The 288,358-nt window shown below is 46.2% G+C and overlaps 2 protein-coding genes, 1 long non-coding RNA gene and 1 pseudogene across 3 annotated transcripts; all 4 read right to left on the reverse strand.

The window, feature by feature from the left end:
• Positions 1–37,546: 37,546 nt before the first annotated feature.
• LOC146763658 (uncharacterized) lies at positions 37,547–179,725 on the reverse strand (annotated as a pseudogene).
• On the reverse strand, positions 179,725–183,345 carry LOC146763659 (3'-5' RNA helicase YTHDC2-like). The gene is made up of 2 exons (XM_085567857.1): positions 182,539–183,345; positions 179,725–182,143 (listed from the first exon to the last, which is right to left on the reverse strand). The coding sequence occupies exons 1-2, from the start codon at positions 182,817–182,819 to the stop codon at positions 181,873–181,875; spliced, it is 552 nt and encodes a 183-aa protein (XP_085423983.1). The 5' UTR covers positions 182,820–183,345; the 3' UTR covers positions 179,725–181,872.
• An 878-nt stretch (positions 183,346–184,223) lies between these two features.
• Positions 184,224–191,413, reverse strand: LOC144248195 (3'-5' RNA helicase YTHDC2-like). Its single transcript, XM_085567971.1, has 10 exons — positions 191,251–191,413; positions 191,004–191,100; positions 190,840–190,927; positions 190,660–190,740; positions 188,833–188,977; positions 188,232–188,398; positions 187,612–187,738; positions 186,963–187,168; positions 185,507–185,669; positions 184,224–184,366 (listed from the first exon to the last, which is right to left on the reverse strand). The coding sequence occupies exons 1-10, from the start codon at positions 191,411–191,413 to the stop codon at positions 184,224–184,226; spliced, it is 1,380 nt and encodes a 459-aa protein (XP_085424097.1).
• Positions 191,414–191,726: 313 nt separating this feature from the next.
• LOC146763660 (uncharacterized) lies at positions 191,727–205,423 on the reverse strand. The gene is made up of 2 exons (XR_014951660.1): positions 204,805–205,423; positions 191,727–204,432 (listed from the first exon to the last, which is right to left on the reverse strand). It is a non-coding gene; the product is annotated as an uncharacterized LOC146763660 (long non-coding RNA).
• Between the last annotated feature and the right edge of the window lie 82,935 nt (positions 205,424–288,358).

Raw genomic sequence — 288,358 nt, forward strand, 5'->3', positions numbered from 1 at the left:
GTGCCCTGGAGTGCCAGAGCCATGGTGAGGAAGTGTCTTTGCTGCCATCCTGTGCAGGATCATGCCTGGCCCATTATGGCCTCATGTCCCCGTCTCTCATTGTCCTCTGACATTCCCTGTGTCCCTGCACCCCTCTCAAGAGCAGGACTTTGGTGCCAAGCCCAGTGCTCCAAATCCACGCGTTGCCTCTGTCCTTGTGGTATCCCCGCACGTACTTTATGGACAAGAATAGCCCTTAGTTAATCTAAGAATTGATACCTGGGTAACAAGATAATGACCCATCACTCTCACTGGTTTGCCCCCTCCTCCCTACCTTCTTTTAGGTGCCGAGGCAATGAGATAATGCTTGAGCTATGCTAAAAGCTGTGCAGAAAGAAGTAGTTACTGTGTACCCAGGGATGGGAATGAAGCACTTTCTAGAAATCAGCAAATTTAGCAGAACAAGCTAACTGCAAAAGACTCACCAGTGCCTATTTGAGCAGACAATCTTGTAGAGCATGTGCAGAAACAGAGGTAAAACAGCTGAAGCCCGAGGAAGCCTTCTGAGCCTTCATCCAAAACGACCACCAGAGGCTGATGACAACCTCCGGTAGAAATTGCACATGGTCTACCAGGGCTTACAGAATCATGTAATTAGAAAATATGTTGCAATATGAAGGTTAGGAATGTATCATGGTCACATTAAGTTAAAAAGGTTTAGAAGATTGTTCTGTACAAAGAATGGACAAGTGGTGATTACGCGGGCGCAGGGAAGACAAGCACAGTCAGTATGATTGATAAGCAAGCTTCTTTTATTCAAAAATCCTGTCAGTTTATAGAGGGTTTGCTACAAGCAAAGTCAGCAACAGCTCTCATGGGTCAAGTTTACAAAGGTCTTTGTTTTACTTCTCCTACGGGTGGTTACAGCTGTAGCTAAGTTCTCCAAGCCAAGTTCTCATTGCTAAGTCATGCCTTCCAAGGACAGAGCATATCTTTGAGGCTATGCCTGTCCTTATTATCTCATTCCGAACTTGCTCTATTTCCCAGGCCTAGAGAGACCTTGTACAGTTTCCCAGGCCTAGACACAGAGCCTGTTTCCCAAGCTTTGTTCCCAGGCCAGACACAGGCTGATTCTGATTCTGGGGTCTTAAACAGTGGTATCAATGAATAACTGTTCCATTGATCCATGACCCCTCTCCTGCAACCATTCTCCAGCAAAAATTGCTAAGTTTCTCTATCAGTCTATTTGCAAAGTAACTGGTTATCCTAATAAATTTAGATACATTTCCCCTTTGATTACAAATTAAGCATTGCACCTTCAAGGCATATCCAGGGATGCACAGGTGACACTGCGCTCATTGTCTCAAACAAGGTGAGCGCAAACATAGAAATCCCCCCCGACACTTCAACATGTAAGCTGTTATCCAACTGCACAAACACCTTCTCTCCTAAACCAAATCCGTGCTTCTGTGTTTGCTTTCATGAACTTAGAACGCACTTTTCAGGACTTTGAAAACAAGCAGTGTCTTTGGATTTGAAAATGTCACCAATACAAAGAAAGTCTGTGTTGCAGCGAAGTTGCCTTCTGGCTGATGTAGGAAGCTAGCAGGAGCTGTCACAGAGGGTTTGGCAACCCTATGTATAGAAGCCTCTGCCCTGGGTTTTACTCTGCATGGTACAGTTTTTCCTTGAATGATTGATAATTTGACATTGAATCAGAGTTTGTCAGTGAAAATAAAAGCGAAAGATCTAATTTACATGGGCTAATCAACAGGTCCAATTAATTTAAACATGGTTTTGGGATGATGATGGGTCTTCAGTGAATAGGTTTTCATTTGGGAAGGGTAGAAGGATATGACCTCAAGGCTGCAGGACAATCCATTTGTTATTAGATAGAAATTCCTGTTATTACCTTCCCATGTATAGTTTTTAACCTTTCTGTAATCTCAAATGACCTGAGTTCTGTGATTATTGCATCTGAACTCTTAGCTGCAAAAAACCCAACATTAAAAGCCATGGTCGTATTTTGATTCCGAAATAAGAAAACATGCAAATTGGTATTTCAGTCATAGCAGTAGCAGACTTTTAGGTTTAATCCAATTCCTGCTATATTCAGAAACCTGCTATTGGCTTCAAGAGGAGCCTTCTGCTAAGAAGAAGGTTCTCTTTTGCTTTAATGACTTTGTCTCCATTTAATTGTACCTAAGAGTTTATCTCTAACACCTCTCTCCCAGCAGCTCCGAGCTGCGGTGTGGCACAGCGCTTGCTGTGTGCCAGAGAGCACAAAGCAGGCTGGCCTGCCGGCCCTGAATATTTCTGCAGAGCACTCTGCAGCTCCCAGCTTTGCTGTGGCTCAGTGCAGAGCTGCAGGATTGCAGGCGCTGCCTCCCAGAGCTGTGTGAGGCACTGGCTCCTGCAGCCGTGAGCTGACAAGCTGTCCCTGCCTCCCGCTGGCCTCGGCTCCCCTGGCACAAGTGCCGTGCCCGAAGGACGCTGCCCTGTGCTCCAGCCTGCCGAGCAGCCCGGCTCCCTGCCCCGGTGCCCAGGGTGCTGCACACACTGCTGACCTTTGCCAGGAGTCGCAGGGCAGCGGCACAAGAGTGGGAATGCTGAGCCAGGCCAGCGGGCCTCGGCTGCCCTTGGCCTTTCTCTCCTCGGGCAGACTCCAGAGGGCCAATGCCTCCAGGCTGGGCTGTGCCCAGCAGGGCTCCGCTTGCCCTCGGGAGCAGCCGGCTGCGCTTGGGCTCTGAGAGCGGAGGATGCGCCCGCTGCCAGCAAGAGGCACGCAGGGCCGGGCTGTGCCTCCTGCAGCTACCAGGGCCTCCTTGCAGCCTGGCCCTGCCGAGGCTCAGGCTGCTCCGGGCTCTGCCAGGGCTCTGCTGCGGCTCCACGCCGGGCAGGGCCGGGCCCGCTCTCAGCTCACACTCGCTGACAGCTCTGCACCGCAGGAGACCTTTCAGAGCACCTCTCTGATCTTTCTGCTTTCTCCGCTGAGCGAGGCTCTCCTCCAGCCAAAGACATTGCCCTTCACGATACAAATCCAAGTGGCAGGCACCCAAATGCTCTGGAGTCACAGCTGAAGGCCTGCATCTGCACAGGATGTTTTGGCTGCACCACTTGCCCTTTGCTTTTTCCTGCAAATGCCATTGCCCTTTCTGCCTCAACTAGAAATACTACAGCTGGCCAAAAGCTGCCTAGTTGGCCACATTCCCAAGACAGTGTGGTCTGGAAAGGATGAATGAAGAAGAGCCTTCCCCTACTTAAAAAACATACAAAAAAAGCCAGAAGTGCCATTTAACACCCATAAAAAACAACTGGTAATTCAGAAGGAAACGTTGAGTTTTCTGAAGGGGTCAGAAAGAGGGCAGTCTTCCAAGTGAGTTTATTTTTCAGAAACTTTATTTAATGAAAATCCTTGTTTACAATCTTATTCTACAAAACTCTTCAACAATCCTACTCTACAATCCTATGCCACAATCATATTCTACAATCCTATTCTACAAAACTCTTCAACAATCCTACTCCACAATGCTCCTCTACAATCCTATTCCACAAAACTCTTAAACAATCCTATCTACAGTCCTATTCCACAAAACTCTCCAACAATCCTGCTCTACAATCCTCCTCTAAAATCCTATTCTATAAAACCTTATCAACAATCCTCCTCCTATAATCATCCAATCCTCAAAATTGCTTGTGGAGATTACATCTTGAATTGGTTGTTACATTCTTCTCTGCTGCATCCTCTTCAGGACGGTGATGAGTGGTGCCAGGATGGACACTGGCTTGGCTGATGTTACAAATGGATGCTGTCCAAAGGGAAAAAAAAAACAACAAAGAACAGTGATCCATGACCTTCCAAGCTCAGTGCCTCACATACTCCATCAGGATTCCTCTAGTCCCTAGAAAGACCCAGAAAGGAAAACAATGCAACCATCTGCTCCTCAATTGTCAGGTGCAGGACCTTGCCATCACAGGCAAACCCGGCCCAGAATCCCACTCATCCATTTATTCTGGTTTCTTCACCTTGCTGGGATTTTTGCCCTGCCAGTGCTCTAGAAATGGTGCTTTCTGTCCCTGGGGTTTCTTCCTTTCAAGAAGCTCCAATGACTCCCATAGGTCCCTGTCTTGTGCTAATTTCCACAGGCACACAGAGCAGTGTCTGCCTTTCCATGCCCTGCCCCTCCTGTGCTGCATGGCACCTTCCTTCCCAGCAGGGCCAGCCGAGTGGCGCTGGGTCCTGCCGTTCCCTCTCTGCCACACAACCTGGCAGTCAGCCTGGGCCAGTTCCCCTCTGCCTGAGCGTGCCAGGCAGCAGATGGGGCTGGGACAAGTCCCTCTCAGCTCTCCCTGTTTGTGTGCCAGAAACCTCTAAGGGTGGGGTGGGGGGCACAAACCAGGGCCCCTCAGAGGCTCACAGTGAGTCCCTCACAGCCCCTCCTGCCCACAGCCAAATCTCTCCAGAGTGCTCTGCCAGGACTGGCAGCCGTGGCTTCCTCCACCACCGTTTCATGTCTCTCTACAATGCTCTACGTCAATTCTTTTGCTGTTAGGTAAAACAGAATACACCACCAAATTAAAAAACAGGGCAACAAAAAGAATAAGAAAATAGAACACCTGTCCTATCTTCTGCAGAGAGAGGTGGAAGTATTCAGTTTTGTGAAGAACGGGACTCAGGGAGACTTTATTGCCACTTTGCAAGACTTCAGAGTGGCTTTGAAGAAAGTGGGGTGTCGCGGCGCGGCATGCGCCCCCCCTCGCCGCAATACCCCGAGCGGTGGCGTGCTGGGCGGCGAGAGGGAAGAGAACGGGCAGCCGCTCCCCCCGGGGTGCTCTGCTGTCCCAGTCGGTGGCGCGGGAACAGAGGGAGGTGACACGGGACTTGGGGGTGAACAAGATGGATTTATTCAGTGAGCCCCAAGACCTTATGGAGAGGGTGAACAAAGGTTTTATACAGAACTCAAGAGGAGGGGAGTAGAAACAACAACCACTGAGGGTAGGGCTGGGGAGGAGTTTAAGGCAGGACTAACATATGACAAACCTATCAGGGGAAACAGGGGAGTGGAGTAACACAAAGTAACCAATAGGGTGTTGAGCCTCACTAAATAGACAGGGAATGGTCTGGAAGCAGGGGAGGAGGCTGAGAGGAATGACAGGGAATGTTCTGGGGAAAGGGGCAGGGAAAGGGAGGATTGACAACTTGGAGAGGAGTGGGTTAGGGAAGAGCTTGGGGAGATTGACAGCTGGGGAGAGGAGGAGATTGAGGGGTTGGGGGGTGAACAGACACTGAACAAATATTAAATGAAATAAAAACACACCACCGCAGTGGGGGACACCGTTTTTAACAGGGCCAGTTACAATAGAATGTGGGCAAATAGTTTCAAACACAAAGGGGATCTAATCAGAGTAGGTCTAAGGAAGACCTTGTTTACTCAGAGCAGGGTGCCACCCTGGCACAGGCTGTCCCAAGAGCTTGTAGGTGCCCCATCCCTGGAACCATTCCAGGTCAGGTGGGAAAGGGCTCTGAGCAACCTGATCCCTCTAAAGATGTCCCTGCTCATTGCAGGACACTTGGACCAAAGGACATTACAGAGCCCTGCCAGCCCAGCCCAGTCTAGCACTCATCAGCATTTTCATTTGAAGAGCACCATGAGTGGAGGTGAGGAGGAAGGGGGCTCATCTGAGGCCTCGGACCTTGGTGGAGGAGGAGCCCATCCCTCGCACACTGTTTCACCTCAGCCCCTTGGCATTTTACCTGCAGCAGCTCGTTGGCAGACCAGCGCCGCTCCTCGTCTCTCTGCAGGCAGCAGCTCAGGAAGTCACGCAGCCAAGCCGAGAGGAGCTTGGGCTGCTGCAGCTGTGGCGTCCCTGCTGTGGCTATCAGGAATTTAGTCTGGAGAAACAGGAAACACAAGGCTCCACCTGCTTCTTTCCCATCTCTAAATGCCCTCCCAGAAGCCATTGTTTAACCTCTCTTCTTCAGTGGCAGTTTCTGCCCTGGCAGAGACCCAGAGATGACTTTCCTTTACCAACAAAAAACCAAACTCTGATGCAGCCACAGCTTTGCCAACATCCCGCAGATCTTGCCTTGGCAGCCAATTTCATTGATTGACCTAGTTAGTTGGGAACTACATCAGCAAAAGCACATTTGCTTCTCTGAGGATTCACACCAGCTTGGCAGCCTTTCTGGAAGGGGACTTTGCTATACTAAATAATTCCAAGGATTAGGACATGAAAGGCATCTCTGCAGTGCTTGTGGGTCACTTCAGCCCGGTTGCCATAGAACAAAACTTTCAAAGTTTTTTGTCCTGTTCTTGAAAACAATGGTAATTGAACGAAAAGAAATGAAATCCATCAGTTAATCCCCAGGTAAGGAAACAAACATTTATAATCTCATATTCAACACAGACATATTAAGGTGCATGCACAAATGTATGGGGATGAAAATGCCTGCTTGGGCACACAGGAGCCACTGCAGCTCTGTCTCTCAGCAGTCTGAAAATTTCAGCTTCCCTTATGCAGCAACAGAAAAACTTTTCCTGCTCCAAAGATGAAGATGTGCCATCCCTGTGGACACCCTCTGCTCATTTAGCTACACAAGTCAATGCATGAATGGTAGGCCCATCCCAGAAAATGCCAGGAAACAAACAGGAGGTTTTGGCAGGCTCTCCCTCTCACCAGGCTCCGGCTTGGTGATGTGGAGAAGATGGCTTGGGCTATGAGAGAAACACAGTCACTAAGTGTTTCAGCAACACTGCACAAGAAGCAGAAGAGACTCTGTGGCCCTTGCAGCCTCATGTTCAGGTTCCAGGCATGTTTCTCAGTGTGCAGAAACTGCACAGGGGATGCAGTTCCTCACTAAAACCACTCTTTTAGAAACTCTGTTAGGTTTGGCTTTCTTTCCTTCATTTCTGGAAGTACAGCACCAATTCTGAGATTCTTGTTTCCTGTTATTGTGGCCATCTACACAGACCAAAGAACTGGAACCACTTACAACCCAAAGGAAAGTGTTACCTGAGCACGGGGTTTGTTTGCATGTGGTATAGCTTGAGTTCCACACTGATGCAACCAAAACTACAGCAGGTGCTGATGTGTTGCAGGGACATTTTAAGGAGTGGACCTTGGTGGCAGTAGTTCCAGCAGATGGCAATGGGATTTTGTCCAATGGCATGCAGAACACAGGGCAGGTGAGAAAGACAAGCGGGATCAGTGAGTATTTGCTCCTTACCGTGGCAGGACTTCGGCTCCTGTAGGGAACTTTCCGTTCTATCATTTCGATTCCCACAATTCCAAAAGACCATATGTCCACTTTGGGGCCATATGGTTGACGCATCACCACTTCAGGCGCCATCCACCAAGGAGTCCTGGCTACCGAGGACGGTCTATTCTTCCCAGGGCTGAGCTCAACAGAGATGCCAAAATCAGCTGAGGGGAAAGCAAAATACTGCTTTTATTTGAATTCTGTGCAATTAGGAGACCAAGCAAAAGAATTGCCCAGTAGAACTTTGAGAATGTGCTGTTGAATCTCCTGGACAACTGTCCCTGCTCTGTTTCCTCAGGATTTTAGCCAAATCCCCACATTTTGTACACTGCCTTCAGCAGTGGCTTTTGTTCTGTGGAAGCTTTAGACCTGTAGCTCCCTCCCTCTGCAATGGACACACACAGAGCAACACCACTCTTGAGTGCTTGTGCATTGTCATACCTCTGTGCACCTTGCAACCATGTCATCAGCTCAGAGCGGGGGGTCCCTGCACTGCCACCAGCACCATTTATTAGGAGCTGGCAGCCACTCAAAGCAGTCCCTCACCCCACATCCCTGAACGCTGCACCTGACCAGGAATATACTGACCCAGCTTGACAGAGCCGTCAGTTCTGAGAAGGATGTTGTCGCTCTTCACATCTCTGTGGATCACTTGGTTTGAGTGAAGAAAAGCCAATCCTTGCAGGCACTGAGAGAGTAAACAGAACCAGGAGGGACAAATCCAGTGATTTCATCACACCAGAAAGGAAACAGAGACTCTAAAAGGTTCCCATTCCCCAGGGGAATGGCGAGTAATGGCAGAACACAGTGCCACTGAGAGGAAGAGTTGCTGCTCCAACACTTGCAGAGCAGGACCTTTCTAAGGAAAGGCATGTCACCTTTTGAAAGAGCAACAGCACCTGCTGTTGTAGACTGTCCCCTGCAAACCAGCCAGGATGACTGCTGCTGCAGTGAATGTGCTCAGAAGCAAAGAGCATTTTGGCTGCACTAGTATCCTTTTTTTGCTGAAGACTGAGAGAAATGAGTCTCTTTTTTTTCCTTTGCTGTTCATTTCAAATCCTGCTACCAGCACCTTGCTTCTACAAGAGAGGAATGCAGTGAAGACAGGCAAAAGTTTAGGGAGGCAAGATGGAGAACAGCAGATACAAGAGGCAGAGTGAGAATACAACAGCAGGAGATAAGAGTACAAGAACTGAGTAGAGTGAGTGCAGGGGCACTCCAGGCATTTCACTGGAGATGCTTTTACATGCCCATAGCATACCAGCAACGCAGAAGCAAAGTTTGGCACATGAAACCTCTCCTGTTCTGAGCCCCTGTTTCCCAGATAATCCTACCCAAACCCTTGGAAGCGCAGGTGGGCTTGCTGACCTCCCGACTGATGACTGCTATCTCAATTTCAGTCAGGAAGGTCTTCCTGATGACATCGCTCAGAGCGCCTCCATCCATGTACTCCATGACCAGCCAGAGTTCCTCACCCAGAAGGTGGCTGAAGGAAAGAAACAAGGGCGTGAAGATAAACATGCATGGCTAGGTTGATTTTTTGCTTCCAGGCTTCTTGTTTCCAAGGCCCTTTGTGACAAGGACAGAATAAAAGGAATAGACATTCCCTCCTGGCTGTGCTTTGTTTGCAATCTGTGCAGTCTCAGGGAGAAAGGCACAGCTGTGAAAAAGGAGATGTCTTAGATGGCCAGCAAGTGAAAAGTGTGGTTTAGTAAGAGCCCAGATCAAAAGCCTGTCACGCGTGGTGTTTCTGGAAATAAGCACCTAGTCTTCCTGGCATGCATAGCAAAGAAAAAGAGGGGCAACAATCCAAGGGAAATCCACTTTAGGATGGTTCATCATTCAGCATTGAAGAAACTTTAAAAAATCAATCCCAAAAAATGTGGAGGCAGTGAACTTAGAAAGTATTAACTTCGTACTCTACAGATGATCCAGGTTTTGAATAATTTTGGAATAATTTTCAAACTATGTGTGCCAGGGAAGACTCATGCAGACAAGATGCACTCTCTTCTCATCCATTGGAGATGAGTAGAGAAATATTAATACATTATAATTAACAGCTCTACTTTCTAGAAGTGACCAAATTGGATTTTTAACCTCTCATGTTTGCAGTATGTACATGCATATTCACAGGATAAGACCATGACCACTCACCTGTCTAAATAATTCACAACACTGGGACTCCTATGCTTCTTCATGATTGTGATTTCATTAACGGTTAGTTGCTTCCTCTGCCGTCCCTTAAGGCTTATTTTCTTTATGGCCACCTAAAATGACACTGAAAATCAGTAACTTGAGAAGCTGGTGGCACAAGGCCACAAGGCACATGGAGCAAGTGATTTTGCAATGACACAGTTGAGCTGTGCCAAACTGCCTTGTGATTAGGCATTGCAGTAATTAGGAAGTGACATTGCAATAGCCCATTTCTCCACTCCCTTGGGGGCTAGTTACAGGACATGTGGCCACTGAGGTTTTCCCCTGAACACTTGGTGACACTGGTGTCTCAACTATCACCCACAAACCTCTGAGCCCACTCCCTGCTGCTTTGTATGGGATTCAGAAGAAGTAATCCATGCCTTAACACTCTGTGGCTACATCTTGGGCTATGGGCAGGGCTTCGAGTTTCTAGAGATACCTTGCAGATCTCTCCCTATGTGCAGTTCCCAAGTGCAGCACTGCAGGTGGCTAAAGAACTACCAGTAACTTTCAGATGTATTTGCTGGCAACCAGAAGTGAGAATTCAGGACTCTGAAGCTGTAGCCCCAAAGAGCAGTGAGATGCTCTAAGGCACCACCTTTGTTTTAGCAATTGAGAGCGAGTGAGCACATCCTTCTCTGAAATGAACTGCTGCCCTGCGTGACTTCCTTCTGGCAGCTGAAAAGGACAAAGACTGTCCCCAATGTATTTTGCAGGCTGGTACCAGTCTGTGTTTCTTGTGCCTCTTCAGCACAGCTCGACCCAAAGCTCCAGCCACAGCTGCTCGCACCAGAGGGGAAAGGCCTTGAGTGCAGCAGAGTCTGTGGGGGATGTTGACATTTACCTCTCCTCCTGTGGCTTGGTTGAGTGCTCTAACCACAGATCCAAAATGCCTAGAAACAAAACAGAAGCAGAGAAAGGAGAAGCTGTTTATTTCTTAGAGTGAAAGCTGGCCCACACAGGAGATCTCTGCTGTAAATGCCTAAAACCTGCAGGATGCAGGAGGGCTCTGCCAGAAGGCAGATGATGCATTTTCCTCTCAAGTGCATGGGCAATGCCTGGGCTGGTTGCAGAAGCGCTGGGGTTTACTGCCTCAGCTCCTAAAGGGAATTTATTCTTTCATCTTAGGTTTGAGTTTCTAAACTCTGTGGTTCCTATTCTGAGCATGGAGCATTTCCTTCCAAGAACCGTGGATTGAATGAAATTCTCCTGGGAACTATTATCTCACAGCTTTGAGAGGGGCTAGGTTGCCCTCTCAGGCAAGCAAGATTCTTCTTTATTCATTAGTGTGGCAGTGTGGTTTTGAGACATACAAAAATACTGAAGAAATTAACACAGAGCTGTCCCACACTTGAGAGACAAGGAGATCTTCCAGGTCCTGCTCCTTGATGTAGGCAGACTTTGGCAGCATGGAGATGTCTCTGACAATGCCTTCTGAGCACCCTCACAAGTTCTGAGCAGCACTGAAGAGATAGGACAATCTATCTCCTGTGTCTGAACATGTTTGCAGCTGACCTGACTTCACACTGGATAGATATTCCAGTGGAACTCCTGATATACCAGTGATATAGCAGAAGAACCCCTGGCCCATGGTTGTGTAGAAGTAAGTGTGGCTGGACTCACCCCTTGCCAATATATTCCATTTCAGTGTATTTCATCTTGGGATTTTCCACGTTCACCATTTTCCCTGAGGGAAACAAAATGCAAGATGCTCACTTTAAAGCAGAGATCCCAGCTTCCAGGAGATACAAAAGGCAGCCCCAGTGTCTGGAGGCAGTCAGCTACTTGCAACAACAGCTACAACATCAACAGGACAGGCAGCCCTGCAGTGCAGATGGCTGGCACAGAGACTGATTGTGTAGAGCCCTTGGAAGAGTTCTCTTGACAGGAAACAAAGCACAGGGAGATGCATTCCCAGGAGAGGAGCACATCTTCTCCAGCTTTCAGCCAAAACATTGCCCAAACAATGCCTTTCCAACTGTAATCCAGAGCAGCTCATGCTATAACCAATGTCGACAGTGCTTTCAGCATCGGGACCCTCACCCTTCATGAGCAGGCTGAGCTCACAGACACCCATCTTGGAGCTAAGGAAGGTTCCAGCCCTGTCCCACCAGCCCTCAGGGACAGGGCAGCGACCACAACAAATGAGTGCCTTTACCTCCTGGCTTTCTGGATCCACACTGGAATAAAGTTGAAAATTTCTTTTTAACCAGGCTAAACACGCCCTTAGAGCTTCATCCTTTTCCTGATGGCTATCAAATGCTAGCTTTACATTGTTTGCTCTCAGAACTGCGTTCCTGATTCCTTTTATGTTCAAAGATCTATACTCTCTCATACTTTTCCTCCCTGCTTCATTATTTGGGTCCCAATCCGCTGGTGTTAGGGGCATTTTAACCTCCCCTGGGGGAACATCTGCAGGGTTGTCCGTTCTATTTTCTTTCTCCCACACTTTTATTCCTGCAATTTGTATTAGCTGCATCTCCTCAGGAGAAAATAAAATCCCAATTATTGCATTTAATTCTTCACAGGTATAGATATTAGGGCCTAGAATTGATCTAGCTGGTCTGCAATTCCAAGGGGATCCTCTACCAAGGTCTTTATTTCTTTCTTAAAATTTCTGACCTCAGAAGCTGTCAATGGGGCATTCACAAATCCTATTCCCTCATTGGCTCCTCCCATGGGAACTTCCCTTAGGGGAACACAGACTTTCTGCCCTTTTGGCTCCTGAGCAACACTCTTTCATTTTAAACCGAGTTCTAATGGTGGGCTATTGGACTTACTGTTTCAGCTTTACCACAATTACAACCTTGAACTCTATTTCCTTGCACACTATTCTGCCAATCACTATTCACTACTGATCCCTCTCTCCCTTCAATCTTTGTTTCATTTATGTGTCTTGGAGGTGTTAAGACAACACTGTGTAAAGGAGGTTGATTAGCACTGGATCTGAGGAGGTTTGGAGGGTGTGACGAAACATTAATCCTGGAGTCAGGGGTTATAGCCACCTGACTTGGGGTTGTTAATGTACTTCCTATTGATGGTGTGGAGAGAATATGGGGAGGAGTCTGAGAGGCTGAAGGGGTAGGTTGGACAGGAGGAGGTATTGAAAGAGCAGGTTGGACGGGAGGAGGTATTGAAGGAGCAGGTTGGACGGGAGGAGGTATTGAAAGAGCAGGTTGGACGGGAGGAGGTATTGGAGGAACAGGAGGTGAAGAGGGTGGAAGATAATCCAAAGGATCCCACTTTCTTGTGGGTTCTTCCCTTGCGTCTTTAACGCCCTTAATGTCCTTTGACACTTTGTACACTTTAGCTTTTTCTTCCAGGCTATTACTTTCTAACCAGCAACTTGCATACTTATTTTCTTCCTCACTCACACTCTCCCTCCAATTCACACATTTGTTTGAAGCTAAACACAGCCACCTGTCCTTTGAACCATACCAAGGCCAGTAAACTGATCCTTCTTGGAGAGCTTCTTTTGGCCATATTTCCATGCAATATTGTATCATCTTTATTTTATCTAATCCTTTAAACTATATATTTGAAATAAAACAATTAGAATATATATTTTTTTTTATTTATAAACAATCAAATTATAATTAATGAATTGAAACAAAACAATTGAAATAAATAGTCAGAAAAAAACAAAATAAAATTTTTGGAATACTTTTTACTTTTATTTTTTTAAATATATGAACAATTGAATAAAATAATTAATCAATTTAAATAAAAAGTTGAAATAAACCATTCAGAATAAAACAAATAAAATAAAACAACTGGAATTGAAATAGCAACTTTAACCTAGTTTATATTTAAATGAGAATAGTTAAAAATCAGATAATTGAAATAGAATAAAATAATTAGTAGAATGGAAACTGAATAATTGAATTAGAATAACTGAAGTCACAACTGTCAAATTTAAATAAAATAATTAAATGGAATTATTGGAATTAAATAATTAAGATGGACAAATTTTGTCTAGTAAAACAATTGAATAAAAGAACTCATAAACGGAAAGAAAACAATTAAAATGTAAAATCAAAATAAAACTATACTATTAAAGTACAAAATTAATCTAACAGAAACAACGAAATAAAACAATGTGAATAGATTACAATAAAAAGATCAATCTAAATATTACTAGTAATGATCCAAAATACCAAATTAGAATTCTCGTAATTGAAATAAACACAATGAACAAAAGTAATGGAATAATCCAATAAAACAATCTATAGAAACAAAAAGAATAAAAGAACTCACTATAACTGACCACAAGATTCCAATCACAAGTAAGTCACACATAGAAATAGATTATGTTTCTTATAGCTTGGTGATCAGGATCACAAACTTGAGCACAACTAACAAGAAGGCCCCCAAGCCCTCTGTCCACCTTAGGCCCCCTCGGCCGCCTCCTTCTGCATCAATCAATGCCTGCCTGTCACCACTGCCCCTTCCAGGAGGGCCCAGCCCCGCCACAAAGTGGCTCCTCTGAGCCACCACTGCCTCGCCCCCAAATGGCACCTCGGAGCCCGCAGCACCACTCACTCCAAAATGAAGACTGAACTTTCTACTTATGCCAAAAATTGGAAATTTGTACCAATTAAATGCGTTCAAGTAGTCTTGAACTCAAACATAAAAATTTAGCAACTTATAATTTTTAATGCTTCTACCTTCAAACTAACAGTACACTAAACAGAAATACTCTCTCTCTAACTAAATGCTTTTAAGTTCATTCTCCCTGTCCGGTAAGTGGTCTGGGGACTCTTGGCTACCACCTCTCCCCAGAACCTCACTATACCGGTGCTCCGACCTTCTACACACACACAATGAACTCAGTGGGAAACAGTTAAACAATAACCATTTGTATCCCCAAATAATCAGAACCTAGAAAGCAATTATACCAACAATTAGGTGTACTAGGTAGTCCTGGACTCAAAAGTAAAAACTGAAGTACCATGCCAAAGGAAACAATAAATTCCCTATGGGAGGCAGGTTCTACTCTCCCTGACCCTGGCTCGCCGCGCTGGGACGAGATCCCAGCTCCGTCTCCAGCTCCCGATGAGCTGAACGGCCGCCCCGAGCCGGCCACTCTCACCTCGAGTCACCAGGCCAGGAGGATCCCCCTAACTCCCCTCGCCAGCCGAAACCAGGTGCGTCCACCTGCCCAGCCCACCCCGCGCAGGACCAGGTGCGTTCCCCGCCCCGAGCGCCCGGCCCTGCCGAGAATTGGGGTCCTACCCCCCTCAGCCGGGACTCCGATCCCCCCCACCAAAAAGGAGGACACTCCTCTCAACGGTGGCTCCCTGTCGTCGGTCTCCAGGTAGGAGTATTTACTACCACCGACGCTGAGGTCCTCCTTCCACGTAGGAAGGACCTTTCCAGGCACTGGGTTTCTGGGAACCCACGGGAGTCACCTTTAATGCCTTTGGACGGTCTTCCCAGACCCACCCCTGGGAAGCTCTGGGCACTCAGCCCTCCGTGGCCCTGTTAGGGGTATCCCCTCACTCCGAGGCGTTCCCTGGGTGCTCTTGGGACCGAATCCCTCAATCCAGCCCAGCCCGGTGGTCTTGGGGATGGCTGAGCCCCGAGGGTACCACACTCAGTCCTCTGCCCTCTCGCTTCCTTCCACTATCGCTCCGGGGGTCTGGCCTGCCGGCCCCGTCTCACTCACACACACTCCCTCCATTCGGGCCGTACCCTTCCGTACCCTCCGTCCCCCTCGCACACTCACCCAAGTGCCGCTCACCCAAGTGCTGCGAGGACCTCTCCTGCTGCCTGGAAGGCGATTCTAAGTTGTTGAGGCTTCCAGCCGTTCCTCGGGATCAAGCCAGCAGCCCCTCTGTGGATCCGACCTAGTCCTCAGTAATCCGGGCAGCTGAAATCAGCTGGGTGCACCTCCCAAATCCAAGTCCTACGCCGGACCCGCCTCTGGGTGTGGCTTTCCCGGGCGAGGCCCCAGTTGTTATGGACAGGCTTAAAACTTTGACAAAAAAAGAAGGCCATTTAATTTAAAAAAAGTAAGCCTGTTTGTTGCAGACAGAACAACTGGAAGCCAAAGCCTGCAGCTAGTCCAGAGACTGTTTCAACTACTTAGTAACTGTATTCCTAGGAACATTTCTAAGCACACCTGCTCCCATGAAAGACCCGGGCGTCACACCCCCCAGGCCTTTTAAAGTCTCTCTCCTCTCCTGATTGGCTGCTCAGGATCCGTGCTGTGATAGGTCTCTTTTCCTGTTGCTGATTGGCCCATAAGTTGGTGCAGTCTTGGCCAATCATTTTGAGATTCTCGCCTCCTATTGGTTGGCCTCTCCTCCAGTCCTGATCCGAGCTGTGGCCGTGTTCCACGGTGCAATACTTCTGGAAGCTTCTCTGCCCCCCTCCACAAAGATTGGCATCTCCTCCCTGGGTCCAGTCCCCTTTTAGCTATACACAGCAGTATTGAGTTTTAATACAACTAATCACCTTGCTTTGCGCCCACAACACCCAACCCTGCACCTCACCCTGTTAACTACAGATCCAATTATAACTTGTTACTTGTATCAACAACATCCCTTTTATACATACCTTGTTAACAACATTCCCCAAAAGTTTAAACTTTATTTTTTTTGTTCATAACACCAGGGACAGCACCTTTCTCCTTAGGCCCTGCTCTGCTCCGGAAGGTGAACAGAGCAGAAGGAGCAGAATCAGTATTCACTTTTCCTTCTAGCCACTCTGCCACGGGACCTGTGTTCAGAAGGAAGGGCTGTGGCTCCTGAGAGCAGCAGGGAACCCATCTCAGCCCTGCCAGGTTCAGGGCTGCTCCTCCGCCCCTGGTCCCGTTGGGTGCTCTGGGCTGTGGGGAGAATGGTGGGAATTGATCCAGGGCTCTGGAGAGCACAAGGATATGTTCAGCTCCTGCTCTGCATGAGGAAGCTCATTTCTTACAAAAGTTTCTCTGTTATTACAATTCATCCTTTTGGGTATTTGACAACATGCTGGGTGTTGAAGAATGGGTAGGGATGACTTTTCCATTTTTTGAAAAATCCAAAAGGAGATTTAATACTTTATATAAAAATGCAAAGACACTAAAGCAATTCCAAATATACATTTAATAGACGAATATTTAAGCACCTTGTATTTATCTGAAAGCACCGATTATGAGAAATGAACAATGCAAATATGCTGTCTTTCTGGTCTGGCCTTCAAAGCTCAAAAAGCCCCACTTCTCCTATGCCTACAGACCAATGATGAAATGAGCTGAAAATGTGCTTTTCCTTATGCTGACAGCTATGCACCACAACTGAAACCAATGCTTTAACTCTTCAGTTACTTTTTGCTAATCAGTGCTTCCCTAGATCAATACTTTCTAAAAAATTATATATATATATATATACACACAGAGAATGCTTTAATTCCTAACCCTATACCAACATTTTTAAAGAAAATTGCCTCAGCCGATAGTGTTGAACCATACTAACATCTGTTTAAACCTATTATAATATCAGCTGAGTGCCATTTCATTACTTAAATTTACTTGACCATAAATCATTTCCTTAAGTGCTCCTTTTAATGAGAATACGTGGCATTGCATGTCACCTAGGAATATAGCTTTTAGAAAGACATTTAGATAATTTAGTAAGACATTTCTACGTACTGTCATTGCATCCACCAAGTAGCTAAAAGTCTACCAAAAAATGAGAAACAAAAAACATCGGTCTAAAATTTATGGCCATCTTGTAATTAAATAATTTTATTTGTGTCTGTTGAAAAATTACCTTTGAGTTTAATTTTGACAACTCAAGTAGTCTTCTTGACAACTCAAGTAGTCTTCATTAAAAACAAAAATCAAAAAGTCACTTTATCAGGCTAATACTAATGTTTTCATTTTTTTTATTAAGACCAAGCCACATAAAAATTAGAGGGTACATTGAACCTTGTCTATTACTACCTCTACCTAAATATGGCAATATTAGGACATCTTGAAATATGACTGAGGAAGCAGATAAATAATACGATAAAGACAAAAATGAAAAACCAAAACTAAGGATTCATGTCCACACAGACAACCAACTTTTAACACACAGAGGACCTCAGTTCAGTTTGGTCATCTGAGTTTTCTGTTTCATGGCACAATGAATTTACTCTCCCACTGTTTACCTGAGATCTGCCTGTGCCTCTTTATTACTTGTGTATAACAGAAGTAATTGTCTTTCCTCTCTTATGTCCACTTTTTAAATCTCTGGACAGTTGCATTTCTCTTCAGTGTAACATAGGATTATACTGCTGTGATTGAAGGAAGCTACAACACAGTTGTACTGCCAACAGCTCAAAGGTGGTAACCAACTGCAGACATTCAAAAACACATTCCTTCAGAAGCCTCCAGATTCTAATTCTAATGAAACCTTACAGCACTAAATGCAGCAGTTTGTTAATATACCAGTCATTGTCAAAGAACATTGCTTTCTTTGGCTGCGTGCACAACCTGCTACTCTTTCCATCTTCTGAGCAATGAAGTCATAACATTTTCACCACAGCATCCACCAGAGTCTGGCCTGAGAAATTGAATCCCTCTCACCCCAAGCAGGCTGTGCTTCTTTTTCCCTGTACAACACACACCGGCCACAAGAACTACAATCAGTACAGTCCAGCACAGAAGAGCAGACAGGCTATATTTAAATCAATCAAAACTTTATTTATAATTGAATTCAGCAGAAATGAAAGTTTATACAGGAAGAACTATATACATAAAGAAACAAGTCTCTACACTGTCTATTGGCCAAGATCCATCTCAGTCTGTCCTCAGAAGCACTCATAAATAAATGGGAAAATATACTGCTGCATTGAGTTTCACCTCGCAGGTTGGGCATATGTGAGCAACCCCAAGGGCAATAGGGAGGCATCTGCTGCAGAAGACATGGCCACATAGGGTTGCCACAAGCTGTCGTCCGTGCTGCACAATCTGGAGGAAAGAAAACCACAACATGTATTGGGAGGAAAGAATTTGATTTTGCTGCTGAACTGGCACCAGGCTCTATTTAGAGCACCTAGAATTAGGATTATGAGGGACCCACACATCTGCCAGTGCCATCTTGGCAAGGGCTTCTGCCTCTACATTCACCAAGAAGTGACTTGTGGAGCTTCACAGCAAGGGCTGTGCTTCCAGCCAGCTGCCCACAGCATCCCACATCATCCAAGTGACTTGTGCAGCTCCCCCATTCTGGCTTTCACCTCCCACAAAGCAGAAAGGACAACAACAGGTGGATCCTTACCTCTGAGTAAAATTCCATGCAAAGCGGACACCTGATAACAACTCCTTGCTCAGCACTAGAGGAAACAGAACTAGAAAGAACACGCAGCTGTTAATATAACCACGCTTCAGTGGTTATTGATATATAAAATCTCACATATTCATACAACTGCGCTGACTAGCCATGACACATTTCCTTTGAAGAACCCTGCTGTCTTTAAGACTCTGTTTGCTGTGCATTTAATGAGGATTTGGGGTTTCCCCTGCCCTGAGGGAAAGGGTGTCCTGGCTTTCCCTAGGAGAAAGGTGCAGTCAGTCACCCTGCTCTGGGCTTTGAAGTAGCAGCAGTCTCTAGCACAGGCCAGTTTGTGTATGGCAACTTTGACTTCCAGCAGGTCATCAGTAACAGCTTTGTAACTACAGCATCAGCTGTCCTCTGGGAATTATTCACCCCAGAATATTCATTCCAGGACCCAATTTTAAACTGCAGAGTAACACAGTTCTGGCAAGATCTAGCCCTGGGAAGGGGCCTTTGGTCAATTTTAAATGCTGCAGCACTGAGCTATTTCAGCCTTAACTAAACAGAGCAGCTACATTCAGTAACTGAGAAGCTTGAGACTGGAGGGAAAAAGTATTCCTGTTTTATATTAACCAGGGGTTGGGATTTCGTCACCTACAGACTTAACAACCAAAACTTAAGCATCTACAAATTCATTGGTAAAATGCATTATGGTTTAGAATCGTAGAAGCCCTTTAGGTGGCATAGTTAAGGCCTGACACCTAAAAGTTCCATACTCAGGTAGTCTCCTACATTGCCTTTCCAAAAGGCTCAAAGCACACCAGCTTTATTAAAACCTGTGTCTTTCCCCCACCCCAAAAAGACACTTTGAAAACCTTAGATCATAATTGTAATGTTCTTTGTTGTCCCTAGTGACAAAGACACTTGGTTAAAATTAATCAGTCTGATGAACTGTGTCTTTCTTATCCTGATGGAGTGCTCCTACAGCAGGACTTTCCTGTTCCTCTGCAGAATGGGAATTTTACTGCACAGGCACCCAACTTGAACTGCAAGATTTCCATCACAGAAGCAAGCAAATCAGGGCTTGTGACATCCAGCACTGGCCATAAAAGCAGGACCTCCACAACTGCCTGTGTGCAAGTCTACCTTGGGAAGAAGGGATCCAGCTCCAGGAGAAAGGCAACCACCTAGCACCTTTCCAGCAGGGAATTTTTGTTGGAATTCGCCCAGCTGCTGCCTGCTGGCCCCGTGATGCCGAGCCCCAGTAATTACAATGGAAGCATTTCCATACCGAACATCACTACTACAGCTTGTCAGAAAAAGCAAATGCAATACTGAGCTATGGCCTGTGACAAATCCCCATTCCTTGCCATACTCCCACACTCTTCTCTAAGGCTCTACGCAAAGATGTACATCTGCTTTGGGCTGCTTTTTTCTCCCAAAATTCAAATGGTATCATGTGATCATCCTGCAACATGGGAGAAGGAGGGAAATAAGTAGAGTAGGGAAGGCATCAAAGATAAATCAGGCATAGCAGTATTACTAAGTCCTGCACAGAAAAGACAGAAAGGCACAGAATTCTGTGTGTGGTGGGGCATGAGGCATACATACTCTGAACTTTGAGAGTCCTCCTCCTCTGCTCCCTGTTCTGCAGGGCCTGAGTCAGCCACAGGTGCATCATCAGCTCCTGTTCCATTACCAGAGCCATCCACCTGTTCCTGGCTGCTCAGTGTAACATTTCTCCTTTCCTCTCCATGCACTGTAATTTAATTTTCAGAAGTTAGATCTATTATTCTCTCTCTCCCCAGAGCTACCTTTGAAACAAATGATATAAGTAGTCAGCAATGGTTCCTATTTTAAATGGACACTATTCAGCTGGGTTAAAAACAATTTCAAACAACTTTCCCAAATACTAGGACTGGACCCTTCCATACATTGTGACTACTCTGCTACAAAACAACATAAAATATTTGCTCTGTTCAGCCTCCACACAGCTAAAAAAGATGACCCAAGAGATTCTCAAGGAAAGTCCCTGGATACTATAAAATTACTCGGAGCAGTATCCCCTTTAAAAATTGCCATCATCATCCTCCTGAATTAAGATAATTTGAAAATGGAGTTATATGTTATGCAACATGTAGACTATGTGAAAGATTTCTTAAGGAAGGATGCACTTTGTATTGCTATATTTGATCATTCTATACTTTCAAACCAAATCACCTGGAAGGGAGATTTATTCCATTAAATAGACAGCAACTAACAAACATGCTTCTAAGTGGGGAAGAAAAACAAATTCCTTCTTGGTAGAATTGCCTTGTAAAGGTTCCGGGATTGACATGCTTGAAGGATCTCAGATTTGGGGAAGGGTTAACAAAGCTTGGGGAGAAGGATGCCCACTGAGAGTGGACACAAAAAATGCAGAATTGAGGAGCCAAAAGAACATCTGGCATAACTCCCAAGACCAGGAAGAGACTAAGAAACCCAGCACTCCTGAAAGCAGCTCTGACTGGTAGACAATAATTCCTGCAGGGGGAGATTGCAACCCACAACTCATGGAGCAGCAACTCAAGAAACTCCCCAGCCCAAAAGAAGAGGGAAACTGAGCAATGGACCAAGTGGACTAATTAAAGTGAGAAATAAGCAATCATTACCCAAAAGAAGACAGAATACGAGCTAAGGAGATAACCATGTCACTTGTAATGCTAATTTCTTTGTTTGATAAAATCTATAAATAACAGAAATTATTTTGAGAGTGCGTGTGTCCGATTTGTGAAATACCACTGAGCACCCAGACTGGTGAAACACTGAAATAAATAACCAATGTCTCTCTCAAGTGTAGGATTATTTACCTGTCACACCCCAGTAACAAATCAAATTTTTGTGGACAACATATTGACCAAGTCACAGGGAGAGCCATTTTTAAAGGGCCTGCTCTGTAACAGCAAAAGGGTCAAGAAATGTTTTTTAACTCTCAGAAACCGCAGGCAGAGATGACCTCTGCAACTCCAGGGTCCATGTAACACTAATCAATCACTAATCAATCAAAACTGCAGAAAGTGTTACCAAATTAAAGTTCCTTCTGCGTAAGTATTCTGCTACTTTTATTGCAGGCATTTCCCACTGTGACTGACAGAGGCCACCACACACACATTGCATCCGTTCTCTAAGACACTGGCCAGAGGCTTTAGCCCTGCCCCTTGCTTTTTGCTAAAAGCAGTTTCAATCCCTGCTGCTTGACTTTTTTGGGAAAGTACAACAAAACTAATGATCACATTTTAGATAAAAGTCCATTACCTACTGGAAAACATCAACTCACCTTCAAGAAGCTTGCATTGGTGCACATGGGAAGGGAGAGAAAAGAAGATACAATTAGATTTGGTGAGCCCCCTGGTGCTGCACGCAAACCCCAGCTCAGAAAGCAGTTACAGCAGAAGAGGGGAGCAAGGGTAGGGTATCACCCTCTCAGTTTGCCTAAGAGCATTCAAAGCAGTAGCACAAAGAGCTGCTGCCCTGAAAAGCAAAGAAGTGGGTGCTGCTGATTGTGCTCTCATTGCTGCAACAGGGTACAGGGGCAGCTTAGGAACCCCCTAAACACCCTTCTCCCCTGTTCCTGTTCCCTATTTGGATTTGACCTGGCGCTGTTTATTTTCCTCATTCTCCCAAAACTGGCAAATTCTGCTATGATAACCTTAACACTTCACGTTAGATGAACAGCTACTGAAGAAAAGAAGCCACAACAGAAATCTGGAAGTAAAGAATTCCAGTTTGCTGTTCTATTGGCACCAGGCAAAGTGGACTTGGACTATGTGCAGTCTTTCAGGCAATGCTATAAAACTATAAGGAGCACACAGAGCTGCCAGTGCCATCCTGGCAAGGGCTTCTCCCTCTATGGACACCACCAAGAAAGGACTTGGAGGGATGGGCAAGTTGGAGCTTCCCAGCAAGGGCTGTGCTTCCAGCCAGCTGCATGTGGCATCCCACCGAGGACAACTGAGGAGACAGAGTGGCAGCTGAGACAGAGACAGAGCTCCCACTCTGTCTCCTCCCCTCCCACAAAGCAGAAAGGACAAGAATATGTGATAAGATCATCATGCTTACATCTGTAATGTCATCCTGCCATGTCAGAGGACTCTCAAAACGATCTGGCCATTCATCAGAGTTAATAGAACTAGAAGAATATGCAGCTGTCCATTTCACAGTGCAAAGAGAGCTACCAAGACATAAAATTGCAAAAACAGAAATAACCACTCATTCTCATTTAGCAACATCCCAGCCCAGACACACACCAGTGCAAGAGCTTTTATGTACTGCAAGCATTACAGTGTATTGCAATCCATCATTTAAGAAACATTCAATAATGCCTTCCTGAATGGAGAAGAAAGGTTTCTCTGGGATTTTGCTCTGTTGTTGCGGGTTTTTTCCCATTAGTTCCCTTCCACACAGGCCACTATGTTTCAAATCAGATTCCAACACACAGAATCAAGCAGTTTGGCAAAAAAATCTGTCTACTGAATATCAGAAATTACACTTTGGAGAGACACTTCATCAGTCACATACTCATCGTTATCTCTTGGCTCCTCTTCTTGGTTACTCGCCCATAGCTCCGCTGAATTCTCTGTGTCACTGGAGCCATGTGGCTGCTGCTGGCTCTGCTCCTTGTCCTGCACCTGTGAGTTGACACCCTCCCGCTTTGCAGGACTAGCAAGACCTGCTGGCCATGCACTAGAGGGAACCAGAGAGAACATGCAGCCATTTGAACGTGAAGCCAATAATCTCACTGCAGACAGAGTTACCAGCATGTAATACCTACTCTGATTAAACAAAATCCCAGCCCAGCACCACAACTGTTCCCCAAGCCGCTATGTGCTGCAAGCATTTCAACATCTATCAAGCCACACTGTAACAAATATTCAGCCATGACATCACGAAAAGAAAAGAAAGGTTTCAGCTGGATCTTGCTATGTGGTTTTTTGGATTCTTTTGCTTACTTCTCTGCCAGACAGGTCACTACATTCCAGGCCTGAAGTTTCTGCACAGACTTCAGCAGAACCCAGAAGCCTGGAAAAACCTGTTCCCACTATATATCAGAAATTAGATTTTAGAGAGATATTTTACTCTCACATACCCACTATCTCCTGGTTCCTCTTCATCACTACTTGCCAGTGGCTCGGATGAATTCTCTGATGCTCTGGAAAGATGTGGCTGCTGCTGGCTCTGCTGCATGTCCTGAAATGGGGTAGAAATGGAACCACCACTTAGGAACCACCTGAACACTGTACTTCCTGTGTCCCTATTTCAGTTCCCTAATTGGATTTGGGATGGAGCTGTGTCTCTCTTTTTCTCCCAGACTGGCAATTTCAGCTGTGATAGCCTGAACACTACTTATTATATGAACAGCTACTGAAGAGGAAAAAACCCAGTACCCAACCCTGCTCTTGCATTTGGTGCATGTGGAGCTGGGTCATGCAAATTCTGCTGTAAAATTTGAGGCCTTTTCTTTGCAAAGGTTCAGGAACAACCCTGTCAGGATATAACTCCTGTGCTATGTTTGCTGCATGTTTCTGTTTTGCACAGCAGCAGTGGCAACCCAAATTTGAGCAGATACACTGCACTGTGGGCTGGATCCAAGCATATTCTTACCAAATATTAAGTGAAAATGAAAAAATACCAAATGTGACCCTTTTAAAGACTTCTTGGAATAAGAAACCAGATCATTGTGTACCCCAGTCAGCCCCACTTGCATTTTACACCTCAATGACAGAGGTACCTGAAACTGATGTTGCAGGTAAAACACTTCTTCCTTGGGAAGTCAAAGACCTCCTGTGCTTTCCTTTAAATCACAGAAGCAACAACCTTTTAGTTTGCTCACCTGCTCTCTGCAAGCAGTTCTCAGGCATGCTGATATGTTCATGAGTGTGTTTGTGGTTGACTGGGAACTGCTGACTAAACTGTGGCAAATCAGAGCCATCATTCAACCTTTGAGGCCAGGGTACTCAGTAAGATTTCAGAAGACAGACAAGAAAACTAATTTGAATGCAAGATGGAGAGGAGTGTGCCAGTCATCACTTACCACAGGAGACTCATCATCACTGATAGTGATGACTTCAGGCTCAGAAGAGGCACCTGTGAGATCTATGACTTCAGGCTCAGAAGAGTCACCTGTGAGATCTATGACTTCAGGCTCAGAAGAGGCACCTGTGAGATCTATGACTTCTACACCAGCTGAAAAGAGAGAACATTAGAACCATGGTCAGAGATTGCAGAGGAATGCAATGGGTTACCACTGTAGAACAGGCTGTGGCTGGATTCACCGTGCCCTCAAGTTCAGGAATGTGTCCAACATTTCACTCAAGCTTTGCCCTCAACAGTGCACAGGGAGCAGGGCAGACCCTGTGCAAAACAAGCTGAAGGGCAGCTGAGCTCCTCACAGGTTCTGTTGGATGACAACAGATTACAGGAGGTTCACATCAACAGATGATTCATTTCACACAGGGGAGTGTTTAGCACACAGGAAAAAAACCAAACAAACAAACCACAGCAATTACTAATTTTATGGCACCATGCTGTAGATTGGTTCCTTGAAGGATGGGGCAGAGCTAATGACAGGTTTTCCTCATCTCCGTCAAGCTTGGGAGATCTCAAACTCAGCTTGCCACCCTCCACTGTGGCAGCTGCAGTGACTGCCAGCTCATCAGAACACACGTTCAGGTGTTTGAGCAGCACTTGAGGACCTTTCCTACACAGCTCATCTCCCACTTGCAGCCACTAAGAGCAGCAATAACAAGCAGCAGCAATAATGATCTCAGTCACAAACCAAAACCGTTGTCAGAAGGCTTGCTGTTTAGGGAAGCCATACCAGGAGCTTCCTCAATCCCAAGGTTTCCCTTCCTCCCCAGTAAAGGGCCTAGAAACTGGCAAAAGCACATGGCCAGATGGTCTTCAACCCTCCAGAAGCCGCTTCTGTTCTTACCAGGCTCAAAAGCACTTTCCTCAAGGTCTGTTGGCTCCGTCTGCAAAGTTCCACCTGCGCTGGAGGGCAGCAGCCTGCTCCGTTTCCAAGCTGGTCCGGAATCAACTGCTCCTCCAGGGCGCTTTCGCTGATGCTGACAGGGAACAAAGCCTCAGCATTTTCTCTGCCACTAATAGTAACATGGCCCTTGGGTTTTGCAACACCAATGACAGCACACAAGGATACAGAAAGCACTCCTGCAAAGGCTGGAATACACACCAAATGCTGCTGTGGGCCATTCCCACCCGAGCACATCACATCTGGGAAAAGACAGCACCCCTGATCTCTGACAAGCCGCCTCCCCGAGAAAGAGCCTGTCCCAATGGCTGAAAATGAGGAGACCAGCTCCCAATTCCAGCAGGTTGCTGCTCACACCGTAAGCATTTCTGCACTACTGCTAACAAGCACAGACATTCAAAACCTTCCCAATTCCAGAACATCAAGTTTCATGAAGTTTTCAAAGGTTTCTGTTCCTCTGCATTTGCTACAAACTCTTGAAATGCTTTCTAGACGTACCCTGGAAAACGTTTCAAGAATCAGATTTGCATTTAGTTGCAAAGTACTTACTGAGCTCATGGTGTTTCGTGATCAAAAACAACCACCAAAATAAGTGGGACAAACTGCAAAAAAGGAATGTCAGGGATGTGATCAATCCCTTTGGTTCCTTTAGGCAGCCCACTGCAGGTTTTTTGGCGTGACAGAAAACTGCTCTTCCAAACCTATCAGAAAAGTAGAGGTGAGATTATCCATTTGGATTGCCAGTTTTCTTGAACACTCCCATGCCTTAAGACTCCCATTCCCAAGTCTCCAGTTCCTGTCCAAAGCAAGAGGCGAAGTCCATGACTCTGGTACTTGAGCCCACCCGCAGCCCATCCTGCAGCCCAGCCCAGCCCCTCAGCATCAGAAGCCTTTCCAGGAATCTTCTGCACTCACCTGTACGATCAGTCCAGAGTTTGGCTGGCAAATGTCAGCAAATTGCTCTCTATTCCCTTGCGGGATGGAGAAGACGGATGCTCTGCGTCTGCTGCGCAGCAGAGAATCCCTCAACTGGCTCAACAGACTCCGTGCCAACAGAACCTTGGAACCAGGAGTGCCCCTGGCAACCGGTGGCAACATTCCATGCCCAGGTAACTGATGGCCGCAGTGCTCACCCATGGAGCTCCAGAAGGCCATGGAGGCAGCTCAGCCATCGCCTGCTGCTGCTGCCGCCCCCCAGGTCGGGGCGCTCAGGGCCCTGCCCAGCCCGGCCTGGAGCGGTCCATGGACAGGGCAGCCACAGCTTCTCTGGGCAGCCCGTTCCAATGTCTCACTGCCCCTCAGCTCTCCCGAACACCCAATCCCAATCTCCCCTTCTCGTCTAAAACCCTTCCCCTTCCCCATGGCTCTCTGCCCCCTCTGGGCACCGCAAGGCCGCGGTGAGGCCTCCCCGCTCCCTGCTCCTCCCCAGGCTGGACAGCCCCGGCTCTCCCAGCCTGGCCAGGGGACAGGTGCTCCAGGCCCCCACACATCCCCACGGCTCCTCCGGCCCTGCTCCACAGGCACATCCTGCTGGGCTGGGCACAGCTGGGCACAGCTGGGCACAGCTCCACACGTGGGGCAGGGCAGGGGCAGAGCAGGGGCAGAGCTGCACTTCCCGCACCCTCAGCCTGAGCAACCCGAGCATCACTGGAGCCTTTCTGTGGCTAAAGAAACCCCACCACACCACACCTCCCCAAGTCAGAAAGAAGTTTAAACCCTTCCTTAACCCTCCTCCTCCTGGTTTATTAGTCTGCTGCTGTTTTAACTCTTATCCGAATGTTTGAACTTTAACCCTAGTAAACAGCCATTAAAACAAAATCGAAGTTTGTTGTTTTTTTTTTTCCAGACTGTTGAAAGTCTAACAATTCAGTACATTATTTCAAGTCTCTGAAGTCTTGACATTTTCAGGGGTCCTATGCTACTCTACCAGAGTTTCCCAAAAGGGCTGAGGAGTTTTCTTTGCTCCCGGTGTTATGGACAGGCTTACAACGAAAACTTCAAAGTAGCAAAAAAAAAGGAGGCCAGTTACTTAAAAACAAGCAAGCCTGTTTATTACAGATAGAACAACTGGAAGCCAAAGCCTGCAGCTAGTCCAGAGACTGTTTCAACTACTTAGTAACTGTATACCTAGGAGCATTTCCAAGCACACCTGCTCCCATGAAAGACCCGGGCGTCACACCCCCCAGGCCTTTTAAAGTCTCTCTCCTCTCCTGATTGGCCGCTCAGGATCCGTGCTGTGATAGGTCTCTTTTCCTGTTGCTGATTGGCCCATAAGTTGGTGCAGTCTTGGCCAATCATTTTGAGATTCTCGCCTCCTATTGGTTGGCCTCTCCTCCAGTCCTGATCCGAGCTGTGGCCGTGTTCCACGGTGCAATACTTCTGGAAGCTTCTCTGCCCCCCTCCACAAAGATTGGCATCTCCTCCCTGGGTCCAGTCCCCTTTTAGCTATACACAGCAGTATTGAGTTTTAATACAACTAATCACCTTGCTTTGCGCCCACAACACCCAACCCTGCACCTCGCCCTGTTAACTACAGATCTTGTTACTTGTATCAGCAACATCCCTTTCATAAATACATTGTTAACAACATTCCCCAAAAGTTTAAATTTTATTATTTTGTTCATAACAATCCCCCCTCTAATTCTTTGATCGGGCTTTAGCCTGCATCAACCTTAACTCATCAAAGTGAACTTTCATAGTTTTGGTAAAACTCTTAACTTCTGGTATTTCTCATACATCTCTTTTGCACTTTCTATTCCTTTTCCTTCTTGGTTTTCTTTCATCATCTGTGAGAACCCCGGCCTTATTCTGGGGTCCCATGTGGTGGTGAAATTCCTCCTCCAACCCGTGCTTCCAAAGAAAACCTGCACAGGCTCTTGCTCTTTGGACTCAAGGCAGTTTATTGTTAGTTATCTAAAAGATTGTCTTCTCGGGCTGCGGCTGCTTGATCAGCAGCCCAGGCAGAGGCACACACACACACTGACATCCTCTCTATCTACTGTCTTCTTCTTCTCTCTCCCCACCCAGGGCTGCTGCTATCTTTTATATTATATATTACGTATTACGTGTTTATAGTTTTCCCCCAATACCTAATACCTATATTGCAAAGTGCTTTTTTACTCTAAACCAATCTGTGAGTACCAACATCACCAAGAACATGGAGGTAAGGAAGAAGAAGGAGGAAGGACAGGATCAGCCCACTTTCCTCCATCTTAGAACTTCTGACCCCCATGTACAAAGTAAAAACCCCCCTGTACAGGTGCTAAAACCCCCCTTGTACAATAGTAAAAAAATTTCCCCTCTACTTTGTAACTACTTTTACTATACGATCTAGCCCTTTGTGACTGCTTGTTCCACCTCCAAAGTTGGTAACTCATTCCATGGCTCAAACTCGAAATCACAGCTGTTTCCAGCTGCCTTCTGGGGTCTAGAATACTTCTGACCAAAGCCTGGAACCTCTAAAAATGTCTGAGAGACATTTTGAGTTCCAACAATCATCATAATTTTTCCATCATTTTTTAGATTCCTCTGCTTGTGTAGCCTCTGACTGTTGCCGTGTGTCATGTTTGCAGAGGATGTGAGGGGCCTTCGTGGTGAGCTGCTGGCTGTAAGATCCTTCAGCAATCAGCAGTGTGAGGCCACGGCTCAACAGCTGCGCTGGGCAGAAGAGCAGTGCAGCAAGGCTCTGGGACCCTGGCAAGCTGCAGAGGGAGTGGAGAAAAGGAAGATGGTGCAAAAACTGGTAAGAAACAATACATGGCTGAAGTTTTCAGATGAGTTTGGGGGGCTGGCTTAGCAGAAGAGCAGCCTGAGTATGGGACATGGTCACAGGTATCTGCTGTAGGCTACACGTTGCTGAGCCAGGCAGCAGAGAGGGTCAAGAGCTCACACTTGAAGGCCTGTGAAGAGCCAGAGGACAGTGCTGGGACAGTATATGCAGCCACAGGTTCAGCATGGGCAGAAGCCAAGTTCCCCAGGAGGCTGGGTGTTCACCACCCAAAGCATGGCAGTGAAGGGGCAGCATCGTCCCCACAGCCTCGTGCCATGCAGCAGACTGCTGCTAACATTGCTGCCAACTGCAGTCCCAGCAACTGGGTTCCTTGCTTTCTGTCCTCCCACGGTGGACACAGGTCTTCCCTTGGAGCCTGAAGCAGTTGCAACAGGCCCCGTGGTGCTGGCACTTCAGCTGGTGGCCTGTCTTGTGACTGGGTCATTGAGGTGCTGGCCCCGTCCTCGTCCTGCAGTCCATCTGCAGCTTTTCCTTGATCAAAGGGCAGGGGAATTTGAGAACAGAGCCTCTGAGAACAGACAGAAATCCTGAAGAGAGGGGGGCCAGAAAACAGGCAGCCATCAGAGCAGGGAAGGAAGGTGACCTCTCCTTTCCTTACACATGCTGGCCCTTCTCCTACGTGCTGGAGGGCACAAAGCCACTACTGTGCACTCTTCAGGTGTGGGGCTTGTTGGAGGGGTGAAGCTTCTATTTTTTTTCTTTGGGGAGCATTGATGGGACTTGATCTGGATGTGTCTCTTCCCCTAATCAGGAGAGACAGCTGGAACAACAGAGTTGGGAGGCACAGGAGCAGCTGGAGCAATGGGCAAACTTCATGGCAGAGGTACAGAGGGGACAGGAGAAAAGGCTGCTGGAGATGAAGCAGTAAATAGCCATCATGCAACCTGGATGAGAAAAGATAAGAGCCAGAGCGAGTCAAGAGGCACAGAGTGTGAAAAGAGTTTGTGAGTTGTTTTGGACTCCTCTGGCTCCTTATGGGCACTGCTTCTCTGGATATTGTCTGTCTGCATTGTCTCTTATCTGGCCCTTGGTAAATACAGGAAGGAGAACAAACTGCTTTTTGAAAGCATGAGCACATCAATCTTGGTTGCCACACAAGTGCTGTGTGGGACATTTAAAGCTGTCTTCTCTTTGTTTCTGTGCAGCAACAGTGCACGAAGACTGCTCTACTTGATGAGATGTGCCAGCTGCTGGGAGATCTAAGCAAAGGCCAGCAGCAGCTACAGCAGCTGAGGCAGGAGCTGAATAAGGAGCGGGAGAATGGAAAGGTGAGCCTGACTAGCCAGGGAGCAGAGCTTGGAGGGGCAGTGATGGGATTGTGAACTGGAGATGTGAGGAAAGGGGAGGCAAGGACCATTGTAGGCCCTGGAAGCACAGAGCCTGGCAGGCTCCAGCACTGAGCAACAGGAAGAATAGCTAGGATGGAAGGGTTAGAGCTGGGTAGAGAAGCAGAAGGAAGTGGCTGAACACAAATGCTTTTGAGACTGCAACAGCAGAAACCTGAGCGAGATTGCAGATGCCAGTAAGATTCCTCTTGATAGAATACCAAGGACAAGCTGCAGGCAGTGTTGCGGGAAGCTCGGAGCAAGATGAAGGCAATGGAGAAGAGGCACAATGAAGAAATGGAAAGGATGCACAAGGTCCTGCTGCAGTACAGGCTGTCTGAAGGAAAGCAGGTGAGTGGAAGAGGAGGAAGCACTGCAGTCATGCAACAAGTGGTCTCTGCCCTTGCTGCCTTTCCCCTGCAGAGCTGCAGGTGCATGGGGCCAATGTCTCTGACCACCATGCTCTGTGGTCTCCATGGCAGCTGCTCAGAAGGACACTTGCTGGCTTGCTGAATCTCAGCTGCTGCCCTGGGCAGCAGGGCTAGTGCTTGGGCCCAGCAATCCTGGAATGTATTTCTACTGGCCTCTTAGTGCTCCCTTTGTTTTCTGAGGGGTTTGTTCAGGCGAGCATGGTGACCCATGCAGATTCTGAACAAGTTGTCCCTGTCCATGGTGAATGCAATCCTCAGAACAGGGTGAAGGGTAAAGTTGCCCTTTCCCTTTCACAGTCTCTACTACGGCTGACTGTGACAAGCTGCAGTCACTGACTGCTTGTTTGGGTTTGACTGGAGGGGGAAGAGTTGACAGCTCCGCTTGCAGCCAAACACCAGCGCTGCTCCTAAGGGCTTGCCTTTGAAATGCTCTGTCTGGTGCATCTCTGCCAGGCACCTTTCTGACACAAACAAATTTCTTGTCTCAGATGGGTGCAGGATATGCCATCAAAGCTGTTGCTGCAGCAGCATCCTCTGAAGAATCCTCCTCTCTGCAGCCTGAAAACCCGAGCATGAGCAATTTTCCCCGCTCAAGCCAGGAGAGAGAAGCAGTTCCTGAAGCTGCTGAGTATGTCCTGTGCATTCTTTGTCCAATCCAGCAGTGTATTCTAGTGTGTGTGCCTCAGCAAGGGCTCTAGCACATGTTCCTCCTTGCTTTGGTGCTGGGAGAGGAATTTTGGACTCCCTACAGAAGCCACTGTGGTGCTTGGATGCAGGCAGAGATTGCTTGGGGAGTTCCTTTTGCCTTTGAGGGCAGCTGGGCATGGGTGGGCTTTGCCTGAGCTTCCCTCTACAGTGAAGACAAAAGCAGGGATTGTTTTGGGAGAAGCAGAAGGCTGCCACCTAGCAAATGACTCGGAGAAGGTGTGTGCACTAGTCTGGCCAAACTGAGCAGAACAGTTGGTTTGTTAGATTCCCTTTAGACTCCTGACTTGTCACCAGTCATTGGAGACAAAATACTGAGTGAATTGATCCTGGTTTTCCTGATCTTAGTCTTTTCTTTTTGGGCTGTATAGCTCAGTGAACCACAAACTCCACCTCTGCTTCTGACAGTTGCAAGCAGCAAATAGGCAAAGATCCAAAGTGCAGGTTCTGTGGAATTCTTTTCATTCTAAACCTCCTCAGAATGTGCCACAGGAAGAAGCAAACAGGTCCCAGTCTCACAGGTACTAGGAGAAGGCCGCAGGTCAACAACAGGAGTTCAGCCAATGGCTACAGGAAGAGGAGGAATTGGCAAGGCAGGTGAGTGCTGGAGATGATGGAGGCCTGCCAAGCTGCCTGCTGTTGTCTTGTCCTGCTGAAATCCTGAATTTCATTGTGGTAAACAGGCAAAATGAAATTAAAAGGAGGCTGATGACTTCTGAAAAACATGTGCCTATTTATTAAAAACTAGAACAACAGAGGATGAGGCCTCAGGGTAAGCCTAGGGTCTGTGGGAAAAGCCAGAGGTAACTGTAGCAGTGCCGTGTAACAAGGTGTTTCTCCAGACACGAGGTACCCTCGAAAGACCCCGGGTGCGTCCCACCCAGGGATTTTTAAAGTCTCTAGGGGTTTTCTGCTTGGTGCACTTTGGATCCTCTTGCAGATGGGTCCTTTTCTTGGTCACTGACAGGTCTGCATGTGTGGGGTAGAGAGTTATATCTTACTGACCGCCTTAAGATGAGAGATACTGCAACACTACAAAATCAGATCAACCAAAGCACTCCTAATCTATCAGTAATAATTAACAAAGTCTGAACTTGTATTTTCTATCCCAAGGCTTTGTACATCCATCCATCCATCCACACAATGCCACTGTGATTAACTACACTGACACACAGGTTTGCATAACCATTATTTTCCCAAATACACTGGAGTATGGTAGAGCAAAAGCAAACATAGTTTGCAGTGTCTAAAGACACTGCATGTGCTTAAATGTTCCCTTTGTGTTCACAGCTTTCAATTATAATTTACCTTTATAAAGAAAGGTACTAAGCATACTATAAATAAAGGTGCTAGAGGTTCCCATGAGCTCCACAGATCTGAGAGAGGTCTTTGAAGGCTAGGTCTGTAAAAGGAGAGGTGTTTCATTTGGAGGTTTTGGTTGCAGAATTTCCTGACTCTGAGTATTTGCTACCTGTCACTTCCCTTTACAATGTCTATAAAAACATTTTCATGCTGAAAATCACTGACAACTACCTTCCAGATTTATTCCTGGTTAAGCACCCATGCCGGCTCCTGTTGAAGCCAATAGCAGGTTTCTGAATATAGCAGGAATTGGATTAAAGCTAAAAGATCTGCCACTGCTATCACTGAAATACTAATTTGCATGTTTTCTTAGTTTAAAACCAAATTATGACCATGGCTTTTAATATAATCACAGAACTGAGGTCATTTGAGGCTACAGAAAGGTAAAAGCTATGCATGGGAAGGTAATAACAGGAATTTCTATGTTTGTGCTCACCTTGTTTGAGACAATGAGCGCAGTGTCACCTGTGCATCCCTGGATATGCCTTGAAGGTGCAATGCTTAATTTGTAATCAAAGTGGAAATGTATCTAAATTTATTAGGATAACCAGTTATTTTGCAAATAGACTGATAGAGAAACTTAGCAACTTTTAAGGAGTAAAATCCCAAGGCTATCAGGAAAGTGTACATATGCTTTTTGTTAAGAACGGGCAAGGAGACCAGCTCCTTTTTAATGCCTTTATTGAAGTGACCAGCTCTGGGTGGGGGCCCGAGGGGTCGCGCACACCGCCGCTGCTCCCTTTGGCGACACAGAGGAGGAGGTAGTCAGTTTTGGTGTGCAGCAGAACTGGGGCTTCCGTCCTCACGGGCGTGCCTGGGAAGACGCTTTTGGACTCGTCGACTAAGGTTTTTGCTCTCGGCTGGCTCTACTTAGGTATGGCGACGCTTTGGAGATGATTTGTAGTGCTGGTAAGGTGGAGGGACTCCTTCCCGATGGCCAAAGTCAGTTTGTTGTTCAGGTTTTAAGTTGGCTTGTTGTCTTCAGGGGTTTTTCGGAGTTTCTGGTTACTGTCCTTAATTTGGATATCCCCAGAAGTGCTCTGGTCGCCATTTTCGGGAGCAGCAGAGGCAATACCCGGCGGTCGCAACATGGATGACAGGTACAGCAAAGGGGCACAACATGGAGAGAGGTAAGGTGTTAGAGGGATGCCGCGGGAGACAAGACTCATGCTATCATGATCATCAAGTCTCAGTTTATTGTGACAGATTACACAGTTTATATATGTTCGTTAATTAGCTCATACATATTGCAAAAGCCGAGCTCATGATTGGTTGCTATGTGACTTGTACTATTATCTTAAAAATATCTTTGTGATCGATACATGCCTGTCCAGCTGGCCTTGCAGTTAGAACAGCTTAGTACTCCTTTGTTCTTCTCTACTTCTACATACCAAGCAGTTTCAATATCCTGCTTTCTGCACACCATCTACTCTTCAGGGCCATGCGAACTTTGCAGCAGCCACGTAGCCCTCCCTATTTGGGTTAATTTTACAGTATCATGTCCCTTGTCGTTCAACCATTCCTCTGTCAGGCTCTCTTCATCTCCCCCGTTTTCCTTTTGTACAAGAAGGTGTGCATTCAGCATTTTCTGCAAAAGCTGCTGCATCAAGCCTTGCAAGCAAGTAAACACACAGGGCAAAACAAGCAAAAGTATCACAATTATGCTTAGAACTATTATGCCGTATTTGATAATGTCTCTTAACTATGGTCTGATCTCTAATCCTTTTAGCTATCTTTTTAAACCTAATCTATCCTCTACCTTTAACTGTTAAGTTAGCTCGGTCAATTTTCGTATTTGGTTATGGATAGATGTAGAGTGATCAGATAAGTTCATACAGCACATTCCTTCAAATTCTTCACAACTATGACCTTGGGCTAGAAGAAGTAAATTAGTGGTAGCTGCTCTGTTTTGCAGAACTGCATGACAGATACTACTTATATTTGTGGCAAGCTCACTCAACATTTTAGATGGAATACTAATTTACTTTTTTGTCCAGTAGGCTAGGATTTTCAATTGTGTGAGAGCTTGCACTGAAGCAACTTGTGGGGTGAAAAATGAGGTTATATTACAGAAGTGCACCCCACTTCATATTTCTCATGTTTTTGATTGTTCTGTTTAACATGAAAGGAACAAACTTAATTCTAAATACAAACTATATTTATGATAAACTTAATGTTATGCTTTTGATTATCTAATTGATTGTCCCTCTTTTTCTTTTGCCATTGAAAAGCAATGGCAAAATGAACAGAAAAATCACAGGCATTACTAAAACTCATTAAAACTTAGCAAAAAAGTCTATAACATAATTAAAAACACACTTATGAAAAAACTTAAAAGCCTACAATCTTCTGCGGGTGGAACACAAATCTTTGCACAATCCACTTTTGCTGTGCATCCTCTGATTTACTTGTGGAGAGATTAGTGTTCTCTTGAAATTGATAAGTTTAACATTCTTCACTGAAATCTATCCAGATTCTGCACCTGCTAAAACACAAACAAATTCAACACTCCCCACAGGGACTGGAGGGTCCTCTCTCAATTCTGTTTCTTAAAATTTGCATGAAGAAATGGAAATATCAACATCTTTGTTATAAACATGAAAAAACATCAAGAACAAACCAATGCATACACAATTAATATTACATATAAAATCACAGTTACCAAGTGCTACACTATCAAATTGTCATCCCAGAGTCTGGAGCAGCTGATAAACCTTAAAACAACAGAGATTTGGATAAAACATGTCCGGATCATGTCTCTCCAAACTCCCTTTGAGGCTCAGCTGCCCTACATGGTCAAATTGTCAAGCCAAAAGGACTTGAATACTTTTTGATGCAGAAAACACCTGGGTCAATCACACCATCCACGTAGAGCCAGAGCTTGGCCAGAGCTCAAACTCTAATTGGAGGATATGTTTTAACACATTATAAAACAAAAGTCCTAGAAATAACAGTTATAAGTAAAAAACCTTATTATTAAAACTTTATCAAACTATCAAATAATTGAACCTGTCTAAAATCTCTTTCAAGACAAAAATTCTCTAAATACAACAAACCCTTTCTTCAGAAATCTGAAAATTTGAAGTCTGAAATCTTGAACTAAAATTTGGACAATGAATTTTTAAAGGAAGATGAATTGCAGCTGCATAAAAGATTGGATAAAGAAAACACATGAGTAGTTAAAAAATCAAAAACACAGGATCCTGAAAAAATATCTTGTAATCAATCACCTAAAGAGACAATAAAACATATGAAAACTGACTGTAAATACTATAACAACACCTTAATACCTTAATACCTTAATAATAATTCTTATCACAAAAATCAGACAACTCACATTTTATGATCAACCTATTAACAAGAAATGTTTAAAATAGTTTAAGACAATCCTTTTAAAGCACTCATATAACATTAGTAACAATCACTACTTATCATTACTTACAAAAACTTAACAATCACTATTTATCGTATTATCTATAAAACTTAAAAATCACTATTACTTATATTATTATCTATAAAAACCCAAAGACAGAGATTACAAACTCAATATTAAAATTCCATCAGATGAAATTTTCTCAACTCTTTGTTTGCAGAGACATTTTTGGTAATTAAATCATTACTAACATTTCTATCTTTATACAGTGATTTTTATCTATATCATATTTGAAATAACATTGATTCACATAATGTTCATCCTTCTTGGTATTTTGGAAAACACTCGGTACTGCTGTACTTTTTCATTACGTCTCTGACTCTTGTAAGAAATTGGGAAGATGCTGTTGAAATTTTTGCTGTAGTGTCGCGATCCCACCATCGGCGGCGCTGCTGCTCTCGGCGTTGTCGCTGCCATGGCAACCAGGACTGTGCCGCCATCTCCGCCGCCATTGCTGGGCGCTGCGGGGCGATGAGGGGCGGCGCCGCCTCGCTCCCGTCCTTGTTGTGTCACCTTGTGGATGGGAGAAGAGACACCCCCGCCACGGCCGCGCCCCGCCTGCTCCGGCTCCAGCGCGGCTGAGCCCCAGGAACGCCCCTCTCCCCCCTTGCGCTGCTGCTCGGCAGCAAGGAGCCTTCCGTCTCTCGGCTGATGTCCGCTCCGCCCCGGGCTCGCCTCCGGCTCGGTGCCGGCCGGCCCCGCTCTGTCTGGCCCCGCGCCCGCCGCTCCGCGCTGCCGCTCCTGCGCTCCGCCCGGGCGGCTGGCCGGTGCTCACCGCCGCAGCCCGCTGCCTTAGTTCTGCCAACCTCCGACCTCCGCGGGTTGCTGCGCTCGCTTTTCTTCGGCAAGGCAGCGCTCCCGCTCCAGCTCCCGGCCCCGGCCACGTCCACACCCGCCGTTCGGGTTCCTCGTGAACGCTGAGGTCTTCACTGCTCCAGCGGACTCTCGCAAACAAACAACGATGCGAAAAGTCTTTTTCCTCCCGTCGGGAACGGCCCAATTTGGAGTCTGGAGACTTTTGCTCCGTTCCACCTGATTCTCGTTCACAAAAAGGGAATTTGGGATCCCAGTCCCGTTGCCATAAAGCAATTTGGATCTCAATTTCCAGCACCTCAATGCTACTAGTGTCTATGGGAGGTACAGGCATTTCAGAAGCAGAGATGGGAATGGGAAAATTTGTGAGAACCGGAGGGTTTGGCTCACTGGAGAGAAGCGAGGGTTTACATTCCTTATTTTTCTCCCGAGCTGTCCGTATCTCTTCCACCGCCCTCTTTTCTGCCTGACACATTAACAATTCGTTATGAACCACTCTCCAAAGTTTACTCATTTTCTTGCCTGGTTTATCCTCATCTAACACTAATTCCCACCATTTATCCCTATATCTTCTCCATTCTGAAAGTTCATGAACACTATGGGGGTTAAGGAAAAAGCCGTAAGACTCAGCATGATGCAATAGCGAGGCGAGATCCTTATCTAAGTCAATCTTCCTAATCTGCCTTTTTCTAAGAGAAGCACTAAATAAATCATATGCTGCTTGCCTTTCCATGATTACGTCGGTACCGTTGCTGGCTCCTTCAGGCTTCGGCAGCACGTATCGGCTGAGCCCGCTTCTACGGTCACTCAGGGCGCGGAGCAGAGCGTTTCGCCTCTTCTCTTTACTTTTGCCGTCCTTCCAGCTGCAGGACCCGAACTCCAACGCAGCACCCCTCTCGCCTTAGGCTTGGATCAGGTCCCTGTTTTCGGGCGCCAGTTGTTGGACAGAGCCACAGGAAACAAGACTCATGCTATCATGATCATCAAGTCTCAGTTTATTGTGACAGATTACACAGTTTATATATGTTCATTAATTAGCTCATACATATTGCAAAAGCCGAGCTCATGATTGGTTGCTATGTGACTTGTACTATTATCTTAAAAGTATCTTTATGATCGATACATGCCTGTCCAGCTGGCCTTGCAGTTAGAACAGCTTAGTAGTTCTTTGTTCTTCTCTATCTATTTCTACATACCAAGCAGTTTCAATATCCTGCTTTCTGCACACCATCTACTCTTCAGGGTCATGCGAACTTTGCAGCAGTCACGTAGCCCTCCCTACTTGGATTAATTTTACAGTATCATGTCCCCTGTTGTACAACCATTCTTCTGCCAAGCTCACTTCACCAGAGCTGTGTGAGGCACTGGCTCCTGCAGCCGTGAGCTGACAAGCTGTCCCTGCCTCCCGCTGGCCTCGGCTCCCCTGGCACAAGTGCCGTGCCCGAAGGACGCTGCCCTGTGCTCCAGCCTGCCGAGCAGCCCGGCTCCCTGCCCCGGTGCCCAGGGTGCTGCACACACTGCTGACCTTTGCCAGGAGTCGCAGGGCAGCGGCACAAGAGTGGGAATGCTGAGCCAGGCCAGCGGGCCTCGGCTGCCCTTGGCCTTTCTCTCCTCGGGCAGACTCCAGAGGGCCAATGCCTCCAGGCTGGGCTGTGCCCAGCAGGGCTCCGCTTGCCCTCGGGAGCAGCCGCCTGCGCTTGGGCTCTGAGAGCGGAGGATGCGCCCGCTGCCAGCAAGAGGCACGCAGGGCCGGGCTGTGCCTCCTGCAGCTACCAGGGCCTCCTTGCAGCCTGGCCCTGCCGAGGCTCAGGCTGCTCCGGGCTCTGCCAGGGCTCTGCTGCGGCTCCACGCCGGGCAGGGCCGGGCCCGCTCTCAGCTCACACTCGCTGACAGCTCTGCACCGCAGGAGACCTTTCAGAGCACCTCTCTGATCTTTCTGCTTTCTCCGCTGAGCGAGGCTCTCCTCCAGCCAAAGACATTGCCCTTCACGATACAAATCCAAGTGGCAGGCACCCAAATGCTCTGGAGTCACAGCTGAAGGCCTGCATCTGCACAGGATGTTTTGATTGCACCACTTGCCCTTTGCTTTTTTCCTGCAAATGCCATTGCCCTTTCTGCCTCAACTAGAAATACTACAGCTGGCCAAAAGCTGCCTAGTTGGCCATATTCCCAAGACAGTGTGGTCTGGAGAGGATGAATGAAGAAGAGCCTTCCCCTACTTAAAAACAATACAAAAGAAGCCATAAGTGTGACTTAACACCCATAAAAACTACTGGTAATTCAGAAGGAAATGTTGAATTTTCTGGAGGGGTCAGAAAGAGGGCAGTCTTCCAAGTGAGTTTATTTTTCAGAAATTTTATTTAATGAAAATCCTTGTTTACAATCTTATTCTATAAAATTCTTCAACAATCCTACTCTACAATCCTACCCCACAATCCTACTCTACAGTCCTATTCCACAAAACTCTTCAACAATCCTACTCCACAATGCTCCTCTACAATCCTATTCCACAAAACTCTTCAACAATCCTACTCTACAGTCCTATTCCACAAAACTCTTCAACAATCCTACTCCACAATGCTCCTCTACAATGCTATTCTATAAAACCTTATCAACAATCCTCCTCCTATAATCATCCAATCCTCAAAATTGCTTGTGGTGATGACATCTCTACTTGGTTGTTACATTCTTCTCTGCTGCATCCTCTTCAGGACGGTGATGAGTGGTGCCAGGATGGACACTGGCTTGGCTGATGTTACAAATGGATGCTGTCCAAAGGGAAAAAAAAACAACAAAGAACAGTGATCCATGACCTTCCAAGCTCAGTGCCTCACATACTCCATCAGGATTCCTCTAGTTCCTAGAAAGACCCAGAAAGGAAAACAATGCAACCATCTGCTCCTCAGATGTCATGTGCAGGACCTTGCCATCACAGGCAAACCCGGCCCAGAATCCCACTCATCCATTTATTCTGGTTTCTTCACCTTGCTGGGGTTTTTGCCCTGCCAGTGCTCTAGAAATGGTGCTTTCTGTCCCTGGGGTTTCTTCCTTTCAAGAAGCTCCAATGACTCCCATAGGTCCCTGTCTTGTACTAATTTCCACAGGCACACAGAGCAGTGTCTGCCTTTCCATGCCCTGCCCCTCCTGTGCTGCATGGCACCTTCCTTCCCAGCAGGGCCAGCCGAGTGGTGCTGGGTCCTGCAGTTCCCTCTCTGCCACACAACCTGGCAGTCAGCCTGGGCCAGTTCCCCTCTGCCTGAGCGTGCCAGGCAGCAGATGGGGCTGGGACAAGTCCCTCTCAGCTCTCCCTGTTTGTGTGCCAGAAACCTCTAAGGGTGGGGTGGGGGGCACAAACCAGGGCCCCTCAGAGGCTCACAGTGAGTCCCTCACAGCCCCTCCTGCCCACAGCCAAATCTCTCCAGAGTGCTCTGCCAGGACTGGCAGCCGTGGCTTCCTCCACCACCATTTCATGTCTCTCTACAATGCTCTACGTCAATTCTTTTGCTGTTAGGTAAAACAGAATACACCACCAAATTAAAAAACAGGGCAACAGAAAGAATCAGAAAATAGAACACCTGTCCTGTCTTCTGCAGAGAGAGGTGGAAGTATTCAGTTTTGTGAAGAATGGGCCTCAGGGAGACTTTATCGCCACTTTGCAAGACTTCAGAGTGGCTTTGAAGAAAGTGGGGGACACCGTTTTTAACAGGGCCAGTTACAATAGAATGTGGGCAAATAGTTTCAAACACAAAGGGGATCTAATCAGAGTAGGTCTAAGGAAGACCTTGTTTACTCAGAGCAGGGTGCCACCCTGGCACAGGCTGTCCCAAGAGCTTGTAGGTGCCCCATCCCTGGAACCATTCCAGGTCAGGTGGGACAGGGCTCTGAGCAACCTGATCTCTCTAAAGATGTCCCTGCTCATTGCAGGACACTTGGACCAAAGGACATTACAGAGCCCTGCCAGCCCAGCCCAGTCTAGCACTCGTCAGCATTTTCATTTGAAGAGCACCAAGAGTGGAGGTGAGGAGGAAGGGGGCTCATCTGAGGCCTCGGACCTTGGTGGAGGAGGAGCCCATCCCTCGCACACTGTTTCACCTCAGCCCCTTGGCATTTTACCTGCAGCAGCTCGTTGGCAGACCAGCGCCGCTCCTCGTCTCTCTGCAGGCAGCAGCTCAGGAAGTCACGCAGCCAAGCCGAGAGGAGCTTGGGCTGCCGCAGCTGTGGCGTCCCTGCTGTGGCTATCAGGAATTTAGTCTGGAGAAACAGGAAACACAAGGCTCCACCTGCTTCTTTCCCATCTGTAACTGCCCTCCCAGAAGCCATTGTTTAACCTCTCTTCTTCAGTGGCAGTTTCTGCCCTGGCAGAGACCCAGAGATGACTTTCCTTTACCAACAAAAAAACAAATTCTGATGCAGCCACAGCTTTTCCATCATCCCGCAGATCTTGCCTTGGCAGCCAATTTCATTGACTGACCTAGTTAGTTGGGAACTACATCAGAAAAAGCACATTTGCTTCTCTGAGGATTCACACCAGCTTGGCAGCCTTTTTGGAAGGGGGACTTTGCTATGTTAACTCTTTCCAAGGATTAGGACATGAAAGGCATCTCTGCAGTGCTTGTGGGTCCCTTCAGCCCAGTTGCCATAGAACAAAACTTTAAAAGTTTTTTGTCCTGTTCTTGAAAACAATGGTAATTGGAAGAAGAGAAAGGAAATCCATCAGTTAATCCCCCGGTAAGGAAACAAACATTTATAATCTCATATTCAACACAGACACATTAAGGTGCATGCACTAATGTATGGGGATGAAAATGCCTGCTTGGGCACACAGGAGCCACTGCAGCTCTGTCTCTCAGCAGCCTGAAAATTTCAGCTTCCCTTACGCAGCAAGAGAAAAGCTTTTCCTGCTCCAAAGATGGAGAGGTGCCATCCCTGTGGACACCCTCTGCTCATTTAGCTACACAAGTCAATGCATGAATGGAAGGCCCATCCCAGAAAATGCCAGGAAACAAACAGGAGGTTTTGGCAGGCTCTCCCTCTCACCAGGCCCTGGCTTGGTGATGTGGAGAAGATGGCTTGGGTTATGAGAGAAACAGTCACTAAGTGTTTCAGCAACACTGCACAAGAAGCAGAAGAGACTCTGTGGCCCTTGCAGCCTCATGTTCAGGTTCCAGGCATGTTTCTCAGTGTGCAGAAACTGCACAGGGGATGCAGTTCCTCACTAAAACCACTCTTTTAGAAACTCTGTTAGGTTTGGCTTTCTTTCCTTCATTTCTGAAAGTATAGCACCAATTCTAAGATGCTTGTTTCCTGTTATTGTGGCCATCTGCACAGACCAAAGAACTGGAACAACTTACAGCCCAAAGGAAAGTATTGCCTGAGCACGCGGTTTGTTTGCATGTGGTATAGCTTGAGTTCCACACTGATGCAACCAAAACTACAGCAGATGCTGATGTGTTGCAGGGACATTTTAAGGACGGGACCTTGGTGGCAGTAGTTCCAGCAGATGGCAATGGGATTTTGTCCAATGGCATGCAGAACACAGGGCAGGTGAGAAAGACAAGCGGGATCAGTGAGTATTTGCTCCTTACCGTGGCAGGACTTCGGCTCCAGTAGGGAACTTTCCGTTCTATCATTTCGATCCCCACAATTCCAAAAGACCATATGTCCACTTTGGGGCCATATGGTTGACGCATCACCACTTCAGGCGCCATCCACCAAGGAGTCCCGGCCACCGAGGACGGTCTATTCTTCCCAGGGCTGAGCTCAACAGAGATGCCAAAATCAGCTGAGGGGAAAGCAAAATACTGCTTTTATTTGAATTCTGTGCAATTAGGAAACCAAGCAAAAGAATTGCCCAGTAGAACTTTGAGAATGTGCTGTTGAATCTCCTGGACAACTGTCCCTGCTCTGTTTCCTCAGGATTTTAGCCAAATCCCCACATTTTGTATACTGCCTTCAGCAGTGGCTTTTGTTCTATGGAAGCTTTAGACTTGTTGCTCCCTCCCTCTGCAATGGACACACACAGAGCAACACCACTCTTGACTGCTTGTTCCTTGTCATACCTCTGTGCACCTTGCAACCATGTCATCAGCTCAGAGCGGGGGGTCCCCGCACTGCCACCAGCACCATTCCTGGGGAGCTGGCAGCCACTCAAAGCAGCCCCTCACCCCACATCCCTGAACGCTGCACCTGACCAGGAATATACTGACCCAGCTTGACAGAGCCGTCAGTTCTGAGAAGGATGTTGTTGCTCTTCACGTCTCTGTGGATCACTTGGTTTGAGTGAAGAAAAGCCAATCCTTGCAAGCACTGAGAGAGTCAACAGAACCAGGAGGGACAAAACCAGTGATTTCATCACACCAGAAAAGAAACAGAGACTCTAAAAGGTTCCCATTCCCTAGGAGAATGGCGAGTAATGGCAGAACACAGTGCCATTGAGAGGAAGAGCTGCTGCTCCAACACTTGCAGAGCAGGACCTTTCTAAGGAAAGGCATGTCACCTTTTGAAAGAGCAACAGCACCTGCTGTTGTAGACTGTCCCCCTGCAAACCAGCCAGGATGACTGCTGCTGCAGTGGATGTGCTCAGAAGCAAAGAGCATTTTGGCTGCACTAGTATCCTTTTTAGCTGAGGACTGAAAGTAATTAGTCTCTCTTTTTTCCTTTTCTGTACATTTCAAATCCCGCTACCAGCACCTTGCTTCTACAAGTGAGGAATGCAGTGAAGACAGGCAAAAGTTTAGGGAGGCAAGATGGAGAACAGCAGATACAAGAGGCAGAGTGAGAATACAACAGCAGGAGATAAGAGTACAAGAACTGAGTAGAGTGAGTGCAGGGGCACTCCAGGCATTTCACTGGAGATGCTTTTACGTGCCCATAGCATACCAGCAACGCAGAAGCAAAGTTTGGCACATGAAACCTCTCCTGTTCTGAGCCCCTATTTCTCAGATAATCCTGCCCAAACCCTTGGAAGCGCAGGTGGGCTTGCTGACCTCCCGACTGATGACTGCTATCTCGATTTCAGTCAGGAAGGTCTTCCTGATGACATCGCTCAGAGCGCCTCCATCCATGTACTCCATGACCAGCCAGAGTTCCTCACCCAGAAGGTGGCTGAAGGAAAGAAACAAGGGCGTGAAGATAAACATGCATGGCTAGGTTGATTTTTTGCTTCCAGGCTTCTTGTTTCCAAGGCCCTTTGTGACAAGGACAGAATAAAAGGAATAGACATTCCCTCCTGGCTGTGCTTTGTTTGCAATCTGTGCAGTCTCAGGGAGAAAGGCACAGCTGTGAAAAAGGAGATGTCTTAGATGGCCAGCAAGTGAAAAGTATGGTTTAGTAAGAGCCCAGATCAAAAGCCTGTCACGCGTGGTGTTTCTGGAAATAAGCACCTAGTCTTCCTGGCATGCATAGCAAAGAAAAGGAGGGGCAACAATCCAAGGGAAATCCACTTTAGGATGGTTCATCATTCAGCATTGAAGAAACTTTAAAAAATCAATCCCAAAAGAATGTGGAGATAGTGAACATAGAATGTATTAACTTCGTACGATACAGCTGATCCAGGTTTTGAATAATTTTGGAATAATTTTCAAACTACGTGTGCCAGGGAAGACTCATGCAGACAAGATGCACTCTCTTCTCATCCATTGCAGAGGAGTAGAGAAATATTAATACAAATTAATTAACAGCTCTACTTTCTAGATGTGACCAAAGTGGATTTTTAACCTCTCATGTTTGCAGTATGTACATGCATATTCACAGGATAAGACCATGGCCACTCACCTGTCTAAATAATTCACAACACTGGGACTCCTATGCTTCTTCATGATTGTGATTTCATTAACGGTTAGTTGCTTCCTCTGCCGTCCCTTAAGGCTTATTTTCTTTATGGCCACCTAAAATGACACTGAAAATCAGTAACTTGAGAAGCTGGTGGCACAAGGCCACAAGGCACATGGAGCAAGTGATTTTGCAATGACACAGTTGAGCTGTGCCAAACTGCCTTGTGATTAGGCATTGCAGTAATTAGGAAATGACATTGCAATAGCCCATTTCTCCACTCCCTTGGGGGCCAGTTACAGGACACGTGGCCACTGAGGTTTTGCCGTGAACACTTGGTGACACTGGTGTCTCAACTATCACCCACAAACCTCTGAGCCCACTCCCTGCTGCTTTGTATGGGATTCAGAAGAAGTAATCCATGCCTTAATACTCTGTGGCTACATCTTGGGCTATGGGCAGGGCTTCGAGTTTCTAGGGACGCCTTGCAGATCTCTCCCTATGTGCAGTTCCCAAGTGCAGCACTGCAGGTGGCTAAAGAACTACCAGTAACTTTCAGATGTATTTGCTGGCAACCAGAAGTGAGAATTCAGGACTCTGAAGCTGTAGCCCCAAAGAGCAGTGAGATGCCCTGAGGCACCACCTTTGTTTTAGCAATTGAGAGCGAGTGAGCACATCCTTCTCTGAAATGAACTGCTGCCCTGCGTGACTTCCTTCTGGCAGCTGAAAAGGACAAAGACTGTCCCCAATGTATTTTGCAGGCTGGTACCAGTCTGTGTTTCTTGTGCCTCTTCAGCACAGCTCGACCCAAAGCTCCGGCCACAGCTGCTCGCACCAGAGGGGAAAGGCCTTGAGTGCAGCAGAGTCTGTGGGGGATGTTGACATTTACCTCTCCTCCTGTGGCTTGGTTGAGTGCTCTAACCACAGATCCAAAATGCCTAGAAACAAAACAGAAGCAGAGAAAGGAGAAGCTGTTTATTTCTTAGAGTGAAAGCTGGCCCACACAGGAGATCTCTGCTGTAAATGCCTAAAACCTGCAGGATGCAGGAGGGCTCTGCCAGAAGGCAGATGATGCATTTTCCTCTCAAGTGCATGGGCAGTGCCCGGGCTGGTTGCAGAAGCGCTGGGGTTTACTGACTCAGCTCCTAAAGGGAATTTATTCTTTCATCTTGCGTTTCAGTTTCTAAACTCTGTGGTTCCTATTATGAGCATGGAGCATTTCCTTCCAAGAACAATGGATTGAATTAAAAGCTCCTGGTACCTGTTATCTCACAGCTTTGAGAGGGGCTAGGTTGCCCTTTCAGGCAAGCAAGATTCTTCTTTATTCATTAGTGTGGCAGTGTGGTTTTGAGACATACAAAAATACTGAAGAAATTAACACAGAGCTGTCCCACACTTGAGAGACAAGGAGATCTTCCAGGTCCTGCTCCTTGATGTAGGCAGGCTTTGGCAGCATGGAGATGTCTCTGACAATGCCTTCTGAGCACACTCACAAGTTCTGAGCAGCACTGAAGAGATAGGACAATCTATCTCCAGTGTCTGAACATGTTTGCAGCTGACCTGCCTTCACACTGGATAGATATTCCAGTGGAACTCCTGATATACCAGTGATATACCAGAAGAACCCCTGGCCCATGGTTGTGTAGAAGTAAGTGTGGCTGGACTCACCCCTTGCCAATATATTCCATTTCAGTGTATTTCATCTTGGGATTTTCCACGTTCACCATTTTCCCTGAGGGAAACAAAATGCAAGATGCTCACTTTAAAGCAGAGATCCCAGCTTCCAGGAGATACAAAAGGCAGCCCCAGTGTCTGGAGGCAGTCAGCTAGTTGCAACAACAGCAACAACATCAACAGGACAGGCAGCCCTGCAGTGCAGATGGCTGGCACAGAGACTGATTGTGTAGAGCCCTTGGAAGAGTTCTCTTGACAGGAAACAAAGCACAGGGAGATGCATTCCCAGGAGAGGAGCACATCTTCTCCAGCTTTCAGCCAAAACATTGCCCAAACAATGCCTTTCCAGTTGTAATCCAGAGCAGCTCATGCTATAACCAATGTCGACAGTGCTTTCAGCATCGGGACCCTCACCCTTCATGAGCAGGCTGAGCTCACAGACACCCATCTTGGGGCTAAGGAAGGCTCCAGCCCTGTCCCAGCCCTCAGGGACAGGGCAGCGACCACAACAAGGCTGGCAAAGCCCAAGCATGTGTACTGACAAGCAATGGGAAGAAGCCACAGGCAGCCTGGGCCCCGTACAAACTGTTGCCCCCATTCATGCCACAACAGGATGGGCTTTGAGATCAGACACACCGAGGTGCAGATCAATGCCATTTTTGTCCCAACAGGTGATGGTAGACACAGAATCCACTGGGCTCTCCACTGGGCTTTCCTCTCAGCCCCACCAGGTCTTATCTGAGAGTTCAGCACTGGCAGCTGTTATGGGCAAGAAGCAGATTCATTGGACTGTGCTGCAGAATCCCAGAGGACTTGATGTGTTTTCCTAGAGACGGATCTGAGCAGGGCTCGGGCCAATGGGTAGGATTCTAAGAGTCATGGGAAAGAGTGGGGAAGGTACGAAAAAGTGCCATGGATCTGAGGAATATACCATGGATGGGCTGGAGGCTGTCTCCTGAGAAATGCCTGCAGTACAGATTTATCTGATCAAACCACTTCGATGTGTCTCTCTTGGACACATCTTTAGAAGCATAAAACTAGGATATGAAATACAGATTGTTATAAAAGTATCTGTTTTTTTCTTTGGGGGCACACGGGAAACACCTCCTGCTCTCTATTTCTCCTGTAACCTGATTATTCTTTCACAGTAGTTTTTATTGACAAAAATATAGCATTCTCATGAAAAGAAACTGTATATGTAGTAGTGGCAACATAAAATTGTCATAAAAATGACATCAATAAGACATGTGGGGCAGAAGGGCTCCTTCAGGATGGAGATAAACCAACTCCACCAAAAAAAACCCTACAAAGAAACAAACAAAACCAAAAAACCCAGCAAAAAGAAAACCAAAAAAACAACCCCATAAAAAAAATAAACAGGGAAAAAGCAAAAAGCTCCAAACCACCAGCCCCCTAAAAAAAAATCCCCAACCAAAAAGACAAAACTCCAAAACCAGTAAATTTCTGTGAAGATTTTTAGCTCTGATGACTGGTTGGAAGTCAGGAGTCTAAGGGGAAATTAGGAAGCTAAAAATTCTCTTTGGTTTGGCCACTAGCATGCAGAACTTGCCTAGCCTTCTGCTGATGCAAGAAAAATCCCTGCTTCAGCCTTTAGCCGAGAGGGAAGCTCAGGCAAACCCAGGCCAGTCCCAGCTGTCTTCAGAGGCAGCAGGAGCACCCAGAGCTCTCTCTCGCTGCCTCAGAGCACAGCACTTCCTCTGGGGAAACCTAAATGGCCCTGTGACACCAAACTCAGGAGGAACATTTGGTACAGCTCTGCTGACACCTGCACACAATCCACTGACCCTCAGACAAGAAATACAGCAGACGTACAGAGCATACGCAGGTACTGCTCCTCAGTCTCCTGGTTCTCAGAAGCCACGTGGAGGGAGATGAAGGAGCTGAGAAGGAGGAGATCACCAAAGGCTGAGATTGAGTTCACAGGTTCCACATCATAGGTTCCTTTAAGTAATGCTGCTGCAGAGCGAGGATTGGGACCAGAGCCCATGCAGATGTGCTGAAACTGCAGCACTTTTCGAGGAGGGGGAAGTTCCAGTTGTCTGGGACAAATTTGGTGATCTTCACGGCCAGTGTGTTCTTGGAGGTCTTTGGAGGCTGCCTGGTGAGATATCAACACATGCACCTCAAGTCAAACAGAATATAGCAGTCAGAGACAACAGCTTATCCCTCTCAGACAAGAGTGACTGACTGTGAGGAAAGGGAAAGAACAGATTAAGAAGGAATACAGACAGCTTGGAAAAGAATGGGGCCTCACAGATTCCTGGAAAACACAATCACCTTCTTCCAGCTTAGCAAAAGCCAAAAGAGACTGTACAAGTGAAGAAGTGCTCCGGAAAACTGCAGAACACTTCCACAAGCCAAAGACACTTGTCCACAATAGGAAAACATACATAAAAAGCCCTGCCACCTGCAGCACTGCCATGTGTGCCCTTGGCCATGACGCTGCAGAAGCCCAGAGATCGACCTTCCCTGAGCCGAGCAGCCAGATGCTCAGCCAGAGTCCCCATATCTTCAGTGCCTCAAAGTGACAGGTCAAAGGCCAATTTCTAGCTGGAGGCCACTGCCTGCAGGAAATGGCTACGTCCCACAGGATTGCAGCACTCGGCATCCTCAGCAAGCAACATGCAAGTGCTGCCTGGTCAGAAACTTGCAGCTCTACCTTGCACTAAAGACAGCACCACCCACAACTGGCACTTACTGGCTCCGAAGATTCAGGCTCTGCTCTGACCACTGATGGAGACTCGCGGTCATTCTGCTGAATTTGCTCCCCTTCATCTTCTCCAGGAGCAGAGGGAGCTGGGGCAGACACCGATGCTGGTTTTGTGCTCTGGGACAAGACAGAAGCGTGTGGGACAAGCTATTACGTATCACGTATAACCTCCTTCCTTCTCACATCTAGGACCGTATCTTCCAAGCAGAAATCATAAAATTCCAGAGTAAAAGGATAGTAAAAGGATTCTAAGCCACACAGATCAAATTAAACCAGGCCAATTCAACAGAACTGCATATGGATATGAAGCTGATATTCCTCCCTGGCTGCCATCAGCAAGCAACATTGTCTCTGCAATGCAGAGTTTTAGCTTTTGAAAGCTCTGAAATGGAAAAGAAAGAAAGAGACAGCTACACCTTTGCTATTACTGCTGCAGACATGGAAGCCTACAACTGGATCTGAATCCCATCCAGTGCTGGAAAAGGGCAGGAAACGTTGTGCAGAAGCATATTTGCTTGTTGGAAAATGAGAAAATCAACAGGACTTTTCATCTACTAAACCAGCAAAACAAAAATGCAACTAAACAACAAGCAGGGAGTGTCTCTGACACCAGCGTCTAAAGCACTTGGAGGCAGTAAGGGCATGTTTGGCAGGGGAACAGCCCTGGTGGTGAGCACTGTCACGTATGGAACCATGGAAGTTTGCCTGAATGTCCCTCAGGAGGCTCCCGTTGTCCAGGCTGAAACTGCCTCCGCACCTCCTCCTTGGCCTTGCCCTCCACAGCCCTTCCCCAGCTCTTGTGTCCTTCTCTGCACACGCTCCAGCCCCTCAAGGACTTTCAGCTTCAGATGGGCCAACAAGTGTTTATGTATATAGAAAGGTAAAAATCTTTCTAAATTGTAAGATGTCTTTAGAATGTAGACATAATTTTGACTCCATAATAACTCCATCTCCTTCTCCTGCTCAGTGGATTTTTGGGAATCCAAGTATGTATTACTTGCTACTGCAACTAATGGAATAGATTTGCCTGGCAAGCCCAGTTGTGTCTTTGATTGTTTTGTTCATGAGTCTCCTCCTGAACCTGTTGCAATGACCACCAGGGACCTTCAGGATACTCCTACCCCTATGCCAATAAATTCTGAGAAATTATTTAAATATGTCAAATAATTTGGAGTAGTGTTTAGCCTGTGAATTTCAGCAAAGTATCGAATATGTCTTCATTCCATAGATACAAAGTAGTAAGTGAGATTGGTGGGTGTACAGGTGTCAGAGGAGTGATTCCCTAGGCACCGAATACTGAAATCAATGAATGCCTCCTTTGCAAGCCTGAGCTGGCTGCAGGGATCAGGCCCTGCTCTGTAACTTTCATTTTGGCCACTTCTGTGAACAGGTAAGAAAGGTCAAAATGAAACCTTTCCCAGCTATTTCCGTCTGCTTTATCTTTTTAGGCACCAGAACTCTGGGTCACAGATGGCCTGGGTGTGTGCTGAGCAATGCAGCCCCCACAAAGTCCTTGGTTTCCCCACAAGTTGCCATGCCTTGTTCCCAGGTGTGCTCAGCTCTGACAGGAGCAAGAGTCTGCAGCGCCGTGCCCTGCTCAGCCAGGGCTGTCTGGCACAGAGCAGCAGCAGCGCCAGCACCTTTCAATCCACTCCTTCCTTATCTTCTCCTGGGACACAGAATCCTCTGGGAATCAGCACCACCAGTCGTCTTCCAAGCTTGGAGCAGCTCCTCCTGGCAGGCAGATGCTGCCAGTTTGACTGCTTCCAAAGGGGAATAAAGGCAGAGATGTACATGCTCAGGAGCCCTGGGCATATCCAATAAATGTGCAAATATGTGGGAGATTAGGAATTGTTTCAGCTGTTATGCCAACAGTGCCTTCTCTCCTGGTTCTGTGTGTTATAGATGAGTCATGTAACAGTTGGCTCTCAGTGTTAAGAGGTAGATATTATGGGGATGTAAAAATGTATAGTGATGTTATTGTAATACATCCTCCCAGAGTCCTATTTCCCCTGCCCCTTGCAATGGCTTTGGTAGTCAGGGGTTTTGGGGAGGGCTGGCTTGTGACCAGGAGGTGTGGGTGGTGTAGCAACACCTGACCTCCAATAAGAATGTAAGAAGGGAATCTCCACCAGTGGATGGCAAAACTTTGACAAAACTTTGGAGGGGTTAAGGGTATAAAAGGCAGAGCATCCATTCTATAGATGTGCTGCTTGTAATGGTCAGAGACTCCCAGTGCTGCAAATTTTCCTTATTCAGTCCTTTGTTAAGATTTAATAAACATTTAAATTTTTTAAAAGTAAGCATTGTTTCTCAGAAGTGCAATGCTTTGGGCCATTTTCTTGGTCTGGTTTCCTTTGCTTGGGTCCCGAGTGCTCAGTTGGGGTACAGGTTGTAGTTGTTTGGTGCACTCCTGGAGTTACTCTTGGATTCCTTGAACAACAGGGTTTGGCCACAAAGTGAATTTGTGCTGCTTTGTGACAGAGAAGAACTTCCCCGGTTATTTTGCGTTTGCTGTACGGAAGGGTGGTTATTGCTCTGCATAAATTCACAGGCCAATATAGAGTGCTTGCACTGTGATGTCAGGGCATGGTTGCCATGTGGTCATGGTGACAGCAGAAGGTTGTCTTGGTGCACGGAAGGCCTCAGTGTCAGAGCAACCCTAGGGCTTGCTCAGTGCAGGAGCATCCTCCTGGTTGAGGTGCTTGTCAGTGAGAGCTGCCCACTGACAAGAGCCTTGTTTTTTCTAGTGTTGGACAAATCTGCACAGCAGTGCTGCAATGATTGAGCAACTTGCTGCTGCAGCTTTCACAGCTTATGGCGTTGTTTATTCTGGCTATTACCTCACTAACCTGGCACGTAAGTACAGGTTTTCCCTGGGTGTACCCGAACCTGGCTTCTGTATGTCTTCCTGCTCTTTGTTAGTGCCTGAGTTATTTTAAAACAGAAAGAACACTAGGGTGCCACTGGTTTGGTAAAGCTCCTGTCAAGGCATTCAGGTACAAGGGGATTTCTGCAGCCACAGGGGAAGCATTTGCAAGGGAACCTGCAGGGGTTCTTTTCCCTCCACGGGAGAGTCTGAGGCAGCAGAGTCTGTCTTTTCCTCAGTTTGCTGGGACATGCAAGACAGCTTTGAAAATGTAAACTGGAGACCTTCTTGGAAGGCCTTCTAACAACTGTGCAGTATTTCCCAGAATTCAGGGAAAGCTTCTTTCTTTCTACATTTTGTCATGAAAGGATTTGACTGTCTAACTTGAGCCTTGACTGAGTGTTAAATAGTGATTCCCTTTGCAAGGAAGAGCAAACTCCAAAGCAGTGAGTGTCTGCTCCTGGAACTTGGAGCTGCTGCTGTGTTGTGTCACAATAGAGCCTGCCCCATCAGAGTGGAATTTTGGAAAAGCTTTTCTGGGCAACTGTTTCCAGCAAGTTAATGAGAAGTTGTGCATGCATCTGATTAAAAAAAACCCTAGGTACCAGAAGGAGAGGATTTTTAAAAGAGGTGTTATGTGTTTGGTAGAACAGGAGCATTGAGTGTTAGAGAACAATTTGCATTTTCTTCATCATGTTTGTGTTCATTTAATGGCTAAACAGGCCAAAGGGTAGGCATGCCCAAGAATATTATCTGGATCTCTTGCTGGTTGTATGAATGAAATGTGTCTGCTGAAGGGATGTTGTGAAAGGGAAAACTCTCTGTTCGTGGTGCTTGTTCTGTGGGTTTCACCAGCCCAGACAATTTTCTCACAGCATCTGGTTCATTTTCCCTTGCCTACTACAGGTCACCTGAAGCGTGTATTCAGCGGTGCTGGTCCTAAGGTGAGTAAGAAAGGAACATTTCATGTTTGTGCTGTTTGGCAATTGCAGAGTAAGCTGTGTGCTTAGCCAGAACCAGTAGGCTGTAGAGGGCCAGGCATGCAGGCTGAAAGAAAATCCATTTTCAGGCATTCCACAACAAATACAAAGGCATAGCTGGATATTTCCTAATTTCCAACTCAGAGCCTTGAAGACCTACAAACTCAGTTTTGCAGAGAGTTGAATAAGCCCATTTTAATGAAGTCACAGCAACTTAGATTCCTATCCCTATAAAACTTCATGATACTTCCTTAGAAGATGTGGTTGTAGAATTAGAAGGACAATTTAATGCGGTATTTGCAGTCAAACGGGCAATTTTGTGGCTGGGCAGCTGCGTGGGCCAAAGGAGCCCAGGGTGCTGGTCAAGAGCAGCTAAAGGTGGCCAGCGCCTGGCCAGGTAGCCAAGAAGGCCAAGGCCATCCTGGCCTGTGTCAGCAGCAGTGGGGCAGCAGGAGCAGGGCAGTGACCGTCCCCCTGGGCTGGGCAGCGCTGCGGCCAGAGCTGGGAGTGTGTGTCCACTTTCTGCCCGGTCGGTCTGCATCTCACAAAACAGGATGGGACCCGGACTGGTTGCAGACTTAGCATTTATTATGTCTGTATCATCCAAGCAAAAAGCCAGAGACACAGAGAAATGAACATCCATGCAAATCTAGATCAAAGGCAAGATGGCAGTTGATGCAAAGCCTTTTTCTACATATTCTTTGAACCTATAACATAAAAGAAAAGGTGCAGAGTCATTATAACCTAACCAATAAGAAAAGGACCCATGTGGGTTTAACATTACCAGAAGGACTTCTATGAACCTCAAACGATATAGAGTAATTCATTATATAAGACTGAAACTTTTTCTATTTTTGCAAAGCATATATCTAGGACTTTTGACATCTCAAACTATCACTAAGTTCTTGTTCTTTCTTGCTCCTTATGATAAATAGAAATGAATTCACTTGGTTCTTATTTTCCTAGCTTCCCATGAGAAGGTTTTGAAATTTCCCAGCCTTTTTCAGCTTTATGTCTACTTTCTGGGGCCTTTTTGCACTTTCTAAAGTTTTTTACCTTTTATATATTCCTACAATTCCCCCTCTCTTTTTAAATAAACTATTTTTGACTTGTCACTTATTTATTACTTTGTGTTCCATAGCTTTACTACTGCATATATTTATTCATGTAGGAAAAAAGTTATAAACTTTTTACATGAAGGTACTTTTGTTTTTGTTTGTTTTAAGCTCTATAATTCTAAGTTAAACCATTCTTAATGTTGGGTAAAGTTAGGTTTAGTATCTGTATTAGGTTCTGATAAATTTTGACTTTTTAAGGCCTCAATGTAAAGGTTAAATTTGTGAGTGACTTTAATTGTTTTTGCTGAGGTTTTGTGAATTGTCTATAATTTTTTAAAATTTTTTTCTTTTGGAAAATAAAAACTTTTTTGATGAGTTTGTAATTTGTTGTGAATAATGAAGTGTATGTGGTATTAATATTAATATTCTAATAACAAGATTTTACTGAACTTGTAAAGTTCTTTTGATTAAGGAGTTAAGCTCTACTTCCTGAATAAATTGTTTAACTATGTTTCTTTATTTTTAATTGTAGATTGTAAAGTTTTTAAGTTTTTGTATATTTTTGTGAATGGATTTAGAATGATTAGACAAATTTATGTAGCACATTCTTTTGAATTCTTTTCAACTCTGTTTATGTGTTAGAAAAGAAAATTAACTGTTGTTTGATTTTGGAATTTGTTGGACACTGCTGATGTCAGTCTGCGTGTTACTGAGCGCACTGGATGTGGTATTTGTTTGTTTAGTTAATATTTAATCTTGTCTATTTGTCTTAATGTTTTTTCTGAAGCAATTGTAGGTAAGAAGAAGCTTGTTGAAATATTTTGTGGTTTTTTTTGAAAGACTGAAATTACTGCTGTAATTTTTTGGGTATATATGAATAGATCTTTTGTCTTTTCTTGTCTTTTTTGAAACTGTTTTAGTACTAGGTGTTATTACAGTGAGTGTGCTAATGTTACATGGTTTGTCTTTAGGGTATGATAGAATGTTTTGCTATGTTTTATTTCTACAAATGAACTAATAACATTTTGGTAATTTCCGTGGATATTTGTTAACTTTAGATTTTTATCTACAGTGTATGAGTAATTGCACTAAAGCCTTAAATTTTTGTATTCATAGTAAGAGTGAATAGCACTGTATTTTGGAGAATTATTTTTTTTCTAATTGTTTCTTGAAAATGTGACACGGAAATTTATTGCTAAGGAACTACGGATCTTTAATTCTTGGGGTTCTGAACTTGTTTTGAGGAGTTGTTTGGTCTAGAGGCCTTAATCCCTTGTGCGATTGTTTCTACTAGTAATTTCACTTAGCTTGTTGTTAAATCACTTTTTTGTTAAAAGATCATGTTATATAGGTATTGGCTAATTTTTAGTGGTACACTAACTAAACAGGTTGAAAAAGGCTTTTTTGGATTTGAGTGAGACATACATATGGTATCTGATCTTGTAGCTTTGGTTAATGTGACTTAGACATTTGGTTTTGGTGTTGTATAGGAAAATTTGCATGATAAAAAGTAAGCAAAGTTAGAAAATACAAAGTGAACTGATTTTCTTTCATATCTTTTTTGTTGAGTTACTCTTTGTTAAAAGAATTTTCAATAATATTTTAACTTTTAAACTGCATTTTTTGGAGAGTTTAGAATATTAATTTTTTAGAATCTAATGATAAGAAATCTTTCTTTTCATGTTTTTGTTAAAAGAGCTCTACGAAACAAGCTCTTCTTGGGGTTCTGAACTTGTTTTGAGGAGTTGTTTGGTCTAGAGGCTTTAATCCCTTGTGCGATTGTTTCTATTAGTAATTTCACTTAGCTTGTTGTTAAATCACTTTTTTGTTAAAAGATCATGTTATATAGGTATTGGCTAATTTTTAGTGGTACACTAACTAAACAGGTTGAAAAAGGCTTTTTTGGATTTGAGTGAGACATACATATGGTATCTGATCTTGTAGCTTTGGTTAATGTGACTTAGACATTTGGTTTTGGTGTTGTATAGGAAAATTTGCATGATAAAAAGTAAGCAAAGTTAGAAAATACAAAGTGAACTGATTTTCTTTCATATCTTTTTTGTTGAGTTACTCTTTGTTAAAAGAATTTTCAATAATATTTTAACTTTTAAACTGCATTTTTTGGAGAGTTTAGAATATTAATTTTTTAGAATCTAATGATAAGAAATCTTTCTTTTCATGTTTTTGTTAAAAGAGCTCTACGAAACAAGCTCTTCTTGGGGTTCTGAACTTGTTTTGAGGAGTTGTTTGGTCTAGAGGCTTTAATCCCTTGTGCGATTGTTTCTATTAGTAATTTCACTTAGCTTGTTGTTAAATCACTTTTTTGTTAAAAGATCATGTTATATAGGTATTGGCTAATTTTTAGTGGTACACTAACTAAACAGGTTGAAAAAGGCTTTTTTGGATTTGAGTGAGACATACATATGGTATCTGATCTTGTAGCTTTGGTTAATGTGACTTAGACATTTGGTTTTGGTGTTGTATAGGAAAATTTGCATGATAAAAAGTAAGCAAAGTTAGAAAATACAAAGTGAACTGATTTTCTTTCATATCTTTTTTGTTGAGTTACTCTTTGTTAAAAGAATTTTCGATAATATTTTAACTTTTAAACTGCATTTTTTGGAGAGTTTAGAATATTAATTTTTTAGAATCTAATGATAAGAAATCTTTCTTTTCATGTTTTTGTTAAAAGAGCTCTACGAAACAAGCTCTACACATGTATCATTATCATTAGATTGAAGTTTGCAGATTCTACAGGTGACATAGGAACACTGGGCGTGACTTGTAGTCTCTGTTTAGCTTACGTTTGTGTGATTGCTTTTTTACTTTTGGGTTTGTTAGTGTGTTTTGGTGTGTTGTATGGTTTGATGCTCTTTATTGGAATTCACTTTGCTTTTCTAGTACTTGGAGAAATACAAGTATACTCTTTGCTTTAAGTTATTAATTGGCGAGGACTTTTAATTTGTCTTCTTTCAGGTCTTTTAATTAAAACAAGAGAATTTTTTTTAGTTTTGTTTGTGTGTTATTTGTAAAATGCTTAAGAATTGGTGGATCTGGTTCTGCAAAAGAACTGTTTAAAAAATTATAAACATATAAAGCTTGACTCAATTTTATCTGTAGTATTACTTCTGCTCCCCTCTTCTGTTGATCTAAATGTGTTTTAATATGTGATATGTCTTTTTAACAGTTGTTTGATTTGTGGGGGAGTGGGGAATACTACAGGTGTGATGAACATTTTAATTTATTAGGAATGTTGTTACTTTTTGAGATAGATATGTGGGGCTATTGTTTGTTTTCATTTCCTGGAGTACACTTAATGAAGTAAATGTTTGTAAAAAATGTTGATAGGTACGATTACTTGTTCTCTTGTGTGGATAGAGGTAAAAACTGTACTTGATAGTGAATCTACTGAAACATGAATATTTTTAAATCTCCCCAAAGAAGGGTATTTAGTGATGTTTGTTATAATTGTAGACTTTATAAACTTTGTGGATTAACAGTTCCTGTAGAAACAGGGGTTTGCACAAGGTGACAATCAGGGTAACTGTTAATAATAGCTTTAGCTTGGGATTTAGAGATACAAAACGTCTGTACAAGTACTTGTGTATATTGAGGAAAAAGGTATGACTCAATTTTGCATGCTGAAAAATGTTTGCTAATGTGTTTGAGATAACTATGGCCAGTTTTTTTGTTCTTGTATTTCTTTTTGCTAAACATCTTGGTAAAGATGAATGAGTTGTAATATGAGAAATAAAATATAGGTTAGTTCTGTGTTGTAAATTTTTATGAAGACATGAGAGCTAGCAATATAAATTATTATTACTAATATTTTTTAAAACGATATTTTTACCTACATTAGTAACAGAGGTAGAATCTGTAATTAAACTGAAAGGCTTTGAAAATAGCTGAAGAGCTTTAACAACAGCAGCTAGTTTAACTACTTGAGGAGAACTTTCAACTATTTGGATATTTGATTTCTAATTTTTTGTAGTTTGATTTAACTATACAATTACTGATTTATGTGTTTTTCTTGACTTATTAGCGAAGAGCGTTGTATTACTTAAAGGCCCTTCACTTAGCAAGGGCTATTTTTTGAAACTCAATTTTGTTTGTAATAATTTGTGACTTGGATAATGAATAGCACAAACACTTGCAAAATTTAAGAATGCATTTTGTAAATCATCTGAATTTTGTAATGCCTAATCTAAATAATCTTTATTTAAAGGTAATTAGAGAACTGTAAAATCTTTACCTATTAAGGTTAATATTCTTGATTTGGCCTTAATTACAATTTGTGCTACTATCTCTAGGGTTGTAGAAATTGTTTTTGGAGACTTGTAGGGAAGAAAAACTTATTATTCTACTATTAATAATGGATCTTTCTCAGATGGATCTCATGGAAAAATAAGGCTATAAAGTTGTAGCTTCTGTCTCAAAGCAGTCAGGAAGAAAGGTTTCTTGGGAGCATAATGATGGGCTTGTCTTCTTTGGAAAGTTTTTGTGACTTTTTATGGTGAGTTGAGCTTCAGGTGTTAAAATCTTGGGAGATTTAATGTCACAGTTTTCTCTCAGTAGATCAAAAAGTGGAGCAAGTTCATCGTTGGCAATTTTCAAAATAGGTTTCATCTAGTTCATTTCTCTTAAAAGTTGCTGTAAATCTTGCAAAGTGTTGATGTTGACTTGAAGGTGTATCTTTTGTAGTGAAATTGTTTGTTTTGCTATCTTCTATCTTAGATATTTTTAGAGTGGGATTTCTTGTATCTTAGATGTAGAAATTCTAATTCAGTCTTTTGGATTTCAGTGACAGCACTGTCACGAGTTTGTTTCATCTTTGTCTGTGTCAGTGCTGCAATGAGGAGATCATCTATGTAGTGTAGAATTGTGGATTGTGGATGCTTCTGTCAAGTTGGGCACAGTACTTGTGTGACAAAATATTGTTAAATTGTTAGAGAAGTCTTCATCCCTTGTGGTAAAGATTTCTAGTGCTATCTTTGCATTGGCTTTCTTTGATTGATGACTGGAACTGAGAAGGCAAATCTTGGGGCATCTTCAGGATGAAGTGGTGGTATGTTGAAGAAACAGTCTTTTATAGCGATAATGACAAGAGGCCAGTTTCTAGAAATTATTGATAGAGAGGGACGTGCAGCAGCTGTCTTCCTTTCAGGACTTGTACTAGTAATTATGGATTCACTTTGTAAGCAAACAGTAGTTCTTCTGATCCTTGTGAGTGTTCTCATAGGTGATACTAAGTGTTAGCTACTGGGCTAAAACAGGAGAGAAATTACAGAGACATCTGCACCGTATCTGGTATGCCTGTAACATCAATTGTTCTACCACGATGAGTTAGGGCACAAGTCAGTTCTGGTTGGTTTAGAACATACTTCTAAGTATGTTCTACTTAGAAGACACCTAGCATTGGAGTAGAAATCACATCTGGAACACCTTGGTACACCGTTTGATTGGTTAACAAAGCATCTTGTTGAGATACATTTTGTTTGAGTATGTCTATAGGTAAAGCAATTGTAAAAGCAAGAGGCGTCTTAGGTTGAATTATTGTTGGGGCTTTGAGGAGAAGAGCTAAAACTATTAGCTCTTCATTGTAGTTTACTGAAATGATAACTGGAAAAATTAATAGTCCAAGACTTGTATTGTTGTCTTAACCTATAAGAATTTAAAATTCTTGTCTTTGTTGTGATTTCTTAATCACACCTGTAGGTATACATTCGTAACAGAAATTTTTTAAAAACCGTATTAATTTTGAGTTGGCCAAGTCCAGTTTTGTCCTTGGAGGTAATAAGAAGGAACATCTTGTGGTACTGGTGGTAAAGGTGTTTGGCTTTGAGGTCTCCTAGTTAAGGCTAAGGGGGCAAAATTCCCTGGATTCTGGGTTACTAATGCTTGTTTCACTGCGTGGTGCGTCGCGCTTTGCTTGGAGTTTAACGGTAGGGGATTACTATCTATATCAAATTTAGAATGACAATTTTTTGCATAATGTTTCCCTTTTTGATATTGAGGACTAAGAGAAGGTATTCTTCAGATTTTATTATTGGATCAAGGTAAGTCTTTATCACATGACTAGTCTTCTCACATCTGAAGCACGACTTTTTAGTAGAATTTCATTGAACAGCAGCAAGAGTTTTTTCAAAAAGTTTTATTTGTTCTTCCATTGCTTTTTAAACTTTGTTTTTTAGTGAATCATGAGATTTAGTAATTTGCTCTCTAAAGGCACTAGCTTGTGCTGTAGCAAGATACCTTGGAGTGCTAATTTTACTGTAAGTTGAAAGCATTTGAGTAACAGTTGGAGGCTGTTTGGGTAATGTAGAAATAATTTTTTTGCAATCATCATTTGCATTTACAAATGCTAGGTTTTGGAGAATATAAGAATGAGCTGCTTTATCAGGGCGTTGTTATTCAACAGCTTGTGTTAACTTAATTAAAAATGTACGATATGATTCATTTGTTCTTTGTGTCATGGTCGAATATGCTTTAAGAGGAGTACCTGTTGATTTGACAGAAATGAAAGTTTTTCTTGCAGCTTGTTTAATATCTCTCAGCACTGACCTAGGAAAAAAGTTTCTGTGTCTGGTTTATCATATGGCAGTTTGCTAGACAATTTAGCTTCTGAAAATGTTTCATATGTACTACTAACATATTTTTCCCTTAAAACCTTAGTAAGTATTTTCTGCTGGAGTTTTCATAAATAACATAATTTGTGAATTAGTTAAAATCAGTCTTGCCACAATGCGATAATCAGTTGGCATGAGTTCATAAGAGTAAAAAAAATACTTTTTAACACATAATTAAAAATAAAGAGAGTTAATTCTGCTTTCTTTCAAAGTTTGATTTCACTCTTTGATGTTCTTGTCATGGTTTGACACTGGCACAATGCCAGTGCCCCCATGAAAATTCAATCTCTCAATTGAATGCTGTAATGCAATCGAGGACAGAGCAAAGCAAGCCAAAGCTTTTTAACAAGGAAAAAACTTTATTAAGCTACTACTATAAAAGGGAAAAAAAAGAGAGAAAAAAACCACACAAAGATCAAAATGAAAACCTTGCAAAGTATTCTTCCTCCCACCACCAACTCCAACAAACCACAGTGAGACACAATCTGGACCCCAATCAGGTTTCCACCCTGCAGACAATCGATACTCAGTCCATCAAGGGAGAACAGGAGTCTCCTCTGTGCCACAGACCCCCCCAAGAAACACACTGCCACATCCTGTGTTTCCATGTAACACATGGCACCGCCCGGAGAAAAAGTTTGCCATGGTGACCCTGGTCCTTTCCATGCACAGTGCTCTCACCACCAATGCCTGGATGGACCGACTGCTTTTAGGATTTTTTCTTTCAAGGATGCTTTCCAAGAGGGGGAAAACAACAGCTCAGTTTTTTCATTTTTTGGGATGACAGTTCCCCCCATTTTCCCCTGGGGCCGAGGGTCCAAGAACAGAGATCTTCTTCTCTTCTTCTTCTTTGAGGTCAGGGGACACCACCACAAACCCCCTAACTCTTCTCTGTTTGCTCCACTTCTGTCTTTTCCCAGCTGAAGCAGGTCTCTTGGCTCACTGGCATCCTCCTAAAATACAGTCTCTCTTGAAAGAGAAAAATCGGTTCAGTCTATGGCCAACAAGGAAAAGTCCAGCCAAAAAAAACACTCCTCATCTCCTCCCACCTAGAATTCCTCCTTCTAACATCCCAGGGTCCAAGCTGTCTCTCTTCCTCTCTTTCAAACCGAGGAGGAGTGAAATTTCACCAAGCTTTCATTTCTCAAGGAAGGGTTAAAAGTCCTGACTCCCAGGGCTGGCTCGATGCTCAGGCTCTGGCTCCCACAGGCAGCTGGGCACCTTGCGGCCCCCTCGCTCTTCTCCTTTCCTGCGGCGTACTGCTGATGCTGATAAAACCACCGCTGTCTCTTCACTCTCTCTCTCTCTCTCTCGACTCTGGGGGGAAATGGAGACATCCCAGATTTCTCCACCCTTCTACCTGCAGTGGCCAGCCCAGTTCCAGTCCCTCCACCCCTGGGCCCACCTCAGTCAGGCCATGGGCTCCCCCTCCCCACCCAGCCACGGCCGGGCAGGGGAGAGTCCTGCACTGCACGCTGACCGGAACCAAAGAGAGCCAGTTCTCCTGGGAATTCTGATTTTAACCCCTCTGTGTTCTCAGAGGCGTGTCCACCTTCAATTGGTCAATATCCAAATTGACCTCTGCCTTCCGAGAAAATTCTTTTTCCATGTCAAAAAACAAGAGTTATAATGTGAGAGTGATTAATACATAGGCCTACTATTATCCCTCCCATAAGAGACTGGCATGGATAAAATTTGTTCGTTTAAAAACTTAAAACCTCTTTTTTTTCCAAAAGATATAACCCTATTTTTTTCTAATCAGATGTTGCTACATCATGTTCTGAACTAGGCAGATTATTGTTGTAGCAACTGAGCTCTGAGAGAAATCTGTCTTGGTTTCTAGACACAGTTCTGGGCTTTCTGCTGAAAGAAGTCTCAGCTTGGTTCCTTACTAAATTCTTACTATAGCAACTCGCAGTCTCAGCTTTATAAATTTTAATTTTCCTTAATGATTTAGATCCCGATTTTATGGTCCTGATTGTGCTTATTAATTTCAAATTTCCCAACATTTCCCAAAATTATGTCTACATTCTAAAGTCATCTTACACTTTAGAAAGATTTTTATCTTTTTATTAACGTAAACACTTGTGAGCCCATCTGAAGCAGAAAGCCCTGGAGGGGCTGGAGCGTGTGCAGAGAAGGACACAAGAGCTGGGGAATGCTGTGGAGCACAAGGCCAAGGAGGAGGTGCTGAGGAAGCTTTAGGGTGGAAAACGGGAGCCTCTAGAGGGACAATCAGGCAAACTTCCATGGTTCCATACGTGACAGTGCTCACCACCAGGGCTGTTCCCCTGCCAAACATGCCCTCACTGCATCCCAGTGCTTTAGACACTGGTGTCAGAGACACTCCCTGCTTGTTGCTGGTTGCATTTTTGTTTTGCTGGTTTAGTAGAGGAAAAGTCCTGTTGATTTTCTCATTTTCCAACAAGCAAATATGCTTCTGCACAACGTTTCCTGCCCTTTTCCAGCACTGGATGAGATTCAGATCCAGTTGTAGGCTTCCATGTCTGCAGCAGCAATAGCAAAGGTGTAGCTGTCTCTTTCTTTCTTTTCCATTTCAGAGCTTTCAAAAGCTAAAACTCTGCATTGCAGAGACAATGTTGCTTGCTGATGGCAGCCAGGGAGGAATATCAGCTTCATATCCATATGCAGTTCTGTTGAATTGGCCTGGTTTAATTTGATCGGTGTGGCTTAGAATCCTTTTACTATCCTTTTACTCTGGAATTTTATGATTTCTCCTTGGAAGATACGGTCGTAGATGTGAGAAGGAAGGAGGTTATACGTGATAGGTAATAGCTTGTCGCACACGCTTCTCTCTTGTCCCAGAGCACAAAACCAGCATCGGTGTCTGCCCCAGCTCCCTCTGCTCCTGGAGAAGATGAAGAGGAGCAAATTGAGCAGAATGACCGCGAGTCTCCATCAGTGGTCAGAGCAGAGCCTGAATCTTCTGAGCCAGTAAGTGCCAGTTGTGGGTGGTGCTGTCTTTAGTGCAAGGCAGAGCTGCAAGTTTCGCTTTTGCATTTCAGAGCTTTCAAGATTCAAAACATCAGAAAAACAAGTAGATCATTGCTACCTCATAGTAGACAGGGTGGAATATTTACATCAGAGCAATTTGCATTACAGATGGATCTGCCAATTTTAATACCATGAGACCACCATAGAATCCCATTGCAATAAAAGTTTCTTAATATTCCTCGGAAGATTTAGTGTTATATGGGAGAAGAAAGATTCTTATAAATGAGAGGTAATGGCTCATCCCTCATGGTTCTCTCTTGCTACAGCTGAGAGAGGCAACAGCAGTGTCTGCCCCGGCTCCCTCTGCTCCTGGAGAAGAAGCCAAAGAGGAGCAAATTGAGCAGCATGACCGCGAGGCTCTATCAGTGGTCACAGCAGAGCCTGACACTTCTGTAAGTGCCAGTTGTGGGTGGTGCTGTCTATCGTGCAACACAGAGCAGCAAGATTTCCTTTTGCATTTCAGAGCTTTCAAGAATTAAAAAGTCAGTTACAAAGAGATCATTGCTCCATGATAGTAGGGAGGGTGGAATATTTATTTCAGAGGAATTTGCATTACAGGTGGATTAGCCAATTTTAATGCCATAAGAGCGCATTGGAATCCCATTGCAATTAAAGTTTCCCAATTTTCCTTGGAAGAAATGGTGGTAGATGTGAGAATATAGAAGGTTATAAATTATAGGTAACGGCCCGTCCCTAATAATTCTTTCTTGTCACAGATGACAGAGGAAAGAGCAGTGTCTGCCCCAGCTCCCTCTCCTCCTGGAGAAGAAGCCAAAGAGGAGCAAATTGAGGAGTATGACTGCAAGGCTCCATCAGTGGTCACAGCAGAGCCTGAATTTTCTGAGCCAGTAAGTGCCAGTTGTGGGTGGTGCTGTCTTTAGTGCAAGGCAGAGCTGCAAGTTTCTGACCAGCCAGCTCTTGCTGCTGCTTGGCTGAGGATGCTGAGTGCTGGAGTCCTGCCAGGACACGGCGATTTCCTGCAGGCAGTGACCACCAGCCAGAAATTGGCCTTGGACCTGTCATGTTGAGGCACCAAAGCCTGTTTGCCTCAGGGTGACCATCTGTCTGCTTGGCTCAGTGAAGCTCTGTCTCTTGGTTTTTGAAGTGCTGTTGCCAAGTGCACATGAGGTGGTGCTGGAGCTTCATTTGTTTGCTTTGTTTGCTTTCTCTTTGTGGAAACATGTGTTTGGCTGGTGAAATTGCTCTTCAGCTTTCTTGAGAATTTATTCAGTTCTACAAAGTGTGTGGCCCAGCTGTCTTGTGACTTTTAATCAGATGGAAGGAGACGAGTGTGTTGTCCATGAATCTGTGGGGAACAAGACCTGTGGCCACAGAAACAAAGTGTGTAGATGTGAAGCCCTGTTGTGAGGCAAAAAGCTCAAGGAGCAAGGTTCTGTAGATGCATTTTTAGGGTAACAGTGCAGCTTTGGAAATGGCATTGGAGCCTGGAGGCGGGGGTGAAGCTGCAAGTCCTTGACTGGTGTCTTGTTGCTGAGAAGAGGCAGGACATCTTGGAACAGGGGATGCTGTATTTGAAGTCAAAGGGGCAACTTTGTTTTGGGGGAGCTGCGTGGGCCCAAAGGATGAAGGCGTGCCGGTCAAGAGCAGTGGAACAAGAGCCAGGGTGTGGCCACATAGCCAAGAAGGCCAAGGGCATCCTGGCCTGTGTCAGCAGTAGTGGGGCAGCAGGAGCAGGGCAGTGGCCGTCCCCCTGGGCTGGGCAGCGCTGCGGCCAGAGCTGGGAGTGTGTGTCCACTTGTTGGCCCCTCTGAAGCTGAAAGTCCTTGAGGGGCTGGAGCGTGTGCAGAGAAGGACACGAGAGCTAGGGAGGGGTTTCAGCCTGGACAACGGGAGCCTCCTGAGGGACCTTCAGGCACACTTCCATAGATCCATATGTGACAGTGCTCACCACCAGGGCTGTTTCCCTGCCAAACATGCCCTCACTGCCTCCAAGTGCTTTAGCCACCTGAGGAGGGAACACTTTTGTCTTGTGGCTTGTTGGCTTGCTAGGAGGTGAAGCCCTGCCCATTTTCTCTCTTTTACAACAAGCACAGATGCTTCTGCACAAACGTTCCTGCCCTTTTCACGCACTGGATGGCATTCTGATCCAGTTTGACTTTTCCATATCTGCCGCAGCAATAGCAATGGCCTTGCTGGCTATTTCCTCCTTTTCCATTTCAGGGCAATAAATAAAAGAGCTCAAAGCTCCATTGTTGTGCAGGGGCACCATTGCTTGCTGATGGCAGCCGGGGAGGACTATCAAATTCATAGAGTGCATCAAATAGAGTTCTGTTGAGTTGGCCCATTTTCATCTGGTTGGAGTGACTTAGAATCCCATTGCTAACAAAGTTGAGGATTTCTCCTTTGAAAAGGTGGTTGTGGATCTGAGGAGAAACGAGGTCATAAATGAGAGGTAACGGCCTGTCCCTCATGCTTCTCTCTTGCCGCAGATGGCAGAAGGAACAGCGGTCTCTGCCCCGGCTCCCTCTGCTCCTGGAGAAGGAGCCAAAAAGGAGCAAAAGGAGCAAGATGACCACAAGCCTGCAGCTGTGGCCGATCGATCCAAGACAGTAAGTGCCAGTTGTGGGTGGTGCTGTCTTTAGTGCAAGGCAGAGCTGCAAGTTTCTGACCAGCCAGCACTTGCATGTTGCTTGCTGAGGATGCCGAGTGCTGCAATCCTGTGGGACGTAGCCATTTCCTGCAGGCAGTGGCCTCCAGCTAGAAATTGGCCTTTGACCTGTCACTTTGAAGCACTGAAGGTCTGGGGACTCTGGCTGAGCTTCTGGCTGCTCGGCTCAGGGAAGGTCGATCTCTGGGCTTCTGCAGCGTCGTGGCCAAGGGCACACGTGGCAGTGCTGCAGGTGGCAGGGCTTTTTTGTCTGTTTTCCCTTTGTGGAAAGGTGTGTTTGGTTTGTGGAAGTGTTCTGCAGTTTTCTGGAGCACTTCTTCACTTGTACAGTCTCTTTTGGCTTTTGCTAAGCTGCAAGGAGATGATTGAGTTGTCTAGGAATCTGTGGGTGCCATTCTTGTTGAGTGTGGCCAAAGAAACCAAGTGCCTCGTTGGGAAGACTTCTTGTGTGGCAGAAAGAAGAAGCGGCAAGTTTCTGTGGACGCCTTTTGCGATGAAGCTTGCAGCTTTGGAAATGGCATTAGGGCCCAGGGTGGGGGTGAAGCTGCAAGTCCTTGACTGCTGTCTTGTTTGGCTGAGAAGAGGCAGGACATCTTGGAACCGGGGATGCTGTATTTGAAGTCAAAGGGGCAATTTTGTGGTGAGGGACCTGAGTAGGCTAAAAGGACCCAGTGGTGCCAGTCAAGAGCAGCTGAATGTGGGCTAGCGCTTGGCCACATAGCCAAGAAGGCCAAGGCCATCCTGGCCTGTGTCAGCAGCAGTGGGGCAGCAGGAGCAGGGCAGTGGCCATCCCCCTGGGCTGGGCAGCGCTGCGGCCAGAGCTGGGAGTGTGTGTCCACTTGTTGGCCCCTCTGAAGCTGAAAGTCCTTGAGGGGCTGGAGCGTGTGCAGAGAAGGACACGAGAGCTAGGGAGGGGTTTCAGCCTGGACAACGGGAGCCTCCTGAGGGACCTTCAGGCACACTTCCATAGATCCATATGTGACAGTGCTCACCACCAGGGCTGTTTCCCTGCCAAACATGCCCTCACTGCCTCCAAGTGCTTTAGCCACCTGAGGAAGGAACACTTTTGTCTTGTGGCTTGTTGGCTTGCTAGGAGGTGAAGCCCTGCCCATTTTCTCTCTTTTACAACAAGCACAGATGCTTCTGCACAAACGTTCCTGCCCTTTTCACGCACTGGATGGCATTCTGATCCAGTTTGACTTTTCCATATCTGCCGCAGCAATAGCAATGGCCTTGCTGGCTATTTCCTCTTTTTCCATTTCAGGGCAATAAATAAAAGAGCTCAAAGCTCCATTGTTGTGCAGGGGCACCATTGCTTGCTGATGGCAGCCGGGGAGGACTATCAAATTCATAGAGTGCATCAAATAGAGTTCTGTTGAGCTGGCCCATTTTCATCTGGTTGGAGTGACTTAGAATCCCATTGCTAACAAAGTTGAGGATTTCTCCTTTGAAAAGGTGGTTGTGGATCTGAGGAGAAACGAGGTCATAAATGAGAGGTAACGGCCTGTCCCTCATGCTTCTCTCTTGCCGCAGATGGCAGAAGGAACAGCGGTCTCTGCCCCGGCTCCCTCTGCTCCTGGAGAAGGAGCCAAAAAGGAGCAAAAGGAGCAAGATGACCACAAGCCTGCAGCTGTGGCCGATCGATCCAAGACAGTAAGTGCCAGTTGTGGGTGGTGCTGTCTTTAGTGCAAGGCAGAGCTGCAAGTTTCTGACCAGCCAGCACTTGCATGTTGCTTGCTGAGGATGCCGAGTGCTGCAATCCTGTGGGACGTAGCCATTTCCTGCAGGCAGTGGCCTCCAGCTAGAAATTGGCCTTTGACCTGTCACTTTGAGGCCCTGAAGGTCTGGGGACTCTGGCTGAGCTTCTGGCTGCTCGGCTCAGGGAAGGTCGATCTCTGGGCTTCTGCAGCGTCGTGGCCAAGGGCACACGTGGCAGTGCTGCAGGTGGCAGGGCTTTTTTTGTCTGTTTTCCCTTTGTGGAAAGGTGTGTTTGGTTTGTGGAAGTGTTCTGCAGTTTTCTGGAGCACTTCTTCACTTGTACAGTCTCTTTTGGCTTTTGCTAAGCTGCAAGGAGATGATTGAGTTGTCTAGGAATCTGTGAGTGCCATTCTTGTTGAGTGTGGCCAAAGAAACCAAGTGCCTCGTTGGGAAGACTTCTTGTGTGGCAGAAAGAAGAAGCGGCAAGTTTCTGTGGACGCCTTTTGCGATGAAGCCTGCAGCTTTGGAAATGGCATTAGGGCCTAGGGTGGGGGTGAGGCTGCAAGTCCTTGACTGCTGTCTTGTTTGGCTGAGAAGAGGCAGGACATCTTGGAACCGGGGATGCTGTATTTGAAGTCAAAGGGGCAATTTTGTGGTGAGGGACCTGAGTAGGTTAAAAGGACCCAGTGGTGCCAGTCAAGAGCAGCTGAATGTGGGCTAGCGCTTGGCCACATAGCCAAGAAGGCCAAGGGCATCCTGGTCTGTGTCAGCAGCAGTGGGGCAGCAGGAGCAGGGCAGTGGCCGTCCCCCTGGGCTGGGCAGCGCTGCGGCCAGAGCTGGGAGTGTGTGTCCACTTGTTGGCCCCTCTGAAGCTGAAAGTCCTTGAGGGGCTGGAGCGTGTGCAGAGAAGGACACGAGAGCTAGGGAGGGGTTTCAGCCTGGACAACGGGAGCCTCCTGAGGGACCTTCAGGCACACTTCCATAGATCCATATGTGACAGTGCTCACCACCAGGGCTGTTTCCCTGCCAAACATGCCCTCACTGCCTCCAAGTGCTTTAGCCACCTGAGGAGGGAACACTTTTGTCTTGTGGCTTGTTGGCTTGCTAGGAGGTGAAGCCCTGCCCATTTTCTCTCTTTTACAACAAGCACAGATGCTTCTGCACAAACGTTCCTGCCCTTTTCACGCACTGGATGGCATTCTGATCCAGTTTGACTTTTCCATATCTGCCGCAGCAATAGCAATGGCCTTGCTGGCTATTTCCTCTTTTTCCATTTCAGGGCAATAAATAAAAGAGCTCAAAGCTCCATTGTTGTGCAGGGGCACCATTGCTTGCTGATGGCAGCCGGGGAGGACTATCAAATTCATAGAGTGCATCAAATAGAGTTCTGTTGAGTTGGCCCATTTTCATCTGGTTGGAGTGACTTAGAATCCCATTGCTAACAAAGTTGAGGATTTCTCCTTTGAAAAGGTGGTTGTGGATCTGAGGAGAAACCAGGTCATAAATGAGAGGTAACGGCCTGTCCCTCATGCTTCTCTCTTGCCGCAGATGGCAGAAGGAACAGCGGTCTCTGCCCCGGCTCCCTCTGCTCCTGGAGAAGGAGCCAAAAAGGAGCAAGAGGAGCAAGATGACCACAAGCCTGCAGCTGTGGCCGATCGATCCAAGACAGTAAGTGCCAGTTGTGGGTGGTGCTGTCTTTAGTGCAAGGCAGAGCTGCAAGTTTCTGACCAGCCAGCACTTGCATGTTGCTTGCTGAGGATGCCGAGTGCTGCAATCCTGTGGGACGTAGCCATTTCCTGCAGGCAGTGGCCTCCAGCTAGAAATTGGCCTTTGACCTGTCACTTTGAGGCCCTGAAGGTCTGGGGACTCGGGCTGAGCTTCTGGCTGCTCGGCTCAGGGAAGGTCGATCTCTGGGCTTCTGCAGCGTCGTGGCCAAGGGCACACGTGGCAGTGCTGCAGGTGGCAGGGCTTTTTTTGTCTGTTTTCCCTTTGTGGAAAGGTGTGTTTGGTTTGTGGAAGTGTTCTGCAGTTTTCTGGAGCACTTCTTCACTTGTACAGTCTCTTTTGGCTTTTGCTAAGCTGCAAGGAGATGATTGAGTTGTCTAGGAATCTGTGGGTGTCATTCTTGTTGAGTGTGGCCAAAGAAACCAAGTGCCTCGTTGGGAAGACTTCTTGTGTGGCAGAAAGAAGAAGCGGCAAGTTTCTGTGGACGCCTTTTGCGATGAAGCCTGCAGCTTTGGAAATGGCATTAGGGCCTAGGGTGGGGGTGAGGCTGCAAGTCCTTGACTGCTGTCTTGTTTGGCTGAGAAGAGGCAGGACATCTTTGAACCGGGGATGCTGTATTTGAAGTCAAAGGGGCAATTTTGTGGTGAGGGACCTGAGTAGGTTAAAAGGACCCAGTGGTGCCAGTCAAGAGCAGCTGAATGTGGGCTAGCGCTTGGCCACATAGCCAAGAAGGCCAAGGCCATCCTGGCCTGTGTCAGCAGCAGTGGGGCAGCAGGAGCAGGGCAGTGGCCATCCCCCTGGGCTGGGCAGCGCTGCGGCCAGAGCTGGGAGTGTGTGTCCACTTGTTGGCCCCTCTGAAGCTGAAAGTCCTTGAGGGGCTGGAGCGTGTGCAGAGAAGGACACGAGAGCTAGGGAGGGGTTTCAGCCTGGACAACGGGAGCCTCCTGAGGGACCTTCAGGCACACTTCCATAGATCCATATGTGACAGTGCTCACCACCAGGGCTGTTTCCCTGCCAAACATGCCCTCACTGCCTCCAAGTGCTTTAGCCACCTGAGGAAGGAACACTTTTGTCTTGTGGCTTGTTGGCTTGCTAGGAGGTGAAGCCCTGCCCATTTTCTCTCTTTTACAACAAGCACAGATGCTTCTGCACAAACGTTCCTGCCCTTTTCACGCACTGGATGGCATTCTGATCCAGTTTGACTTTTCCATATCTGCCGCAGCAATAGCAATGGCCTTGCTGGCTATTTCCTCTTTTTCCATTTCAGGGCAATAAATAAAAGAGCTCAAAGCTCCATTGTTGTGCAGGGGCACCATTGCTTGCTGATGGCAGCCGGGGAGGACTATCAAATTCATAGAGTGCATCAAATAGAGTTCTGTTGAGTTGGCCCATTTTCATCTGGTTGGAGTGACTTAGAATCCCATTGCTAACAAAGTTGAGGATTTCTCCTTTGAAAAGGTGGTTGTGGATCTGAGGAGAAACCAGGTCATAAATGAGAGGTAACGGCCTGTCCCTCATGCTTCTCTCTTGCCGCAGATGGCAGAAGGAACAGCGGTCTCTGCCCCGGCTCCCTCTGCTCCTGGAGAAGGAGCCAAAAAGGAGCAAAAGGAGCAAGATGACCACAAGCCTGCAGCTGTGGCCGATCGATCCAAGACAGTAAGTGCCAGTTGTGGGTGGTGCTGTCTTTAGTGCAAGGCAGAGCTGCAAGTTTCTGACCAGCCAGCACTTGCATGTTGCTTGCTGAGGATGCCGAGTGCTGCAATCCTGTGGGACGTAGCCATTTCCTGCAGGCAGTGGCCTCCAGCTAGAAATTGGCCTTTGACCTGTCACTTTGAGGCCCTGAAGGTCTGGGGACTCTGGCTGAGCTTCTGGCTGCTCGGCTCAGGGAAGGTCGATCTCTGGGCTTCTGCAGCGTTGTGGCCAAGGGCACACGTGGCAGTGCTGCAGGTGGCAGGGCTTTTTTTGTCTGTTTTCCCTTTGTGGAAAGGTGTGTTTGGTTTGTGGAAGTGTTCTGCAGTTTTCTGGAGCACTTCTTCACTTGTACAGTCTCTTTTGGCTTTTGCTAAGCTGCAAGGAGATGATTGAGTTGTCTAGGAATCTGTGAGTGCCATTCTTGTTGAGTGTGGCCAAAGAAACCAAGTGCCTCGTTGGGAAGACTTCTTGTGTGGCAGAAAGAAGAAGCGGCAAGTTTCTGTGGACGCCTTTTGCGATGAAGCCTGCAGCTTTGGAAATGGCATTAGGGCCTAGGGTGGGGGTGAGGCTGCAAGTCCTTGACTGCTGTCTTGTTTGGCTGAGAAGAGGCAGGACATCTTGGAACCGGGGATGCTGTATTTGAAGTCAAAGGGGCAATTTTGTGGTGAGGGACCTGAGTAGGTTAAAAGGACCCAGTGGTGCCAGTCAAGAGCAGCTGAATGTGGGCTAGCGCTTGGCCACATAGCCAAGAAGGCCAAGGCCATCCTGGCCTGTGTCAGCAGCAGTGGGGCAGCAGGAGCAGGGCAGTGGCCGTCCCCCTGGGCTGGGCAGCGCTGCGGCCAGAGCTGGGAGTGTGTGTCCACTTGTTGGCCCCTCTGAAGCTGAAAGTCCTTGAGGGGCTGGAGCGTGTGCAGAGAAGGACACGAGAGCTAGGGAGGGGTTTCAGCCTGGACAACGGGAGCCTCCTGAGGGACCTTCAGGCACACTTCCATAGATCCATATGTGACAGTGCTCACCACCAGGGCTGTTTCCCTGCCAAACATGCCCTCACTGCCTCCAAGTGCTTTAGCCACCTGAGGAAGGAACACTTTTGTCTTGTGGCTTGTTGGCTTGCTAGGAGGTGAAGCCCTGCCCATTTTCTCTCTTTTACAACAAGCACAGATGCTTCTGCACAAACGTTCCTGCCCTTTTCACGCACTGGATGGCATTCTGATCCAGTTTGACTTTTCCATATCTGCCGCAGCAATAGCAATGGCCTTGCTGGCTATTTCCTCCTTTTCCATTTCAGGGCAATAAATAAAAGAGCTCAAAGCTCCATTGTTGTGCAGGGGCACCATTGCTTGCTGATGGCAGCCGGGGAGGACTATCAAATTCATAGAGTGCATCAAATAGAGTTCTGTTGAGTTGGCCCATTTTCATCTGGTTGGAGTGACTTAGAATCCCATTGCTAACAAAGTTGAGGATTTCTCCTTTGAAAAGGTGGTTGTGGATCTGAGGAGAAACCAGGTCATAAATGAGAGGTAACGGCCTGTCCCTCATGCTTCTCTCTTGCCGCAGATGGCAGAAGGAACAGCGGTCTCTGCCCCGGCTCCCTCTGCTCCTGGAGAAGGAGCCAAAAAGGAGCAAAAGGAGCAAGATGACCACAAGCCTGCAGCTGTGGCCGATCGATCCAAGACAGTAAGTGCCAGTTGTGGGTGGTGCTGTCTTTAGTGCAAGGCAGAGCTGCAAGTTTCTGACCAGCCAGCACTTGCATGTTGCTTGCTGAGGATGCCGAGTGCTGCAATCCTGTGGGACGTAGCCATTTCCTGCAGGCAGTGGCCTCCAGCTAGAAATTGGCCTTTGACCTGTCACTTTGAGGCCCTGAAGGTCTGGGGACTCTGGCTGAGCTTCTGGCTGCTCGGCTCAGGGAAGGTCGATCTCTGGGCTTCTGCAGCGTCGTGGCCAAGGGCACACGTGGCAGTGCTGCAGGTGGCAGGGCTTTTTTTGTCTGTTTTCCCTTTGTGGAAAGGTGTGTTTGGTTTGTGGAAGTGTTCTGCAGTTTTCTGGAGCACTTCTTCACTTGTACAGTCTCTTTTGGCTTTTGCTAAGCTGCAAGGAGATGATTGAGTTGTCTAGGAATCTGTGGGTGCCATTCTTGTTGAGTGTGGCCAAAGAAACCAAGTGCCTCGTTGGGAAGACTTCTTGTGTGGCAGAAAGAAGAAGCGGCAAGTTTCTGTGGACGCCTTTTGCGATGAAGCCTGCAGCTTTGGAAATGGCATTAGGGCCTAGGGTGGGGGTGAGGCTGCAAGTCCTTGACTGCTGTCTTGTTTGACTGAGAAGAGGCAGGACATCTTTGAACCGGGGATGCTGTATTTGAAGTCAAAGGGGCAATTTTGTGGTGAGGGACCTGAGTAGGTTAAAAGGACCCAGTGGTGCCAGTCAAGAGCAGCTGAATGTGGGCTAGCGCTTGGCCACATAGCCAAGAAGGCCAAGGCCATCCTGGCCTGTGTCAGCAGCAGTGGGGCAGCAGGAGCAGGGCAGTGGCCGTCCCCCTGGGCTGGGCAGCGCTGCGGCCAGAGCTGGGAGTGTGTGTCCACTTGTTGGCCCCTCTGAAGCTGAAAGTCCTTGAGGGGCTGGAGCGTGTGCAGAGAAGGACACGAGAGCTAGGGAGGGGTTTCAGCCTGGACAACGGGAGCCTCCTGAGGGACCTTCAGGCACACTTCCATAGATCCATATGTGACAGTGCTCACCACCAGGGCTGTTTCCCTGCCAAACATGCCCTCACTGCCTCCAAGTGCTTTAGCCACCTGAGGAAGGAACACTTTTGTCTTGTGGCTTGTTGGCTTGCTAGGAGGTGAAGCCCTGCCCATTTTCTCTCTTTTACAACAAGCACAGATGCTTCTGCACAAACGTTCCTGCCCTTTTCACGCACTGGATGGCATTCTGATCCAGTTTGACTTTTCCATATCTGCCGCAGCAATAGCAATGGCCTTGCTGGCTATTTCCTCTTTTTCCATTTCAGGGCAATAAATAAAAGAGCTCAAAGCTCCATTGTTGTGCAGGGGCACCATTGCTTGCTGATGGCAGCCGGGGAGGACTATCAAATTCATAGAGTGCATCAAATAGAGTTCTGTTGAGCTGGCCCATTTTCATCTGGTTGGAGTGACTTAGAATCCCATTGCTAACAAAGTTGAGGATTTCTCCTTTGAAAAGGTGGTTGTGGATCTGGAGGGAAACGAGGTCATAAATGAGAGGTAACGGCCTGTCCCTCATGCTTCTCTCTTGCCGCAGATGGCAGAAGGAACAGCGGTCTCTGCCCCGGCTCCCTCTGCTCCTGGAGAAGGAGCCAAAAAGGAGCAAAAGGAGCAAGATGACCACAAGCCTGCAGCTGTGGCCGATCGATCCAAGACAGTAAGTGCCAGTTGTGGGTGGTGCTGTCTTTAGTGCAAGGCAGAGCTGCAAGTTTCTGACCAGCCAGCACTTGCATGTTGCTTGCTGAGGATGCCGAGTGCTGCAATCCTGTGGGACGTAGCCATTTCCTGCAGGCAGTGGCCTCCAGCTAGAAATTGGCCTTTGACCTGTCACTTTGAGGCCCTGAAGGTCTGGGGACTCTGGCTGAGCTTCTGGCTGCTCGGCTCAGGGAAGGTCGATCTCTGGGCTTCTGCAGCGTCGTGGCCAAGGGCACACGTGGCAGTGCTGCAGGTGGCAGGGCTTTTTTTGTCTGTTTTCCCTTTGTGGAAAGGTGTGTTTGGTTTGTGGAAGTGTTCTGCAGTTTTCTGGAGCACTTCTTCACTTGTACAGTCTCTTTTGGCTTTTGCTAAGCTGCAAGGAGATGATTGAGTTGTCTAGGAATCTGTGAGTGCCATTCTTGTTGAGTGTGGCCAAAGAAACCAAGTGCCTCGTTGGGAAGACTTCTTGTGTGGCAGAAAGAAGAAGCGGCAAGTTTCTGTGGACGCCTTTTGCGATGAAGCCTGCAGCTTTGGAAATGGCATTAGGGCCTAGGGTGGGGGTGAGGCTGCAAGTCCTTGACTGCTGTCTTGTTTGGCTGAGAAGAGGCAGGACATCTTGGAACCGGGGATGCTGTATTTGAAGTCAAAGGGGCAATTTTGTGGTGAGGGACCTGAGTAGGTTAAAAGGACCCAGTGGTGCCAGTCAAGAGCAGCTGAATGTGGGCTAGCGCTTGGCCACATAGCCAAGAAGGCCAAGGCCATCCTGGCCTGTGTCAGCAGCAGTGGGGCAGCAGGAGCAGGGCAGTGGCCGTCCCCCTGGGCTGGGCAGCGCTGCGGCCAGAGCTGGGAGTGTGTGTCCACTTGTTGGCCCCTCTGAAGCTGAAAGTCCTTGAGGGGCTGGAGCGTGTGCAGAGAAGGACACGAGAGCTAGGGAGGGGTTTCAGCCTGGACAACGGGAGCCTCCTGAGGGACCTTCAGGCACACTTCCATAGATCCATATGTGACAGTGCTCACCACCAGGGCTGTTTCCCTGCCAAACATGCCCTCACTGCCTCCAAGTGCTTTAGCCACCTGAGGAAGGAACACTTTTGTCTTGTGGCTTGTTGGCTTGCTAGGAGGTGAAGCCCTGCCCATTTTCTCTCTTTTACAACAAGCACAGATACTTCTGCACAAACGTTCCTGCCCTTTTCACGCACTGGATGGCATTCTGATCCAGTTTGACTTTTCCATATCTGCCGCAGCAATAGCAATGGCCTTGCTGGCTATTTCCTCCTTTTCCATTTCAGGGCAATAAATAAAAGAGCTCAAAGCTCCATTGTTGTGCAGGGGCACCATTGCTTGCTGATGGCAGCCGGGGAGGACTATCAAATTCATAGAGTGCATCAAATAGAGTTCTGTTGAGTTGGCCCATTTTCATCTGGTTGGAGTGACTTAGAATCCCATTGCTAACAAAGTTGAGGATTTCTCCTTTGAAAAGGTGGTTGTGGATCTGAGGAGAAACGAGGTCATAAATGAGAGGTAACGGCCTGTCCCTCATGCTTCTCTCTTGCCGCAGATGGCAGAAGGAACAGCGGTCTCTGCCCCGGCTCCCTCTGCTCCTGGAGAAGGAGCCAAAAAGGAGCAAAAGGAGCAAGATGACCACAAGCCTGCAGCTGTGGCCGATCGATCCAAGACAGTAAGTGCCAGTTGTGGGTGGTGCTGTCTTTAGTGCAAGGCAGAGCTGCAAGTTTCTGACCAGCCAGCACTTGCATGTTGCTTGCTGAGGATGCCGAGTGCTGCAATCCTGTGGGACGTAGCCATTTCCTGCAGGCAGTGGCCTCCAGCTAGAAATTGGCCTTTGACCTGTCACTTTGAGGCCCTGAAGGTCTGGGGACTCTGGCTGAGCTTCTGGCTGCTCGGCTCAGGGAAGGTCGATCTCTGGGCTTCTGCAGCGTCGTGGCCAAGGGCACACGTGGCAGTGCTGCAGGTGGCAGGGCTTTTTTTGTCTGTTTTCCCTTTGTGGAAAGGTGTGTTTGGTTTGTGGAAGTGTTCTGCAGTTTTCTGGAGCACTTCTTCACTTGTACAGTCTCTTTTGGCTTTTGCTAAGCTGCAAGGAGATGATTGAGTTGTCTAGGAATCTGTGGGTGCCATTCTTGTTGAGTGTGGCCAAAGAAACCAAGTGCCTCGTTGGGAAGACTTCTTGTGTGGCAGAAAGAAGAAGCGGCAAGTTTCTGTGGACGCCTTTTGCGATGAAGCCTGCAGCTTTGGAAATGGCATTAGGGCCTAGGGTGGGGGTGAAGCTGCAAGTCCTTGACTGCTGTCTTGTTTGGCTGAGAAGAGGCAGGACATCTTGGAACCGGGGATGCTGTATTTGAAGTCAAAGGGGCAATTTTGTGGTGAGGGACCTGAGTAGGCTAAAAGGACCCAGTGGTGCCAGTCAAGAGCAGCTGAATGTGGGCTAGCGCTTGGCCACATAGCCAAGAAGGCCAAGGCCATCCTGGCCTGTGTCAGCAGCAGTGGGGCAGCAGGAGCAGGGCAGTGGCCGTCCCCCTGGGCTGGGCAGCGCTGCGGCCAGAGCTGGGAGTGTGTGTCCACTTGTTGGCCCCTCTGAAGCTGAAAGTCCTTGAGGGGCTGGAGCGTGTGCAGAGAAGGACACGAGAGCTAGGGAGGGGTTTCAGCCTGGACAACGGGAGCCTCCTGAGGGACCTTCAGGCACACTTCCATAGATCCATATGTGACAGTGCTCACCACCAGGGCTGTTTCCCTGCCAAACATGCCCTCACTGCCTCCAAGTGCTTTAGCCACCTGAGGAGGGAACACTTTTGTCTTGTGGCTTGTTGGCTTGCTAGGAGGTGAAGCCCTGCCCATTTTCTCTCTTTTACAACAAGCACAGATGCTTCTGCACAAACGTTCCTGCCCTTTTCACGCACTGGATGGCATTCTGATCCAGTTTGACTTTTCCATATCTGCCGCAGCAATAGCAATGGCCTTGCTGGCTATTTCCTCCTTTTCCATTTCAGGGCAATAAATAAAAGAGCTCAAAGCTCCATTGTTGTGCAGGGGCACCATTGCTTGCTGATGGCAGCCGGGGAGGACTATCAAATTCATAGAGTGCATCAAATAGAGTTCTGTTGAGTTGGCCCATTTTCATCTGGTTGGAGTGACTTAGAATCCCATTGCTAACAAAGTTGAGGATTTCTCCTTTGAAAAGGTGGTTGTGGATCTGAGGAGAAACGAGGTCATAAATGAGAGGTAACGGCCTGTCCCTCATGCTTCTCTCTTGCCGCAGATGGCAGAAGGAACAGCGGTCTCTGCCCCGGCTCCCTCTGCTCCTGGAGAAGGAGCCAAAAAGGAGCAAAAGGAGCAAGATGACCACAAGCCTGCAGCTGTGGCCGATCGATCCAAGACAGTAAGTGCCAGTTGTGGGTGGTGCTGTCTTTAGTGCAAGGCAGAGCTGCAAGTTTCTGAGCAGCCAGCACTTGCATGTTGCTTGCTGAGGATGCCGAGTGCTGCAATCCTGTGGGACGTAGCCATTTCCTGCAGGCAGTGGCCTCCAGCTAGAAATTGGCCTTTGACCTGTCACTTTGAGGCCCTGAAGGTCTGGGGACTCTGGCTGAGCTTCTGGCTGCTCGGCTCAGGGAAGGTCGATCTCTGGGCTTCTGCAGCGTCGTGGCCAAGGGCACACGTGGCAGTGCTGCAGGTGGCAGGGCTTTTTTTGTCTGTTTTACCTTTGTGGAAAGGTGTGTTTGGTTTGTGGAAGTGTTCTGCAGTTTTCTGGAGCACTTCTTCACTTGTACAGTCTCTTTTGGCTTTTGCTAAGCTGCAAGGAGATGATTGAGTTGTCTAGGAATCTGTGGGTGTCATTCTTGTTGAGTGTGGCCAAAGAAACCAAGTGCCTCGTTGGGAAGACTTCTTGTGTGGCAGAAAGAAGAAGCGGCAAGTTTCTGTGGACGCCTTTTGCGATGAAGCCTGCAGCTTTGGAAATGGCATTAGGGCCTAGGGTGGGGGTGAGGCTGCAAGTCCTTGACTGCTGTCTTGTTTGACTGAGAAGAGGCAGGACATCTTTGAACCGGGGATGCTGTATTTGAAGTCAAAGGGGCAATTTTGTGGTGAGGGACCTGAGTAGGTTAAAAGGACCCAGTGGTGCCAGTCAAGAGCAGCTGAATGTGGGCTAGCGCTTGGCCACATAGCCAAGAAGGCCAAGGCCATCCTGGCCTGTGTCAGCAGCAGTGGGGCAGCAGGAGCAGGGCAGTGGCCGTCCCCCTGGGCTGGGCAGCGCTGCGGCCAGAGCTGGGAGTGTGTGTCCACTTGTTGGCCCCTCTGAAGCTGAAAGTCCTTGAGGGGCTGGAGCGTGTGCAGAGAAGGACACGAGAGCTAGGGAGGGGTTTCAGCCTGGACAACGGGAGCCTCCTGAGGGACCTTCAGGCACACTTCCATAGATCCATATGTGACAGTGCTCACCACCAGGGCTGTTTCCCTGCCAAACATGCCCTCACTGCCTCCAAGTGCTTTAGCCACCTGAGGAAGGAACACTTTTGTCTTGTGGCTTGTTGGCTTGCTAGGAGGTGAAGCCCTGCCCATTTTCTCTCTTTTACAACAAGCACAGATGCTTCTGCACAAACGTTCCTGCCCTTTTCACGCACTGGATGGCATTCTGATCCAGTTTGACTTTTCCATATCTGCCGCAGCAATAGCAATGGCCTTGCTGGCTATTTCCTCTTTTTCCATTTCAGGGCAATAAATAAAAGAGCTCAAAGCTCCATTGTTGTGCAGGGGCACCATTGCTTGCTGATGGCAGCCGGGGAGGACTATCAAATTCATAGAGTGCATCAAATAGAGTTCTGTTGAGCTGGCCCATTTTCATCTGGTTGGAGTGACTTAGAATCCCATTGCTAACAAAGTTGAGGATTTCTCCTTTGAAAAGGTGGTTGTGGATCTGGAGGGAAACGAGGTCATAAATGAGAGGTAACGGCCTGTCCCTCATGCTTCTCTCTTGCCGCAGATGGCAGAAGGAACAGCGGTCTCTGCCCCGGCTCCCTCTGCTCCTGGAGAAGGAGCCAAAAAGGAGCAAAAGGAGCAAGATGACCACAAGCCTGCAGCTGTGGCCGATCGATCCAAGACAGTAAGTGCCAGTTGTGGGTGGTGCTGTCTTTAGTGCAAGGCAGAGCTGCAAGTTTCTGACCAGCCAGCACTTGCATGTTGCTTGCTGAGGATGCCGAGTGCTGCAATCCTGTGGGACGTAGCCATTTCCTGCAGGCAGTGGCCTCCAGCTAGAAATTGGCCTTTGACCTGTCACTTTGAGGCACTGAAGGTCTGGGGACTCTGGCTGAGCTTCTGGCTGCTCGGCTCAGGGAAGGTTGATCTCTGGGCTTCTGCAGCGTCGTGGCCAAGGGCACACGTGGCAGTGCTGCAGGTGGCAGGGCTTTTTTGTCTGTTTTCCCTTTGTGGAAAGGTGTGTTTGGTTTGTGGAAGTGTTCTGCAGTTTTCTGGAGCACTTCTTCACTTGTACAGTCTCTTTTGGCTTTTGCTAAGCTGCAAGGAGATGATTGAGTTGTCTAGGAATCTGTGAGTGCCATTCTTGTTGAGTGTGGCCAAAGAAACCAAGTGCCTCGTTGGGAAGACTTCTTGTGTGGCAGAAAGAAGAAGCGGCAAGTTTCTGTGGACGCCTTTTGCGATGAAGCCTGCAGCTTTGGAAATGGCATTAGGGCCTAGGGTGGGGGTGAAGCTGCAAGTCCTTGACTGCTGTCTTGTTTGGCTGAGAAGAGGCAGGACATCTTGGAACCGGGGATGCTGTATTTGAAGTCAAAGGGGCAATTTTGTGGTGAGGGACCTGAGTAGGTTAAAAGGACCCAGTGGTGCCAGTCAAGAGCAGCTGAATGTGGGCTAGCGCTTGGCCACATAGCCAAGAAGGCCAAGGCCATCCTGGCCTGTGTCAGCAGCAGTGGGGCAGCAGGAGCAGGGCAGTGGCCGTCCCCCTGGGCTGGGCAGCGCTGCGGCCAGAGCTGGGAGTGTGTGTCCACTTGTTGGCCCCTCTGAAGCTGAAAGTCCTTGAGGGGCTGGAGCGTGTGCAGAGAAGGACACGAGAGCTAGGGAGGGGTTTCAGCCTGGACAACGGGAGCCTCCTGAGGGACCTTCAGGCACACTTCCATAGATCCATATGTGACAGTGCTCACCACCAGGGCTGTTTCCCTGCCAAACATGCCCTCACTGCCTCCAAGTGCTTTAGCCACCTGAGGAAGGAACACTTTTGTCTTGTGGCTTGTTGGCTTGCTAGGAGGTGAAGCCCTGCCCATTTTCTCTCTTTTACAACAAGCACAGATGCTTCTGCACAAACGTTCCTGCCCTTTTCACGCACTGGATGGCATTCTGATCCAGTTTGACTTTTCCATATCTGCCGCAGCAATAGCAATGGCCTTGCTGGCTATTTCCTCCTTTTCCATTTCAGGGCAATAAATAAAAGAGCTCAAAGCTCCATTGTTGTGCAGGGGCACCATTGCTTGCTGATGGCAGCCGGGGAGGACTATCAAATTCATAGAGTGCATCAAATAGAGTTCTGTTGAGCTGGCCCATTTTCATCTGGTTGGAGTGACTTAGAATCCCATTGCTAACAAAGTTGAGGATTTCTCCTTTGAAAAGGTGGTTGTGGATCTGAGGAGAAACGAGGTCATAAATGAGAGGTAACGGCCTGTCCCTCATGCTTCTCTCTTGCCGCAGATGGCAGAAGGAACAGCGGTCTCTGCCCCGGCTCCCTCTGCTCCTGGAGAAGGAGCCAAAAAGGAGCAAAAGGAGCAAGATGACCACAAGCCTGCAGCTGTGGCCGATCGATCCAAGACAGTAAGTGCCAGTTGTGGGTGGTGCTGTCTTTAGTGCAAGGCAGAGCTGCAAGTTTCTGACCAGCCAGCACTTGCATGTTGCTTGCTGAGGATGCCGAGTGCTGCAATCCTGTGGGACGTAGCCATTTCCTGCAGGCAGTGGCCTCCAGCTAGAAATTGGCCTTTGACCTGTCACTTTGAGGCCCTGAAGGTCTGGGGACTCTGGCTGAGCTTCTGGCTGCTCGGCTCAGGGAAGGTCGATCTCTGGGCTTCTGCAGCGTCGTGACCAAGGGCACACGTGGCAGTGCTGCAGGTGGCAGGGCTTTTTTGTCTGTTTTCCCTTTGTGGAAAGGTGTGTTTGGTTTGTGGAAGTGTTCTGCAGTTTTCTGGAGCACTTCTTCACTTGTACAGTCTCTTTTGGCTTTTGCTAAGCTGCAAGGAGATGATTGAGTTGTCTAGGAATCTGTGAGTGCCATTCTTGTTGAGTGTGGCCAAAGAAACCAAGTGCCTCGTTGGGAAGACTTCTTGTGTGGCAGAAAGAAGAAGCGGCAAGTTTCTGTGGACGCCTTTTGCGATGAAGCCTGCAGCTTTGGAAATGGCATTAGGGCCTAGGGTGGGGGTGAGGCTGCAAGTCCTTGACTGCTGTCTTGTTTGGCTGAGAAGAGGCAGGACATCTTGGAACCGGGGATGCTGTATTTGAAGTCAAAGGGGCAATTTTGTGGTGAGGGACCTGAGTAGGTTAAAAGGACCCAGTGGTGCCAGTCAAGAGCAGCTGAATGTGGGCTAGCGCTTGGCCACATAGCCAAGAAGGCCAAGGCCATCCTGGCCTGTGTCAGCAGCAGTGGGGCAGCAGGAGCAGGGCAGTGGCCGTCCCCCTGGGCTGGGCAGCGCTGCGGCCAGAGCTGGGAGTGTGTGTCCACTTGTTGGCCCCTCTGAAGCTGAAAGTCCTTGAGGGGCTGGAGCGTGTGCAGAGAAGGACACGAGAGCTAGGGAGGGGTTTCAGCCTGGACAACGGGAGCCTCCTGAGGGACCTTCAGGCACACTTCCATAGATCCATATGTGACAGTGCTCACCACCAGGGCTGTTTCCCTGCCAAACATGCCCTCACTGCCTCCAAGTGCTTTAGCCACCTGAGGAAGGAACACTTTTGTCTTGTGGCTTGTTGGCTTGCTAGGAGGTGAAGCCCTGCCCATTTTCTCTCTTTTACAACAAGCACAGATACTTCTGCACAAACGTTCCTGCCCTTTTCACGCACTGGATGGCATTCTGATCCAGTTTGACTTTTCCATATCTGCCGCAGCAATAGCAATGGCCTTGCTGGCTATTTCCTCCTTTTCCATTTCAGGGCAATAAATAAAAGAGCTCAAAGCTCCATTGTTGTGCAGGGGCACCATTGCTTGCTGATGGCAGCCGGGGAGGACTATCAAATTCATAGAGTGCATCAAATAGAGTTCTGTTGAGTTGGCCCATTTTCATCTGGTTGGAGTGACTTAGAATCCCATTGCTAACAAAGTTGAGGATTTCTCCTTTGAAAAGGTGGTTGTGGATCTGAGGAGAAACGAAGTCATAAATGAGAGGTAACGGCCTGTCCCTCATGCTTCTCTCTTGCCGCAGATGGCAGAAGGAACAGCGGTCTCTGCCCCGGCTCCCTCTGCTCCTGGAGAAGGAGCCAAAAAGGAGCAAAAGGAGCAAGATGACCACAAGCCTGCAGCTGTGGCCGATCGATCCAAGACAGTAAGTGCCAGTTGTGGGTGGTGCTGTCTTTAGTGCAAGGCAGAGCTGCAAGTTTCTGACCAGCCAGCACTTGCATGTTGCTTGCTGAGGATGCCGAGTGCTGCAATCCTGTGGGACGTAGCCATTTCCTGCAGGCAGTGGCCTCCAGCTAGAAATTGGCCTTTGACCTGTCACTTTGAGGCCCTGAAGGTCTGGGGACTCTGGCTGAGCTTCTGGCTGCTCGGCTCAGGGAAGGTCGATCTCTGGGCTTCTGCAGCGTTGTGGCCAAGGGCACACGTGGCAGTGCTGCAGGTGGCAGGGCTTTTTTTGTCTGTTTTCCCTTTGTGGAAAGGTGTGTTTGGTTTGTGGAAGTGTTCTGCAGTTTTCTGGAGCACTTCTTCACTTGTACAGTCTCTTTTGGCTTTTGCTAAGCTGCAAGGAGATGATTGAGTTGTCTAGGAATCTGTGGGTGCCATTCTTGTTGAGTGTGGCCAAAGAAACCAAGTGCCTCGTTGGGAAGACTTCTTGTGTGGCAGAAAGAAGAAGCGGCAAGTTTCTGTGGACGCCTTTTGCGATGAAGCCTGCAGCTTTGGAAATGGCATTAGGGCCTAGGGTGGGGGTGAAGCTGCAAGTCCTTGACTGCTGTCTTGTTTGGCTGAGAAGAGGCAGGACATCTTGGAACCGGGGATGCTGTATTTGAAGTCAAAGGGGCAATTTTGTGGTGAGGGACCTGAGTAGGCTAAAAGGACCCAGTGGTGCCAGTCAAGAGCAGCTGAATGTGGGATAGCGCTTGGCCACATAGCCAAGAAGGCCAAGGCCATCCTGGCCTGTGTCAGCAGCAGTGGGGCAGCAGGAGCAGGGCAGTGGCCGTCCCCCTGGGCTGGGCAGCGCTGCGGCCAGAGCTGGGAGTGTGTGTCCACTTGTTGGCCCCTCTGAAGCTGAAAGTCCTTGAGGGGCTGGAGCGTGTGCAGAGAAGGACACGAGAGCTAGGGAGGGGTTTCAGCCTGGACAACGGGAGCCTCCTGAGGGACCTTCAGGCACACTTCCATAGATCCATATGTGACAGTGCTCACCACCAGGGCTGTTTCCCTGCCAAACATGCCCTCACTGCCTCCAAGAGCTTTAGCCACCTGAGGAGGGAACACTTTTGTCTTGTGGCTTGTTTTGCTAGGAGGTGAAGCCCTGCCCATTTTCTCTCTTTTACAACAAGCACAGATGCTTCTGCACAAACGTTCCTGCCCTTTTCACGCACTGGATGGCATTCTGATCCAGTTTGACTTTTCCATATCTGCCGCAGCAATAGCAATGGCCTTGCTGGCTATTTCCTCTTTTTCCATTTCAGGGCAATAAATAAAAGAGCTCAAAGCTCCATTGTTGTGCAGGGGCACCATTGCTTGCTGATGGCAGCCGGGGAGGACTATCAAATTCATAGAGTGCATCAAATAGAGTTCTGTTGAGCTGGCCCATTTTCATCTGGTTGGAGTGACTTAGAATCCCATTGCTAACAAAGTTGAGGATTTCTCCTTTGAAAAGGTGGTTGTGGATCTGAGGAGAAACGAGGTCATAAATGAGAGGTAACGGCCTGTCCCTCATGCTTCTCTCTTGCCGCAGATGGCAGAAGGAACAGCGGTCTCTGCCCCGGCTCCCTCTGCTCCTGGAGAAGGAGCCAAAAAGGAGCAAAAGGAGCAAGATGACCACAAGCCTGCAGCTGTGGCCGATCGATCCAAGACAGTAAGTGCCAGTTGTGGGTGGTGCTGTCTTTAGTGCAAGGCAGAGCTGCAAGTTTCTGACCAGCCAGCACTTGCATGTTGCTTGCTGAGGATGCCGAGTGCTGCAATCCTGTGGGACGTAGCCATTTCCTGCAGGCAGTGGCCTCCAGCTAGAAATTGGCCTTTGACCTGTCACTTTGAGGCCCTGAAGGTCTGGGGACTCTGGCTGAGCTTCTGGCTGCTCGGCTCAGGGAAGGTCGATCTCTGGGCTTCTGCAGCGTCGTGGCCAAGGGCACACGTGGCAGTGCTGCAGGTGGCAGGGCTTTTTTTGTCTGTTTTCCCTTTGTGGAAAGGTGTGTTTGGTTTGTGGAAGTGTTCTGCAGTTTTCTGGAGCACTTCTTCACTTGTACAGTCTCTTTTGGCTTTTGCTAAGCTGCAAGGAGATGATTGAGTTGTCTAGGAATCTGTGGGTGCCATTCTTGTTGAGTGTGGCCAAAGAAACCAAGTGCCTCGTTGGGAAGACTTCTTGTGTGGCAGAAAGAAGAAGCGGCAAGTTTCTGTGGACGCCTTTTGCGATGAAGCCTGCAGCTTTGGAAATGGCATTAGGGCCTAGGGTGGGGGTGAGGCTGCAAGTCCTTGACTGCTGTCTTGTTTGGCTGAGAAGAGGCAGGACATCTTGGAACCGGGGATGCTGTATTTGAAGTCAAAGGGGCAATTTTGTGGTGAGGGACCTGAGTAGGTTAAAAGGACCCAGTGGTGCCAGTCAAGAGCAGCTGAATGTGGGCTAGCGCTTGGCCACATAGCCAAGAAGGCCAAGGCCATCCTGGCCTGTGTCAGCAGCAGTGGGGCAGCAGGAGCAGGGCAGTGGCCGTCCCCCTGGGCTGGGCAGCGCTGCGGCCAGAGCTGGGAGTGTGTGTCCACTTGTTGGCCCCTCTGAAGCTGAAAGTCCTTGAGGGGCTGGAGCGTGTGCAGAGAAGGACACGAGAGCTAGGGAGGGGTTTCAGCCTGGACAACGGGAGCCTCCTGAGGGACCTTCAGGCACACTTCCATAGATCCATATGTGACAGTGCTCACCACCAGGGCTGTTTCCCTGCCAAACATGCCCTCACTGCCTCCAAGTGCTTTAGCCACCTGAGGAAGGAACACTTTTGTCTTGTGGCTTGTTGGCTTGCTAGGAGGTGAAGCCCTGCCCATTTTCTCTCTTTTACAACAAGCACAGATACTTCTGCACAAACGTTCCTGCCCTTTTCACGCACTGGATGGCATTCTGATCCAGTTTGACTTTTCCATATCTGCCGCAGCAATAGCAATGGCCTTGCTGGCTATTTCCTCCTTTTCCATTTCAGGGCAATAAATAAAAGAGCTCAAAGCTCCATTGTTGTGCAGGGGCACCATTGCTTGCTGATGGCAGCCGGGGAGGACTATCAAATTCATAGAGTGCATCAAATAGAGTTCTGTTGAGTTGGCCCATTTTCATCTGGTTGGAGTGACTTAGAATCCCATTGCTAACAAAGTTGAGGATTTCTCCTTTGAAAAGGTGGTTGTGGATCTGAGGAGAAACGAGGTCATAAATGAGAGGTAACGGCCTGTCCCTCATGCTTCTCTCTTGCCGCAGATGGCAGAAGGAACAGCGGTCTCTGCCCCGGCTCCCTCTGCTCCTGGAGAAGGAGCCAAAAAGGAGCAAAAGGAGCAAGATGACCACAAGCCTGCAGCTGTGGCCGATCGATCCAAGACAGTAAGTGCCAGTTGTGGGTGGTGCTGTCTTTAGTGCAAGGCAGAGCTGCAAGTTTCTGACCAGCCAGCACTTGCATGTTGCTTGCTGAGGATGCCGAGTGCTGCAATCCTGTGGGACGTAGCCATTTCCTGCAGGCAGTGGCCTCCAGCTAGAAATTGGCCTTTGACCTGTCACTTTGAGGCCCTGAAGGTCTGGGGACTCTGGCTGAGCTTCTGGCTGCTCGGCTCAGGGAAGGTCGATCTCTGGGCTTCTGCAGCGTTGTGGCCAAGGGCACACGTGGCAGTGCTGCAGGTGGCAGGGCTTTTTTTGTCTGTTTTCCCTTTGTGGAAAGGTGTGTTTGGTTTGTGGAAGTGTTCTGCAGTTTTCTGGAGCACTTCTTCACTTGTACAGTCTCTTTTGGCTTTTGCTAAGCTGCAAGGAGATGATTGAGTTGTCTAGGAATCTGTGGGTGCCATTCTTGTTGAGTGTGGCCAAAGAAACCAAGTGCCTCGTTGGGAAGACTTCTTGTGTGGCAGAAAGAAGAAGCGGCAAGTTTCTGTGGACGCCTTTTGCGATGAAGCCTGCAGCTTTGGAAATGGCATTAGGGCCTAGGGTGGGGGTGAAGCTGCAAGTCCTTGACTGCTGTCTTGTTTGGCTGAGAAGAGGCAGGACATCTTGGAACCGGGGATGCTGTATTTGAAGTCAAAGGGGCAATTTTGTGGTGAGGGACCTGAGTAGGCTAAAAGGACCCAGTGGTGCCAGTCAAGAGCAGCTGAATGTGGGCTAGCGCTTGGCCACATAGCCAAGAAGGCCAAGGCCATCCTGGCCTGTGTCAGCAGCAGTGGGGCAGCAGGAGCAGGGCAGTGGCCGTCCCCCTGGGCTGGGCAGCGCTGCGGCCAGAGCTGGGAGTGTGTGTCCACTTGTTGGCCCCTCTGAAGCTGAAAGTCCTTGAGGGGCTGGAGCGTGTGCAGAGAAGGACACGAGAGCTAGGGAGGGGTTTCAGCCTGGACAACGGGAGCCTCCTGAGGGACCTTCAGGCACACTTCCATAGATCCATATGTGACAGTGCTCACCACCAGGGCTGTTTCCCTGCCAAACATGCCCTCACTGCCTCCAAGAGCTTTAGCCACCTGAGGAGGGAACACTTTTGTCTTGTGGCTTGTTTTGCTAGGAGGTGAAGCCCTGCCCATTTTCTCTCTTTTACAACAAGCACAGATGCTTCTGCACAAACGTTCCTGCCCTTTTCACGCACTGGATGGCATTCTGATCCAGTTTGACTTTTCCATATCTGCCGCAGCAATAGCAATGGCCTTGCTGGCTATTTCCTCCTTTTCCATTTCAGGGCAATAAATAAAAGAGCTCAAAGCTCCATTGTTGTGCAGGGGCACCATTGCTTGCTGATGGCAGCCGGGGAGGACTATCAAATTCATAGAGTGCATCAAATAGAGTTCTGTTGAGCTGGCCCATTTTCATCTGGTTGGAGTGACTTAGAATCCCATTGCTAACAAAGTTGAGGATTTCTCCTTTGAAAAGGTGGTTGTGGATCTGAGGAGAAACGAGGTCATAAATGAGAGGTAACGGCCTGTCCCTCATGCTTCTCTCTTGCCGCAGATGGCAGAAGGAACAGCGGTCTCTGCCCCGGCTCCCTCTGCTCCTGGAGAAGGAGCCAAAAAGGAGCAAAAGGAGCAAGATGACCACAAGCCTGCAGCTGTGGCCGATCGATCCAAGACAGTAAGTGCCAGTTGTGGGTGGTGCTGTCTTTAGTGCAAGGCAGAGCTGCAAGTTTCTGACCAGCCAGCACTTGCATGTTGCTTGCTGAGGATGCCGAGTGCTGCAATCCTGTGGGACGTAGCCATTTCCTGCAGGCAGTGGCCTCCAGCTAGAAATTGGCCTTTGACCTGTCACTTTGAGGCCCTGAAGGTCTGGGGACTCTGGCTGAGCTTCTGGCTGCTCGGCTCAGGGAAGGTCGATCTCTGGGCTTCTGCAGCGTCGTGGCCAAGGGCACACGTGGCAGTGCTGCAGGTGGCAGGGCTTTTTTTGTCTGTTTTCCCTTTGTGGAAAGGTGTGTTTGGTTTGTGGAAGTGTTCTGCAGTTTTCTGGAGCACTTCTTCACTTGTACAGTCTCTTTTGGCTTTTGCTAAGCTGCAAGGAGATGATTGAGTTGTCTAGGAATCTGTGGGTGCCATTCTTGTTGAGTGTGGCCAAAGAAACCAAGTGCCTCGTTGGGAAGACTTCTTGTGTGGCAGAAAGAAGAAGCGGCAAGTTTCTGTGGACGCCTTTTGCGATGAAGCCTGCAGCTTTGGAAATGGCATTAGGGCCTAGGGTGGGGGTGAAGCTGCAAGTCCTTGACTGCTGTCTTGTTTGGCTGAGAAGAGGCAGGACATCTTGGAACCGGGGATGCTGTATTTGAAGTCAAAGGGGCAATTTTGTGGTGAGGGACCTGAGTAGGCTAAAAGGACCCAGTGGTGCCAGTCAAGAGCAGCTGAATGTGGGATAGCGCTTGGCCACATAGCCAAGAAGGCCAAGGCCATCCTGGCCTGTGTCAGCAGCAGTGGGGCAGCAGGAGCAGGGCAGTGGCCGTCCCCCTGGGCTGGGCAGCGCTGCGGCCAGAGCTGGGAGTGTGTGTCCACTTGTTGGCCCCTCTGAAGCTGAAAGTCCTTGAGGGGCTGGAGCGTGTGCAGAGAAGGACACGAGAGCTAGGGAGGGGTTTCAGCCTGGACAACGGGAGCCTCCTGAGGGACCTTCAGGCACACTTCCATAGATCCATATGTGACAGTGCTCACCACCAGGGCTGTTTCCCTGCCAAACATGCCCTCACTGCCTCCAAGAGCTTTAGCCACCTGAGGAGGGAACACTTTTGTCTTGTGGCTTGTTTTGCTAGGAGGTGAAGCCCTGCCCATTTTCTCTCTTTTACAACAAGCACAGATGCTTCTGCACAAACGTTCCTGCCCTTTTCACGCACTGGATGGCATTCTGATCCAGTTTGACTTTTCCATATCTGCCGCAGCAATAGCAATGGCCTTGCTGGCTATTTCCTCTTTTTCCATTTCAGGGCAATAAATAAAAGAGCTCAAAGCTCCATTGTTGTGCAGGGGCACCATTGCTTGCTGATGGCAGCCGGGGAGGACTATCAAATTCATAGAGTGCATCAAATAGAGTTCTGTTGAGCTGGCCCATTTTCATCTGGTTGGAGTGACTTAGAATCCCATTGCTAACAAAGTTGAGGATTTCTCCTTTGAAAAGGTGGTTGTGGATCTGAGGAGAAACGAGGTCATAAATGAGAGGTAACGGCCTGTCCCTCATGCTTCTCTCTTGCCGCAGATGGCAGAAGGAACAGCGGTCTCTGCCCCGGCTCCCTCTGCTCCTGGAGAAGGAGCCAAAAAGGAGCAAAAGGAGCAAGATGACCACAAGCCTGCAGCTGTGGCCGATCGATCCAAGACAGTAAGTGCCAGTTGTGGGTGGTGCTGTCTTTAGTGCAAGGCAGAGCTGCAAGTTTCTGACCAGCCAGCACTTGCATGTTGCTTGCTGAGGATGCCGAGTGCTGCAATCCTGTGGGACGTAGCCATTTCCTGCAGGCAGTGGCCTCCAGCTAGAAATTGGCCTTTGACCTGTCACTTTGAGGCCCTGAAGGTCTGGGGACTCTGGCTGAGCTTCTGGCTGCTCGGCTCAGGGAAGGTCGATCTCTGGGCTTCTGCAGCGTCGTGGCCAAGGGCACACGTGGCAGTGCTGCAGGTGGCAGGGCTTTTTTTGTCTGTTTTCCCTTTGTGGAAAGGTGTGTTTGGTTTGTGGAAGTGTTCTGCAGTTTTCTGGAGCACTTCTTCACTTGTACAGTCTCTTTTGGCTTTTGCTAAGCTGCAAGGAGATGATTGAGTTGTCTAGGAATCTGTGGGTGCCATTCTTGTTGAGTGTGGCCAAAGAAACCAAGTGCCTCGTTGGGAAGACTTCTTGTGTGGCAGAAAGAAGAAGCGGCAAGTTTCTGTGGACGCCTTTTGCGATGAAGCCTGCAGCTTTGGAAATGGCATTAGGGCCTAGGGTGGGGGTGAGGCTGCAAGTCCTTGACTGCTGTCTTGTTTGGCTGAGAAGAGGCAGGACATCTTGGAACCGGGGATGCTGTATTTGAAGTCAAAGGGGCAATTTTGTGGTGAGGGACCTGAGTAGGTTAAAAGGACCCAGTGGTGCCAGTCAAGAGCAGCTGAATGTGGGCTAGCGCTTGGCCACATAGCCAAGAAGGCCAAGGCCATCCTGGCCTGTGTCAGCAGCAGTGGGGCAGCAGGAGCAGGGCAGTGGCCGTCCCCCTGGGCTGGGCAGCGCTGCGGCCAGAGCTGGGAGTGTGTGTCCACTTGTTGGCCCCTCTGAAGCTGAAAGTCCTTGAGGGGCTGGAGCGTGTGCAGAGAAGGACACGAGAGCTAGGGAGGGGTTTCAGCCTGGACAACGGGAGCCTCCTGAGGGACCTTCAGGCACACTTCCATAGATCCATATGTGACAGTGCTCACCACCAGGGCTGTTTCCCTGCCAAACATGCCCTCACTGCCTCCAAGTGCTTTAGCCACCTGAGGAAGGAACACTTTTGTCTTGTGGCTTGTTGGCTTGCTAGGAGGTGAAGCCCTGCCCATTTTCTCTCTTTTACAACAAGCACAGATACTTCTGCACAAACGTTCCTGCCCTTTTCACGCACTGGATGGCATTCTGATCCAGTTTGACTTTTCCATATCTGCCGCAGCAATAGCAATGGCCTTGCTGGCTATTTCCTCCTTTTCCATTTCAGGGCAATAAATAAAAGAGCTCAAAGCTCCATTGTTGTGCAGGGGCACCATTGCTTGCTGATGGCAGCCGGGGAGGACTATCAAATTCATAGAGTGCATCAAATAGAGTTCTGTTGAGTTGGCCCATTTTCATCTGGTTGGAGTGACTTAGAATCCCATTGCTAACAAAGTTGAGGATTTCTCCTTTGAAAAGGTGGTTGTGGATCTGAGGAGAAACGAGGTCATAAATGAGAGGTAACGGCCTGTCCCTCATGCTTCTCTCTTGCCGCAGATGGCAGAAGGAACAGCGGTCTCTGCCCCGGCTCCCTCTGCTCCTGGAGAAGGAGCCAAAAAGGAGCAAAAGGAGCAAGATGACCACAAGCCTGCAGCTGTGGCCGATCGATCCAAGACAGTAAGTGCCAGTTGTGGGTGGTGCTGTCTTTAGTGCAAGGCAGAGCTGCAAGTTTCTGACCAGCCAGCACTTGCATGTTGCTTGCTGAGGATGCCGAGTGCTGCAATCCTGTGGGACGTAGCCATTTCCTGCAGGCAGTGGCCTCCAGCTAGAAATTGGCCTTTGACCTGTCACTTTGAGGCCCTGAAGGTCTGGGGACTCTGGCTGAGCTTCTGGCTGCTCGGCTCAGGGAAGGTCGATCTCTGGGCTTCTGCAGCGTTGTGGCCAAGGGCACACGTGGCAGTGCTGCAGGTGGCAGGGCTTTTTTTGTCTGTTTTCCCTTTGTGGAAAGGTGTGTTTGGTTTGTGGAAGTGTTCTGCAGTTTTCTGGAGCACTTCTTCACTTGTACAGTCTCTTTTGGCTTTTGCTAAGCTGCAAGGAGATGATTGAGTTGTCTAGGAATCTGTGGGTGCCATTCTTGTTGAGTGTGGCCAAAGAAACCAAGTGCCTCGTTGGGAAGACTTCTTGTGTGGCAGAAAGAAGAAGCGGCAAGTTTCTGTGGACGCCTTTTGCGATGAAGCCTGCAGCTTTGGAAATGGCATTAGGGCCTAGGGTGGGGGTGAAGCTGCAAGTCCTTGACTGCTGTCTTGTTTGGCTGAGAAGAGGCAGGACATCTTGGAACCGGGGATGCTGTATTTGAAGTCAAAGGGGCAATTTTGTGGTGAGGGACCTGAGTAGGCTAAAAGGACCCAGTGGTGCCAGTCAAGAGCAGCTGAATGTGGGCTAGCGCTTGGCCACATAGCCAAGAAGGCCAAGGCCATCCTGGCCTGTGTCAGCAGCAGTGGGGCAGCAGGAGCAGGGCAGTGGCCGTCCCCCTGGGCTGGGCAGCGCTGCGGCCAGAGCTGGGAGTGTGTGTCCACTTGTTGGCCCCTCTGAAGCTGAAAGTCCTTGAGGGGCTGGAGCGTGTGCAGAGAAGGACACGAGAGCTAGGGAGGGGTTTCAGCCTGGACAACGGGAGCCTCCTGAGGGACCTTCAGGCACACTTCCATAGATCCATATGTGACAGTGCTCACCACCAGGGCTGTTTCCCTGCCAAACATGCCCTCACTGCCTCCAAGAGCTTTAGCCACCTGAGGAGGGAACACTTTTGTCTTGTGGCTTGTTTTGCTAGGAGGTGAAGCCCTGCCCATTTTCTCTCTTTTACAACAAGCACAGATGCTTCTGCACAAACGTTCCTGCCCTTTTCACGCACTGGATGGCATTCTGATCCAGTTTGACTTTTCCATATCTGCCGCAGCAATAGCAATGGCCTTGCTGGCTATTTCCTCCTTTTCCATTTCAGGGCAATAAATAAAAGAGCTCAAAGCTCCATTGTTGTGCAGGGGCACCATTGCTTGCTGATGGCAGCCGGGGAGGACTATCAAATTCATAGAGTGCATCAAATAGAGTTCTGTTGAGCTGGCCCATTTTCATCTGGTTGGAGTGACTTAGAATCCCATTGCTAACAAAGTTGAGGATTTCTCCTTTGAAAAGGTGGTTGTGGATCTGAGGAGAAACGAGGTCATAAATGAGAGGTAACGGCCTGTCCCTCATGCTTCTCTCTTGCCACAGATGGCAGAAGGAACAGCGGTCTCTGCCCCGGCTCCCTCTGCTCCTGGAGAAGGAGCCAAAAAGGAGCAAAAGGAGCAAGATGACCACAAGCCTGCAGCTGTGGCCGATCGATCCAAGACAGTAAGTGCCAGTTGTGGGTGGTGCTGTCTTTAGTGCAAGGCAGAGCTGCAAGTTTCTGACCAGCCAGCACTTGCATGTTGCTTGCTGAGGATGCCGAGTGCTGCAATCCTGTGGGACGTAGCCATTTCCTGCAGGCAGTGGCCTCCAGCTAGAAATTGGCCTTTGACCTGTCACTTTGAGGCCCTGAAGGTCTGGGGACTCTGGCTGAGCTTCTGGCTGCTCGGCTCAGGGAAGGTCGATCTCTGGGCTTCTGCAGCGTCGTGGCCAAGGGCACACGTGGCAGTGCTGCAGGTGGCAGGGCTTTTTTTGTCTGTTTTCCCTTTGTGGAAAGGTGTGTTTGGTTTGTGGAAGTGTTCTGCAGTTTTCTGGAGCACTTCTTCACTTGTACAGTCTCTTTTGGCTTTTGCTAAGCTGCAAGGAGATGATTGAGTTGTCTAGGAATCTGTGGGTGCCATTCTTGTTGAGTGTGGCCAAAGAAACCAAGTGCCTCGTTGGGAAGACTTCTTGTGTGGCAGAAAGAAGAAGCGGCAAGTTTCTGTGGACGCCTTTTGCGATGAAGCCTGCAGCTTTGGAAATGGCATTAGGGCCTAGGGTGGGGGTGAGGCTGCAAGTCCTTGACTGCTGTCTTGTTTGGCTGAGAAGAGGCAGGACATCTTGGAACCGGGGATGCTGTATTTGAAGTCAAAGGGGCAATTTTGTGGTGAGGGACCTGAGTAGGTTAAAAGGACCCAGTGGTGCCAGTCAAGAGCAGCTGAATGTGGGCTAGCGCTTGGCCACATAGCCAAGAAGGCCAAGGGCATCCTGGCCTGTGTCAGCAGCAGTGGGGCAGCAGGAGCAGGGCAGTGGCCGTCCCCCTGGGCTGGGCAGCGCTGCGGCCAGAGCTGGGAGTGTGTGTCCACTTGTTGGCCCCTCTGAAGCTGAAAGTCCTTGAGGGGCTGGAGCGTGTGCAGAGAAGGACACGAGAGCTAGGGAGGGGTTTCAGCCTGGACAACGGGAGCCTCCTGAGGGACCTTCAGGCACACTTCCATAGATCCATATGTGACAGTGCTCACCACCAGGGCTGTTTCCCTGCCAAACATGCCCTCACTGCCTCCAAGTGCTTTAGCCACCTGAGGAAGGAACACTTTTGTCTTGTGGCTTGTTGGCTTGCTAGGAGGTGAAGCCCTGCCCATTTTCTCTCTTTTACAACAAGCACAGATGCTTCTGCACAAACGTTCCTGCCCTTTTCACGCACTGGATGGCATTCTGATCCAGTTTGACTTTTCCATATCTGCCGCAGCAATAGCAATGGCCTTGCTGGCTATTTCCTCTTTTTCCATTTCAGGGCAATAAATAAAAGAGCTCAAAGCTCCATTGTTGTGCAGGGGCACCATTGCTTGCTGATGGCAGCCGGGGAGGACTATCAAATTCATAGAGTGCATCAAATAGAGTTCTGTTGAGTTGGCCCATTTTCATCTGGTTGGAGTGACTTAGAATCCCATTGCTAACAAAGTTGAGGATTTCTCCTTTGAAAAGGTGGTTGTGGATCTGAGGAGAAACGAGGTCATAAATGAGAGGTAACGGCCTGTCCCTCATGCTTCTCTCTTGCCGCAGATGGCAGAAGGAACAGCGGTCTCTGCCCCGGCTCCCTCTGCTCCTGGAGAAGGAGCCAAAAAGGAGCAAAAGGACCAAGATGACCACAAGCCTGCAGCTGTGGCCGATCGATCCAAGACAGTAAGTGCCAGTTGTGGGTGGTGCTGTCTTTAGTGCAAGGCAGAGCTGCAAGTTTCTGAGCAGCCAGCACTTGCATGTTGCTTGCTGAGGATGCCGAGTGCTGCAATCCTGTGGGACGTAGCCATTTCCTGCAGGCAGTGGCCTCCAGCTAGAAATTGGCCTTTGACCTGTCACTTTGAGGCCCTGAAGGTCTGGGGACTCTGGCTGAGCTTCTGGCTGCTCGGCTCAGGGAAGGTCGATCTCTGGGCTTCTGCAGCGTCGTGGCCAAGGGCACACGTGGCAGTGCTGCAGGTGGCAGGGCTTTTTTTGTCTGTTTTCCCTTTGTGGAAAGGTGTGTTTGGTTTGTGGAAGTGTTCTGCAGTTTTCTGGAGCACTTCTTCACTTGTACAGTCTCTTTTGGCTTTTGCTAAGCTGCAAGGAGATGATTGAGTTGTCTAGGAATCTGTGGGTGCCATTCTTGTTGAGTGTGGCCAAAGAAACCAAGTGCCTCGTTGGGAAGACTTCTTGTGTGGCAGAAAGAAGAAGCGGCAAGTTTCTGTGGACGCCTTTTGCGATGAAGCCTGCAGCTTTGGAAATGGCATTAGGGCCTAGGGTGGGGGTGAGGCTGCAAGTCCTTGACTGCTGTCTTGTTTGGCTGAGAAGAGGCAGGACATCTTGGAACCGGGGATGCTGTATTTGAAGTCAAAGGGGCAATTTTGTGGTGAGGGACCTGAGTAGGTTAAAAGGACCCAGTGGTGCCAGTCAAGAGCAGCTGAATGTGGGCTAGCGCTTGGCCACATAGCCAAGAAGGCCATGGCCATCCTGGCCTGTGTCAGCAGCAGTGGGGCAGCAGGAGCAGGGCAGTGGCCGTCCCCCTGGGCTGGGCAGCGCTGCGGCCAGAGCTGGGAGTGTGTGTCCACTTGTTGGCCCCTCTGAAGCTGAAAGTCCTTGAGGGGCTGGAGCGTGTGCAGAGAAGGACACGAGAGCTAGGGAGGGGTTTCAGCCTGGACAACGGGAGCCTCCTGAGGGACCTTCAGGCACACTTCCATAGATCCATATGTGACAGTGCTCACCACCAGGGCTGTTTCCCTGCCAAACATGCCCTCACTGCCTCCAAGTGCTTTAGCCACCTGAGGAAGGAACACTTTTGTCTTGTGGCTTGTTGGCTTGCTAGGAGGTGAAGCCCTGCCCATTTTCTCTCTTTTACAACAAGCACAGATACTTCTGCACAAACGTTCCTGCCCTTTTCACGCACTGGATGGCATTCTGATCCAGTTTGACTTTTCCATATCTGCCGCAGCAATAGCAATGGCCTTGCTGGCTATTTCCTCCTTTTCCATTTCAGGGCAATAAATAAAAGAGCTCAAAGCTCCATTGTTGTGCAGGGGCACCATTGCTTGCTGATGGCAGCCGGGGAGGACTATCAAATTCATAGAGTGCATCAAATAGAGTTCTGTTGAGTTGGCCCATTTTCATCTGGTTGGAGTGACTTAGAATCCCATTGCTAACAAAGTTGAGGATTTCTCCTTTGAAAAGGTGGTTGTGGATCTGAGGAGAAACGAGGTCATAAATGAGAGGTAACGGCCTGTCCCTCATGCTTCTCTCTTGCCGCAGATGGCAGAAGGAACAGCGGTCTCTGCCCCGGCTCCCTCTGCTCCTGGAGAAGGAGCCAAAAAGGAGCAAAAGGAGCAAGATGACCACAAGCCTGCAGCTGTGGCCGATCGATCCAAGACAGTAAGTGCCAGTTGTGGGTGGTGCTGTCTTTAGTGCAAGGCAGAGCTGCAAGTTTCTGACCAGCCAGCACTTGCATGTTGCTTGCTGAGGATGCCGAGTGCTGCAATCCTGTGGGACGTAGCCATTTCCTGCAGGCAGTGGCCTCCAGCTAGAAATTGGCCTTTGACCTGTCACTTTGAGGCCCTGAAGGTCTGGGGACTCTGGCTGAGCTTCTGGCTGCTCGGCTCAGGGAAGGTCGATCTCTGGGCTTCTGCAGCGTTGTGGCCAAGGGCACACGTGGCAGTGCTGCAGGTGGCAGGGCTTTTTTTGTCTGTTTTCCCTTTGTGGAAAGGTGTGTTTGGTTTGTGGAAGTGTTCTGCAGTTTTCTGGAGCACTTCTTCACTTGTACAGTCTCTTTTGGCTTTTGCTAAGCTGCAAGGAGATGATTGAGTTGTCTAGGAATCTGTGGGTGCCATTCTTGTTGAGTGTGGCCAAAGAAACCAAGTGCCTCGTTGGGAAGACTTCTTGTGTGGCAGAAAGAAGAAGCGGCAAGTTTCTGTGGACGCCTTTTGCGATGAAGCCTGCAGCTTTGGAAATGGCATTAGGGCCTAGGGTGGGGGTGAGGCTGCAAGTCCTTGACTGCTGTCTTGTTTGGCTGAGAAGAGGCAGGACATCTTGGAACCGGGGATGCTGTATTTGAAGTCAAAGGGGCAATTTTGTGGTGAGGGACCTGAGTAGGCTAAAAGGACCCAGTGGTGCCAGTCAAGAGCAGCTGAATGTGGGCTAGCGCTTGGCCACATAGCCAAGAAGGCCAAGGGCATCCTGGCCTGTGTCAGCAGCAGTGGGGCAGCAGGAGCAGGGCAGTGGCCGTCCCCCTGGGCTGGGCAGCGCTGCGGCCAGAGCTGGGAGTGTGTGTCCACTTGTTGGCCCCTCTGAAGCTGAAAGTCCTTGAGGGGCTGGAGCGTGTGCAGAGAAGGACACGAGAGCTAGGGAGGGGTTTCAGCCTGGACAACGGGAGCCTCCTGAGGGACCTTCAGGCACACTTCCATAGATCCATATGTGACAGTGCTCACCACCAGGGCTGTTTCCCTGCCAAACATGCCCTCACTGCCTCCAAGAGCTTTAGCCACCTGAGGAGGGAACACTTTTGTCTTGTGGCTTGTTTTGCTAGGAGGTGAAGCCCTGCCCATTTTCTCTCTTTTACAACAAGCACAGATGCTTCTGCACAAACGTTCCTGCCCTTTTCACGCACTGGATGGCATTCTGATCCAGTTTGACTTTTCCATATCTGCCGCAGCAATAGCAATGGCCTTGCTGGCTATTTCCTCTTTTTCCATTTCAGGGCAATAAATAAAAGAGCTCAAAGCTCCATTGTTGTGCAGGGGCACCATTGCTTGCTGATGGCAGCCGGGGAGGACTATCAAATTCATAGAGTGCATCAAATAGAGTTCTGTTGAGCTGGCCCATTTTCATCTGGTTGGAGTGACTTAGAATCCCATTGCTAACAAAGTTGAGGATTTCTCCTTTGAAAAGGTGGTTGTGGATCTGAGGAGAAACGAGGTCATAAATGAGAGGTAACGGCCTGTCCCTCATGCTTCTCTCTTGCCGCAGATGGCAGAAGGAACAGCGGTCTCTGCCCCGGCTCCCTCTGCTCCTGGAGAAGGAGCCAAAAAGGAGCAAAAGGAGCAAGATGACCACAAGCCTGCAGCTGTGGCCGATCGATCCAAGACAGTAAGTGCCAGTTGTGGGTGGTGCTGTCTTTAGTGCAAGGCAGAGCTGCAAGTTTCTGACCAGCCAGCACTTGCATGTTGCTTGCTGAGGATGCCGAGTGCTGCAATCCTGTGGGACGTAGCCATTTCCTGCAGGCAGTGGCCTCCAGCTAGAAATTGGCCTTTGACCTGTCACTTTGAGGCCCTGAAGGTCTGGGGACTCTGGCTGAGCTTCTGGCTGCTCGGCTCAGGGAAGGTCGATCTCTGGGCTTCTGCAGCGTCGTGGCCAAGGGCACACGTGGCAGTGCTGCAGGTGGCAGGGCTTTTTTTGTCTGTTTTCCCTTTGTGGAAAGGTGTGTTTGGTTTGTGGAAGTGTTCTGCAGTTTTCTGGAGCACTTCTTCACTTGTACAGTCTCTTTTGGCTTTTGCTAAGCTGCAAGGAGATGATTGAGTTGTCTAGGAATCTGTGGGTGCCATTCTTGTTGAGTGTGGCCAAAGAAACCAAGTGCCTCGTTGGGAAGACTTCTTGTGTGGCAGAAAGAAGAAGCGGCAAGTTTCTGTGGACGCCTTTTGCGATGAAGCCTGCAGCTTTGGAAATGGCATTAGGGCCTAGGGTGGGGGTGAGGCTGCAAGTCCTTGACTGCTGTCTTGTTTGGCTGAGAAGAGGCAGGACATCTTGGAACCGGGGATGCTGTATTTGAAGTCAAAGGGGCAATTTTGTGGTGAGGGACCTGAGTAGGTTAAAAGGACCCAGTGGTGCCAGTCAAGAGCAGCTGAATGTGGGCTAGCGCTTGGCCACATAGCCAAGAAGGCCAAGGGCATCCTGGCCTGTGTCAGCAGCAGTGGGGCAGCAGGAGCAGGGCAGTGGCCGTCCCCCTGGGCTGGGCAGCGCTGCGGCCAGAGCTGGGAGTGTGTGTCCACTTGTTGGCCCCTCTGAAGCTGAAAGTCCTTGAGGGGCTGGAGCGTGTGCAGAGAAGGACACGAGAGCTAGGGAGGGGTTTCAGCCTGGACAACGGGAGCCTCCTGAGGGACCTTCAGGCACACTTCCATAGATCCATATGTGACAGTGCTCACCACCAGGGCTGTTTCCCTGCCAAACATGCCCTCACTGCCTCCAAGTGCTTTAGCCACCTGAGGAAGGAACACTTTTGTCTTGTGGCTTGTTGGCTTGCTAGGAGGTGAAGCCCTGCCCATTTTCTCTCTTTTACAACAAGCACAGATGCTTCTGCACAAACGTTCCTGCCCTTTTCACGCACTGGATGGCATTCTGATCCAGTTTGACTTTTCCATATCTGCCGCAGCAATAGCAATGGCCTTGCTGGCTATTTCCTCTTTTTCCATTTCAGGGCAATAAATAAAAGAGCTCAAAGCTCCATTGTTGTGCAGGGGCACCATTGCTTGCTGATGGCAGCCGGGGAGGACTATCAAATTCATAGAGTGCATCAAATAGAGTTCTGTTGAGTTGGCCCATTTTCATCTGGTTGGAGTGACTTAGAATCCCATTGCTAACAAAGTTGAGGATTTCTCCTTTGAAAAGGTGGTTGTGGATCTGAGGAGAAACGAGGTCATAAATGAGAGGTAACGGCCTGTCCCTCATGCTTCTCTCTTGCCGCAGATGGCAGAAGGAACAGCGGTCTCTGCCCCGGCTCCCTCTGCTCCTGGAGAAGGAGCCAAAAAGGAGCAAAAGGAGCAAGATGACCACAAGCCTGCAGCTGTGGCCGATCGATCCAAGACAGTAAGTGCCAGTTGTGGGTGGTGCTGTCTTTAGTGCAAGGCAGAGCTGCAAGTTTCTGAGCAGCCAGCACTTGCATGTTGCTTGCTGAGGATGCCGAGTGCTGCAATCCTGTGGGACGTAGCCATTTCCTGCAGGCAGTGGCCTCCAGCTAGAAATTGGCCTTTGACCTGTCACTTTGAGGCCCTGAAGGTCTGGGGACTCTGGCTGAGCTTCTGGCTGCTCGGCTCAGGGAAGGTCGATCTCTGGGCTTCTGCAGCGTCGTGGCCAAGGGCACACGTGGCAGTGCTGCAGGTGGCAGGGCTTTTTTTGTCTGTTTTCCCTTTGTGGAAAGGTGTGTTTGGTTTGTGGAAGTGTTCTGCAGTTTTCTGGAGCACTTCTTCACTTGTACAGTCTCTTTTGGCTTTTGCTAAGCTGCAAGGAGATGATTGAGTTGTCTAGGAATCTGTGGGTGCCATTCTTGTTGAGTGTGGCCAAAGAAACCAAGTGCCTCGTTGGGAAGACTTCTTGTGTGGCAGAAAGAAGAAGCGGCAAGTTTCTGTGGACGCCTTTTGCGATGAAGCCTGCAGCTTTGGAAATGGCATTAGGGCCTAGGGTGGGGGTGAGGCTGCAAGTCCTTGACTGCTGTCTTGTTTGGCTGAGAAGAGGCAGGACATCTTGGAACCGGGGATGCTGTATTTGAAGTCAAAGGGGCAATTTTGTGGTGAGGGACCTGAGTAGGTTAAAAGGACCCAGTGGTGCCAGTCAAGAGCAGCTGAATGTGGGCTAGCGCTTGGCCACATAGCCAAGAAGGCCAAGGGCATCCTGGTCTGTGTCAGCAGCAGTGGGGCAGCAGGAGCAGGGCAGTGGCCGTCCCCCTGGGCTGGGCAGCGCTGCGGCCAGAGCTGGGAGTGTGTGTCCACTTGTTGGCCCCTCTGAAGCTGAAAGTCCTTGAGGGGCTGGAGCGTGTGCAGAGAAGGACACGAGAGCTAGGGAGGGGTTTCAGCCTGGACAACGGGAGCCTCCTGAGGGACCTTCAGGCACACTTCCATAGATCCATATGTGACAGTGCTCACCACCAGGGCTGTTTCCCTGCCAAACATGCCCTCACTGCCTCCAAGTGCTTTAGCCACCTGAGGAAGGAACACTTTTGTCTTGTGGCTTGTTGGCTTGCTAGGAGGTGAAGCCCTGCCCATTTTCTCTCTTTTACAACAAGCACAGATGCTTCTGCACAAACGTTCCTGCCCTTTTCACGCACTGGATGGCATTCTGATCCAGTTTGACTTTTCCATATCTGCCGCAGCAATAGCAATGGCCTTGCTGGCTATTTCCTCTTTTTCCATTTCAGGGCAATAAATAAAAGAGCTCAAAGCTCCATTGTTGTGCAGGGGCACCATTGCTTGCTGATGGCAGCCGGGGAGGACTATCAAATTCATAGAGTGCATCAAATAGAGTTCTGTTGAGTTGGCCCATTTTCATCTGGTTGGAGTGACTTAGAATCCCATTGCTAACAAAGCTGAGGATTTCTCCTTTGAAAAGGTGGTTGTGGATCTGAGGAGAAACGAGGTCATAAATGAGAGGTAACGGCCTGTCCCTCATGCTTCTCTCTTGCCGCAGATGGCAGAAGGAACAGCGGTCTCTGCCCCGGCTCCCTCTGCTCCTGGAGAAGGAGCCAAAAAGGAGCAAAAGGACCAAGATGACCACAAGCCTGCAGCTGTGGCCGATCGATCCAAGACAGTAAGTGCCAGTTGTGGGTGGTGCTGTCTTTAGTGCAAGGCAGAGCTGCAAGTTTCTGACCAGCCAGCACTTGCATGTTGCTTGCTGAGGATGCCGAGTGCTGCAATCCTGTGGGACGTAGCCATTTCCTGCAGGCAGTGGCCTCCAGCTAGAAATTGGCCTTTGACCTGTCACTTTGAGGCCCTGAAGGTCTGGGGACTCTGGCTGAGCTTCTGGCTGCTCGGCTCAGGGAAGGTCGATCTCTGGGCTTCTGCAGCGTTGTGGCCAAGGGCACACGTGGCAGTGCTGCAGGTGGCAGGGCTTTTTTTGTCTGTTTTCCCTTTGTGGAAAGGTGTGTTTGGTTTGTGGAAGTGTTCTGCAGTTTTCTGGAGCACTTCTTCACTTGTACAGTCTCTTTTGGCTTTTGCTAAGCTGCAAGGAGATGATTGAGTTGTCTAGGAATCTGTGGGTGCCATTCTTGTTGAGTGTGGCCAAAGAAACCAAGTGCCTCGTTGGGAAGACTTCTTGTGTGGCAGAAAGAAGAAGCAGCAAGTTTCTGTGGACGCCTTTTGCGATGAAGCCTGCAGCTTTGGAAATGGCATTAGGGCCTAGGGTGGGGGTGAAGCTGCAAGTCCTTGACTGCTGTCTTGTTTGGCTGAGAAGAGGCAGGACATCTTGGAACCGGGGATGCTGTATTTGAAGTCAAAGGGGCAATTTTGTGGTGAGGGACCTGAGTAGGCTAAAAGGACCCAGTGGTGCCAGTCAAGAGCAGCTGAATGTGGGCTAGCGCTTGGCCACATAGCCAAGAAGGCCAAGGCCATCCTGGCCTGTGTCAGCAGCAGTGGGGCAGCAGGAGCAGGGCAGTGGCCGTCCCCCTGGGCTGGGCAGCGCTGCGGCCAGAGCTGGGAGTGTGTGTCCACTTGTTGGCCCCTCTGAAGCTGAAAGTCCTTGAGGGGCTGGAGCGTGTGCAGAGAAGGACACGAGAGCTAGGGAGGGGTTTCAGCCTGGACAACGGGAGCCTCCTGAGGGACCTTCAGGCACACTTCCATAGATCCATATGTGACAGTGCTCACCACCAGGGCTGTTTCCCTGCCAAACATGCCCTCACTGCCTCCAAGTGCTTTAGCCACCTGAGGAGGGAACACTTTTGTCTTGTGGCTTGTTGGCTTGCTAGGAGGTGAAGCCCTGCCCATTTTCTCTCTTTTACAACAAGCACAGATGCTTCTGCACAAACGTTCCTGCCCTTTTCACGCACTGGATGGCATTCTGATCCAGTTTGACTTTTCCATATCTGCCGCAGCAATAGCAATGGCCTTGCTGGCTATTTCCTCCTTTTCCATTTCAGGGCAATAAATAAAAGAGCTCAAAGCTCCATTGTTGTGCAGGGGCACCATTGCTTGCTGATGGCAGCCGGGGAGGACTATCAAATTCATAGAGTGCATCAAATAGAGTTCTGTTGAGTTGGCCCATTTTCATCTGGTTGGAGTGACTTAGAATCCCATTGCTAACAAAGTTGAGGATTTCTCCTTTGAAAAGGTGGTTGTGGATCTGAGGAGAAACGAGGTCATAAATGAGAGGTAACGGCCTGTCCCTCATGCTTCTCTCTTGCCGCAGATGGCAGAAGGAACAGCGGTCTCTGCCCCGGCTCCCTCTGCTCCTGGAGAAGGAGCCAAAAAGGAGCAAAAGGAGCAAGATGACCACAAGCCTGCAGCTGTGGCCGATCGATCCAAGACAGTAAGTGCCAGTGAGGGTGGTGCTGTCTTTAGTGCAAGGCAGAGCTGCAAGTTTCTGACCAGCCTGCACTTGCATGTTGCTTGCTGAGGATGCCGAGTGCTGCAATCCTGTGGGACGTAGCCATTTCCTGCAGGCAGTGGCCTCCAGCTAGAAATTGGCCTTTGACCTGTCACTTTGAAGCACTGAAGGTCTGGGGACTCTGGCTGAGCTTCTGGCTGCTCGGCTCAGGGAAGGTCGATCTCTGGGCTTCTGCAGCGTCGTGGCCAAGGGCACACTTGGTAGTGCTGCAGGTGGCAGGGCTTTTTTTGTCTGTTTTCCTTTGTGGAAAGGTGTGTTTGGTTTGTGGAAGTGTTCTGCAGTTTTCTGGAGCACTTCTTCACTTGTACAGTCTCTTTTGGCTTTTGCTAAGCTGGAAGAAGATGATTGTGTTTTCCAGGAATCTGTGAGGCCCCATTCTTTTCCAAGCTGTCTGTATTCCTTGTTAACCTGTTCTTTCCCTTTCCTCACAGTCAGTCACTCTTGTCTGAGAGGGATAAGCTGTTGTCTCTGACTGCTATATTCTGTTTGACTTGAGGTGCATGTGTTGATATCTCACCAGGCAGCCTCCAAAGACCTCCAAGAACACACTGGCCGTGAAGATCACCAAATTTGTCCCGGACCACTGGAACTTCCCCCTCCTCGAAAAGTGATGCAGTTTCAGCACGTCTGCACGGGCTCTGGTCCCAATCCTCGCTCTGCAGCAGCATTACTTAAAGGAACCTATGATGTGGAACCTGTGAACTCAATCTCAGCCTTTGGTGATCTCCTTCTTCTCAGCTCCTTCATCTCCCTCCACGTGGCTTCTGAGAACCAGGAGACTGAGGAACAGTACCTGCGTATGCTCCGTACGTCTGGTGTATTTCTTGTCTCAGGGTCAGTGGATTGTGTGCAGGTGTCAGCAGAGCTGTACCAAATGTTCCTCCTGAGTTTGGTGTCACAGGGCCATTTAGGACTCCCGAGAGGAAGTGCTGTGCTCCGAGGCAGCGAGAGAGCGCTCTGGGTGTTCCTGCTGCCTCTGAAGGTAGCTGGGACTGGCCTGGGTTTGCCTGAGCTTCCCTCTCGGCTAAAGGCTGAAGCAGGGATTTTTCTTGCATCAGCAGAAGGCTAGGCAAGTCCTGCATGCTAGTGGCCAAACCAAAGAGAATTTTTAGCTTCCTAATTTCCCCTTAGACTCCTGACTTCCAACCAGTCATCAGAGCAAAAAATCTTCACAGAAATTTTATGGTTTTGGACTTTTGTCTTTTTGGTTGGGGATTTTTTTTTAGGGGGCTGGTGGTTTGGGGTTTTTTGCTTTTTCCCTGTTTATTTTTTATGGGGTTGTTTTTTTGGTTTTCTTTTTGCTGGGTTTTTTGGTCTTGTTTGTTTCTTTGTAGCGGTTATTTTTTGGTGGAGTTGGTTTATCTCCATCCTGAAGGAGCCCTTCTGCCCCACATGTCTTATTGATGTCATTTTTATGACATTTTTATGTTGCCACTACTACATATACAGTTTCTTTTCGTGAGAATGCTATATTTTTGTCAATAAAAACTACTGTGAAAGAATATCAGGTTACAGGAGAAATAGAGAGCAGGAGGTGTTTCCCGTGTGCCCCCAAAGAAAAAAACAGATACTTTTGTAACAATCTGTATTTCATATCCTAGTTTTATGCCTCTAAAGATGTGTCCAAGAGAGACACATCGAAGTGGCTTGATCAGATAAATCTGTACTGCAGGCATTTCTCAGGAGACAGCCTCCAGCCCATCCATGGTATATTCCTCAGATCCATGGCACTTTTTCGTACCTTCCCCACTCTTTCCCATGACTCTTAGAATCCTACCCATTGGCCCGAGCCCTGCTCAGATCCGTCTCTAGGAAAACACATCAAGTCCTCTGGGATTCTGCAGCACAGCCCAAGGAATCTGCTTCTTGCCCATAACAGCTGCCAGTGCTGAACTCTCAGATAAGACCTGGTGGGGCTGAGAACAGAGCCCAGTGGATTCTGTGTCTACCATCACCTGTTGGGACAAAAATGGCATTGATCTGCACCTCGGTGTGTCTGATCTCAAAGCCCATCCTGTTGTGGCATGAATGGGGGCAACACTTTGTACGGGGCCCAGGCTGCCTGTGACTTCTTCCCATTGCTTGTCAGTACTCATGCTTGGGCTTTGCCAGCCTTGTTGTGGTCGCTGCCCTGTCCCTGAGGGCTGGCGGGACAGGGCTGGAACCTTCCTTAGCTCCAAGATGGGTGTCTGTGAGCTCAGCCTGCTCATGAAGGGTGAGGGTCCCGATGCTGAAAGCACTGTCGACATTGGTTATAGCATGAGCTGCTCTGGATTACAATTGGAAAGGCATTGTTTGGGCAATGTTTTGGCTGAAAGCTGGAGAAGATGTGCTCCTCTCCTGGGAATGCATCTCCCTGTGCTTTGTTTCCTGTCAAGAGAACTCTTCCAAGGGCTCTACACAATCAGTCTCTGTGCCAGCCATCTGCACTGCAGGGCTGCCTGTCCTGTTGATGTTGTTGCTGTTGTTGCAAGTAGCTGACTGCCTCCAGACACTGGGGCTGCCTTTTGTATCTCCTGGAAGCTGGGATCTCTGCTTTAAAGTGAGCATCTTGCATTTTGTTTCCCTCAGGGAAAATGGTGAACGTGGAAAATCCCAAGATGAAATACACTGAAATGGAATATATTGGCAAGGGGTGAGTCCAGCCACACTTACTTCTACACAACAATGGGCCAGGGGTTCTTCTGGTATATCACTGGTATATCAGGAGTTCTACTGGAATATCTATCCAGTGTGAAGTCAGGTCAGCTGCAAACATGTTCAGACACTGGAGATTGTCCCATCTCTTCAGTGCTGCTCAGAACTTGTGAGGGTGCTCAGAAGGCATTGTCAGAGACATCTCCATGCTGCCAAAGTCTGCCTACATCAAGGAGCAGGACCTGGAAGATCTCCTTGTCTCTCAAGTGTGGGACAGCTCTGTGTTAATTTCTTCAGTATTTTTGTATGTCTCAAAACCACACTGCCACACTAATGAATAAAGAAGAATCTTGCTTGCCTGAAAGGGCAACCTAGCCCCTCTCAAAGCTATGAGATAACAGTTCCCAGGAGAATTTCATTCAATCCACGGTTCTTGGAAGGAAATGCTCCATGCTCAGAATAGGAACCACAGAGTTTAGAAACTCAAACCTAAGATGAAAGAATAAATTCCCTTTAGGAGCTGAGTCAGTAAACCCCAGCGCTTCTGCAACCAGCCCAGGCACTGCCCATGCACTTGAGAGGAAAATGCATCATCTGCCTTCTGGCAGAGCCCTCCTGCATCCTGCAGGTTTTAGGCATTTACAGCAGAGATCTCCTGTGTGGGCCAGCTTTCACTCTAAGAAATAAACAGCTTCTCCTTTCTCTGCTTCTGTTTTGTTTCTAGGCATTTTGGATCTGTGGTTAGAGCACTCAACCAAGCCACAGGAGGAGAGGTAAATGTCAACATCCCCCACAGACTCTGCTGCACTCAAGGCCTTTCCCCTCTCGTGCGAGCAGCTGTGGCTGGAGCTTTGGGTCGAGCTGTGCTGAAGAGGCACAAGAAACACAGACTGGTACCAGCCTGCAAAATACATTGGGGACAGTCTTTGTCCTTTTCAGCTGCCAGAAGGAAGTCACGCAGGGCAGCAGTTCATTTCAGAGAAGGATGTGCTCACTCGCTCTCAATTGCTAAAACAAAGGTGGTGCCTTAGAGCATCTCACTGCTCTTTGGGGCTACAGCTTCAGAGTCCTGAATTCTCACTTCTGGTTTCCAGCAAATACATCTGAAAGTTACTGGTAGTTCTTTAGCCACCTGCAGTGCTGCACTTGGGAACTGCACATAGGGAGAGATCGAAGAGGCGTCCCTAGAAACTCGAAGCCCTGCCCATAGGCCAAGATGTAGCCACAGAGTATTAAGGCATGGATTACTTCTTCTGAATCCCATACAAAGCAGCAGGGAGTGGGCTCAGAGGTTTGTGGGTGATAGTTGAGACACCAGTGTCACCAAGTGTTCAGGGCAAAACCTCAGTGGCCACATGTCCTGTAACTAGCCCCCAAGGGAGTGGAGAAATGGGCTATTGCAATGTCATTTCCTAATTACTGCAATGCCTAATCACAAGGCAGTTTGGCACAGCTCAACTGTGTCATTGCAAAATCACTTGCTCCATGTGCCTTGTGGCCTTGTGCCACCAGCTTCTCAAGTTACTGATTTTCAGTGTCATTTTAGGTGGCCATAAAGAAAATAAGCCTTAAGGGACAGCAGAGGAAGCAACTAACTGTTAATGAAATCACAATCATGAAGAAGCATAGGAGTCCCAGTGTTGTGAATTATTTAGACAGGTGAGTGGTCATGGTCTTATCCTGTGAATATGCATGTACATACTGCAAACATGAGAGGTTAAAAATCCACTTTGGTCACTTCTAGAAAGTAGAGCTGTTAATTAATTTGTATTAATATTTCTCTACTCATCTGCAATGGATGAGAAGAGAGTGCATCTTGTCTGCATGAGTCTTCCCTGGCACACGTAGTTTGAAAATTATTCCAAAATTATTCAAAACCTGGATCAGCTGTATCGTACGAAGTTAATACATTCTAAGTTCACTGCCTCCACATTCTTTTGGGATTGATTTTTTAAAGTTTCTTCAATGCTGAATGATGAACCATCCTAAAGTGGATTTCCCTTGGATTGTTGCCCCTCTTTTTCTTTGCTATGCATGCCAGGAAGACTAGGTGCTTATTTCCAGAAACACCACGCGTGACAGGCTTTTGATCTGGGCTCTTACTAAACCACACTTTTCACTTGCTGGCCATCTAAGACATCTCCTTTTTCACAGCTGTGCCTTTCTCCCTGAGACTGCACAGATTGCAAACAAAGCACAGCCAGGAGGGAATGTCTATTCCTATTATTCTGTCCTTGTCACAAAGGGCTTTGGAAACAAGAAGCCTGGAAGCAAAAAATCAACCTAGCCATGCATGTTTATCTTCACGCCCTTGTTTCTTTCCTTCAGCCACCTTCTGGGTGAGGAACTCTGGCTGGTCATGGAGTACATGGATGGAGGCGCTCTGAGCGATGTCATCAGGAAGACCTTCCTGACTGAAATCGAGATAGCAGTCATCAGTCGGGAGGTCAGCAAGCCCACCTGTGCTTCCAAGGGTTTGGGCAGGATTATCTGAGAAATAGGGGCTCAGAACAGGAGAGGTTTCACGTGCCAAACTTTGCTTCTGCGTTGCTGGTATGCTATGGGCACGTAAAAGCATCTCCAGTGAAATGCCTGGAGTGCCCCTGCACTCACTCTACTCAGTTCTTGTACTCTTATCTCCTGCTGTTGTATTCTCACTCTGCCTCTTGTATCTGCTGTTCTCCATCTTGCCTCCCTAAATTTTTGCCTGTCTTCACTGCATTCCTCACTTGTAGAAGCAAGGTGCTGGTAGCAGGATTTGAAATGAACAGCAAAGGTAAAAAGAGAGACTATTTACTTTCAGTCCTCAGCTAAAAAGGATACTAGTGCAGCCAAAATGCTCTTTGCTTCTGAGCACATTCACTGCAGCAGCAGTCATCCTGGTTGGTTTGCAGGGGACAGTCTACAACAGCAGGTGCTGTTGCTCTTTCAAAAGGTGACATGCCTTTCCTTAGAAAGGTCCTGCTCTGCAAGTGTTGGAGCAGCAAATCTTCCTCTCAATGGCACTGTGTTCTGCCATTACTCGCCATTCTCCTGGGGAATGGGAACCTTTTAGAGTCTCTGTTTCTTTTCTGGTGTGATGAAATCACTGGTTTTGTCCCTCCTGGTTCTGTTGACTCTCTCAGTGCTTGCAAGGATTGGCTTTTCTTCACTCAAACCAAGTGATCCACAGAGACGTGAAGAGCGACAACATCCTTCTCAGAACCGACGGCTCTGTCAAGCTGGGTCAGTATATTCCTGGTCAGGTGCAGCTTTCAGGGATGTGGGGTGAGGGGCTGCTTTGAGTGGCTGCCAGCTCCCCAGGAATGGTGCTGGTGGCAGTGCGGGGACCCCCCGCTCTGAGCTGATGACATGGTTGCAAGGTGCACAGAGGTATGACAAGGAACAAGCAGTCAAAAGGGGTGTTGCTCTGTGTGTGTCCATTGCAGAGGGAGGGAGCAACAAGTCTAAAGCTTCCATAGAACAAAAGCCACTGCTGAAGGCAGTATACAAAATGTGGGGATTTGGCTAAAATCCTGAGGAGACAGAGCAGGGACAGTTGTCCAGGAGATTCAACAGCACATTCTCAAAGTTCTACTGGGCAATTCTTTTGTTTGGTTTCCTAATTGCACAGAATTCAAATAAAAGCAGTATTTTGCTTTCCCCTCAGCTGATTTTGGCATCTCTGTTGAGCTCAGCCCTGGGAAGAATAGACCGTCCTCGGTGGCCGGGACTCCTTGGTGGATGGCGCCTGAAGTGGTGATGCGTCAACCATATGGCCCCAAAGTGGACATATGGTCTTTTGGAATTGTGGGAATCGAAATGATAGAACGGAAAGTTCCCTACTGGAGCCGAAGTCCTGCCACGGTAAGGAGCAAATACTCACTGATCCCGCTTGTCTTTCTCACCTGCCCTGTGTTCTGCATGCCATTGGACAAAATCCCATTGCCATCTGCTGGAACTACTGCCACCAAGGTCCACTCCTTAAAATGTCCCTGCAACACATCAGCATCTGCTGTAGTTTTGGTTGCATCAGTGTGGAACTCAAGCTATACCACATGCAAACAAACCCCATGCTCAGGCAACATTTTCCTTTGGGCTGTAAGTTGTTCCAGTTCTTTGGTCTGTGTAGATGGCCACAATAACAGGAAACAAGCATCTTAGAATTGGTGCTATACTTTCAGAAATGAAGGAAAGAAAGCCAAACCTAACAGAGTTTCTAAAAGAGTGGTTTTAGTGAGGAACTGCATCCCCTGTGCAGTTTCTGCACACTGAGAAACATGCCTGGAACCTGAACATGAGGCTGCAAGGGCCACAGAGTCTCTTCTACTTCTTGTGCAGTGTTGCTGAAACACTTAGTGACTGTGTTTCTCTCATAGCCCAAGCCACCTTCTCCACATCACCAAGCCGGAGCCTGGTGAGAGGGAGAGCCTGCCAAAACCTCCTGTTTGTTTCCTGGCATTTTCTGGGATGGGCCTTCCATTCATGCATTGACTTGTGTAGCTAAATGAGCAGAGGGTGTCCACAGGGATGGCACCTCTCCATCTTCGGAGCAGGAAAAGCTTTTCTGTTGCTGCGTAAGGAAGCTGAAATTTTCAGGCTGCTGAGAGACAGAGCTGCAGTGGCTCCTGTGTGCCCAAGCAGGCATTTTCATCCCCATACATTAGTGCATGCACCTTAATGTGTCTGTGTTGAATATGAGATTATAAATGTTTGTTTCCTTAGCTGGGGGTTAACTGATGGATTTCCTTTCTCTTCTTCCAATTACCACTGTTTTCAAGAACAGGGCAAAAAACTTGATGAGTCTTGTTGTATGGCAACTGGGCTGAAGGGACCCACAAGCACTGCAGAGATGCCTTTCATGTCCTAATCCTTGGAAAGAGTTAACATAGCAAAGTCCCCCTTCCAAAATGCTGCCAAGTTGGTGTGAATCTTCAGAGAAGCAAATGTGCTTTTGCTGATGTAGTTCCCAACTAACTAGGTCAATCAATGAAATTGGCTGCCAAGGCAAGATCTGTGGGATGATGGCAAAGCTGTGGCTGCATCAGAGTTTGGTTTTTTGTTGGTAAAGGAAAGTCATCTCTGGGTCTCTGCCAGGGCAGAAACTGCCACTGAAGAAGAGAGGTTAAACAATGGCTTCTGGGAGGGCAGTTACAGATGGGAAAGAAGCAGGTGTAGCCTTGTGTTTCCTGTTTCTCCAGACTAAATTCCTGATAGCCACAGCAGGGACGCCACAGCTGCGGCAGCCCAAGCTCCTCTCGGCTTGGCTGCGTGACTTCCTGAGCTGCTGCCTGCAGAGAGACGAGGAGCGGCGCTGGTCTGCCAACGAGCTGCTGCAGGTAAAATGCCAAGGGGCTGAGGTGAAACAGTGTGCGAGGGATGGGCTCCTCCTCCACCAAGGTCCGAGGCCTCAGATGAGCCCCCTTCCTCCTCACCTCCACTCTTGGTGCTCTTCAAATGAAAATGCTGAGGAGTGCTAGACTGGGCTGGGCTGGCAGGGCTCTGTAATGTCCTTTGGTCCAAGTGTCCTGCAATGAGCAGGGACATCTTTAGAGGGATCAGGTTGCTCAGAGCCCTTTCCCACCTGACCTGGAATGGTTCCAGGGATGGGGCACCTACCAGCTCTTGGGACAGCCTGTGCCAGGGTGGCACCCTGCTCTGAGTAAACAAGGTCTTCCTTAGACCTACTCTGATTAGATCCCCTTTGTGTTTGAAACTATTTGCCCACATTCTATTGTAACTGGCCCTGTTAAAAACGGTGTCCCCCACTTTCTTCAAAGCCACTTTGAAGTCTTGCAAAGTGGCAATAAAGTCTCCCTGAGTCCCGTTCTTCACAAAACTGAATACTTCCACCTCTCTCTGCAGAAGATAGGACAGGTGTTCTATTTTCTTATTCTTTCTGTTGCTCTGTTTTTTAATTTGGTGGTGTATTCTGTTTTATCTAACAGCAAAAGAATTGACGTAGAGCATTGTAGAGAGACATGAAATGGTGGTGGAGGAAGCCACGGCTGCCAGTCCTGGCAGAGCACTCTGGAGAGATTTGGCTGTGGGCAGGAGGGGCTGTGAGGGACTCACTGTGAGCCTCTGAGGGGCCCTGGTTTGTGCCCCCCACCCCACCCTTAGAGGTTTCTGGCACACAAACAGGGAGAGCTGAGAGGGACTTGTCCCAGCCCCATCTGCTGCCTGGCACGCTCAGGCAGAGGGGAACTGGCCCAGACTGACTGCCAGGTTGTGTGGCAGAGAGGGAACTGCAGGACCCAGCGCCACTCGGCTGGCCCTGCTGGGAAGGAAGGTGCCATGCAGCACAGGAGGGGCAGGGCATGGAAAGGCAGACACTGCTCTGTGTGCCTGTGGAAATTAGCACAAGACAGGGACCTATGGGAGTCATTGGAGCTTCTTGAAAGGAAGAAACCCCAGGGACAGAAAGCACCATTTCTAGAGCACTGGCAGGGCAAAAACCCCAGCAAGATGGAGAAACCAGAATAAATGGATGAGTGGGATTCTGGGCCGGGTTTGCCTGTGATGGCAAGGTCCTGCACATGACAATTGAGGAGCAGATGGTCCCATTGTTTTCCTTTCTGGGTCTTTCTAGGACCTAGAGGAATCCTGATGGAGTATGTGAGGCACTGAGCTTGGAAGGTCATGGTTCACTGTTCTTTGTTGTTTTTTTTTCCCTTTGGACAGCATCCATTTGTAACATCAGCCAAGCCAGTATCCATCCTGGCACCACTTATCACCATCCTGAAGAGGATGCAGCAGAGAAGAATGTAACAAACACGTAGAGATGTCATCACCACAAGGAATTTTGAGGACTGGAGGATTATAGGAGGAGGATTGTTGATAAGGTTTTATAGAATAGGATTTTAGAGGAGGATTGTAGAGTAGGATTTTTGGAGAGTTTTGTGGAATAGGATTGTAGAGTAAGATTGTTGAAGAGTTTTGTGGAATAGGATTGTAGAGGAGCATTGGTGAGTAGGATTGTTGAAGAGTTTTGTAGAATAGGATTGTGGAGTAGGATTGTGGCGTAGGATTGGTAGAGTAGGATTGTTGAAGAGTTTTCTGGAATAAGATTGTAAACAAGGATTTTCATTAAATAAAATTTCTGAAAAATAAACTCACTTGGAAGACTGCCCTCTTTCTGACCCCTTCAGAAAACTCAACATTTCCTTCTGAATTACCAGCTGGTTTTTATGGGTGTTAAGTCACACTTATGACTTCTTTTGTATGTTTTTTAAGTAGGGGAAGGCTCTTCTTCATTCATCCTTTCCAGACCACACTGTCTTGGGAATGTGGCCAACTAGGCAGCTTTTGGCCAGCTGTAGTATTTCTAGTTGAGGCAGAAAGGGCAATGGCATTTGCAGGAAAAAGCAAAGGGCAAGTGGTGCAGCCAAAACATCCTGTGCAGATGCAGGCCTTCAGCTGTGACTCCAGAGCATTTGGGTGCCTGCCACTTGGATTTGTATCGTGAAGGGCAATGTCTTTGGCTGGAGGAGAGCCTCGCTCAGCGGAGAAAGCAGAAAGATCAGAGAGGTGCTCTGAAAGGTCTCCTGCGGTGCAGAGCTGTCAGCGAGTGTGAGCTGAGAGCGGGCCCGGCCCTGCCCGGCGTGGAGCCGCAGCAGAGCCCTGGCAGAGCCCGGAGCAGCCTGAGCCTCGGCAGGGCCAGGCTGCAAGGAGGCCCTGGTAGCTGCAGGAGGCACAGCCCGGCCCTGCGTGCCTCTTGCTGGCAGCGGGCGCATCCTCCGCTCTCGGAGCCCAAGCGCAGCCGGCTGCTCCCGAGGGCAAGCGGAGCCCTGCTGGGCACAGCCCAGCCTGGAGGCATTGGCCCTCTGGAGTCTGCCCGAGGAGAGAAAGGCCAAGGGCAGCCGAGGCCCGCTGGCCTGGCTCAGCATTCCCACTCTTGTGCCGCTGCCCTGCGACTCCTGGCAAAGGTCAGCAGTGTGTGCAGCACCCTGGGCACCGGGGCAGGGAGCCGGGCTGCTCGGCAGGCTGGAGCACAGGGCAGCGTCCTTCGGGCACGGCACTTGTGCCAGGGGAGCCGAGGCCAGCGGGAGGCAGGGACAGCTTGTCAGCTCACGGCTGCAGGAGCCAGTGCCTCACACAGCTCTGGGAGGCAGCGCCTGCAATCCTGCAGCTCTGCACTGAGCCACAGCAAAGCTGGGAGCTGCAGAGTGCTCTGCAGAAATATTCAGGGCCGGCAGGCCAGCCTGCTTTGTGCTCCCTGGCACACAGCAAGCGCTGTGCCACACCGCAGCTCGGAGCTGCTGGGAGAGAGGTGTTAGAGATAAACTCTTAGGTACAATTAAATGGAGACAAAGTCATTAAAGTAAAAGAGAACCTTCTTCTTAGCAGAAGGCTCCTCTTGAAGCCAATAGCAGGTTTCTGAATATAACAGGAATTGGATTAAACCTAAAAGTCTGCCACTGCTGTGACTGAAATACCAATTTGCATGTTTTCTTATTTCGGAATCAAAATATGACCATGGGCTTTTAATGTTGGGTTTTTTGCAGCTAAGAGTGCAGATGCAATAATCACAGAACTCAGGTCATTTGAGATTACAGAAAGGTTAAAAACTATGCATAGGAAGGTAATAACAGGAATTTCTATCTAATAACAAATGGATTGTCCTGCAGCCTTGAGGTCATATCCTTCTACCCTTCCCAAATGAAAACCTATTCACTGAAGACCCATCATCATCCCAAAACCATGTTTAAATTAATTGGACCTGTTGATTAGCCCATGTAAATTAGATCTTTCCCTTTTATTTTCACTGACAAACTCTGATTCAATGTCAAATTATCAATCTTTCAAGGAAAAACTGTACCATGCAGAGTAAAACCCAGGGCAGAGGCTTCTATACATAGGGTTGCCAAACCCTCTGTGACAGCTCCTGCTAGCTTCCTACATCAGCCAGAAGGCAACTTCGCTGCAACACAGACTTTCTTAATATTGGTGACATTTTCAAATCCATAGACACTGCTTGTTTTCAAAGTCCTGAAAAGTGCATTCTAAGTTCATGAAAGCAAACACAGAAGCACGGATTTGGTTTAGGAGAGAAGGTGTTTGTGCAGTTGGATAACAGCTTACATGTTGAAGTGTTGGGGGGGATTTCTATGTTTGCGCTCACCTTGTTTGAGACAATGAGCGCAGTGTCACCTGTGCATCCCTGGATATGCCTTGAAGGTGCAATGCTTAATTTGTAATCAAAGGGGAAATGTATCTAAATTTATTAGGATAACCAGTTACTTTGTAAATAGACTGATAGAGAATCTTAGCAATTTTTGCTGGAGAATGGTTGCAGGAGAGGGGTCATGGATCAATGGAACAGTTATTCATTGATACCACTGTTTAAGACCCCAGAATCAGAATCAGCCTGTGTCTGGCCTGGGAACAAAGCTTGGGAAACAGGCTCTGTGTCTAGGCCTGGGAAACTGTACAAGGTCTCTCTAGGCCTGGGAAATAGAGCAAGTTCGGAATGAGATAATAAGGACAGGCATAAGGACAGCCTCGAAGATATGCTCTGTCCTTGGAAGGCATGGCTTAGCAATGAGAACTTGGCTTGGAGAACTTAGCTACAGCTGTAACCACCCGTAGGAGAAGTAAAACAAAGACCTTTGTAAACTTGACCCATGAGAGCTGTTGCTGACTTTGCTTGTAGCAAACCCTATATAAACGGACAGGATTTTTGAATAAAAGAAGCTTGCTTATCAATCATACTGACTGTGCTTGTCTTCCCTGCGCCCGCGTAATCACCACTTGTCCATTCTTTGTACAGGACAATCTTCTAAACCTTTTTAACTTAATGTGAACATGATACATTCCTAACCTTCATATTGCAATATATTTTCTAATTACATGATTCTGTAAGCCCTTGTAGACCATGTGCAATTTCTACCGGAGGTTGTCGTCAGCCTCTGGTGGTCGTTTTGGATGAAGGCTCAGAAGGCTTCCTCGGGCTTCAGCTGTTTTACCTCTGTTTCTGCACATGCTCTACAAGATTGTCTGCTCAAATAGGCACTGGTGAGTCTTTTGCAGTTCGCTTGTTCTGCTAAATTTGCTGATTTCTAGAAAGTGCTTCATTCCCATCCCTGGGTACAAAGTAACTACTTCTTTCTGCACAGCTTTTAGCATAGCTCAAGCATTATCTCATTGCCTCGGCACCTAAAAGAAGGTAGGGAGGAGGGGGCAAACCAGTGAGAGTGATGGGTCATTATCTTGTTAGCCAGGTATCAATTCTTAGATTAACTAAGGGCTATTCTTGTCTATAAAGTACGTGCGGGGATACCACAAGGACAGAAGCAACGCGTGGATTTGGAGCGCTGGGCTTGGCACCAAAGTCCTGCTCTTGAGAGGGGTGCAGGGACACAGGGAATGTCAGAGGACAATGAGAGACGGGGACATGAGGCCATAATGGGCCAGGCATGATCCTGCACAGGATGGCAGCAAAGACACTTCCTCACCATGGCTCTGGCACTCCAGGGCACCCCAGAAAGGGCCGAGGAGTCCTATGTGTAACCAGGAGAGAAGACTGACATCACTGTGGGTCCCAGCATTCCCCAGTCCCTTGCTGGCCATTCAGTGCACACTGGGGACGCTGGGCATGTGTGGGACATGGGGATGGGGTGCACGAAGTTAAAGGGGGACCCCAAAGTGGAAGGAGTGGAAGCCAAAATCGCTGGGTGGAGATGCCCAAAGAGGAGGTGTGGTATCCCAAAATGAACGGAGGACACCAGAAAATTGGGGCGATCCCTCAAAAGGACACACAAAGCTGTTCCCTCCCTCCATTACTTACCAACAAGAACTATCTACCAACTGTGATAATCACATCAGGACCATTTACTCCATAACCAGCTAAGAACAGGACTGAAGAGTAGTTTTGTAGAGTAGGATTGTAGAGCAGGATTATAGTTTAGGATTGAAAATAAAGCTTCTGAAACTTTAACTTGCCTGGAAGATTCCCTTTTTTTCAGCCTGTGAATACACTCAGCATTTCCTTCTGAGTTGTCAGCTGTCTCTTAAAGCTACAAAGTGACATTTCTTGGTGCCTTTGGTAAGGTTTAAAAGTGGGGATGGCTCTTCTTCATTCATGCCCTCCAGACTACACTGCCCTTGGCATATGGGCCACTGGCCCCACTTGGCACATCTGTGGCACTTCTAGATGCAGGCAGGAACCAAAGCAGAAGTGGTGCAGCCACAGACATCTCTGTGATGTCACTTCGGTCCTATGAGCTCCCACAGCTTTTTGTGATGTCACAATGACATCACTGTGATGTCACAGAGCTGCCTGCGATGTTGCATGGACATCCCTATGATGTCATACTGACTTCTCTGTGATTTCACACCGCTGTCTCTGATGTCACACTGACCTCTTGGTGACGTCACACAGCTCTCTGTGATGTGACATGGACATCACTGTGATATCACACAACCTCCTGTTATGTCACACAGACATCTCTGTGATGTCACACAGCTCTCAGCGCTGTCACATCCACATTTCTGTGATGTCAGGATGACATATCTGTGATGTCACACAGCTGTCTCTGATGTCACACTGACATTTTTGATGTCACAATGACATCATTGTGATGTCACACAGCAGTCTGTGATGTAACCCTGACATCTCTGTAACATCACACAGCTCTCTGTGATGTCACACAGACATATCTGTGATGTTACACTGACATCAGAGTGATGTCAAACAGCTGTCTGTGATGTCACACTGACATTTCTGGGATGTCACACAGACATCTCTGTGATGTCACTTGGACTCCATGAGGTAAAAAATCTTTTTTTGGTGTCACAAAGTCATCTCTGTGATGTCACAGAGCTCTCTGTGATGTCACACAGCTCTCTGGCATGTCACAATGACAACACTTTGATGTCACACAGCCGTCTGTGATGACGTACTGACATTTCTGGGACATCACACAGCTCTCTCTGATGTCACAATGACATCTCTGTGACATCACAAGCTCTCTGTGATGTGACACTGACATCTCTGTGATGTCACACAGCTCTCTTTGATGTCACAATGACATATGTCTGATGTCACACAGATTTTTGTGGCATCACAATGACATCACTGTGATGTCACACAGCTGCATGTGATGTCACACAGATATCGCTGTGATGTCATTTCCACCCCATGAGTCCACCCAGCTTTTTGTGGTGTCACATGGACATCTCTGTGATGTCACATAGCTATCTGTGATGTCACACTGACATCTGTCTGATGTCACCCAGATTTTTGTGATGTCACAATGACATCACTGTGGCATCACACTGCTGTCTGTGAGGTCACACTGACATCTCCCTGATGTCACCCTTACATCTCTGTGATGTCACACAGACATCTCTGTGATGTCTCAGAGACATCTCTTTGATGTCCCTTCGACCCCATGAGGTCACACAGCTTTTTGTGGTGTCACACAGACATCTCTGTGATGTCACGCTTACATTTCTCTCACGTCATACAGCTCTCTGTGATGTCACAATAACATCTCTGTGATGTCACACAGCTGTCTGTGATGTCAGTGTGACATCTGTCTGATGTCACACAGATTTTTGTGATGTCACAATGACATCGGTGTGATGCCACACTGATGTCACACAGACATCTCCCTGATGTCACCCTTACATCTCTGTGATGGCATACAGATGTCTGTGATTTCACACTGATATCTCTCCATGATGTCACCTGGATATCTCTGTGACATCACACAACCTCCTGTGATGTCACACAGATGTCTGTGTGATGCCACACATCTCTCTCTGATGTCACACTGACATCTCTGTGATGTCACACAGACATCTCCCTGATGTCACCCTTACATCTCTGTGATGGCATACAGATGTCTGTGATTTCACACTGATATCTCTCCATGATGTCACCTGGATATCTCTGTGACATCACACAACCTCCTGTGATGTCACACAGATGTCTGTGTGATGCCACACATCTCTCTCTGATGTCACACTGACATCTCTGTGATGTCACACAGCTGTCTGTGATGTCACCCTTGCATCTCTGTGACGCCACACAGCTCTCTGTGATGTCACACAGACATCTCTGGGATGTCACAATGACATCACTGTGATGTCACACAGCTGTCTGTGATGTCACACAGACATCTCTTTGAGGTCACACTGACATCTCTGTGATATCACACAGACATCTCTGTGATGTAACTTTGACCCTATGAGGTCACTCTACTTTTTGTGGTTTCACACTCACATCTCTGTTGTGAGAACTTAAAATGTCTCTCAGACATTTTTAGAGGTTCCAGGCCTTGGTCAGAAGCATTCTAGACCCCAGAAGGCAGCTGGAAACAGCTGTGATTTCGAGTTTGAGCCAAGGAATGAATTACCAGCTTTGAAGGTGGAACGAGCAGTCACAAAGGGTTAGATAGTATAGTAAAAGTAGTTACAAAACAGAGAGGAAAATGTTTTAGTATTGTACAGGGGGGTTTTAGCACCTGTACAGGGGGGTTTTTACTTTGTACATGGGGGTCAGAAGTTCTAAGATGGAGGAAAGTGGGCTGATCCTATTCTTCCTCATTCTTCTTCCTTGCCTCCATGTTCTTGGTGATGTTGGCATTCACAGATTGGTTTAGAGTAGAAAAGCACTTGGTAATATTGGTAGTAGGTATTGGGGAATAATTGTAAACATGTTATATGTAATATATCTTATGAAAGATAGCAGCAGCCCTGGGTGGGGGGCGGGGGAGGGAGAAGAAGAAGACACTGGACAGTGAGGGTGTCAGGAGTGTGTGTGTCTCTGCCGGGGCCGCTGATCAAACAGCCGCAGCCCACGAACACAATCTGTTAGATAACTCGCAATAAACTGCCTTGAGACCAAACAACAAGAGGCTGTGGAGTTTTTCTTTGGAAGCACGGGTTGGAGGAGAGACTTTACCACCACTCAAGACCCCAAGCCAAACCCAGGGTTCTCACAGGGGATCAGAAAATTCTTTTGGGGTTTGGCTCATTCTCTCTTATTTTCTGCATTACTCAGAATTCTCCCCATTTGGGTCTACTTCTGGATTAGGAGTCTCATCAGCTCCTCTGGACATCTTAGCCCTCAGTTTAGAGAAGCTGTAGACTGTATAGAGGAAGCTTACTAGATTAAATATGACGAAAGTGGTCTCTTTAACATTCAGAGGAAACTGACCATTTTCAAAAAGGGAAATAACAGATTCAGAGAAGAAGGAAAGGAAAGGCTGGAAAGCTTCATCCCTTGTTTTTCCTCTAATCAACTGGGTGTCATTTCTAATAAACCCCCAAAACATGCTACTGGAACTGGGACCTAGGGTAGGATGAAGAAACTATAAACCAAATATATCTTGGACAGACTTCAGTACTCTTGTTAACAATAGTGCAACTTCTTTATTGCTAAAGTTCAATACTAAATTCTGTAATCTTAGACTAACTAATCCTATGTTTTTAACAAATAATCATCTACTCAATCCTAACTTGAAGAATCCTAAAAACTTAATCTTCTTTTAAAATAAAACAGCCTGAGTTCATAGATGTTTCCTTGCTGAAGCAGACGACTGGTGCCAGGACTCCACTTGCTGCTTGCCAAATTCAGATACTCATTGCTAAATGTGGGACAGCTTTTTGTGGAGGTACTGGCATCTGCTCTTCATCTCAGAGTAGCTGGGGCTACCCTAGGAAGAAGAAATAAATAAAAAAAAAAAAAAATCAGGCATGTCAGCATTTCTGCAGAGTTTAGGATTTCCTGACCTTTTCTTTAAAATAGCCTTGAGGCAGACTCAGAGGTTACCAAGCCAGGCCAGTCTGGTTTTATTCATGTAAAGCAGTAAAAATACTCTCAGATTGACTTTGGAGCCTTCTGGGAAGTTTGCAAACTGAGGCTGTTCTTTTACAACAATCTCTAGACAAGTCTGAAACCACAACAACAACCCAAAGCCCAGCAGCTGCTAAAGAGGGCAAAACTCATTCATGCTTAAAGCCACTGAAGGGACTCAAACCTTCTCCCTCAAATCAACAGGTGTGAGGTTTATCAAGCTCATGATACAAATCCAAGATGAAGTGGCAATGAGAATAATACTGTCACACCAAAGCTTCTGCTCTTCTGGGCCTGAAGATCTGGTTCTCTTTGGAATGACAAAAACTCATTCCACATGGGAATGAACACTTCAAACCATCTTGAGATAAATATTTACAAGCAATAAATCTTTACCAAGTTAAAATTCAGTACAAGAAGAGACAACAACAAATGCCAGGGATGCATCCCAGGCCAGATGCACCTGACTGGTGTGCAGGACAAGTTAGAAGAGAAAACTACAGATGCCTTTCAACATTTTGAGAGGTTCCTGAGAAGCAGTAGCTTGGACCACTGGCCTCTGCCCAGTGACATTTGCTAGCAAGAGCCCTAGCACGGGCCTCACTGCACTGCTCCCCTGCAGGGCCAGGCTTGCCCTCAGCCTTCCACAGAGCATCTCTGGCTGCATCCAGTGCGAGCCAGGGCCCTGCCTGCTCCAAAGGCCACAGCTGCCCCACAGCCCCAGAGCTGCAGGGGCCTGACTGCCCTTGCCAACATCACTGCTCTGAGACAAGCTGGGCGCAATTTCCAGTGTTTTATACCACACGCACACACACACACACAGACAGTTCTCCCTCCCCTCCTGCACTGCAAATGCAATGAGGGGATGCAGCACCACTGCTGCAGCTGAGCCTGTGCAACTGCACTGCAGGAAGGGAGGGCCTATGCGGGCCTAACCCACCTCGGTGTTCATCTCAGCTTTTCTCCCTGCCTGGCCCATCTCCTCCTTTAGCTTTTTATCCCTCTAGTTCACATTTACTATGAAATAATGTCTGTACTAGTGACTCTGGAATAGAGTCTTTCTTGCACCTTAATTCATGCAGAGGCTTCCCTTAATCATCAAATCTTTACTCCATCATTATCCACACTGGAGTTAGGAAAAGCTGTACACTGATACCTTCATTGAGATCCAAGGGACACTACTACTTCAGCCTCCCGAATTCTTTTCACATCTTTTTTCACATGGTAGTCTTCAGCACATGATTGCTGTCATTGTAGAACTCAGAAATTTGTGTCTTTCTTAAACCCAAAAGGTGCAGGGGAAATGGAGCCGACATTTGGAGACAGGTAGGAAGTAGAATGGGATGTCAAAGCCAGCAGCCAGGAAGAAGAGCGGCCACCAGGTGCTGGCTGGAGGTAACTGAGCTACTGCTCAATCCTCTGCTTCTTGCTCATCACAGGTCTGGTCAAGACAGAACCCCGTTTCTACAACAATAACAAAACAATTCATTACTCTCTGACCCAGATCAGGTTTTGCTCCATTCTAAAAAAGCAGGATTTGTGAACTAGCAATGGTTGAAAAAACATGTTTTTTTTTTAAAAAAATACCTGTTAAATAATGGAAGACCTCCAGGAAAATATCTGCTCTATTGCATTCCTAGTTTCTCATCTTAGGACTTAGCAAGTCCTTCTCCATGTCTACTGTTAAAAGGCTTTGGGAGGTAGCTCCCACTCCCTTCAGCATCTCCAGCAAAGCCTCCCCCAAAGGGGATGTCCTGTAAGTTTTATCTAGGTCCCAATTTCTGCTTGTACACACCAGGAAAATACTCAGCTTTTGCTGTCAAACTCCCACATGACTTACTGAAGAGGCACCTGGCTGTTTTAGAGTTTTATGTGTTAAAAATCAGATTAGTGCTTCGCTGTTAGAATACAGGAGTACAGGGTGTGATGGTTGCTTGTGAATTCTCATCAGGATGAACAAAGACAGCAGCCACATGTCAGGAAACTCTTGTGCTTTTAGGTACAGTAGTCTAAGGTCCAGCGGGCTACCTGCTGTGCAGACTCAAAAGCTGTTGGCGGACAAACCCTTAAATTTGCACAAGAGAGTTTCACAAGTGCTTACCAATAAGCCCTCAGTGCTGCTCAGTGCCCTTCAATCATCTCTCAGCTCCTCCCAAGGACCTTCTCAAAGCTGCTGACTCACAAGCCACAGCACATGGCCACAAGCTCCCCACACCCACTGCAAACTTCTGAACTGAGCATGGAGTAGAACAGGACAGCCGTGTGTGCCCAGGCAGAGTGAGGGAGGAGTGAAACAAAGACAGAGGAGGGACTGAGGGAATATCACCATTCTGTAGATCCTGTGTTGGTGCAGCCACGTGGATAGTGCAGAGCTGGAGTCAGCAATGAGGGTGACAGAGAGACAGAGGGACAAGAGGGCGAGAGGGCCCCATCTGCCCGGCCCTGGGGCAGCCTCTTATGTACAGGAGATTTTTCCTGCAGAGCCAGCCTTTTGAGGCCTCCTCCAGGGAATGAGTTGAGGTGGGGACTGAGCTCAAGTCTTCAGGCAGAGGAGAAATTTGGCTCAGGACAGTGCTGCTCCACCCCTGCAGGATCCTCTCTTCTCACCACAGCCTTTCTGTCACAGCACTTGGAATGTCTGAGGCAAAACATGCTTAGGCCTGCTCCTGCACATTTACATCACAGCTTTTATACCACCAGCAAGTCTGCTGAAACTTTACACAGAGTACAGAATATTAAAAATGCACAAAATACCTGAGCAGGTCTTGCTGGAGCGTTTCTCTCCGAAGGCCCTGGAGATGTTGCTTGGCTGCTGCTGGTGGGGCTCTGAGATGGAGCTGTTTTTCTGTAAGGATCGTCCAATATTTCAAGTTACAAGGCCTAAATATCAACTGTCATAGTCCTTTCCTTGCAGAGCTTCAGTGCCAGGACTCAAGGAAACAGCATGAAGATGAGTTGAAGGAGCTTTAGGCAGGATATCAGGAAAACATGCGTGTCCCAGAGGGTGCTTGAGCACTGCAGCAGGCTCCCCAGGCCAGTGGTCACTGCAGCAAGGCTTCAGGAAGTGTTTGGACAGCACTCTTGGGCACCTGGTGTGATTCTGTGCAGGGCTAGGATCCTGGCAGGTCCCTGCTACCTCAGCATATTCTAAGAACCTAGGCTTCATTTCCCAGGGCTAATTGAATTCTAATTTAAAGTAGAGCAACATGTAAAGCTTGGACCTATATCAAGGAGGTTTCCTAACATATTTTACCCAAGTTCAATTTGATGGTATAATTCATTCTCTCTCTTTTGCCACTAGCTTGGGGCCTATAAGGAGTATGAAGATTCCAAGCTATTCCCAAGGCTTTCCTAACTTCTTGTACCCCTTCTGCAATAAAGTGGGAACCTCTATCTGATGACATTCCTAAAGGCACCTCAAATCTAAGTATTATTTTATTCAACAATATTTTAACCACTTCCCTAGACTGATTGGTGTGACAAGGGAAGTCTTCTGGCCACACAGAAAAGGTACCCACCATAACTAGGAGAGATTTAGACCCCTATTTTCTGGGAAATTCTGTAAAATCCATCTGCCACTATTCACTTGGAACATCCCCATATTTTATGGCTCTCACCACTACATTGTAAGCTGTGTTAGGGTTGTCTCTTTTACAAACTATACATTTTTGGAGTCTTGATTGTACAATCTGAGCCATTTCAGACCCAAATATAGATCTTTCCAATGTTTCAAAAGTTTTTCAGTACTCCAATTAATGGCTTTGTGTTTGAAATCCACTTTTTCATGTAAGAGTGATTCTGGGACTACTCTTTGCCCAGCTGGGATAACTGCCCAGCCTTATGGTAATAATAACACTAAAAGGAGAGTGTACAAGAGGTGAACGAGTCACACATGATTGTTCACCATACAGAACTTGGCACACCCCATGACTAATGGCACACCGGCGGAGGAAGAACAAACCCCTTCCACTTCCCCCTGCCACGTGGCAGGTGATATCCAATTACCCCAAGGTTCTGGCCATGCTCCTCCTGGCTGGTGAAAAATTTACCCCCGTTCTGGCTGGATCCAGGACATGGGATCTGCCCTGCGGGTCCTGGCTCTTCTTCTGGGTGAGAGACCTCCATGGCATCTGCCCGGCAAAAGGGACTTCAGGACAACCTACTACTTATTGACATTCCCCCAGTGCCCCTGTCCCAGCAACCTTTTTGCCTCTAGAAAACTTTGAACAGAAGTAGTACTTAGGTACAGTTCTGCACATTCTGAACTGGCAGGAAGGTGACCCACATGTCACTCTAGGCACATGTGCAGCACGGACAAAGAAAGTTTTTGAGGGGCCTGGGTCTCAAGGTCTTTTGTTCCAGGACTACCACCTGTTACTTTCAGATTCTGCTCAGGGATAACCAGTGATGTCCTTTTTGTTCTACATGAGACATAACCATGTGTGGCACATAAACTGTCACATTTTTTCCCATTTATTTTCAAGTATATTTATTCTATCAATCAGGACCATGGTGGCTCCTGCTCTGAGGTGCAGTGGCCATCCCTCTATACATAGGTTAGCTGTCTTTTGAGAAATAGGCTCAAAATACCACAGGGTTACTTCCTTCATTCCCATTCTTTGAGCTAAAGATGGAATTACTGTGCAAGGCAAAATTACTCATGCATGAACAGTGCAAAGGGGTCAGTCACATCTGGTAACTCCAGAGCAGGAGTTGTCATCAATAACCTTTAAAATATATAGAAAGGTTGTTGGACATTCTGGAGTCCAGTGTAACACCTCCATGGAATCCTTTCATGACTCATACACAGGCCTTTCCAATAGTTCATAACTGAGGATCCATAATCAACACCATCCAGTCATTCCCAAAAAGGGACACAGATGTGGCCTCTGGTGTTTGACAAATTGCTTCCTCCCTTTCTTTCCCCAGACTGCACTGTCCTTGTGAGTGAGGCAGCCAGGAGATGAGACATGGGGAGATCTAGACATGGTCTTGAAAAAAAATACAAGATGTCATTGAAAATGTGCTTTGGATGGTAATATTCAACACATTCTTAACTACATGCTCTTATTATCTCTCCTGGTAATGACTGGACATCGTTTTTTTGGTGCCAGCTGACTTAAATCAAGAATAATCTTGGGTAGGGGGAAAATGACAATAAAGCCATCATAAACTGAGTATAAAATGTTATCTACATGTGTCAGTAACTTCAATGGCCAGCTGCAGTCAGCATAATTATCAACCTGTAACTGTGCTCAGGGCCAGCATGAGCCTTTCCATGTCAGCTCCTCCTGCACAGCACATGGGGGCCTGGGCATGCTGCTGACTTGTTTCCTTTTAGGAGACTGGGATGAGGAAAGGTCAGGGGGTTTTGTCAAAGAGATAATATTTGAGTGACTGTGTATGTGCTGGAAGCCTCACAGACTGATTGGTCCATGACAGGATTGCCCAGTCCTGGGGGGGCTGCACCTTGCTGCCCTGGATAGGGGTGTTAAGCTGCTCTTTTGCCTCAGAGAGAGCCAAGTGCAGCACTTTTGTGCAGAAACACTTCATTAGCCCTGGTTTGCAAAGCTACTGCAGCAACTGGTTTGGCCAGAGCACCCCTTTCTGCACTTGGAAATGAGCTGAGTCAGTCATGGGATAAGACAGGGCATTCCCCATGTGTGCCCATTGTGAACTCCCTGTGCCCCAGCTGTGTGGCGTCCCGCTCCTCAGTGACATCCCACCCAGCCTGGAACATGGAACTCCCCGTTTCCAAGGACACGTGGCCATTGTCACCAGCACACAGCAGGACCGGTCAGACCCCTCAGCAGCAGCGTTGAGAGCAGAGGTGTCAGAGCAAGAGCGAGTGTTGTTCCAGCTTGGTTGGTTCCAGCGTACGTTGTTCAAGAGGCTGATCCACACACTGAGTGGCGGTAATTATTTACAGTTCTGTGCAGAAATGGGGGGGCTCAGGGACAAATTCACACACATTTTCCTAACAAATATTTTGCATTTTGCAGATTTCTCAGCAGGCTCAGTGGCTGTGTGGGAGCCGGAGCACCCGAGGCAGAGCGGGATGGCGGAGCCGTGGGCCTGGGCACAATCCAGAGCGTTCTGCACTGCGTCCCACAGGGCCCCCGACAGCACTGCCGTGCCCGTCAGGGTGACCCAGAGGCCCCAGGACCAAGAGGTGAGGGGCAGGTGTCGGGCGCTGCGGGCTGCCAGCGGGTGGGGGCTTGGCCATGGTGTTGGTGTCGGGTGCTGCTGACCCCGCGGGACCTGTTGGGCAGGGCTGGGGCCACACTGGTGCTCCAAGGGCTCCTTTGAGGCAGCGGCCCGGGTGGAAGCAACTCACAGGGATCACACGGAAGAGGTGCCAGTGGAATGGGAAGTTCTCTGAGGGATGTGTTTCTCAGGGATGACACTGAGGAGGTGCCAGGGAAAGTCAGATGTTCTCCACGCTGGGACACTCAGGAAATTCATGCTCTGGGTATGGCTCTTGGTCAAAATGCATGGATTTCTCATTGTTCCTTGTTTGCACTGTACTCACAGAACATGGCTGGAGAAAGGAAACTCTCTAACAATATTTTTTAGATTTAGGAGTAGCCATTTCTTTATTCTCAGCTGTGATGCATAGTGGAGAACTCCAGCCACATGCACACCATTTTCAAAGCTTTTCCAAACAAAGAAATTTTAGCATTTTTAGCTAACAAAAAAATTAATCTTCATTGGTTCTAAATTACATATTTTCTTCAATTAAGTAATATTCTACTGTCTATTCGGTATTGATGTCTCCCTTCTCATGAAAATTAATGTGCATCTTTCAGTCCATTTATCATAGCTTTTTAGATTTTATCTCAGACAATTCTGCCTACAGAATGAAGCAGTTGGATGGCAGTACTTGTTTTTGTTAAAAATGTACTTAGACTGATGAACATTTTAGTGAGTTTTAACCTCCAGCAGAATGCGATACATTATGCCCTAAATTATGAGATCAGCCAAGCAACCCAAATTCTGTTCTATATGATCAACCAAGGATAAACTGCTTCCATTTCACAGCTGCAAAGAATTGTATCTAGAGCTGAGGACGAGAGAAAGGGTTTTCATGCCTGTTGAGAGTAGACAATCACCTTATGCAGATGAAATTCTTCTTGGAGTTGACTCCAAGTTGTGCTTCCTTAGTACCAAATAAATCCCAGCACCAGGTTGCATCCAAAATTCTTATATTTTTGTGAACCATTCTCACCTGCATTCTTAGCTGAACACTGGTCAGTTCAATTGTACTCAGGCACTTGATTTCAAGGGAAGCCTGTGTCTATAAATTCCGGCAACTGGGAAAGGATGACTTGCTACTTGAATGCTTGGCTGCATTAGAGGCTAAGTGAGGGTTGCTCTCTCAGGGCAGTTTTGTAGCCGGTTGCTTGCAGAGGGAGAACTGTGTCAAAGCAGCCCTTTCTAGTGATGTGACAGCAAACCTTCACAAATAGAGCTCTTGTTTAAAACAAGAGGCCTAGTTAATCAGCAGTGATGGAGAGTAGGCTGAAGTTTTTACAGAAAATATCTTTTTCCTTTTAGCCAAATGCCAGCGAGGCATCGCACAATGGAAGTGGACAGAATGTCAAATTGTATAACCCACTTGGAGGTATGGTTGCCTTTCACATTTTGCTCAATGTTTGTAAGATTTTCAACTTGGTAATTCATTTTTGCAGCATATTCCTGGGACAGGGGGATCTCTTGTGTTCCAAGATCTCAACTGGAGGTGGTATGGCCTCAGATCAACCTTGCAGTCTCTTGCCACTGCATTTAGCCACTAGTTTGTTTTCCCCTGAGAAAGCCTGCCAGTCCTTCCCTGTTCACATACTGGTTGATGTGATGCAATTTGGAGCATTGAGGTCAAGGTTTGGACTACCTCATGCACCCAAGTTCACTACCTTGGTAGCTAAGGTTTTGATTCTGGAGTATCTAGGCACTGTCATTATTCTTTAAATTTAATTGGGAAATGGGAAGAAAACCTATGCATTTTTGAGGAAGTTGCATAGATAATTTCATAAAGTCAGCATGGGAAACTTTGCTTGATTTAATTTTTTGTCTTGGTTGTTAATAAGTGAGCGTTGCCACAACACTGCGTTGGATTCTTTTCAAGGGAATTGAAGGGATGATATTGATGTCATCCTTCCCACAAATTCCATCATTTCCCACAAAGCACCACGTGCTTAGGTGATGTCATTTCTTATTAATCTGTTCTCAATGCTGTTTCCCCAAGGAGCCTGGTTCCAGGCAGACTCAAGGTGCATATTCCCCTTCCAGGCATTCAGTGGTGCTGCCTGCAGCAGTGAACTGAGCCAGGTACAGCCAGCTGCCCTGAGAAAATCAGGCTCTCACCTGGCTGTGGCTGCAGCCACCTGCCTGCAGGGACGTCCCTGCCACTGCAAGTGCAGCTTTTGCTCTGCCTTAGGCTAGTGCAGAGCATTTTAAACTAGTGTCAGGGTGGCTTTTTGGAGAGACAAAACAAAACTTCACATTTCTCACTGGGAACGTTCTGTTTCACATGTGATTCTTGGTGGTGGTCTACATAGATCTTAAGGGAATATTTAACATTCAGTAACTGGGGTGTGAGGACTGGCAGCAGTGAGACAATTGTGGAACTTGGTGCCGCTTTGGCTTTAGGCTGGCACAGAGAAACTCAGGTGAGACAGGTCTGGTTGCTGGTAGGGTACAGGGTGCCTTTGCAACACACTCCATGCAGTACCAGTTAGGGACTGGGCCTTGTCACAGAATCAGAGAATCAGAATCAGAGTTGGATGAAAGTGCAGCTCTGTCCCCAAGAATCCCACCAGGTGCCTGTGGAACTTGTCCAAATGTTTTCTGAGCTCTGGTGGACTTGGTAGCATACGCAGTCTTGTGGGGAGCCTGTCCCAATTCCTGATCACCCTCTGGGTGAAGAACTCTTACCTAATTTTCATCTTAATGCTTGCTTATGGTTTCAGGTAATTTTCTTTAGAAGTCATTCAGGGGTATGGTTTTAGGAGGTGTTTTGTTTGAATGCTGTGGGAAGTTTCTTTATCCACATTGGATTGAACTCAAAACATTAGTAGTGTCTTCCCTTGACAACTGGCATGTTTACAGTGTTCTAAATAATTGAAGTGTGTGATGTTTGTGCAATTAGGTTTGCGGACAAATATCAGAGAGGCATGGTCCAAGGAACAGGAAGTGGAGAAAGGCATTAAGAATTTGACGTACATTGCAAGACTGAAGGAGCGTGTAAAGAAAGGTCAGTCTGTGTGTGTGTGATGGAAGACACAAATCTCCCGGATTTCTCACCAATACGCATGAAGTCTCCCTCAGCCACTAAGCACAAATTCCTGGTTTCAAAACAGTGCTTGCTGTGTCATATCCCCTTCCTTGACCTGCTGGCCACACTTCACCTGATGCAGCCCAGGACACGGTTGCCTTTCTGGGCTGCCAGCACACGTTGCTGCCTCCTGTCCAGCCTCTCATCCACCAGCACCCCCAAGTCCTCTCCACCTTCATCCCAGGCTCCCCATCCCATCCCAGCACCCATGCCCAGCTGGGATAGGCCATGTCCCAACTCCAAAGATGCAGCACTTTGCACTTGGCCTTGTTAAGTTCCCAGGGCCCTACTTGCCAAGGTTCTCCATGTCCCTCTGGATGGCACCCCATGCCTCTGGTGTTGTCAAACTTGCCAAAGGTGCATTTAATCCCACTGGCCATATAACTCTTGACATAGCTCAGTGCTTGAGCTTACAAACTGCAGAAATCATATGAAAACCACTGTGCATATAAAGAGTTTTTCATAAATACCTCCCTTCCAGTATCACTCCTTTACGTGGGCTTTTTAATGACTGTTTCTTCCCAATGCTTTACTATCTTGATTTGTAATGATCTATAAATTCTGAACAAAGAGCGTTTCAACAGTGTCGGTACATCCTTTTGAATCAACTGCCTTGCTTCCTCCCGCTCCCCAATTGACAATTCGTTTTCTGTTTCTTCTTTACTGAAGTGAAAATACCAGAGCTCAGGAGAGCACCACACAGCTCTCCAGATCTTGTGCCTGAGAGGAAGAGAACGATGCCCATGAACCCTGCAAAATACACCCGGAGACTTTTCAGTACTCTTTCTCAGCGACCCATCAGAGACAGGGTGGTTCATTTACTGGCTCTGAAGAATTACAAGAAGTCAGAGCTACTTGCCTGCTTAGAGAGAGAGGGAGTTGTGGAAAAGGACAAGGAATCCCTTGGAAAGATCCTTCATGAGGTGAGATCCTGGAGCTGCTGCCAGCAATGCTAACTCTTAGCAGCCTTACTTTAGGGTTTCAATTAGAAACCAATGACAGGCTTAGGAAATGCTCCTTGTTTACATTTTCCCATCAGCTTTACCCAGTTTCCACCCAACTGCAAGTCCATGTGACAAAAAGAAAGAAATCTTCAAAACTTTGGAGGCCTTGTTGTTGTTTTTCTAGAATAGCTGGCAATGATAAATTCTTTGTAATGTTGTTGCTTCTCATGCCTTATTTTAATCCTCCCTCTTTCCCTTGCACTGTTAAATTGCTTCATAAAGTAACTTCACAGGGTGAAACTCTCAGCTAGGCAAAACACTTAGCTGAGGTCCTTAAAATACCTGGGGCAAGTTTCAGAGGAGAGAATCTTGGTAGCTGTACAGGGCAGTATATCATTTGAACGGATTTGGTGGTCTCTCAATGGTATTTCCTTCTACTTGGATCTGTGGGGATTGCCTTCCAGGGAAGGGTGTTCCAGGCAAATCCTACATGATAAAGGTGGTGGCCTAACTTTGAGCACAGAGTTTCTTTGCTGTTGTGTGGATTGTGTCTTCAGCTTCCTTGGCACCTGTTATTTCTCATAATATTCCATTTGTCATTTTAGTGCCTCTGGTATTTCTTTATTACAGCCATTCATATGATTCACTTGGACTGAAGGATGCACTGGCTGTTTCCTTCCTTTTTCAATATTCCCCTTATTCAATATTCTCAATGTAGGCTGTTGCTGAATTATGCAAGCATTAACATATCAAGTAGCAATATTTCCTTTTTAGCTATGAAAAAAGTGATGATAAGATTTCAAAGCTCAGCTCCTTAGAGGGTAAGAGATGAAAAAAAATTCTCCTTTCTGTTTATTCTTGTTCATGTTTAAGGAGATTTTGAAGGAATAGTTTCTTGTTTGCAGTGTGAACTGCCTGAAGATACTGGTTTGCATTCCGAAAGGGCTGTGTGAACAGCACTACATCCTGAAAAGCTGTTATTGTCGTTTTTCTTAGCTTCACAGGGAGGTGGTGTTGTTTTTTTTCTGTACATGAAAAACCAGTAGGGAGAACTTGCTGAGCTCTTATACTCACAGTCTTCCTTCTCTTCCAACACAGCCTGAGTTCTGCTTTTAAAAAGTGAATTCCTGATTCTGGATATCTTTGTTACTGTTAAGCTGTTGAAGTGTAGCTCTAGGGTAGGTTATCTCCTATAAGCGTTCCATAGGAAGCTGTAGTTTCCTCTGAGCAGACACTTGAGGAAGAAAAGCAGTTCTGTTTGCAGAGACAAATGCCAACATCCTGTGGTGCTTCATGGGATGATGAAATCCTGCCCCTTACAGGTCCAGGCTGTGTTCTGCCATGGCAATGTAGCTGGGGGAAACAAGAGGGCAGCAGGTGTCCTCCTGAGGGTGGAAAAATATGGACTTGCTCATGGAGATGACGTTCTTCAGGTCCTACTCAAAAAAAAAGAAAATGAAAACAGAAAGGAAAAACCTGGTCTCTCCATGTATTTCAAATGGTGAAGACTGAGAGTTCTGGCATAGTGTACCTTGGTTCCCAAAGCTGTGTAAAAACCAAAAAACTTGGATCCCTGGTGCAGGGAGAGGTTTTCATAGCATCCATTTCCTCCATGCTTGCAGCAGTTTGGCATTTATTACATCCAAATTTCTACAGCCCAAATTGACCACACGTGTTTAATATTGTTGCTTCTTACATGACAGCTGCTTTGTTCTTCGCATCAAACAAAAATCCTGGAAAACTGGTGCATGATTTTCTTTTCAGCTTTGCTTTAGCTTTGTACTACCAGTTTTACATCTGTAGTCTGCCTTCAGGTATAATGAATATTGATGTTTTAAATGTCTGCCTGTAGGTAGCCAACCTGGATGCAAATGAGAATTCTTTCAGTCTGAAGGAACATTTCTTCAAAGACATTCAGGTTGATTGGCCTGGCTACAGTGAAGGAGATAGAAAGACATTGGAGGTGACTCTTTTTCAGTAAGTTCAGTCAGGACAACAACCATTTCAAAAAAACCCTCTGGGAAATGAAGGTCTGTTTTCACTCTGAGGGAAAAATGATGACTGTTATTTTTGCCTTGTAACCTGAAATGTTGGACCATCCTTACAGAAAAACAGCTCCAGTTCCAAATGTCACCAGCACCAGCCAGTCACTGTCTCTGGGACCTTCTGAAAGAAATACTCCACCTAGAACTGCTCAGGTGAAGTTTTAAGCATTCTCTACCATATATGATGTTTTCTCCCGCTTGCTCTTGGTGTCCAAGCAGTAGTGCTGTCTCTATAGTATATAAACTTGCAAGTGTATACTTCTACTGGGATTCCTGTATACTTTTCCTGATGGTTACAATGTCAAAGCCTGCAACAAGCTGCACACATGATTTGTTTGTCACAGTGGGTAGGAAACTCTGCTAAGGACAAGATGTGGACATATTTTTTGGTACCTAGCTGTGTCTGTGGAGGGTTCTTGATGATACGGCAGCTCTAGTACCTAAATCATGCACGGTAATGCCAGTGCTACTGTTTGAAGAGAAATCTTATTGAAGTCTATGATAAGGACAAATTCCAGTACTGAGGCATTTGTAGGAAACTTGTTTTACTGTCCTAAGTGGCATTTAGGCTCCCATTTTGGTTCAGGCTATCCCATGTGTGAGGAGGGGACTCTGAATCATCAGGGAATACCTTGGACTTGTCAGGCTTAAAATCAATACAAGAGGGCAAGGAAAGACTTTGGAAAGAATCTTGGAAAACACTGCATGAAAGGTATATTTTCTATACCTTAAAGAATTGTCTTTAAACAGCTCTGGTTTTCCCTAGCTCTTTTCCCAGCCAGAGCAGGAAATGCTGCAGGGCCCAGCATCCTCTTATGTCCTACCTCCATGCCTACAGAATTTCTGTCAGCAGGCGGGCACAGAGCTGTGTCTGGCAATGCTGCTCTGAGCTGCTGCTGTGCACAGGTGGGAGCAGCGTGTGCTCGGTAGGGAAGAGGCTGTGATCCAGGGTTTCCTCTGGAGAACAGCAGGAATGGGACCTGCAGTCAGACTGGGGCTTCTCTCTGTTGTTATCATCTCTGCACTGAACACGCTGTGATCAGCACGGTACTGGCGGTTTCTTGGGGTTGCTTTGTGAATTATGTGGGTGTGTGACAGCAGGAGTTGAGTGTGTTCCTGGGGTGTCTAAGCAGAAATAGGGAACGAGATTGATAGAGGTGCTGAAGGGGATGTCTCTCTCCCAAAGCCATTTAGCTACAGAGTTGGAGGATGACTTGCTGAATACTCAGGTGAGAAAGTAGGAATGAAATAGAGAACATATTTAGCTGCAGCACCTCCTTGTATGACAGGCCATTTTAGGTAAGAAAGGTGTGTGTTCAACCATGGCCAGGTCAGAAATGCTGCTTTTTCAGAGCAAAACTAATTGGGATCATCTTTGCAGAAACGGCCTCTGGCTTCTGCCTTTATCAATCCTGTGAGGACCAAGAGGCAGAGGATTGACCAAGAGCCCTGTGATATTGAGCCAACAGCTGGTGGCCGCTGTCCTTCTTCCTTGGACCTGCCTTCCACATCCTGCTCAACTTTGAACCTCTCTCCAAGTGTCAGCTCCATTTCCACCTCCACGCATGAGCTACAAGAGAAAGATAAATTTCGGACTCCATCTGGAATCCCAGTGCCTGTCAGGGTGCAGGGGAAGATTTCTAGCTCCAAAGGTGAGAAAACAGAGTTAGACAGGGTGAAAAAATCCCATCCTTTGATTTTGATAAAATGCTTGCCATGAGCAAAGCCAAAGAGATGAGCAGAGAGTGCAGGAGCCAAGAACAAAAGGAGCCACACGATCCCAGCATGAAGGGTATTAAACTGATGGACCACTTTTAGATATGCTTCCATTTCATTTTTTACTGGATATCTGTATGTTTTTTTAGTCATATCTAGCCTCCCATCTACCAGCACCTCCAAGTCCTCCCCACCTTCATCTCCAAGCCTCTCTTGGTGTCAGGGAAAGTCCCAAACCCAAAGATGCAGCACTTTGCACTTGGCTGTGTTGAATCTGATGAGGTTCCAAAGGCCCCACTTCCTGGTCCTTCCAGATGGCATCCCATGCCTCTGGTTGTGGCAAACTTGCTGAGGGTGCACTTAATCCCACTGTCCATGTCATTCTAGACATAGCTCAATGCTTGAGCTTACGAACAGGGGAAATCACATAAAAGCTTCATGCATAAAAAATTTTTCATAAAAACTTCCCATTCAGTATCACTCCTTTACCAGCTTTTAATGACTGTTTCTGTTTAATGCTTCACTGTTTAGATTCTTGGAGGTCTGTAAATACTGAACAGAGGCTCAAAAGTCTTGGTACATCCTTTTGAATCAACTTCCTTTCCTTCTCCAAACCTCCAATTTGAACTATTTGTTTCTGGTTTTCCCTCACTTTAGGAGAAAAAGCAGAGGTCAGAGGAGCTCAACAAAGCAATTCAGGTCCTGTGCCTGAGAAGAGGAGGATGATGACTGTGAGACTTGCAGACATTGACTGGAGCGGTTGCGCTGCTGTTTACGGCCGACCCTACAGGGACAGGGTGATTCATTTACTTGCTCTGAGGGATTACAAGGAGCCAGAGTTACTTGCTCGGCTGCAGAGAGATGGAGTCAGGCAAAAGGACAAGGATTCCCTTGGAAAAATCCTTCAGGAGGTGAGATCGTGAAACTTGTGCCAGTGCTTCTTCCATCATGCTATTCTACTATTCATAATTTACTACTTCCTCACCGGTTGAAATTAGAGACTTTGCCAATAGTCCTTCGAGTTAAGTTCCACTGGGATTTCTTTCTCATAGGCTTTCATAAAATGCACACCCATTGAAAGATGCAGGAGATCCTTCCTTCCTTCCTTTTTAAATATTCCCCATCTGCATAATATATCAAATAGGAATATTTCCTCTTTAGCTAGGAAAAAGCATTTTGGAACTTAGTCAAAGGACTCAAATTCAACATGGACACACTTTTAGTTGATCCTACAGTGACTTTAAGGAACTGATTCCCTGAAGCTGTGACATTTGTTGCTGTGTTTGCCCAGGGCAGTGGCAGGGATTTTTCACCCTGAGGACATTCACAACACCATGAGAGCCATGTTTTGCCATCCCAACTGAAGTAGCCCTTTTAGATTTCTGTAGTTTGCACATAGATGTAATGAACATTTGTTTTCTGAAATGTGTGCCTGTAGGTTGCTGACCTGAATGCAAAGGATAATTCCTTCAGTCTGAAGGAGCATCTGTTTCAAACCCTTCAGACTGATTGGCCTGGCTACAGTAAAAACGATAGAGCGAAGTTGAAGTTAATACTTTCTAGGTAAGTTCAGTCTATTGGGGAAGGAAAAGAGCCTTTTTAGAAGAAAGCCCTGGGAAATGAAGCCTAGGTTCTTAGAATATGCTGAGGTAGAGGGACCTGCCAGGATCCTAGCCCTGCACAGAATCACACCAGGTACCCAAGAGTGCTGTCCAAACACTTCCTGAAGCCTTGCTGCAGTGACCACTGGCCTGGGGAGCCTGCTGCAGTGCTCAAGCACCCTCTGGGGCACGCATGTTTTCCTGATATCCTGCCTAAAGCTCCTTCAACTCATCTTCATGCTGTTTCCTTGAGTCCTGGCACTGAAGCTCTGCAAGGAAAGGACTATGACAGTTGATATTTAGGCCTTGTAACTTGAAATATTGGACCATCCTTACAGAAAAACAGCTCCATCTCAGAGCCCCACCAGCAGCAGCCAAGCAACATCTCCAGGGCCTTCGGAGAGAAACGCTCCAGCAAGACCTGCTCAGGTATTTTGTGCATTTTTAATATTCTGTACGCTGTGTAAAGTTTCAGCAGACTTGCTGGTGGTATAAAAGCTGTGATGTGAATGTGCAGGAGCAGGCCTAAGCATGTTTTGCCTCAGATATTCCAAGTGCTGTGACAGGAAGGCTGTGGTGAGAAGAGAGGATCCTGCAGGGGTGAAGCAGCACTGTCCTGAGCCAAATTTCTCCTCTGCCTGAAGACTTGAGCTCAGTCCCCACCTCAACTCATTCCCTGGAGGAGGCCTCAAAAGGCTGGCTCTGCAGGAAAAATCTCCTGTACATAAGAGGCTGCCCCAGGGCCGGGCAGATGGGGCCCTCTCGCCCTCTTGTCCCTCTGTCTCTCTGTCACCCTCATTGCTGACTCCAGCTCTGCACTATCCACGTGGCTGCACCAACACAGGATCTACAGAATGGTGATATTCCCTCAGTCCCTCCTCTGTCTCTGTTTCACTCCTCCCTCACTCTGCCTGGGCACACACGGCTGTCCTGTTCTACTCCATGCTCAGTTCAGAAGTTTGCAGTGGGTGTGGGGAGCTTGTGGCCATGTGCTGTGGCTTGTGAGTCAGCAGCTTTGAGAAGGTCCTTGGGAGGAGCTGAGAGATGATTGAAGGGCACTGAGCAGCACTGAGGGCTTATTGGTAAGCACTTGTGAAACTCTCTTGTGCAAATTTAAGGGTTTGTTCACCAACAGCTTTTGAGTCTGCACAGCAGGTAGCCTGCTGGACCTTAGACTACTGTACCTAAAAGCACAAGAGTTTCCTGACATGTGGCTGCTGTCTTTGTTCATCCAGATGAGAATTCACAAGCAACCATCACACCCTGTACTCCTGTATTCTAACAGCGAAGCACTAATCTGATTTTTAACACATAAAACTCTAAAACAGCCAGGTGCCTCTTCAGTAAGTCATGTGGGAGTTTGACAGCAAAAGCTGAGTATTTTCCTGGTGTGTACAAGCAGAAATTGGGACCTAGATAAAACTTACAGGACATCCCCTTTGGGGGAGGCTTTGCTGGAGATGCTGAAGGGAGTGGGAGCTACCTCCCAAAGCCTTTTAACAATAGACCTGGAGAAGGACTTGCTAAGTCCTAAGATAAGAAACTAGGAATGCAATAGAACAGATATTTTCCTGGAGGTCTTCCATTATTTGACAGCTATTTTTTTAAAAAAAAAACATGTGTTTTCAACCATTGCTAGTTCACAAATCCTACTTTTTTAGAATGGAGCAAAACCTGATCTGGGTCAGAGAGTAATGAATTGTTTTGTTATTGTAGAATCGGGGTTCTGTCTTGACCAGACCTGTGATGAGCAAGAAGCAGAGGATTGAGCAGTAGCTCAGTTACCTCCAGCCAGCACCTGGTGGCCGCTCTTCTTCCTGGCTGCTGGCTTTGACATCCCATTCTACTTCTTACCTGTCTCCAAATGTCGGCTCCATTTCCCCTGCACCTTTTGGGTTTAAGAAAGACACAAATTTCTGAGTTCTACAATGACAGCAATCATGTGCTGAAGACTACCATGTGAAAAAAGATGTGAAAAGAATTCGGGAGGCTGAAGTAGTAGTGTCCCTTGGATCTCAATGAAGGTATCAGTGTACAGCTTTTCCTAACTCCAGTGTGGATAATGATGGAGTAAAGATTTGATGATTAAGGGAAGCCTCTGCATGAATTAAGGTGCAAGAAAGACTCTATTCCAGAGTCACTAGTACAGACATTATTTCATAGTAAATGTGAACTAGAGGGATAGAAAGCTAAAGGAGGAGATGGGCCAGGCAGGGAGAAAAGCTGAGATGAACACCGAGGTGGGTTAGGCCCGCATTGGCCCTCCCTTCCTGCAGTGCAGTTGCACAGGCTCAGCTGCAGCAGTGGTGCTGCATCCCCTCATTGCATTTGCAGTGCAGGAGGGGAGGGAGAACTGTCTGTGTGTGTGTGTGTGTGTGTGTGTGTGTGTGTTTGTGTTTGTGTGTGTGTGTGTGGTATAAAACACTGGAAATTGCGCCCAGCTTGTCTCAGAGCAGTGATGTTGGCAAGGGCAGTCAGGCCCCTGCAGCTCTGGGGCTGTGGGGCAGCTGTGGCCTTTGGAGCAGGCAGGGCCCTGGCTCGCACTGGATGCAGCCAGGGATGCTCTGTGGAAGGCTGAGGGCAAGCCTGGCCCTGCAGGGGAGCAGTGCAGTGAGGCCCGTGCTAGGGCTCTTGCTAGCTAATGTCACTGGGCAGAGGCCAGTAGTCCAAGCTACTGCTTCTCAGGAACCTCTCAAAATGTTGAAAGGCAACTGTAGTTTTCTCTTCTAACTTGTCCTGCACACCAGTCAGGTGCATCTGGCCTGGGATGCATCCCTGGCATTAGTTGTTGTCTCTTCTTGTACTGAATTTTAACTTGGTAAAGATTTATTGCTTGTAAATATTTATCTCAAAATGGTTTGAAGTGTTCATTCCCATGTGGAATGAGTTTTTGTCATTCCAAAGAGAACCAGATCTTCAGGCCCAGAAGAGCAGAAGCTTTGGTGTGACAGTATTATTCTCATTGCCACTTCATCTTGGATTTGTATCATGAGCTTGATAAACCTCACACCTGTTGATTTGAGGGAGAAGGTTTGAGTCCCTTCAGTGGCTTTAAGCATGAATGAGTTTTGCCCTCTTTAACAGCTGCTGGGCTTTGGGTTGTTGTTGTGGTTTCAGACTTGTCTAGAGTTTGTTGTAAAAGAACAGCCTCAGTTTGCAAACTTCCAAGAAGGCTCCAAAGTCAATCTGAGAGTATTTTTACTGCTTTACATGAATAAAACCAGACTGGCCTGGCTTGGTAACCTCTGAGTCTGCCTCAAGGCTATTTTAAAGAAAAGGTCAGGAAATCCTAAACTCTGCAGAAATGCTGACGTGCCTGATTTTTTTTATTTTTTATTTATTTCTTCTTCCTAGGGTAGCCCCAGCTACTCTGAGATGAAGAGCAGATGCCAGTACCTCCACAAAAAGCTGTCCCACATTTAGCAATGAGTATCTGAATTTGGCAAGCAGCAAGTGGAGTCCTGGCACCAGTCGTCTGCTTCAGCAAGGAAACATCTATGAACTCAGGCTGTTTTATTTTAAAAGAAGATTAAGTTTTTAGGATTCTTCAAGTTAGGATTGAGTAGATGATTATTTGTTAAAAACATAGGATTAGTTAGTCTAAGATTACAGAATTTAGTATTGAACTTTAGCAATAAAGAAGTTGCACTATTGTTAACAAGAGTACTGAAGTCTGTCCAAGATATATTTGGTTTATAGTTTCTTCATCCTACCTTAGGTCCCAGTTCCAGTAGCATGTTTTGGGGGTTTATTAGAAATGACACCCAGTTGATTAGAGGAAAAACAAGGCATGAAGCTTTCCAGCCTTTCCTTTCCTTCTTCTCTGAATCTGTTATTTCCCTTTTTGAAAATGGTCAGTTTCCTCTGAATGTTAAAGAGACCACTTTCGTCATATTTAATCTAGTAAGCTTCCTCTATACAGTCTACAGCTTCTCTAAACTGAGGGCTAAGATGTCCAGAGGAGCTGATGAGACTCCTAATCCAGAAGTAGACCCAAATGGGGAGAATTCTGAGTAATGCAGAAAATAAGAGAGAATGAGCCAAACCCCAAAAGAATTTTCTGATCCCCTGTGAGAACCCTGGGTTTGGTTTGGGGTCTTGAGTGGTGGTAAAGTCTCTCTTCCAACCCGTGCTTCCAAAGAAAAACTCCACAGCCTCTTGTTGTTTGGTCTCAAGGCAGTTTATTGCGAGTTATCTAACAGATTGTGTTCGCGGGCTGCGGCTGTTTGATCAGCGGCCCCGGCAGAGACACACACACTCCTGACACCCTCACTGTCCAGTGTCTTCTTCTTCTCCCCCCCCCACCCAGGGCTGCTGCTATCTTTTATAAGATATATTACATATAACATGTTTACAATTATTCCCCAATACCTACTACCAATATTACCAAGTGCTTTTCTACTCTAAACCAATCTGTGAATGCCAACATCACCAGGAACATGGAGGCAAGGAAGAAGAATGAGGAAGAATAGGATCAGCCCACTTTCCTCCATCTTAGAACTTCTGACCCCCATGTACAAAGTAAAAACCCCCTGAACAGGTGCTAAAACCCCCCTGTACAATACTAAACAATTTTCCTCTCTGTTTTGTAACTACTTTTACTATACTATCTAACCCTTTGTGACTGCTTGTTCCACCTTCAAAGCTGGTAATTCATTCCATGGCTCAAACTCGAAATCACAGCTGTTTCCAGCTGCCTGACGGGGTCTAGAATGCTTCTGACCAAGGCCTGGAACCTCTAAAAATGTCTGAGAGACATTTTAAGTTCTCACAACATAGACGTGAATGTGTAACCACAAAAAGTTGTGTTACCTCATAGGGTCAAAGTTACATCACAGAGATGTCTGTGTGATATCACAGAGATGTCAGTGTGACCTGAAAGAGGTCTGTGTGACATCACAGACAGCTGTGTGACATCACAGTGATGTCATTGTGACATCCCAGAGATTTCTGTGTGACATCACAGAGAGCTGTGTGACGTCACCAAGAGGTCAGTGTGACATCACAGACAGCTGTGTGAAATCACAGAGAAGTCAGTATGACATCATAGGGATGTCCATGCGACATCGCAGGCAGCTCTGTGACATCACAGTGATGTCATTGTGACATCACAAAAAGCTGTGGGAGCTCATAGGACCGAAGTGACATCACAGAGATGTCTGTGGCTGCATCACTTCTGCTTTGGTTCCTGCCTGCATCTAGAAGTGCCACAGATGTGCCAAGTGGGGCCAGTGGCCCATATGCCAAGGGCAGTGTAGTCTGGAGGGCATGAATGAAGAAGAGCCATCCCCACTTTTAAACCTTACCAAAGGCACCAAGAAATGTCACTTTGTAGCTTTAAGAGACAGCTGACAACTCAGAAGGAAATGCTGAGTGTATTCACAGGCTGAAAAAAAGGGAATCTTCCAGGCAAGTTAAAGTTTCAGAAGCTTTATTTTCAATCCTAAACTATAATCCTGCTCTACAATCCTACTCTACAAAACTACTCTTCAGTCCTGTTCTTAGCTGGTTATGGAGTAAATGGTCCTGATGTGATTATCACAGTTGGTAGATAGTTCTTGTTGGTAAGTAATGGAGGGAGGGAACAGCTTTGTGTGTCCTTTTGAGGGATCGCCCCAATTTTCTGGTGTCCTCCGTTCATTTTGGGATACCACACCTCCTCTTTGGGCATCTCCACCCAGCGATTTTGGCTTCCACTCCTTCCACTTTGGGGTCCCCCTTTAACTTTGTGCACCCCATCCCCATGTCCCACACATGCCCAGCGTCCCCAGTGTGCACTGAATGGCCAGCAAGGGACTGGGGAATGCTGGGACCCACAGTGATGTCAGTCTTCTCTCCTGGTTACACATAGGACTCCTCGGCCCTTTCTGGGGTGCCCTGGAGTGCCAGAGCCATGGTGAGGAAGTGTCTTTGCTGCCATCCTGTGCAGGATCATGCCTGGCCCATTATGGCCTCATGTCCCCGTCTCTCATTGTCCTCTGACATTCCCTGTGTCCCTGCACCCCTCTCAAGAGCAGGACTTTGGTGCCAAGCCCAGCGCTCCAAATCCACGCGTTGCCTCTGTCCTTGTGGTATCCCCGCACGTACTTTATGGACAAGAATAGCCCTTAGTTAATCTAAGAATTGATACCTGGCTAACAAGATAATGACCCATCACTCTCACTGGTTTGCCCCCTCCTCCCTACCTTCTTTTAGGTGCCGAGGCAATGAGATAATGCTTGAGCTATGCTAAAAGCTGTGCAGAAAGAAGTAGTTACTTTGTACCCAGGGATGGGAATGAAGCACTTTCTAGAAATCAGCAAATTTAGCAGAACAAGCTAACTGCAAAAGACTCACCAGTGCCTATTTGAGCAGACAATCTTGTAGAGCATGTGCAGAAACAGAGGTAAAACAGCTGAAGCCCGAGGAAGCCTTCTGAGCCTTCATCCAAAACGACCACCAGAGGCTGACGACAACCTCCGGTAGAAATTGCACATGGTCTACAAGGGCTTACAGAATCATGTAATTAGAAAATATATTGCAATATGAAGGTTAGGAATGTATCATGGTCACATTAAGTTAAAAAGGTTTAGAAGATTGTTCTGTACAAAGAATGGACAAGTGGTGATTACGCGGGCGCAGGGAAGACAAGCACAGTCAGTATGATTGATAAGCAAGCTTCTTTTATTCAAAAATCCTGTCCGTTTATATAGGGTTTGCTACAAGCAAAGTCAGCAACAGCTCTCATGGGTCAAGTTTACAAAGGTCTTTGTTTTACTTCTCCTACGGGTGGTTACAGCTGTAGCTAAGTTCTCCAAGCCAAGTTCTCATTGCTAAGTCATGCCTTCCAAGGACAGAGCATATCTTCGAGGCTGTCCTTATGCCTGTCCTTATTATCTCATTCCGAACTTGCTCTATTTCCCAGGCCTAGAGAGACCTTGTACAGTTTCCCAGGCCTAGACACAGAGCCTGTTTCCCAAGCTTTGTTCCCAGGCCAGACACAGGCTGATTCTGATTCTGGGGTCTTAAACAGTGGTATCAATGAATAACTGTTCCATTGATCCATGACCCCTCTCCTGCAACCATTCTCCAGCAAAAATTGCTAAGTTTCTCTATCAGTCTATTTACAAAGTAACTGGTTATCCTAATAAATTTAGATACATTTCCCCTTTGATTACAAATTAAGCATTGCACCTTCAAGGCATATCCAGGGATGCACAGGTGACACTGCGCTCATTGTCTCAAACAAGGTGAGCGCAAACATAGAAATCCCCCCCGACACTTCAACATGTAAGCTGTTATCCAACTGCACAAACACCTTCTCTCCTAAACCAAATCAGTGCTTCTGTGTTTGCTTTCATGAACTTAGAATGCACTTTTCAGGACTTTGAAAACAAGCAGTGTCTATGGATTTGAAAATGTCACCAATATTAAGAAAGTCTGTGTTGCAGCGAAGTTGCCTTCTGGCTGATGTAGGAAGCTAGCAGGAGCTGTCACAGAGGGTTTGGCAACCCTATGTATAGAAGCCTCTGCCCTGGGTTTTACTCTGCATGGTACAGTTTTTCCTTGAAAGATTGATAATTTGACATTGAATCAGAGTTTGTCAGTGAAAATAAAAGGGAAAGATCTAATTTACATGGGCTAATCAACAGGTCCAATTAATTTAAACATGGTTTTGGGATGATGATGGGTCTTCAGTGAATAGGTTTTCATTTGGGAAGGGTAGAAGGATATGACCTCAAGGCTGCAGGACAATCCATTTGTTATTAGATAGAAATTCCTGTTATTACCTTTCCATGCATAGTTTTTAACCTTTCTGTAATCTCAAATGACCTGAGTTCTGTGATTATTGCATCTGAACTCTTAGCTGCAAAAAACCCAACATTAAAAGCCCATGGTCATATTTTGATTCCGAAATAAGAAAACATGCAAATTGGTATTTCAGTCATAGCAGTGGCAGACTTTTAGGTTTAATCCAATTCCTGCTATATTCAGAAACCTGCTATTGGCTTCAAGAGGAGCCTTCTGCTAAGAAGAAGGTTCTCTTTTCCTTTAATGACTTTGTCTCCATTTAATTGTACCTAAGAGTTTATCTCTAACACCTCTCACCCAGCAGCTCCGAGCTGCGGTGTGGCACAGCGCTTGCTGTGTGCCAGGGAGCACAAAGCAGGCTGGCCTGCCGGCCCTGAATATTTCTGCAGAGCACTCTGCAGCTCCCAGCTTTGCTGTGGCTCAGTGCAGAGCTGCAGGATTGCAGGCGCTGCCTCCCAGAGCTGTGTGAGGCACTGGCTCCTGCAGCCGTGAGCTGACAAGCTGTCCCTGCCTCCCGCTGGCCTCGGCTCCCCTGGCACAAGTGCCGTGCCCGAAGGACGCTGCCCTGTGCTCCAGCCTGCCGAGCAGCCCGGCTCCCTGCCCCGGTGCCCAGGGTGCTGCACACACTGCTGACCTTTGCCAGGAGTCGCAGGGCAGCGGCACAAGAGTGGGAATGCTGAGCCAGGCCAGCGGGCCTCGGCTGCCCTTGGCCTTTCTCTCCTCGGGCAGACTCCAGAGGGCCAATGCCTCCAGGCTGGGCTGTGCCCAGCAGGGCTCCGCTTGCCCTCGGGAGCAGCCGGCTGCGCTTGGGCTCTGAGAGCGGAGGATGCGCCCGCTGCCAGCAAGAGGCACGCAGGGCCGGGCTGTGCCTCCTGCAGCTACCAGGGCCTCCTTGCAGCCTGGCCCTGCCGAGGCTCAGGCTGCTCCGGGCTCTGCCAGGGCTCTGCTGCGGCTCCACGCCGGGCAGGGCCGGGCCCGCTCTCAGCTCACACTCGCTGACAGCTCTGCACCGCAGGAGACCTTTCAGAGCACCTCTCTGATCTTTCTGCTTTCTCCGCTGAGCGAGGCTCTCCTCCAGCCAAAGACATTGCTCTTCACGATACAAATCCAAGTGGCAGGCACCCAAAGGCTCTGGAGTCACAGCTGAAGGCCTGCATCTGCACAGGATGTTTTGGCTGCACCACTTGCCCTTTGCTTTTTCCTGCAAATGCCATTGCCCTTTCTGCCTCAACTAGAAATACTACAGCTGGCCAAAAGCTGCCTAGTTGGCCACATTCCCAAGACAGTGTGGTCTGGAAAGGATGAATGAAGAAGAGCCTTCCCCTACTTAAAAAACATACAAAAGAAGTCATAAGTGTGACTTAACACCCATAAAAACCAGCTGGTAATTCAGAAGGAAATGTTGAGTTTTCTGAAGGGGTCAGAAAGAGGGCAGTCTTCCAAGTGAGTTTATTTTTCAGAAATTTTATTTAATGAAAATCCTTGTTTACAATCTTATTCCAGAAAACTCTTCAACAATCCTACTCTACCAATCCTACGCCACAATCCTACTCCACAATCCTATTCTACAAAACTCTTCAACAATCCTACTCACCAATGCTCATCTACAATCCTATTCCACAAAACTCTTCAACAATCTTACTCTACAATCCTATTCCACAAAACTCTCCAAAAATCCTACTCTACAATCCTCCTCTAAAATCCTATTCTATAAAACCTTATCAACAATCCTCCTCCTATAATCCTCCAGTCCTCAAAATTCCTTGTGGTGATGACATCTCTACGTGTTTGTTACATTCTTCTCTGCTGCATCCTCTTCAGGACGGTGATAAGTGGTGCCAGGATGGATACTGGCTTGGCTGATGTTACAAATGGATGCTGTCCAAAGGGAAAAAAAAACAACAAAGAACAGTGAACCATGACCTTCCAAGCTCAGTGCCTCACATACTCCATCAGGATTCCTCTAGGTCCTAGAAAGACCCAGAAAGGAAAACAATGGGATTATCTGCTCCTCAGTTGTCATATGCAGGACCTTGCCATCACAGGCAAACCCGGCCCAGAATCCCACTCATCCATTTATTCTGGTTTCTCCATCTTGCTGGGGTTTTTGCCCTGCCAGTGCTCTAGAAATGGTGCTTTCTGTCCCTGGGGTTTCTTCCTTTCAAGAAGCTTCAATGACTCCCATAGGTCCCTGTCTTGTGCTAATTTCCACAGGCACACAGAGCAGTGTCTGCCTTTCCATGCCCTGCCCCTCCTGTGCTGCATGGCACCTTCCTTCCCAGCAGGGCCAGCCGAGTGGCGCTGGGTCCTGCAGTTCCCTCTCTGCCACACAACCTGGCAGTCAGTCTGGGCCAGTTCCCCTCTGCCTGAGCGTGCCAGGCAGCAGATGGGGCTGGGACAAGTCCCTCTCAGCTCTCCCTGTTTGTGTGCCAGAAACCTCTAAGGGTGGGGTGGGGGGCACAAACCAGGGCCCCTCAGAGGCTCACAGTGAGTCCCTCACAGCCCCTCCTGCCCACAGCCAAATCTCTCCAGAGTGCTCTGCCAGGACTGGCAGCCGTGGCTTCCTCCACCACCATTTCATGTCTCTCTACAATGCTCTACGTCAATTCTTTTGCTGTTAGATAAAACAGAATACACCACCAAATTAAAAAACAGGGCAACAGAAAGAATAAGAAAATAGAACACCTGTCCTATCTTCTGCAGAGAGAGGTGGAAGTATTCAGTTTTGTGAAGAACGGGACTCAGGGAGACTTTATTGCCACTTTGCAAGACTTCAGAGTGGCTTTGAAGAAAGTGGGGGACACCGTTTTTAACAGGGCCAGTTACAATAGAATGTGGGCAAATAGTTTCAAACACAAAGGGGATCTAATCAGAGTAGGTCTAAGGAAGACCTTGTTTACTCAGAGCAGGGTGCCACCCTGGCACAGGCTGTCCCAAGAGCTTGTAGGTGCCCCATCCCCGGAACCATTCCAGGTCAGGTGGGAAAGGGCTCTGAGCAACCTGATCCCTCTAAAGATGTCCCTGCTCATTGCAGGACACTTGGACCAAAGGACATTACAGAGCCCTGCCAGCCCAGCCCAGTCTAGCACTCCTCAGCATTTTCATTTGAAGAGCACCAAGAGTGGAGGTGAGGAGGAAGGGGGCTCATCTGAGGCCTCGGACCTTGGTGGAGGAGGAGCCCATCCCTCGCACACTGTTTCACCTCAGCCCCTTGGCATTTTACCTGCAGCAGCTCGTTGGCAGACCAGCGCCGCTCCTCGTCTCTCTGCAGGCAGCAGCTCAGGAAGTCACGCAGCCAAGCCGAGAGGAGCTTGGGCTGCCGCAGCTGTGGCGTCCCTGCTGTGGCTATCAGGAATTTAGTCTGGAGAAACAGGAAACACAAGGCTCCACCTGCTTCTTTCCCATCTGTAACTGCCCTCCCAGAAGCCATTGTTTAACCTCTCTTCTTCAGTGGCAGTTTCTGCCCTGGCAGAGACCCAGAGATGACTTTCCTTTACCAACAAAAAACCAAACTCTGATGCAGCCACAGCTTTGCCATCATCCCACAGATCTTGCCTTGGCAGCCAATTTCATTGATTGACCTAGTTAGTTGGGAACTACATCAGCAAAAGCACATTTGCTTCTCTGAAGATTCACACCAACTTGGCAGCATTTTGGAAGGGGGACTTTGCTATGTTAACTCTTTCCAAGGATTAGGACATGAAAGGCATCTCTGCAGTGCTTGTGGGTCCCTTCAGCCCAGTTGCCATACAACAAGACTCATCAAGTTTTTTGCCCTGTTCTTGAAAACAATGGTAATTGGAAGAAGAGAAAGGAAATCCATCAGTTAACCCCCAGGTAAGGAAACAAACATTTATAATCTCATATTCAACACAGACACATTAAGGTGCATGCACAAATGTATGGGGATGAAAATGCCTGCTTGGGCACACAGGAGCCACTGCAGCTCTGTCTCTCAGCAGCCTGAAAATTTCAGCTTCCTTACGCAGCAACAGAAAAGCTTTTCCTGCTCCGAAGATGGAGAGGTGCCATCCCTGTGGACACCCTCTGCTCATTTAGCTACACAAGTCAACGCATGAATGGAAGGCCCATCCCAGAAAATGCCAGGAAACAAACAGGAGGTTTTGGCAGGCTCTCCCTCTCACCAGGCTCCAGCTTGGTGATGTGGAGAAGGTGGCTTGGGCTATGAGAGAAACACAGTCACTAAGTGTTTCAGCAACACTGCACAAGAAGCAGAAGAGACTCTGTGGCCCTTGCAGCCTCATGTTCAGGTTCCAGGCATGTTTCTCAGTGTGCAGAAACTGCACAGGGGATGCAGTTCCTCACTAAAACCACTCTTTTAGAAACTCTGTTAGGTTTGGCTTTCTTTCCTTCATTTCTGGAAGTATAGCACCAATTCTAAGATGCTTGTTTCCTGTTATTGTGGCCATCTACACAGACCAAAGAACTGGAACCACTTACAGCCCAAAGGAAAATGTTGCCTGAGCATGGGGTTTGTTTGCATGTGGTATAGCTTGAGTTCCACACTGATGCAACCAAAACTACAGCAGATGCTGATGTGTTGCAGGGACATTTTAAGGAGTGGACCTTGGTGGCAGTAGTTCCAGCAGATGGCAATGGGATTTTGTCCAATGGCATGCAGAACACAGGGCAGGTGAGAAAGACAAGCGGGATCAGTGAGTATTTGCTCCTTACCGTGGCAGGACTTCGGCTCCTGTAGGGAACTTTCCGTTCTATCATTTCGATTCCCACAATTCCAAAAGACCATATGTCCACTTTGGGGCCATATGGTTGACGCATCACCACTTCAGGCGCCATCCACCAAGGAGTCCCGGCCACCGAGGACGGTCTATTCTTCCCAGGGCTGAGCTCAACAGAGATGCCAAAATCAGCTGAGGGGAAAGCAAAATACTGCTTTTATTTGAATTCTGCGCAATTAGGAAACCAAGCAAAAGAATTGCCCAGTAGAACTTTGAGAATGTGCTGTTGAATCTCCTGGACAACTGTCCGTGCTCTGTTTCCTCAGGATTTTAGCCAAATCCCCACATTTTGTATACTGCCTTCAGCAGTGGCTTTTGTTCTATGGAAGCTTTAGACTTGTTGCTCCCTCCCTCTGCAATGGACACACACAGAGCAACACCCCTTTTGACTGCTTGTTCCTTGTCATACCTCTGTGCACCTTGCAACCATGTCATCAGCTCAGAGCGGGGGGTCCCCGCACTGCCACCAGCACCATTCCTGGGGAGCTGGCAGCCACTCAAAGCAGCCCCTCACCCCACATCCCTGAAAGCTGCACCTGACCAGGAATATACTGACCCAGCTTGACAGAGCCGTCGGTTCTGAGAAGGATGTTGTCGCTCTTCACGTCTCTGTGGATCACTTGGTTTGAGTGAAGAAAAGCCAATCCTTGCAGGCACTGAGAGAGTAAACAGAACCAGGAGGGCAAAACCCAGTGATTTCATCACACCAGAAAAGAAACAGAGACTCTAAAAGGTTCCCATTCCCCAGGAGAATGGCGAGTAATGGCAGAACACAGTGCCATTGAGAGGAAGATTTGCTGCTCCAACACTTGCAGAGCAGGACCTTTCTAAGGAAAGGCATGTCACCTTTTGAAAGAGCAACAGCACCTGCTGTTGTAGACTCTCCCCTGCAAACCAGCCAGGATGACTGCTGCTGCAGTGAATGTGCTCAGAAGCAAAGAGCATTTTGGCTGCACTAGTATCCTTTTTAGCTGAGGACTGAAAGTAAATAGTCTCTCTTTTTACCTTTGCTGTTCATTTCAAATCCTGCTACCAGCACCTTGCTTCTACAAGTGAGGAATGCAGTGAAGACAGGCAAAAATTTAGGGAGGCAAGATGGAGAACAGCAGATACAAGAGGCAGAGTGAGAATACAACAGCAGGAGATAAGAGTACAAGAACTGAGTAGAGTGAGTGCAGGGGCACTCCAGGCATTTCACTGGAGATGCTTTTACGTGCCCATAGCATACCAGCAACGCAGAAGCAAAGTTTGGCACGTGAAACCTCTCCTGTTCTGAGCCCCTATTTCTCAGATAATCCTGCCCAAACCCTTGGAAGCACAGGTGGGCTTGCTGACCTCCCGACTGATGACTGCTATCTCGATTTCAGTCAGGAAGGTCTTCCTGATGACATCGCTCAGAGCGCCTCCGTCCATGTACTCCATGACAAGCCAGAGTTCCTCACCCAGAAGGTGGCTGAAGGAAAGAAACAAGGGCCTGAAGATAAACATGCATGGCTAGGTTGATTTTTTGCTTCCGGGCTTCTTGTTTCCAAGGCCCTTTGTGACAAGGACAGAATAAAAGGAATAGACATTCCCTCCTGGCTGTGCTTTGTTTGCAATCTGTGCAGTCTCAGGGAGAAAGGCACAGCTGTGAAAAAGGAGATGTCTTAGATGGCCAGCAAGTGAAAAGTGTGGTTTAGTAAGAGCCCAGATCAAAAGCCTGTCACGCGTGGTGTTTCTGGAAATAAGCACCTAGTCTTCCTGGCATGCATAGCAAAGAAAAAGAGGGGCAACAATCCAAGGGAAATCCACTTTAGGATGGTTCATCATTCAGCATTGAAGAAACTTTAAAAAATCAATCCCAAAAGAATGTGGAGGCAGTGAACTTAGAATGTATTAACTTCCTACGATACAGCTGATCCCGGTTTTGAATAATTTTGGAATAATTTTCAAACTATGTGTGCCAGGGAAGACTCATGCAGACAAGATGCACTCTCTTCTCATCCATTGCAGATGAGTAGAGAAATATTAATACATTATAATTAACAGCTCTACTTTCTAGAAGTGACCAAAGTGGATTTTTAACCTCTCATGTTTGCAGTATGTACATGCATATTCACAGGATAAGACCATGGCCACTCACCTGTCTAAATAATTCACAACACTGGGACTCCTCTGCTTCTTCATGATTGTGATTTCATTAACGGTTAGTTGCTTCCTCTGCTGTCCCTTAAGGCTTATTTTCTTTATGGCCACCTAAAATGACACTGAAAATCAGTAACTTGAGAAGCTGGTGGCACAAGGCCACAAGGCACATGGAGCAACTGATTTTGCAATGACACAGTTGAGCTGTGCCAAACTGCCTTGTGATTAGGCATTGCAGTAATTAGGAAATGACATTGCAATAGCCCATTTCTCCACTCCCTTGGGGGCTAGTTACAGGACATGTGGCCACTGAGGTTTTGCCCTGAACATTTGGTGACACTGGTGTCTCAACTATCACCCACAAGCCTCTGAGCCCACTCCCTGCTGCTTTGTATGGGATTCAGAAGAAGTAATCCATGCATTAATACTCTGTGGCTACATCTTGGGCTATGGGCAGGGCTTCGAGTTTCTAGGGACGCCTTGCAGATCTCTCCCTATGTGCAGTTCCCAAATGCAGCACTGCAGGTGGCTAAAGAACTACCAGTAACTTTCAGATGTATTTGCTGGCAACCAGAAGTGAGAATTCAGGACTCTGAAGCTGTAGCCCCAAAGAGCAGTGAGATGCTCTAAGGCACCACCTTTGTTTTAGCAATTGAGAGCGAGTGAGCACATCCTTCTCTGAAATGAACTGCTGCCCTGCGTGACTTCCTTCTGGCAGCTGAAAAGGACAAAGACTGTCCCCAATGTATTTTGCAGGCTGGTACCAGTCTGTGTTTCTTTTGCCTCTTCAGCACAGCTCGACCCAAAGCTCCAGCCACAGCTGCTCGCACCAGAGGGGAAAGGCCTTGAGTGCAGCAGTCTGTGAGGGATGTTGACATTTACCTCTCCTCCTGTGGCTTGGTTGAGTGCTCTAACCACAGATCCAAAATGCCTAGAAACAAAACAGAAGCAGAGAAAGGAGAAGCTGTTTATTTCTTAGAGTGAAAGCTGGCCCACACAGGAGATCTCTGCTGTAAATGCCTAAAACCTGCAGGATGCAGGAGGGCTCTGCCAGAAGGCAGATGATGCATTTTCCTCTCAAGTGCATGGGCAGTGCCTGGGCTGGTTGCAGAAGCGCTGGGGTTTACTGACTCAGCTCCTAAAGGAAATTTATTCTTTCATCTTAGGTTTGAGTTTCTAAACTCTGTGGTTCCTATTCTGAGCATGGAACATTTCCTTCCAAGAACCGTGGATTGAATGAAATTCTCCTGGGAACTGTTATCTCATAGCTTTGAGAGGGGCTAGGTTGCCCTTTCAGGCAAGCAAGATTCTTCTTTATTCATTAGTGTGGCAGTGTGGTTTTGAGACATACAAAAATACTGAAGAAATTAACACAGAGCTGTCCCACACTTGAGAGACAAGGAGATCTTCCAGGTCCTGCTCCTTGATGTAGGCAGACTTTGGCAGCATGGAGATGTCTCTGACAATGCCTTCTGAGCACCCTCACAAGTTCTGAGCAGCACTGAAGAGATAGGACAATCTATCTCCAGTGTCTGAACATGTTTGCAGCTGACCTGACTTCACACTGGATAGATATTCCAGTGGAACACCTGATATACCAGTGATATAGCAGAAGAACCCCTGGCCCATGGTTGTGTAGAAGTAAGTGTGGCTGGACTCACCCCTTGCCAATATATTCCATTTCAGTGTATTTCATCTTGGGATTTTCCACGTTCACCATTTTCCCTGAGGGAAACAAAATGCAAGATGCTCACTTTAAAGCAGAGATCCCAGCTTCCAGGAGATACAAAAGGCAGCCCCAGTGTCTGGAGGCAGTCAGCTAGTTGCAACAACAGCAACAACATCAACAGGACAGGCAGCCCTGCAGTGCAGATGGCTGGCACAGAGACTGATTGTGTAGAGCCCTTGGAAGAGTTCTCTTGACAGGAAACAAAGCACAGGGAGATGCATTCCCAGGAGAGGAGCACATCTTCTCCAGCTTTCAGCCAAAACATTGCCCAAACAATGCCTTTCCAATTGTAATCCAGAGCAGCTCATGCTATAACCAATGTCGACAGTGCTTTCAGCATCGGGACCCTCACCCTTCATGAGCAGGCTGAGCTCACAGACACCCATCTTGGAGCTAAGGAAGGTTCCAGCCCTGTCCCGCCAGCCCTCAGGGACAGGGCAGCGACCACAACAAGGCTGGCAAAGCCCAAGCATGAGTACTGACAAGCAATGGGAAGAAGTCACAGGCAGCCTGGGCCCCGTACAAAGTGTTGCCCCCATTCATGCCACAACAGGATGGGCTTTGAGATCAGACACACCGAGGTGCAGATCAATGCCATTTTTGTCCCAACAGGTGATGGTAGACACAGAATCCACTGGGCTCTCCACTGGGCTCTGCTCTCAGCCCCACCAGGTCTTATCTGAGAGTTCAGCACTGGCAGCTGTTATGGGCAAGAAGCAGATTCATTGGGCTGTGCTGCAGAATCCCAGAGGACTTGATGTGTTTTCCTAGAGACGGATCTGAGCAGGGCTCGGGCCAATGGGTAGGATTCTAAGAGTCATGGGAAAGAGTGGGGAAGGTACGAAAAAGTGCCATGGATCTGAGGAATATACCATGGATGGGCTGGAGGCTGTCTCCTGAGAAATGCCTGCAGTACAGATTTATCTGATCACGCCACTTCGATGTGTCTCTCTTGGACACATCTTTAGAGGCATAAAACTAGGATATGAAATACAGATTGTTATAAAAGTATCTGTTTTTTTCTTTGGGGGCACACGGGAAACACCTCCTGCTCTCTATTTCTCCTGTAACCTGATATTCTTTCACAGTATTTTTTATTGACAAAAATATAGCATTCTCACGAAAAGAAACTGTATATGTAGTAGTGGCAACATAAAAATGTCATAAAAATGACATCAATAAGACATGTGGGGCAGAAGGGCTCCTTCAGGATGGAGATAAACCAACTCCACCAAAAAAAAACCCCTACAAAGAAACAAACAAAACCAAAAAACCCAGCAAAAAGAAAACCAAAAAAACAACCCCATAAAAAATAAACAGGGAAAAAGCAAAAAACCCCAAACCACCAGCCCCCTAAAAAAAAATCCCCAACCAAAAAGACAAAAGTCCAAAACCATAAAATTTCTGTGAAGATTTTTTGCTCTGATGACTGGTTGGAAGTCAGGAGTCTAAGGGGAAATTAGGAAGCTAAAAATTCTCTTTGGTTTGGCCACTAGCATGCAGGACTTGCCTAGCCTTCTGCTGATACAAGAAAAATCCCTGCTTCAGCCTTTAGCCGAGAGGGAAGCTCAGGCAAACCCAGGCCAGTCCCAGCTACCTTCAGAGGCAGCAGGAACACCCAGAGCTCTCTCTCGCTGCCTCGGAGCACAGCACTTCCTCTGGGGAGTCCTAAATGGCCCTGTGACACCAAACTCAGGAGGAACATTTGGTACAGCTCTGCTGACACCTGCACACAATCCACTGACCCTCAGACAAGAAATACAGCAGACGTACAGAGCATACGCAGGTACTGCTCCTCAGTCTCCTGGTTCTCAGAAGCCACGTGGAGGGAGATGAAGGAGCTGAGAAGAAGGAGATCACCAAAGGCTGAGATTGAGTTCACAGGTTCCACATCATAGGTTCCTTTAAGTAATGCTGCTGCAGAGCGAGGATTGGGACCAGAGCCCGTGCAGACGTGCTGAAACTGCATCACTTTTCGAGGAGGGGGAAGTTCCAGTGGTCCGGGACAAATTTGGTGATCTTCAGGGCCAGTGTGTTCTTGGAGGTCTATGGAGGCTGCCTGGTGAGATATCAACACATGCACCTCAAGTCAAACAGAATATAGCAGTCAGAGACAACAGCTTATCCCTCTCAGACAAGAGTGACTGACTGTGAGGAAAGGGAAAGAACAGATTAACAAGGAATACAGACAGCTTGGAAAAGAATGGGGCCTCACAGATTCCTGGAAAACACAATCATCTTCTTCCAGCTTAGCAAAAGCCAAAAGAGACTGTACAAGTGAAGAAGTGCTCCAGAAAACTGCAGAACACTTCCACAAACCAAACACACCTTTCCACAAAGGGAAAACAGACAAAAAAAGCCCTGCCACCTGCAGCACTGCCACGTGTGCCCTTGGCCACGACGCTGCAGAAGCCCAGAGATCGACCTTCCCTGAGCCGAGCAGCCAGAAGCTCAGCCAGAGTCCCCAGACCTTCAGTGCCTCAAAGTGACAGGTCAAAGGCCAATTTCTAGCTGGAGGCCACTGCCTGCAGGAAATGGCTACGTCCCACAGGATTGCAGCACTCGGCATCCTCAGCAAGCAACATGCAAGTGCTGGCTGGTCAGAAACTTGCAGCTCTACCTTGCACTAAAGACAGCACCACCCACAACTGGCACTTACTGTCTTGGATCGATCGGCCACAGCTGCAGGCTTGTGGTCATCTTGCTCCTTTTGCTCCTTTTTGGCTCCTTCTCCAGGAGCAGAGGGAGCCGGGGCAGAGACCGCTGTTCCTTCTGCCATCTGCGGCAAGAGAGAAGCATGAGGGACAGGCCGTTACCTCTCATTTATGACCTGGTTTCTCCTCAGATCCACAACCACCTTTTCAAAGGAGAAATCCTCAACTTTGTTAGCAATGGGATTCTAAGTCACTCCAACCAGATGAAAATGGGCCAGCTCAACAGAACTCTATTTGATGCACTCTATGAATTTGATAGTCCTCCCCGGCTGCCATCAGCAAGCAATGGTGCCCCTGCACAACAATGGAGCTTTGAGCTCTTTTATTTATTGGCCTGAAATGGAAAAGGAGGAAATAGCCAGCAAGGCCATTGCTATTGCTGCGGCAGATATGGAAAAGTCAAACTGGGTCAGAATGCCATCCAGTGCGTGAAAAGGGCAGGAACGTTTGTGCAGAAGCATCTGTGCTTGTTGTAAAAGAGAGAAAATGGGCAGGGCTTCACCTCCTAGCAAGCCAACAAGCCACAAGACAAAAGTGTTCCCTCCTCAGGTGGCTAAAGCACTTGGAGGCAGTGAGGGCATGTTTGGCAGGGAAACAGCCCTGGTGGTGAGCACTGTCACATATGGATCTATGGAAGTGTGCCTGAAGGTCCCTCAGGAGGCTCCCGTTGTCCAGGTTGAAACCCCTCCCTAGCTCTCGTGTCCTTCTCTGCACACGCTCCAGCCCCTCAAGGACTTTCAGCTTCAGAGGGGCCAACAAGTGGACACACACTCCCAGCTCTGGCCGCAGCGCTGCCCAGCCCAGGGGGACGGCCACTGCCCTGCTCCTGCTGCACCACTGCTGCTGACACAGGCCAGGATGGCCTTGGCCTTCTTGGCTATGTGGCCAAGCGCTGGCCCACATTCAGCTGCTCTTGACTGGCACCACTGGGTCCTTTTAGCCTACTCAGGTCCCTCACCACAAAATTGCCCCTTTGACTTCAAATACAGCATCCCCGGTTCCAAGATGTCCTGCCTCTTCTCAGCCAAACAAGACAGCAGTCAAGGACTTGCAGCCTCACCCCCACCCTAGGCCCTAATGCCATTTCCAAAGCTGCAGGCTTCATCGCAAAAGGCGTCCACAGAAACTTGCCGCTTCTTCTTTCTGCCACACAAGAAGTCTTCCCAACGAGGCACTTGGTTTCTTTGGCCACACTCAACAAGAATGGCACCCACAGATTCCTAGACAACTCAATCATCTCCTTGCAGCTTAGCAAAAGCCAAAAGAGACTGTACAAGTGAAGAAGTGCTCCAGAAAACTGCAGAACACTTCCACAAACCAAACACACCTTTCCTCAAAGGGAAAACAGACAAAAAAAGCCCTGCCACCTGCAGCACTGCCACGTGTGCCCTTGGCCACGACGCTGCAGAAGCCCAGAGATCGACCTTCCCTGAGCCGAGCAGCCAGAAGCTCAGCCAGAGTCCCCAGACCTTCAGTGCCTCAAAGTGACAGGTCAAAGGCCAATTTCTAGCTGGAGGCCACTGCCTGCAGGAAATGGCTACGTCCCACAGGATTGCAGCACTCGGCATCCTCAGCAAGCAACATGCAAGTGCTGGCTGGTCAGAAACTTGCAGCTCTGCCTTGCACTAAAGACAGCACCACCCACAACTGGCACTTACTGTCTTGGATCGATCGGCCACAGCTGCAGGCTTGTGGTCATCTTGCTCCTTTTGCTCCTTTTTGGCTCCTTCTCCAGGAGCAGAGGGAGCCGGGGCAGAGACCGCTGTTCCTTCTGCCATCTGCGGCAAGAGAGAAGCATAAGGGACAGGCCGTTACCTCTCATTTATGACCTGGTTTCTCCTCAGATCCACAACCACCTTTTCAAAGGAGAAATCCTCAACTTTGTTAGCAATGGGATTCTAAGTCACTCCAACCAGATGAAAATGGGCCAACTCAACAGAACTCTATTTGATGCACTCTATGAATTTGATAGTCCTCCCCGGCTGCCATCAGCAAGCAATGGTGCCCCTGCACAACAATGGAGCTTTGAGCTCTTTTATTTATTGGCCTGAAATGGAAAAGGAGGAAATAGCCAGCAAGGCCATTGCTATTGCTGCGGCAGATATGGAAAAGTCAAACTGGGTCAGAATGCCATCCAGTGTGTGAAAAGGGCAGGAACGTTTGTGCAGAAGCATCTGTGCTTGTTGTAAAAGAGAGAAAATGGGCAGGGCTTCACCTCCTAGCAAGCCAACAAGCCACAAGACAAAAGTGTTCCCTCCTCAGGTGGCTAAAGCACTTGGAGGCAGTGAGGGCATGTTTGGCAGGGAAACAGCCCTGGTGGTGAGCACTGTCACATATGGATCTATGGAAGTGTGCCTGAAGGTCCCTCAGGAGGCTCCCGTTGTCCAGGCTGAAACCCCTCCCTAGCTCTCGTGTCCTTCTCTGCACACGCTCCAGCCCCTCAAGGACTTTCAGCTTCAGAGGGGCCAACAAGTGGACACACACTCCCAGCTCTGGCCGCAGCGCTGCCCAGCCCAGGGGGACGGCCACTGCCCTGCTCCTGCTGCACCACTGCTGCTGACACAGGCCAGGATGGCCTTGGCCTTCTTGGCTATGTGGCCAAGCGCTGGCCCACATTCAGCTGCTCTTGACTGGCACCACTGGGTCCTTTTAGCCTACTCAGGTCCCTCACCACAAAATTGCCCCTTTGACTTCAAATACAGCATCCCCGGTTCCAAGATGTCCTGCCTCTTCTCAGCCAAACAAGACAGCAGTCAAGGACTTGCAGCTTCACCCCCACCCTAGGCCCTAATGCCATTTCCAAAGCTGCAGGCTTCATCGCAAAAGGCGTCCACAGAAACTTGCCGCTTCTTCTTTCTGCCACACAAGAAGTCTTCCCAACGAGGCACTTGGTTTCTTTGGCCACACTCAACAAGAATGGCACCCACAGATTCCTAGACAACTCAATCATCTCCTTGCAGCTTAGCAAAAGCCAAAAGAGACTGTACAAGTGAAGAAGTGCTCCAGAAAACTGCAGAACACTTCCACAAACCAAACACACCTTTCCACAAAGGGAAAACAGACAAAAAAAGCCCTGCCACCTGCAGCACTGCCACGTGTGCCCTTGGCCACGACGCTGCAGAAGCCCAGAGATCGACCTTCCCTGAGCCGAGCAGCCAGAAGCTCAGCCAGAGTCCCCAGACCTTCAGGGCCTCAAAGTGACAGGTCAAAGGCCAATTTCTAGCTGGAGGCCACTGCCTGCAGGAAATGGCTACGTCCCACAGGATTGCAGCACTCGGCATCCTCAGCAAGCAACATGCAAGTGCTGGCTGCTCAGAAACTTGCAGCTCTGCCTTGCACTAAAGACAGCACCACCCACAACTGGCACTTACTGTCTTGGATCGATCGGCCACAGCTGCAGGCTTGTGGTCATCTTGCTCCTTTTGCTCCTTTTTGGCTCCTTCTCCAGGAGCAGAGGGAGCCGGGGCAGAGACCGCTGTTCCTTCTGCCATCTGTGGCAAGAGAGAAGCATGAGGGACAGGCCGTTACCTCTCATTTATGACCTGGTTTCTCCTCAGATCCACAACCACCTTTTCAAAGGAGAAATCCTCAACTTTGTTAGCAATGGGATTCTAAGTCACTCCAACCAGATGAAAATGGGCCAACTCAACAGAACTCTATTTGATGCACTCTATGAATTTGATAGTCCTCCCCGGCTGCCATCAGCAAGCAATGGTGCCCCTGCACAACAATGGAGCTTTGAGCTCTTTTATTTATTGGCCTGAAATGGAAAAAGAGGAAATAGCCAGCAAGGCCATTGCTATTGCTGCGGCAGATATGGAAAAGTCAAACTGGATCAGAATGCCATCCAGTGCATGAAAAGGGCAGGAACGTTTGTGCAGAAGCATCTGTGCTTGTTGTAAAAGAGAGAAAATGGGCAGGGCTTCACCTCCTAGCAAGCCAACAAGCCACAAGACAAAAGTGTTCCCTCCTCAGGTGGCTAAAGCACTTGGAGGCAGTGAGGGCATGTTTGGCAGGGAAACAGCCCTGGTGGTGAGCACTGTCACATATGGATCTATGGAAGTGTGCCTGAAGGTCCCTCAGGAGGCTCCCGTTGTCCAGGCTGAAACCCCTCCCTAGCTCTCGTGTCCTTCTCTGCACACGCTCCAGCCCCTCAAGGACTTTCAGCTTCAGAGGGGCCAACAAGTGGACACACACTCCCAGCTCTGGCCGCAGCGCTGCCCAGCCCAGGGGGACGGCCACTGCCCTGCTCCTGCTGCACCACTGCTGCTGACACAGGCCAGGATGGCCTTGGCCTTCTTGGCTATGTGGCCAAGCGCTGGCCCACATTCAGCTGCTCTTGACTGGCACCACTGGGTCCTTTTAGCCTACTCAGGTCCCTCACCACAAAATTGCCCCTTTGACTTCAAATACAGCATCCCCGGTTCCAAGATGTCCTGCCTCTTCTCAGCCAAACAAGACAGCAGTCAAGGACTTGCAGCTTCACCCCCACCCTAGGCCCTAATGCCATTTCCAAAGCTGCAGGCTTCATCGCAAAAGGCGTCCACAGAAACTTGCTGCTTCTTCTTTCTGCCACACAAGAAGTCTTCCCAACGAGGCACTTGGTTTCTTTGGCCACACTCAACAAGAATGGCACCCACAGATTCCTAGACAACTCAATCATCTCCTTGCAGCTTAGCAAAAGCCAAAAGAGACTGTACAAGTGAAGAAGTGCTCCAGAAAACTGCAGAACACTTCCACAAACCAAACACACCTTTCCACAAAGGGAAAACAGACAAAAAAGCCCTGCCACCTGCAGCACTGCCACGTGTGCCCTTGGCCACGACGCTGCAGAAGCCCAGAGATCGACCTTCCCTGAGCCGAGCAGCCAGAAGCTCAGCCAGAGTCCCCAGACCTTCAGGGCCTCAAAGTGACAGGTCAAAGGCCAATTTCTAGCTGGAGGCCACTGCCTGCAGGAAATGGCTACGTCCCACAGGATTGCAGCACTCGGCATCCTCAGCAAGCAACATGCAAGTGCTGGCTGGTCAGAAACTTGCAGCTCTGCCTTGCACTAAAGACAGCACCACCCACAACTGGCACTTACTGTCTTGGATCGATCGGCCACAGCTGCAGGCTTGTGGTCATCTTGCTCCTTTTGCTCCTTTTTGGCTCCTTCTCCAGGAGCAGAGGGAGCCGGGGCAGAGACCGCTGTTCCTTCTGCCATCTGCGGCAAGAGAGAAGCATGAGGGACAGGCCGTTACCTCTCATTTATGACCTGGTTTCTCCTCAGATCCACAACCACCTTTTCAAAGGAGAAATCCTCAACTTTGTTAGCAATGGGATTCTAAGTCACTCCAACCAGATGAAAATGGGCCAACTCAACAGAACTCTATTTGATGCACTCTATGAATTTGATAGTCCTCCCTGGCTGCCATCAGCAAGCAATGGTGCCCCTGCACAACAATGGAGCTTTGAGCTCTTTTATTTATTGGCCTGAAATGGAAAAGGAGGAAATAGCCAGCAAGGCCATTGCTATTGCTGCGGCAGATATGGAAAAGTCAAACTGGGTCAGAATGCCATCCAGTGCGTGAAAAGGGCAGGAACGTTTGTGCAGAAGCATCTGTGCTTGTTGTAAAAGAGAGAAAATGGGCAGGGCTTCACCTCCTAGCAAGCCAACAAGCCACAAGACAAAAGTGTTCCCTCCTCAGGTGGCTAAAGCACTTGGAGGCAGTGAGGGCATGTTTGGCAGGGAAACAGCCCTGGTGGTGAGCACTGTCACATATGGATCTATGGAAGTGTGCCTGAAGGTCCCTCAGGAGGCTCCCGTTGTCCAGGCTGAAACCCCTCCCTAGCTCTCGTGTCCTTCTCTGCACACGCTCCAGCCCCTCAAGGACTTTCAGCTTCAGAGGGGCCAACAAGTGGACACACACTCCCAGCTCTGGCCACAGCGCTGCCCAGCCCAGGGGGACGGCCACTGCCCTGCTCCTGCTGCCCCGCTGCTGCTGACACAGGCCAGGATGCCCTTGGCCTTCTTGGCTATGTGGCCACACCCTGGCTCTTGTTCCACTGCTCTTGACCGGCACGCCTTCATCCTTTGGGCCCACGCAGCTCCCCCACCACAAAGTTGCCCCTTTGACTTCAAATACAGCATCCCCTGTTCCAAGATGTCCTGCCTCTTCTCAGCAACAAGACACCAGTCAAGGACTTGCAGCTTCACCCCCGCCTCCAGGCTCCAATGCCATTTCCAAAGCTGCACTGTAACCCTAAAAATGCATCTACAGAACCTTGCTCCTTGAGCTTTTTGCCTCACAACAGGGTTTCACAACTACACACTTTGTTTCTGTGGCCACAGGTCTTGTTCCCCACAGATTCATGGACAACACACTCGTCTCCTTCCATCTTAAAAGTCACAAGACAGCTGGGCCACACACTTTGTAGAACTGAATAAATTCTCAAGAAAGCTGAAGAGCAATTTCACCAGCCAAACACGTGTTTCCACAAAGAGAAAGCAAACAAAGCAAACAAATGAAGCTCCAGCACCACCTCATGTGCACTTGGCAACAGCACTTCAAAAACCAAGAGACAGAGCTTCACTGAGCCGAGCAGACAGATGGTCACCCTGAGGCAAACAGGCTTTGGTGCCTCAACATGACAGGTCCAAGGCCAATTTCTGGCTGGTGGTCACTGCCTGCAGGAAATCGCCGGGTCCTGGCAGGACTCCAGCACTCAGCATCCTCAGCCAAGCAGCAGCAAGAGCTGGCTGGTCAGAAACTTGCAGCTCTGCCTTGCACTAAAGACAGCACCACCCACAACTGGCACTTACTGGCTCAGAAAATTCAGGCTCTGCTGTGACCACTGATGGAGCCTTGCAGTCATACTCCTCAATTTGCTCCTCTTTGGCTTCTTCTCCAGGAGGAGAGGGAGCTGGGGCAGACACTGCTCTTTCCTCTGTCATCTGTGACAAGAAAGAATTATTAGGGACGGGCCGTTACCTATAATTTATAACCTTCTATATTCTCACATCTACCACCATTTCTTCCAAGGAAAATTGGGAAACTTTAATTGCAATGGGATTCCAATGCGCTCTTATGGCATTAAAATTGGCTAATCCACCTGTAATGCAAATTCCTCTGAAATAAATATTCCACCCTCCCTACTATCATGGAGCAATGATCTCTTTGTAACTGACTTTTTAATTCTTGAAAGCTCTGAAATGCAAAAGGAAATCTTGCTGCTCTGTGTTGCACGATAGACAGCACCACCCACAACTGGCACTTACAGAAGTGTCAGGCTCTGCTGTGACCACTGATAGAGCCTCGCGGTCATGCTGCTCAATTTGCTCCTCTTTGGCTTCTTCTCCAGGAGCAGAGGGAGCCGGGGCAGACACTGCTGTTGCCTCTCTCAGCTGTAGCAAGAGAGAACCATGAGGGATGAGCCATTACCTCTCATTTATAAGAATCTTTCTTCTCCCATATAACACTAAATCTTCCGAGGAATATTAAGAAACTTTTATTGCAATGGGATTCTATGGTGGTCTCATGGTATTAAAATTGGCAGATCCATCTGTAATGCAAATTGCTCTGATGTAAATATTCCACCCTGCCTACTATGAGGTAGCAATGATCTACTTGTTTTTCTGATCTTTTGAATCTTGAAAGCTCTGAAATGCAAAAGCAAAACTTGCAGCTCTGCCTTGCACTAAAGACAGCACCACCCACAACTGGCACTTACTGGCTCAGAAGATTCAGGCTCTGCTCTGACCACTGATGGAGACTCGCGGTCATTCTGCTCAATTTGCTCCTCTTCATCTTCTCCAGGAGCAGAGGGAGCTGGGGCAGACACCGATGCTGGTTTTGTGCTCTGGGACAAGAGAGAAGCGTGTGCGACAAGCTATTACCTATCACGTATAACCTCCTTCCTTCTCACATCTACGACCGTATCTTCCAAGGAGAAATCATAAAATTCCAGAGTAAAAGGATAGTAAAAGGATTCTAAGCCACACAGATCAAATTAAACCAGGCCAATTCAACAGAACTGCATATGGATATGAAGCTGATATTCCTCCCTGGCTGCCATCAGCAAGCAACATTGTCTCTGCAATGCAGAGTTTTAGCTTTTGAAAGCTCTGCAATGGAAAAGAAAGAAAGAGACAGCTACACCTTTGCTATTGCTGCTGCAGACATGGAAGCCTACAACTGGATCTGAATCTCATCCAGTGCTGGAAAAGGGCAGGAAACGTTGTGCAGAAGCATATTTGCTTGTTGGAAAATGAGAAAATCAACAGGACTTTTCCTCTACTAAACCAGCAAAACAAAAATGCAACCAGCAACAAGCAGGGAGTGTCTCTGACACCAGTGTCTAAAGCACTGGGATGCAGTGAGGGCGTGTTTGGCAGGGGAACAGCCCTGGTGGTGAGCACTGTCACCTATGGAACCATGGAAGTTTGCCTGATTGTCCCTCTAGAGGCTCCCGTTTTCTACCCTAAAGCTTCCTCAGCACCTCCTCCTTGGCCTTGTGCTCCACAGCATTCCCCAGCTCTTGTGTCCTTCTCTGCACATGCTCCAGCCCCTCCAGGGCTTTCTGCTTCAGATGGGCTCACAAGTGTTTACGTTAATAAAAAGATAAAAATCTTTCTAAAGTGTAAGATGACTTTAGAATGTAGACATAATTTTGGGAAATGTTGGGAAATTTGAAATTAATAAGCACAATCAGGACCATAAAATCGGGATCTAAATCATTAAGGAAAATTAAAATTTATAAAGCTGAGACTGCGAGTTGCTATAGTAAGAATTTAGTAAGGAACCAAGCTGAGACTTCTTTCAGCAGAAAGCCCAGAACTGTGTCTAGAAACCAAGACAGATTTCTCTCAGAGCTCAGTTGCTACAACAATAATCTGCCTAGTTCAGAACATGATGTAGCAACATCTGATTAGAAAAAAATAGGGTTATATCTTTTGGAAAAAAAAGAGGTTTTAAGTTTTTAAACGAACAAATTTTATCCATGCCAGTCTCTTATGGGAGGGATAATAGTAGGCCTATGTATTAATCACTCTCACATTATAACTCTTGTTTTTTGACATGGAAAAAGAATTTTCTCGGAAGGCAGAGGTCAATTTGGATATTGACCAATTGAAGGTGGACACGCCTCTGAGAACACAGAGGGGTTAAAATCAGAATTCCCAGGAGAACTGGCTCTCTTTGGTTCTGGTCAGCGTGCAGTGCAGGACTCTCCCCTGCCCGGCCGTGGCTGGGTGGGGAGGGGGAGGCCCATGGCCTGACTGAGGTGGGCCCAGGGGTGGAGGGACTGGAACTGGGCTGGCCACTGCAGGTAGAAGGGTGGAGAAATCTGGGATGTCTCCATTTCCCCCCAGAGTCGAGAGAGAGAGAGAGAGAGTGAAGAGACAGCGGTGGTTTTATCAGCATCAGCAGTACGCCGCAGGAAAGGAGAAGAGCGAGGGGGCCGCAAGGTGCCCAGCTGCCTGTGGGAGCCAGAGCCTGAGCATCGAGCCAGCCCTGGGAGTCAGGACTTTTAACCCTTCCTTGAGAAATGAAAGCTTGGTGAAATTTCACTCCTCCTCGGTTTGAAAGAGAGGAAGAGAGACAGCTTGGACCCTGGGATGTTAGAAGGAGGAATTCTAGGTGGGAGGAGATGAGGAGTGTTTTTTTTGGCTGGACTTTTCCTTGTTGGCCATAGACTGAACCGATTTTTCTCTTTCAAGAGAGACTGTATTTTAGGAGGATGCCAGTGAGCCAAGAGACCTGCTTCAGCTGGGAAAAGACAGAAGTGGAGCAAACAGAGAAGAGTTAGGGGGTTTGTGGTGGTGTCCCCTGACCTCAAAGAAGAAGAAAAGAAGATCTCTGTTCTTGTACCCTCGGCCCCAGGGGAAAATGGGGGGAACTGTCGTCCCAAAAAATGAAAAAACTGAGCTGTTGTTTTCCCCCTCTTGGAAAGCATCCTTGAAAGAAAAAATCCTAAAAGCAGTCGGTCCATCCAGGCATTGGTGGTGAGAGCACTGTGCATGGAAAGGAGCAGGGTCACCATGGCAAACTTTTTCTCCGGGCGGTGCCATGTGTGACATGGAAACACAGGATGTGGCAGTGTGTTTCTTGGGGGGGTCTGTGGCACAGAGGAGACTCCTGTTCTCCCTTGATGGACTGAGTATCGATTGTCTGCAGGGTGGAAACCTGATTGGGGTCCAGATTGTGTCTCACTGTGGTTTGTTGGAGTTGGTGGTGGGAGGAAGAATACTTTGCAAGGTTTTCATTTTGATCTTTGTGTGGTTTTTTTCTCTCTTTTTTTTCCCTTTTATAGTAGTAGCTTAATAAAGTTTTTTCCTTGTTAAAAAGCTTTGGCTTGCTTTGCTCTGTCCTCGATTGCATTACAGCATTCAATTGAGAGATTGAATTTTCATGGGGGCACTGGCATTGTGCCAGTGTCAAACCATGACAAGAACATCAAAGAGTGAAATCAAACTTTGAAAGAAAGCAGAATTAACTCTCTTTATTTTTAATTATGTGTTAAAAAGTATTTTTTTTACTCTTATGAACTCATGCCAACTGATTATCGCATTGTGGCAAGACTGATTTTAACTAATTCACAATTTATGTTATTTATGAAAACTCCAGCAGAAAATACTTACTAAGGTTTTAAGGGAAAAATATGTTAGTAGTACATATGAAACATTTTCAGAAGCTAAATTGTCTAGCAAACTGCCATATGATAAACCAGACACAGAAACTTTTTTCCTAGGTCAGTGCTGAGAGATATTAAACAAGCTGCAAGAAAAACTTTCATTTCTGTCAAATCAACAGGTACTCCTCTTAAAGCATATTCGACCATGACACAAAGAACAAATGAATCATATCGTACATTTTTAATTAAGTTAACACAAGCTGTTGAATAACAACGCCCTGATAAAGCAGCTCATTCTTATATTCTCCAAAACCTAGCATTTGTAAATGCAAATGATGATTGCAAAAAAATTATTTCTACATTACCCAAACAGCCTCCAACTGTTACTCAAATGCTTTCAACTTACAGTAAAATTAGCACTCCAAGGTATCTTGCTACAGCACAAGCTAGTGCCTTTAGAGAGCAAATTACTAAATCTCATGATTCACTAAAAAACAAAGTTTAAAAAGCAATGGAAGAACAAATAAAACTTTTTGAAAAAACTCTTGCTGCTGTTCAATGAAATTCTACTAAAAAGTCGTGCTTCAGATGTGAGAAGACTAGTCATGTGATAAAGACTTACCTTGATCCAATAATAAAATCTGAAGAATACCTTCTCTTAGTCCTCAATATCAAAAAGGGAAACATTATGCAAAAAATTGTCATTCTAAATTTGATATAGATAGTAATCCCCTACCGTTAAACTCCAAGCAAAGCGCGACGCACCACGCAGTGAAACAAGCATTAGTAACCCAGAATCCAGGGAATTTTGCCCCCTTAGCCTTAACTAGGAGACCTCAAAGCCAAACACCTTTACCACCAGTACCACAAGATGTACCTTCTTATTACCTCCAAGGACAAAACTGGACTTGGCCAACTCCAAATTAATACGGTTTTTAAAAAATTGCTGTTACGAATGTATACCTACAGGTGTGATTAAGAAATCACAACAAAGACAAGAATTTTAAATTCTTATAGGTTAAGACAACAATACAAGTCTTGGACTATAAATTTTTCCAGTTATCATTTCAGTAAACTACAATGAAGAGCTAATAGTTTTAGCTCTTCTCCTCAAAGCCCCAACAATAATTCAACCTAAGACGCCTCTTGCTTTTACAATTGCTTTACCTATAGACATACTCAAACAAAATGTATCTCAACAAGATGCTTTGTTAACCAATCAAACGGTGTACCAAGGTGTTCCAGATGTGATTTCTACTCCAATGCTAGGTGTCTTCTAAGTAGAACATACTTAGAACTGACTTGTGCCCTAACTCATCGTGGTAGAACAATTTATGTTACAGGCATACCAGATACGGTGCAGATGTCTCTGTAATTTCTCTCCTGTTTTAGCCCAGTAGCTAACACTTAGTATCACCTATGAGAACACTCACAAGGATCAGAAGAACTACTGTTTGCTTACAAAGTGAATCCATAATTACTAGTACAAGTCCTGAAAGGAAGACAGCTGCTGCACGTCCCTCTCTATCAATAATTTCTAGAAACTGGCCTCTTGTCATTATCGCTATAAAAGACTGTTTCTTCAACATACCACCACTTCATCCTGAAGATGCCCCAAGATTTGCCTTCTCAGTTCCAGTCATCAATCAAAGAAAGCCAATGCAAAGATAGCACTAGAAATCTTTACCACAAGGGATGAAGACTTCTCTAACAATTTAACAATATTTTGTCACACAAGTACTGTGCCCAACTTGACAGAAGCATCCACAATCCACAATTCTACACTACATAGATGATCTCCTCATTGCAGCACTGACACAGACAAAGATGAAACAAACTCGTGACAGTGCTGTCACTGAAATCCAAAAGACTGAACTAGAATTTCTACATCTAAGATACAAGAAATCCCACTCTAAAAATATCTAAGATAGAAGATAGCAAAACAAACAATTTCACTACAAAAGATACACCTTCAAGTCAACATCAACACTTTGCAAGATTTACAGCAACTTTTAAGAGAAATGAACTAGATGAAACCTATTTTGAAAATTGCCAACGATGAACTTGCTCCACTTTTTGATCTACTGAGAGAAAACTGTGACATTAAATCTCCCAAGATTTTAACACCTGAAGCTCAACTCACCATAAAAAGTCACAAAAACTTTCCAAAGAAGACAAGCCCATCATTATGCTCCCAAGAAACCTTTCTTCCTGACTGCTTTGAGACAGAAGCTACAACTTTATAGCCTCATTTTTCCATGAGATCCATCTTAGAAAGATCCATTATTAATAGTAGAATAATAAGTTTTTCTTCCCTACAAGTCTCCAAAAACAATTTCTACAACCCTAGAGATATAGCACAAATTGTAATTAAGGCCAAAGCAAGAATATTAACCTTAATAGGTAAAGATTTTACAGTTCTCTAATTACCTTTAAATAAAGATTATTTAGATTAGGCATTACAAAATTCAGATGATTTACAAAATGCATTCTTAAATTTTGCAAGTGTTTGTGCTATTCATTATCCAAGTCACAAATTATTACAAACAAAATTGAGTTTCAAAAAATAGCCCTTGCTAAGTGAAGGGCCTTTAAGTAATACAACGCTCTTCGCTAATAAGTCAAGAAAAACACATAAATCAGTAATTGTATAGTTAAATCAAACTACAAAAAATTAGAAATCAAATATCCAAATAGTTGAAAGTTCTCCTCAAGTAGTTAAAGTAGCTGCTGTTGTTAAAGCTCTTCAGCTATTTTCAAAGCCTTTCAGTTTAATTACAGATTCTACCTCTGTTACTAATGTAGGTAAAAATATCATTTTAAAAAATATTAGTAATAATAATGTATATTGCTAGCTCTCATGTCTTCATAAAAATTTACAACACAGAACTAACCTATATTTTATTTCTCATATTACAACTCATTCATCTTTACCAAGATGTTTAGCAAAAAGAAATACAAGAACAAAAAAACTGGCCATAGTTATCTCAAACACATTAGCAAACATTTTTCAGCATGCAAAATTGAGTCATACCTTTTTCCTCAATATACACAAGTACTTGTACAGACGTTTTGTATCTCTAAATCCCAAGCTAAAGCTATTATTAACAGTTACCCTGATTGTCACCTTGTGCAAACCCCTGTTTCTACAGGAACTGTTAATCCACAAAGTTTATAAAGAGTACAATTATAACAAACATCACTAAATACCCTTCTTTGGGGAGATTTAAAAATATTCATGTTTCAGTAGATTCACTATCAAGTACAGTTTTTACCTCTATCCACACAAGAGAACAAGTAATCGTACCTATCAACATTTTTTACAAACATTTACTTCATTAAGTGTACTCCAGGAAATGAAAACAAACAATAGCCCCACATATCTATCTCAAAAAGTAACAACATTCCTAATAAATTAAAATGTTCATCACACCTGTAGTATTCCCCACTCCCCCACAAATCAAACAACTGTTAAAAAGACATATCACATATTAAAACACATTTAGATCAACAGAAGAGGGGAGCAGAAGTAATACTACAGATAAAATTGAGTCAAGCTTTATATGTTCATAATTTTTTAAACAGTTCTTTTGCAGAACCAGATCCACCAATTCTTAAGCATTTTACAAATAACACACAAACAAAACTAAAAAAAAATTCTCTTGTTTTAATTAAAAGACCTGAAAGAAGACAAATTAAAAGTCCTCGCCAATTAATAACTTAAAGCAAAGAGTATACTTGTATTTCTCCAAGTACTAGAAAAGCAAAGTGAATTCCAATAAAGAGCATCAAACCATACAACACACCAAAACACACTAACAAACCCAAAAGTAAAAAAGCAATCACACAAACGTAAGCTAAACAGAGACTACAAGTCACGCCCAGTGTTCCTATGTCACCTGTAGAATCTGCAAACTTCAATCTAATGATAATGATACATGTGTAGAGCTTGTTTCGTAGAGCTCTTTTAACAAAAACATGAAAAGAAAGATTTCTTATCATTAGATTCTAAAAAATTAATATTCTAAACTCTCCAAAAAATGCAGTTTAAAAGTTAAAATATTATTGAAAATTCTTTTAACAAAGAGTAACTCAACAAAAAAGATATGAAAGAAAATCAGTTCACTTTGTATTTTCTAACTTTGCTTACTTTTTATCATGCAAATTTTCCTATACAACACCAAAACCAAATGTCTAAGTCACATTAACCAAAGCTACAAGATCAGATACCATATGTATGTCTCACTCAAATCCAAAAAAGCCTTTTTCAACCTGTTTAGTTAGTGTACCACTAAAAATTAGCCAATACCTATATAACATGATCTTTTAACAAAAAAGTGATTTAACAACAAGCTAAGTGAAATTACTAATAGAAACAATCGCACAAGGGATTAAAGCCTCTAGACCAAACAACTCCTCAAAACAAGTTCAGAACCCCAAGAATTAAAGATCCGTAGTTCCTTAGCAATAAATTTCCGTGTCACATTTTCAAGAAACAATTAGAAAAAAAATAATTCTCAAAAATACAGTGCTATTCACTCTTACTATGAATACAAAAATTTAAGGCTTTAGTGCAATTACTCATACACTGTAGATAAAAATCTAAAGTTAACAAATATCCACGGAAATTACCAAAATGTTATTAGTTCATTTGTAGAAATAAAACATAGCAAAACATTCTATCATACCCTAAAGACAAACCATGTAACATTAGCACACTCACTGTAATAACACCTAGTACTAAAACAGTTTCAAAAAAGACAAGAAAAGACAAAAGATCTATTCATATATACCCAAAAAATTACAGCAGTAATTTCAGTCTTTCAAAAAAAACCACAAAATATTTCAACAAGCTTCTTCTTACCTACAATTGCTTCAGAAAAAACATTAAGACAAATAGACAAGATTAAATATTAACTAAACAAACAAATACCACATCCAGTGCGCTCAGTAACACGCAGACTGACATCAGCAGTGTCCAACAAATTCCAAAATCAAACAACAGTTAATTTTCTTTTCTAACACATAAACAGAGTTGAAAAGAATTCAAAAGAATGTGCTACATAAATTTGTCTAATCATTCTAAATCCATTCACAAAAATATACAAAAACTTAAAAACTTTACAATCTACAATTAAAAATAAAGAAACATAGTTAAACAATTTATTCAGGAAGTAGAGCTTAACTCCTTAATCAAAAGAACTTTACAAGTTCAGTAAAATCTTGTTATTAGAATATTAATATTAATACCACATACACTTCATTATTCACAACAAATTACAAACTCATCAAAAAAGTTTTTATTTTCCAAAAGAAAAAAATTTAGAAAAATTATAGACAATTCACAAAACCTCAGCAAAAACAATTAAAGTCACTCACAAATTTAACCTTTACATTGAGGCCTTAAAAAAGTCAAAATTTATCAGAACCTAATACAGATACTAAACCTAACTTTACCCAACATTAAGAATGGTTTAACTTAGAATTATAGAGCTTAAAACAAACAAAAACAAAAGTACCTTCATGTAAAAAGTTTATAACTTTTTTCCTACATGAATAAATATATGCAGTAGTAAAGCTATGGAACACAAAGTAATAAATAAGTGACAAGTCAAAAATAGTTTATTTAAAAAGAGAGGGGGAATTGTAGGAATATATAAAAGGTAAAAAACTTTAGAAAGTGCAAAAAGGCCCCAGAAAGTAGACATAAAGCTGAAAAAGGCTGGGAAATTTCAAAACCTTCTCATGGGAAGCTAGGAAAATAAGAACCAAGTGAATTCATTTATATTTATCATAAGGAGCAAGAAAGAACAAGAACTTAGTGATAGTTTGAGATGTCAAAAGTCCTAGATATATGCTTTGCAAAAATAGAAAAAGTTTCAGTCTTATATAATGAATTACTCTATATCGTTTGAGGTTCATAGAAGTCCTTCTGGTAATGTTAAACCCACATGGGTCCTTTTCTTATTGGTTAGGGTATAATGACTCTGCACCTTTTCTTTTATGTTATAGGTTCAAAGAATATGTAGAAAAAGGCTTTGCATCAACTGCCATCTTGCCTTTGATCTAGATTTGCATGGATGTTCATTTCTCTGTGTCTCTGGCTTTTTGCTTGGATGATACAGACATAATAAATGCTAAGTCTGCAACCAGTCCGGGTCCCATCCTGTTTTGTGAGACGCAGACCGACCGGGCAGAAAGTGGACACACACTCCCAGCTCTGGCCGCAGCGCTGCCCAGCCCAGGGGGACGGTCACTGCCCTGCTCCTGCTGCCCCACTGCTGCTGACACAGGCCAGGATGCCCTTGGCCTTCTTGGCTACCTGGCCAGGCGCTGGCCACCTTCAGCTGCTCTTGACCGGCACCCCGGGCTCCTTTGGCCCACGCAGCTGCCCAGCCACAAAATTGCCCGTTTGACTGCAAATACCGCATTAAATTGTCCTTCTAATTCTACAACCACATCTTCTAAGGAAGTATCATGAAGTTTTATAAGGATAGGAATCTAAGTTGCTGTGACTTCATTAAAATGGGCTTATTCAACTCTCTGCAAAACTGAGTTTGTAGGTCTTCAAGGCTCTGAGTTGGAAATTAGGAAATATCCAGCTATGCCTTTGTATTTGTTGTGGAATGCCTGAAAATGGATTTTCTTTCAGCCTGCATGCCTGGCCCTCTACAGCCTACTGGTTCTGGCTAAGCACACAGCTTACTCTGCAATTGCCAAACAGCACAAACATGAAATGTTCCTTTCTTACTCACCTTAGGACCAGCACCGCTGAATACATGCTTCAGGTGACCTGTAGTAGGCAAGGGAAAATGAACCAGATGCTGTGAGAAAATTGTCTGGGCTGGTGAAACCCACAGAACAAGCACCACGAACAGAGAGTTTTCCCTTTCACAACATCCCTTCAGCAGACACATTTCATTCATACAACCAGCAAGAGATCCAGATAATATTCTTGGGCATGCCTACCCTTTGGCCTGTTTAGCCATTAAATGAACACAAACATGATGAAGAAAATGCAAATTGTTCTCTAACACTCAATGCTCCTGTTCTACCAAACACATAACACCTCTTTTAAAAATCCTCTCCTTCTGGTACCTAGGGTTTTTTTTAATCAGATGCATGCACAACTTCTCATTAACTTGCTGGAAACATTTGCCCAGAAAAGCTTTTCCAAAATTCCACTCTGATGGGGCAGGCTCTATTGTGACACAACACAGCAGCAGCTCCAAGTTCCAGGAGCAGACACTCACTGCTTTGGAGTTTGCTCTTCCTTGCAAAGGGAATCACTATTTAACACTCAGTCAAGGCTCAAGTTAGACAGTCAAATCCTTTCATGACAAAATGTAGAAAGAAAGAAGCTTTCCCTGAATTCTGGGAAATACTGCACAGTTGTTAGAAGGCCTTCCAAGAAGGTCTCCAGTTTACATTTTCAAAGCTGTCTTGCATGTCCCAGCAAACTGAGGAAAAGACAGACTCTGCTGCCTCAGACTCTCCCGTGGAGGGAAAAGAATCCCTGCAGGTTCCCTTGCAAATGCTGCCCCTGTGGCTGCAGAAATCCCCTTGTACCTGGATGCCTTGACAGGAGCTTTACCAAACCAGTGGCACCCTAGTGTTCTTTCTGTTTTGAAATAACTCAGGCACTAACAAAGAGCAGGAAGACATACAGAAGCCAGGTTCGGGTACACCCAGGGAAAACCTCTACTTACGTGCCAGGTTAGTGAGGTAATAGCCAGAATAAACAACGCCATAAGCTGTGAAAGCTGCAGCAGCAAGTTGCTCAATCATTGTAGCACTGCTGTGCAGATTTGTCCAACACTAGAAAAAACAAGGCTCTTGTCAGTGGGCAGCTCTCACTGACAAGCGCCTCAACCAGGAGGATGCTCCTGCACTGAGCAAGCCCTAGGGTTGCTCTGACACTGAGGCCTTCCGTGCACCAAGACAACCTTCTGCTGTCACCATGACCACATGGCAACCATGCCCTGACATCACAGTGCAAGCACTCTATATTGGCCTGTGAATTTATGCAGAGCAATAACCACCCTTCCGTACAGCAAACGCAAAATAACCGGGGAAGTTCTTCTCTGTCACAAAGCAGCACAAATTCACTTTGTGGCCAAACCCTGTTGTTCAAGGAATCCAAGAGTAACTCCAGGAGTGCACCAAACACCTATAGCTTGTACCCCAACTGAGCACTCAGATGGGACCCAAGCAAAGGAAACCAGACCAAGAAAATGGCCCAAAGCATTGCACTTCTGAGAAACAACGCTTACTTTTAAAAAATTTAAATGTTTATTAAATCTTAACAAAGGACTGAATAAGGAAAATTTGCAGCACTGGGAGTCTCTGACCATTACAAGCAGCACATCTATAGAATGGATGCTCTGCCTTTTATACCCTTAACCCCTCCAAAGTTTTGTCAAAGTTTTGCCATCCACTGGTGGAGATTCCTTTCTTACATTCTTATTGGAGGTCAGGTGTTGCTACGCCACCCACACCTCCTGGTCACAAGCCAGCCCTCCCCAAAAGCCCTGACTACCAAGGCTATTGCAAGGGGCAGGGGAAATAGGACTCTGGGAGGATGTATTACAATAACATCACTATACATTTTTACATCCCCATAATATCTACCTCTTAACAGTGAGAGCCAACTGTTACATGACTCATCTATAACACACAGAACCAGGAGAGAAGGCACTGTTGGCATAACAGCTGAAACAATTCCTGACAAATCTCCCACATGTTTGCACATTTATTGGATATGCCCAGGGCTCCTGAGCATGTACATCTCGGCCTTTATTCCCCTTTGAAAGCAGTCAAACTGGCAGCATCTGCCTGCCAGCAGGAGCTGCTCCGAGCTGGGAAGAAGACTGGTGGTGCTGATTTCCAGAGGCTTCTGTGTCCCAGGAGAAGATAAGGAAGGAGTGGATTGAAAGGTGCTGGCGCTGCTGCTGCTCTGTGCCAGACAGCCCTGGCTGAGCAGGGCACGGCGCTGCAGACTCTTGCTCCTGTCAGAGCTGGGCACACCTGGGAACAAGTCATGGCAACTTGTGGGGAAACCAAGGACTTCATGGGGACTGCACTGCTCAGCACACACCCAGGCCATCTGTGACCCAGAGTTCTGGCACCTAAAAAGATAAAGCAGACGGAAATAGCTGGGAAAAGTTTCATTTTGACCTTTCTTACCTGTTCACAGAAGTGGCCAAAATGAAAGTTACAGAGCAGGGCCTGATCCTTTCTCCTGCAGGAGGGGCCCTGTACTGGCTCCTGCCCAGGGCTGGTGCCCATGTGCTAACATTCAGCTGAGTGGGAGCAAAGCTCCTGGGGCTCTACAGCGATACACCAAGCCCAGCCCAGTTACCTGGTACACATGCAAAGCTTCAGAAAAAGATTAGAATGGAAAAATGTAACTGTCATGATCATTGTATTTTACTATGTTCACATGCTGTATAGGACTGCAATTTTATGTATTTGTGGTATTTTCACACATTTTAATCTCCGAAATACTGTCAGATACACTTTGATTCCTAATGGAAAGTCTTAAACTATTAATTTAGCTTATAAAATGAAGTTACTGACATTAAATAATATGTACTTTGTAGCGTAGAAGAACACAGTAATAGTATGAGTAATTATGATTGCTTAAGCACAATTGGCTTGGGTCTGTACAGGAATGTGAAATTTTGCAAGAAAATAATATTTTCACTAGGTTTTGTAAAATATTTGAGAAACACTTCTTGTTTGAAAGAATACGTTTCAAACAACCTTTTACTTAGGAGTTTGAGGAAGGTTCTTACTTTTGACAGCAGTACAATTTTACATTTTAAGAATAATGTAAGCAGCTGATGAACTTTAGAATTATTGCAGACCATATTTAGTCTTTCAGAAAGTATTAGTGATATATATCTGATTCAATGCATCTTTTAGCCAGGTTTTGTCAGTGTAGGAAAGCCTGGTTGTAAAGCTCCCATTGTTACCATTACAGCATTTATGTGCTGTAAATCATGTAAAAGTCTCCATTTTCCTGATTTCTTTTTTATTACAAGGGGTATTCAAGGGGCCGAATGATTCTTCAATATGACCCACTTGCAATTGTTCTGTGACTAATTCTTGCAGGGCAGTAAGCGTTTCAGTAGTAAGGGGCCACTGATCAACCCAGACAGGTTTATCTGTTAACCATGTCAAGGCTACAACTGGACATTCACCACCCTGCATCACAGTGGCTCCTATTAAAAATCCATAGCAATTCTGTAATAATAGTAATTAAAAATCCCAGTAATTCTGAGGGTCTGATGTTAGCTTGTTGGCCATCGGGATGTTTCACATGAATTACAATGGCTGACAAGCCACCTGTTGTAGAACCACCCAACCCCATCAGTCCAAAACTTGCACGAGTGAGAGGTCACGATTGAGGCCAACGCAGTCACGAGAGTATTGTAGCATCTGCTCCAGTGTCAATCAAACCTGTTACCGATACGGTCCCTGGATGATATCCACTGGCTGTGAGGATGCATGTCTTTTCTGGATGGTTCTCCGTTACTTTCTCAGTCCGGAACACTTGAGGTACTTACCGTATTGGGAACAAAACTCACAGAGGCTACAAGCTGAGTGATGCAAGTTCCTTTCTGAATAGTAATAGGGCAGTCATCAATTCATATCATAGCATGACTCTGTCCTAAATAATCAACATCAATAAGTCCTAAATGCACATGAATACCTTTAAGTGTAGTACTTGATATCCCTATCAGAAATGCACTCAATCCACGTCCTATTGGGCCATAGGTGTCATGGGGCACTTTGCAGATTTCTTTTGTCAAAATAGTTACTGTGTCGGTGGTGGGTACATCAATCCCTGTGGACCCACTTGTTGCTCCTGAATACTGTTTGCAAATGGGTAGCTTTACAGTGCTGGGAAGGCCCATAATTGCTGTTAATGGTCGTCAGGTTATTTGTGTCCCCACACACCCCTTCGTGTTCTTCTTCCCATTTCCCTGCAACAGCTGACCATTTGCATGATACTTACTCGTGCACAGTGCCCAAATTTAGCACAATGATTGCACATAACATTGCTGCTTGCATTTGACTTAGATGTTATTTTCTGGGTATTACACTGTGCCCTTACTTGCCCTTGCTGTCCACAATTACAGCATTTCGGTGGTGGTCTTAGAACTGCAGCAAGAGCTGCCATTTTATGCTCTACTGAACCATCTTTTGAGCAAGCAGTAACCATTTCAGGCAATGTGGGCTCCCCAGGTAAGGTGTCAATAATCGTTCTGCAGTCTGGGTCTGCACTTTCTTTCACCAATTCTATACACAATCTATGTCACAAAGGTTCATTATCTACCTGTTTTTCAATAGCTGCAGCAAGCTTTTCCACAAACTGCAAAAATGGTTCTCTCATCCCTTGTTGTATAGTAACATATCTCTGTTTTGGAGCTGCCATTTCCATTGTTTTAATTAAAGCACTCATGCCTATTTGCCGAGCTTGTGTCAAAATTGAAGGATCCCACCTTGCCTGCAAATCTGGGTTAGCAAAAGGCCCAGTGCCCAATAAGGCATCAACACCCACAGCATGACGAGTCGTGTTGAGGTAGCTGCATATTTGTTAAAGCTGTGAGCTCAGCCACTCACCTCCGAGTTTCTTGAAACACACCATACTGTACTGGTTGGAATAAAACTGTAGCAAGATGCATGATGTCATAAGGTACAAGCATACTGCATTAATTACATGTATTAATTGCATTACCTCTGAGGAATTAATACCAAACTGAGCCACTTTCAATTGGAGATCTTGCACAACCTTCCAGGCAAAGACATGATGACTGTCATCCTGCCCTATTCCAGGAACTGCATTAAAAACTGGAAAAGCCATAGGATTATCACAGGCAACATTTGCCTTAACACTCTCCTCCTGAGGTACTTTTGGGGCACCAAATCTTTCTATTAGGTCCCAATTTTTTTATTCAGCTGCTTTCTTCCTAAGAAATTCCCAAAACTTCTGAGGCTGTCATGGAAGCACAGTTACTTGACACAGAGGCAAAGTCCATGGGGCAGTAGGGCTAGATCTCTTAGAAGCTGAACTGCCAACAGTTCCCTGCCCCACCTCAGGTGTTACTGCGGGTGACTCTTCACTTGATTTGCTGTCACTGTCCAGCAGTGGAGGATACGACCTTGCAAACTGTTCATGCAGCTCAGAGGGGGGCGGGGGGCAAATGGCTGGGCTAGAGTGGAGGGGTGTAGGTCTTAGATTCAAAGAAAAACCATAAATTTCTAACCAGGTAGAAGCTTGAGAAAGTGTTGAGAAAGAATGTAAGTTCTTTATCTCTCTTGTTCACATTGTTTATAATTAGGTTTTACTACTGTACGTCATCCACTGCACACCAATAGGGTGACATGTTTTCACTTCAGGACCAATAGAGTTGGTCTGCACAAAGCTCTGTATAAAAGAGTGATGTATTTTGAAATAAATCAGTTATAGTCTCAGCCTTCTGAACAAAGTCTGTTCATTCCCATCCTGCCTCAACAGCGTCAGAGGGGAGCAGGGGGCAGACAGCTGGGTTTGTCTCTCTGCCAAAGACATTTCCGCTAACTGGCGCAGTGGTGCAGTGTATAGAGGCACCGCTGAAAGCTGCTGTGCAGGTGAGATAAAGAGGCTTAGGAGTCTGAGAAGGAGATACTCTGTCAGTCTGCCCAGAAGCCTTAGCAGCTTTCCCAAAAGCTTCAGCATCCAGCCCAGAAGCTCTGGCAACTTTCCTGGAAGCTTTGGTAGCCTGCCTGGTAACTTCCATGGGCACCTGCACTTTCTTCAAGGATGTATGCAACAAGTTCCCCATCAGAGGCCCCATCTGACTCATCCCTCCCATCAGACTCCTTTATCAACCCCAAATCTTCATCCACCTTGTACTCTGCTTGTTCCCGCTGTTTTCCATTCCTTTAATGCCTCAAAAGGCGATCTCCAAGTAACAACTAGATTGACAATAGTTTTATCTCCCGCTCAGGTGACTTCCCACAGCTTGTTCCTGACTTTTTTTCCAACCTTTAACACTAAATGCTGTGTCAGGATCAGTAGCAAAATCCTATGATCTAGCCCACAGCAATATACTACAAAGGGCATAGTCTGAAGTAGTAATTCCCTTATTTCTTAACAAAGCTTTCTATGTAGCCAAAACAGTCTCTTCCTCTTTAGATTTATCTCCCATTATCACTAGTTGGTGCCCCACCTGCTTCCAGGTGTGTTGATAGGAGAAAATCAGGTCAGGACTTGCCTGTGGCTTCCACCCGCCACTCTCAGCTGCACCAGCGCCGCCTCCCCCGCCACTCCCCAGCGGGTCAGGGCTGCCAGTCGCTGGGACCCCGCGTGGCTCCAGACCGACCACGCTGCTCAGGCTGCTGCTCCACGCGGTGGGCACCAGCTGTCACTGGTATATACACTGCATCGTGAGGCGGTCGCCACACAAAGCACAGACCACAGGCGGTCTCAGATGGCAACTCTTTATTATCGAACATGACCTTTTATAAACTTTCTAATTGTTTATACTTCTTCTACCCCAACTGTTGGCCACAAAAAATCAACATAACACCACTGGTGAACAGTAACAGTGACTTTAGTTAACTTTCTGAAAATGCTTTATCCAGCTGCAGTTCTCTCCTTATCTTTCTCCAGTTCTTCTCTCAGCCTCCTTGGTAGCAGCCTTGGAGAGAGCTCTTGATCAGCTTCTTGCCTCTCAGCTTCTTTTTGCTCCTTTAGCTAACAGGCCTGCTGTTAGCCCCTTCCACAGTAATTCATCCATGAGGGGCAGGAAACAAGAATAGGGGGCAGGAAGCAGAATAGGATTAAAAAGCCTAGTGATTAATTAGAATTGGTTAAAATCTGACAGACCTTGAGATGACACCAAAATTCATCATCCTAGAGTGTAGCCTACAGCACACTACTCGCATTTCTATATTCGGGAAACATGTTTTCTTCCTTTTACGCTGTCTTAATTTAAAAGCTGAAAGATTCAAGAGGAATTACTACATCCTCCAATGAGTCCATGAAGTTTCCTCTGAATGATCTCCTTCGTGTTACTGCAGTCTACTATTCAAGTATATAGGGACAACTGTCACAGTAATCTCATTAAAAATGTGTGCTTTGTTAAAATAACCATCACAAAAATCAGTCATAGTAAGGCAGGTAAGACAGAATCAGTATTGATACTGAAAATCTATTATGAATGCAGAAAAAGGCAGAATCCAAAAACTTCAGAAGTATGTATATAATATACTCATTTAGTTGAAAAAAACTTAGACGTTTATTAGAACAAGTTTGGGATTTTTTTTAAATCTCATTTTTTCTACTTTGGATAGCTTTACCTCAGCAGTCCATAAATTATTTTTGCTGTATTAAACTAGTGAAACAAGGATATTTAGTCTAGATTTTTAAATTCCAGAAGGAAGTATTATGCAGTGTTACAAATGAAAAGCTACGTTAGATTCCTAATTTATCAGTAAAATACCTAACTGCAGAATGATATCAGCAAGAAATTCTATTATTTTGGAAGAGCAGGGTAGTATGTTAGAGAACTCTACCTTTCCAGACACTGGAGAAGAAGGAGTAGCACAGGGGCTGGAATAGCTACTGCTTTCTGCAGGTTTTACTGAGGACTGAGCTGATCTGTCATCTGAGGATTGTCCGGAGAGCAAAATGTCTTTTTCTTTGTACTTCTTTGGCTGGTGGAGTGCAGGAGAAGAAGATTTCACTGAAACCCTACAAAGGACATACCTTGAGTTTCACAAGCAGTCACTGAACAATTTACATCGACCTGTCCACCTACAGCATGACCCCATGTATTACAGCAACTACAACATCTATTAAACCTAACTAAAAACTCATACTGACCATCCATTGCTTTTTAATGCTACTGTTAAACTTCTTCTGCTACTTCTCAAACATCACAATTCATGGACAATATTCCTGACTGCTCTCTCAAACAGCAGCCCCAGGTATGAAATACTTCTCTTTGGGATTACAATGCAGCATACAACAGTATAACACCTTCCAAATGTACTTCCACTGTTTTCACCTATTACTAGCAGAAACTTAAGTGATACTTGTATACATAAACTGCAACCTACAGTAAGCAGAAGACCTCAGCATCTTACTTTTCAGCATGAGAGGAGTCAGACAATTCTGTTTCTGTTGAGCTTTTTCTGCTGCTGGTTGACTTCCATGTAGATGCCAAAGGAAGTTCTTCACAAGTCACAGGCCTTGGTCTCTGGCCAATTCCTGAAGGCTGCTGCAGACCTGCAGACTGTTCTTCAGCACTCAGAACAGCTGTAATTGCTCTTACAGTTGTTTCATCAACCTGAGACCACAGCTTAGAAGGAGCTCGCATACGACGCAGAAACAAGCTGTGCCACTTCTGCCTGAGCTGCAGCAGCATACCAGCAGCCTGCAATGAATTCCAATTCTGTTAAATACTGATGAAAATTAGATCACACAGGTAAGAGAACCCTGTCTTTTCCCTATCAAGCAACACCTGGCATTCCAATATAAAGAGAGCCCAGAATTGAAGGCAAGACTAAGGTCTTGGGGAAGGGGAATAATCCATATTTAAACTATGATGTTAATTTGCTTTCTTTACCTTGGGTACAAGGTCATTTTGAAAACATTTCATTTAGCTCTGTACTAAACTTAGCTTTGTATTGTAATTCCACAGACTTTTTTTTTCCTTCTTATCTTTCAAGAAAACTCAATCCTTTCATGCTTTATGCCCTTCCTCTCAAATCAGTCTCTACTCATGCACTCTTCAGTATAGTTGATGGAAAAGAGCTCTAAGTGATATTTTTCTTACATCGACACCTGGTCAAATGTGATGACTAAATTCAGAAGACTATTGTCTAATTCTGCTACCAGAAACGCTTCCATTACGATAAATTTTTAAAAATCACTCTTCTGGACATGACTAGGAGAGAGAGTATTACTATTAGAGTTGGTAAAGTTGTGTGTTTCATGACCCATAAACTGCAGCCACAGCTCCTCAATGACATAAAGACTTCTATTTCAAAGAGGATTTGAAATGTATCCTTCCAAAATCTGACAGCAACTTTCTCTCAGCAACTTCAGCTTCAAGTGCTCCTTTTTTGATCTGATTTTGGTTATCCTCTCAGAGAAAGAAGAACACAATATGCCAATGTGACTGTTCTCTCAGCTCCTGTCCAGATTTTAGCTTATCCCAGCTTGTGCTATGGCCTGATGGAGCACCATGCAGGCAGGACAGGAGGCCAGAAGGAGCAGAAGGGCCCTTATGCTGTCACTGTCACCTGCAGCTTGCTGTCCCTTGCAGTCATCATTTTTTGTCTGCCAGTCTCTTCAGAATCTGCTGACTTGTGGAAAGGGACAAAACTGCCAAGCTCAGATATAAAACATCATATTACCCAGAAAGTTTTTGAAACAGACCCAACAGCATCTGGATTGCTGAGGCTTTCCTGCTCCCTTTTGTGAGAGACAGGACACCCACACCAATATGGAGGAAGAGGGATGAGCACTCTCACTGTTGACTTAGGTGACTATTCTCTTTCTTTCTGCTGACAGGTAAAAGAAGAGAAAGGTATGGGTGACAGGTGATCAAACACTGCAACTTGGATTTTGAATACACAAATTCATGCAACAGACAACTCTGTGCCAAAGGGGATTGAAGCCGTTTAATTCTTAATGAGCTTGTGAAGTAAAGGTTAAATCACAGAGTACCTAGTTCGAGAGACCCAAATGGACCATGACATTCTTGGAGAAAATTCTTGGCTACTCAAATGTTACAAAAACCTTTTCACATCTTTTTACAATTCCTCTACATGAAGCAAACCCAGGAGTAATTTCTTACTTCAGGGTCCAGTTTAAGATGGAGCCATTCATCCAGCTTCAGCAGTGCCAGATCAGCAGACGTCCTGTCCTCCATCTCACTGTCGCTGCTATCATTAGATACCCCTCCCCCTGAATTAAAGACAAAAGGTTCATCAGAATTTCCATATTTTTTCTACTATTATTTCTATACAAAAACCCGCATACTACTGTATTACCAGCAATATTTTTCCTTCTAAAATTGACTTTAAATGTAAACATTTGTAAAACTACCTCTTCTTTTCTGCAAATACACTGCAAAGTCTTTGCTCCAGATAGCAGCAATCAAGTAGCCAGACCTGCTGAAGGTCCTACTATGTAAAAACGTGGATTGATATGATGTGACCCAACTCATGTACCTTCACCAGTTTTCACAGGCCACTATACAACTTTTGCCTAAAGCTGTTGGCAAAATCACACATGCCTCTATTTCCTAGTAAAACAGCAGATTTAAAGACCCAGTAAGAAAAAAAAAATATGTATGGCTATTAATTAGGATTCTTTATTTTTCTTAAGTGCAATTCAGTCAGCATGAGTACTACTCTAAGGTTCACAGTTTAAAAGCAAGACAGGAAAGCTTTAGAAATAAGTTGGACTTTTAGTTTGATTCAAACTATGACAACTAGAAGCAGTTATTTTTGCTTCCATTCCAACAGGACTCAATTTAAATGAGAAAAAAAGAAGGAAATGTAAATATATTCTCTATTACTTACAGTTAATAGTACAGTTAACTGAAATTAAAAATTATCAGTAGAACATATCTTGAAAATGTATGTGTTAGCTAGAAGCAACATGACTTGTTTGCCATACTGATTGTTTCTAAATTATTCTGTTTGAATAATCTGGTTCAATGATTCAAATAAAGTAGTCTGCAGAAAGAGAACATGCATACTACACTTCTCAGTACCAATACTACAGTTCTCATTAGATATTGTGGCTGCATTCTTTCCTTACAAACTATACTGCAGTTTCTGAGACCCTACGACTGTGTAATTTATGGACTTGAATAGGTAAGGAATCCCAAAATGGAGAGATTTGTTACAGAACCAACAAACTCTTCCTGAATAGCTACAGGAATTATAACAGCGCTGTTTCCAGAATCAGCCAATATATGTATTAAATATTACTGAAAAATAAGCTCTGCATGTCACACGCTGATGTATACCAATGGAAACATCCCAAATCCAGACTCCAGTGTACCTTGAAAGGATGAAGATGCCTGCAAGGCATTACTTTGCAGTCTGGCTGGTCCACAGAAGAGGGCCACGGTGACAGGTGTCACAACAGAGCAGCACCTGATGTTTGCTGTCTTGTGAGCTCTCGTCATTTCATCATATATAAGCCAGTCTGTGGGGAGGGCCTGGATGGCTGCAGCTTGTCCATTTGCTGGGGCAATCTGTGGAAGAGCAGGTAAAACCAGGCTATTGTACCCTCTACCTGTAATTAATGTAAATTTGAACGTATTTCTCATTTTATCCGGAGACACTGTGGGTGCCTCAACCTGGCAGTGCCCAAGGCCAGGCTGGGTGGAGCTCTGAGCAACCTGGACTAGTGGAAGGTGTCCCTGCCCATGGCAGGGGCTGGAATGAGATAAGCTTTAAGGTCCCTTCCAACACAAACCATTCTATGATTCTGTATTTTGAGAATTAAATACATGTACAATTATATACATATAAAAATATACATGCATGTTGCTATCATGCTGGCATGGTAGTGTGGAGGAAGGTTTTAGAAAGGCCTTGGGAATGGTAAACAGAGGAAAAAGATACATTTATGTATGCCCCATTGTTTTAGAAAGGCCCTGGAAATGAGAAACTGAGGGAAAAGATACATTTATGTATGCTCCATTGTTTCAGGAAAGTCCTGCTTCAGCATTCCTCTCTAAACCCCCTTTCTCCCCACCCCTGAGCAGTTCCCATTGGACCTGGCCCCTGGGGCGGTTCTGATGTGCCTAAGATGAAAACTGTCTCTATTGTTTAGACCTTAACTCTTAATTCTGCTGTATAAAACTGTATCTGGGCAATAGCCCAGTGTCTTTGGTCCCTGCAACCGTTCAGGCAATACAACCTCTCTGGACAAGCATACCATTGGTCTCTCTTGGTCTCTTTATCTCGAATCCTAGCGGCGACTGAGGCAACGCTGCCGCTCGGACCGTGCTAACCCAGCCCTGCCTGGTGAGCCCAGGGCAGCGGGACCGCGGAAAACCCCGGCCCCGAGAGGGGACAGCTAGCCGGAGGGTCCCGGGGGGCCGGGGAGGGACGGGGGACAGCAGCAAGAACCCCCCGAAAGCCGCACATGCACATAAAAAAGTGTGAGAATTCAACCAGATTCATCAATTATCCTACCATGGTAAAACAAAATATGTTGTTTTAAAAAGAAATGTTAAAAATGAGTTTCAGAGAAAAACTTGCTTTTAAGAATAGGGATCATTATATCTTTAAAACAATTTTATAGCAGGGCAGTTTTTTTGCCTTTTTGCCTTTTCCATCTAGAGAAAGGACTAACTGAAACGACAGAAAAATGAATCAACTCCAATTCTATCAGCTGGGTAGAACAGTATTTTCTAAAGCTGTAGTGTTAAATGCCTATACTGCTTTTGAAGTACTGACAAACAGGAAAAGACATTTCTAAAACACGTGACAGATTTTAGTGCCCTTTTTTTTGAACTATGAATTCAAAGTGTCTTTACCTTTTTATATTGAGACTGACCAAAAACAGAGGTAGGATGAAATCGCACTTTCTTCTCTTTTGGTTCTGTCAACACCAGGCTGTCTCTGTCTACATGCACAAGATTGGGATACATCCCAGCCACTAAGGCACCTTTAATTACAGCCCAGTTCTCAGAGTTAGTATTAACATCTCTAATATCAGCTCCTCCTCTGGCTCTCACAAAACCTGACAAATGAAAGAGACAAAACAGTGCCATGTTACCTTGTGTTTGGCTCTCAAAAGGAGTCAGAAACAAAAGGTGAAATAAATGACTTCTTTGTTGCATTTTTCACCACTGCCAACCTTAACAGCACCAAGAAGAAACCATTACACTGAAATCCTTCCTGATAAGGGGTTTCATACTGACACAGAATACCACTATTTTCTACAATATAAAGACATTTCCTATGGGAATAATTCATTAAAACATGAAACGCAGTGGCATGTGGAGATGAAGGTGCTTTCAGTTTGATCAGCCACAATTCCTCATCTGCACCATACCCTGCATGAATGTGTGCATGACAGTGTATTTCAAATTAAGGAAAATTACACCAGTGAACATGATTTTTGTTACAATTTCTATATGCTTGACTTTAAAACAACGTTAAAATTGTTTCCAACTTCTCTACCTGAGGCTCTAAGCTGGCCAAGCACCTGTGTTCTCATTCCTGCAATGATTTCCATTGTGGCTCGGGACAGGAAGTTCTTTTCACAGAAGGCTCTCTCCCAGCCGTCACTGCGTGCCTTCTGCCATGCCTGAAAATGTTTTTACATTTGCCTATTAATTTGAAGGACTTAAACTAAAAACTGCAGGTGTTTTTTTAAAGATTACATTTATGTCAATAAAATGAATGCAAAACCCACTCTAAAAGTTAATGTATCAAACCAGATTATTTTTTCTGTTCAACAATTAGATTCTCTTTATGTGCTCACTCCAGTGATGATTATGTCAAATTAAAACAATAAATAAAGATCATTACATTAAGATCATGATTCAAAGTTCAGTGTAGTAGGATGCAAAGAGGCACATTGTTGAAACATTCAAAATTTTCTAGGGTTTGAAACAAAACATACTACAAAAAGGGTTCCCTCACAAATTTATGAGTCCAATACACAGGAAAGGCACTAGGCAAAAAGAAAGTCTTCTCTGAGGACTTAATCACAGTCCGCCACTCTACATCCAACTGGTACATCTGCATTTTGCTTGGGTGATGTGCTGTGATTAGTACTCTCTGAAATGAAAGACTACCTGGAAAGCCCTGAGCAGGGCCATGTGGTCACTGAATGTCCCGGCAGCAAAACGCTTCCTGCACAGCACGGCTGCACGCTTTTGGGAGGCCAGCGTGGGCAGCACAAAAGGGTCTTGGCAGGCAAGAGCACAGGCAATGGTCAGAACAGGATCCAGGCACTTCAGAACTACAGCATACAACACCATTTTACCGAGGTGTGGCTCTACAGGTAATTCAGTCAGCTGATAACCAAGCTCAGTGAGATCTTCCCAAGGGTCCAGGGCATCTATGGTCTGTTCATAAACAAACAAACAAACAAATAAAGGAGAGGAGGATGGGTACAGTGGACAAAATCAATTTACAGTGAAAGCAAAAAGGATGTGAATAATGGACTTTAACTAGACTTGTTTCCAAACACTGAAGAAGCAAGTCAGACTATTAACAGAGACAAGACTTTGAAGCACTCTCTTCCCTTGACATGGAAAAACACATCCCCACACACAAAATGAAAACAGACAACAAGCAAAACTTCAAAACATCCTTAAGTAATTAAAAACAGCTTCAGTACAAACTGAAGTCAGTAAACTGCTACACCACAAATTTGGGATCAAACACAATTACCATCTAAACTTATTCCTTTTCTGACCTTAAGCATATGCACAGCATTTCTCACAGTTACAGCAGGCGGAGGATCAGGAGCTTTCATAAGAAAGTCTACAATTGGACAATTAATTGGAGCCAGAATTTTTGTGTACAAACAGATCTCCTGCAAGGTAAAAGGCAGAACAAAAAAAGATTACCAAGATTTGGAAGCAGCCGCCAAACACATGATTTGTTGCAATTAGTAGTATGGTTTGAGGACATTGTATTTTTTAAAGTTATAGTTTCTAACTGAACATGCACCTGAAGCGGCAGTCTTAGAAGTTCTGGAGATTGAAATTCCAACATATTCTGAAATCGGAGCCTGCTGAAGAGATGAAAGCAGACCCCAGGCTGACAGCGCCCAGCCCTTGAAAATAAAATATGGGAAGTTGTGAAAATTAGGATTTCTTTCTAAAAACAAAACCAAAAGCCAACAAACAGACACAGAAACTCAGAATGGAAAAGAAGAGGCACTACCATGAAGAAAGTGTTGTTAGGTCACATGCAACATGAGAATTTCCTAATCATTAATTATTTTTGAGAGTGTGGCAATTTTTTACTGTAATTTTAACCCAACACTGAGAAATCTGGAGAAAGAAAAACAAGGCTTTTCTAATGTAAAGTGCTGTGGGTTTTTTGCTAACCTAAGACCAGTCCAAATCTCAATCATCCTTTGTTGTAAGGAACCAGTTGCAAACTTTCTTGCTTCCCCTCACATCCCCTAAACAGAAGTTATCCTTGGAGTAAAAGGTAGAATAAAGATGAAGTAACTTGTGAGTGAATGAGGGAGGAATGAGCAAATTCTCTCAGTCATATACATCTATGTGCATACATGCAGCTTAATGCCAATATGATTGATTAAACAGGCATTTGTTGCTACATAAACTTCTGAGCCCTCCCCCACAGTGCTGGGAAGAATATAATCATGGCCTGTTAAGTCATGGATAGCTTGGAGAAAGTGAAATAGGCAGTCCTCTGCCCATAGACATGATGTGAAAACATTGTGACTGCGGGTGCTACGTGGGAGAAAGAGGAAGGAGAACAAATTAATGGGGGGAAAACAACCCAGACCTTTGGGAAATGCCTGAGCATCACTTTTCTACAACTTGGGAGATTATTCCAAGGAAATACATGCTGACGCCTACTCGTCTGCAGAGAACCAGTGTTGGCCTCTATGCAACACAACACCGGAATAGGCCAGAAACAATTACTATGTTGTGTGGTTTATTCTAAACATAAAGGACTGTGCATATCTGCAAAATGGGAACCACTATGAGGCATTTATTACCTGCCTTTTCTCTGGATAGCACTGGCTTTTGAAATCCACCCCATTTTTAGCACTGTAGCACAACTCAGTGCATCAAAAGACTTCTAGAAAAACAAAGGAATACAAACTGAAAACTCAATAGGGTACATGAAATACAAGTTACTAGTTAGTTAGATTACCAACAGGAGTTTTCTAAAAAGTATGAAATAGTAATATATACAGCAGCTTCTGAGACAAAGGTACCTTCTCAATTTCAAGTGAATTAATGAGGGTATCTCCTTTCTAGTATCTTAATGCTCCACAAGTTTTGAAATTCAAGATTTTCAAGGTTTTTTAGACAGATAGCTTACAGTATTTGTCTTAAAACAAATTCATGTTGAAGCCTTTCAGAAAGGACTGTTGCCTGACAGGCACTAGCTCTCAGCTAGTAAAAGCTTTTTCTCACTTTACTGTAAAGTAATAATAAAAAAAAAAAGTTCTCCAAAATTTATACACTGTGTGTTTTAGAATCACACTAGGAAAATTTAAGGCAGTCCTACCTCTTTCACCTTGCCTGAGTCAATGACAAACACCACATCATTGACTGTTATGCTGGTTTCTGCAATATTAGTAGAAAGAATCTGCAAAGAAAAAACCCAAAACCACCAAAACTATAATAACTGCAAAAGCAATGGCAAAATAGGTCATTGTGGCATTGGAAAAAGTCCTCTAATACTTGCAATTTTGCGGATGCCAAAAGGTGGACTTTCAAGCACTTTCTTCTGGTCCAAAGTCTGCATACTTGAATGAAGCACGAAAACTTGGTATCTAATGCAAGACAAAAGGAACATTTTAAGGATCCTTAAAAGAAGCAATGAAAAGCCACAGTAACTAAAGGTTTTACCTGTGAGCATTATCAGAAAATCTCTTGTCATCCAAAACAATGTGGTCCCTCAGGCTCACTATCTCATCATACCCAGGAAGAAATATTAAAATTGCTCCTAAAAAAGGAAGTGGGTTTGCAAAGTTAAACAGAAAATTCAAATACATGTCGAATAGCACTCAGAAGGTTTTAACATCTGTGGATTGCTGAAAAAAGAGCATGATTATCAGAAGTCAAATCCACAACCACTGGTTAGGTATTTACCTACCTGCATCAGAACTATGACAGATGCTGTGAAGTAAGTGCATTATCAGATCCAGATCCACTTTTTCATCATCAAAACTGTGATGGTAAGCTGTCAGTAGCTCTCTGTCCTCTGCACTAAGGTCACTAGCACTTTTTTGGACCAGGGAACTGGAACTTTCATCCATGTTTCCAAATCCAAATGAAGCGCTGTACCAGGAAAATACACCAGAATCAAGGCTGCCCCTTCGGGTTTGCATTGAGCCATCAACTCAAACTTAGACCGAGACCAACATGACTGTTGGTCTTGAATTCTGATGTTTAAGTGTTGCAGAAGGGAATCACCATACTATTACTGTTTACCAATTCCAATGTTAACCCAATGAAGGATGCCACTTTATTTATTAGTGTTAACTTTAGTTTTCTTCAACTTCATTGAAACACAACCATAAGCAAAGTATAAAGATACTTCTCGTTTATCTGTTCAAGTAAAAATATTTGAGAGATACGTCTTCTCCAAAAATTTCCCACTAGCAGAAACTACACTAAAAGAAATTATAGTAGAGATAATCTTTACAAAACACTACCACAAGTATGATAACTGTAAGTTAATCAGAAAATCATTCTTGAATGGCCTAGTGTACACATTACTTCTGCAAATTTTCTTTAATATGCCTATTGCATATAAAAAATATAGATAAAAACACATTACAGATTTGTTTCCAAAATAAGCATGTGAAAAGAAAATGGTACATAGTATAGAATTAGCAAGTTGTGCAAGCATAAACAATATGCTATTGAGTACAAACTTTTTTGCTGTTTATTTTTTGAAATACTCCTATTCTTAAAAAAAGGTATTGCTATTAAGTCCAGATTTTAGAGCATGAAAAGCTAAAACCTGTTCTGATTAGAAGAACACAAATCTCAAATTTCCCATCACAACTCTATGTATATCATATACAACTCATTCTGCAAAACAGTTACAGCTTACCTGTAGGATTCCAACAGATGAACAACCTCTGTCTGTCCAAAGTGCCTAGCCCAGTCCACAGCCATCCTGAAATAGTTGCACAAGTATTTTTATTAGACTTTTCACTTCAAAAGATGCATATGAAGAGCACATCAGGAGAGGCAATTGACATCAGACTTTTGTACCCATTTCTGTATTGACATCAGTACTGTTATTGCTGGATCTGCAACTTCCCATTTGAAAGTGCTTGAATAGGTGTTAACAGCTGACTTTTAGGTGACTACAGTTCTTTACCACAATAGAATGTCAGTTTTACACAGGAGCAAACATGCTCAAGGAAGTGAGGAGGAAGAAGGTGCCATTCCTTTAAAAATGGTGCAGAGATCAGACCTGCCTGTTTGCAGTATCCTTGAAGTCATCTCAAAAAGTCACACCCCAGGCATAACATCTGGCTATTTCATGTCTTTCAGAAGCTGTCCTCACTATGCAGTTCACCCTTTTAACTTTAAATTGCATTTCTTCCCCAAGTTATTCAAATGTTAGTACCAAATATCAGACCCCTGGAATCCTAATTCTTATCATTCCATACTACAATTATTTACTGTACTTCCCTGTTTATATGAAGACATACTCCATGACCACAAAACCTGAGTTTCTACAGATCCACAAATATTTTTACATGCTACAATATATTTAGAAACATAACAGAAAGATCTTCTGATATGTGTAACTACATGAAAATAGGAATTGCCAAATATTTTGGTTCAATTCAGTAGATTACAGTTGTTCTACTAACCAGTATCTTAAACAAGACCTACTGAAACAAAGTTTATAGCTCACAATCAAGACCATGTAATTAAGAATTCAATTTAGAATTTACAGAAAACAATGTGATTATCAGGAGTTAGAAATTGTTGAGGCTGTCAAAATCTATAGTTCTTACAGCAGTGTGATAAGCTAGCAAATTAATTTAGATGTTAAAGAATTTTCTTCCTCTCTCCTATATTGACAAATAAATCTATCTTTTGGTTTCTCTGTTTTTACCAGCCATTAGATGATTTGCAGTGGATACTTGCTCCCATGCTGATCAACTGTTCTACTTGACTCAAAAAGCCTCTCCCTGAAGAAATCATCAGAGCAGTCGCACCAGTTTCACTGTGCCTATAATCAACTGAGAAATAAAAAAAAAAAAAATCCAGCAAACCCAGTAGAAATGTTATTTTTTCATCTAAATATAGTACAAATACTGCTTCCAAGTTCCAGCCCAAAGAGAATTTGTTTCCTCACTTTATCTCTGAAGTTAGTTCATATGAATTCTACACTGTTTTAGAAACACACTTCTGTCAATACTTCAAAACAACAACTAACTAAACAACTCATTATTTCTGCTAGCCCTATCATTTTTTCAGTCAGCATCAGAATGCAAAGGTAACACCATTTGAAACTGGAGATAAAAGTAGCCATAAAAATCTAAGTACATCTGAGGTTGCTCTTTTCTTATGCAATAACACATGAAACTTACCACTGACATTTTCAGTTAAAATAAGATTTAACAGCTGAGCAAACGAATCAATATCTTTATGCAACCAGATGTCAGAAAGACAGGAATCCATTTCTTTTACTATCCACAGTTCAAGGCAATTCACATCTTTTTCAGTCTGAAGACAAAAAACAATATTGAAAGCTTCATCTTTTCCAAGAGTTGTCTTTATTCTCATACATTACCCACAAAGAATTGCAATGGTTATTTTTCCCAGCAGCCACAGAAACCCAGCACTCAGGTATCAGTTCATGCATTGATTTTGTCATACGCAAGTACGAACACAATGGCAGTCGAGCCATTTGATCTGAGGAAAAGCTGTGTGCAACCACCCGAACTGAAGAGCACACTTCAGCTAGAGCCGTTCATCCTCATCAAGTAATCTTTAAAATACGTTAATGTCCTGAAAGATTTGACAGAACTTTAGAAAACAGATTTTAAATGGCTAGTAATACAACACAAATATAAACACCTGTAACATCTCTTCCGACTAAAGAAAAAACTTACCAGTTGATTAAATACTGTGTCACCGCCATCATCCAACTGTTTGTACTCCTCATTTGTCCTTGGAACCGATTTTTGTCTCCGAGATGTCCCTTTGTTAGTGTTATCTTGAGCTGAACACCACTCAGCAAGAGTGTTCTTCTGTTTCTCTTCTAGAATGTGAAGTATTCCCCAAGAAAGTTTTAGAGTCATATTTATTATCCATTGTTTTCTACTAAAAAAGTTAGTCACAGCAGGTTTTACCAAGTTTTACCCATTCAACATCTTTTTTTAGTCTAGAATGCTACTACCAGTCCAACAGAAATGACATGTTTAAGGGTACCCAAAGTGCACTGCACCAGGGCTATAAAAACGAGGTAAAACCCAACACTTTGGTGTTTAACCCCCCAAACCTCCATTATTCCAAACTACTGCATTCAAAGTATCTTCCTTAAGTAATCACCTTCCACACAATCTCAGGCCAGATCTTTTTCCACAAATGGAATTCTGAAGACAAGTGATACAGTCCCTGCATGTAACAACTTACTTTTCTACACCAGTGGAAGAAACATCAGAAAACACCAGTGTCCTAACTGAACTTTTCTGACCCCAGTGATCAGAGATGAGCACTGTGATCAATACCCAGTTAGGACTGGATATTGAATGTTATAGCTTTGGGGTTTGCATTTTTTACTTTTCCTTTAAATAATCACTGGGATCATTACTTTCAGTTGCCAGGAAAACTTCTGAAGCAGTATCTACTTAATCAACTTAAAACCAATGATGTTTAGCTCAAGAGTGTTAACACTTAAAAAAATACATCCATGCCTGAAGAAAGCAGTGAAAAATGTTACTGAAGGGAATACCTTGTCCATTTAGTGCAAGATGTACAAAATCATGCCTGCTTTAATAGCTGCACTTTAATTTGCACCCAAAGGTACAGAGCATCCTATGCTTCTTTAGCATTCATGTGGGCAGAGCCCCCAGTTATATATAACTCTACAGCATAATAATTAGAAAAAAGATGACATTCATCAACTGAGTGAAAACAGAATGCAACCACTGAATCAAAGTGATCTTTTTTCTTTAATTGCATAAACTATTTCCATAATGTAAATATTGACAGCTTAAAGATACTTGCTGTCATCTAAATCACACTCATTTAATCTCCTGACTCTGGAATTTCAACAGAAAATAATCCTGTTAATTGTTTGTTCAATCAATGATTCTCATTGCCAACCCTTAGAATTAACAAGTCCGCTGACCTTGCTGCTTCTTTTCTTTGTACTTCACCATCTCTTTGTTTGTATACCCAGTGCTTCGTAAAATGTCCTCCAGAAACATCTCTTTAACTTCAAAAGGTCTCCCTTGGACTAAAATAGAAAAAATCCGTAAAAGATCATATATTCACCAGCTTCACTTACAGAATTAATTTTTTAAAAAACTACCTTCACTGGAGTTTATTTTTCTCGAAACTGTACAAAACAAAACATTTCCAAAATCAAATGCCACCTTGTTTCTCCTCAACCTCTTCAATTTTATGAAGTGTTCCAGCAGATGTTCGTAAGATTGACAATTATTAACTACAATTTTTTTTTAAACGAGAAAAAGAAAACAGCTGTTTTTGTTTAGGCTTACAAACAAGAACTTGCCATGTAAGTCTTCCATCTGGATTAAAAATGTAATTAAATAATAAGCAATTAATACAGCTTTTTGCAAGGTTCCACACAGAGACAGTAAATCTTTGTACTGAACTCCTTTCTTTTCATGAGAATCATGTGAGAAGGCAGCCTTATCTCCATGTCCTCTACTAATTCAGCAAAGCTGAGCTTTCTTTACTGAATACTTCTTGACAGATGAGACATCCCAGCGGCCTTTACCTTCTGATAATTTATCCTGATCTCTTTTTCAACAGGACTGTTTTCTAGACCTTATCTGTCGACATTGCAGGATGCTTTTTGCATGAAGATTAAAATCTCTACATTTTGATTTCTTGTTCCTTAACCTGACTCAGGAACACTCAGGATTTTCCTTCAGAAAGAACAATCCACAATTCACATACTTTTAGAAGCTGGTCACAGAGGAAGCCTTCCAACACTGATCACAAACTCTGTGTACTACAGCGATCCACAGCCACAAAATGTGGTTTCTGTGGTCAGGATTTTGTCAGCCGTATTGCTGAAGGAGACTCAAACCTTGTATATTAAATTAACAGACAAAGCCACTTCTTTTAATTCTTAAATTAACCAAAAAAAAAAAACAAAAAAAAAAAACCCCAAAACAACAACAACAAAAAAAAACGGGAAAAAAATATCTTTTGAATTGTTATTGGCCTGTTACATAACCAGCACAAACACTGTGGTAAACTGGAGAGATTGGGAGATATTGCCAGCAGATTTTCCAACACAAATTGACCGATCTGAAAGAACAGGAAGCTGCAAAAAGACTAAACTGGAAAGTCATACAACAATCATAACTGAGGCACTCCCTTGCAAAAAAAATTCAAAGAACATGAAATCACGTGTAATTTCCAGATTCCTGTCTCCAACAAGCTGCAAACCTTATTCAACTGGGCAGAAATTCAAAACTGAGAACTAAACAATTCCATCTGCAAAAAAAGGAAGGAAAAAAAGGTTTCCTCCTCACAAACATTTGCTAAAATAAACCAGTAAGCAATCCCATTTCCTAAAACCATTGAGATTTTTTTTAAAAAGGCTGACATGCAGAGAGTCTACCTGATTGTCAGATAAAGCATTTCTCTTAAAAGCTACTTTTCAAAACACATTAAAGTTGGACATTACTGTTGAAAAAGTAAGAGGATTGCAAGGTGCCAGAGGAGGTCACCCATGCAGAAAACCTGCAAGCCAGGAGGGTGGGGCAAAAACCGCAAACCCACAAAAACCCGCAATCTCCCACGCATTTACATTTTGGCTTTACTAAAGATCAGTCAAATGAAATTAAACCAGCAAATAATGGTAACTTTTCTTTGCATTTGAATGTAGTCTAACTGCAGGTAACTGAGTCTGCAAACAAACTAAGCAAAACTGGATGTCTTTTCTGAATATTTACCTAGATGAACAACTACTAATTTTCCTTAAATCAGAGAATCATGTGATTCTTTTTTCATGTGAAACCCAATCTGCCTAAGCCTGTATTTCTGAACTGAACTGGTACAGTTATCTGTGTTTTATCCAGTAACCAGTGACAACCTTCACAAAGCCTGAAGAGTAAGATCCTACTGGAATGCACTGATATATATCACACTCATGTAGCTCCTAAGTCCTGTATCAGCATGAAGACAGAACTTCAATAACCTCTTCCTACTTCTTCAATTAAGAGTGGAGGGGGGCAGGATGTACCTGCATTTACAGAACTCCCAGTGACTCAAACACTTCACTTTGAATGAGGTGCAAACAGTCAAGAAACAAGAAACCTGCATACAGAAAGAACAAGGATTCCTGGAATTCTCAGTGTATTAATCACGTGCCTTTACTCAGAATAATTTGCTACAGTTTAGTAAGATCTGTGAGTCTCAGGGCAGGTATACTCAGACTTAAGAGTTAAGATCAAGACTTACTATGTATTACTGGGCAGCTTCCAAAATACCTAATAAAGAGATTTGCATCTAGAGCAGCACTAGAGAGAATTAGTTTTAAATTATTCTGGTTTTGCAGCACATCTCTCAGTTTTATTAGCAAGAAGTCGCTGAACCTATCCCTCTCATGTACTTCATCCTGTAACAAAAGGGGAAAAAAAGAGATAAAAAACCATCACAGATTCACAACTTCTGACAAAAACAAACTTCTCTAAAAAAAAATACATGTTTTGGTGGCACATTACAGAGGCCTTAAAATGTGTGAGTCTAGTTTAAGTAATAGGTTTTTTTTAAAAAAACTATCCATAAAGAAACAAAAATGCCTCAAAAAGTTTTTGTCAGCGCTGAGTGCATTGCAATGCTGAAGCTGTAAGCACCTTAACTTTAGAGGCTAAAGTGAGTATCTGAAACCTCTCTGGTTTTGTATTTGAAGCCAAATTTCAAGAAAACACCACAAACTACAAATCTTATTTTAATAAATTCTCACTTCACCACTGATAAGCATTTAAAAAAATGTATGACACCACATAATCAGAAAAACAGACAAATTGCTTAGACAAGTCATACACAAAGCCTATAAGTTAAGGCACATAACTGATTAATCATCTTTTTCATTCTTCTGTTTTGATTTATATTATGAATGAAGGAAACAAGGACTCAAAATACAAAGTTTGTAGGCTGACATCAAGAATGTATAAATCATTCTCATGCTTTTTTAACTCTGATAAACAGGCAGGCACCTAAACTTACCTTTTCATCTTCAGTACTTAAGTCTTGCCAAAAACATTCTAGTTCCCTTTACTTATTCAGTTCCATCATAGGAATATTGACGTAATCACAAATGAACAATCTGAATAGTTTGCTAGCAATTAGACTCCACATTATCTAGAAAACTCTGGGCAAACAAATGGACTGAAAACCTGTATTGCTAAAACAAATGGTAAGAGAAAATCTGACACAATCACATTGAACCACATCAAGGTAAGCCTCCCTAAGGATTTTCTGCTGACCATGGAAGTTCAGAAATATTTACACTTCTGTCCCTCTCCACTCCTCCTGATTCCACACTTAACCATTGGCATGAAAATAAGATATTTTTACAGGAAAAACGCAAACACACAGAAAAACACCAAACTGCACAAAACATGCATTCTACTCTGAGGACTCAGAAAGTCTTTGAAGTTGATTCAGATTCTACCAAACAAAAACACCTAAAGTGCTCAGCAAATTTCAGTAAAACAAATGAGGACCTCATTTTCCAAAGCAATACATATTGCTCCACCCCACATGAAAGACCACAGGATGCTCACCACAATAACATGGGTCACGGTGGAGAGAGTGCTGTCTCCTGCCATCAGCGTGCCAAGGAGCATGTCATTAGTGCAGAATGTTACCAGCGTCTTTGGAGAAACCCTATGGATCACATCACAGAGACAACTCAGGGGTTTGCACCATTTAAAGCTTTCCATGGATCAAAAATTAAAGCAGCTGCTGACCAGAAGAGAAATTACAGTTCTCTCCTCAAAAGATTCATGCACACCACTTGTTTTTAAACTATGCCTTTTCCCAGACATTTCCTAACAATTTGTAGTGCTTGCGCCTCAAAACTCTGGACAACGTATTAATTGAAAGAATAAGATTCAATATTAATAACTAAGGAAATAAAAGAAAACTGTGAAGAAACCCTGCACGTCATTCATTTTACTAGAAAATTCCATGTGGAAAACCAGGTTCCAATTCCTCAGCCTGTGCTTGGTTATAGCCTTTGTACTTGTCTACACGTGGTGGGATGAGCCTGTCTGGACGCCAAGTGCCTACCCAAGCCACTCTATCTGTCCTCTCCACGGGCAAGGGAGAAGAAACATAACAAAAAGACTCCCAGGCCCCAGAGAAAGATAAGGAGAATGTGGGTCTCTCCCACGGGAAAGTGGGCTCTCCACGAGCTTCTCCAATATGGGTCCTTCCCATGGGCTGCAGTTCTCCAGGAACTGCTGCAGCACAGGTCCTTTTCCACAGGGTGCAGTGCTTCAGGAACAGTTTGCTCCAGTGTGGGACCCCACAGGGTCACAATCCTGACAGCAAACCTGCTTCTGTGTGGCTCCCTCCCCGGGGCCGCAGCTTCTGCCAGGAGCCTGTTTCAGCACAGACTTCCCAGAGGATCACAGTCTCCTTCAAGCATCTACCTGCTCCAACACAGAATCCTTCACAGGAGGATCCCTGCTGCACCACGGACCTCCACAGCCTGCTGGGCCACAGCTGCCTCACCATGGGCTGCACCATGGGCTGCTCTGGCACCTGGAGAATCTCCTCCCCTTCTGCACTGACCTTCCTGTGTGCAGAGCTGCTTCTCTCACATGCTTTCACCACTCTTCATGAACTGCTGCCTCTGTTGTGCAGGTTTTCCTCCCCCATTCCCCACTGTCCCAGAGGCACTATCACCATCGCAGATAGGCTCAGCCTTGGCCAGAGGCAGGTCTGTCTTGGCTGGCACCGGCTCTGTCACACACGGGAGAGGCTTCTGGCACGTCCTCACAGAAGCCTCCCCACAGCTCCCAAAGCCTTGCCTTGAAGACACAACTCATTACAGCTGACTAAATCACAGAGGCATCTGCTTGATCCTCTGGTTTTTCAGGAGGTGAAAATACTGAAATGTTACAATTCCATACCTGGGGCACAGTTAGCTGTCCCAATAAAAACAGCAATTCTCACTACTCCCTCTGCTACTGCCATCCTAAAAGAGCTGAAAAGTTCCTCTGTACTGTACTCTACAGCTTTTCTCTGGAAGACAGTTGAGAAAACCTTAAAAATTATGTTTCTGTCTTACTAGAAACACCTCTCAACATCTCCACTCCAAATTTCTTTTGTCCACAGCTCAAAATATTGTTATCTCCCCCTTTCAGTGTTTCCCTGGAGTAATTGTATTGATTTTTCTCAAGCTGGATTTTCTGCACTGCTCCCAGTAATTCTACCATTTTCACCTGACTTTGCTCTTCTTCTGCCAGCATAGTACTTCCATATATTAATCATTCGGCTTATTTGTGACACATCTTCACCAGCTCTTCTAATCTCTTAATATCCTTGTGAGCTTTCATACACATATTTGAATTCTTATTGTGGCTTCATTGTTCAAGTGCATTCATTTTCACCAGCTATGTGTTATCTTTGTTCACTCAAGCAACACAACCTTTAGCCATCTTCTGGTCACTCATATCTCAACTGCTGGCCTTTCCCTGAAATGTCATTTCGCTACACGGTGCAAGATGTAAAAACCCCAAACAATCCATTCATGCTCTGCTTTACAGACAAATTCATCAAGTGATACTGAAACCTCTACTTTTACATCACTTCATGTTTTAAACACAGCAGCTGAAGAAGAATACATTTAATCCAGGCTAGACTGATAAATAATGCTCAGCTTCATCAGTCACATTCCAATTTTTCTGTTTTCCCTTTTATGGCTCCTATCAACTCTCACTACATAACATTTGTTACAGCATGCTGGTTTTCACACCTACCTTCAAAGCTTGCAGACCTTTTGAATCCACACATGTTAAAAGCAGAGAGGACGGGGAAAAAAAGAAGAAAGTGTAGACTTGATCTGAAAATCAGACAAGGATTTCCATGCAGAAGAAATCAACAGAAAATACCTGAGATTCAGTTCTGTAAGACAGCCTTCTACATCAAACTGCAAAACACAGGAAGAAAGCCATCCTTTTCACTCTTACGTATTCCTTACCTGCAGTAACGTATCCCATCTGTGAGGCTGCAACACAAACATACTGCAGTTTCAATGTACACAAGATTCACAAGACCAACACAAGATCAACCGACACTTAGAAATATCATTGGTACCTGCTCTCTAACCGGATCTGGTAACCAATTGTCTGGCCAATCTTCTCTCTTCTTTCTGCTGCCACTCTTTCAGCCACTGCAACAGCTGCTAAACGTCTTGGCTGAGTACAAAACACACGACAGGGAGTTCCATTCTTGTAGCAGTCATCAAGGATAAATTGAGGGATCTGTAAAGAAGTGGTTCAAATTTGCTTTTTGAGAAAGTCACAGCTTTGTTAGCACAGGGAAACCATTAACTGCATATCAATATTGCACATTGCAAAAGACTTTTCATTACAATTATCATAGCAAGCATATCTGAATCAGCAGAAAGTAAATTTCTAATTATAACCTATTTAGGTTTTTTTTAAAGAAAAACCTTACAGTGCCTCCCTCCTGCTTCAGAGAAATCTAAAAAAAAAAACCAAAGCCCTGCAGATAATCTCACATTTTAACACAAAAAATAGATTACTCTGGATACTAAGAACAGAACTAGCCTTAGAAGAAAAAGGGTTATACAAACATCACAGCTACTTTCCCTTCAATATTTTGTATTATTTTAATGAAAAAATGGTATCTACCAGAAAATTGTAAGGAATCATTTTTGCTTCTAGTACCTATCTAGAGGCTTAGTGTTTCAAAAGCAAGAAAATAAATTGGAACAACATTTTCAATCACACAGGAAAAGGAAAGCCTTGAAACAGCATCAAAGTACCCCATATCACAAATGTTACACAACTGGCATTAGTTTAGAATAAATACTGTTATAGTTTTTATTTCATTGAAGCAACATACCTGCGTCGTTTTTCCTGATCCAGTCTCTCCTATAATCAAAACAATTTTATTGTCCTTTATGGTTTGGACAATTTCTTCCTGTTTTTCAAGAACTGGTAGTGACTGCCTGAAGGAATCAAACTCTGATTCCCCTCTTTTCCCTGGGACCTGGGGGATACCATCATTAAGTCGACCACTTGTCTTGTTTACTTCTTTCTTTTCTGTGAAGACAAGTTAAAAGGTCATTTATGCAGACACAGAGGAAGGTCACAAAAACACTGCTCAAAAATTGTACTTAAAAATTAACATTGCTGGCTTTTTATGCATCCCTGTGGGTAAAGTGACAAACCCATCACACATTTAGATGTCATATTTATAGCATGTCCTGCAGTGCTTGCAATAGATATTTTTCAAAACAGTTATTACTTTCATAGGTATTTTGAAGAAAACCAGACTCTTCCAGAGCATTGCTCCAAGTCAAAAAAGCCTACAAAGAGCAAAAGGAGAAACAAACTAAACCAGAGAATATCAGCCTGGCGTATTTTGGTGGCCTTTGTATCTGCGCCCACATTTCACACCTGCAGTTCCCCCTAGAAATACACACTGACAGAGTTAAACCTTTAAGCTATTCCACACGTTTGCCTGAAATCATACCAATGCAAGCATGCTGTATCAAGAGCCCTGGCCCCCACGCAGCAGTGCGATGTGTTAGAAAGCAGTGCATAAGTAGCCAAAAAACAGGCACATCTTCTGAGGGAGCTACTTCACATCCATCATTGCAAGTGCTACTCTGTAATTCCTTGAGAATTATTCTCTGGCAGAATGAAAAGTTTGCTGTAAACTCAGTTATACATATGTAATGCCATTAACAGATTCATATTCTAAATTTCAAGCTCTGTTGTACCAAGACAAACAGACTAAGAGATCAGGAGAACTAAAAATACATTCTTGAGATGCAGAGAAAGGCAAATATTAGACTGTTCATTAACTTATCCCTTACATTCCTAAGACATTGCATTTCAGTACTTTTATTACAGCTTCCCTCTGGTTCATATAACAATCCTATTAAACAACTAAAACAATTGGAAATAACAGCAAAGAAAGCACGTCAAGAAGAGACACCACGTATCAAAACCATGCAATTAAACAAGGCATACTGGTACAAATGTTTTCTGTTCACTACACCCATCTCTGCACACAGAAACACAGTGCAACTCTTCCACTTGTAGCTGCTAAAGCAATAATCTAGATGAAAACCTTGCTTTTAAAAAAAACCCCAACATTTAGACCGAAGTTTGTCTTTCCGTGAACTCTTCCATATTCAAGAAATCAAGAAGTCTGGACAGTAGTCTCTTAAGGACCAAATCTATTTTGTAGAGATGAAGAAGTAAAAACTGAAATTTTTGATTTATCAAGCACATTAATTTCTATAAGCAGAACAGACAAGCTCATTTTCTAATATAGGCATTCTTATGGCATCACAGTAACACTGACTCTTCAACCCCACCTCATAGTTACTTCTGTGAAGCCACATTTCAAAATGTGCTTCCAAAAAGATTTGGCTGGAACTGGCTCAAAGATTCTAAATTAACACAACACAAGGTGGACATCTCAATGTGCATGATACGACTTCCCAAATTCCTCACAGCACCAGTTATAAAAGACCTTAAAAGTAAGGAAAATTAATGCATTTGTTTGAAGGTGTCTGTTAGGACACCAGAGGGGACAGAGCAGGAAGAGGTTTGTTTTGTCACTGGGTTGCAGGTGGTTTCGAGTGGTGTCAATGGACAAGTCCAAATCAGAACACATGCTGAACGTACCAGATTCAACAGCACAGGCACTTCCTCGCTCTGTCCTTGGCAGGAGCTCCGCGCGTTCCTTATTTGTGACGGGAAAGCGCTGAATTAGGCTCCGAACGGCGTGTTTCGTACAGAGAGCCAAGTCACAAGTCATGACTGCGTGTGCCTCTGACACATCCTTCTTCCTTACAGTCAGGTATCGATTGGCTCCTTTTCTGTCAGGGGGAGGGAAAACTTATTTTAGGAAAAAGGAACCTACTCTAGGTTAACTTTTTTCTGTCAGGGTATGAGATGCTAAGCAAAATCTTTGGAAAAAAAACAGAAATCACAGTGAGAACCTTTTTTAATGGAGCCATTAAATCCACAGAGTATAAAATCATGCTGTCCCAAAATGCATGTCACAAGCTTTTCCAAGCATGCATACAGCAATGAACAAAGATGCTCATATCTGTAGCTACTTTTACACTTTTTTCTCTAATACTTTTCCTTGCAGCAAGTTGAGGATGTTGAAAACATCAATCAGGTTATCATTAGTCTTGAAATTCTATCATCTGCACCAAAGAACTGAAAACTGTACCCCGACTCACCCTTTGCTTTTAGATACCAGTCCAAGAGACTGACAGAGCCGGTGAACAAATGCTCTTTCAGTACTAGTGAAGCTAGAAGGAAATTCCATCTCTAGAATGATAAATAATAATGAAAAGACAGTAACAATGCAACAGGCAGTAATCTTGACAACTCAATGTTACAGAACCACAGAATTGTTAGGATTGGAAGGGAGACCACCCAGTGCAACCCCCCTGCAGGGTCACCTGGAGCAGGTGACAGAGGAACACATCTAGGGTTTGGGATGTTTCCAGAGGGGGAAATTCAATGCTTTCCCTGGGCAGCAGTTTCAGTGCTCTGCCACTCAAAGGAAAGAAGCTCTCCCTCATGTTCAGGTGGAACTTCTTCTCTTTGAATTTATGGCCATTGCTCCTTGTCCTGTCACCAAAAAGCCTGCACCGCCTTCCTGGGACTCATCTCGGAGATATTCATATGCATTAGTGAGATCCCCTCTCAGTCTCCTCTGGGCCAAACAGGGCCAACTCCCACAGCTCTCCTGATGCGAGACCTCCATCTCAGTGGTCTCTGCCGGACCCGCTCTATCAGCTCCCTGTCTCCGTGCTGGGGAGCCCAGAGATGGACACAGCACCCCAGCCGTGCCTCACCAGGGCCGGGCAGAGGGGCAGGATCTCCTCCCTGACCCGCTGCCAGCGCCCTCCCCACACCCGCAGCTGCCCCGGGCCGGGCCGTGCCGCGCACCCGCCTCGTCCCCGCTCCGGAACCGCTCCAGGGCCAGCTGCGCCGCTATTGCCACCACCTCGTCCACGCCGGCGGCCCCGAGGGGCTCGGCCCGGGCGCGCACCGCGGCGGCGGCAGCCCCGTCCCCCGCAGCCCCGCCGGGCTGCCGCCGCGGGACCCGCCCGTGTCGCGACATGGCCCCGACACGGCCCCGCGCGGCCCCGCACGGCCCCGACACCGCCCGGACCCGGGGCCGCAGCCGCTCGGCCCGAGGGCGCCGCCGGGGCGGGGCGGGGCCGGCTGGAGCCGCCCGCAGCCGAGCCGGCCCCGGCGGGAGGAAATTGGCGCTTGTGCCGCCGCTCGGGGGGCACGGCTGCCCGAGGAGCGCGCTGCGCGTGTGGCTGCGGGCAGAACGCGGCCCTGCTCCCTGTCCCGTCATGAATTACCTGCTTTCATGGCATGGTGTGAAACGGAGCTGTGGCGAGGGTCATCTCGGGCCTCAGCCTCCTCACTCGGTAAAGTGTTGCTTGCCCTGCTTTTCCTGCTGTCCTTGTGATACAGGGACCTGACCTGTTCAGAACTACTTAAGGGTTAAATGACTAGAAAAGAATTAAGTGAAGAAAACGTTATGTGCTATGTATATACACCAGTATCCTGTTATTCTAGACATTAGCAAACAGATGTAGAAACTTTGTCCTTGGCTATGTACTTTACTCTGATAAGCTTCCTTTACTCTGATAAGCTTCCTGATTATATGTAAAGAATGCATACTCAGCAGATGGACTGTGGTCAGTTGAATAGGCCATATATCATGAAAGGAGGAAAAGATGGGGCCCAGAGCACAGAAAAACTACCACGCATGCTCGAAATAAAAGTTCAACTAGCGGACAGAGTGATGAAGACTATGGACGACCACCAGAGGACCCCTGACGACCACCGAAGACCACCCAAAAATGCAACTACGCTTGCGCATCCTTATCTCGGAATAATCATGAATATGTAAATAATTGTCAAGACTTGTAATGAATATGCATGTTTTAGTAAGATAAATCACAGCTTTCTTAGCTGCACGATGCACATGTTAGGAGGAGAGATCCCCCATGTGCCCAGCGCTACAATAAAGAATATCTGTTGCCCGGATTGCTTCCGTCTTTGATTCACTTGGACTCCACGCTGAAGACACGAGCTAGAAACTTAACCAAATCCACTTGGGCCTGACACAGGCCTCGGTACTGAAGGCTGCTGCTTCAGAAACATCATTAGGTCAGAAGGAGAGTACTTGGAAGAAGAATAAGCTACTACTCCTCAGTTGAAATGGGCAATTAAATAAATAGAAAATAAACACTCACTGTCTGATGTAGCTAGCTGAAAAGTAGCTCTTAAGCGACCTCCAGCAAGGCTTTTACAAAGCTAACTTCAGCATAATTCTGCACTGAGAGATTACACTGGAGCGGAACAATTGATCTGTTCTAAGGTTACTTTAATTTTTTTTTCAGTTTTTCAGTTCAGGTATCTGACTATGTATCTTCAATCAAAGTACAAAATGCTAGTTCCTCATAGCTGTTCCTGTGACATTCAGTACTGCCACCTCAAAGCACATCACAGTTATAGAAAATTAAACACGCCAGCTGAATAAAATGAGCATTCCTCTTATCATCCTTGGTATCAACAAGGAAAAATGAGAGTTCATAACTAATTTGAAAGAGTCACATCTTTACTTAAGTGTTATAAATTGTGACACGGCAATTTGAAGTGTCTTAATTCAATAAAGCAATTTTATTTAAAACAGCAAGCGAGTAAGGCAGGCAAAGCACAGCGCTGGGCGGCCGGGGAGTCTCCTGCTCCACCAACGGCGCGCAAAAATGTTCTGTCCCAACCTTCCTTTTATCCCCCCCCTTCTCCTTGCAGGCGTGACTCTCCAGATGTAGTCTGAGTCTGGTCGTTGTGATAGCTTCTAAGTCTCTTCTTTTGAGATGCAGCAAGCAGACCAGATACACATACCCAGGACTCTAATCTAAACCTCCTTATCACCTTGTAAGCAAATAAGCATTTCAAAGACACACCAGTACATTCTTATGCAAACCAAGGTAATCCAGCATATCACAGTGAACAAATGATCTTCCACTTATCTTATTAAGCACCCAGATCTCTTAACAGTTTCTACCTCTTAACAGCATCAGCTTGCCTTCCTACAGACAAAAAGCCCCATGATTCTGAAAAAAGATTCCTCGACTCAATTCTGCTCTCAGTTTGCAATCCTGTAAATACAGCAGTGCACAGAGATAACTGTTGGGTTAGGGCTCATCTGTATGGCTAAATGGTGTGAAGCCTGAGTGCATCCTGCATAACAAATTCCTTAATACATGCCCTTCTCTTTTCATTGCTTTTTTGACTCTCCAATGCTATTAGAAGGGTGAAAAAATAGGAGAGTGTGGTCAGGCATGCACTGCCTGCTGCAGCCCTGCTGAATACTGAGTCACAGTCTGCACTCAGCATATGAATGAGCAAAGAATTGTGCTTGACCAAGCTCTTAGACATGGAGATTGTATTCTTTATAGGTATTCTCCTAGTAAAAATTACTAGCTATGGATTTTCGTATTAGAAATAACAACCTGTAAGTATTTAAAAATTCTGCTTTCATGATTGGCCTCAGAGATACCTTCTGGCTAATGTTTACTCAAAACAAATAACCCCTGGAATAAGAATTATTTTCTTGTATTAACATACGTCAAATGCCCATGTATTTTTTATAAGAAGAATTAAGAGGCAGCACAGTTTTACGCAAAAAATACATCTGCATGTTTAAATACAATTAGGCATTCTTATTTTACCTTCCCTAGAGTCACTTTTGCTGACTTCTTTTCAGTTTGCAGAACATTTTCTCTCTTGTAAACACTCTTATGTTCCACAAAATATGCCAGTTCTAAGAGAAAAAGAACTGCAAAGGATGTTAGTGAAACAGTAGTATTATGCACTGTGTTAGACTGTGTCAGGTTTGACTGTAAAATAATTAGTCTTTCTGGTTTTTGTTTGTTTGGGATTTTTAAAATATTTTAAGTGGTGTAAGACTTGCTAGCTGTTGAAATATGATGCAAGGATCACTGGTAAGCCAATTCTTCAAGATCAAGTTAATGAAAGAGCACAAGATATATTTATCTTTTCAGTTCCTTGAATAATCATAAAAAAAAAAACAAACAAAAAACAAAAAACAAAAAGAAGCAGAAAACCCATAAAAAACCCAAAACAAACAAACAAACAAAACCCCCAAACAACCCAAACAAAAAAGGAATTCCAGTATGCAGGGGTTTAAGCATTATGGAACATTTGTAACCAGACAGCTGTTTGCTGCTGTGATCATTAATGATCCCATGAAGTAAGTTATGTATTTATACAGATTTAGGGAAGTAAGGCTGATGTCAAATTATATTGAGAGATATTTGTTTAATAAATTAACTGCAGTGAAAATGGGCATTTCTTGCTTTACTGCACACTACTGGATACACTCCTACGTTGATAGTTCCCCAGACCTTTGGCTGCTGATCCGGGTGATTGCCACTGCCCCCTTTCTGTAACCTCTCCTATCATCCGCTGACGCATCATTTCTTACTTTTCTGTCTTTTCCACTTCCACTTCCCTTACTTCACTTCTATTTATTTTTGAGACATCAAAGAAAAGGCCTTTTGATCAGTTCTGTCTTTGTAAAACAATCTCTCTCAGGTCCTCACTTGCCATGGTCCAGAACTTGAGCTTTGTCTCTACAAATCCATTTCCCACATCACTGTTGAACTGAACTGAACTGCAGCCCTTCAGTGCCCTCAAGGCATCCATAGTATTCAGCAATTAATCCAGAATGAAGGCTGGGAAGAGCACGATTCCAACAGACATTGTGTCTCTCACTGCTTCCATTCAGGCATTCGCAGGGCCACTCTGGCTGCAGCCTGAACTCTACTGAGCGAGAGGCCACGGCCGAGAGGATCAAGCCAGGCCTCTCTGGTGCTGGGCACAGCCTGTTCCTGGCAGACCTTGGTGCCAGGCACGGAGAGGATGTGACTTGTGCACTGCTTTGTCACCACCGCTTCTGCCTGGGCTGCATCCAGCGGTGGGCACACAGGAATCCCTCGTGCCCACTCTGCAGGACACCCATAGAGACCGTCAGGCTTTCTGAGCACGCAGACGAGCATCAGGACACAGCCGGGACTGCCCCGGAGCAGCTGCCAGTGGCCACCGGCCGGGCAGGGAGAGCTCCCGGCTGCCTGGATGAGAACAGCCCCATGGCCCTGTGGTGTCCTGTGCAGCTGTGCCACAGGGGACACTGTCCCCAGCTGAGCAGGGCCCCTCAGGGCCGGAGTTCCCGGGTGGCCTCCTGCCCGAGGTGTGGGCCCGACTTTTCCGTGGACAGCCGCAGCTGCTGGAGCCCCTGCAGCGCTGGCTGTGCCGGAGGCTGGAGGGGATATTCCGGCTCTGGTGGTGGCTGGTTGAGGCCGCAGAGAGCTCCATCCTGCACGACCTGTGCCTCAAGGGGCTGAACGCCGAGGTGTTGGTGCAGGGGCTGCAGCCTGTCCTCGAGCAGCACACGGCTCCACTGGTGCATGGCACCATCAGCATCATGGTGGGCCAGTGCAGCGAGGAGGCCCAGAGGCTGCTGTGCTCTGGTGCCTTCAGGGACGACAACAACAGCCCTGTGGCCAGTGCCAGCTCCACCACCTCCAGCAGCTCCCAGAGCAGCAGCTCCTGGATGGGGGCTCCTGTCCATGGCCCCGAAGTCTGTCATGTGGAGGAGGAAGCTGGTACATCGGAGGCTGCTTTCCCTGGGGGTCCCAGCTGCCCCCCACCTGTGCCAGTCTCCGTGGAGTGGGACTGGCCCCAGGAGGAGCCATGGCAGGAGGTGGTGACAGTGGCAGATCCCTCTGCCCAGGGCAGCAGCTTCAGCCCCTCCACCCCTCTCCTGGGCTACAACCGATTGCCATGGGCACCCTTGCACCCCATTAAGAGAAGGGACTCAGCCCCTAGGACTCTCCCCAGCCCTGCAAGAGGCCAACCCACTGGCAACTCTAGCAGGGCTCTCACAAATCTTTACTGAAGGAAAAGGGAATAAATGGTTATTTCCCACACACGCTTTCTCCCTGTAGGGCAGGAGTGACAGGAGTGCTGGGTCAACTTCTAGCTAGCCCCTTCCCTGACCACGCCGAGAGTGGCCGCCCCTTGCCTGGATTGGCCTGGTGGCAGTATAGCAGGGCTGCTAGAAAGCTGCAGCAGTGAGGCTGCTCCCCCAGAGCACGAGCTGTATCTGCAAAAGGGTCGGGACAAAGAACAGGGAGGGGTCTTCCAATGGTTTCTCAGGGAGGTTTATTCCAGGAGAAGGGTCAGGGAAGGAAAGACACAGAACAAAGGTGTGCACCAATTTATATACAGGGGAGGGTACAAGGGGAGGTTACAGACTTTCTCAAATTTCAAGGAACCTGGGGAGGAGCAGAAGGTAGGGATTACAATGCTCAAACCCATAGGGAATAACAGGGGAAGAGTACAGTTTGAATGAACCAGTTAGGTCTTAGGGGGATACAAGATTGACAGGGAAGGATCTGGAAGTAAAGACGGGATTATACTGACAGACAAAGGAGGAGGGCAGAGTTACAGTGATGGACATGGAAGGTACTGGAACAAAGAGCATCTTTGGGGAGATGGACAAGGGAGGTGAGAGGATAGGCTTCAAGGACAAACCATCTGCACAGGGATAACAGAACCAACTTATGGAAGAAAAACACACTACCACCCCGGAGAAGCTAAAGGCAGAATGGACAGCTCAGGCAGCTGATCTTGATGCAGGACCACGCTCTCAGACCAGGGTGGGATTAAAGATAATTTTAATGACCATACAATGCTTGATGAGGGAGAATATGTGTTAAATGGAGTAGGCGAATTGGGAATCTGTACTTTCTCACTAACTCAGCGAATGAGGAAACAAAGAGGGCAAGATGAAATTGTGAGTTTAGGATAAAAGAGAGACTGCGACTTCCAAAAACTCAAGACACATCCCACAGAGTTATGGCCCAGTGGATTCTCTCCCCTTATTCATATCCTTATTTTTCTATTGACTTTGGCATTGCCATGTTGTTTTCCCTCACATGTCCTCACTTCTTCCTCTTCTCTGACTAGAAGAAAAACTGCTCCTATGGGGTACCATTGCCAAAAAGTTTGACTAATTCAAAGTTTCTTGCAGGATGTCACAGCACCAAAATGTTGATCTCATGTAGGCTCTGCTCCGGGGAACCGCTCATTACATTTCTGCTCCCAGCCACGTGGCCCTGCCACCACCATGGGGGCAGTGGTGGCCACTTCAGGGCTGGCACTATTGAACACCTCTCTTTATGTGGATGCTGGGAAGGAGAAGCTGCTGCCATCGCCCCCCTGCCCTTCTGTCCACAGTGCGGCTGGCCAGGAGCAGCCAGGCAGAGAAGGCTCACCACAGGTCGTGCCAGGATGGCAGCAGCCGTGGCAGCTCATCGCCACGTGCTGCACCTGGATGGCCCCTGGCAGCAGTGCCTCGCCACCCCTGGGAAAGAACCACACATGGGCTGTTTTGCTTTTGTTCTTCAATATGTCATCACAGAGATGTTACAACCTCTCTAATTTGCCCAGCAGCATGTCACTCTTCAGAGCCATCCCAGACCAGCTCTGTCGGACATGGTGGAAGCTTCTAGCAGCCTTCCAGAGAAGCTACCCACATGGCCCTCCCCTGCTACCAAAAACCAAGCTGTGCCAAATCCAACACACCCAGGCGCCTTTTTCCAGCTCTGTCTTGTTCCTTCTTTACTTCCTGGGATATTCCTAAAAAAAAAATCTTCAACAAAGTGATTACAGCCCATTGCTCAATCAAAAGCTTAGCAGATCTTGAGGGCTGAGGGCCCAGGTTGGACAGTCATGAGCCATCATAAACTGAAATGAAGAGTCATCACCATCTCAGCAGAAAATGCCTTCAGTAGCCAAAGCAGCTGCCAAAGGGCTGTTCTTTACTGATCTCCTTAGGATCCATTGTGGAAACAGCCTGAAAGATTGTTCAGCACATTTAGGATTCCTAGGAAAAGCAGGCAAAAGCTGTACACGCTGGGAGCAATAGAGTCCTTTTGAGAGGAGACACCAGGTCAAACACTGGGAAATAACGACCATGAGGAAGAAATGAGCAGCTGGATCTCAGGGGAGGCAGTGCCACAGCCTGGCTTCATTAGTGTGTGTGTAGATCAATTTTACAGCCCATACTTGAATGTATGTACATATCAATTAAAATAAATACTTTTTAAGAAGAAGAAATCCAAATTCCAAATCGCTTCAGAATTTGAATACATTTCTGGAATAGAGTTTTCTATGTGTTTCCTGTGATGTTTGAGCCAAGGCAGGATTAGAGCTCTGCATCCCAAAGCCCCATTCAGGAGCCTAACCAAAGTGTTTGGATTCTTGCAGGCACAGCAGACGCTTCAGCCCCCAGCACTCCACCCGGCAGTGCTGGTTGTGCAGCGCTGAGGGCATCCAGCTCAGCACAGAATGCACCTGGGGAAGGGGAATCACCACCAGTAGATCTGGGCCTTGCTGCTGAGAAAATGATTTGGGAGAGCAGGAGATCCCTGCCTGAGAAGTCTCCTTCTGTTCAGGAACCTGCATTGGACAGGGATGAAAGGGGCTGGACTGAGAGCGTTTGAATGTTGTTGCACGGCTGAGAAGCAAAGGCTTCTTCAGTTCAGCTGTGAATGGACAGGGCAGGATTTGCTTGGTAAAAGAAGATTTCCTAAAGAAGAGGGAATGAAAAGGGGGATAGCCCTTAAGTGAGGATGAGAGGTGTTGGCCAGGTTTGCGTGCTCATTTTCCTGGGGAGAATCCCTTCTGCAGGGGCATTTGTGGTAAGGAAGTGGAAGCTCTGTAGGTTCTAAGAGGCTTTGTTTGATGGGAAAGAAGAGAAGAGTGTCTGGAGAATTGCCACTGAAGGCAAAGTGTCCTGTGCAGGGAGGGGCATGCGAGAGGTGCCTCTGTTCCAGAAGCAGATGTGGAGATGTGGGCTCTGCCTCTTTTGGGTGGGAAGGCCAAGGCAAAGCAGGGCTGGGCTGCAGCTGCTGCTGCTGTGAGAGCTCTGCTGTACCTGTAGGTGCTCCCAGAGCCATGGGTGGGGCTGGGCTGGAGCTGCAGCTTTCCTGTCCTCTCAGTAACCTGGTGCCTGCAGTCCAGTTTCCATCTGGGAAATCCTCAGCTGGGCAAACTGGCCCGTCTTGCTGTCCATGTTGCAGAGCTCAGTCGCCTTGCTCTTGGGCATCTCTGTGGGAAGAGATGTGTGTTCCCACGCAGTCCCTGCCAAGCTGTAGCCTGGATGAGACTGCTGTGCTCAGGGCTGTGGAGGGAGGAGCACATCCCTGTGCCAGGAGCTGGCAGGACTCCTTCCTTAGAAGACATCTGTTGCCTTCATGGGAGACAACGGCGACCTGGTTGCAAGGAACAGCACGGCAGCCCAGTCTCCCCTGGGCCACTCGGGCTAACGACACACGCAGGACACCAATGTGGTGGACGGTCGAAAAGCATTTATTATCTTATCTCATGGGTTTAAATAGTCTTGGGGGACTCTGCTACGTCAGGGGGGGTTGGCAGGGTCTCTAGGGTTAGTCAGGAGTGGAAAACTACTTGGTTAGGTGTGGTTACATTCTTTGGGGTAATGGATAACATGTTGCAGGGTGAGAGGGGGATGGGGGTCTTTCTTTCCGTCACATCCCGAAATCTTCCGTTCACCTGTCCCTATCTACTACACCATCCCATGTGTTCAGTGTCACACCCATGTCCAACACTGTCAGCTTTGACAGTTTTTGGACTGTGTTTGAGGAGTCAAATCTTTTTGACTATTGAAGGGCTTTGGTGCCCAGACTTCTTGTTAGGAGCAAGGGATTAAGAGTGTGAGCCACAGAGTTTTTGGACCAGGTGTTCTGTGTAACTGCTGAGAAGGGTTTCTTTCTTTCTGTTTCTGTTTCAAGGGGAGTGTTATTGTTGCCCCTGAGTGTTCAGGAGAGGAGCCTGTGGACAGAGCTGCAGCAGAGGGAGCTTTGCCTGGCACCCAGAGCTGCTGGAACAATTCCCACAAGCCTGGTGAGGACAGAGCCCCTGAAGGAGTCAGAAGGAGGGTAATCTTCGAAATGGGCTGATGTTTCAGAAACTTTGTTTATTGAAAATCCTCCTCTATAATCCATTCTAGGAAACTCATCAACAATCCTACTCCATAATCCTACTCTACAATGCTATTCTACAACTCTTCAACAACCCTACTCTACAATGCTATTCTACGAAACTCTTCAACAACTATACTTTACAATGCCACTCCACAACCCTCCTCTACAATCCTATTCTACAAAACTCAACATTCCTACTCCACAATCATACTCTACAATCGTAATCTACAAAACTCTTCAACAATCCTACTCTACAAGCTGTCTCTACAATTCTATTCAACAGAACTCTTAAATAATCCTATGTTACAATGCTACTCCACAATTCTCCCATACAATCCTATTCTACAAAACTCAATATTCCTACTCCACAATCCTACTCTTCAATCCTATTCTACAAAACTCTTCAACAATCCTACCCTACAATCCTATTCTACAAAACTCTTCAACAATCCTACTTTACAATGCTACTCCACAATCCGCCCATACAATCATATTCTACAAAACTCAATATTTCTACTCTACAATCCTACTCTACAATCCTATTCTACAAAACTCTTCAACAATCCTACTTTACAATGCTACTCCACAATCTGCCCATACAATCATATTCTACAAAACTCAAAATTCCTACTCCACAATCCTACTCTACAATGCTATTCTACAAAACTCTTCAACAACCCTACTCTACAATACTATTCTACAAAACTCTTCAACAATCCTATTTTACAATGCTACTCCACAGTCCGCCCATACAATCATATTATACAAAACTCTTTAACAATCCTACTCTAAAATCCTACTCTACAATACTATTCTACAAAACTCTTCAACAATCCTACTCTACAATACTACTCCAGAATCCTATTCTACAAAACTCTTTAACACCCCTACACCACAATCCTCTACAATCCTATTCTACAAGACTCTTCTACAATCCTATTCTACAATCCTACTCAAAACTGGTTGTGGAGATGACACCTTGTCTTCGTTATACATTCTTCCCTCCTGCATCCTCTTCAGGACAGTGATGAGTGGTGCCAGGATGGACACTGGCTTGGCTGATGTTACAAATGGATGCTGGCCAAAGGGAAAAAAAAAAAAAACAAACAAAGAACAGTGAACCATCTCCTTCCAAGTTTAGTGCTTCAAATACTCAATCACGATTCCTCTGGTTCCTAGAAAGACCTGAAAAGTAAAACAATGGGACCATCACCTGCTCAATTGTCATGTGCAGGATCTTGCCATCACAGGCAAACCCGGCCCAGAATCCCACTCATCCATTTATTCTGGTTTCTCCATCTTGCTGGGGTTTTTGCCCTGCCAGTGCTCTAGAAATGGTGCTTTCTGTCCCTGGGGTTTCTTCCTTTCAAGAAGCTCCAATGACTCCCATAGGTCCCTGTCTTGTGCTAGTTTCCACAGGCACACAGAGCAGTGTCTGCCTTTCCATGCCCTGCCCCTCCTGTGCTGCATGGCACCTTCGTTCCCAGCAGGGCCAGCCGAGTGGTGCTGGGTCCTGCAGTTCCCTCTCTGCCACACAACCTGGCAGTCAGCCTGGGCCAGTTCCCCTCTGCCTGAGCGTGCCAGGCAGCAGATGGGGCTGGGACAAGTCCCTCTCAGCTGTCCCTGTTTGTGTGCCAGAAACCTCTAAGGGTGGGGTGGGGGGCACAAACCAGGGCCCCTCAGAGGCTCACAGTGAGTCCCCCACAGCCCTTCCTGCCCACAGCCAAATCTCTCCAGAGTGCTCTGCCAGGACTGGCAGCCGTGGCTTCCTCCACCACCATTTCATGTCTCTCTACAATGCTCTACATCAATTCTTTTGCTGTTAGGTAAAACAGGACATTACAGAGCCCTGCCAGCCCAGCCCAGTCTAGCACTCGTCAGCATTTTCATTTGAAGAGCACCAAGAGTGGAGGTGAGGAGGAAGGGGGCTCATCTGAGGCCTCGGACCTTGGTGGAGGAGGAGCCCATCCCTCGCACACTGTTTCACCTCAGCCCCTTGGCATTTTACCTGCAGCAGCTCGTTGGCAGACCAGCGCCGCTCCTCGTCTCTCTGCAGGCAGCAGCTCAGGAAGTCACGCAGCCAAGCCGAGAGGAGCTTGGGCTGCTGCAGCTGTGGCGTCCCTGCTGTGGCTATCAGGAATTTAGTCTGGAGAAACAGGAAACACAAGGCTCCACCTGCTTCTTTCCCATCTGTAACTGCCCTCCCAGAAGCCATTGTTTAACCTCTCTTCTTCAGTGGCAGTTTCTGCCCTGGCAGAGACCCAGAGATTACTTTTCTTTACCAACAAAAAAACAAATTCTGATGCAGCCACAGCTTTTCCATCATCCCGCAGATCTTGCCTTGGCAGCCAATTTCATTGACTGACCTAGTTAGTTGGGAACTACATCAGCAAAAGCACATTTGCTTCTCTGAAGATTCACACCAGCTTGGCAGCTTTTTTGGAAGGGGGACTTTGCTATGTTAACTCTTTCCAAGGATTAGGACATGAAAGGCATCTCTGCAGTGCTTGTGGGTCCCTTCAGCCCAGTTGCCATGAAACAAAACTTTCAAAGTTTTTTGTCCTGTTCTTGAAAACAATGGTAATTGGAAGAAGAGAAAGGAAATCCATCAGTTAATCCCCCGGTAAGGAAACAAACATTTATAATCTCATATTCAACACAGACACATTAAGGTGCATGCACAAATGTATGGGGATGAAAATGCCTGCTTGGGCACACAGGAGCCACCTGCAGCTCTGTCTCTCAGCAGCCTGAAAATTTCAGCTTCCTTACGCAGCAACAGAAAAGCTTTTCCTGCTCCGAAGATGGAGAGGTGCCATCCCTGTGGACACCCTCTGCTCATTTAGCTACACAAGTCAATGCATGAATGGAAGGCCCATCCCAGAAAATGCCAGGAAACAAACAGGAGGTTTTGGCAGGCTCTCCCTCTCACCAGGCCCTGGCTTGGTGATGTGGAGAAGGTGGCTTGGGCTATGAGAGAAACAGTCACTAAGTGTTTCAGCAACACTGCACAAGAAGCAGAAGAGACTCTGTGGCCCTTGCAGCCTCATGTTCAGGTTCCAGGCATGTTTCTCAGTGTGCAGAAACTGCACAGGGGATGCAGTTCCTCACAAAAACCACTCTTTTAGAAACTCTGTTAGGTTTGGCTTTCTTTCCTTCATTTCTGGAAGTATAGCACCAATTCTAAGATGCTTGTTTCCTTTTATTGTGGCCATCTACACAGACCAAAGAACTGGAACAACTTACAACCCAAAGGAAAGTATTGCCTGAGCACGGGGTTTGTTTGCATGTGGTATAGCTTGAGTTCCACACTGATGCAACCAAAACTACAGCAGATGCTGATGTGTTGCAGGGACATTTTAAGAACAGGACCTTGGTGGCAGTAGTTCCAGCAGATGGCAATGGGATTTTGTCCAATGGCATGCAGAACACAGGGCAGGTGAGAAAGACAAGCGGGATCAGTGAGTATTTGCCCCTTACCGTGGCAGGACTTCGGCTCCTGTAGGGAACTTTCCGTTCTATCATTTCGATTCCCACAATTCCAAAAGACCATATGTCCACTTTGGGGCCATATGGTTGACGCATCACCACTTCAGGCGCCATCCACCAAGGAGTCCCGGCCACCGAGGACGGTCTATTCTTCCCAGGGCTGAGCTCAACAGAGATGCCAAAATCAGCTAAGGGGAAAGCAAAATACTGCTTTTATTTGAATTCTGTGCAATTAGGAAACCAAGCAAAAGAATTGCCCAGTAGAACTTTGAGAATGTGCTGTTGAATCTCCTGGACAACTGTCCCTGCTCTGTTTCCTCAGGATTTTAGCCAAATCCCCACATTTTGTATACTGCCTTCAGCAGTGGCTTTTGTTCTATGGAAGCTTTAGACTTGTTGCTCCCTCCCTCTGCAATGGACACACACAGAGCAACACCACTCTTGACTGCTTGTTCCTTGTCATACCTCTGTGCACCTTGCAACCATGTCATCAGCTCAGAGCGGGGGGTCCCTGCACTGCCACCAGCACCATTCTTGGGGAGCTGGCAGCCACTCAAAGCAGTCCCTCACCCCACATCCCTGAAAGCTGCACCTGACCAGGAATATACTGACCCAGCTTGACAGAGCCGTCGGTTCTGAGAAGGATGTTGTTGCTCTTCACGTCTCTGTGGATCACTTGGTTTGAGTGAAGAAAAGCCAATCCTTGCAAGCACTGAGAGAGTCAACAGAACCAGGAGGGACAAACCCAGTGATTTCATCACACCAGAAAAGAAACAGAGACTCTAAAAGGTTCCCATTCCCCAGGAGAATGGCGAGTAATGGCAGAACACAGTGCCATTGAGAGGAAGAGCTGCTGCTCCAACACTTGCAGAGCAGGACCTTTCTAAGGAAAGGCATGTCACCTTTTGAAAGAGCAACAGCACCTGCTGTTGTAGACTGTCCCCCTGCAAACCAGCCAGGATGACTGCTGCTGCAGTGGATGTGCTCAGAAGCAAAGAGCATTTTGGCTGCACTAGTATCCTTTTTAGCTGAGGACTGAAAGTAATTAGTCTCTCTTTTTTCTTTTTCTGTACATTTCAAATCCTGCTACCAGCACCCCGCTTCTACAAGTGAGGAATGCAGTGAAGACAGGCAAAAGTTTAGGGAGGCAAGTTGGAGAACAGCAGATACAAGAGGCAGAGTGAGAATACAACAGCAGGAGATAAGAGTACAAGAACTGAGTAGAGTGAGTGCAGGGGCACTCCAGGCATTTCACTGGAGATGCTTTTACGTGCCAATAGCATACCAGCAATGCAGAAGCAAAGTTTGGCACATGAAACCTCTCCTGTTCTGAGCCCCTATTTCTCAGATAATCCTGCCCAAACCCTTGGAAGCACAGGTGGGCTTGCTGACCTCCCGACTGATGACTGCTATCTCGATTTCAGTCAGGAAGGTCTTCCTGATGACATCGCTCAGAGCGCCTCCATCCATGTACTCCATGACCAGCCAGAGTTCCTCACCCAGAAGGTGGCTGAAGGAAAGAAACAAGGGCCTGAAGATAAACATGCATGGCTAGGTTGATTTTTTGCTTCCAGGCTTCTTGTTTCCAAGGCCCTTTGTGACAAGGACAGAATAAAAGGAATAGACATTCCCTCCTGGCTGTGCTTTGTTTGCAATCTGTGCAGTCTCAGGGAGAAAGGCACAGCTGTGAAAAAGGAGATGTCTTAGATGGCCAGCAAGTGAAAAGTGTGGTTTAGTAAGAGCCCAGATCAAAAGCCTGTCACGTGTGGTGTTTCTGGAAATAAGCACCTAGTCTTCTTGGCATGCATAGCAAAGAAAAGGAGGGGCAACAATCCAAGGGAAATCCACTTTAGGATGGTTCATCATTCAGCATTGAAGAAACTTTAAAAAATCAATCCCAAAAGAATGTGGAGGCAGTGAACATAGAATGTATTAATTTCGTATGATACAGCTGATCCCGGTTTTGAATAATTTTGGAATAATTTTCAAACTATGTGTGCCAGGGAAGACTTATGCAGACAAGATGCACTCTCTTCTCATCCATTGCAGATGAGTAGAGAAATATTAATACATTATAATTAACAGCTCTACTTTCTAGAAGTGACCAAAGTGGATTTTTAACCTCTCGTGTTTGCAGTATGTACATGCATATTCACAGGATAAGACCATGGCCACTCACCTGTCTAAATAATTCACAACACTGGGACTCCTCTGCTTCTTCATGATTGTGATTTCATTAACGGTTAGTTGCTTCCTCTGCTGTCCCTTAAGGCTTATTTTCTTTATGGCCACCTAAAATGACACTGAAAATCAGTAACTTGAGAAGCTGGTGGCACAAGGCCACAAGGCACATGGAGCAACTGATTTTGCAATGACACAGTTGAGCTGTGCCAAACTGCCTTGTGATTAGGCATTGCAGTAATTAGGAAGTGACATTGCAATAGCCCATTTCTCCACTCCCTTGGGGGCCAGTTACAGGACATGTGGCCACTGAGGTTTTGCCGTGAACACTTGGTGACACTGGTGTCTCAACTATCACCCACAAACCTCTGAGCCCACTCCCTGCTGCTTTGTATGGGATTCAGAAGAAGTAATCCATGCCTTAATACTCTGTGGCTACATCTTGGGCTATGGGCAGGGCTTCGAGTTTCTAGGGACGCCTTGCAGATCTCTCCCTATGTGCAGTTCCCAAGTGCAGCACTGCAGGTGGCTAAAGAACTACCAGTAACTTTCAGATGTATTTGCTGGCAATCAGAAGTGAGAATTCAGGACTCTGAAGCTGTAGCCCCAAAGAGCAGTGAGATGCCCTGAGGCACCACCTTTGTTTTAGCAATTGAGAGCGAGTGAGCACATCCTTCTCTGAAATGAACTGCTGCCCTGCGTGACTTCCTTCTGGCAGCTGAAAAGGACAAAGACTGTCCCCAATGAATTTTGCAGGCTGGTACCAGTCTGTGTTTCTTTTGCCTCTTCAGCACAGCTCGACCCAAAGCTCCGGCCACCGCTACTCGCACCAGAGGGGAAAGGCCTTGAGTGCAGCAGAGTCTGTGGGGGATGTTGACATTTACCTCTCCTCCTGTGGCTTGGTTGAGTGCTCTAACCACAGATCCAAAATGCCTAGAAAGAAAACAGAAGCAGAGAAAGGAGAAGCTCTTTATTTCTTAGAGTGAAAGCTGGCCCACACAGGAGATCTCTGCTGTAAATGCCTAAAACCTGCAGGATGCAGGAGGGCTCTGCCAGAAGACAGATGATGCATTTTCCTCTCAAGTGCATGGGCAGCGCCTGGGCTGGTTGCAGAAGCGCTGGGGTTTACTGCCTCAGCTCCTAAAGGGAATTTATTCTTTCATCTTAGGTTTGAGTTTCTAAACTCTGTGGTTCCTATTCTGAGCATGGAGCATTTCCTTCCAAGAACAATGGATTGAATGAAAAGCTCCTGGTAACTGTTATCTCACAGCTTTGAGAGGGGCTAGGTTGCCCTTTAAGGCAAGCAAGATTCTTCTTTATTCATTAGTGTGGCAGTGTGGTTTTGAGACATACAAAAATACTGAAGAAATTAACACAGAGCTGTCCCACACTTGAGAGACAAGGAGATCTTCCAGGTCCTGCTCCTTGATGTAGGCAGGCTTTGGCAGCATGGAGATGTCTCTGACAATGCCTTCTGAGCACCCTCACAAGTTCTGAGCAGCACTGAAGAGATAGGACAATCTATCTCCAGTGTCTGAACATGTTTGCAGCTGACCTGACTTCACACTGGATAGATATTCCAGTGGAACACCTGATATACCAGTGATATAGCAGAAGAACCCCTGGCCCATGGTTGTGTAGAAGTAAGTGTGGCTGGACTCACCCCTTGCCAATATATTCCATTTCAGTGTATTTCATCTTGGGATTTTCCACGTTCACCATTTTCCCTGAGGGAAACAAAATGCAAGATGCTCACTTTAAAGCAGAGATCCCAGCTTCCAGGAGATACAAAAGGAAGCCCCAGTGTCTGGAGGCAGTCAGCTAGTTGCAACAACAGCAACAACATCAACAGGACAGGCAGCCCTGCAGTGCAGATGGCTGGCACAGAGACTGATTGTGTAGAGCCCTTGGAAGAGTTCTCTTGACAGGAAACAAAGCACAGGGAGATGCATTCCCAGGAGAGGAGCACATCTTCTCCAGCTTTCAGCCAAAACATTGCCCAAACAATGCCTTTCCAACTGTAATCCAGAGCAGCTTATGCTATAACCAATGTCGACAGTGCTTTCAGCATCGGGACCCTCACCCTTCATGAGCAGGCTGAGCTCACAGACACCCATCTTGGGGCTAAGGAAGGCTCCAGCCCTGTCCCACCAGCCCTCAGGGACAGGGCAGCGACTACAACAAGGCTGGCAAAGCCCAAGCATGTGTACTGACAAGCAATGGGAAGAAGCCACAGGCAGCCTGGGCCCCGTACAAAGTGTTGCCCCCATTCATGCCACAACAGGATGGGCTTTGAGATCAGACACACCGAGGTGCAGATCAATGCCATTTTTGTCCCAACAGGTGATGGTAGACACAGAATCCACTGGGCTCTCCACTGGGCTCTGCTCTCAGCCCCACCAGGTCTTATCTGAGAGTTCAGCACTGGCAGCTGTTACGGGCAAGAGGCAGATTCCTTGGGCTGTGCTGCAGAATCCCAGAGGACTTGATGTGTTTTCCTAGAGACGGATCTGAGCAGGGCTCGGGCCAATGGGTAGGATTCTAAGAGTCATGGGAAAGAGTGGGGAAGGTACGAAAAAGTGCCATGGATCTGAGGAATATACCATGGATGGGCTGGAGGCTGTCTCCTGAGAAATGCCTGCAGTACAGATTTATCTGATCGCGCCACTTCGATGTGTCTCTCTTGGACACATCTTTAGAAGCATAAAACTAGGATATGAAATACAGATTGTTATAAAAGTATCTGTTTTCTTCTTTGGGGGCACACGGGAAACACCTCCTGCTCTCTATTTCTCCTGTAACCTGATATTCTTTCACAGTAGTTTTTATTGACAAAAATATAGCATTCTCATGAAAAGAAACTGTATATGTAGTAGTGGCAACATAAAATTGTCATAAAAATGACATCAATAAGACATGTGGGGCAGAAGGGCTCCTTCAGGATGGAGATAAACCAACTCCACCAAAAAAAACCCTACAAAGAAACAAACAAAACCAAAAAACCCAGCAAAAAGAAAACCAAAAAAACAACCCCATAAAAAAAATAAACAGGGAAAAAGCAAAAAGCTCCATACCACCAGCCCCCTAAAAAAAAATCCCCAACCAAAAAGACAAAACTCCAAAACCATTAAAATTCTGTGAAGATTTTTAGCTCTGATTGCGGTAGGGGACTTGGGAAAAGCCCCCCCGAATATGCCTTGGGAGGAGGCTGTTGTATAAATTCCCGCCTCCAAGCTGCCCATCGAATCTCCCACCCCCCTTATGTTATGTAACTGTCAGTTATGTCCATCTTTATGTCAATCATTTTTGTACTTGCCTTTAGTTCCAGAATGTTCCTAAGTTCTCTATCTGTAATTGGCTCTTCCCCGGTTATCGCCCCCTTCCCTCATCCCCATTTGCTGTACCCCAATTATTCCATCCCAACTCCTCCTCCGAACCCCATTCCTACTGGACCCTTTGTACCCTGTCCCTCCTATTTGCCACCTGTTATAAGCCCCACCCCGCCCCTTATTCGGGGCTCTCGGAGCCTGCTCCCTTGCCGAGCGGACTGGTCGCGGATCCTCCCTGACACCCAGCCCTCAGCGAATAAAGCAGCGTCTGAGAGACGACCTGCCGTGGTGTACGCATTGTTATTACCACCGTATCGGCGGAGCCTCCGTACCGGAGAGCCGCGCCCCGATACTCTGATGACTGGTTGGAAGTCAGGAGTCTAAGGGGAAATTAGGAAGCTAAAAATTCTCTTTGGTTTGGCCACTAGCATGCAGGACTTGCCTAGCCTTCTGCTGATGCAAGAAAAATCCCTGCTTCAGCCTTTAGCCGAGAGGGAAGCTCAGGCAAACCCAGGCCAGTCCCAGCTGTCTTCAGAGGCAGCAGGAACACCCAGAGCGCTCTCTCGCTGCCTCAGAGCACAGCACTTCCTCTGGGGAGTCCTAAATGGCCCTGTGACACCAAACTCAGGAGGAACATTTGGTACAGCTCTGCTGACACCTGCACACAATCCACTGACCCTCAGACAAGAAATACAGCAGACGTACAGAGCATACGCAGGTACTGCTCCTCAGTCTCCTGGTTCTCAGAAGCCACGTGGAGGGAGATGAAGGAGCTGAGAAGAAGGAGATCACCAAAGGCTGAGATTGAGTTCACAGGTTCCACATCATAGGTTCCTTTAAGTAATGCTGCTGCAGAGCGAGGATTGGGACCAGAGCCCGTGCAGACGTGCTGAAACTGCAGCACTTTTCGAGGAGGGGGAAGTTCCAGTTGTCTGGGACAAATTTGGTGATCTTCACGGCCAGTGTGTTCTTGGAGGTCTTTGGAGGCTGCCTGGTGAGATATCAACACATGCACCTCAAGTCAAACAGAATATAGCAGTCAGAGACAACAGCTTATCCCTCTCAGACAAGAGTGACTGACTGTGAGGAAAGGGAAAGAACAGATTAACAAGGAATACAGACAGCTTGGAAAAGAATGGGGCCTCACAGATTCCTGGAAAACACAATCACCTTCTTCCAGCTTAGCAAAAGCCCAAAAGAGACTGTACAAGTGAAGAAGTGCTCCGGAAAACTGCAGAACACTTCCACAAGCCAAACACACTTGTCCACAAAGGGAAAACATACATAAAAAGCCCTGCCACCTGCAGCACTGCCATGTGTGCCCTTGGCCACGACGCTGCAGAAGCCCAGAGATCAACCTTCCCTGAGCCGAGCAGCCAGAAGCTCAGCCAGAGCCTCCATATCTTCAGTACCTCAAAGTGACAGGTCAAAGGCCAATTTCTAGCTGGAGGCCACTGCCTGCAGGAAATGGCTACGTCCCACAGGATTGCAGCACTCGGCATCCTCAGCAAGCAACATGCAAGTGCTGGCTGGTCAGAAACTTGCAGCTCTACCTTGCACTAAAGACAGCACCACCCACAACTGGCACTTACTGGCTCAGAAGATTCAGGCTCTGCTCTGACCACTGATGGAGACTCGCGGTCATTCTGCTCAATTTGCTCCCCTTCATCTTCTCCAGGAGCAGAGGGAGCTGGGGCAGACACCGATGCTGGTTTTGTGCTCTGGCACAAGACAGAAGCGTGTGGGACAAGCTATTACCTATGACGTATAACCTCCTTCCTTCTCACATCTACGACCGTATCTTCCAAGGAGAAATCATAAAATTCCAGAGTAAAAGGATAGTAAAAGGATTCTAAGCCACACAGATCAAATTAAACCAGGTCAATTCAACAGAACTGCATATGGATATGAAACTGATATTCCTCCCTGGCTGCCATCAGCAAGCAACATTGTCTCTGCAATGCAGAGTTTTAGCTTTTGAAAGCTCTGCAATGGAAAAGAAAGAAAGAGACAGCTACACCTTTGCTATTGCTGCTGCAGACATGGAAGCCTACAACTGGATCTGAATCTCATCCAGTGCTGGAAAAGGGCAGGAAACGTTGTGCAGAAGCATCTTTGCTTGTTGGAAAATGAGAAAATCAACAGGACTTTTCATCTACTAAACCAGCAAAACAAAAATGCAACCAAACAACAAGCAGGGAGTGTCTCTGACACCAGTGTCTAAAGCACTTGGAGGCAGTGAGGGCATGTTTGGCAGGGGAACAGCCCTGGTGGTGAGCACTGTCACCTATGGAACCATGGAAGTTTGCCTGAATGTGCCTCAGGAGGCTCCCATTGTCCAGGCTGAAACTCCCTCCGCACCTCCTCCTTGGCCTTGCCCTCCACAGCCCTTCCCCAGCTCCCGTGTCCTTCTCTGCACACGCTCCAGCCCCTCAAGCACTTTCTGCTTCAGATGGGCCAACAAGTGTTTATGTATATAGAAAGGTAAAAATCTTTCTAAATTGTAAGATATCTTTAGAATGTAGACATAATTTTGAGAAATGTTGGGAAATTTGAAATTAATAAGCACAATCAGGATCATAAAATCGGGATCTAAATCATTAAGGAAAATTAAAATTTATAAAGCTGAGACTGCGAGTTGCTATAGTAAGAATTTAGTAAGGAACCAAGCTGAGACTTCTTTCAGCAGAAAGCCCAGAACTGTGTCTAGAAACCAAGACAGATTTCTCTCAGAGCTCAGTTGCTACAACAATAATCTGCCTAGTTCAGAACATGATGTAGCAACATCTGATTAGAAAAAAATAGGGTTATATCTTTTGGAAAAAAAAGAGGTTTTAAGTTTTTAAACGAACAAATTTTATCCATGCCAGTCTCTTATGGGAGGGATAATAGTAGGCCTATGTATTAATCACTCTCACATTATAACTCTTGTTTTTTGACATGGAAAAAGAATTTTCTCGGAAGGCAGAGGTCAATTTGGATATTGACCAATTGAAGGTGGACACGCCTCTGAGAACACAGAGGGGTTAAAATCAGAATTCCCAGGAGAACTGGCTCTCTTTGGTTCCGGTCAGCGTGCAGTGCAGGACTCTCCCCTGCCCGGCTGTGGCTGGGTGGGGAGGGGGAGGCCCATGGCCTGACTGAGGTGGGCCCAGGGGTGGAGGGACTGGAACTGGGCTGGCCACTGCAGGTAGAAGGGTGGAGAAATCTGGGATGTCTCCATTTCCCCCCAGAGTCGAGAGAGAGAGAGAGAGAGAGTGAAGAGACAGCAGTGGTTTTATCAGCATCAGCAGTACGCCGCAGGAAAGGAGAAGAGCGAGGGGCCGCAAGGTGCCCAGCTGCCTGTGGGAGCCAGAGCCTGAGCATCGAGCCAGCCCTGGGAGTCAGGACTTTTAACCCTTCCTTGAGAAATGAAAGCTTGGTGAAATTTCACTCCTCCTCGGTTTGAAAGAGAGCAAGAGAGACAGCTTGGACCCTGGGATGTTAGAAGGAGGAATTCTAGGTGGGAGGAGATGAGGAGTGTTTTTTTTGGCTGGACTTTTCCTTGTTGGCCATAGACTGAACCGATTTTTCTCTTTCAAGAGAGACTGTATTTTAGGAGGATGCCAGTGAGCCAAGAGACCTGCTTCAGCTGGGAAAAGACAGAAGTGGAGCAAACAGAGAAGAGTTAGGGGGTTTGTGGTGGTATCCCCTGACCTCAAAGAAGAAGAAGAGAAGAAGATCTCTGTTCTTGTACCCTCGGCCCCAGGGGGAAAATGGGGTAAGTGCCAGTTGTGGGTGGTGCTGTCTTTAGTGCAAGGCAGAGCTGCAAGTTTCTGACCAGCCAGCACTTGCATGTTGCTTGCTGAGGATGCCGAGTGCTGCAATCCTGTGGGACGTAGCCATTTCCTGCAGGCAGTGGCCTCCAGCTAGAAATTGGCCTTTGACCTGTCACTTTGAGGCACTGAAGGTCTGGGGACTCTGGCTGAGCTTCTGGCTGCTCGGCTCAGGGAAGGTCGATCTCTGGGCTTCTGCAGCGTCGTGGCCAAGGGCACACGTGGCAGTGCTGCAGGTGGCAGGGCTTTTTTTGTCTGTTTTCCCTTTGTGGAAAGGTGTGTTTGGTTTGTGGAAGTGTTCTGCAGTTTTCTGGAGCACTTCTTCACTTGTACAGTCTCTTTTGGCTTTTGCTAAGCTGGAAGAAGCAGATTGTGTTTTCCAGGAATCTGTGAGGCCCCATTCTTTTCCAAGCTGTCTGTATTCCTTGTTAATCTGTTCTTTCCCTTTCCTCACAGTCAGTCACTCTTGTCTGAGAGGGATAAGCTGTTGTCTCTGACTGCTATATTCTGTTTGACTTGAGGTGCATGTGTTGATATCTCACCAGGCAGCCTCCAAAGACCTCCAAGAACACACTGGCCGTGAAGATCACCAAATTTGTCCCGGACAACTGGAACTTCCCCCTCCTCGAAAAGTGCTGCAGTTTCAGCACATCTGCACGGGCTCTGGTCCCAATCCTCGCTCTGCAGCAGCATTACTTAAAGGAACCTATGATGTGGAACCTGTGAACTCAATCTCAGCCTTTGGTGATCTCCTTCTTCTCAGCTCCTTCATCTCCCTCCACGTGGCTTCTGAGAACCAGGAGACTGAGGAGCAGTACCTGCGTATGCTCCGTACGTCTGCTGTATTTCTTGTCTGAGGGTCAGTGGATTGTGTGCAGGTGTCAGCAGAGCTGTACCAAATGTTCCTCCTGAGTTTGGTGTCACAGGGCCATTTAGGACTCCCGAGAGGAAGTGCTGTGCTCCGAGGCAGCGAGAGAGCTCTGGGTGTTCCTGCTGCCTCTGAAGGTAGCTGGGACTGGCCTGGGTTTGCCTGAGTTTCCCTCTCGGCTAAAGGCTGAAGCAGGGATTTTTCTTGCATCAGCAGAAGGCTAGGCAAGTCCTGCATGCTAGTGGCCAAACCAAAGAGAATTTTTAGCTTCCTAATTTCCCCTTAGACTCCTGACTTCCAACCAGTCATCAGAGCAAAAAATCTTCACAGAAATTTTATGGTTTTGGACTTTTGTCTTTTTGGTTGGGGATTTTTTTTTAGGGGGCTGGTGGTTTGGGGTTTTTTGCTTTTTCCCTGTTTATTTTTTATGGGGTTGTTTTTTTGGTTTTCTTTTTGCTGGGTTTTTTGGTTTTGTTTGTTTCTTTGTAGGGGTTTTTTTTTGGTGGAATTGGTTTATCTCCATCCTGAAGGAGCCCTTCTGCCCCACATGTCTTATTGATGTCATTTTTATGACATTTTTGCGTTGCCACTACTACATATACAGTTTCTTTTCGTGAGAATGCTATATTTTTGTCAATAAAAAATATTGTGAAAGAATATCAGGTTACAGGAGAAATAGAGAGCAGGAGGTGTTTCCCGTGTGCCCCCAAAGAAGAAAACAGATACTTTTATAACAATCTGTATTTCATATCCTAGTTTTATGCTTCTAAAGATGTTTCCAAGAGAAACACATTGAAGTGGTTTGATCAGATAAATCTGTACTGCAGGCATTTCTCAGGAGACAGCCTCCAGCCCATCCATGGTATATTCCTCAGATCCATGGCACTTTTTCGTACCTTCCCCACTCTTTCCCATGACTCTTAGAATCCTACCCATTGGCCCGAGCCCTGCTCAGATCCGTCTCTAGGAAAACACATCAAGTCCTCTGGGATTCTGCAGCACAGCCCAAGGAATCTGCCTCTTGCCCATAACAGCTGCCAGTGCTGAACTCTCAGATAAGACCTGGTGGGGCTGAGAACAGAGCTCAGTGGAGAGCCCAGTGGATTCTGTGTCTACCATCACCTGTTGGGACAAAAATGGCATTGATCTGCACCTCGGTGTGTCTGATCTCAAAGCCCATCCTGTTGTGGCATGAATGGGGGCAACACTTTGTACGGGGCCCAGGCTGCCTGTGGCTTCTTCCCATTGCTTGTCAGTACTCATGCTTGGGCTTTGCCAGCCTTGTTGTGGTCGCTGCCCTGTCCCTGAGGGCTGGTGGGACAGGGCTGGAGCCTTCCTTAGCCCCAAGATGGGTGTCTGTGAGCTCAGCCTGCTCATGAAGGGTGAGGGTCCCGATGCTGAAAGCACTGTCGACATTGGTTATAGCATGAGCTGCTCTGGATTACAATTGGAAAGGCATTGTTTGGGCAATGTTTTGGCTGAAAGCTGGAGAAGATGTGCTCCTCTCCTGGGAATGCATCTCCCTGTGCTTTGTTTCCTGTCAAGAGAACTCTTCCAAGGGCTCTACACAATCAGTCTCTGTGCCAGCCATCTGCACTGCAGGGCTGCCTGTCCTGTTGATGTTGTTGCTGTTGTTGCAACTAGCTGACTGCCTCCAGACACTGGGGCTGCCTTTTGTATCTCCTGGAAGCTGGGATCTCTGCTTTAAAGTGAGCATCTTGCATTTTGTTTCCCTCAGGGAAAATGGTGAACGTGGAAAATCCCAAGATGAAATACACTGAAATGGAATATATTGGCAAGGGGTGAGTCCAGCCACACTTACTTCTACACAACCATGGGCCAGGGGTTCTTCTGCTATATCACTGGTATATCAGGTGTTCCACTGGAATATCTATCCAGTGTGAAGTCAGGTCAGCTGCAAACATGTTCAGACACTGGAGATAGATTGTCCTATCTCTTCAGTGCTGCTCAGAACTTGTGAGGGTGCTCAGAAGGCATTGTCAGAGACTTCTCCATGCTGCCAAAGCCTGCCTACATCAAGGAGCAGGACCTGGAAGATCTCCTTGTCTCTCAAGTGTGGGACAGCTCTGTGTTAATTTCTTCAGTATTTTTGTATGTCTCAAAACCACACTGCCACACTAATGAATAAAGAAGAATCTTGCTTGCCTTAAAGGGCAACCTAGCCCCTCTCAAAGCTATGAGATAACAGTTCCCAGGAGAATTTCATTCAATCCACGGTTCTTGGAAGGAAATGCTCCATGCTCAGAATAGGAACCACAGAGTTTAGAAACTCAAACCTAAGATGAAAGAATAAATTCCCTTTAGGAGCTGAGGCAGTAAACCCCAGCGCTTCTGCAACCAGCCCAGGCACTGCCCATGCACTTGTGAGGAAAATGCATCATCTGCCTTCTGGCAGAGCCCTCCTGCATCCTGCAGGTTTTAGGCATTTACAGCAGAGATCTCCTGTGTGGGCCAGCTTTCACTCTAAGAAATAAACAGCTTCTCCTTTCTCTGCTTCTGTTTTGTTTCTAGGCATTTTGGATCTGTGGTTAGAGCACTCAACCAAGCCACAGGAGGAGAGGTAAATGTCAACATCCCCCACAGACTCTGCTGCACTCAAGGCCTTTCCCCTCTGGTGCGAGCAGCTGTGGCCGGAGCTTTGGGTCGAGCTGTGCTGAAGAGGCACAAGAAACACAGACTGGTACCAGCCTGCAAAATACATTGGGGACAGTCTTTGTCCTTTTCAGCTGCCAGAAGGAAGTCACGCAGGGCAGCAGTTCATTTCAGAGAAGGATGTGCTCACTCGCTCTCAATTGCTAAAACAAAGGTGGTGCCTTAGAGCATCTCACTGCTCTTTGGGGCTACAGCTTCAGAGTCCTGAATTCTCACTTCTGGTTGCCAGCAAATACATCTGAAAGTTACTGGTAGTTCTTTAGCCACCTGCAGTGCTGCACTTGGGAACTGCACATAGGGAGAGATCTAAGAGGCGTCCCTAGAAACTCGAAGCCCTGCCCATAGCCCAAGATGTAGCCACAGAGTATTAAGGCATGGATTACTTCTTCTGAATCCCATACAAAGCAGCAGGGAGTGGGCTCAGAGGTTTGTGGGTGATAGTTGAGACACCAGTGTTACCAAGTGTTCAGAGCAAAACCTCAGTGGCCACATGTCCTGTAACTAGCCCCCAAGGGAGTGGAGAAATGGGCTATTGCAATGTCATTTCCTAATTACTGCAATGCCTAATCACAAGGCAGTTTGGCACAGCTCAACTGTGTCATTGCAAAATCAGTTGCTCCATGTGCCTTGTGGCCTTGTGCCACCAGCTTCTCAAGTTACTGATTTTCAGTGTCATTTTAGGTGGCCATAAAGAAAATAAGCCTTAAGGGACAGCAGAGGAAGCAACTAACCGTTAATGAAATCACAATCATGAAGAAGCATAGGAGTCCCAGTGTTGTGAATTATTTAGACAGGTGAGTGGTCATGGTCTTATCCTGTGAATATGCATGTACATACTGCAAACATGAGAGGTTAAAAATCCACTTTGGTCACTTCTAGAAAGTAGAGCTGTTAATTATAATGTATTAATATTTCTCTACTCATCTGCAATGGATGAGAAGAGAGTGCATCTTGTCTGCATGAGTCTTCCCTGGCACACGTAGTTTGAAAATTATTCCAAAATTATTCAAAACCTGGATCAGCTGTATCGTACGAAGTTAATACATTCTAAGTTCACTGCCTCCACATTCTTTTGGGATTGATTTTTTAAAGTTTCTTCAATGCTGAATGATGAACCATCCTAAAGTGGATTTCCCTTGGATTGTTGCCCCTCTTTTTCTTTGCTATGCATGCCAGGAAGACTAGGTGCTTATTTCCAGAAACACCACGCGTGACAGGCTTTTGATCTGGGCTCTTACTAAACCACACTTTTCACTTGCTGGCCATCTAAGACATCTCCTTTTTCACAGCTGTGCCTTTCTCCCTGAGACTGCGCAGATTGCAAACAAAGCACAGCCAAGAGGGAATGTCTATTCCTTTTATTCTGTCCTTGTCACAAAGGGCCTTGGAAACAAGAAACCCGGAAGCAAAAAATCAACCTAGCCATGCATGTTTATCTTCACGCCCTTGTTTCTTTCCTTCAGCCACCTTCTGGGTGAGGAACTCTGGCTGGTCATGGAGTACATGGATGGAGGCGCTCTGAGCGATGTCATCAGGAAGACCTTCCTGACTGAAATCGAGATAGCAGTCATCAGTCGGGAGGTCAGCAAGCCCACCTGTGCTTCCAAGGGTTTGGGTAGGATTATCTGGGAAATAGGGGCTCAGAACAGGAGAGGTTTCACGTGCCAAACTTTGCTTCTGCGTTGCTGGTATGCTATTGGCACGTAAAAGCATCTCCAGTGAAATGCCTGGAGTGCCCCTGCACTCACTCTACTCAGTTCTTGTACTCTTATCTCCTGCTGTTGTATTCTCACTCTGCCTCTTGTATCTGCTGTTCTCCATCTTGTCTCCCTAAACTTTTGCCTGTCTTCACTGCATTCCTCACTTGTAGAAGCAAGGTGCTGGTAGCAGGATTTGAAATGAACAGCAAAGGTAAAAAGAGAGACTATTTACTTTCAGTCCTCAGCTAAAAAGGATACTAGTGCAGCCAAAATGCTCTTTGCTTCTGAGCACATTCACTGCAGCAGCAGTCATCCTGGCTGGTTTGCAGGGGACAGTCTACAACAGCAGGTGCTGTTGCTCTTTCAAAAGGTGACATGCCTTTCCTTAGAAAGGTCCTGCTCTGCAAGTGTTGGAGCAGCAAATCTTCCTCTCAATGGCACTGTGTTCTGCCATTACTCGCCATTCTCCTGGGGAATGGGAACCTTTTAGAGTCTCTGTTTCTTTTCTGGTGTGATGAAATCACTGGGTTTTGCCCTCCTGGTTCTGTTTACTCTCTTAGTGCCTGCAAGGATTGGCTTTTCTTCACTCAAACCAAGTGATCCACAGAGATGTGAAGAGCGACAACATCCTTCTCAGAACCGACGGCTCTGTCAAGCTGGGTCAGTATATTCCTGGTCAGGAGCAGCTTTCAGGGATGTGGGGTGAGGGGCTGCTTTGAGTGGCTGCCAGCTCCCCAGGAATGGTGCTGGTGGCAGTGCGGGGACCCCCCGCTCTGAGCTGATGACATGGTTGCAAGGTGCACAGAGGTATGACAAGGAACAAGCAGTCAAGAGTGGTGTTGCTCTGTGTGTGTCCATTGCAGAGGGAGGGAGCAACAAGTCTAAAGCTTCCATAGAACAAAAGCCACTGCTGAAGGCAGTATACAAAATGTGGGGATTTGGCTAAAATCCTGAGGAAACAGAGCAGGGACAGTTGTCCAGGAGATTCAACAGCACATTCTCAAAGTTCTACTGGGCAATTCTTTTGTTTGGTTTCCTAATTGCAGAGAATTCAAATAAAAGCAGTATTTTGCTTTCCCCTCAGCTGATTTTGGCATCTCTGTTGAGCTCAGCCCTGGGAAGAATAGACCGTCCTCGGTGGCCGGGACTCCTTGGTGGATGGCGCCTGAAGTGGTGATGCGTCAACCATATGGCCCCAAAGTGGACATATGGTCTTTTGGAATTGTGGGAATCGAAATGATAGAACGGAAAGTTCCCTACTGGAGCCGAAGTCCTGCCACGGTAAGGAGCAAATACTCACTGATCCCGCTTGTCTTTCTCACCTGCCCTGTGTTCTGCATGCCATTGGACAAAATCCCATTGCCATCTGCTGGAACTACTGCCACCAAGGTCCCCTCCTTAAAATGTCCCTGCAACACATCAGCATCTGCTGTAGTTTTGGTTGCATCAGTGTGGAACTCAAGCTATACCACATGCAAACAAACCCCATGCTCAGGCAACATTTTCCTTTGGGCTGTAAGTGGTTCCAGTTCTTTGGTCTGTGTAGATGGCCACAATAAAAGGAAACAAGCATCTTAGAATTGGTGCTATACTTCCAGAAATGAAGGAAAGAAAGCCAAACCTAACAGAGTTTCTAAAAGAGTGGTTTTAGTGAGGAACTGCATCCCCTGTGCAGTTTCTGCACACTGAGAAACATGCCTGGAACCTGAACATGAGGCTGCAAGGGCCACAGAGTCTCTTCTGCTTCTTGTGCAGTGTTGCTGAAACACTTAGTGACTGTGTTTCTCTCATAGCCCAAGCCACCTTCTCCACATCACCAAGCTGGAGCCTGGTGAGAGGGAGAGCCTGCCAAAACCTCCTGTTTGTTTCCTGGCATTTTCTGGGATGGGCCTTCCATTCATGCATTGACTTGTGTAGCTAAATGAGCAGAGGGTGTCCACAGGGATGGCACCTCTCCATCTTCGGAGCAGGAAAAGCTTTTCTGTTGCTGCGTAAGGAAGCTGAAATTTTCAGGCTGCTGAGAGACAGAGCTGCAGTGGCTCCTGTGTGCCCAAGCAGGCATTTTCATCCCCATACATTTGTGCATGCACCTTAATGTGTCTGTGTTGAATATGAGATTATAAATGTTTGTTTCCTTACCTGGGGGTTAACTGATGGATTTCCTTTCTCTTCTTCCAATTACCATTGTTTTCAAGAACAGGGCAAAAAACTTGATGAGTCTTGTTGTATGGCAACTGGGCTGAAGGGACCCACAAGCACTGCAGAGATGCCTTTCATGTCCTAATCCTTGGAAAGAGTTAACATAGCAAAGTCCCCCTTCCAAAATGCTGCCAAGTTGGTGTGAATCTTCAGAGAAGCAAATGTGCTTTTGCTGATGTAGTTCCCAACTAACTAGGTCAATCAATGAAATTGGCTGCCAAGGCAAGATCTGTGGGATGATGGCAAAGCTGTGGCTGCATCAGAGTTTGGTTTTTTGTTGGTAAAGGAAAGTCATCTCTGGGTCTCTGCCAGGGCAGAAACTGCCACTGAAGAAGAGAGGTTAAACAATGGCTTCTGGGAGGGCAGTTACAGATGGGAAAGAAGCAGGTGGAGCCTTGTGTTTCCTGTTTCTCCAGACTAAATTCCTGATAGCCACAGCAGGGACGCCACAGCTGCGGCAGCCCAAGCTCCTCTCGGCTTGGCTGCGTGACTTCCTGAGCTGCTGCCTGCAGAGAGACGAGGAGCGGCGCTGGTCTGCCAACGAGCTGCTGCAGGTAAAATGCCAAGGGGCTGAGGTGAAACAGTGTGCGAGGGATGGGCTCCTCCTCCACCAAGGTCCGAGGCCTCAGATGAGCCCCCTTCCTCCTCACCTCCACTCTTGGTGCTCTTCAAATGAAAATGCTGAGGAGTGCTAGACTGGGCTGGGCTGGCAGGGCTCTGTAATGTCCTTTGGTCCAAGTGTCCTGCAATGAGCAGGGACATCTTTAGAGGGATCAGGTTGCTCAGAGCCCTTTCCCACCTGACCTGGAATGGTTCCGGGGATGGGGCACCTACCAGCTCTTGGGACAGCCTGTGCCAGGGTGGCACCCTGCTCTGAGTAAACAAGGTCTTCCTTAGACCTACTCTGATTAGATCCCCTTTGTGTTTGAAACTATTTGCCCACATTCTATTGTAACTGGCCCTGTTAAAAACGGTGTCCCCCACTTTCTTCAAAGCCACTCTGAAGTCTTGCAAAGTGGCAATAAATTCTCCCTGAGTCCCGTTCTTCACAAAACTGAATACTTCCACCTCTCTCTGCAGAAGATAGGACAGGTGTTCTATTTTCTTATTCTTTCTGTTGCCCTGTTTTTTAATTTGGTGGTGTATTCTGTTTTACCTAACAGCAAAAGAATTGACGTAGAGCATTGTAGAGAGACATGAAATGGTGGTGGAGGAAGCCACGGCTGCCAGTCCTGGCAGAGCACTCTGGAGAGATTTGGCTGTGGGCAGGAGGGGCTGTGCGGGACTCACTCTGAGCCTCTGAGGGGCCCTGGTTTGTGCCCCCCACCCCACCCTTAGAGGTTTCTGGCACACAAACAGGGAGAGCTGAGAGGAACTTGTCCCAGCCCCATCTGCTGCCTGGAACACTCAGGCAGAGGGGAACTGGCCCAGACTGACTGCCAGGTTGTGTGGCAGAGAGGGAACTGCAGGACCCAGCGCCACTCGGCTGACCCTGCTGGGAAGGAAGGTGCCATGCAGCACAGGAGGGGCAGGGCATGGAAAGGCAGACACTGCTCTGTGTGCCTGTGGAAATTAGCACAAGACAGGGACCTATGGGAGTCATTGGAGCTTCTTGAAAGGAAGAAACCCCAGGGACAGAAAGCACCATTTCTAGAGCACTGGCAGGGCAAAAACCCCAGCAAGGTGAAGAAACCAGAATAAATGGATGAGTGGGATTCTGGGCCGGGTTTGCCTGTGATGGCAAGATCCTGCACATGACAACTGAGGAGCAGATGGTCCCATTGTTTTCCTTTCTGGGTCTTTCTAGGACCTAGAGGAATCCTGATGGAGTATGTGAGGCACTGAGCTTGGAAGGTCATGGTTCACTGTTCTTTGTTGTTTTTTTTTCCCTTTGGACAGCATCCATTTGTAACATCAGCCAAGCCAGTATCCATCCTGGCACCACTTATCACCGTCTTGAAGAGGATGCAGCAGAGAAGAATGTAACAACCACGTAGAGATGTCATCACCCCAAGGAATTTTGAGGACTGGAGGATTATAGGAGGAGGATTGTTGATAAGGTTTTATAGAATAGGATTTTAGAGGAGGATTGTAGAGTAGGATTTTTGGAGAGTTTTGTGGAATAGGATTGTAGAGTAAGATTGTTGAAGAGTTTTGTGGAATAGGATTGTAGAGGAGCATTGGTGAGTAGGATTGTTGAAGAGTTTTGTAGAATAGGATTGTGGAGTAGGATTGTGGCATAGGATTGGTAGGGTAGGATTGTTGAAGAGTTTTCTGGAATAAGATTGTAAACAAGGATTTTCATTAAATAAAATTTCTGAAAAATAAACTCACTTGGAAGACTGCCCTCTTTCTGACCCCTTCAGAAAACTCAACATTTCCTTCTGAATTACCAGCTGGTTTTTATGGGTGTTAAGTCACACTTATGGCTTCTTTTGTATGTTTTTTAAGTAGGGGAAGGCTCTTCTTCATTCATCCTTTCCAGACCACACTGTCTTGGGAATGTGGCCAACTAGGCAGCTTTTAGCCAGCTGTAGTATTTCTAGTTGAGGCAGAAAGGGCAATGGCATTTGCAGGAAAAAGCAAAGGGCAAGTGGTGCAGCCAAAATATCCTGTGCAGATGCAGGCCTTCAGCTGTGACTCAAGAGCATTTGGTGCCTGCCACTTGGATTTGTATCGTGAAGGGCAATGTCTTTGGCTGGAGGAGAGCCTCGCTCAGCGGAGAAAGCAGAAAGATCAGAGAGGTGCTCTGAAAGGTCTCCTGCGGTGCAGAGCTGTCAGCGAGTGTGAGCTGAGAGCGGGCCCGGCCCTGCCCGGCGTGGAGCCGCAGCAGAGCCCTGGCAGAGCCCGGAGCAGCCTGAGCCTCGGCAGGGCCAGGCTGCAAGGAGGCCCTGGTAGCTGCAGGAGGCACAGCCCGGCCCTGCGTGCCTCTTGCTGGCAGCGGGCGCATCCTCCGCTCTCAGAGCCCAAGCGCAGCCGGCTGCTCCCGAGGGCAAGCGGAGCCCTGCTGGGCACAGCCCAGCCTGGAGGCATTGGCCCTCTGGAGTCTGCCCGAGGAGAGAAAGGCCAAGGGCAGCCGAGGCCCGCTGGCCTGGCTCAGCATTCCCACTCTTGTGCCGCTGCCCTGCGACTCCTGGCAAAGGTCAGCAGTGTGTGCAGCACCCTGGGCACCGGGGCAGGGAGCCGGGCTGCTCGGCAGGCTGGAGCACAGGGCAGCGTCCTTCGGGCACGGCACTTGTGCCAGGGGAGCCGAGGCCAGCGGGAGGCAGGGACAGCTTGTCAGCTCACGGCTGCAGGAGCCAGTGCCTCACACAGCTCTGGGAGGCAGCGCCTGCAATCCTGCAGCTCTGCACTGAGCCACAGCAAAGCTGGGAGCTGCAGAGTGCTCTGCAGAAATATTCAGGGCCGGCAGGCCAGCCTGCTTTGTGCTCCCTGGCACACAGCAAGCGCTGTGCCACACCGCAGCTCGGAGCTGCTGGGTGAGAGGTGTTAGAGATAAACTCTTAGGTACAATTAAATGGAGACAAAGTCATTAAAGGAAAAGAGAACCTTCTTCTTAGCAGAAGGCTCCTCTTGAAGCCAATAGCAGGTTTCTGAATATAGCAGGAATTGGATTAAACCTAAAAGTCTGCCACTGCTATGACTGAAATACCAATTTGCATGTTTTCTTATTTCGGAATCAAAATATGACCATGGGCTTTTAATGTTGGGTTTTTTGCAGCTAAGAGTTCAGATGCAATAATCACAGAACTCAGGTCATTTGAGATTACAGAAAGGTTAAAAACTATGCATGGAAAGGTAATAACAGGAATTTCTATCTAATAACAAATGGATTGTCCTGCAGCCTTGAGGTCATATCCTTCTACCCTTCCCAAATGAAAACCTATTCACTGAAGACCCATCATCATCCCAAAACCATGTTTAAATTAATTGGACCTGTTGATTAGCCCATGTAAATTAGATCTTTCCCTTTTATTTTCACTGACAAACTCTGATTCAATGTCAAATTATCAATCTTTCAAGGAAAAACTGTACCATGCAGAGTAAAACCCAGGGCAGAGGCTTCTATACATAGGGTTGCCAAACCCTCTGTGACAGCTCCTGCTAGCTTCCTACATCAGCCAGAAGGCAACTTCGCTGCAACACAGACTTTCTTAATATTGGTGACATTTTCAAATCCATAGACACTGCTTGTTTTCAAAGTCCTGAAAAGTGCATTCTAAGTTCATGAAAGCAAACACAGAAGCACTGATTTGGTTTAGGAGAGAAGGTGTTTGTGCAGTTGGATAACAGCTTACATGTTGAAGTGTCGGGGGGGATTTCTATGTTTGCGCTCACCTTGTTTGAGACAATGAGCGCAGTGTCACCTGTGCATCCCTGGATATGCCTTGAAGGTGCAATGCTTAATTTGTAATCAAAGGGGAAATGTATCTAAATTTATTAGGATAACCAGTTACTTTGTAAATAGACTGATAGAGAAACTTAGCAATTTTTGCTGGAGAATGGTTGCAGGAGAGGGGTCATGGATCAATGGAACAGTTATTCATTGATACCACTGTTTAAGACCCCAGAATCAGAATCAGCCTGTGTCTGGCCTGGGAACAAAGCTTGGGAAACAGGCTCTGTGTCTAGGCCTGGGAAACTGTACAAGGTCTCTCTAGGCCTGGGAAATAGAGCAAGTTCGGAATGAGATAATAAGGACAGGCATAAGGACAGCCTCGAAGATATGCTCTGTCCTTGGAAGGCATGACTTAGCAATGAGAACTTGGCTTGGAGAACTTAGCTACAGCTGTAACCACCCGTAGGAGAAGTAAAACAAAGACCTTTGTAAACTTGACCCATGAGAGCTGTTGCTGACTTTGCTTGTAGCAAACCCTATATAAACGGACAGGATTTTTGAATAAAAGAAGCTTGCTTATCAATCATACTGACTGTGCTTGTCTTCCCTGCGCCCGCGTAATCACCACTTGTCCATTCTTTGTACAGAACAATCTTCTAAACCTTTTTAACTTAATGTGACCATGATACATTCCTAACCTTCATATTGCAATATATTTTCTAATTACATGATTCTGTAAGCCCTTGTAGACCATGTGCAATTTCTACCGGAGGTTGTCGTCAGCCTCTGGTGGTCGTTTTGGATGAAGGCTCAGAAGGCTTCCTCGGGCTTCAGCTGTTTTACCTCTGTTTCTGCACATGCTCTACAAGATTGTCTGCTCAAATAGGCACTGGTGAGTCTTTTGCAGTTAGCTTGTTCTGCTAAATTTGCTGATTTCTAGAAAGTGCTTCATTCCCATCCCTGGGTACAAAGTAACTACTTCTTTCTGCACAGCTTTTAGCATAGCTCAAGCATTATCTCATTGCCTCGGCACCTAAAAGAAGGTAGGGAGGAGGGGGCAAACCAGTGAGAGTGATGGGTCATTATCTTGTTAGCCAGGTATCAATTCTTAGATTAACTAAGGGCTATTCTTGTCCATAAAGTACGTGCGGGGATACCACAAGGACAGAGGCAACGCGTGGATTTGGAGCGCTGGGCTTGGCACCAAAGTCCTGCTCTTGAGAGGGGTGCAGGGACACAGGGAATGTCAGAGGACAATGAGAGACGGGGACATGAGGCCATAATGGGCCAGGCATGATCCTGCACAGGATGGCAGCAAAGACACTTCCTCACCATGGCTCTGGCACTCCAGGGCACCCCAGAAAGGGCCGAGGAGTCCTATGTGTAACCAGGAGAGAAGACTGACATCACTGTGGGTCCCAGCATTCCCCAGTCCCTTGCTGGCCATTCAGTGCACACTGGGGACGCTGGGCATGTGTGGGACATGGGGATGGGGTGCACAAAGTTAAAGGGGGACCCCAAAGTGGAAGGAGTGGAAGCCAAAATCGCTGGGTGGAGATGCCCAAAGAGGAGGTGTGGTATCCCAAAATGAACGGAGGACACCAGAAAATTGGGGCGATCCCTCAAAAGGACACACAAAGCTGTTCCCTCCCTCCATTACTTACCAACAAGAACTATCTACCAACTGCGATAATCACATCAGGACCATTTACACTATAACCAGCTAAGAACAGGACTGAAGAGTAGTTTTGTAGAGTAGGATTGTAGAGTAGGATTATAGTTTAGGATTGAAAATAAAGCTTCTGAAACTTTAACTTGCCTGGAAGATTCCCTTTTTTTCAGCCTGTGAATACACTCAGCATTTCCTTCTGAGTTGTCAGCTGTCTCTTAAAGCTACAAAGTGACATTTCTTGGTGCCTTTGGTAAGGTTTAAAAGTGGGGATGGCTCTTCTTCATTCATGCCCTCCAGACTACACTGCCCTTGGCATATGGGCCACTGGTCCCACTTGGCACATCTGTGGCACTTATAGATGCAGGCAGAAACCAAAGCAGAAGTGGTGCAGCCACAGACATCTCTGTGATGTCACTTCAGTCCTATGAGCTCCCACAGCTTTTTGTGATGTCACAGAGCTGCCTGCGATGTCGCATGGACATCCCTATGATGTCATACTGACTTCTCTGTGATTTCACACAGCTGTCTCTGATGTCACACTGACCTCTTGGTGACGTCACACAGCTCTCTGTGATGTGACATGGACATCACTGTGATATCACACAACCTCCTCTTATGTCACACAGACATCTCTGTGATGTCACACAGCTCTCAGCGCTGTCACATCCACATTTCTGTGATGTCAGGATGACATATCTGTGATGTCACACAGCTGTCTGTGATGTCACACTGACATTTTTGATGTCACAATGACATCATTGTGATGTCACACAGCAGTCTGTGATGTAACCCTGACATCTCTGTGACATCACACAGCTCTCTGTGATGTCACACAGACATATCTGTGATGTTACACAGACATCAGAGTGATGTCAAACAGCTGCCTGTGATGTCACACTGACATTTCTGGGATGTCACACAGACATCTCTGTGATGTCACTTGGACTCCATGAGGTAAAAAATCTTTTTTTGGTGTCACAAAGTCATCTCTGTGATGTCACAGAGCTGTCTGTGATGTCACACAGCTCTCTGGCATGTCACAATGACAACACTTTGATGTCACACAGCTGTCTGTGATGACGTACTGACATTTCTGGGACATCACACAGCTCTCTCTGATGTCACAATGACATCTCTGTGACATCACACAGCTCTCTGTGATGTGACACTGACATCTCTGTGACGTCACACAGCTCTCTTTGATGTCACAATGACATATGTCTGATGTCACACAGATTTTTGTGACATCACAATGACATCAGAGTGATGTCAAACAGCTGTCTGTGATGTCACACTGACATTTCTAGGCTGTCACACAGGTATCGCTGTGATGTCATTTCCACCCCATGAGTCCACCCAGCTTTTTATGGTGTCACATGGACATCTCTGTGATGTCACATAGCTATCTGTGATGTCACACTGACATCTGTCTGATGTCACACAGATTTTTTTGTGATGTCACAATGACATCACTGTGGCATCACACTGCTGTCTGTGAGGTCACACAGACATCTCCCTGATGTCACCCTTACATCTCTGTGATGTCACACAAACATCTCTGTGATGTCTCAGAGACATCTCTTTGATGTCACTTCGACCCCATGAGGTCACACAGCTTTTTGTGGTGTCACACAGACATCTCTGTGATGTCACGCTTACATTTCTCTGACGTCATACAGCTCTCTATGATGTCACAATAACATCTCTGTGATGTCACACAGCTGTCTGTGATGTCAGTGTGACATCTCTCTGATGTCACACAGATTTTTGTGATGTCACAATGACATCGGTGTGATGCCACACTGATGTCACACAGACATCTCCCTGATGTCACCCTTACATCTCTGTGATGGCATACAGCTGTCTGTGATTTCACACTGATATCTCTCCGTGATGTCACCTGGATATCTCTGTGACATCACACAACCTCCTGTGATGTCACACAGACCTCTGTGTGATGCCACACATCTCTCTCTGATGTCACACTGACATCTCTGTGATGTCACACAGCCATCTCTGTGACGTCTCAGAGACATCTCTTTGATGTCACTTTGACCCCATGAGGTCACACAGCTTTTTGTGGTGTCACATGGACATCTCTGTGATGTCACGCTTACATCTCTCTGACGTCACACAGACATCTCTCTGACATCACACAGCTCTCTGTGATGTCACAATGACATCTCTGTGATGTCACACAGCTCTCTGTGATGTCACACAGACATCTCTGGGATGTCACAATGACATCACTGTGATGTCACACAGCTGTCTGTGATGTCACACAGACATCTCTTTGAGGTCACACTGACATCTCTGTGATATCACACAGACATCTGTGTGATGTAACTTTGACCCTATGAGGTCACTCTACTTTTTGTGGTTTCACACTCACGTCTCTGTTGTGAGAACTTAAAATGTCTCTCAGACATTTTTAGAGGTTCAGGGCCTTGGTCAGAAGCATTCTAGACCCCAGAAGGCAGCTGGAAACAGCTGTGATTTCGAGTTTGAGCCATGGAATGAATTACCAGCTTTGAAGGTGGAACAAGCAGTCACAAAGGGTTAGATAGTATAGTAAAAGTAGTTACAAAACAGAGAGGAAAATGTTTTAGTATTGTACAGGGGGGTTTTAGCACCTATACAGGGGGGTTTTTACTTTGTACATGGGGGTCAGAAGTTCAAAGATGGAGGAAAGTGGGCTGATCCTATTCTTCCTCATTCTTCTTCCTTGCCTCCATGTTCTTGGTGATGTTGGCATTCACAGATTGGTTTAGAGTAGAAAAGCACTTGGTAATATTGGTAGTAGGTATTGGGGAATAATTGTAAACATGTTATATGTAATATATCTTATGAAAGATAGCAGCAGCCCTGGGTGGGGGGGGGAGAAGAAGAAGACACTGGACAGTGAGGGTGTCAGGAGTGTGTGTGTCTCTGCCGGGGCCGCTGATCAAACAGCCGCAGCCCGCGAACACAATCTGTTAGATAACTCGCAATAAACTGCCTTGAGACCAAACAACAAGAGGCTATGGAGTTTTTCTTTGGAAGCACGGGTTGGAGGAGAGACTTTACCACCACTCAAGACCCCAAACCAAACCCAGGGTTCTCACAGGGGATCAGAAAATTCTTTTGGGGTTTGGCTCATTCTCTCTTATTTTCTGCATTACTCAGAATTCTCCCCATTTGGGTCTACTTCTGGATTAGGAGTCTCATCAGCTCCTCTGGACATCTTAGCCCTCAGTTTAGAGAAGCTGTAGACTGTATAGAGGAAGCTTACTAGATTAAATATGACGAAAGTGGGCTCTTTAACATTCAGAGGAAACTGACCATTTTCAAAAAGGGAAATAACAGATTCAGAGAAGAAGGAAAGGAAAGGCTGGAAAGCTTCATCCCTTGTTTTTCCTCTAATCAACTGGGTGTCATTTCTAATAAACCCCCAAAACATGCTACTGGAACTGGGACCTAGGCTAGGATGAAGAAACTATAAACCAAATATATCTTGGACAGACTTCAGTACTCTTGTTAACAATAGGGAAACTTCTTTATTGCTAAAGTTCAATACTAAATTCTGTAATCTTAGACTAACTAATCCTATGTTTTTAACAAATAATCATCTACTCAATCCTAACTTGAAGAATCCTAAAAACGTAATCTTCTTTTATAATAAAACAGCCTGAGTTCATAGATGATTCCTTGCTGAAGCAGACGACTGGTGCCAGGACTCCACTTGCTGCTTGCCAAATTCAGATACTCATTGCTAAATGCGGGAAAGCTTTTTGTGGAGGTACTGGCATCTGCTCTTCATCTCAGAGTAGCTGGGGCTACCCTAGGAAGAAGAAATTAAAAAAAAAAAAAAAGATTCAGGCATGTCAGCATTACTGCAGAGTTTAGAATTTCCTGACCTTTTCTTTAAAATAGCCTTGAGGCAGACTCAGAGGTTACCAAGCCAGGCCAGTCTGGTTTTATTCATGTAAAGCAGTAAAAATACTCTCAGATTGACTTTGGAGCTTTCTGGGAAGTTTGCAAACTGAGGCTGTTCTTTTACAACAAACTCTAGACAAGTCTGAAACCACAACAACAACCCAAAGCCCAGCAGCTGCTAAAGAGGGCAAAACTCATTCATGCTTAAAGCCACTGAAGGGACTCAAACCTTCTCCATCAAATCAACAGGTGTGAGGTTTATCAAGCTCATGATACAAATCCAAGATGAAGTGGCAATGAGAATAATACTGTCACACCAAAGCTTCTGCTCTTCTGGGCCTGAAGATCTGGTTCTCTTTGGAATGACAAAAACTCATTCCACATGGGAATGAACACTACAAACCATCTTGAGATAAATATTTACAAGCAATAAATCTTTACCAAGTTAAAATTCAGTACAAGAAGAGACAACAACAAATACCAGGGATGCATCCCAGGCCAGATGCACCTGACTGGTGTGCAGGACAAGTTAGAAGAGAAAACTACAGTTGCCTTTCAACATTTTGAGAGGTTCCTGAGAAGCAGTAGCTTGGACTACTGGCCTCTGCCCAGTGACATTAGCTAGCAAGAGCCCTAGCACGGGCCTCACTGCACTGCTCCCCTGCAGGGCCAGGCTTGCCCTCAGCCTTCCACAGAGCATCCCTGGCTGCATCCAGTGCGAGCCAGGGCCCTGCCTGCTCCAAAGGCCACAGCTGCCCCACAGCCCCAGAGCTGCAGGGGCCTGACTGCCCTTGCCAACATCACTGCTCTGAGACAAGCTGGGCGCAATTTCCAGTGTTTTATACCACACACACACACACAGACACACACACACACACACACACACACCACACACACACACACACACACACACACACACACACACACACACACACACACAGTTCTCCCTCCTCTCCTGCACTGCAAATGCAATGAGGGGATGCAGCACCACTGCTGCAGCTGAGCCTGTGCAACTGCACTGCAGGAAGGGAGGGCCTATGCGGGCCTAACCCACCTCGGTGTTCATCTCAGCTTTTCTCCCTGCCTGGCCCATCTCCTCCTTTAGCTTTCTATCCCTCTAGTTCACATTTACTATTAAATAATGTTTGTACTAGTGACTCTGGAATAGAGTCTTTCTTGCACCTTAATTCATGCAGAGGCTTCCCTTAATCATCAAATCTTTACTCCATCATTATCCACACTGGAGTTAGGAAAAGCTGTACACTGATACCTTCATTGAGATCCAAGGGACACTACTACTTCAGCCTCCCGAATTCTTTTCACATCTTTTTTCACATGGTAGTCTTCAGCACATGATTGCTGTCATTGTAGAACTCAGAAATTTGTGTCTTTCTTAAACCCAAAAGGTGCAGGGGAAATGGAGCCGACATTTGGAGACAGGTAGGAAGTAGAATGAGATGTCAAAGCCAGCAGCCAGGAAGAAGAGCGGCCACCAGGTGCTGGCTGGAGGTAACTGAGCTACTGCTCAATCCTCTGCTTCTTGCTCATCACAGGTCTGGTCAAGACAGAACCCCGTTTCTACAACAATAACAAAACAATTCATTACTCTCTGACCCAGATCAGGTTTTGCTCCATTCTAAAAAAGCAGGATTTGTGAACTAGCAATGGTTGAAAACACATGGTTTTTTTAAAAAAAATACCTGTTAAATAATGGAAGACCTCCAGGAAAATATCTGCTCTATTGCATTCCTAGTTTCTCATCTTAGGACTTAGCAAGTCCTTCTCCATGTCTACTGTTAAAAGGCTTTGGGAGGTAGCTCCCACTCCCTTCAGCATCTCCAGCAAAGCCTCCCCCAAAGGGGATGTCCTGTAAGTTTTATCTAGGTCCCAATTTCTGCTTGTACACACCAGGAAAATACTCAGCTTTTGCTGTCAAACTCCCACATGACTTACTGAAGAGGCACCTGGCTGTTTTAGAGTTTTATGTGTTAAAAATGAGATTAGTGCTTCACTATTAGAATACAGGAGTACGGGGTGTGATGGTTGATTGTGAATTCTCATCAGGATGAACAAAGACAGCAGCCACATGTCAGGAAACTCTTGTGCTTTTAGGTACAGTAGTCTAAGGTCCAGCAGGCTACCTGCTGTGCAGACTCAAAAGCTGTTGGCGGACAAAACCCTTAAATTTGCACAAGAGAGTTTCACAAGTGCTTACCAATAAGCCCTCAGTGCTGCTCAGTGCCCTTCAATCATCTCTCAGCTCCTCCCAAGGACCTTCTCAAAGCTGCTGACTCACAAGCCACAGCACATGGCCACAAGCTCCCCACACCCACTGCAAACTTCTGAACTGAGCATGGAGTAGAACAGGACAGCCGTGTGTGCCCAGGCAGAGTGAAGGAGGAGTGAAACAGAGAAAGAGGAGGGACTGAGGGAATATCACCATTCTGTAGATCCTGTGTTGGTGCAGCCACGTGGATAGTGCAGAGCTGGAGTCAGCAATGAGGGTGACAGAGAGACAGAGGGACAAGAGGGCAAGAGGGCCCCATCTGCCCGGCCCTGGAACAGCCTCTTATGTACAGGAGATTTTTCCTGCAGAGCCAGCCTTTTGAGGCCTCCTCCAGGGAATGAGTTGAGGTGGGGACTGAGCTCAAGTCTTCAGGCAGAGGAGAAATTTGGCTCAGGACAGTGCTGCTCCACCCCTGCAGGATCCTCTCTTCTCACCACAGCCTTTCTGTCACAGCACTTGGAATGTCTGAGGCAAAACATGCTTAGGCCTGCTCCTGCACATTCACATCACAGCTTTTATACCACCAGCAAGTCTGCTGAAACTTTACACAGCGTACAGAATATTAAAAATGCACAAAATACCTGAGCAGGTCTTGCTGGAGCGTTTCTCTCCGAAGGCCCTGGAGATGTTGCTTGGCTGCTGCTGGTGGGGCTCTGAGATGGAGCTGTTTTTCTGTAAGGATGGTCCAATATTTCAAGTTACAAGGCCTAAATATCAACTGTCATAGTCCTTTCCTTGCAGAGCTTCAGTGCCAGGACTCAAGGAAACAGCATGAAGATGAGTTGAAGGAGCTTTAGGCAGGATATCAGGAAAACATGCGTGCCCCAGAGGGTGCTTGAGCACTGCAGCAGGCTCCCCAGGCCAGTGGTCACTGCAGCAAGGCTTCAGGAAGTGTTTGGACAGCACTCTTGGGCACCTGGTGTGATTCTGTGCAGGGCTAGGATCCTGGCAGGTCCCTCTACCTCAGCATATTCTAAGAACCTAGGCTTCATTTCCCAGGGCTTTCTTCTAAAAAGGCTCTTTTCCTTCCCCAATAGACTGAACTTACCTAGAAAGTATTAACTTCAACTTCGCTCTATCGTTTTTACTGTAGCCAGGCCAATCAGTCTGAAGGGTTTGAAACAGATGCTCCTTCAGACTGAAGGAATTATCCTTTGCATTCAGCTCAGCAACCTACAGGCACACATTTCAGAAAAGAAATGTTCATTACATCTATGTGCAAACTACAGAAATCTAAAAGGGCTACTTCAGTTGGGATGGCAAAACATGGCTCTCATGGTATTGTGAATGTCCTCAGGGTGAAAAATCCCTGCCACTGCCCTGGGCAAACACAGCAACAAACGTCACAGCTTCAGGGAATCAGTTCCTTAAAGTCACTGTAGGATCAACTAAAAGTGTGTCCATGTTGAATTTGAGTCCTTTGACTAAGTTCCAAAATGCTTTTTCCTAGCTAAAGAGGAAATATTCCTATTTGATATATTATGCAGATGGGGAATATTTAAAAAGGAAGGAAGGAAGGATCTCCTGCATCTTTCAATGGGTGTGCATTTTATGAAAGCCTATGAGAAAGAAATCCCAGTGGAACTTAACTCGAAGGACTATTGGCAAAGTCTCTAATTTCAACCGGTGAGGAAGTAGTAAATTATGAATAGTAGAATAGCATGATGGAAGAAGCACTGGCACAAGTTTCACGATCTCACCTCCTGAAGGATTTTTCCAAGGGAATCCTTGTCCTTTTGCCTGACTCCATCTCTCTGCAGCCGAGCAAGTAACTCTGGCTCCTTGTAATCCCTCAGAGCAAGTAAATGAATCACCCTGTCCCTGTAGGGCCGGCCGTAAACAGCAGCACAACCGCTCCAGTCAATGTCTGCAAGTCTCACAGTCATCATCCTCCTCTTCTCAGGCACAGGACCTGAATTGCTTTGTTGAGCTCCTCTGACCTCTGCTTTTTCTCCTAAAGTGAGGGAAAACCAGAAACAAATAGTTCAAATTGGAGGTTTGGAGGAGGAAAGGAAGTTGATTCAAAAGGATGTACCAAGACTTTTGAGCCTCTGTTCAGTATTTACAGACCTCCAAGAATCTAAACAGTGAAGCATTAAACAGAAACAGTCATTAAAAGCTGGTAAAGGAGTGATACTGAATGGGAAGTTTTTATGAAAAATTTTTTATGCATGAAGCTTTTATGTGATTTCCCCTGTTCGTAAGCTCAAGCATTGAGCTATGTCTAGAATGACATGGACAGTGGGATTAAGTGCAACCTCAGCAAGTTTGCCAAAACCAGAGGCATGGGATGCCATCTGGAAGGACCAGGAAGTGGGGCCTTTGGAACCTCATCAGATTCAACACAGCCAAGTGCAAAGTGCTGCATCTTTGGGTTTGGGACTTTCCCTGACACCAAGAGAGGCTTGGAGATGAAGGTGGGGAGGACTTGGAAGTGCTGGTAGATGGGAGGCTAAATATGACTAAAAAAACATACAGATATCCAGTAAAAAATGTAATGGAAGCATATCTAAAAGTGGTCCATCAGTTTAATACCCTTCATGCTGGGATCGTGTGGCTCCTTTTGTTCTTGGCTCCTGCACTCTCTGCTCATCTCTTTGGCTTTGCTCATGGCAAGCATTTTATCAAAATCAAAGGATGGGATTTTTCCACCCTGTCTAACTCTGTTTTCTCACCTTTGGAGCTAGAAATCTTCCCCTGCACCCTGACAGGCACTGGGATTCCAGATGGAGTCCGAAATTTATCTTTCTCTTGTAGCTCATGCGTGGAGGTGGAAATGGAGCTGACACTTGGAGAGAGGTTCAAAGTTGAGCAGGATGTGGAAGGCAGGTCCAAGGAAGAAGGACAGCGGCCACCAGCTGTTGGCTCAATATCACAGGGCTCTTGGTCAATCCTCTGCCTCTTGGTCCTCACAGGATTGATAAAGGCAGAAGCCAGAGGCCATTTCTGCAAAGATGATCCCAATTAGTTTTGCTCTGAAAAAGCAGCATTTCTGACCTGGCCATGGTTGAACACACACCTTTCTTACCTAAAATGGCCTGTCATACAAGGAGGTGCTGCAGCTAAATATGTTCTCTATTTCATTCCTACTTTCTCACCTGAGTATTCAGCAAGTCATCCTCCAACTCTGTAGCTAAATGGCTTTGGGAGAGACATTCCCTTCAGCACCTCTATCAATCTCGTTCCCTATTTCTGCTTAGACACCCCAGGAACACACTCAACTCCTGCTGTCACACACCCACATAATTCACAAAGCAACCCCAAGAAACCGCCAGTACCGTGCTGATCACAGCGTGTTCAGTGCAGAGATGATAACAACAGAGAGAAGCCCCAGTCTGACTGCAGGTCTCATTCCTGCTGTTCTCCAGAGGAAACCCTGGATCACAGCCTCTTCCCTACCGAGCACACGCTGCTCCCACCTGTGCACAGCAGCAGCTCAGAGCAGCATTGCCAGACACAGCTCTGTGCCCGCCTGTTGACAGAAATTCTGTAGGCATGGAGGTAGGACATAAGAGGATGCTGGGCCCTGCAGCATTTCCTGCTCTGGCTGGGAAAAGAGCTAGGGAAAACCAGAGCTGTTTAAAGACAATTCTTTAAGGTATAGAAAATATACCTTTCATGCAGTGTTTTCCAAGATTCTGAATTTTTTCCTTGCCCTCTTGTATTGATTTTAAGCCTGACAAGTCCAAGGTATTCCCTGATGATTCAGAGTCCCCTCCTCACACATGGGATAGCCTGAACCAAAATGGGAGCCTAAATGCTGCTTAGGACAGAAAAACAAGTTTCCTACAAATGCCTCAGTACTGGAATATGTCCTTATCATAGACTTCAATAAGATTTCTCTTCAAACACTAGCACTGGCATTACCGTGCATGATTTAGGTACTAGAGCTGCCGTATCATCAAGAACCCTCCACAGACACAGCTAGGTACCAAAAAATATGTCCACATTTTGTCCTTAGCAGAGTTTCCCACCCACTTGTGACAAACAAGTCATGTGTGTGCAGCTTGTTGCAGGCTTTGACATTGTAACCATCAGGAAAAGTATACAGGAATCCCAGTAGAAGTATACACTTGCAAGTTTATATACTATAGAGACAGCACTACTGCTTGGACACCAAGAGCAAGCGGGAGAAAACATCATATATGTTAGAGAATGCTTAAAACTTCACAAAATACCTGAACAGTTCTAGGTGGAGTATTTCTTTCAGAAGGTCCCAGAGACAGTGACTGGCTGGTGCTGGTGACATTTGGAGCTGGAGCTGTTTTTCTGTAAGGATGGTCCAACATTTCAGGTTACAAGGCAAAAATAAGAGTCATCATTTTTACCTCACAGCGAAAACAGACCTTCATTTCCCAGAGGGTTTTTTTGAAATGGTTGTTGTCCTGACTGAACTTACTGAAAAAGAGTCACCTCCAATGTCTTTCTATCTCCTTCACTGTAGCCAGGCCAATCAACCTGAATGTCTTTGAAGAAACGTTCCTTCAGACTGAAAGAATTCTCATTTGCATCCAGGTTGGCTACCTACCGGCAGACATTTAAAACATCAATATTCATTACACCTGAAGGCAGACTACAGATGTAAAACTGGTAGTACAAAGCTAAAGCAAAGCTGAAAAGAAAATCATGCACCAGTTTTCCAGGATTTTTGTTTGATGCAAAGAACAAAGCAGCTGTCATGTAAGAAGCAACAATATTAAACACGTGTGGTCCATTTGGGCTGTAGAAATTTGGATGTAATAAATGCCAAACTGCTGCAAGCATGGAGGAAATGGATGCTATGAAAACCTCTCCCTGCACCAGGGATCCAGGTTTTTTGGTTTTTACACAGCTTTGGGAACCAAGGTACACTATGCCAGAACTCTCAGTCTTCACCATTTGAAATACATGGAGAGACCAGGTTTTTCCTTTCTGTTTTCATTTTCTTTTTTTGAGTAGGTCCTGAAGAACACCATCTCCATGAGCAAGTCCATATTTTTCCACCCTCAGGAGGACACCTGCTGCCCTCTTGTTTCCCCCAGCTACATTGCCATGGCAGAACACAGCCTGGACCTGTAAGGGGCAGGATTTCATCATCCCATGAAGCACCACAGGATGTTGGCATTTGTCTCTGCAAACAGAACTGCTTTTCTTCCTCAAGTTCTGCTCAGAGGAAACTACAGCTTCCTATGGAGCGCTTATAGGAGATAACCTACCCTAGAGCTACACTTCAACAGCTTAACAGTAACAAAGATATCCAGAATCGGGAATTCACTTTTTAAAAGCAGAACTCAGGCTGTGTTGGAAGAGAAGGAAGACTGTGAGTATAAGAGCTCAGCAAGTTCTCCCTACTGGTTTTTCATGTATAGAAAAAAACAACACCACCTCCCTGTGAAGCTAAGAAAAACGTCAATAACAGCTTTTCAGGATGTAGTGCTGTTCACACAGCCCTTTCGGAATGCAAACCAGTATCTTCAGGCAGTTCACACTGCAAACAAGAAACTACTCCTTCAAAATCTCCTTCAACATGAACAAAAATAAACAGAAAGGAGAATTTTTTTTCATTTCTTACCCTCTAAGGAGCTGAGCTTTGAAATCTTATCATCACTTTTTTCATAGCTAAAAAGGAAATATTGCTACTTGATATGTTAATGCTTGCATAATTCAGCAACAGCCTACATTGAGAATATTGAATAAGGGGAATATTGAAAAAGGAAGGAAACAGCCAGTGCATCCTTCAGTCCAAGTGAATCATATATGAATGGCTGTAATAAAGAAATACCAGAGGCACTAAAATGACAAATGGAATATTATGAGAAATAACAGGTGCCAAGGAAGCTGAAGACTCAATCCACACAACAGCAAAGAAACTCTGTGCTCAAAGTTAGGCCACCACCTTGATCATGTAGGATTTGCCTGGAACACCCTTCCCTGGAAGGCAATCCCCACAGATCCAAGTAGAAGGAAATACCATTGAGAGACCACCAAATCCGTTCAAATGATATACTGCCCTATACAGCTACCAAGATTCTCTCCTCTGAAACTTGCCCCAGGTATTTTAAGGACCTCAGCTAAGTGTTTTGCCTAGCTGAGAGTTTCACCCTGTGAAGTTACTTTATGAAGCAATTTAACAGTGCAAGGAAAAGAGGGAGGATTAAAATAAGGCATGAGAAGCAACAACATTACAAAGAATTTATCATTGCCAGCTATTCTAGAAAAACAACAACAAGGCCTCCAAAGTTTTGAAGATTTCTTTCTTTTTGTCACATGGACTTGCAGTTGGGTGGAAACTGGGTAAAGTTGATGGGAAAATGTAAACAAGGAGCATTTCCTAAGCCTGTCATTGGTTTCTAATTGAAACCCTAAAGTAAGGCTGCTAAGAGTTAGCATTTCTGGCAGCAGCTCCAGGATCTCACCTCCTGAAGGATCTTTCCAAGGGATTCCTTGTCCTTTTCCACAACTCCCTCTCTCTCTAAGCAGGCAAGTAGCTCTGACTTCTTGTAATTCTTCAGAGCCAGTAAATGAACCACCCTGTCTCTGATGGGTCGCTGAGAAACAGTACTGAAAAGACTCCGGATGTATTTTGCAGGGTTCATGGGCATGGTTCTCTTCCTCTCAGGCACAAGATCTGGAGAGCTGTGTGGTGCTCTCCTGAGCTCTGGTATTTTCACTTCAGTAAAGAAAAAACAGAAAACGAATTGTCAAATGGGGAGCGGGAGGAAGCAAGGCAGTTGATTCAAAAGGATGTACCGACACTGTTGAAACGCTCTTTGTTCAGAATTTATAGATCATTACAAATCAAGATAGTAAAGCATTGGGAAGAAACAGTCATTAAAAAGCCCACGTAAAGGAGTGATACTGGAAGGGAGGTATTTATGAAAAACTCTTTATATGCACAGTGGTTTTCATATGATTTCTGCAGTTTGTAAGCTCAAGCACTGAGCTATGTCAAGAGTTATATGGCCAGTGGGATTAAATGCACCTTTGGCAAGTTTGACAACACCAGAGGCATGGGGTGCCATCCAGAGGGACATGGAGAACCTTGGCAAGTAGGGCCCTGGGAACTTAACAAGGCCAAGTGCAAAGTGCTGCATCTTTGGAGTTGGGACATGGCCTATCCCAGCTGGGCATGGGTGCTGGGATGGGATGGGGAGCCTGGGATGAAGGTGGAGAGGACTTGGGGGTGCTGGTGGATGAGAGGCTGGACAGGAGGCAGCAACGTGTGCTGGCAGCCCAGAAAGGCAACCGTGTCCTGGGCTGCATCAGGTGAAGTGTGGCCAGCAGGTCAAGGAAGGGGATATGACACAGCAAGCACTGTTTTGAAACCAGGAATTTGTGCTTAGTGGCTGAGGGAGACTTCATGCGTATTGGTGAGAAATCCGGGAGATTTGTGTCTTCCATCACACACACACAGACTGACCTTTCTTTACACGCTCCTTCAGTCTTGCAATGTACATCAAATTCTTAATGCCTTTCTCCACTTCCTGTTCCTTGGACCATGCCTCTCTGATATTTGTCCGCAAACCTAATTGCACAAACATCACACACTTTAATTATTTAGAACACTGTAAACATGCCAGTTGTCAAGGGAAGACACTACTAATGTTTTGAGTTCAATCCAATGTGGATAAAGAAACTTCCCACAGCATTCAAACAAAACACCTCCTATAACCATACCCCTGAATGACTTCTAAAGAAAATTACCTGAAACCATAAGCAAGCATTAAGATGAAAATTAGGTAAGAGTTCTTCACCCAGAGGGTGGTCAGGAATTGGGACAGGCTCCCCACAAGACTGCGTACGGTACCAAGTCCACCAGAGCTCAGAAAACATTTGGACAAGTTCCACAGGCACCTGGTGGGATTCTTGGGGACAGAGCTGCACTTTCATCCAACTCTGATTCTGATTCTCTGATTCTGTGACAAGGCCCAGTCCCTAACTGGTACTGCATGGAGTATGTTGCAAAGGCACCCTGTACCCTACCAGCAACCAGACCTGTCTCACCTGAGTTTCTCTGTGCCAGCCTAAAGCCAAAGCGGCACCAAGTTCCACAATTGTCTCACTGCTGCCAGTCCTCACACCCCAGTTACTGAATGTTAAATATTCCCTTAAGATCTATGTAGACCACCACCAAGAATCACATGTGAAACAGAACGTTCCCAGTGAGAAATGTGAAGTTTTGTTTTGTCTCTCCAAAAAGCCACCCTGACACTAGTTTAAAATGCTCTGCACTAGGCTAAGGCAGAGCAAGAGCTGCACTTGCAGTGGCAGGGACGTCCCTGCAGGCAGGTGGCTGCAGCCACAGCCAGGTGAGAGCCTGATTTTCTCAGGGCAGCTGGCTGTACTTGGCTCAGTTCACTGCTGCAGGCAGCACCACTGAATGCCTGGAAGGGGAATATGCACCTTGAGTCTGCCTGGAACCAGGCTCCTTGGGGAAACAGCATTGAGAACAGATTAATAAGAAATGACATCACCTAAGCACGTGGTGCTTTGTGGGAAATGATGGGATTTGTGGGGAAGATGACATCAATATCTTCCTTTCAATTCCCTTGAAAAGAATCCAATGCAGCGTTGTGGCAACACTCACTTATTAACAACCAAGACAAAAAATTAAATCAAGCAAAGTTTCCCATGCTGGCTTTATTAAATGCTCTATGCAACTTCCTCAAAAACGCATAGGTTTTCTTCCCATTTCCCAATTAAATTTAAAGAATAATGACAGTGCCTAGATACTCCAGAATCAAAACCTTAGCTACCAAGGCAGTGAACTTAGGTGCATGAGGTAGTCCAAACCTTGACCTCAATGCTCCAAATTGCATCACATCAACCAGTATGTGAACAGGGAAGGACTGGCAGGCTTTCTCAGGGGAAAACAAACTAGTGGCTAAATGCAGTGACAAGAGACTGCAAGGTTGATCTGAGGCCATACCACCTCCAGTTGAGATCTTGGAACACAAGAGATCCCCCTGTCCCAGGAATATGCTGCAAAAATGAATTACCAAGTTGAAAATCTTACAAACATTGAGCAAAATGTGAAAGGCAACCATACCTCCAAGTGGGTTATACAATTTGACATTCTGTCCACTTCCATTGTGCAATGCCTCGCTGGCATTTGGCTAAAAGGAAAAAGATATTTTCTGTAAAAACTTCAGCCTACTCTCCATCACTGCTGATTAACTAGGCCTCTTGTTTTAAACAAGAGCTCTATTTGTGAAGGTTTGCTGTCACATCACTAGAAAGGGCTGCTTTGACACAGTTCTCCCTCTGCAAGCAACCGGCTACAAAACTGCCCTGAGAGAGCAACCCTCACTTAGCCTCTAATGCAGCCAAGCATTCAAGTAGCAAGTCATCCTTTCCCAGTTGCTGGAATTTATAGACACAGGCTTCCCTTGAAATCAAGTGCCTGAGTACAATTGAACTGACCAGTGTTCAGCTAAGAATGCAGGTGAGAATGGTTCACAAAAATATAAGAATTTTGGATGCAACCTGGTGCTGGAATTTATTTGGTACTAAGGAAGCACAATTTGGAGTCAACTCCAAGAAGAATTTCATCTGCATAAGGTGAACTTCTACTCTCAACAGGCATGAAAACCCTTTCTCTCGTCCTCAGCTCTAGATACAATTCTTTGCAGCTGTGAAATGGAAGCAGTTTATGCTTGGTTAATCATATAGAACAGAATTTGGGTTGCTTGGCTGATCTCATAATTTAAGGCATAATGTATCACATTCTGCTGGAGGTTAAAACTCACTAAAATGTTCATCAGTCTAAGTACATTTTTAACAAAAACGACTACTGCCATCCAACTGCTTCATTCTGTAGGCAGAATTGTTTGAGATAAAATCTAAAAAGCTATGATAAATGGACTGAAAGATGCCCATCAATTTTCATGAGAAGGGAGACATCAATACCGAATAGACAATAGAATATTACTTAATTGAAGAAAATATGTAATTTAGAACCAATGAAGATTAATTTTTTTGTTAGCTAAAAATGCTAAAATTTCTTTGTTTGGAAAAGCTTTGAAAATGGTGTGCATGTGGCTGGAGTTCTCCACTATGCATCACAGCTGAGAATAAAGAAATGGCTACTCCTAAATCTAAAAAATATTGTTAGAGAGTTTCCTTTCTCCTGACATGTTCTGTGAGTACAGTGCAAACAAGGAACAATGAGAAATCCATGCATTTTGACCAAGAGCCATGCCCAGAGCATGAATTTCCTGAGTGTCCCAGCGTGGAGAACATCTGACTTTGCCTGGCACCTCCTCAGTGTCATCCCTGAGAAACACATCCCTCAGAGAACTTCCCATTCCACTGGCACCTCTTCCGTGTGATCCCTGTGAGTTGCTTCCACCCGGGCCGCTGCCTCAAAGGAGCCCTTGGAGCACCAGTGGGGCCCCAGCCCTGCCCAACAGGTCCCGCGGGGTCAGCAGCACCCGACACCAACACCATGGCCAAGCCCCCACCCGCTGGCAGCCCGCAGCGCCCGACACCTGCCCCTCACCTCTTGGTCCTGGGGCCTCTGGGTCACCCTGACGGGCACGGCAGTGCTGTCGGGGGCCCTGTGGGACGCAGTGCAGAACGCTCTGGATTGTGCCCAGGCCCACGGCTCCGCCATCCCGCTCTGCCTCGGGTGCTCTGGCTCCCACACAGCCACTGAGCCTGCTGAGAAATCTGCAAAATGCAAAATATTTGTTAGGAAAATGTGTGTGAATTTGTCCCTGAGCCCCCCCATTTCTGCACAGAACTGTAAATAATTACCGCCACTCAGTGTGTGGATCGGCCTCTTGAACAACGTGCGCTAGAACCAACCAAGCTGGAACAACATTCGCTCTTGCTCTGACACCTCTGCTCTCAACGCTGCTGCTGAGGGGTCTGACCGGTCCTGCTGTGTGCTGGTGACAATGGCCACGTGTCCTTGGAAACGGGGAGTTCCATGTTCCAGGCTGGGTGGGATGTCACTGAGGAGCGGGACGCCACACAGCTGGGGCACAGGGAGTTCACAATGGGCACACATGGGGAATGCCCTGTCTTATCCCATGACTGACTCAGCTCATTTCCAAGTGCAGAAAGGGGTGCTCTGGCCACACCAGTTGCTGCAGTAGCTTTGCAAACCAGGGCTAATGAAGTGTTTCTGCACAAAAGTGCTGCACTTGGCTCTCTCTGAGGCAAAAGAGCAGCTTAACACCCCTATCCAGGGCAGCAAGGTGCAGCCCCCCCAGGACTGGGCAATCCTGTCATGGACCAATCAGTCTGTGAGGCTTCCAGCACATACACAGTCACTCAAATATTATCTCTTTGACAAAACCCCCTGACCTTTCCTCATCCCAGTCTCCTAAAAGGAAACAAGTCAGCAGCATGCCCAGGCTCCCATGTGCTGTGCAGGAGGAGCTGACATGGAAAGGCTCATGCTGGCCCTGAGCACAGTTACAGGTTGATAATTATGCTGACTGCAGCTGGCCATTGAAGTTACTGACACATGTAGATAACATTTTATACTCAGTTTATGATGGTTTTATTGTCATTTTCCCCCTACCCAAGATTATTCTTGATTTAAGTCAGCTGGCACCAAAAAAACGATGTCCAGTCATTACCAGGAGAGATAATAAGAGCATGTAGTTAAGAATGTGTTGAATATTACCATCCAAAGCACATTTTCAATGACATCTTGTATTTTTTTTCAAGACCATGTCTAGATCTCCCCATGTCTCATCTCCTGGCTGCCTCACTCACAAGGACAGTGCAGTCTGGGGAAAGAAAGAGAGGAAGCAATTTGTCAAACACCAGAGGCCACATCTGTGTCCCTTTTTGGGAATGACTGGATGGTGTTGATTATGGATCCTCAGTTATGAACTATTGGAAAGGCCTGTGTATGAGTCATGAAAGGATTCCATGGAGGTGTTACACTGGACTCCAGAATGTCCAACAACCTTTCTATATATTTTAAAGGTTATTGATGACAACTCCTGCTCTGGAGTTACCAGATGTGACTGACCCCTTTGCACTGTTCATACATGAGTACCTTTGCCTTGCACAGTAATTCCATCTTTAGCTCAAAGAATGGGAATGAAGGAAGTAACCCTGTGGTATTTTGAGCCTATTTCTCAAAAGACAGCTAACCTATGTATAGAGGGATGGCCACTGCATCTCAGAGCAGGAGCCACCATGGTCCTGATTGATAGAATATACTTGAAAATAAATGGGAAAAAATGTGACAGTTTATGTGCCACACATGGTTATGTCTCATGTAGAACAAAAAGGACATCACTGGTTATCCCTGAGCAGAATCTGAAAGTAACAGGTGGTAGTCCTGGAACAAAAGACCTTGAGACCCAGGCCCCTCAAAAACTTTCTTTGTCCGTGCTGCACATGTGCCTAGAGTGACATGTGGGTCACCTTCCTGCCAGTTCAGAATGTGCAGAACTGTACCTAAGTACTACTTCTGTTCAAAGTTTTCTAGAGGCAAAAAGGTTGCTGGGACAGGGGCACTGGGGGAATGTCAATAAGTAGTAGGTTGTCCTGAAGTCCCTTTTGCCGGGCAGATGCCATGGAGGTCTCTCACCCAGAAGAAGAGCCAGGACCCGCAGGGCAGATCCCATGTCCTGGATCCAGCCAGAACGGGGGTAAATTTTTCACCAGCCAGGAGGAGTATGGCCAGAACCTTGGGGTAATTGGATATCACCTGCCACGTGGCAGGGGGAAGTGGAAGGGGTTTGTTCTTCCTCCGCCGGTGTGCCATTAGTCATGGGGTGTGCCAAGTTCTGTATGGTGAACAATCATGTGTGACTTGTTCACCTCTTGTACACTCTCCTTTTAGTGTTATTATTACCATAAGGCTGGGCAGTTATCCCAGCTGGGCAAAGAGTAGTCCCAGAATCACTCTTACATGAAAAAGTGGATTGCAAACACAAAGCCATTAATTGGAGTACTGAAAAACTTTTGAAACATTGGAAAGATCTATATTTGGGTCTGAAATGGCTCAGATTGTACAATCAAGACTCCAAAAATGTATAGTTTGTAAAAGAGACAACCCTAACACAGCTTACAATGTAGTGCTGAGAGCCATAAAATCTGGGGATGTTCCAAGTGAATAGCGGCAGATGGATTTTACAGAATTTCCCAGAAAATAGGGGTCTAAATCTCTCCTAGTTATGGTGGGTACCTTTTCTGTGTGGCCAGAAGACTTCCCTTGTCACACCAATCAGTCTAGGGAAGTGGTTAAAATATTGTTGAATAAAATAATACTTAGATTTGAGGTACCTTTAGGAATGTCATCAGATAGAAGTTCCCACTTTATTGCAGAAGGGGTACAAGAAGTTAGGAAAGCCTTGGGAATAGCTTGGGATCTTCATACTCCTTATAGGCCCCAAGCTAGTGGCAAAAGAGAGAGAATGAATTATACCATCAAATTGAACTTGGGTAAAATATGTTAGGAAACCTCCTTGATATAGGTCCAAGCTTTACATGTTGCTCTACTTTAAATTAGAATTCAATTAGCCCTGGGAAATGAAGCCTAGGTTCTTAGAATATGCTGAGGTAGCAGGGACCTGCCAGGATCCTAGCCCTGCACAGAATCACACCAGGTGCCCAAGAGTGCTGTCCAAACACTTCCTGAAGCCTTGCTGCAGTGACCACTGGCCTGGGGAGCCTGCTGCAGTGCTCAAGCACCCTCTGGGGCACGCATGTTTTCCTGATATCCTGCCTAAAGCTCCTTCAACTCAGCTTCATGCTGTTTCCTTGAGTCCTGGCACTGAAGCTCTGCAAGGAAAGGACTATGACAGTTGATATTTAGGCCTTGTAACTTGAAATATTGGACCATCCTTACAGAAAAACAGCTCCATCTCAGAGCCCCACCAGCAGCAGCCAAGCAACATCTCCAGGGCCTTCAGAGAGAAACGCTCCAGCAAGACCTGCTCAGGTATTTTGTGCATTTTTAATATTCTGTACGCTGTGTAAAGTTTCAGCAGACTTGCTGGTGGTATAAAAGCTGTGATGTGAATGTGCAGGAGCAGGCCTAAGCATGTTTTGCCTTAGACATTCCAAGTGCTGTGACAGAAAGGCTGTGGTGAGAAGAGAGGATCCTGCAGGGGTGGAGCAGCACTGTCCTGAGCCAAATTTCTCCTCTGCCTGAAGACTTGAGCTCAGTCCCCACCTCAATTCATTCCCTGGAGGAGGCCTCAAAAGGCTGGCTCTGCAGGAAAAATCTCCTGTACATAAGAGGCTGCCCCAGGGCCGGGCAGATGGGGCCCTCTCGCCCTCTTGTCCCTCTGTCTCTCTGTCACCCTCATTGCTGACTCCAGCTCTGCACTATCCACGTGGCTGCACCAACACAGGATCTACAGAATGGTGATATTCCCTCAGTCCCTCCTCTTTCTCTGTTTCACTCCTCCCTCACTCTGCCTGGGCACACACGGCTGTCCTGTTCTACTCCATGCTCAGTTCAGAAGTTTGCAGTGGGTGTGGGGAGCTTGTGGCCATGTGCTGTGGCTTGTGAGTCAGCAGCTTTGAGAAGGTCCTTGGGAGGAGCTGAGAGATGATTGAAGGGCACTGAGCAGCACTGAGGGCTTATTGGTAAGCACTTGTGAAACTCTCTTGTGCAAATTTAAGGGTTTTGTCCGCCAACAGCTTTTGAGTCTGCACAGCAGGTAGCCTGCTGGACCTTAGACTACTGTACCTAAAAGCACAAGAGTTTCCTGACATGTGGCTGCTGTCTTTGTTCATCCCGATGAGAATTCACAACCAGCCATCACACCCTGCACTCCTGTATTCTTATAGCGAAGCACTAATCTCATTTTTAACACATAAAACTCTAAAACAGCCAGGTGCCTCTTCAATAAGTCATGTGGGAGTTTGACAGCAAAAGCTGAGTATTTTCCTGGTGTGTACAAGCAGAAATTGGGACCTAGATAAAACTTACAGGACATCCCCTTTGGGGAAGGCTTTGCTGGAGATGCTGAAGGGAGTGGGAGCTACCTCCCAAAGCCTTTTAACAGTAGACATGGAGAAGGACTTGCTAAGTCCTAAGATGAGAAACTAGGAATGCAATAGAGCAGATATTTACCTGGAGGTCTTCCATTATTGGACTGCTATTTTTTTAAAAAAAAACATGTGTTTTCAACCATTGCTAGTTCACAAATCCTGCTTTTTTAGAATGGAGCAAAACCTGATCTGGGTCAGAGAGTAATGAAATGTTTTGTTATTGTTGTAGAAACGGGGTTCTGTCTTGACCAGACCTGTGATGAGCAAGAAGCAGAGGATTGAGCAGTAGCTCAGTTACCTCCAGCCAGCACCTGGTGGCCGCTCTTCTTCCTGGCTGCTGGCTTTGACATCCCATTCTACTTCCTACCTGTCTCCAAATGTCGGCTCCATTTCCCCTGCACCTTTTGGGTTTAAGAAAGACACAAATTTCTGAGTTCTACAATGACAGCAATCATGTGCTGAAGACTACCATGTGAAAAAAGATGTGAAAAGAATTCGGGAGGCTGAAGTAGTAGTGTCCCTTGGATCTCAATGAAGGTATCAGTGTACAGCTTTTCCTAACTCCAGTGTGGATAATGATGGAGTAAAGATTTGATGATTAAGGGAAGCCTCTGCATGAATTAAGGTGCAAGAAAGACTCTATTCCAGAGTCACTAGTACAAACATTATTTAATAGTAAATGTGAACTAGAGGGATAGAAAGCTAAAGGAGGAGATGGGCCAGGCAGGGAGAAAAGCTGAGATGAACACCGAGGTGGGTTAGGCCCGCATAGGCCCTCCCTTCCTGCAGTGCAGTTGCACAGGCTCAGCTGCAGCAGTGGTGCTGCATCCCCTCATTGCATTTGCAGTGCAGGAGGGGAGGGAGAACTGTCTGTGTGTGTGTGTGTGTGTGTGGTATAAAACACTGGAAATTGCGCCCAGCTTGTCTCAGAGCAGTGATGTTGGCAAGGGCAGTCAGGCCCCTGCAGCTCTGGGGCTGTGGGGCAGCTGTGGCCTTTGGAGCAGGCAGGGCTCTGGCTTGCACTGGATGCAGCCAGGGATGCTCTGTGGAAGGCTGAGGGCAAGCCTGGCCCTGCAGGGGAGCAGTGCAGTGAGGCCCGTGCTAGGGCTCTTGCTAGCTAATGTCACTGGGCAGAGGCCAGTAGTCCAAGCTACTGCTTCTCAGGAACCTCTCAAAATGTTGAAAGGCAACTGTAGTTTTCTCTTCTAACTTGTCCTGCACACCAGTCAGGTGCATCTGGCCTGGGATGCATCCCTGGCATTTGTTGTTGTCTCTCCCTGTACTGAATTTTAACTTGGTAAAGATTTATTGCTTGTAAATATTTATCTCAAGATGGTTTGTAGTGTTCATTCCCATGTGGAATGAGTTTTTGTCATTCCAAAGAGAACCAGATCTTCAGGCCCAGAAGAGCAGAAGCTTTGGTGTGACAGTATTATTCTCATTGCCACTTCATCTTGGATTTGTATCATGAGCTTGATAAACCTCACACCTGTTGATTTGATGGAGAAGGTTTGAGTCCCTTCAGTGGCTTTAAGCATGAATGAGTTTTGCCCTCTTTAGCAGCTGCTGGGCTTTGGGTTGTTGTTGTGGTTTCAGACTTGTCTAGAGTTTGTTGTAAAAGAACAGCCTCAGTTTGCAAACTTCCCAGAAGACTCCAAAGTCAGTCTGAGAGTATTTTTACTGCTTTACATGAATAAAACCAGACTGGCTTGGCTTGGTAACCTCTGAGTCTGCCTCAAGGCTATTTTAAAGAAAAGGTCAGGAAATTCTAAACTCTGCAGAAATGCTGACATGCCTGAATCTTTTTTTTTTTTTTAATTTCTTCTTCCTAGGGTAGCCCCAGCTACTCTGAGATGAAGAGCAGATGCCAGTACCTCCACAAAAAGCTGTCCCACATTTAGCAATGAGTATCTGAATTTGGCAAGCAGCAAGTGGAGTCCTGGCACCAGTCGTCTGCTTCAGCAAGGAATCATCTATGAACTCAGGCTGTTTTATTTTAAAAGAAGATTAAGTTTTTAGGATTCTTCAAGTTAGGATTGAGTAGATGATTATTTGTTAAAAACATAGGATTAGTTAGTCTAAGATTACAGAATTTAGTATTGAACTTTAGCAATAAAGAAGTTGGACTATTGTTAACAAGAGTACTGAAGTCTGTCCAAGATATATTTGGTTTATAGTTTCTTCATCCTAGCCTAGGTCCCAGTTCCAGTAGCATGTTTTGGGGGTTTATTAGAAATGACACCCAGTTGATTAGAGGAGAAACAAGGGATGAAGCTTTCCAGCCTTTCCTTTCCTTCTTCTCTGAATCTGTTATTTCCCTTTTTGAAAATGGTCAGTTTTCCCTGAATGTTAAAGAGCCCACTTTCGTCATATTTAATCTAGTAAGCTTCCTCTATACAGTCTACAGCTTCTCTAAACTGAGGGCTAAGATGTCCAGAGGAGCTGATGAGACTCCTAATCCAGAAGTAGACCCAAATGGGGAGAATTCTGAGTAATGTAGAAAATAAGAGAGAATGAGCCAAACCCCAAAAGAATTTTCTGATCCCCTGTGAGAACCCTGGGTTTGGTTTGGGGTCTCGAGTGGTGGTAAAGTCTCTCCTCCAACCCGTGCTTCCAAAGAAAAACTCCACAGCCTCTTGTTGTTTGGTCTCAAGGCAGTTTATTGCGAGTTATCTAACAGATTGTGTTCGCGGGCTGCGGCTGTTTGATCAGCGGCCCCGGCAGAGACACACACACTCCTGACACCCTCACTGTCCAGTGTCTTCTTCTTCTCCCCCCCCCACCCAGGGCTGCTGCTATTTTTATAAGATATATTACATATAACATGTTTACAATTATTCCTCAATACCTACTACCAATATTACCAAGTGCTTTTCTACTCTAAACCAATCTGTGAATGCCAACATCACCAAGAACATGGAGGCAAGGAAGAAGAATGAGGAAGAATAGGATCAGCCCACTTTCCTCCATCTTAGAACTTCTGACCCCCATGTACAAAGTAAAAACCCCCCTGTACAGGTGCTAAAACCCCCCTGTACAATACTAAAACATTTTCCCCTCTGTTTTTTAACTTCTTTTACTATACTATCTAACCCTTTGTGACTGCTCGTTCCACCTTCAGAGCTGGTAATTCATTCCATGGCTCAAACTCGAAATCACAGCTGTTTCCAGCTGCTTGCTGGGGTCTAGAATGCTTCTGACCAAGGCCTGGAACCTCTAAAAATGTCTGAGAGACATTTTAAGTTCCCACAACAGAGATGTGAGTGTGAAACCACAAAAAGTTGTGTGACCTCATAGGGACAAAGTTACATCGCAGAGATGTCTGTGTGATATCACAGAGATGTCAGTGTGACATCACAGAGATGTCTGTGTGACATCACAGACAGCTGTGTGACATCACAGTGATGTCATTGTGACAGCCCAGACATGTCTGTGTGACATCACAGAGAGCTGTGTGACATCACAGAGATGTAAGGGTGACATCAAAGACAGCTGTGTGATATCACAGAGATGTTATTGTGACATCACAGAGCTGTGTGACGTCAGAGAAATGTAAGCGTGACATCACAGAGATGTCTGTGTGACCTCACAGACAGCAGTGTGATGCCACAGTGATGTCATTGTGACATCACAAAAATCTGTGTGACATCAGACAGATGTCAGTGTGACATCACAGACAGCTGTGTGACATGACAGAGATGTCCATGTGACACCACAAAAAGCTGGGTGGCCTCATGGGGTGGAAATGACATCACAGTGATGTCTGTGTGACATCAAATACAGCTGTGTGACATCACAGTGATGTCATTGTGATGTCACAAAAATCTGTGTGACATCAGAGATATGTCATTCTGACATCAAAGAGAGCTGTGTGACATCACAGAGATGACTTTGTGACACCTCATGGAGTCCAAGTGACATCACAGAGATGTCTGTGTGACATCCCAGAAATGTCAGTGTGACATCACAGACAGCTGTTTGACATCACTCTGATGTCAGTGTAACATCACAGATATGTCTGTGTGACATCACAGAGAGCTGTGTGATGTCACAGAGATGTCAGGGTTACATCACAGACTGCTGTGTGACATCACAATGATGTCATTGTGACATCAAAAATGTCACTGTGACATCACAGACAGCTGTGTGACATCACAGATATGTCATCCTGACATCACAGAAATGTGGATGTGACAGCGCTGAGAGCTGTGTGACATCACAGAGATGTCTGTGTGACATAACAGGAGGTTGTGTGATATCACAGTGATGTCCATGTCACATCACAGAGAGCTGTGTGACGTCACCAAGAGGTCAGTGTGACATCACAGACAGCTGTGTGAAATCACAGAGAAGTCAGTATGACATCATAGGGATGTCCATGCGACATCGCAGGCAGCTCTGTGACATCACAGTGATGTCATTGTGACATCACAAAAAGCTGTGGGAGCTCATAGGACCGAAGTGACATCACAGAGATGTCTGTGGCTGCACCACTTCTGCTTTGGTTCCTGCCTGCATCTAGAAGTGCCACAGATGTGCCAAGTGGGACCAGTGGCCCATATGCCAAGGGCAGTGTAGTCTGGAGGGCATGAATGAAGAAGAGCCATCCCCACTTTTAAACCTTACCAAAGGCACCAAGAAATGTCACTTTGTAGCTTTAAGAGACAGCTGACAACTCAGAAGGAAATGCTGAGTGTATTCACAGGCTGAAAAAAAGGGAATCTTCCAGGCAAGTTAAAGTTTCAGAAGCTTTATTTTCAATCCTAAACTATAATCCTACTCTACAATCCTACTCTACAAAACTACTCTTCAGTCCTGTTCTTAGCTGGTTATGGAGTAAATGGTCCTGATGTGATTATCACAGTTGGTAGATAGTTCTTGTTGGTAAGTAATGGAGGGAGGGAACAGCTTTGTGTGTCCTTTTGGGGGATCGCCCCAATTTTCTGGTGTCCTCCGTTCATTTTGGGATACCACACCTCCTCTTTGGGCATCTCCACCCAGCGATTTTGGCTTCCACTCCTTCCACTTTGGGGTCCCCCTTTAACTTTGTGCACCCTATCCCCATGTCCCACACATGCCCAGTGTCCCCAGTGAGCACTGAATGGCCAGCAAGGGACTGGGGAATGCTGGGACCCACAGTGATGTCAGTCTTCTCTCCTGGTTACACATAGGACTCCTCGGCCCTTTCTGGGGTGCCCTGGAGTGCCAGAGCCATGGTGAGGAAGTGTCTTTGCTGCCATCCTGTGCAGGATCATGCTTGGCCCATTATGGCCTCATGTCCCCGTCTCTCATTGTCCTCTGACATTCCCTGTGTCCCTGCACCCCTCTCAAGAGCAGGACTTTGGTGCCAAGCCCAGCGCTCCAAATCCACGCGTTGCCTCTGTCCTTGTGGTATCCCCGCACGTACTTTATGGACAAGAATAGCCCTTAGTTAATCTAAGAATTGATACCTGGCTAACAAGATAATGACCCATCACTCTCACTGGTTTGCCCCCTCCTCCCTACCTTCTTTTAGGTGCCGAGGCAATGAGATAATGCTTGAGCTATGCTAAAAGCTGTGCAGAAAGAAGTAGTTACTTTGTACCCAGGGATGGGAATGAAGCACTTTCTAGAAATCAGCAAATTTAGCAGAACAAGCTAACTGCAAAAGACTCACCAGTGCCTATTTGAGCAGACAATCTTGTAGAGCATGTGCAGAAACAGAGGTAAAACAGCTGAAGCCCGAGGAAGCCTTCTGAGCCTTCATCCAAAACGACCACCAGAGGCTGATGACAACCTCTTGTAGAAATTGCACATGGTCTACAAGGGCTTACAGAATCATGTAATTAGAAAATATGTTGCAATATGAAGGTTAGGAATGTATCATGGTCACATTAAGTTAAAAAGGTTTAGAAGATTGTTCTGTAAAAAGAATGGACAAGTGGTGATTACGCGGGCGCAGGGAAGACAAGCACAGTCAGTATGATTGATAAGCAAGCTTCTTTTATTCAAAAATCCTGTCAGTTTATAGAGGGTTTGCTACAAGCAAAGTCAGCAACAGCTCTCATGGGTCAAGTTTACAAAGGTCTTTGTTTTACTTCTCCTACGGGTGGTTACAGATGTAGCTAAGTTCTCCAAGCCAAGTTCTCATTGCTAAGTCATGCCTTCCAAGGACAGAGCATATCTTTGAGGCTATGCCTGTCCTTATTATCTCATTCCGAACTTGCTCTATTTCCCAGGCCTAGAGAGACCTTGTACAGTTTCCCAGGCCTAGACACAGAGCCTGTTTCCCAAGCTTTGTTCCCAGGCCAGACACAGGCTGATTCTGATTCTGGGGTCTTAAACAGTGGTATCAATGAATAACTGTTCCATTGATCCATGACCCCTCTCCTGCAACCATTCTCCAGCAAAAATTGCTAAGTTTCTCTATCAGTCTATTTGCAAAGTAACTGGTTATCCTAATAAATTTAGATACATTTCCCCTTTGATTACAAATTAAGCATTGCACCTTCAAGGCATATCCAGGGATGCACAGGTGACACTGCGCTCATTGTCTCAAACAAGGTGAGCGCAAACATAGAAATCCCCCCCGACACTTCAACATGTAAGCTGTTATCCAACTGCACAAACACCTTCTCTCCTAAACCAAATCCGTGCTTCTGTGTTTGCTTTCATGAACTTTTTAGAACGCACTTTTCAGGACTTTGAAAACAAGCAGTGTCTTTGGATTTGAAAATGTCACCAATACAAAGAAAGTCTGTGTTGCAGCGAAGTTGCCTTCTGGCTGATGTAGGAAGCTAGCAGGAGCTGTCACACAGGGATTGGCAACACTATGTATAGAAGCCTCTGCCCTGGGTTTTACTCTGCATGGTATATTTTTTCCTTGAAAGATTGATAATTTGACATTGAATCAGATTTTCTCAGTGAAAATAAAAGGGAAAGTGCTAATTTACATGGACTAATAAACAGGTCCAAATAATTTAAACATGGTTTTGGGATGATGATGGGTCTTCAGTGAATAGGTTTTCATTTGGGAAGGGTAGAAGGATATGACCTCAAGGCTGCAGGACAATCCATTTGTTATTAGATAGAAATTCCTGTTATTACCTTCCCATGTATAGTTTTTAACCTTTCTGTAATCTCAAATGACCTGAGTTCTGTGATTATTGCATCTGAACTCTTAGCTGCAAAAAACCCAACATTAAAAGCCATGGTCGTATTTTGATTCCGAAATAAGAAAACATGCAAATTGGTATTTCAGTCATAGCAGTGGCAGACTTTTAGGTTTAATCCAATTCCTGCTATATTCAGAAACCTGCTATTGGCTTCAAGAGGAGCCTTCTGCTAAGAAGAAGGTTCTCTTTTGCTTTAATGACTTTGTCTCCATTTAATTGTACCTAAGAGTTTATCTCTAACACCTCTCTCCCAGCAGCTCCGAGCTGCAGTGTGGCGCAGCGCTTGCTGTGTGCCAGAGAGCACAAAGCAGGCTGGCCTGCCGGCCCTGAATATTTCTGCAGAGCACTCTGCAGCTCCCAGCTTTGCTGTGGCTCAGTGCAGAGCTGCAGGATTGCAGGCGCTGCCTCCCAGAGCTGTGTGAGGCACTGGCTCCTGCAGCCGTGAGCTGACAAGCTGTCCCTGCCTCCCGCTGGCCTCGGCTCCCCTGGCACAAGTGCCGTGCCCGAAGGACGCTGCCCTGTGCTCCAGCCTGCCGAGCAGCCCGGCTCCCTGCCCCGGTGCCCAGGGTGCTGCACACACTGCTGACCTTTGCCAGGAGTCGCAGGGCAGCGGCACAAGAGTGGGAATGCTGAGCCAGGCCAGCGGGCCTCGGCTGCCCTTGGCCTTTCTCTCCTCGGGCAGACTCCAGAGGGCCAATGCCTCCAGGATGGGCTGTGCCCAGCAGGGCTCCGCTTGCCCTCGGGAGCAGCCGGCTGCGCTTGGGCTCTGAGAGCGGAGGATGCGCCCGCTGCCAGCAAGAGGCACGCAGGGCCGGGCTGTGCCTCCTGCAGCTACCAGGGCCTCCTTGCAGCCTGGCCCTGCCGAGGCTCAGGCTGCTCCGGGCTCTGCCAGGGCTCTGCTGCGGCTCCACGCCGGGCAGGGCCGGGCCCGCTCTCAGCTCACACTCGCTGACAGCTCTGCACCGCAGGAGACCTTTCAGAGCACCTCTCTGATCTTTCTGCTTTCTCCGCTGAGCGAGGCTCTCCTCCAGCCAAAGACATTGCTCTTCACGATACAAATCCAAGTGGCAGGCACCCAAATGCTCTGGAGTCACAGCTGAAGGCCTGCATCTGCACAGGATGTTTTGATTGCACCACTTGCCCTTTGCTTTTTCCTGCAAATGCCATTGCCCTTTCTGCCTCAACTAGAAATACTACAGCTGTCCAAAAGCTGCCTAGTTGGCCACATTCCCAAGACAGTGTGGTCTGGAAAGGATGAATGAAGAAGAGCCTTCCCCTACTTAAAAACCATACAAAAAAAGCCAGAAGTGCCATTTAACACCCATAAAAAACAACTGGTAATTCAGAAGGAAATGTTGAGTTTTCTGAAGGGGTCAGAAAGAGGGCAGTCTTCCAAGTGAGTTTATTTTTCAGAAACTTTATTTAATGAAAATCCTTGTTTACAATCTTATTCTACAAAACTCTTCAACAATCCTACTCTACAATCCTATGCCACAATCATATTCTACAATCCTATTCTACAAAACTCTTCAACAATCCTACTCCACAATGCTCCTCTACAATCCTATTCCACAAAACTCTTAAACAATCCTATCTACAGTCCTATTCCACAAAACTCTCCAACAATCCTGCTCTACAATCCTCCTCTAAAATCCTATTCTATAAAACCTTATCAACAATCCTCCTCCTATAATCATCCAATCCTCAAAATTGCTTGTGGTGATTACATCTTGAATTGGTTGTTACATTCTTCTCTCCTGCATCCTCTTCAGGACGGTGATGAGTGGTGCCAGGATGGACACTGGCTTGGCTGATGTTACAAATGGATGCTGTCCAAAGGGAAAAAAAAAACAACAAAGAACAGTGAACCATGACCTTCCAAGCTCAGTGCCTCACATACTCCATCAGGATTCCTCTAGGTCCTAGAAAGACCCAGAAAGGAAAACAATGCAACCATCTGCTCCTCAATTGTCAGGTGCAGGACCTTGCCATCACAGGCAAACCCGGCCCAGAATCCCACTCATCCATTTATTCTGGTTTCTTCACCTTGCTGGGATTTTTGCCCTGCCAGTGCTCTAGAAATGGTGCTTTCTGTCCCTGGGGTTTCTTCCTTTCAAGAAGCCCCAATGACTCCCATAGGTCCCTGTCTTGTGCTAATTTCCACAGGCACACAGAGCAGTGTCTGCCTTTCCATGCCCTGCCCCTCCTGTGCTGCATGGCACCTTCCTTCCCAGCAGGGCCAGCCGAGTGGCGCTGGGTCCTGCAGTTCCCTCTCTGCCACACAACCTGGCAGTCAGCCTGGGCCAGTTCCCCTCTGCCTGAGCGTGCCAGGCAGCAGATGGGGCTGGGACAAGTTCCTCTCAGCTCTCCCTGTTTGTGTGCCAGAAACCTCTAAGGGTGGGGTGGGGGGCACAAACCAGGGCACCTCAGAGGCTCACAGTGAGTCCCTCACAGCCCCTCCTGCCCACAGCCAAATCTCTCCAGAGTGCTCTGCCAGGACTGGCAGCCGTGGCTTCCTCCACCACCGTTTCATGTCTCTCTACAATGCTCTACGTCAATTCTTTTGCTGTTAGGTAAAACAGAATACACCACCAAATTAAAAAACAGGGCAACAAAAAGAATAAGAAAATAGAACACCTGTCCTATCTTCTGCAGAGAGAGGTGGAAGTATTCAGTTTTGTGAAGAACGGGACTCAGGGAGACTTTATTGCCACTTTGCAAGACTTCAGAGTGGCTTTGAAGAAAGTGGGGGACACCGTTTTTAACAGGGCCAGTTACAATAGAATGTGGGCAAATAGTTTCAAACACAAAGGGGATCTAATCAGAGTAGGTCTAAGGAAGACCTTGTTTACTCAGAGCAGGGTGCCACCCTGGCACAGGCTGTCCCAAGAGCTTGTAGGTGCCCCATCCCTGGAACCATTCCAGGTCAGGTGGGAAAGGGCTCTGAGCAACCTGATCCCTCTAAAGATGTCCCTGCTCATTGCAGGACACTTGGACCAAAGGACATTACAGAGCCCTGCCAGCCCAGCCCAGTCTAGCACTCCTCAGCATTTTCATTTGAAGAGCACCAAGAGTGGAGGTGAGGAGGAAGGGGGCTCATCTGAGGCCTCGGACCTTGGTGGAGGAGGAGCCCATCCCTCGCACACTGTTTCACCTCAGCCCCTTGGCATTTTACCTGCAGCAGCTCGTTGGCAGACCAGCGCCGCTCCTCGTCTCTCTGCAGGCAGCAGCTCAGGAAGTCACGCAGCCAAGCCGAGAGGAGCTTGGGCTGCCGCAGCTGTGGCGTCCCTGCTGTGGCTATCAGGAATTTAGTCTGGAGAAACAGGAAACACAAGGCTACACCTGCTTCTTTCCCATCTGTAACTGCCCTCCCAGAAGCCATTGTTTAACCTCTCTTCTTCAGTGGCAGTTTCTGCCCTGGCAGAGACCCAGAGATGACTTTCCTTTACCAACAAAAAACCAAACTCTGATGCAGCCACAGCTTTGCCAACATCCCGCAGATCTTGCCTTGGCAGCCAATTTCATTGATTGACCTAGTTAGTTGGGAACTACATCAGCAAAAGCACATTTGCTTCTCTGAGGATTCACACCAGCTTGGCAGCCTTTCTGGAAGGGGGACTTTGCTATACTAAATAATTCCAAGGATTAGGACATGAAAGGCATCTCTGCAGTGCTTGTGGGTCACTTCAGCCCGGTTGCCATAGAACAAAACTTTCAAAGTTTTTTGTCCTGTTCTTGAAAACAATGGTAATTGAACGAAAAGAAATGAAATCCATCAGTTAATCCCCAGGTAAGGAAACAAACATTTATAATCTCATATTCAACACAGACATATTAAGGTGCATGCACAAATGTATGGGGATAAAAATGCCTGCTTGGGCACACAGGAGCCACCTGCAGCTCTGTCTCTCAGCAGTCTGAAAATTTCAGCTTCCCTTATGCAGCAACAGAAAAACTTTTCCTGCTCCAAAGATGAAGATTTGCCATCCCTGTGGACACCCTCTGCTCATTTAGCTACACAAGTCAATGCCTGAATGGAAGGCCCATCCCAGAAAATGCCAGGAAACAAACAGGAGGTTTTGGCAGGCTCTCCCTCTCACCAGGCCCTGGCTTGGTGATGTGGAGAAGATGGCTTGGGTTATGAGAGAAACAGTCACTAAGTGTTTCAGCAACACTGCACAAGAAGCAGAAGAGACTCTGTGGCCCTTGCAGCCTCATGTTCAGGTTCCAGGCATGTTTCTCAGTGTGCAGAAACTGCACAGGGGATGCAGTTCCTCACTAAAACCACTCTTTTAGAAACTCTGTTAGGTTTGGCTTTCTTTCCTTCATTTCTGGAAGTACAGCACCAATTCTGAGATTCTTGTTTCCTGTTATTGTGGCCATCTACACAGACCAAAGAACTGGAACCACTTACAACCCAAAGAAAAGTGTTGCCTGAGCACGGGGTTTGTTTGCATGTGGTATAGCTTGAGTTCCACACTGATGCAACCACAACTACAGCAGATGCTGATGTGTTGCAGGGACATTTTAAGGAGTGGACCTTGGTGGCAGTAGTTCCAGCAGATGGCAATGGGATTTTGTCCAATGGCATGCAGAACACAGGGCAGGTGAGAAAGACAAGCGGGATCAGTGAGTATTTGCTCCTTACCGTGGCAGGACTTCGGCTCCGGTAGGGAACTTTCCGTTCTATCATTTCGATTCCCACAATTCCAAAAGACCATATGTCCACTTTGGGGCCATATGGTTGACGCATCACCACTTCAGGCGCCATCCACCAAGGAGTCCCGTCTACCGAGGACGGTCTATTCTTCCCAGGGCTGAGCTCAACAGAGATGCCAAAATCAGCTGAGGGGAAAGCAAAATACTGCTTTTATTTGAATTCTGTGCAATTAGGAGACCAAGCAAAAGAATTGCCCAGTAGAACTTTGAGAATGTGCTGTTGAATCTCCTGGACAACTGTCCCTGCTCTGTTTCCTCAGGATTTTAGCCAAATCCCCACATTTTGTACACTGCCTTCAGCAGTGGCTTTTGTTCTGTGGAAGCTTTAGACCTGTAGCTCCCTCCCTCTGCAATGGACACACACAGAGCAACACCACTCTTGAGTGCTTGTGCATTGTCATACCTCTGTGCACCTTGCAACCATGTCATCAGCTCAGAGCGGGGGGTCCCTGCACTGCCACCAGCACCATTTATTAGGAGCTGGCAGCCACTCAAAGCAGTCCCTCACCCCACATCCCTGAACGCTGCACCTGACCAGGAATATACTGACCCAGCTTGACAGAGCCGTCAGTTCTGAGAAGGATGTTGTCGCTCTTCACATCTCTGTGGATCACTTGGTTTGAGTGAAGAAAAGCCAATCCTTGCAGGCACTGAGAGAGTAAACAGAACCAGGAGGGACAAATCCAGTGATTTCATCACACCAGAAAGGAAACAGAGACTCTAAAAGGTTCCCATTCCCCAGGAGAATGGCGAGTAATGGCAGAACACAGTGCCACTGAGAGGAAGATTTGCTGCTCCAACACTTGCAGAGCAGGACCTTTCTAAGGAAAGGCATGTCACCTTTTGAAAGAGCAACAGCACCTGCTGTTGTAAACTGTCCCCCTGCAAACCAACCAGGATGACTGCTGCTGCAGTGAATGTGCTCAGAAGCAAAGAGCATTTTGGCTGCACTAGTATCCTTTTTTGCTGAGGACTGAGAGAAATGAGTCTCTTTTTTTTCCTTTGCTGTTCATTTCAAATCCTGCTACCAGCACCTTGCTTCTACAAGAGAGGAATGCAGTGAAGACAGGCAAAAGTTTAGGGAGGCAAGATGGAGAACAGCAAACACAAGAGGCAGAGTGAGAATACAACAGCAGGAGATAAGAGTACAAGAACTGAGTAGAGTGAGTGCAGGGGCACTCCAGGCATTTCACTGGAGATGCTTTTACATGCCCATAGCATACCAGCAACGCAGAAGCAAAGTTTGGCACATGAAACCTCTCCTGTTCTGAGCCCCTGTTTCCCAGATAATCCTACCCAAACCCTTGGAAGCACAGGTGGGCTTGCTGACCTCCCGACTGATGACTGCTATCTCGATTTCAGTCAGGAAGGTCTTCCTGATGACATCGCTCAGAGCGCCTCCATCCATGTACTGCATGACCAGCCAGAGTTCCTCACCCAGAAGGTGGCTGAAAGAAAGAATCAAGGGCGTGAAGATAAACATGTATGGCTAGGTTGATTTTTTGCTTCCGGGCTTCTTGTTTCCAAAGCCCTTTGTGACAAGGACAGAATAAAAGGAATAGACATTCCCTCCTGGCTGTGCTTTGTTTGCAATCTGTGCAGTCTCAGGGAGAAAGGCACAGCTGTGAAAAAGGAGATGTCTTAGATGGCCAGCAAGTGAAAAGTGTGGTTTAGTAAGAGCCCAGATCAAAAGCCTGTCACGCGTGGTGTTTCTGGAAATAAGCACCTAGTCTTCCTGGCATGCATAGCAAAGAAAAAGAGGGGCAACAATCCAAGGGAAATCCACTTTAGGATGGTTCATCATTCAGCATTGAAGAAACTTTAAAAAATCAATCCCAAAAAATGTGGAGGCAGTGAACTTAGAAAGTATTAACTTCGTACTCTACAGATGATCCAGGTTTTGAATAATTTTGGAATAATTTTCAAACTATGTGTGCCAGGGAAGACTCATGCAGAGAAGATGCACTCTCTTCTCATCCATTGGAGATGAGTAGAGAAATATTAATACATTATAATTAACAGCTCTACTTTCTAGAAGTGACCAAAGTGGATTTTTAACCTCTCATGTTTGCAGTATGTACATGCATATTCACAGGATAAGACCATGACCACTCACCTGTCTAAATAATTCACAACACTGGGACTCCTATGCTTCTTCATGATTGTGATTTCATTAACGGTTAGTTGCTTCCTCTGCCGTCCCTTAAGGCTTATTTTCTTTATGGCCACCTAAAATGACACTGAAAATCAGTAACTTGAGAAGTTGGTGTCATGAGACCACAAGGCACACGGAGCAAGTGATTTTGCAATGACACAGTTGAGCTGTGCCAAACTGCCTTGTGATTAGGCATTGCAGTAATTAGGAAGTGACATTGCAATAGCCCATTTCTCCACTCCCTTGGGGGTCAGTTACAGGGTACATGGCCACTGAGGTTTTGCTGTGAACACTTGGTGACACTGGTGTCTCAACTATCACCCACAAACCTCTGAGCCCACTCCCTGCTGCTTTGTATGGGATTCAGAAGAAGTAATCCATGCCTTAATACTCTGTGGCTACATCTTGGGCTATGGGCAGGGCTTCGAGTTTTTAGAGATACCTTGCAGATCTCTCCCTTTGTGCAGTTCCCAAGTGCAGCACTGCAGGTGGCTAAAGAACTACCAGTAACTTTCAGATGTATTTGCTGGCAACCAGAAGTGAGAATTCAGGACTATGAAGCTGTAGCCCCAAAGAGCAGTGAGATGCCCTGAGGCACCACCTTTGTTTTAGCAATTGAGAGCGAGTGAGCACATCCTTCTCTGAAATGAACTGCTGCCCTGCGTGACTTCCTTCTGGCAGCTGAAAAGGACAAAGACTGTCCCCAATGTATTTTGCAGGCTGGTACCAGTCTGTGTTTCTTGTGCCTCTTCAGCACAGCTCAACCCAAAGCTCCAGCCACAGCTGCTCGCACCAGAGGGGAAAGCCCTTGAGTGCAACAGAGTCTGCAGGGGATGTTGGCATTTACCTCTCCTCCTGTGGCTTGGTTGAGTGCTCTAACCACAGATCCAAAATGCCTAGAAACAAAACAGAAGCAGAGAAAGGAGAAGCTGTTTATTTCTTAGAGTGAAAGCTGGCCCACACAGGAGATCTCTGCTGTAAATGCCTAAAACCTGCAGGATGCAGGAGGGCTCTGCCAGAAGGCAGATGATGCATTTTCCTCTCAAGTGCATGGGCAGTGCCTGGGCTGGTTGCAGAAGCGCTGGGGTTTACTGCCTCAGCTCCTAAAGGGAATTTATTCTTTCATCTTAGGTTTGAGTTTCTAAACTCTGTGGTTCCTATTCTGAGCATGGAGCATTTCCTTCCAAGAACCGTGGATTGAATGAAATTCTCCTGGGAACTGTTATCTCACAGCTTTGAGAGGGGCTAGGTTGCCCTCTCAGGCAAGCAAGATTCTTCTTTATTCATTAGTGTGGCAGTGTGGTTTTGAGACATACAAAAATACTGAAGAAATTAACACAGAGCTGTCCCACACTTGAGAGACAAGGAAATCTTCCAGGTCCTGCTTCTTGATGTAGGCAGACTTTGGCAGCATGGAGATGTCTCTGACAATGCCTTCTGAGCACACTCACAAGTTCTGAGCAGCACTGAAGAGATAGGACAATCTATCTCCAGTGTCTGAACATGTTTGCAGCTGACCTGACTTCACACTGGATAGATATTCCAGTGGAACACCTGATATACCAGTGATATAGCAGAAGAACCCCTGGCCCATGGTTGTGTAGAAGTAAGTGTGGCTGGACTCACCCCTTGCCAATATATTCCATTTCAGTGTATTTCATCTTGGGATTTTCCACGTTCACCATTTTCCCTGAGGGAAACAAAATGCAAGATGCTCACTTTAAAGCATAGATCCCAGCTTCCAGGAGATACAAAAGGCAGCCCCAGTGTCTGGAGGCAGTCAGCTACTTGCAACAACAGCAACAACATCAACAGGACAGGCAGCCCTGCAGTGCAGATGGCTGGCACAGAGACTGATTGTGTAGAGCCCTTGGAAGAGTTCTCTTGACAGGAAACAAAGCACAGGGAGATGCATTCCCAGGAGAGGAGCACATCTTCTCCAGCTTTCAGCCAAAACATTGCCCAAACAATGCCTTTCCAATTGTAATCCAGAGCAGCTCATGCTATAACCAATGTCGACAGTGCTTTCAGCATCGGGACCCTCACCCTTCATGAGCAGGCTGAGCTCACAGACACCCATCTTGGAGCTAAGGAAGGTTCCAGCCCTGTCCCGCCAGCCCTCAGGGACAGGGCAGCGACCACAACAAGTCTGGCAAAGCCCAAGCATGAGTACTGACAAGCAATGGGAAGAAGTCACAGGCAGCCTGGGCCCCGTACAAAGTGTTGCCCCCATTCATGCCACAACAGGATGGGCTTTGAGATCAGACACACCGAGGTGCAGATCAATGCCATTTTTGTCCCAACAGGTGATGGTAGACACAGAATCCACTGGGCTCTCCACTGGGCTCTGCTCTCAGCCCCACCAGGTCTTATCTGAGAGTTCAGCACTGGCAGCTGTTACGGGCAAGAAGCAGATTCCTTGGGGTGTGCTGCAGAATCCCAGAGGACTTGATGTGTTTTCCTAGAGACGGATCTGAGCAGGGCTCGGGCCAATGGGTAGGATTCTAAGAGTCATGGGAAAGAGTGGGGAAGGTACGAAAAAGTGCCATGGATCTGAGGAATATACCATGGATGGGCTGGAGGCTGTCTCCTGAGAAATGCCTGCAGTACAGATTTATCTGATCGTGCCACTTCGATGTGTCTCTCTTGGACACATCTTTAGAAGCATAAAACTAGGATATGAAATACAGATTGTTATAAAAGTATCTGTTTTTTTCTTTGGGGGCACACGGGAAACACCTCCTGCTCTCTATTTCTCCTGCAACCTGATATTCTTTCACAGTATTTTTTATTGACAAAAATAGAGCATTCTCACGAAAAGAAACTGTATATGTAGTAGTGGCAACATAAAAATGTCATAAAAATGACATCAATAAGACATGTGGGGCAGAAGGGCTCCTTCAGGATGGAGATAAACCAACTCCACCAAAAAATAACCGCTACAAAGAAACAAACAAAACCAAAAAACCCAGCAAAAAGAAAACCAAAAAAACAACCCCATAAAAAAAATAAACAGGGAAAAAGCAAAAACTCCAAACCACCAGCCCCCTTAAAAAAAAATCCCCAACCAAAAAGACAAAACTATAAAACCAGTAAATTTTTCTGAAGATTTTTTGCTCTGATGACTGGTTGGAAGTCAGGAGTCTAAGGGGAAATTAGGAAGCTAAAAATTCTCTTTGGTTTGGCCACTAGCATGCAGGACTTGCCTAGCCTTCTGCTGATGCAAGAAAAATCCCTGCTTCAGCCTTTAGCCGAGAGGGAAGCTCAGGCAAACCCAGGCCAGTCCCAGCTACCTTCAGAGGCAGCAGGAACACCCAGAGCGCTCTCTCGCTGCCTCGGAGCACAGCACTTCCTCTGGGGAGTCCTAAATGGCCCTGTGACACCAAACTCAGGAGGAACATTTGGTACAGCTCTGCTGACACCTGCACACAATCCACTGACCCTCAGACAAGAAATACAGCAGACGTACAGAGCATACGCAGGTACTGCTCCTCAGTCTCCTGGTTCTCAGAAGCCACGTGGAGGGAGATGAAGGAGCTGAGAAGAAGGAGATCACCAAAGGCTGAGATTGAGTTCACAGGTTCCACATCATAGGTTCCTTTAAGTAATGCTGCTGTAGAGCGAGGATTGGGACCAGAGCCCGTGCAGACGTGCTGAAACTGCAACACTTTTCGAGGAGGGGGAAGTTCCAGTGGTCCAGGACAAATTTGGTGATCTTCACGGCCAGTGTGTTCTTGGAGGTCTTTGGAGGCTGCCTGGTGAGATATCAACACATGCACCTCAAGTCAAACAGAATATAGCAGTCAGAGACAACAGCTTATCCCTCTCAGACAAGAGTGACTGACTGTGAGGAAAGGGAAAGAACAGATTAACAAGGAATACAGACAGCTTGGAAAAGAATGGGGCCTCACAGATTCCTGGAAAACACAATCATCTTCTTGCAGCTTAGCAAAAGCCAAAAGAGACTGTACAAGTGAAGAAGTGCTCCAGAAAACTGCAGAACACTTCCACAAGCCAAAGACACTTGTCCACAATAGGAAAACAGACATAAAAAGCCCTTCCACCTGCAGCACTGCCATGTGTGCCCTTGGTCACGACGCTGCAGAAGCCCAGAGATCGACCTTCCCTGAGCCGAGCAGCCAGAAGCTCAGCCAGAGTCCCCAGACCTTCAGGGCCTCAAAGTGACAGGTCAAAGGCCAATTTCTAGCTGGAGGCCACTGCCTGCAGGAAATGGCTACGTCCCACAGGATTGCAGCACTCTGCATCCTCAGCAAGCAACATGCAAGTGCTGGCTGGTCAGAAACTTGCAGCTCTGCCTTGCACTGAAGACAGCACCACCCACAACTGGCACTTACTGGCTCAGAAGATTCAGGCTCTGCTCTGACCACTGATGGAGCCTCGCGGTCATGCTGCTCAATTTTCTCCTCTTTGGCTTCTTCTCCAGGAGCAGAGGGAGCCGGGGCAGACACTGCTGTTGCCTCTCTCAGCTGTAGCAAGAGAGAACCATGAGGGATGAGCCATTACCTCTCATTTATAAGAATCTTTCTTCTCCCATATAACACTAAATCTTCCGAGGAATATTAAGAAACTTTTATTGCAATGGGATTCTATGGTGGTCTCATGGTATTAAAATTGGCAGATCCATCTGTAATGCAAATTGCTCTGACGTAAATATTTCACCCTGCCTACTATGAGGTAGCAATGATCTACTTGTTTTTCTGATCTTTTGAATCTTGAAAGCTCTGAAATGCAAAAGCAAAACTTGCAGCTCTGCCTTGCACTAAAGACAGCACCACCCACAACTGGCACTTACTGGCTTCGAAGATTCAGGCTCTGCTCTGACCACTGATGGAGACTCGCGGTCATTCTGCTCAATTTGCTCCTCTTCATCTTCTCCAGGAGCAGAGGGAGCTGGGGCAGACACCGATGCTGGTTTTGTGCTCTGGGACAAGAGAGAAGCGTGTGGGACAATCTATTACCTATCACGTATAACTTCCTTCCTTCTCACATCTACGACCGTATCTTCCAAGGAGAAATCATAAAATTCCAGAGTAAAAAGATAGTAAAAGGATTCTAAGCCACACAGATCAAATTAAACCAGGCCAATTCAACAGAACTGCATATGGATATGAAGCTGATATTCCTCCCTGGCTGCCATCAGCAAGCAACATTGTCTCTGCAATGCAGAGTTTTAGCTTTTGAAAGCTCTGCAATGGAAAAGAAAGAAAGAGACAGCTACACCTTTGCTATTGCTGCTGCAGACATGGAAGCCTACAACTGGATCTGAATCCCATCCAGTGCTGGAAAAGGGCAGGAAACGTTTTGCAGAAGCATATTTGCTTGTTGGAAAATGAGAAAATCAACAGGACTTTTCCTCTACTAAACCAGCAAAACAAAAAAGCAACCAAACAACAAGCAGGGAGTGTCTCTGACACCAGCGTCTAAAGCACTTGGAGGCAGTGAGGGCATGTTTGGCAGGGGAACAGCCCTGGTGGTGAGCACTGTCACGTATGGAACCATGGAAGTTTGCCTGAATGTGCCTCAGGAGGCTCCCGTTGTCCAGGCTGAAACTGCCTCCGCACCTCCTCCTTGGCCTTGCCCTCCACAGCCCTCCCTAGCTCTCGTGTCCTTCTCTGCACATGCTCCAGCCCCTCAAGGACTTTCTGCTTCAGAGGGGCCCACAAGTGTTAATGCATAGAGAAAGGTAAAAATCTTTCTAAATTGTAAGATGTCTTTAGAATGTAGACATAATTTTGACTCCATAATAACTCCATCTCCTTCTCCTGCTCAGTGGATTTTTGGGAATCCAGGGCTTGGTATGTATTACTTGCTACTGCAACTAATGGAATAGATTTGCTTGGCAAGCCCAGTTGTGTCTTAGATTCTTTTGTGCATGAGTCTCCTCCTGAACCTGTGGCAATGACCACCAGGGACCTACAGGATACTCCTACCCCTATGCCAATAAATTCTGAGAAATTATTTAAATATGTCAAATAATTTGGAGTAATGTTTAGCCTGTGAATTTCAGCAAAGTATCGAATATGTCTTCATTCCATGGATACAAAGTAGTAAGTGAGATTGCTGGGTGTACAGGTGTCAGAGGAGTGATTCCCTAGGCACCGAATACTGAAATCAATGAATGCCTCCTTTGCAAGCCTGAGCTGGCTGCAGGGATCAGGCCCTGCTCTGTAACTTTCATTTTGGCCACTTCTGTGAACAGGTAAGAAAGGTCAAAATGAAACCTTTCCCAGCTATTTCCGTCTGCTTTATCTTTTTAGGCGCCAGAACTCTGGGTCACAGATGGCCTGGGTGTGTGCTGAGCAATGCAGCCCCCACAAAGTCCTTGGTTTCCCCACAAGTTGCCATGCCTTGTTCCCTGGTGTGCCCAGCTCTGACAGGAGCAAGAGTCTGCAGCGCCGTGCCCTGCTCAGCCAGGGCTGTCTGGCACAGAGCAGCAGCAGCGCCAGCACCTTTCAATCCACTCCTTCCTTATCTTCTCCTGGGACACAGAAGCCTCTGGAAATCAGCACCACCAGTCGTCTTCCAAGCTTGGAGCAGCTCCTGCTGGCAGGCAGATGCTGCCAGTTTGACTGCTTCCAAAGGGGAATAAAGGCCGAGATGTACATGCTCAGGAGCCCTGGGCATATCCAATAAACATGCAAATATGTGGGAGATTTGTCAGGAATTGTTTCAGCTGTTATGCCAACAGTGCCTTCTCTCCTGGTTCTGTGTGTTATAGATGAGTCATGTAACAGTTGGCTCTCACTGTTAAGAGGTAGATATTATGGGGATGTAAAAATGTATAGTGATGTTATTGTAATACATCCTCCCAGAGTCCTATTTCCCCTGCCCCTTGCAATAGCCTTGGTAGTCAGGGCTTGTGACCAGGAGGTGTGAGTGGCGTAGCAACACCTGACCTCCAATAAGAATGTAAGAAAGGAATCTCCACCAGTGGATGGCAAAACTTTGACAAAACTTTGGAGGGGTTAAGGGTATAAAAGGCAGAGCATCCATTCTATAGATGTGCTGCTTGTAATGGTCAGAGACTCCCAGTGCTGCAAATTTTCCTTATTCAGTCCTTTGTTAAGATTTAATAAACATTTAAATTTTTTAAAAGTAAGGGTTGTTTCTCAGAAGTGCAATGCTTTGGGCCATTTTCTTGGTCTGGTTTCCTTTGCTTGGGTCCCATCTGAGTACTCAGTTGGGGTACAGGCTATAGGTGTTTGGTGCACTTCTGGAGTTACTCTTGGATTCCTTGAACAACAGGGTTTGGCCACAAAGTGAATTTGTGCTGCTTTGTGACAGAGAAGAACTTCCCCGGTTATTTTGCGTTTGCTGTACGGAAGGGTGGTTATTGCTCTGCATAAATTCACAGGCCAATATAGAGTGCTTGCACTGTGATGTCAGGGCATGGTTGCCATGTGGTCATGGTGACAGCAGAAGGTTGTCTTGGTGCACGGAAGGCCTCAGTGTCAGAGCAACCCTAGGGCTTGCTCAGTGCAGGAGCATCCTCCTGGTTGAGGCGCTTGTCAGTGAGAGCTGCCCACTGACAAGAGCCTTGTTTTTTCTAGTGTTGGACAAATCTGCACAGCAGTGCTACAATGATTGAGCAACTTGCTGCTGCAGCTTTCACAGCTTATGGCGTTGTTTATTCTGGCTATTACCTCACTAACCTGGCACGTAAGTAGAGGTTTTCCCTGGGTGTACCCGAACCTGGCTTCTGTATGTCTTCCTGCTCTTTGTTAGTGCCTGAGTTATTTTAAAACAGAAAGAACACTAGGGTGCCACTGCTTTGGTAAAGCTCCTGTCAAGGCATTCAGGTACAAGGGGATTTCTGCAGCCACAGGGGCAGCATTTGCAAGGGAACCTGCAGGGGTTCTTTTCCCTCCACGGGAGAGTCTGAGGCAGCAGAGTCTGTCTTTTCCTCAGTTTGCTGGGACATGCAAGACAGCTTTGAAAATGTAAACTGGAGACCTTCTTGGAAGGCCTTCTAACAACTGTGCAGTATTTCCCAGAATTCAGGGAAAGCTTCTTTCTTTCTACATTTTGTCATGAAAGGATTTGACTGTCTAACTTGAGCCTTGACTGAGTGTTAAATAGTGATTCCCTTTGCAAGGAAGAGCAAACTCCAAAGCAGTGAGTGTCTGCTCCTGGAACTTGGAGCTGCTGCTGTGTTGTGTCACAATAGAGCCTGCCCCATCATAGTGGAATTTTGGAAAAGCTTTTCTGGGCAAATGTTTCCAGCAAGTTAATGAGAAGTTGTGCATGCATCTGATTAAAAAAAACCCTAGGTACCAGAAGGAGAGGATTTTTAAAAGAGGTGTTATGTGTTTGGTAGAACAGGAGCATTGAGTGTTAGAGAACAATTTGCATTTTCTTCATCATGTTTGTGTTCATTTAATGGCTAAACAGGCCAAAGGGTAGGCATGCCCAAGAATATTATCTGGATCTCTTGCTGGTTGTATGAATGAAATGTGTCTGCTGAAGGGATGTTGTGAAAGGGAAAACTCTCTGTTCGTGGTGCTTGTTCTGTGGGTTTCACCAGCCCAGACAATTTTCTCACAGCATCTGGTTCATTTTCCCTTGCCTACTACAGGTCACCTGAAGCATGTATTCAGCGGTGCTGGTCCTAAGGTGAGTAAGAAAGGAACATTTCATGTTTGTGCTGTTTGGCAATTGCAGAGTAAGCTGTGTGCTTAGCCAGAACCAGTAGGCTGTAGAGGGCCAGGCATGCAGGCTGAAAGAAAATCCATTTTCAGGCATTCCACAACAAATACAAAGGCATAGCTGGATATTTCCTAATTTCCAACTCAGAGCCTCGAAGACCTACAAACTCAGTTTTGCAGAGAGTTGAATAAGCCCATTTTAATGAAGTCACAGCAACTTAGATTCCTATCCTTATAAAACTTCATGATACTTCCTTAGAAGATGTGGTTGTAGAATTAGAAGGACAATTTAATGCGGTATTTGCAGTCAAACGGGCAATTTTGTGGCTGGGCAGCTGCGTGGGCCAAAGGAGCCCAGGGTGCTGGTCAAGAGCAGCTGAAGGTGGCCAGCGCCTGGCCAGGTAGCCAAGAAGGCCAAGGGCATCCTGGCCTGTGTCAGCAGCAGTGGGGCAGCAGGAGCAGGGCAGTGACCGTCCCCCTGGGCTGGGCAGCGCTGCGGCCAGAGCTGGGAGTGTGTGTCCACTTTCTGCCCGGTCGGTCTGCATCTCACAAAACAGGATGGGACCCGGACTGGTTGCAGACTTAGCATTTATTATGTCTGTATCCTCCAAGCAAAAAGCCAGAGACACAGAGAAATGAACATCCATGCAAATCTAGATCAAAGGCAAGATGGCAGTTGATGCAAAGCCTTTTTCTACATATTCTTTGAACCTATAACATAAAAGAAAAGGTGCAGAGTCATTATACCCTAACCAATAAGAAAAGGACCCATGTGGGTTTAACATTACCAGAAGGACTTCTATGAACCTCAAACGATATAGAGTAATTCATTATATAAGACTGAAACTTTTTCTATTTTTGCAAAGCATATATCTAGGACTTTTGACATCTCAAACTATCACTAAGTTCTTGTTCTTTCTTGCTCCTTATGATAAATAGAAATGAATTCACTTGGTTCTTATTTTCCTAGCTTCCCATGAGAAGGTTTTGAAATTTCCCAGCCTTTTTCAGCTTTATGTCTACTTTCTGGGGCCTTTTTGCACTTTCTAAAGTTTTTTACCTTTTATATATTCCTACAATTCCCCCTCTCTTTTTAAATAAACTATTTTTGACTTGTCACTTATTTATTACTTTGTGTTCCATAGCTTTACTACTGCATATATTTATTCATGTAGGAAAAAAGTTATAAACTTTTTACATGAAGGTACTTTTGTTTTTGTTTGTTTTAAGCTCTATAATTCTAAGTTAAACCATTCTTAATGTTGGGTAAAGTTAGGTTTAGTATCTGTATTAGGTTCTGATAAATTTTGACTTTTTTAAGGCCTCAATGTAAAGGTTAAATTTGTGAGTGACTTTAATTGTTTTTGCTGAGGTTTTGTGAATTGTCTGTAATTTTTTAAAATTTTTTTCTTTTGGAAAATAAAAACTTTTTTGATGAGTTTGTAATTTGTTGTGAATAATGAAGTGTATGTGGTATTAATATTAATATTCTAATAACAAGATTTTACTGAACTTGTAAAGTTCTTTTGATTAAGGAGTTAAGCTCTACTTCCTGAATAAATTGTTTAACTATGTTTCTTTATTTTTAATTGTAGATTGTAAAGTTTTTAAGTTTGTGTATATTTTTGTGAATGGATTTAGAATGATTAGACAAATTTATGTAGCACATTCTTTTGAATTCTTTTCAACTCTGTTTATGTGTTAGAAAAGAAAATTAACTGTTGTTTGATTTTGGAATTTGTTGGACACTGCTGATGTCAGTCTGCGTGTTACTGAGCGCACTGGATGTGGTATTTGTTTGTTTAGGTAATATTTAATCTTGTCTATTTGTCTTAATGTTTTTTCTGAAGCAATTGTAGGTAAGAAGAAGCTTGTTGAAATATTTTGTGGTTTTTTTTGAAAGACTGAAATTACTGCTGTAATTTTTTGGGTATATATGAATAGATCTTTTGTCTTTTCTTGTCTTTTTTGAAACTGTTTTAGTACTAGGTGTTATTACAGTGAGTGTGCTAATGTTACATGGTTTGTCTTTAGGGTATGATAGAATGTTTTGCTATGTTTTATTTCTACAAATGAACTAATAACATTTTGGTAATTTCCGTGGATATTTGTTAACTTTAGATTTTTATCTACAGTGTATGAGTAATTGCACTAAAGCCTTAAATTTTTGTATTCATAGTAAGAGTGAATAGCACTGTATTTTGGAGAATTATTTTTTTTCTAATTGTTTCTTGAAAATGTGACACGGAAATTTATTGCTAAGGAACTACGGATCTTTAATTCTTGGGGTTCTGAACTTGTTTTGAGGAGTTGTTTGGTCTAGAGGCTTTAATCCCTTGTGCGATTGTTTCTATTAGTAATTTCACTTAGCTTGTTGTTAAATCACTTTTTTGTTAAAAGATCATGTTATATAGGTATTGGCTAATTTTTAGTGGTACACTAACTAAACAGGTTGAAAAAGGCTTTTTTGGATTTGAGTGAGACATACATATGGTATCTGATCTTGTAGCTTTGGTTAATGTGACTTAGACATTTGGTTTTGGTGTTGTATAGGAAAATTTGCATGATAAAAAGTAAGCAAAGTTAGAAAATACAAAGTGAACTGATTTTCTTTCATATCTTTTTTGTTGAGTTACTCTTTGTTAAAAGAATTTTCGATAATATTTTAACTTTTAAACTGCATTTTTTGGAGAGTTTAGAATATTAATTTTTTAGAATCTAATGATAAGAAATCTTTCTTTTCATGTTTTTGTTAAAAGAGCTCTACGAAACAAGCTCTACACATGTATCATTATCATTAGATTGAAGTTTGCAGATTCTACAGGTGACATAGGAACGCTGGGCGTGACTTGTAGTCTCTGTTTAGCTTACGTTTGTGTGATTGCTTTTTTACTTTTGGGTTTGTTAGTGTGTTTTGGTGTGTTGTATGGTTTGATGCTCTTTATTGGAATTCACTTTGCTTTTCTAGTACTTGGAGAAATACAAGTATACTCTTTGCTTTAAGTTATTAATTGGCGAGGACTTTTAATTTGTCTTCTTTCAGGTCTTTTAATTAAAACAAGAGAATTTTTTTTTAGTTTTGTTTGTGTGTTATTTGTAAAATGCTTAAGAATTGGTGGATCTGGTTCTGCAAAAGAACTGTTTAAAAAATTATAAACATATAAAGCTTGACTCAATTTTATCTGTAGTATTACTTCTGCTCCCCTCTTCTGTTGATCTAAATGTGTTTTAATATGTGATATGTCTTTTTAACAGTTGTTTGATTTGTGGGAGAGTGGGGAATACTACAGGTGTGATGAACATTTTAATTTATTAGGAATGTTGTTACTTTTTGAGATAGATATGTGGGGCTATTGTTTGTTTTCATTTCCTGGAGTACACTTAATGAAGTAAATGTTTGTAAAAAATGTTGATAGGTACGATTACTTGTTCTCTTGTGTGGATAGAGGTAAAAACTGTACTTGATAGTGAATCTACTGAAACATGAATATTTTTAAATCTCCCCAAAGAAGGGTATTTAGTGATGTTTGTTATAATTGTACTCTTT

The sequence above is a fragment of the Lonchura striata genome, chromosome Z, assembly GCF_050655825.1.
Source record: "Lonchura striata isolate lonStrDom1 chromosome Z, ASM5065582v1, whole genome shotgun sequence".
NCBI lineage: Eukaryota > Metazoa > Chordata > Aves > Passeriformes > Estrildidae > Lonchura > Lonchura striata.

What these genes read in the sequence shown, in the direction of transcription:
- LOC146763659 (XM_085567857.1), bottom strand. Translation starts at nt 182,819, where the DNA reads ATGCTGCTGCAGCTCAGGCAGAAGTGGCACAGCTTGTTTCTGCGTCGT. An exon ending in GACTCCTCTCATGCTGAAAA is followed by an intron (nt 182,144 to 182,538) that starts GTAAGATGCTGA and finishes TGTCCTTTGTAG; the next exon opens with GGTTTCAGTGAAATCTTCTT.
- LOC144248195 (XM_085567971.1), bottom strand. Translation starts at nt 191,413, where the DNA reads ATGGATGAAAGTTCCAGTTCCCTGGTCCAAAAAAGTGCTAGTGACCTT. An exon ending in ACTCAGGCAAGGTGAAAGAG is followed by an intron (nt 188,978 to 190,659) that starts GTAGGACTGCCT and finishes TTTACCTTGCAG; the next exon opens with GAGATCTGTTTGTACACAAA. An exon ending in TGGCCAGCTTAGAGCCTCAG is followed by an intron (nt 187,169 to 187,611) that starts GTAGAGAAGTTG and finishes TTCATTTGTCAG; the next exon opens with GTTTTGTGAGAGCCAGAGGA.